General features: G+C 40.2%; 1 protein-coding gene and 1 long non-coding RNA gene across 3 annotated transcripts; one reads left to right on the top strand and one right to left on the bottom strand.

The window, feature by feature from the left end:
• Positions 1–162443: 162443 nt before the first annotated feature.
• On the bottom strand, positions 162444–252677 carry RASEF (RAS and EF-hand domain containing). Of its 2 annotated transcripts, XM_027616823.2 has the most exons (17): positions 252125–252677; positions 206204–206350; positions 202790–202880; positions 196277–196372; positions 193511–193588; positions 191108–191223; positions 189101–189169; positions 187434–187518; positions 186430–186518; positions 179732–179966; positions 179272–179409; positions 179008–179155; positions 177673–177754; positions 176330–176444; positions 172994–173113; positions 170063–170139; positions 162444–163718 (listed from the first exon to the last, which is right to left on the bottom strand). In XM_027616823.2, exons 1-17 carry the CDS (start codon positions 252544–252546, stop codon positions 163613–163615), a joined length of 2214 nt encoding a protein of 737 aa, XP_027472624.1. In that variant the 5' UTR covers positions 252547–252677; the 3' UTR covers positions 162444–163612. The 2 variants fall into 2 exon arrangements, with proteins under 2 accessions (XP_027472624.1, XP_027472625.1); XM_027616824.2 differs by lacking the exon at positions 189101–189169.
• A 94-nt stretch (positions 252678–252771) lies between these two features.
• On the top strand, positions 252772–286055 carry LOC113934763. Its single transcript, XR_003523790.2, has 4 exons — positions 252772–252874; positions 261970–262084; positions 282900–283003; positions 283703–286055. It is a non-coding gene; the product is annotated as an uncharacterized LOC113934763 (long non-coding RNA).
• The last annotated feature ends 2303 nt before the right edge of the window (positions 286056–288358 follow it).

Raw genomic sequence — 288358 nt, 5'->3', positions numbered from 1 at the left:
ACTGGCATGATATCTTCAGAGCACTAAATGAGAAAAATATGCAGCCAAGAATACTATATCCAGCTGGGCTCTCATTGAAAATTGAAGGAGAGGTAAAAAGTTTCCAGGACAAACAAAAACTAAAGGAATTTGCAAACACGAAATCAGCCCTCCAAGAAATATTGAAAGGGGTCCTCTAAGCAAAGAGAGAGCCTAAAAGTAGCATAGATCAGAAAGGAACACAGACAACATACAGTAACAGTCACCTTACAGGCAATACAATGGCACTAAATTCATACCTTTCAATAGTTACCCTGAATGTAAATGGGCTAAATGCCCCAATCAAAAGACACAGGCTATCAGATTGGATTAAAAAACAAGACCCATCAATATGCTGTCTGCAAGAGACTCATTTTAGACCCAAAGACACCCCCAGATTGAAAGTGAGGGGGTGGAAAACCATTTACCATGCTCATGGACACCAAAAGAAAGCTGGGGGGGCAATCCTTATATCAGACAAATTAGATTTTAAAACAATGACTGTAATAAGAGATGAGGAAGGACACTATATCCTACTTAAAGGGTCTATCCAACAAGAAGATCTAACAATTGTAAATATCTATGCCCTTAACATGGGAGCAGCCAATTATATAAGGCAATTAATGACAAAAGCAAAGAAACACATTGACAACAATACAATAATAGTGGGGGACTTTAACACCCCCCTGACTGAAATGGACACATCATCTAAGCAAAAGATCAACAAGGAAATAAAGACTTTAAATGACACACTGGACCAAATGGACTTCACAGACATATTCAGAACATTCCATCCCAAAGCAACGGAATACACATTCGTCTCTAGTGCCCATGGAACATTCTCCAGAATTGATCACATCCTAGGTCACAAATCAGGTCTCAACCGCTACCAAAAGATTGAGATTATTCCCTGCATATTTTCAGACCACAATGGTTTGAAACTAGAACTCAATCACAAGAGGAAAGTCGGAAAGAACTCAAATACATGGAGGCTAAAGAGCATCCTACTAAAGAATGAATGGGTCAACCAGGAAATTAAAGAAGAATTAAAAAAATTCATGGAAACCAATGAAAATGAAAACACAACTGTTCAAAATCTTTGGGATATAGCAGAGGCAGTCCTGAGAGGAAAGTATATAGCAATACAAGCCTTTCTCAAGAAACAAGAAAGGTCTCAAATACACAACCTAACCCTAACCTAAAGGAGCTGGAGAAAAAACAGCAAATAAAGCCTAAACCCAGCAGGAGAAGAGAAATCATAAAGATCAGAGCAGAAATCAATGAACTAGAAACCAAAAGAACAGTAGAACAGATCAACGAAACTAGGAGCTGGTTCTTTGAAAGAATTAACAAGATTGATAAACCCCTGGCCAGACTTATCAAAAAGAAAAATGACCCAAATCAACAAAATCATGAATGAAAGAGGAGAGATCACAACCAACACCAAAGAAATACAAACAATTATAAGAACGCATTATGAGCAACTCTATGCCAGCAAATTAGATAACCTGGAAGAAATGGGTGCATTCCTAGAGATGTATCAACTACCAAAATTGAACCAGGAAGAAATAGAAAACCTGAACAGAACTATAGCCACTAAGGAAATTGAAGCAGTCATCAAAAATCTCCCAACAAATAAAAGCCCAGGGTCAGATGGCTTCCCAGGGGAGTTCTATCAGACATTTAAAGAAGAATTAATACCTATTCTCATGAAACTGTTCCAAAAAATAGAAATGGAAGGAAAACTTCCAAACTCATTTTATGAGGCCACCATTACCTTGATCCCAAAACCAGACAAAGACCCCATCAAAAAGGAGAATTACAGACCAATATCCTTGATGAACATGGATGCAAAAATTCTCATCAAAATACTAGGTAATAGGATCCAACAGTACATTAAAAGGGTTATTCACCACGACCAAGTGGGATTTATCCCTGGGCTGCAAGGTTGGTTCAACATCCGCAAATCAATTAACGTGATATAATACATTAACAAAAGAAAGAATAAGAATCATAGATCCTTTCCATAGATGCAGAAAAAGCATTTGACAAAGTACAGCATCCTTTCTTGACCAAAACTCTTCAGAGTATAGGGATAGAGGGTACATACCTCAATATCATAAAAGCCATCTATGAAAAACCTACAGCGAATATCATTCTCAATGGGGAAAAGCTCTCAGCTTTTCCCCTAAGGTCAGGAACGTGGCACTGATGTCCACTCTCACCACTGCTATTCAACATAGTATTAGAAGTCCTAGCCACAGCAATCAGACAACAAAAAGAAATCAAAGGCATCCAAATCGGCAAAGAGGAAGTCAAACTCTCACTCTTTGCAGATGATATGATACTGTATGTGGAAAACCCGAAAGACTCCACCCCAAAACTGCTAGAACTCATACAGGAATTCAGTCAAGTAGCAGGCTATAAAATCAATGCACAGAAATCAGTGGCATTCCTATATACCAACAACAAGACAGAAGAAAGACAAATCAAGGAGTCGATCCCATTTACAATTGCACCCAAAACCATAAGATACCTAGGAATAATTTTAACCAAAGAGACAAAGGATCTGTACTCAGAAAACTATAAAATACTCAGGAAAGAAATTGAAGAAGACACAAAGAAATGGAAAAATGTTCCATGCTCATGGATTGGAAGAACCAACATTGTGAAGATGTCAATGCTACCTAGAGCAATCTACACATTCAATGCAATCCCCATCAAAATAACAACCACTTTTTCCAAAGAAATGGAACAAATAATCCTAAAATTTGTATGGAACCAGAAGAGACCCCGAACAGCCAGAGGAATATTGAAAAAGAAAGCAAAGCTGGTGGTATCACAATTCCGGACTTCCAGCTCTATTACAAAGCTGTCATCATCAAGACAGGATGGTACTGGCACAAAAACAGACACCTAGATCAATGGAACAGAATCGAGAGCCCAGAAATGGACCCTCAACTCTATGGTCAACTCATCTTCGACAAAGCAGGAAAGAATGTCCAATGGAAAAAAGACAGTCTCTTCAACAAGTGGTGTTGGGAAAATTGGACAGCCATATGCAGAAGAAAGAAACTGGACCATTTCCTTACACCACACACAAAAATAGACTCCAAATGGTTGAAAGACCTAAACGTGAGACAGGAGTCCATCAGAATCCTAAAAGAAAACACAGGCAGCAACCTCTTCAACCTCAGCCGCAGCAACTTCTTCCTAGAAACATCCCCAAAGGCAAGGGAAGCAAAGGCAAAAATGAACTATTGGGATTTCATCAAGATAAGCTTTTGCACAGCAAAAGAAACAGTCCACAAACCAAAAGACAACCCACAGAATGGGAGAAAATATTTGCAAATGACATATCAGATAAAGGGCTAGTATCCAAAATGTATAAATTATATGAACTTACCAAACTCAACACCCAAAGAACAAATGATCCAATCAAGAAATGGGCAGAAGACATGAACAGACATTTTTCCAAAGAAGACATCCAAATGGCCAACAGACACTTGAAAAAGTGCTCAACATCGCTCGGCATCAGGGAAATCCAAATCAAAACCTCAATGAGATACCACCTCACACCAGTCAGAATGGCTAAAATTAACAAGTCGGGAAACGACAGATGTTGGCGGGGAGGCGGAGAAAGGGGAACCCTCCTACACTGTTGGTGGGAACGCAAGCTGGTGCAACCCCTCTGGAAAACAGTATGGAGGTTCCTCAAACAGTTGAAAATAGAGCTACCATACGATCCAGCAATTGCACTACTGGGTATTTACCACAAAGATACAAATGTAGGGATCCGAAGGGGTACGTGCACCCCGATGTTTATAGCAGCAATGTCCACAATAGCCAAACTGTGGAAAGAGCCAAGATGTCCATCGACAGATGAATGGATGAAGAAGATGTGGTATATATACACAATGGAATATTATGCAGCCATCAAAAGGAATGAGATCTTGCCATTTGCAACGACGTGGATGGAACTGGAGGGTGTTACGCTGAGTGAAATAAGTCAATCAGAGAAAGACATGTATCATATGACCTCACTGATATGAGGAATTCTTAATCTCAGGAAACAAACTGAGGGTTGCTGGAGTGGTGGGGGGTGGGAGGGATGGGGTGGCTGGGTGATAGACATTGGGGAGGGTATGTGCTATGGTGAGCGCTGTGAATTGTGCAAGACTGTTGAATCACAGATCTGTACTTCTGAAACAATGCAACATATGTTAAGAAAAAAGAAAAAGAAGAAGATAGCAGGAGGAGAAGAATGAAGGGGAGTAAGTCAGAGGGGGAGACAAACCATGAGAGACATTGGACTCTGAAAAACAAACTGAGGGTTCTAGAGGGGAGGAGGGGGGGTAATGGGTTAGCCTGGTGATGGGTATTAAAGAGGGCACATTCTGTGTGGAGCACTGGGTGTTATGCCCAAACAATGAATCATGGAACACTACATCAAAAAGAATGATGTAATGTATGGTGATTAACATAACAATAAAAATTAAAAAAAAAGAAAACCCAAATTCCAAATCTCAGCATAAAAAAAAAAGCTAAGTGATTCTGAATAAAAATGAGGTAACTCCTTGAATGTAATAAGGTTTAGATACTTTGTAAGGAACACTTAGAAAAAATATCATCACTTTAGTGGAAATCTGGACAAAGGATATAAATAGTTAAGTCATAAAAGAAGATATACAAAGGATGAGAATACATATATATATTCTCTCTCTATAAGTATACATATATAAAAGTATTCAAACACCCAGGTAATCAAGGAAATGCAAATTTAAAAATGCAAAGACATTATATCCAGCTTCTACCATAACACTAAAACTTTAAAAGAAGGACTAAAACCCAGGGTTCAGGGAGGGTGCAGATAGTCACGCTGGTGATAGGTGTAAGATGTTACAACTTTGAAAAGAACAATTTTTAAAATATGTGTTAAAGTTTAAAAGAGATTTCATGTAATAATCGTAGTACTTGAAATTTATGGCAAGGAGATAATCCCAGAAGGGTGTTGCGGTGTTGTTTATACCAGCAGAAATCTGGAACCGCTCCATCTATATGGCAAGAGGAATCTGGATAAAAGGTGGGGTAAAGACTTATAATGCAATACTTACCAGGCACCTAAAGTGGTGATGCATTTCTCTATTCACTGACATGGAAAAAAGGTCTGGGTCCTATTACTGAGGAAACAAAACGGTTGGGTCCTGTCTGTATATCTGTATGTATATGTGAACCCATTTATATAAAATTACACATTGAAAGCTATGTGTTACAGATAATGCATAAAAAGGCACGTACTGAATGGAGCACTGGGTGTTATATGCAAACAATGAATCATGGAACACTACATCAAAAACTAATGATGTAATGTATGGTGATTAAGATAACATAATAAAATTAAATTAAATTTAAAAAAAGTCCAGAGTTAATCCAATAAAATGTTTCAATAACAATCTAAAAAAAAAGGTGAATAAAAGAATGTTTATTGAAATAGCAATTATTATCCCTAGTTGGTGGGGTTTCGAATGATTTTTAATGTTTCTTTTGTACCTTCCTGGATCATATTTTATTAAATTTACAATGTATCTGTGTCTGTTATAATAAAAATCATTCATGTAAATAGAAAATAAGAACAAATACAATTATGAATGCTATACAGCAACAGGAAAAATGTTTATAATACTTATGAGAAAAAAAATCACAATGGAGTTGCATCTGCACTATGTATATTAAAAATAGGTGGGTTTACTGGCAAGGAATAGAAAAGAATTTTTTAAAACAAAACAGGAGTCAATAATGAATATGTTCTTGAAGTGACAATTGATTTTTCTTATAAAGATGTCAGCTTTGTTCTATTACTTGCTCACTAAACATATTTTAATTAAATTTAAGTATATTAATAGAATAGGTAGAACCTAAATAAAGGAAGAAAGGCAGATGAATAGCAGGTGCTGCTGGTCTGGTGAGAAAGAAAAGTGATCAGAAGAGAGTTACAAACTGCAGGAAATTTGGAAGAGATGTGGCATAGTTGTAAAGTATATAACCTCAACCACACCCCCAAATCAGTCTTTCTGGGGATATTTAAAAAAGCATTGATATAGAGCTGAAATGGTGAAAGAAAATAGCAACTCACTTTGTACCCTTTATCTAAGCCTCTTGGTCGAAAATATTTCCAATAATGATGCCCGCAGAGGAAACACAGTATATGTTCATTTAAATTTGTGTCAACACGAAGCTCTTCAACATAGCCTTGGTCTCACAGAGTTGCCTGCAAATTAGTTATAACTCACTATGGTCTTTTCCAGTCTAATTAAACAAACCCTGCCAGACCAGCCCCTTCGTATGTCCATACCTGGGAACTCTGTTAATGAAATATCCACTGAATGTCCACACATATCTAATAGTGTTACGAATGCCCTACGGTCATAGGCCCCTTGGGACGGAAGGAAAGGCTCCCAGGTCCTCACTGAAGATTATCCTGGGGTTTAACAGACACAGCCTTCAGAGAGACTTTGTACCAGACATAACATTTTCTGCATATTTCAAGTTTTTGAGCCTAGGAGAATCTCTGAGAATTAATCAGATGGAATCCCAGCCTCCAGACCCAGAAGGATGCTTCTGGTTTCATGGGGACCAAATGCATAGCCACTGTGAGCTGAGAGCAAAGTGCATTTATCTCTGACAGCTCAGGCTTTTGCCTCCAAAAAGGAGAATCCGGCAATTGCAGAATGTTAGCTATGGAAGCTAGAGAAATCATACAGCCACCACAGCCCTACGAGCTGCCTCAAGGGCAGTTGCTGGGAAACTTCTTGGAATTTGGGTGAGTGATTGAGGCAAACTGACAGGAGCTCTTGGCCCTCCCACTTCTTCCATCAAAGCAAACATAGGTCAGACTTCCCACAGGACTTGGTTTGAGGTGTGGGGAGAAATTGTGACAGCCATTGAATTGGACCAAAAAATCACTGGGCATCTTCAGTTAAAAACAAGGTGTTGTCTAACACATCCTCTGAGTTCTCTGATTCTCTGGGGGCTCTGGGCCTTTCCTTGTCTTTGATCTACTTTGTAGTTTGTAGATAGCTGAGAACACTGCAAAAGACCCATATCCCCAGACCTGTAAATTCTGTCCAGGAGGAACAATTGATCCACTCTCCCCTAAAAAAGGACAGTTTTGTATCTCTTTGTAAGTGAATTTCCACATTCCCGATTCAACAATAAAAGTGTGGTAATTCAAATTCATTGAACCAGTTCTAACATCTTACTGGTTCTCTCATTACTTAATGAGTTAAATAGATTCTCTGACAAGTGTTCATTTTGTATTTGTATGAGAGTCATGATTTTACACTTTAAAAAAAATACGTTAAAATAAAAAAGACTATTGAAACTGAGTCTAGTCCCAATCCCCACATTTCATATGTGAAGGAACTGAGGCCCAGGAAGGTGAAGGGAGAAGCAAAGAAATATCAGCTAAATTTTCCTCACCAAAGAAATCCTCCTTATTAAATGTACACAGTGAACATGTAATGGTGTTTACTCACTTATGCTGTGGAGGGATGAATCAGTCCTACCATTCCATATTTTATGATATATACACAGCAATATGAAGGCTGAATTACCAGCGGAAGATGCTGGAATCACACAGACTGGATTTAATGCCAACTCTCCTACTTCGAGCATGACTCAGCCAAGTCACCTTTTCTTTGCCTCGGCTTCCTTATCTGTAAAGTGGCGGTAACAATAGTACTTTCCTCTTAGGATTGGTATAGCATTAAATTGGATAATGCTTAGTAAGCTCCTGAAACTTTGCCTGGCACATAACAGGTGTTCTGCAAATGTTATATGCTATTATCATCCACGCTCGTCGAAGGTTTGCTTTTGGAAGAGTTATCATATTGAAATGCACTCATATAAAGTACAGGGATACCTGGATTTATCTCTTAGGTGTCATTGTGAAAAGTTGTAGCTAAACTAAAGTGTTATACACTGAATTCTATTTTAATGCTATTAAGGCACCTCTTGTTTACAGCAAAGTGTGCATTAAATTACTTGATGAAATTAAAAAATAATTTTGTAGCACTTATAGCTACCCTCTGATTTATTACTGGATTTTAATAAATAGTTTTAAGACAGACCCAACCTACATACAGGAGTACAGTGTTATTGGCTGAGGACACCATTTCTAGGGATGTCTACGTATGGTTAATACTATGGATTATGTGGTCATATAGCCTGATTCTAATGTAATTTTGGCAAGAATTCAGTAAAATAAAAAATATCATTAGCAATGAAAATTTGTTTAATAAATAGGGAATAACATACTCTCAATTTCACATGCAATTATGATATTTAATCATTACATATTTGACTCTCTGTTTCTCAACAGCATTTTACTCAACACCTTAATAGTCCCTATAAGCATCCACCCAAATGTTTGTACATAATGGATGTTTAACAAATGTTGTTAAATGATCTATAAGCTACTGTATATTGTATTTTATGTCCTACTGGTAACATATGCAGCTGTGACCTGAACATAAGAAAAGGAGCTCAGCATTTGGTCTTCCTGTGCACAGGGATGCTTCTTGTTCATTTTTTTGTTCTCTCATTATTGTTCTCCCCTCCAAACTCCCCTTTACTGTGCAGTTTTAGGATGCTCTATAATTAGAAGCCAGCCAGGCATCAACTACTTCCTCTGGGCAAGTTTGTGCCTTAACACCTCACAGTGACCTTCCATGCTAATTAAACTACGTGTGAGAATAAAGAACATTGGTACTTAACTGAAATAAAAAGCAATTAAGTGGAAACATTTGGAGATGATTGCATGTTAATAAGAAATCTTAATCAATGTGAATACCTATGAGACTAACAGATGCACCTTTGAAGAATTCATATTTTCTAATAAAAAAAATACAAACTTCCTTGTTTCCTAACATGTGCACAAGCTCATAAAAGTCTTTGATTTGTTTCACAGACACAGGGGGAAAAAATTACTCTTTTATTTTCTTTGTAGCTTCCTGGAAATTGCTAACTATCTCTGAAGCACAGTTTACTTTCTCAAATATAGTAATTGAGAGTACCCTAAATTTTATCCAAGAAATCTAAATTTGGGTTTCTTATCTTTCTAAACCTTGGAAACACATTAGTAATGTGCATTGTAAGTGCAGAAATAAAATAGATTAAATGAAGAAAGTTTAGATCAAGGGGCAGCAAACCATAGTCACAGGCCATATTTGGCACTGCTTCTTTCTATATAGTTCATCAGTTGGGAATGGATTTTACATTTTTAAGTGGTTTTTTCTTTGAAAAAAAGCACAGAAGAATATGAGATGGGGACCATATATAACCCACAAACTCTAAAATATTTACTATCTAGCCCTTAACTGCAAAGGCATACCAATCCCTCATTTAGAAATGGGGAACTGGAGGGGCGCCTAGGTGGCTAAGTCAGTTAAGCATCCAACTCTTGATTTCAGCTCAGGTCATGATCTCAGCATCCTGATCTCAAGGTCCTGAAACTGAGCCATGAGTCAGACTCCGTGCTCAGGGGGGAGTCTGCTTGAGATTCTCTCCCTCTCCCTCTGCCCCTTCCCTGCTCATGCTCTCTCTTTCTCTCCTTCTAAAATAAATAACTAAATAAATAAATCTTTTAAAAAAAAGGAACTGGAAATATTAGGGCAACCCACATACATAAAACCATCTTAACTGACAATAAGATGAGTTAAAAGTCTGGATTAAGGAAGTTTAAATTTAATTTACTCATTAAATAATGGATTAATCCAATAAATATGTACTTAAATCCAACAATGTGCCAGGGAATGTTCACATAGTTAGCTCATTTACTTCTTACAAATGCCTTAGGAGGTATCCAACATTCCCATTCTCCTATGAGGAACTAGAACCAGGACTAGTTAAGGACACTGCCCTATGTCACCCCATGATTGAAGCTGATATGTCTTTGATTCCAAAGTCTAAAAGATTTTCATTGTGTCATACGTGCTTTGTTACTGTAAAGAACATGCAGGAATGCTTTTAATGGCCAGTAGTGTTCAAGAACCTGTTTTGATTAACAGATAAAAATGATTTGAATTAAACATTACATTTTAGTATAAAATGAATGCTTTGGGGATATTGAAAACAATTTGTTTAAGTAAGACATTTTCCCACAAGTTTTATGTACTGTGAATTATCTTTTCAAATATTCTCCCTCTCCTATTCCCTAGACATGTAGAGTACACTTAAAAGCATTTGACAAGGTTCAAATTGATACATTTTCTGAATTATCCAATCCAAATGAGTGAGGTTATTCGTATCAACCACAAGAATTACAGTGTGCTTAATCCATTTAGGGCTTATGGTCCTGAGTAGAGTAACTGCAACAATGCTTCTGAGCCATAAATAAGTTTCTATATCTACAAATATAGAAGAGGATCAGTAACAACCAAAGTTCTCTAAGATTTCTGCAATCGCTTTGCTAGTTTGCAAACTCTGTGATTTCAGAAAGAAAAAATCTTGGAATTAACTCTCATTCAATTAAATAAAGACTTGCTTGTTCATAGGAGAAAGTCAGTAGAGTGCTGACAAAGTTTGCCCAGATAAATTGAACCTACTATGTTCCAGACTACTGTATTTTGGTTATACATGGACCCCTCATAAATATTCACAGACCTCTTAAAAGACCAAAGAATATTGCATATGGCATGCCTAAAAATAAATCTTATCTAATGTTGACAAAGGGGAATTTTGGTTGGTAAAATGATGCATTATTCTTCTCCACTTTAATTCAACAAGTTTTTCCCCCTATTTTTTATTAAATTTGATTACCTATTATATTGTTTATATTCCTGTTTTCAATGTGTACAGTATGCTAGAATTGTACCAAACAACATGAAAGAAGTACTTCAGGCCCTCTGGAACCTTAGAATCTACTGCAGGAGGCAAGTAATACAATATCTGTTGATTCTAAGATTACATTTTTTTAATGTTATCATCTCAAATTGGGATATGTCATACAGTTGCTGTCGACCAGGCTAAACTCAGGATGTAGCTGTCATTGCCCAAACATGCTCAACACTTGGTCATCTTTGTTCATATTGTCATCACTCCAGTTAAATCATGTGCATGGTTGGCTACATGGAGTGAGTATAATTACACTTAGAAGTCTTAAAAATATTACCCTGTGTGAGGGGCACCTGGGTGGCTCAGTCAGTTAAGCAGCTGCCTTTGGCTCAGGTCATGATCCCAGGGTCCTGGGATGGAGCCCTGCAATGGGCTCCCTGCTCACTTGAGAGCCTGCTTCTCCCTCTCTCTCTGCAGCTCCCCCTTCTTGTGCTCTCACTATCAAATAAATAAAAATATTTTTAAAAAATATTACCCTGTGTTATGGCATTAAAATGAAAAATCTCTGCAATGCATAAAAATGCACTGAAACTAGACATAAATTTTACACAGATTAAGCAAATAATTGTTTTTGGGAAAATGCCATACTTTTTTTTTACAATTCTACATTTTATTATAAAGCAAAAATTAAATATGTTATGACACCTCTAAAAAAGGAAAATATTCCCAAAAAGGTAAACGTGTGTGTGTGTGTGTGTGTGTGTGTGTGTGTGTGTGTGTGTGTAAAGGATTGCCTATTTTATACCACACAATGCAAATAAGAGCAGGAGACATTGCCAAATCCCTTAAAATAGATGAGAGAAATTTCAAAACAACAGGAGGCTACCACGACTATTGTTAAGAAATTGTAGAATGCATAGTTTAACTGGAAGTATTTCCTTCTTTCTTTCTTCCTGACATATAAAATAATGCTATATCTTGGAAATCAATGTCATCTGAAATATGATAAAATACGGTACTTACAAAACTAGTAAATGGCTATGCGAAGCAGTTTGTATCAAAACTGAAATGAATGGTTTGGAGAGTGCAGGACTTTGATAGAGGCCTGGGAAAGCTTTCTAAGCTATCTAAGTAGGAGCTGAGTTTTGTGGTAAAGACAAGTTGGAATTTAAAAGTGGGAGTAAAGGTGAAGGTGTTCCAGGCAAGACAAAGATTATAAGCACATATCCGGAATGAGATTAAGTCCAGTATATCCAGGAGAAGGTATAGACATAGACTTAGTTATAACATAAAATAAAATTTTGAGAGTTGTCACAAGACTAGACCTGAAGTTTCCTAAAGGTCAGACTGAGGAATTCAAGTCATATGCCATAGTTAATGGGGATCATATGATCGTTATTTCTCCTTCATTTGGTTAGAATACTAGGTTTTGAATTCTAGATTGGCATTTTCTTCTTCCAGTAGTTTAAAAGTACTGTTCCATATATCCTAACTGCTGTTTTTCTGAGATTTTGGGGTTTTTTTTTTAAGATTTTTATTTATTTATTTTTGAGAGAGAGATCACAAGTAGGCAGATCGGCAGGCAGAGGGAGAGGGAGAAGCAGGCTCTCCACTGAACAGGGAGCACAATGCGGGACTCCATCCCAGGACCCTGGGATCATGACCTGAGCCTAAGGCAGATGCTTAACCAACTGAGCCACCCAGGCGCCCCCTAACTGCTGTTTTTCTGTTGGGAAGTTATCAATACGTTCTCCTTTATGCTTTGGAGGTAATGTAGTTTTCTTTATCTTGCTTGATATTTGCAGGATTTGAGGGTTTTTTTTTTTTTGGTATTTTTTTAAATTTTATTTTAGAGAGAGAGCATGAGTGTAAGTAGGGGGAGGGGCAAAGGGAGAGGGAGAGAGTATCTTAAGCAGGCTCCCCACTCAGCACGGAGCCCAATAGGGGTCTCGATTTCAGACCCCAAGATCATGACTTGAGCTGAAATTGAGTCCGCCACTTACCGGACTGAGCCACCCAGGTGCCCCATATTTGTAGGCTTTTTAAAATGTCACTTGAAGTCTTCAGTCAGCTTTGGAAAATTATTGACCATTACCTCCACTTCTACCAAAATCTGTTTCTCTTTTCCTTCTGGGACTCTAATTACATGTAAATTGGACTTTTTACTCTGCCTCACAGGTATTTAACATCTGCTTTACCTCTGTGCTTCAGTTTAAATCTTTTGTCATGACCTGTCTTTTAGTTCACCAGTCCTGCCTTCGGCTGTCTAATCTGCTTATTAAATTCATTAAATTCTTAATTGGGGATATTGTATTTTTCAATTCAGCAAGTTCCATTTGATTATTTTGCATAGATTCCAATTCTCCAATAAAATTATTCATCCTGCGTTCTGTTGTCTTGGACATCCTAATCATAATTATTCTCAAGTCATTGATAATTCCAATATCTAGTTCACCTGTGAGATTGTTTAAATTGTCTGTTTTGTTGTTGTTGTTATTGTTCTTGTCTTTGTTTTTGCTTGTATAACCCTATTATTTAACAATCTTAGTAGCTTTGGTTTGAGTGCTAGACATTATTTATAGCAACTGTAAAAGCTCTGGATGATGTTATCATTTTCCCATCAGAGTTCCATCTTTTCTTTGCTGGACAGAGTAAGGGTGAATTCTCTTATTCCAATCAGGGATTGAGCCAAGTTAAGGCTGCACTGCTCTTAGGCAATACTCAGTATATTTGTGGCTTGCTGTTATTCCTAAGATCTAGTGTGTTAGGACTTTCAGCTGAGAACATGATTGGTTCACCAGGCCCCCAAACCCTAGCAGGCCCTGAAATCTAACATCTGTGTTCTGTGAAACTGGAAATTTCTAGTCTACATTTCAGGTATTTTCAGAATTAATTTGTAGCACAGTGTAGCTTCAGAATTTCGTAAATGTCTTGGGAACAAAACTGGTATGTGTTTGAAAATACTCAAGATTCTAGTTTTGTGTCTTTGGACATTTTAGATTGCCAAATGATTTTGATGTCTCTGTCCTCCAGAGTGGCCCTTTGCCTGGGCAAATCTTATCTGTTTACAGCCTCTTGCTATGTCAGAATCTGGTAACAAATTCTGGTTAACACTGGTTACAGATTGTTTGCTTACCTCTCTATGACTCATCTCTCTCTGGAATCTTAGATTCTTTAGGCTGACGTCTTCAAAAGTTCACCGATGCCTTTAAATTCAACATTTGTGCATTTTATTTGCCTTTTCTATTTATTCTTAAAAAGATTGTCGGTTTACAGAAAACTAATACATTTTACCTAGATACAGAATTCTCAAATCTATAGGTCCTTAAACAAGAGACTGATATAATAAACTAGATATTTCCTAGAGGATAAAAAAAAATAAACTGGGAAATATGGAACAGACCTTGACAAAGGTGGTCATGGCAGAAATTGAAAGGAAACTTGGAACTCTGAAAGCATTACTTCTGCTTTTTATAACACCTCCAAGGTAGATATTCTTGGCCTCACTTTACAGATGAACCAATAAAAAGATTTAGACATGTATTATTATATTTTCTAGCCCCTAAACCTATACACTATTCTATATGGCATAGTGGAGCTTAGTCCAAACTGGCTCTGCCATCACTAATCCTCAACTGTTTGACATGTCAATGGGAATAATAATATCTGTTTCACAGAATCATGGTCAATGAGATAAATATATATGAAAAAACTTCATTAACTATAAAGAAGTAAATGTTTTAAAGGAAACCAGAATTTGTTTTATCAGGTATGGTAAGACACACATAGAAATGGCTTCATGAAGAAAGAAGTTTTTACACTCACAGATCACAAGAAAATGGAGGCATAGCAGTAGGGAAGCACCAAGTTTGGTCAGGAGGCAGAGAGAGCAAAGGGAGAATTTGGGCAAGAGCTCTTGTGATGGTTTCTCCAGGAAGGAATGAGTGAGGCTGGATAAGCAGGTTTGGGATTGGCTAGTCTGAATAATTTCAGTGGGCTCTGGGGTATAGGGTCTGTCCCTAGTTGTGTAGTACCTGGCCCTGGTGTGATAAGGGCAAGTGGATAGTGGTCCAGAGTGTGAGACCCAGTAAAGGAAGTGGTTGGGGGTATGGGCTCCAGATGTTTGTTTGCATATGAAAAATACACTCCCAGGTGAGTTCTTTGCTATCTCTAGGAATTAGCTAATCCTGAGAGGGGCAGTCCCTCCAAGGTAAGCAAGGCTCCAAATGTCAAAGCATCAAAATGAAAAAAAAAAAAAAAGATTTGATTAACACAGTATATAAATAACAGTGGCATTTATCATTCTCAAGCACCAATATTCTGCTAACTCTGAACTCATGAAGAACAGTAAAATATTCTAAAATTTTAAAATCCTGCCTGGGCATGTTGTCTTGATGACATGTGTATATAGACCCCTGGCTTCTCATGGAGACTCCGATAGCTCAGGGAAAAAAAAGGAATCTCTGTTTTCCCTTGAGTAAACAATACAATGGCATCAGTGATATTTTACTCATTAATTCAGTGCTGTTTATAAAATTCCTAAAATGTGATGTTGATGGCAATAGTATTTCAATTAATAAGTTTAACATTCCAAGTTTATTTTCAAGCAGCTGTTACTTGTTATATGAATAAATTATTTTCTAAGAAAAAATCATACCAGAAGCATATTTTTAAAATACACCATATTATATAGATTATCTCCATTGTTTGTTTTTATTGAATTCTCTACCCTGACTACAAACACATTTCCAATTTGAGCAGTGCTCAACAGTGTTCAAACTAACAAATTAGCTTCCTTCTCAAATACAAATGTTTGTGGGGCATTTTTTGCAGCGTGGGAGTCTGTTAGTTTCAGATCTATTAAGAGAAGAAAAGTCCCCATGCTGTATAATTTTGTTTCCCTAAAGGTGGGCAATTAAAATAAATAATTTCTTAATTGTATAATTTATTAGTCCAAAACCAAAGTATATATCATAACAATCAACTCCAAAATCAAAGGAATTTTATTCCAATTATTGGAATAATTTATTTTTTACAAAGACAGAATAAGTACAATGTATTCCATAATAAATAAACTTATCCTTCTGGCAGAGGGAATAGAGGGTGAGCACACATTAATATCCTTTATTTCCCAAATCTTCCCTTAAAAACTGTATACTGGGGGGAAATGGTTCTTATCTTATGTTTCCCCCACATAAAGTAAAGTTCACTTAGTGGAACTCCTTGCCTCCTCTGTCCCTTCCTTATTCCACCGTCTGGGAGAGGTTGAGGGTCACTACACTGATGGATGCATTTGGAAACAACACCTGGGTATTCTTCTCAGCTCAGCACTCCTCCTTTTTCCTCACGGTGGTGAGCAGACTAGCAGAGAGCAAAAGGCCTCTCTGCTCCTTCATACCATATATCCCTCCTGGGCCAGCCACCTTTACCAGGAAGACCTGCAACCACATGTGGTAGGCTGCCTAATTCTGAGTTTATTGATCAAGCTAGTCTGGTCATTATTGGTAATAAAGATGATGTTTTGGGGGCACCTGGGCAGCACAGTTGGTTAAGTGTCTGACTCTTGTTTTCAGCTCAGGTCATGATCTCAGGGTCATGAGATCCAGCCTCGTTTTAGGCTCTGTTCTCAGCATGGAGTCTGCTTGAGATTCTTTCTCCCTTTCCTTCTGCCCCTCCTATTCATGCTCTCTCTCCCTCTCTCTCTCCAAAATAATTTTTAAAATCTTAAAAGAAAAATAAAGATGATATTTTGACCTCCATCTTTATTCTCTTATTTCTCGAATTGTTTACAATCTGGACAGAGGAGATGGCACTGTTCACCTGGAGACCTCCACATTAAAGAATCCAGTACCACTCCATTTCCATCATATTGTAACATTAACACACACTTCTAGGGCCTGTTTCTTCTGTGCCCTGTCATTGAAAAATGAACAAATGATACAGATTTATTCCATTTGCTTTCCACTATTTGTTAGCTTGAATAATGGAGTAGGGATGCCTTGTTACAGCAGTAGTTTGTTATTGAGGGTCTTAGAAGACCTGGAGACCTCCAGAGTTTTCAGATGTGCTATAGAAACTGTGTTGAGTAGGGTGTGGGGTTGGGAGGTGGGAATGTTGGAGAAACGAGTGAGAAGATCAAGACTCCAGGAATCTCACCCCAGCTTCAGAAAGAACAGTTCAACTCTCATCTATTTAATACACTGAGTTGCCATAAAAGCATAAGTTTGAAGAAATTTTCCATTTTAAAATGGCAGGTTAAAACCTACTATCTCCAAGGGGAACACTCCTACACTGTTGGTGGGAATGCAAGTTGGTGCAACCACTCTGGAAAACAGTATGGAGGTTCCTCAAACAGTTGAAAATAGAGCTACCACACGATCCAGCAATTGCACTAGTGGGTATTTACCACAAAGATACAAATGTAGGGATCCGAAGGGGTACGTGCACCCCAATGTTTATAGCAGCAATGTCCACAATAGCCAAACTGTGGAAAGAGCCAAGATGTCCATCGACAGATGAATGGATAAAGAAGATGTGGTATATATACACAATGGAATATTATGCAGCCATCAAAAGGAATGAGATCTTGCCATTTGCAATGACATGGATGGAACTGGAGGGTGTTATGCTGAGTGAAATAAGTCAATCAGAGAAAGACATGTATCATATGACCTCACTGATATGAGGAATTCTTAATCTCAGGAAAGAAACTGAGGGTTGCTGGAGTGGTGGGGGGTGGGAGGGATGGGGTGGCTGGGTGATAGACATTGGGGAGGGTATGTGCTATGGCGAGTGCTGTGAATTGTGCAAGACTGTTGAATCACAGATCTGTACCTCTGAAACAAATAATGCAATATATGTTAAGAAAAAAAAAAAGAAGATAGCAGGAGGGGAAGAATGAAGGGGGGGGAATCGGAGGGGGAGACCAACCATGAGAGACGATGGACTCTGAAAAACAGGGTTCTAAAGGGGAGGGGGGTGGGGGATGGGTTAGCCTGGTGATGGGTATTAAGGAGGGCAAGTTCTGCGTGGAGCACTGGGTGTTATGCACAAACAATGAATCATGGAACACTACATCCAAAACTAATGATGTAATGTGTGGTGATTAACATAACAATAAAAAATTTAAAAAAAAAACCTACTATCTCCTACCATCTTTCCTGATTAGGTAAATATTTAGCAAGATACTGTTACAAATCATTTTGTACTTGACAAAAAGCTGTTTCCTCTGGAGAATTTTCCCTTCATACTTAGTATGGGAGCCATAACCTGAGCCATAACAAAGTGAAGGAACGGTTCCCTGAGGTCAAGTCGGGGACTAGCATGATGGGGACAGAGTACTTCTTGACACAGATGCTCACTCTAGAAGTTCAACTTTTAGTTACTTTTGCTTTTGGTCTTCTTAGAGCTACTTAAGTCTGGTCATGAGAGAACCTGGGAACCAGTCTCCGGCACCCAAATTGTAATATATAAAGAGATTTATATTGCCTTAAACTGGATCCACTGATATACAAATAATTATGAGCCAAATGCTGAGTGGAAATCTGAATGATAAAAAACTCGGCAGCACGATGTTTGCTGCCTGAGCCCTCTCAGAAGTTGCCTTTGCCAGGTTCAGAAACCATACACTCTAGTTGTTCATCTGCTGGCTAAAAAGTGTAGCACATATTTTGTAATCTTCTATAGGTCAGACATTATGTCTTAAATCCTACTCTCCTGTGCCACAAACAGCAAACAAACACCCTTTTGGCTTTGTAGTGGCAGCCAAAATCGTGATGTTTATGAGTTTACTATCTTGTAAACCGAATGAGGCAGTTGGAAAAGAAAAAAATAAACTTCCTGGCCAAATATCTCTAGGAAACTAGCTAAAGGAAATGTTTATTATTAAGGGACTTTGTCCTAATAGCAAGAAAGGGCTAAGTTCCAGGTAATAATCCACTCATAGCACATAAAACCAATTCCTAAGAATTAAGAAGTATTTTTGCTTTAATTTTTTTATGAATACTAATCGACAAAAATAAAGCCCAAGCATAGTATCCCTACATTCAGGACCAGCTATGTAATCTTCAGGGCCTTGTGCAAAATGGGAGTGAAGGGTCCCTGCCTATACTCACATGCATGAGGGACCTGAAAATCCACAGTAAAATGCTTTTCACTGCCTTTCACCAGAACTGTTCCTGAAACAGACATGATGAAACTCTTTCCTATCTCACTTTCTTACTTCCATATCTAGTGTTTGGGTGAACATCTTCACAATCCTCATCTTAGCCACTGCCAAATTAGGCATTCCATCCTTAATTTATCCAAAATTTCTATTTTGCACAAAAGAACAATGTCTTTGGTTCTTTTCATGCTAGTCATGAGAACTGGCAACTGGTTCATTGTTCAGGGCCAGCCACAAAGCAGGATGGCTCTTCATTTTCATGGACAAGTTGGTGGGTTTGGGGAAGCAGAACTGAAGATAAATCTGAAATGAGCACAACTGCTCTACATGAAGGGGGAGAAGAATTTGATGTAGGAGTAATTCAGGAAGGAAAGAGCGAGAAGAGAAGGGAGAGAAGATTCAGGAAATGAACTTTGAGATGTGCAATTGGATTCTTTTTGATAATCCCTAAGATTATCAACAAGATCTGTGTGACTGGGTGTCTACAAAACTCACAAGAAAAAAAGTGGACTGCCACCCTGGATCTCTGTTACAGAACAGTGGCTACTAATGTAAAAACAGAACCAAACAAAAACTGAAGGATGAGTAGGGAATCTTGACAGCATGAAGAACTTCAGAAATTAGACTCTTAGAAAGAGGAGCGGGGAATCTGGACTTCCCCAGGCTTTGGAATTAGGGGACTGGAACCATATTTTCTAGTTCCAGAAGCAATGGGTGTTCCAAGTAATGAGAATTTTACTATGTGCCAGCCCTCATGGGCACCACTTCCCATGTATCAGCTCATGTAATCATCCCAACAACACTATGAAATAGGCATTATTTTGCAGATGATAAAAATAAGATACAAAGATGTTATGAGATTTTCCCAGGATCAGACACTAAGTATTACAGGTAGGACTGGAAACCAGGCAGTTGGCTTCCAAAACCAAAGACCCTGACTACTCTAAAACTCTATCTTCTATACTGTCCCCTGTGGTCCAGGAAAGTAGATAGCACCATTCAGAATTTACAAGTGAGGTAACTGAAGTCAGAAATATTATGTAACCTAACCAAGGGAAGCTAGTCAGTGGCAGAACTGAGATCAAAAAGGATGCAGCTGATTCCACATCCTTGCTTTTCCCCTAACCCCTTTTGGCTCATCTGGACATAGACCATAAGGTTCAGTTTCTAGCTCCGCTCATCACTGTCTATGCAGCCTGAGCAAATCACTTAATCTGCTGGATTCTTAGTTTTCTCATCTGTAATGGTGCAATTATAACTACTTTGAAGAGTAGTTCTAATGGAATATGAATTAACACATGTGAGCTGGAATGCATTATGCAAATATAAGGTATATTTACTGCCGTTGTGTTGGAATGAAAGGACAGTACTTCCCATGATGCTTTTCACTTTCCCATTGCTCAATATTCACAAAGGAGAGAAGGAAGAGATCTTTTGAACAATGTTAATTTCATCCTACGGCTTTTGATTATTCATCCTTCTGAGTGATCCAGTCTCATTATATTGTCATTCACTCTAAAGGCTTGGCAGGCATCCAAATAATTATTTGTTCAACTCAATAATCTAAGTTTATTGTCTTAAATAAATCACACCTGACAAATAACTCATGCTTCCAAATGATCTTTAAAAGTGGGTGCTACTAGGAAAAGGAAGGAAAAAATGAAGGGGGGAAATCGGAGGGGGAGATGAACCATGAAAGACTATGGACTCTGAGAAACAAACAGAGTTCTAGAGGGGAGGAGGTGGGGGGATGGGTTAGCCTGGTGATGGGTATTAAAGAGGGCATGTTCTGCGTAGAGCACTGGGTGTTATACGCAAACAATGAATCATGGAACACTACATCAAAAACTAATGATGTAATGTATGGTGATTAACATAACATAATAAGATTTTTAAAAAAGTGGGTGCTAAAGTGACATTGTCAATTCCAAAAATCATGGATGATTTTAAGGCTTTTAACAAAACAACTTAAAAGTTTGACATTTTAATTTACTGCTGTACTGCTTCCTATAACTGTACTTTGATTGGTTCCCACTACTTCCCAAGTAGTAACTTTTTCAAGTGAAATACAATTTACACTTTTAGTTTAAATCAGATAGGAAAAGTGAAGGCATGAGTAAAGTAAATATAAACCTCTTCTTAAAAAGCCAATATTCTGCATTATTTAATTTTCTCATTTTAAAAATGTTAATGTTAGTAGCTACAAACATACAAAGAGCTGGATGTATTTAATTTCCACAAAAAGATATTGGAAACTCATTTGTATGATTTTGGAATCTCACTGAGGAGTGTGGAAAATAAATTTGTTACTCTATGTCATAAAAACAAAAGTACACTAATAGTCTGATCCCAAATATCACACATGTTGGACTTCAAAAGCTACACTGAGAAGAGACAAAGTAATGAAATAATGTCTAATCAATATATTTGAATAATGTAAGATTAAGATCATTAAGCAGTCGGTTAATGTTTATCATTTCAATCAAATCAAAGTTATGTTTTAATGGAGGCAAGTATTGGCACGAGTAACTCAGAAGAATATATTATCAAACAATTTGTATTAAATATATGAGTACTTTGCTCTTTATTTGAACGTAAATTCTGGGAGCAACTCAATTTTATATATTCATGATATTACAACTAGATAATGAAATGTGCTAAAAATGTCCAACTAAGGAGAATTGGTAAAACTGATGCAATTTCTTATTGTTTTTCCCAGATCATTGCTCAGCATCCTCTTCTGTAATAGGACAGAAAACATGGTATGGTTAATCCAAAGCACTAGCTTAAAAGGAACCTGGCTTCTCCCCTAGATTGCTTGTTAACCACTTCTTTACCTGGTCAGAACAGGTCAATATGAAACTAGGTAGGTGAATTTAAACAGTTCTCCCTTTGATCTGTCCTCAAATAATCATCAACCTTATGCCCAGAAAAGACAGAAAGAAAGCAGATTAAGTAGCAATATAAATACATTGGAAACAAGATATGCTGTAATTTATGTGCCAGCAGATAATTGATAATAGAATGCTTTGTAATTAAACATAATACATCCCATATAAACACAGTGTTATGTTTCAGTAACCATATTTCTGGAATACAGTAACTAAATATAAAAATAGAGAGCCATTAAATTACTTAGAGTGAAACCTATTAACAATATTGAACTTTTCTGTCAGGATTTAGATTATGATAAATTGACTTAGAGTCTATATTATTAGTTAAAATATTAACGAAAAAAGGTTTTCAAACATTTTGCTCACCAACATTTGCCTCTAATAATTAAAATGCCAGCTTATTCAATGCTTATATCATAAAAATAACAATTCGGGGCACCTGGCTGGCTCAGTTGGCAGAGCATGCAACTCTTGATCTTGGGGTCATGAGTTCGAACCCCATGTTGGGCATAAAGCTTACTTAAAAAAAACACAATTCAATATTATTTTTAATACCATATATTATAATTACCATATATTGACTATATAACTTGTTTTCATGTTCAATCACCTGCAGGGATACCTATATTTCTTCAAAAGGAATAAATGCATTTATTTCACATAGGGATATGTCAGGTCACCCCTAAGAAGTCAGACTTTATCAGATGACACGGTTACCTGGTACTTTGGGGACTATTCAGACAGAAAATCCAGGTAATTTAGACAAGGATATGGGTTTCCTCTTAAAAAAAAAAAAAATCAACTTTAAATTATAGGGTCAGTTGAGTGCAAGGTCCTAAAGGCATCAGCTAATTAAGTAATGTTCTGCTGCCCTGGGGCTGTCTACAGATTGCATTTAAAAAGTAACTGATAGATCAAGTTACACAGAACAAAACACACACACACACATACACCTGAGTACACAGTAAATGAGTGCATGTAAAGACTGGTGAAAAATGAGTAAGATCTGGAATCTAGTTAACAGTGTTGTATTAATGTCAATTTTCTCATTTTGATATTGAACTACAGTTATATAAGATGTCACCATTTGAGAGAAGGACACATGGGACTCTGTGTACTATTTTTACAACTCCCTGTGAGTCAATAATTATTTCCAAAATAAGGTTTTTAATAATTCCATGATAATAAGCCCCAGTGAAACAATATATTGCTAATATGTAGAATGCTGGATCAGTACCACAGAAAAAGATCTAAATGTAAATTTTTTTAAATGGGGCATTAATTTGCTGTCATTTCTACCACTTTTTGATCCAAAGCTTTAAAAAAAAAAAAAAAAACCAACTAAGTTTAGGTTAGGATTCAGGTCTTTATCAGAGGTGTGCTGGTAAATGTTTAAGAACCAGTTCTTGAGGAGGGAGCTCTGATTTGTAGCATTTTCCATTTTCCATAGTGTAAATATTCCATCATGATCATTTTAAACTACAAGTGTAATACCAGCTCACAAAATTCCTGAATATTTAGCAATCCATTCTCATATCAAACCTGTTTCACCAAGAAAGAAAATGGGCTCTTGGCCCCTTGGACTCCTTGCCCCATGGAGAGGGTGCAGCAGGACAAGGGCCAGAGTGATTAAGGTCCCCCTTGTCTGAATTAAATCATCATCCCATATGCCAACTTCATCCACCCAATTCTCTCTTGTTCATTCACTTTATATCTGAAAAGGATTCAGCCAAGATTAGAAAAATCTGATAAAAGTTGGAGAAGACATACTTACTAATATTTCTTTGTGGGATAATTCCTATTTCAATGGTCTTCCTGCCACATCACATATCTGAACCATGCCACAGGCTGTAACTAATTTGTTTATAACTGATTTTAGAGAATCAAAGCACCCTCTCTTATTAGTACACAATACATTCCAGCAACCACTTCTGCAAAGAATGATGAGAGCTTCTTTGGAGATTTTGTGCTCTTCACTTAAAATTCATTTCTCTTCTATTAGAGAGAATCATGGTCTTTGATAAAGCATGTGTTTGTTTCCTGCATCTTCTCTCCTCTTCTTCTTGAAGATTATTTGGAGAACTGATTTGCTTTTCGTCTTTCTAGACAACATCGATTAGACAAATTATGAGTGTGCTTATTCCCTGAGAGGGGATCCCACTCATTTCTATAACCTGTCTAATCATTTTTAATCCCTCAAATTAAAATCCCCCAAAAGTGTGTTAACCTGGCTTAAGATCACTATGGAAGTTTTATATTAATTCAGTTCATCTCTTCCTATGATTTTTCATTAAAGTAAAATAAAATCTAAGCCCATTTCCATGGCCTACAAGATCATACATTCATTCTTTTTCAGACTGCAGATAAAATTTAGTGAATTATAACTGACATTGTGTTTTAATGAACGGCATGGCACAGCATGCCACAGTACAACATAATTAGAATAGAATAGAATAGAATAGAATAGAATAGAATAGAATAGAATAGAATAGAATAGAATAGAATAGAATAGAATAGAATCCACTTATGAAGTATTATATGGGAAACTATCACCCATAGTTGAAATCTAAAAGTTATTTTTTACCTCTAGTAATAATTTTAAAAATCAAATTCCACAACCCTAAAGGCCCTGCCCTCCCCTGTGCCCTCAACCTCCTTCAATCCTCTCTCTCACTTGTCTCCCACACTGGCCCTCTGGGTTTCTTAAATACATCAAGTTCATTTTGGTCTCAGGAAATTTGCCATTATAACTAGTTCTTGAAAGTTCTAAGAATGAAGGCAACTCTTTGCAGTTCTAATTTTATTTTCCCTTATATTTCATGACATTGAGCACCTTTTCTCATACTTATTGCTCATTTGGATATTCTATTTGGTTAGGTGCCTGTGCAAGTCTTTTGCCCATTTTGTTTTTAAGTTGTCATCTTCTAATGAATTTGTAGTTCTTTATATTTTCTGTATATGGATGCTTTGTTCAATATAGGTATTAGAAATTTCTCCTAGTTTACGTTTTTGTTCTCTTATTGGTACCTTTTCATAAAGAAAGCCATTTTATTTATTTATTTAGGTCAGCACTTTGGCATTTTGTTTCAGAAAATCTATGCCTACCTAAAGGCATAAGGATTTTATGTTTTCTACCAAAATTTTTCTTTTGCCTTTCTGTTTTAGGTCAGTTATATATGTCAAATTACTTTTTACACACAGCATGAGGTAAGGATCAAGGCACATTTTTTTCCATAATGAGATTTCATTGCTCCATCCTGTTGCCACTTAGCAGTTTCATCTCTGTCTTACCTTAAGTGACTATATATGTGTGGGTCTATTTCTAGACACACTATTCTGTTCCATTGGTCTACTTTTCTGTCTCCATATCAACACCACTCTATCTTAAACACTGTAGCCTTATAGTGATTCTTCAAAATATTGGTCTTTAGCAATAAAAAGGAATGAGCTATTAATAATATGCAATAACTTGGATGGATATGAAGGAAATTATGCTGAGTGAAAAGACAATCCCAAAAGGTTACATACTGTATGGTTCCATTATTATAACATTCTTGAAATAACAAAATTATGAAGATGGAAAATATATTAGTGATTGCCAGGAATTAGAGATAAGGGAAGGGAGGGCAGGAGATGGGTCTTATAAAAAGTCAGCACAAGCCCAAAGAATCCTTGTGGGAATGAACTATTCTATATCTTGATAATGAGGGTGATGATGTAACTCTCCCATGTGTTAAAATTACATGGAACTAGGGACACTTGGGTGGTGGAATTGGTTAAGTGTCTGACTCTTGGTTTCAGCTCAGGTCATGACCTCAGGGTCACGAGATTGAGCCCTGCATCAGGCTCTGTGCTCAGCACTTGGGATTTTCTCTCCTTCTACCTCTGCCCCTCCCCACCGCTCCCCCCACTCAAATAAATAAATAAATCTTTAAAAATAAATAAATAAAATTACATGGAACTAAATATATAAATGCACACACATTTGAGTGCATATAAAACTGGTGAAATCTGAATAAGGTGTATGGGTTGTATTAATGTCAGTTTCCTGGTTGTGACGTTGTACTACAGTCATGAAAGATATTACGATTGGGGGAACCTAGGTGAAAATTACATGGGGTATCTATATCATTTCAAACAGTTGTATATGAAACAATAATCTCAGAACAAAAAGTTTAATGAAAAAGTATTGAGTTTTCCAATGAACATAGGATAGCACCCCATTTATTTAGATCTTTTAAGTTTTCTCTTGGATGTTTTGTATTTTTCAGTATAGAGCTGTTGCACATTTTTGTTAGATTTCTAGGTATTCTGAGTGTTGATATTATTTTAAATGACACCACTTTAAAATTTCATTTTACAGTTATTCATTGCAAGTATGTAAAAATAAAACTGATTTTGTATGTTGATTTTTATATCCAGTAATCTTGCTAAATTCACTAACTGTAATAGTTTATTTTTACCTTATTTCAGATTATTTAATAAGCATAATCATATTTATCATCTGTGAATGATTTTACTTTTTCTTTCCAAATTTTATTTTTTTATTTCTTTTCTTGATTTATTGCACTAGCTATGATCTCTAGTACAATACTGATTAGAAGTGATATTATTGGATATCCTTGTCTTATTCACAAATTCATTGGGAACATGTTCAATTTTTCACCATTCAATATAATGTTAGCTATATGTTTTATCAAATGTTTTTACCCATCTCTATTTTTCTCATTCTGTTAGTGTGGGTGCTGCACAAATCCCATATTTTGTTCTATTCTTTCCATTCTTTTCTTCTTACTGGAGTTCAGTTTGAATATTTCCTATTTTTTGAATTTGATAATCCTGTCTTCTGCTCTGTCCAGTCGGCTCTTCTACTCATCCAATAAGTTCTTAATCTAACAAATTAGGTTTTGCAGTACACAGTTTTTTAATAAACAGATTCCAATTCTCTTTCAAAATTCTCAAGTATTTATCCATTTTGTTCATGTTTTTCTCTATTTTTTTAACATACATTTAATAGTTATTTTTAAATACTTGTCTGGTAACTCCAAGATTTGAATCATCTTCTGTTGTTTGTTTTTTCTTTTGTCAGTCATATCTTTCTCCCTTTTTTTGTACCTAGTCATCTTTTATTCTATGCAAGAAATTGTGAATAAAGGAATCATGGAGACTGGAGTTGACGCTATTTTCCCCGGAGAGAGGGTTCACTCTTCTGTTAGGCAGATGGAGTGAAGAGATGTTTATCTTATTCCAGTGAAACGCTGAGCTGAGTAAGGATGGATTGTAATGTAAGATAGACTCTCTCCATTATCTTGAGCATGAGATCCGTCTTTGTTGCAGGTGTCTCTCTCTTAGTGGACCAAGAGACTGTGGGATGTTTGACTCAGCCCATTTAGTCTTCCGTCCAGCACCCCACCATGCCCCAGAACTAAGGAAATTTTTCCAGAGAGAAAATAAACCAAATGTCTAGGGACCCTTTAGATTCTAGTTCATAATGACAATCCATGTTAAACTATTTACTGGTTTCTCTTCCTCCCATTAGAATCTCTATGCTTATGGAAAGCTCAGTCCTTAGCCTGAGTAAATGCCCCCAGGCATGCGCATCTCAGCTCATCAAAGAAGGGCTCTTCCAACACCTCAACTAAAAAAATGGACCAAGGACTTCAATAGACATATCTCCAAAAAAGACATACAGGCAGCCAACAAGCACATGAAAGGATTCTCAGTATCATTTGTCATTAGAGAAATGCAAATCAAAACCATAATATGACTGATACTACTTCAAGCCTCTAGGATGGTTCTAATTTTTTTAAAAAGGGAAAATAACAAGTGGTGAGGATGTGGAGAAATTAGGGCTCTGTGGCATGTGGGAATGAAAAAATGGTTTAACCACTGTAAAAAACAGTTTGATGATTTCTCAAAAAATTAAACATAGAATTACCAGTAATTCCACCCCTAGGTATATACCCACATGAACTGAAAACAGGTACTCAAATAACTATTACACGCATGTTTAGAGCAGACTATTCACAATAGACAAACTACGGAAACCGTCCAAATGCCCATCAACTGATGGATAGTATATAATCCCATTTATATGAAATATTCAGAATAAGTAAATCCATAGACACAGAACACAGCTTGGTGGTTTCCAGGGGCTGAGGAATAGAAGAAAGAGGAACAACTGCTTAAAGGGTATAGAATTTTCTTTGGGGAATGATGAAAATGTTTTGGAACTGGACAGAGGTGGTGGCTGTGCAACAGTGAAAATGTACTAAATGCCACTGAATTGTTCATTTTTAAATGGTTAATTTTTATTTTTTGTGAATCTCACCTCTATCAAAAAGAGTTCTTTCTCCTAGGGAAGTTTAGGTTATATACTCTTTTTAAAAAATTATTTTAAAATGTATGCACTTCTTTCTAGTCATTACAGTGAAAAGAATGGCCTACCGAGAAGTAAACCTCCACGTTACATTTTTAAAAAGTTTGAATCATTTATTACTTTCTAGAATTATTGTGTAGATTTACTTATTTCCTTCTCTATGATCTGTGTGTGGTGACCTTTAGCTCCTGTGCCCAGATTCCCCTTTAGATGCTCTAGCAGAGCAGGGACCTTGTCTGTTTTCCTCACTGCTACATCCATACATCTCATAGAAGGCCAATCCACAATAGGCACTTAACAAATAACTCCTGAATGCATAAAGTGTTTCCATGAAAAACAGAGCAATAGCAGTTTTCTTTTAATATTAGTTCACATAAAACTCCCATCTATCTTTGTCCCTGAGTTAACTGATAAACCTGCAGTTACCGGCAGGGCAGGTTGCGGGGGGCGGTTATATTACTATTGCTTCCAAAGCAAAAATCAGCAGGGAGGAATGGGAAACAATTTTTTCAAGTCAAGGACATAGAATGGGTCATTAAGGGAGATTCATTAACACCAAAGATTCACACACAAAACAAGGAAGCTGAACAGTTATCAAATGCAGCTGCAGCAAAGGCAATTTTGCTCTTGCAATCCTAGAGTATCGTAAGCTCCTTGTGGCCTGGGAAACTTCATAAACTAGGCCCCAACATTAAGTGACAGAAATTAAAGCAGTCAAATCAGGTGCCACATTGTCAAGAAGTTCCTGAGAGAGATCAGAGAGTGATAGAACATATTTGCTTACCTGATCTCAACTGACTGGTCAAGGCCTGAAGTACCAAAAAGAGACCATTGCAATCAATGAATCTGCTCTGAGCAGTGGCTCTCAAGAACTCCTCAGTGACCCTTTAGGTCCATCTGCAATATGAAAACAGCACCAAAGATATTCACCCAGCCTTCCTTCATTAAGCGTCACTGCCAAATTTAGATCGTACTCGAAATGTGTGCGCTCTTAGGTTTCCAACCAAGCTTGGCAATTTTGGAATTTATGTAACAAGTTCCATTGAGTTGGTGGGAATTCAGACTTAATATTTCTGAATAAACAGGACATAGCAGGCAAGCAAATGGTTAATGAGTCTTCCCAGAAATCGAATAGCCTTTTTGGAAAATGGAAACAGCTTGTGTGGATTAAAATCCCTCTTGAAAAAGTAGCTGCAATATAAAATCTGGCTTTTTCCTGAAATAAAAAGTCAAGTTCCTGGTGTTTATTTATTCCTCTATCTTGTTCATCCAATGAAAGCTTAACCAAAATGATTTGAAATTGTGTCACTGCATCTTCCAAGACTTGATTTCTATGTAGCTTGCAATATATATTTTTTTATTTTCCCATGCCAAATTCATTCATTTCAGGTTTGTTGTACCACAAATATCTAGCAACATGTTCACAACGTCTGTAAATAGATTTCATGTGGTTATTTCAATCAGTAACTATTATTTTAGAACGTGTGTGTTGCCTTATATGTAGCATTTTATATAAAGTATCTATAGATCAAATGAAAGTGTATATTAAAGCATGACAGTAATATGTTTACCCTACCATTTAGATAGCATTTATTTCTTTGTAGAGTCTTTATTAATTCTTGGTAAAGCTGGGATTTTGGCACATCAATAATACATAGGACAATTAGATCAGTTTCTATTCAGAGAGACAAAGTTCAGTTTCTGCACAAGCTATGAGCATGACATTCAGTAAGCTCTTGGAATCTGAAAATAATAATAATAATAATAATAAATTGTTTAGCTTGGTTTTTTTTTCCTTTTTTCAAGAGACCCACATCTAATTGCTTCCCAAAATAACCCCAACGTCTTGGTATCAACATATCTGACTTATAGGTGATCTCAAACCTTATTCTTTTAAATAAAAAAGTACTTTCCTGATACTAGTGTGCTATTTTCCCTTTAACTCCCATTTTTGCCTAGTAATCTTCACTGTGTTAGAAAAAGGGATATTAATTTTATCTACAACTTCAAAAAGAAGTGTTTGTAGAGTCCTTCATTTCAATCCCCCTTGATATATGTTCCTCATTTTACTTATAAATGATGTCTTCATGTGTATGCATTTGGAAGAAACTAATGGCAAACACTGAATACCGCTGGTGGCTACTGGTAGAAAGAGATGACTTTATTCTTATCATCCTTTGTAGGACATTAAGTCTCTGGCCATGGGTACATATTCAGTCCTAGCTCATAGCCTGAGATTGACATCAGCTCCCAAATACAGCTTTAGATGAACAGGAAACTTTCTCAGGAGAGATATTTTTCACTTCAAGTTGTACCTAGCTGAGCAAATGCTGTAGGACAGGAGTTGGCCATCAAGAGGCCATCAGGAGAAAGCCAACAAGAGGCCACTGGAACAGAAGAAACAACCATTTCTGTAAAAGAGCATGGCACCGGGCTGGGGGACTCACTGACCCCAGGCAGTAATTTTTTCAGGTGAATTTAGAGGTCTGTAAAAGCCAATGTGTCCTCTCTCGTGAAAAACAAACTTACTTCTTAGGTGCTGGGGGCAGTGAGTGCTGAAAATTATAGAAAATATTTCCTGAGCTGCCCAGTCACAAGCCTTTCAACAGCATAAACTGCTGGAACTCACCCCCCCCCCTTTAAACACATGCGGGGTGTCTTTGTGCCTTTAGTTCATCTATGGAGACTGTTTCCTTCCCAAGTTCACTTTTTTTAATGAGGTTGATCCAGAAACAACTCTTGCTCCTACTCCAAAGCATAAACTTTTTATTCTAATTTCATTTACATGAGCTCTTTTCCTCATTTCTGATTATCTATTTTTGTGACTCTCTTTCTATATAGAAATAGCAATATGCTTGATAATCAGGTGCTTCCCCAGAGTTCCCTGGGGGTGCTAAGTAAGATATGTTGTATCATCTGTCTAAAATTGGAAAAACTATGAATTCCAAGAATTTAAGATTAGCAGAGCCTTCTGTGGGCCTGTTTTAGCCATGTAGACTCAGCAGTAAGTAAATCTTTGGTGTGTTCACTGAGACATGGGAATTGTTTATTATATATTCCCTGGCAAACATAGTCTATGTTAAGTAGTATGCATTACTTGTTAAACAGGATAATGTTTAAATCTATCATTAAGTCATTTTCATTAAGTATCTATGAAATAAATCTTAAAATTGAAAATCTTAAAATTTGAAATATACTCATTCAAAATACTTTTAATTAAAATGGTTTAAGTGATTGCTTAAAGCTCAAAGAAGATTCCTCAGATTGTGTGTTACTGGGAAAGAGATTTACAGGAGAGTCCATGGTCCCAATGGCTCCTTGGGAATGCTGGTTTCTATAATACTGCTTTTTGAAGAATGCCCAGGGCAGAAGCTACCGCAAGGGCCTCTAATCTAAGAGAAAATGTAGAAGAAAGCAAGTCCTGGAACTCCAGCATCACTTTGGTTGAATCTTGATAATTTTGACTTCAGTAATCTGCCAATGCTGTATACTAGTTATGAAAATTACTAACTGCCTGTGCTTACAACACACAGAAAATTTTGAATTCTTTAATTCAAAGAACTTTCTCTGCATAAAAATTTTACTGCTAATACAAGATGTATTTATTAGGAAACATTATCATTGTTCAAGTTTAACTACTTCCTTGCCAAAGTGGCTACCCTGAATTAGGATTCCAGCTTCCAACTGCTTGATCAGCAAGATAAGGTATGTGGGAAGGTTCTCTGTATAATCAGGCTGAAGAACTGTGAGAACAGAGGGTTGTTTCAAGGCTCAGAAGTACTCACCCACCAACTTCCGTTCCCCTGGGATCCCTACTACCAGACTTAAGTATAGGTCTCACGTGGTGTTGTATCAGCTCCTATACTTGCCTGGCTCTAGCTAGTTGTTATGGGGATTGCCAAAAAAAAAAAAAAAATTTAGAAGGCAAATTAAATTTTCATTAGGTATCAACAGACATGAAGTATTCATAACTACACAATTCCACCAGTAGGAATTTATTCAAAATAAATAATCATAGATACCACAAAGTTTTTTCTATTAGAATGTTAATCACAGTTTTGTTTCCTTTTTAATAACATCAGTGAAAAAATTGGGTATAACCTAATGTCCAAAAACAGGAAAACCGTTTAAATTAATTTCATTATAAAACAAACATAGTCAATGATGAGTTAAGAACAAGGCTTTGGAGCTACTTATACTAGGATTAGAATTACAATTCCACTCTTAGTTGTTCAATCATGGGCAGGATGCTTAACTTCTTAACCATTTCCTCATCTGTAAAATGGGGATAACACCTACCTTATAAAAAAAAACGTGGGGGAATCAAATTATGTAATTTAGATATACTATGTAGCACAGAGTCTAGTATATAGTAAATATTCATAAAATTAATAGTTATTGTTGTAACAATAAAACTACATGTAAGTATTAAAGTCATCTTGTAAAAGAATATTTTGCAGGGAGCCTGGGTGGCTCAGTCAGCTGGGCAACTGACTTTTGATTTCAGTTCAGGTCAGATCTCAGGGTCATGAGATAGAGTCCCGGGATTGAGACCCACATCAGGCTCTGCACTCGGCAGGGAGTCTGCTTAAGATTCTTTCCCTCTGCTCTTCACCCCAACTTATGTACTCTCTCTCTCAAATAAATAAATTAAAAAATATTTTGCTCTAAGAAAATACTCATAATTTATGAAACCTGAGTAAACAGGTTTTTTGCAAACATGTAGAAAGATGACTGCTGCCATAGAATAATAATAATAATAATAATAATAATAATAATAATAATTTGCTTTAAGAAGTGGGAGAGATTGCTTCCAGCTAGGAGGAATTACGGAAAGGTACAGGGAGGATATCACACATGAAAAGAACCCCAAAGTACATGAAAGTTTTGCTCGGGCATGGATAAGGAGGGTACTTTTGAGGAAAAAGAACAGAAAGAAGAGAAATGAAAACCTATAAATGTTTAAAAGCTGTTCAGGGAACAACACATCCAGTTCAGTTTCCTACACATGCAGTGCCAGAAGGGGTTTCCTACGTCTAGATCAGAGAGAATATGAAGGCCAAGGCTAAGAATTTGGGCTTTGTTCTAAGTCCAGCAAAATGTTAATAGAGCTCTTGGAAGAAAAAAAAAAAAGAGAGATCTGTAGTCAAACACATTAAGGAAAAGCTTCTTTACCCTCCTCAGATATTCTCAGCACGATCAAAACCTCTGCCAATTGTACCTTTAAAAGACAGAAAAACACATCATATTTAATCTTTTTACTCCAATATTTGTATATAGATCAAAACAGTATTTGCCTATGCGATCCTAAGAATGACATGAAGTACAGACAAGCTTTGATAAGGAAAAGGAAAGGAGAGAAGGTTCAGAATATGGGAGTCCTATTGGTATAGAAAAATGATGAATGAAACATTTCAGGGAGGCTTTTCGGAGCTCAAGAGGCAGACAGTTGGAAAGGAGCACACCAAGGAATGCAAGGGAGAATGCAAAAGACAAGTTTACCTCCTCCCCAGTCCCACCTAAGCTGACCTCATCTGCAATATCAGGTAGGAAATCTTCATGAATATGATGCAATGAGAAGTCTCAAGGCAGTGAGTCTAGGAAGACGCAAACTCTTTGCTCCCATGCTAACTCATCATTTACAAATCCCTCGCTAACACAATGAAGGAAAGGAAGGTCAATGGCTCTCCAGCTCCTGACCAAGTAAAAAGGAGCTGTGTCTGTAACATAACCACTTAGCTCTTCATGCCCTTTTCCAATCTGACCCTCTTTATGTCATTATCTTTATGTGTATTACCTTTATATGTGTTGCCATTATGGCACTTTCAAACGTATCATTTCATCAACAAATATAACAACTCCCCTGAAGCTGGTAGAGCAGATAATCCCAATTTACAAATGAAGTTTATTAAAGTTAACACTATAGTGAATATAGTTTTAAAGAGACCTCGGGGCACCTGGGTGGCTCAGTCGTTAAGCGTCTGCCTTCAGCTCAGGTCATGATCCCAGCGTCCTGGGATTGAGCCCCACATCAGGTTCCCTGCTCAGTGGGGAACCTGCTTCTCCCTCCCCAGCTCCCCCTGCTTGTGATCCCTCTCTTGCTGTCTCTCTGTCAAATAAATAAATAAAATCTTTAAAAATAAATAAATAATAAATATAAAGAGACCTCTATCACACATAATCACAGGGCAACAAGTTAGACCACAAAGTTCTAGAAGCATTTACTATGATTAACAAATACTAGCAAATATAAATATATAACATAAAAATGCAAATATAAATGCTAGCAAATATAAATATTAAAGTAATAACTGTAAGTTGAAACGCCAGTATTACATGTATAAAATATTCACAATGTGAAAAATATGAGAAAGTTTGGCCCACAATGGGTGGAAGCAGAGAAAACATGTTTATCCATCACATCGAAGTCAATTGATTTCTAAAATGTGCTTAGTTATATCTTAATGACAAAAGACACAGCAGAAAGGACCACTTTATAGTTATCCTAAATTATTGAAACACCATACATTTTAGTTTTTTAAATTACAGCAATACCATTGTTCTGGCAAATCCATCTGTCTTTTTCATTGCATGACTTGAAAGGGTGAAAATCTATCTTAGAGAAAAAAAGGGGGGGGAAATGATCTAAGAAACAACATAACAGACTCTTCTATCCCATGCAATTTCCTTCTCCAGAGATAAACATCAATTTATCAGGCTCATATGTAAACTAGAGAAACTGTATAGGTCCTCAAAGATTCCTTGTTGAACATTTTTGTGGAATGAAGTTGAACCAATATTTTGACTAAGTCATAGGGGAAAAGAGAGTTTAGAGTTTGAACTCTGATTTTTTCAACTGTTAGATAATTGCTCATTGTTCCACAGAAATTATGAAGCAAGTTGAATTGCGGCCAATTACAAATTAAATTTTGCCAAATCCGCTTCCAACAAACTATATATACTGGCCCAGGGCAAGTGACTATAAACTCGAAACATTTTAGTAATGCTTAAAGATAGGAAAATCAAATTTATTGGTCCTCATCATAAGCACATTAAGCACATTTTGCAATAATTTTCATAAAGAATGCACTACAGTTTAATGGACACTTCAGGTTGTGAGTAATTATCTAACTTTGGGATCTGAGACAAAGGAAATGGAAAGCTCTCTGCAGCTAAAATGAGAATCAGATTTCTAGATTTTATCTAATCTCTAGATGTGTGTGTTTGTGTGCGTGTGTGTGTGTGTGTACACATGAACATACGTATGAAGAGACAAAGAACAGGGAGAGAGAACTCTAAATTTAAAAATTGGTGGGAGCAATGGAGACAGCAATTCTATTTATTTACCTTCAAGATATTAACAAAAAATCAGAAATATATTTAACAGATCACTCATTATTCTAAATTTATTCCAATAATACTAGAAAACAGTTCCATAAGTGGGAATATTAAAGTATTCATTTTTGTCTGAGTTCACAGAATCTCATGAGGCTTTAAAAACTCATTAGCTAATAGAATTGCTCTAGATCTGGAAGTTCACTAATAAAATAAAATTCTCCAGTGTTTAGCAAAATTGTACTTGGTAATTGGTTCTTTGTAAATTGCATTTTGATGGACCTTGTCCACAGCTATTTCATGGAGGGGAAAATATATATATAAATCAATTAAAAATTCAGTGTCTATATATTCATACCAAGTAGCTAAAATACTGTTTCCCAGACACAGTAACTTTTTAAATAAAACTGGACTATATAGCACTCACGTTTGCACCTTATATAAGTATGTCCTTTAAATATTCTGACGGCACCTATTTCTTCTCTTGATTTATATTTGGATAATTTACATCTTTAATATTTTGGTAAAGACCCAAATCCAGTGCACTGAATCACTTTGAATGAAATAGAGCTGACTCCATTATCTGGATACATGCAATTTTCTCATGAAATCTGGAGATGACTCTGATGGATTTAACAAATTTTGGTGACCTGGAAAAAATAAAGCTACTTTTGCTGTTATAGAAAACTCAGTGGAGGGGTGCCCAGGTGGCTCAGTCAGTTAGGCATCTGCCTTCAGCTCAGGTCATGATTCCCAGGGTCCTGGGATGGAGCCCTGCATCAGGCTCTCTGCTCAGTGGGGAGCCTGCTTCTCCCTCTCCCTCTGCTGCTCCCCCTGCTTGTGCTCTCTCTCTCTCTGTCTCTCTCTCTCTCTGTCAGATAAGTAAATAAAATCTTAAAAGAAAAGAAAAGAAAACTCAGTGGTCAGAACATGATTCCCACCCACCTGGAAAGTCTTCTTCTTTGACCTTGATTGTCTGAGAGATGAAGAAGTCATTTCTGGTTTGTGATTTCTTACAATGCATTCCATTTTAACTTGACTAATTTCTACAGATTTACCAACAAGTATTTTTAATCTGGTTATTAAGAAACAGTCTTATCATGAAAAGGGAGGATACATTCCTTCAGAACATGGACACAATAAAATTCATTGTCCTAATTTCCAAGTGATTTAAGGAAATCCATCTGGAGAGAACAATATAACTTATGAGAAAATCCTATACTTAGGAACATCTGCCAGGATTGTCTTCTCTCAGATATTAATATATGTAAATAGTTATACTTTATTATGTTTGTACATATACATACATGTATATAAATGTATATACAATAATAAATGTACTTTCACTGATTTATTAGCAATCATAGAATAAGTTGATTTTTAAAACTCTGGCAATTGCAAAGCTTTGTCAGAGAAAATGATAAGCCAACAATGACATTTCTTTTTGTTTTTACTTCCTGCATGCATGTGACAGTGGTAGGTGCAATTTGGGGAAGGGATGATGATGATATGGATGTACTTGATATGTGTACTGAATTCAATTCAACAAGTACTTATTTAATGTCATCTACAATCAATGAACAATAAGCATTATTATTGTGGAATATATGAAGGAGAAAATGTAAAGATTGGCTATGCAAAAATCCTTAGGGAAATAAATCATTCTTGACATTTAGGATGGCTGTAGTTTTACCTATTTAAGCTCACAAATATGTTAACTTTGATCATTTCCCTTTTAAAGTAAAAATAAAATTTAAGATTTTAGTTAACTTATTATAAATATACCATGTTGTAAATAAAGGGATGTTTTTAGGACTTATTAATGTATTCATTATTATGTGGCTTTAAATTAAATAGCCCAAGACCTCTAGGATATTTGTATTTGTGTGTGTATGTGTGCATGTGTGTGTATACACTTCTTAAAGTTTTGCTGTTTCCTCTTTCACTTTCAACCTAATTATCAGTGTGTCTGTCTATAGCAGTTCTTTTCCTGCTTTCTACTTCATTCCTATTAACTTATGTGGCTGTGGAGACCACACAATCTGACTTGCTAAAGATGTTTGTAAAGTAAAGGTAAATAGGCTCCAAGTAAGAGCTCAATGATCTGTTTTGGGAAAAAGTAAGTGTTAGCATATGGGTTTTGAATCATCTATGTTGATTGCTCTCAGTTCTGTTCTGGAGAAGTTAAGATTGCCAATGGATTGAGTTCCATTCCAGTGAAACACAGAAGCCTAATTAAGATGCATTCTTCATCCCCAAACAAAAAGACCTGGCAGTATTTGACCAACGGAATTTCAAAATTGCTATGGGCCAGTGTGTGTTAGGTTCCTCACAATTTTCCCTTTTTCAAATGTAAGGGTTTACCCAGTCATCTTTTTCCTGTTTTATTATTTCACGTTGGAGGTGTGATGATAGATGACTTATGTTTTTAATTCAAAGGTTTCTGAATCAAGAGGAGCCACATCTGGACATGATATAAATCATGATATCCTAGACTTTGAGCCCAATACCTTGGATACCTTTGGGGGATCTGAGATAAAGATGACAATATTTTGCATTTGGATGAGTTGAGAATACTTGTGCTTATAGGAGCAGTAGATTGTATTGATGGTGATTTCATTCTTTATCCACCATGTATCCTTATATTTTGCCAAATCACTGCAGTACCTTAACTCCATGTGTGGAGTGATATGCCTTTTCAATGGGCTCAATCATTTGACTTGCTTTGACCAATGAAATATTAGCAGATATCACATGAAGGACACCTAGAAAAGAGCTTACTAACTGAGGTTTGCTGTCTTGTGTCACTACTATAAGCACAAAAACAAGCCTAAGTTAGCCTGGTAGCTGGATCAGGAGAAACACATGGAGCAGATATGAGTTGCCTCAGACTTCCTAGCTAAGTCCAGCATGAATCACCTGATAGTCAGTGGATCGCACAGACAAGTTAACAAGCCCAGCCAAGATCAGCCTAGTTGTCTAACCAAACCACCAACTGACCCCAGACATGCACACCACAATTCTCATGTTTTTGCCACTGAAATGTTTGTGGTGGATTGTTATGTGGCATTATTCTACAGAAAAAGCCTAAGAAAATTATATAATTCCCCTACCAGACATTAAAATATTGAGGTAAAGGCCTAGTTTAATTAATCTTTGAATCCCTCACCCAGCAAAGTCTTTCATACACTTTTTAAATTAATTTTGTTTATTTAGTAAATAATTATAGAAAATGTGGATTGCATTGGATTATCTTATTTAGAAGAACTTCAAAGAATCCTGCCAGTTACCTAGCCACAAAATTTAAAAAATTAAAAAATAAATAAATAAAGTTCCTGCAAGCCAAAGAGGCTATTAGGACTGTGACAGAATTTATTACTGTGGGTGTTCCAAGGGAGAAAAGGTAAAGGAACCCAGCCACAGAATTAGATGGTTCAGTGAATTAAACTCTTGAGTAGTATTTGCTAGTTATGGGCTAAAAAAACTAATGCAATTGCATTTCCTTCTTATCAGCAACACAACAAGAGCTTTTATCACTATAAACTGAGCAACACCAACATCCCTACAGTAGCCCTCAAAATAACACTGTATATTTTATGAATTTATTGATTGCTCCCTTTATCTCAATAAAAGCCTTACTACCCACAACCTACAGAATGGGAAAAGATATTTGCAAATGACATATCTGATAAAGGGTTAGTATCCAAAATCTATAAAGAATTTACCAAACTCAACACCCGAAAAACAAATAATCCAGTTAAAAAATGGTCAGAAGACACGAATAGATATTTTTCCAAAGAAGACATACAGATGGCCAACACACACATGAAAAGATGTTAACAGCACTCATCACCAGGGAAATATAAATCAAAACTACAATGAAATATCACCTCACACCAGCCAGAATGGCTAAAATTAACAACACAAGAGACAACAGGTCAGTTGGTGAGGATGTGGAGAAAGGAGAACCCTCTTACACTATTGGTAGGAATGTGAATTGGTATAGCTACTCCAGAAAACAGTATGGAGATTCCCCAAAAAATTAAAAATAGAACTACTCTATGATCAAGCAATTGTACTACTAGGTATTTACCCAAAGGATACAAAACTATTAATTTGAAGGGATACATGTACCCTGATGTTTATAGCAACATTATCAACAAAAGCCAAATTATGGAAAGAGCCCAAATGTCCATTGACTGATGGATACAGATGTGATATATATATATATATATCTCAGATACACACACACACATACACACACACACATAAACATGGACTATTACTTAGCCATCAAAAAGAATGAAATCTTGCCATTTGTAATAATATGGATGGAGCTAGAGAGTATTATGTCAAGCGAAGTAAATCAGAAATACAAATACCATATGATTTCACTCATATGTGGAATTTAAGAAACGAAACAAACATAGGGGAGAAAAAAGAGAGGGAAACCAAGAAACAGATTCAACTCTAGAGAACAAACTGATGGTGACCAGAGGGGAGGTTGTTGGGGGATGGGTTAAATAGGTGATGGGGATTGAGGAGGGCACTTGTTGTGATGAGCACCAGGTGTTGTATGCTAAGTGTTAATCACTAAATTCTACACCTGAAACTAATATTATGCTGTATGTTAACTAACTGGAATTTAAATAAAAAACTTGGGAAAAAAAAGAAAAGCCTTACTACCCAGCTGGCTATGAAATGTTACTGGTGGCAAAACACTGGAGAGAGCACAATGTCTCCTAACTGCAAAGCTAAAAGCTTCATCGTTTGTTCTTAAACCTTCCAGGGAAAAAAAAAAATTGCATTGCTTTTCTCCTATCCCATTTTATGCAGTTTTTGACTTTTAGTTATGGCCAAGTAAAACTATGACTTGTGACTTACTTTCTCTAAGAATTAGCTTCCTCTATCTGGAACAGCGTCACTAATGTTTCACTTACTAAGACACTTTAATCAGATGACTGTGTGAGTCGTTTTATGTTGCCAAAAAACTCATTTTCTATTTCAATAATTTAAAACTGCGTATGGGCTAACAACAAACAGAAATGTGGTACATGGACTACCACTTACAGCTGTCAATGAATGTGTCAACCTAGAATACTATATAGGAACAAAATATACTTCATTACCAAAACCCCAGCACTACAAAAAAAAAAAAAAAAAGCCAAAGGATATTCTATATTCTTCTAGCTTAAGAGAATAAATTCCAGAAGGAAACTTGACCTATGGGAAGTAATGAATAGCACAAGAAAAGCTAATAAATAAGAGGTAAAAAATAAAACTTAAAAAAAAAAACACTGTATTTCTTTTATTCTTGAAATTCCCTTAAAGGACTGTCCAAAGCAAAAGTAATATGACAATAAGAGCATAAAGGAGGGGGCAACTAACTGAATTATACTGTTAGGATATTATGTTATAGACCATGAAGTGTGAATTTGAAAGTAGAAATGGAAAGTGACAGGTGTGAAATGTAAAATTTTACAATATTAACACTAAACAGGCCTTGATAAGTTAAAGATGTGTATTGTTAGTACTAGGTGTAACCTCTAATGAAAATAATCAAAATTATACCTATAGAGCTATATCTATAAAGCTAATAAGGGACAGAAATTGGAATACCAAAAAAAAATTTTTTATGAACCCAAAATATGACAGGATGATCAGAGAAAGAAAAACCAAAGGGATGAATGGAAAACGAATAGTAATATGGTACATTTAAGCTCATCTATATCAAAAATGACATTAAATGTAAATGTACTAAACATTCCAATTGAGATAGAGAAATTTCAGACTGGATAACAAAGCAAGGCCCAACTACATGCTTCCTACAAAAAATACATTTTAAATATAAAGACACAAGGTGAAAGTAAAAGGATGGAAGAAGATACACCATGAAACAAGTATGTATAAAAAATGTAGTATAGTTATATTAATCTAGGATGGACAAACTTCAAAATCAAGAATATTACTAGAGATAAGGAAGAATATTTCATAATGATAAAAGGGGCAATTCATCAGTAAGAAATAATGGTCCTAAATGTGTACCATCTAAATAATGAGCTTCTAAATATATGGGGGGGGAATACCTAGTAGAACTAAAGGGAAAAATCAAAATATCCAAAATCATACTTGTAGATATTGAACACCCTTATTTTAGTAATTGACAGAATAAGTAAACAAAAACTCAGTAAGGATGTAGACAATCTGAACCACAGCATCGGCTAACTTACCTAACACTTATGGAACATAACCCCCAGTACCTGCAAAATGAACATCATTTTCAAGTGTGCATGGAATGTTCCATATGCTAGCCCATTAAATAAGTCTCAGTAAGTTCCAACGATGGAAATTTTTCAATGTCCTCTGACCACAATGGAATTACAAAATCAACAACAAGGTGTATATAGTAATGTCCAAAATATTTTGAATTAAATAACAGATCTCTGAATAAACCATGGATCACAAAGGAAATCATTACAGAAATTAGAAAATATTTCATACAAAATGATAATCAAAACACAACATGTGAGGATGAAGCTAAAATACTGTGTAAGAAAATACTTATAGTCTTTTTTTTAATTATGTTAAGTTAATCACCATACATTACATCATTAGTTTTTGATGTAGTGTTCCATGATTCAATGTTTGCGTATAACACCCAGTGCTCCATGCAGAACGTGCCCTCTTTAATACCCATCACCAGGCTAACCCATGCCCCCACCCCCTTCCCCTCTAGAACCCTCAGTTTGTTTCTCAGAGTCCATAGTCTCTCATGATTCATCTCCCCCTCCAATTCCCCCCCTTTATTTTCCCTTCCTATCTTTTTTTTTAACATATAATGTATTATTTGTTTCAGAGGTACAGATCTGTGATTCAACAGTCTTACACACTTCACAGCGCTCACCATAGCACATACCCTCCCCAGTGTCCATCACCCAGCCACCCCATCCCTCCCACCCCCCACCACTCCAGCAACCCTCACTTTGTTTCCTGAGATTACTTATAGTCTTAAAAGGCTATATTAGAAATAGAAAGTTTAAAATAAATGATTTATATTTACACCTTAGGAAGCTAGAAAAATAAAAGCAAATTAAACCAAAAATAATTAGAAAGAATAACATAATAAATATAAGAAAAAATCAATGAAATAAAAAGCACATAAATAACAGAGGCAAAGTTAGTTCTTTGAAAATATTAAGGAAACTGATAAAAACTTTAAAATACTAATGAAGAAAAAAACACATTTTCAGTATCAGTAATGAAAGATGGGATATTACTACAGATCCTAATTATACTAAAAGGATAATAAATGAAGAGAACAACTTTATGTCAGTAAACTTGATAATATAGATGAAATGAATACATTATTTGAAAAGTATTATTTATTGTAGCAAGTTCAAAAATAGAATGACAGTCATATATTTATTAAGGATATATTCATAATAAAAAAAGCTTCTTTCAATAAAATCTCCAGGCTAGATGGTTTTACTAGGGAATTTTATCAAACATTTAAGGAGGAAATAGTACCAATTTTATATAAGATCTTTCAGATACTAGAGAAGGGAATACTTCTCAATTCATTTTATGAAGGCAGCATAACTGATAATAAACCAAAGATACCACAAAATAATAATATTACAGACCACTATCCATTGTAAACATATTTGCAAAAATCCTCAACAAAATTTTAGCAAATAGAATTCAGCAATACATACCAAAGATAATACTTCATGATTCAGTGGGTTTTATCCTATGAATGCAAGGTTATTTAAATCTTCAGAAATCAATCAGTGATGATCACCATACTAACAGAACAAATGAGAACAATCAAATGGACATCTCAGTACTCTCAGAAAAGGCAACGGATAAAATTCAAACACCTATTTATAATAAATACTCAACAAGCCAGAAATACAAGAGAAATTTCTTTTTTTTTTTTTAAGATTTTATTTATTTGTTTTAGAGAGACAGTGTGTGAGTGGGAGAGGGCCAGAGGGGGAGGGAGAGGGAAAGGGAGAAAATCCCAAGCAGACTCCATGAGGAGCGCAAAGTCCCATGGGGGATGCAGGCAGATTAGGACCCTGAGATCATGACCTGAGCCAAAACCAAGAGTCAGAAGCTCAACCGACTGAGCCACCCAGGCACCCTGAAGAGAAATTTCTTAATAAAGAAAATACATAAAAAAAACTTACAGCCAATCATAATGATGAGATATTGAGCACTAAGAGCACAAGCAAGGCAAGAATACCCACTCTTGTGGTTTCTATTCAATATTACACTGGGGTCCAGCCACGGCAATGAGACAAATTAAAAAGAAATAAAAATCTTAAAAACTGAAAAGAATTCAAACTGCCTGTATTTTCAGGGGACATAGTTATCTTGTTGAAAATGCCAAGGAGGGGCGCCTGGGTGGCTCAGATGGTTAAGCGTCTGCCTTCAGCTCAGGTCATGATCCCAGAGTCCTGGGATCAAGTCCCGCATCAGGCTCCCCGCTGAGTGGAGAGCCTGCTTCTCCCTCTGCTTCTCTCTCTCTCTGTCTCTCATGAATAAATAAAATCTTTAAAAAAAAAAAAAAAAGAAAACGCCAAGGAATACACAAAAACATTTTACTAGAATTAATAAGTGAAACTAGCAAGATCATAGGATATAAGATCACTATCTGAAAATCAGTTATAAATTGGATATCATCAAAATTCAAGACTTCTTATCTTCAGCAGAAATTGAGAAAATAAAAAGCCATGCCACACACATTGGAATAAAATATGCATAAAATATATATGCATATAATATACAAATAACCAAATAAAATAAAAACGAGACTTCTACAGATATTTCAAAAAAGAAGATACAACTTGGATAATAAGCACATTAAATCATGCACAATCATTAGTCCTCACGGAAATGCCATTAGAATCAAAAGTGAGGGTGCCTGGGAGGCTCGGATGGTTAAGCATCTGCCTTCAGCTCAGGTCATGATCCCAGAATCCTGGGATCAAGTCCTGCACATCCAGTTCGCTGCTCAGTGGGGAGCCTGCTTCTCCCTCTCCCTCTACCCCCCCACCTGCTCATCCTCTCCCTCTCTCCTGCTCTCTCTCTCAAATAAATAAAATCTTAAAAAAAAAAATCAAAAGTGAGATACCATTTCACATCCCCTAGAGTGAAATTAGAAGCATGAAATTCTGAGTGTTCACAAGGATATGGAATAAACTGAACTCTCATATGTTCTTGGTGGGATTATAAAATGGTCCAATCATTTTGGAAAGGAGTTTGGAAGTTTTTATAAAGTTAAAATACACTTACCACATGATTTGACAGTTCTGCTCCTAGGTATTTACCCAAGAGAAATGAAAGTATATGTCTACAAATAGTAAGGATATGTCTAAAAAAAAAAAGTTCAAGAATGTTCTTAACAGCTTTATTTAAAAAAAAGCCCCAAACTGAGAATAATCCAAATGTATATTAACAGGGAAATGGATAAAAATATCATAGAATGATCATACATTAGCATTATGGTCACTAATAAAAAAAAATTACTGTTACAAGCAGAAAAATTGATGACTTTTCTAAAACATGTTAATCAAAAGGAGTCAGACAAGTTTTAGAACAGGCAAAACAAATTCTAATAAAAGAAAATCAAGGGTTGTTTGGTGCTAAGAAGGATTGACTGCAAAGGGACACAGGGATCTTTCTGGAACAACAGAAATATATGTCACAAGTAGCGTGGTGGTAATCCAGGTGTACACATTTGTCAAAACTCATCAAACTATTCATTTAAATGTATATATGTGTATATAAATTATAGCTCAATAAAGCTCATTTAAAAAAAGAATCACTCCCTTACTCAACATCACAGAATTCATGATGGAGGAAAACCTTACAAATATAAAGAATGTGGCAAAGGCCTTTATTCTTTTAACTTTTTAAAAAAGATTTAGTTATTTATTTTGAGAGAGAGAGAGAGAGAGCTGGCACGGGGCTAGAGGGAGAGGGAGAAAGAATCTTAAACAGACTCCCCACTGAGCACGGAGCCCATGGGTCTCAATGCAGAGCTGTGTCCCACAACCCTAAGATCAAGACCTGAGCCCAAACCAAGAATCAAGTGCTCAACCAATGGAGCCTGGCTGGCCATGAATGTGGCAAAAGCCTTTAAATGATGCTCAGCCCTTACTAAACATCTAAATCATAATGGAGGAAAACCTTACAAATGTAAAGAATGTGGTAGGTCCTTTACTCAGTGCTCACACCTTAACTCAACATCACAGAATTCATGTTAGAGAGAAACCATACAAATGTAAAGAAACTGTCAAAGCCTTTAATTGGTATCAAGCCTTAGTCATTATCCCAAAATGCACACTGGATTCACATCCTGCAAATGTAATGAATGAGAAAAAAATCTTTGTTTTATACATGCACTTTAGAAATTACCAGCCAGTGCATAAAGGAAAGTAACTTTGAAGATGTAAAAATATAGGAAAGTATTTAATTGAAAATCAAATGGGGGTTCCTGGGTGGCTTAGTCAGTTAAGCATCTGCCTTTGGCTCAGGTCATGATCCCTGAGTCTGGGGATCCAGACCTGCACCAGGCTCCTTGCTCAGCAGGAGCTCTGCTTCTCCCTCTCCTGTTCCCCCTGCTTGTTCTGTCAAATAAATAAATAAATGAAATCTTTAAAAAAGAAAAAGAAAATCAAATGTAAATAAAGATCACAGAAGAATCCACAGTAGAAAGCAGTAAATCAGTATCTCTTTTCAGACACTACTTTAAATCAGAGTATTTATTACAGGGAATAGTGCAAACTTAAACGCTTAAGGTATTTGCTAGTATGCTTTGAAAGATAAAGGAGATGGATTTTTGGACAGGTATAATTAATTTCAACATATGCTTTTTTACACTGACCCTTTTTGAGATTTGTGATTAGCAAATATTAATGTATTTCTACTCTCAAATCATTTCATGAAATTCATTTATTCCTAGTGGGTGTGTGAAATCATGTGGTTGACTGTTACTGCATCAAAGACATGAGATGCCTTTCTTCATTAGGTAAGAATCATCCATATCTAATTTTTCATGGAAGATTAAGTACAAGATAATATACAGTACATGAAAAAATTTAAATGGAGATGCTGTTTGTGGTTGACTTATAACATGAAGCAGGTGTTCAGGGCATCATTCTCCTGCATTTAGTAAGACTAAGGTTCTGAATTTTAAAAATAAAATGTTTTACCAATTTGTCTTTAAAGAAAATGAGGTGACAGTCTAGTAAAATACTGATGCTATTTATAGCATCAAAATACTGATGCTATTACTTCATAATAGCAATAGTTAGAAGTAGAGAATATTAGTTGATGTGGTTGAAATGAAGAAATCTTCACAGATATCAGAAAGAGATAGCTAACACTTTCCTAAAAAGGCATGTAATTGTACATCCACATTTTGTAATAGTTACCTCTGAAATAGAAAAGCTGAAGCAACATCATTTTGGAAAGCCTCCATTTCTGCTATTTTTCAGCTAGGTCCCATTTACTCATGTTCCATATTTTGCCTCTGAATAAGCCAAAGAAACTATGTTTTCACTTCAAGGGGGAAGCAAGAAAGTTAATCATTCTTGGACTTTTGATCTAGGCCCCAAACACCTGATAACACTTGCGAAGAGCCAGATCCCAAACATGTCCCAGGACATTAGTTTCAAACAAACCCTTGGCTGAGGCCAGCATCAATACCCCTACCTTCAGTAATTTATGAAATAACACCTATTGTCACCTGACACTTGCCTTTGATTGGACCCCTACCATGGATTCCTGAAGGAAAACATACTCTAGACCCTTTCCTAATCAATATAGTCCCCCAGCCCCAAGCAACAATGAGACTCATTCTCTTCCTTTCTAGGTCCTCCCAGACACTCCATTGCTATCGTCTATCACTTACCCTATTCAAAACACTGTTTTCACTTTCTCCAACTCCCATTTGATATCCATCCTGCAGGAAGCCAAGGGCCCTCCTGGCTGTTCCTGTGGGACCCTCCCCAGGGTTCTCGGACTCAGCCTGCCTGCATCACGTCAGGCCTGAAAATTATGTAAATCACTACTCCCAGATCATTATATCAGCACAAGAATGCTTCTTGAATGCTTGTATTCTGTACTTTGAGCAAGTATCATACAGTGGATTTGAAATGCATTACTTAGTCTATGTGTGAACTTAATATATTTTAATTAACATAATGGTTTTTAGCGTGTTAAAAATAAAATTAAGAGATTAAAAAAGAATCACACCAGCAGTTATGTTCAAAATAGTCAGAGGGCAAGAGCAGAAGGAGAAGTATGAGGTACACACTGTAAGATATAAGGTAGTTTACCTCTTTGTTTAGGGAAAGGATAATGTTCCTGTTACTGCAATAATGACTCTCCATTCCCCGATAAAGACTGATGAGAATAAAGACCATTTTCAAGAACTCAATCCAGCCATTGGTAGAACACGCATTTTTAATTTAAAGAAGGAAGCAGATACTAAAGTGTAACGGGGTCCAGTCTTACTCCAGTAGGTACCCGAGTGGAATCATGGAAAAAGCAAATACTACTCAGAACATTAATATGACCCATTGGTTTCACGGGAGTAGAATGCTATTTCCTATTTAAAAGTTATAGGGCTGTACAGATATATTTCCTTTTTTCAATATGAGTTTAGACTGAATTGTTCTAGAGAATGAATATCTGTTCTTAGGAGAGGTGTGAACATATGTGTTTAATTTTAAAGAAACAGATATTCTTGCAGCTCAAGCTGGAGGAGTCCTGGGTCTCTGGGGGACCTCTAACCTGGGGACCCTTGCAGTCCTGCATCAAGTGTCTCTTCACTCATCCCCTCTTCTGTGGATAGTTAAAAGTTTATAGGCACCATGGATCTTATTTCCCAAAGTCTAGACCAAATAACCTAGATTTAAATAAGGAATATTTCCAAGTATTTAGTTTCCTGTGGGTTTTGGCATAAGGACCCCAGGAAAGTGTGCTAAGATTGTCAGGAGATGAGAAGAAAGCTCTTTAAAGACAAAGGCAGGGGGCGGAGCAAGATGGCGGAGGAGTAGGAGACCTAGATTTTGTCTGGTCTCAGGAATTCAGCTGAATAGGGATCAAACCATTCTGAACACCTACGAACTCAACAGGAGATCGAACAGGAGAGTAGCAACAACTCTCTGAACAGAGAAGCGACCACTTACTGGAAGGTAGGGCATGCGGAGAAGTGAATCCGAGGCGATATTCGGGAGGATAGACGGCGGGGGAGGGGCCTCCGCCGGCCGCTTCTGGCAAGTGCTAGAGCCGCGGAGCACAAAATCGGACCTTTTAAAAGTTGGCTCGGCGGAGGGACGTCGCTGCAGTGGCTAAGCGGGGGGTGGAATCCTCCCGGGACAGTGTGGTCTCAGGACCCTTGGGGTCACAGAGAGACCGGGGGTGCCTGAGTGCGGCAGAGCTCCCAGGTATCAGAGCAGGGAAGCCGGCTGCAGAGACGGAGCAGAGTCGCGGGCTCTCAGCTCTGGGTTGCCACAAACTGTGATCTGCGGCCCAGTCGGGGCACGGCTCCCCCAGCAGGGACCCAACAAGCAGCAGATCCGGGGAGACTCCCCTTCCTTCCCGGGGAGGAGCGGTGCGGGAACACACTGCAGGGATCTGCTGGGTTTGGAGACTCCGAGCGGGGTCGGGTGCCAGAGATAGCAATGCTCGATCACAGGCCGGGTGAGCACGGAGTGCGGCCAGAGACCGGGGACACGGGAGTGACTGCTTTTCTCTGGGGGCGCACTGAGGAGTGGGGCCCCGAGTTCTCGGCTCCTCCGGGCGGAGACTGGGAGGCCGCCATTTTCGCCCTGGTCCTCCAAAGCTGTACCGAGAGCTTGCAGGGAACAAAAGCTCCTGAGAGCAAACTGGAGCAGCTTCCTTAGCCCGGACCGACAAGGGCGGGGCAATTCCGCCTCTGGCAAAGACATTTGGAAACCACAGCAACAGGCCCCTCCCCCAGAAGATCAGCACAAACAGCCAGCAAGCCAAGACCAAGTTGATCGATCAAGGAGAATAGGAGAACTCCAGAGCTAGGGGAATACTGCACATAGATTCATGGCTTTTTTTTTTTTTTTTTTTTAACCATGATTCATTATTTCATCAAAGTTAATTTTTGTTGACTTTTTTTATTTTTCTTTTTCCCTTTTTCAACCAACATCTTATAAATCCCTTTTTTAAAAAAAAAAAACATTTTTTATTTTTTTTTTCATTTTTAGAGTCATATTTTATCCCTTCATAGTAGTTATCCTTGTTTTTGGCATATATATATAAGTTGTTCTCTCTTTAAAATTTTGAAGTACAGTTTCTTCTAACAGATCAAAATATACCCTAAACCACTAGTGTATGGCTTTGTTCTAGTCTCCTGCCTGATCACATTCTCTCCCTTTTTCCTTTTTTTTTTTTTTCTTAAATCTTCTTTCTTTTTTCAAACAACTTATCTTACCAAGTCCTTTTATAAAATCTTTTATAATTTTCATCTTTACACTCATCTTCCATCCCTTCATTGTATCAACCCTTATTTTGTACATATATGTCTTTCTTCCTTTAAAATTTTAGGAGGCACTTTTTCTAACAGAGCAAAATACGCCCAAAATCTAGTGTGTGGCACTGATCTATGCACTAGCCTGATCATATTTGATCATATTCTGCCTTTTTTGAATTGTTTTGTTTTTGTTTTTATCTTTTTTTTCTTTTTTTTTTCTTTTTCTCTTTCTTTTTTCTTTCTTTCCCTTTCTTTTCCCCTGGTTTCAGGTCTTTTCTGATTTGTATACAGTATATTTGCTGGGGACGTTGTAAACCTGTTAGCCTTTTGTTCTCTCATTCATCTATTCTCCTCTGGACAAAATGACAAGACGAAAGAAATCACCTCAGCAAAAAGAACAAGAGGTAGTACCGTCAGCCAGGGACCTACTCAATACGGACATTAGTACGATGTCGGACCTAGAGTTCAGAATCATGACTTTAAAGATACTAGCTGGGCTTGAAAAAAGCGTGGAAGTTATTAGAGAAACCCCTTCTGGAGAAATAAAAGAACTAAAATCTAACCAAATCGAAATCAAAAAGGCTATTGATGAGGTGCAATCAAAAATGGGGGCACTAAATGCTAGGATAAATGAGGCAGAAGAGAGAATCAGCGATATAGAAGACCAAATGATGGAAAATAAAGAGGCTGAAAAAAAGAGAGAGAAACAACTACAGGATCACGAGGGCAGAATTCGAGAGATAAGTGATACGATAAGACGAAACAACATTAGAATAATTGGGATCCCAGAAGAAGAAGAGAGAGAGAGGGGGGCAGAAGGTATATTGGAGCAAATTATAGCAGAGAACTTCCCTAATGTGAGGAAGGAAACAGGCATTAAAATCCAGGAGGCACAGAGAACCCCTCTCAAAATCAATAAAAATAGGTCAACACCCCGACATCTAATAGTAAAACTTACGAGTCTCAGAGACAAAGAGAAAATCCTGAAAGCAGCTCGGGAGAAGAGATATGTAACCTACAATGGTAGAAACATTAGATTGGCAACAGACCTATCCACAGAGACCTGGCAGGCCAGAAAGGACTGGCAAGATATCTTCAGAGCACTAAACGAGAAAAATATGCAGCCAAGAATACTATATCCAGCTAGGCTATCATTGAAAATAGAAGGAGAGATAAAAAGCTTCCAGAACAAACAAAAACTAAAGGAATTTGCAAACACGAAACCAGCCCTCCAAGAAATATTGAGAGGGGTCCTCTAAGCAAAGAAAGAACCTAAAAGCAGCAAAGAGCAGAAACGAACACAGACAACAGACAGTTAACAGTCACCTTACAGGTAATACAATGGCACTAAATTCATACCTTTCAATAGTTACCCTGAATGTAAATGGGCTAAATGCCCCAATCAAAAGACACAGGCTATCAGATTGGATTAAAAAACAAGACCCATCAATATGCTGTCTGCAAGAGACTCATTTTACACCCAAAGACACCCCCAGATTGAAAGTGAGGGGGTGGAAGACCATTTACCATGCTAATGGACACCAAAAGAAAGCTGGGGTGGCAATCCTTATATCAGACAAACTAGATTTTAAAACAAAGACTGTAATAAGAGATGAGGAAGGACACTATATCCTACTTAAAGGGTCTATCCAACAAGAAGATCTAACAATTGTAAATATCTATGCCCCGAACATGGGAGCAGCCAATTATATAAGGCAATTAATAACAAAAGCAAAGAAACACATTGACAACAATACAATAATAGTGGGGGACTTTAACACCCCCCTGACTGAAATGGACAGATCATCTAAGCAAAAGATCAACAAGGAAATAAAGACTTTAAATGACACACTGGACCAAATGGACTTCACAGACATATTCAGAACATTCCATCCCAAAGCAACGGAATACACATTCTTCTCTAGTGCCCATGGAACATTCTCCAGAATTGATCACATCCTAGGTCACAAATCAGGTCTCAATCGGTACCAAAAGATTGGGATCATTCCCTGCATATTTTCAGACCACAATGCTTTGAAACTAGAACTCAACCACAAGAGGAAAGTCGGAAAGAACTCAAATACATGGAGGCTAAAGAGCATCCTACTAAAGAATGAATGGGTCAACCAAGAAATTAAAGAAGAATTAAAAAAATTCATGGAAACCAATGAAAATGAAAACACAACTGTTCAAAATCTTTGGGATACAGCAAAGGCAGTCCTGAGAGGAAAGTATATAGCAATACAAGCCTTTCTCAAGAAACAAGAAAGGTCTCAAATACACAACCTAACCCTACACCTAAAGGAGCTGGAGAAAGAACAGCAAATAAAGCCTAAACCCAGCAGGAGAAGAGAAATCATAAAGATCAGAGCAGAAATCAATGAACTAGAAACCAAAAGAACAGTAGAACAGATCAACGAAACTAGGAGCTGGTTCTTTGAAAGAATTAACAAGATTGATAAACCCCTGGCCAGACTGATCAAAAAGAAAAGAGAAATGACCCAAATCAACAAAATCATGAATGAAAGAGGAGAGATCACAAGCAACACCAAAGAAATACAAACAATTATAAGAACATATTATGAGCAACTCTATGCCAGCAAATTAGATAACCTGGAAGAAATGGGTGCATTCCTAGAGATGTATCAACTACCAAAATTGAACCAGGAAGAAATAGAAAACCTGAACAGACCTATAACCACTAAGGAAATTGAAACAGTCATCCAAAATCTCTCAGGAAACAAAAGCCCAGGGCCAGATGGCTTCCCAGGGGAATTCTATCAGACATTTCAAGAAGAATTAATACCTATTCTCCTGAAACTGTTCCAAAAAATAAAAATGGAAGGGAAACTTCCAAACTCATTTTATGAGGCCAGCATTACCTTGATCCCAAAACCAGACAAAGACCCCATCAAAAAAGAGAATTACAGACCAATATCCTTGATGAACATGGATGCAAAAATTCTCACCAAAATACTAGCCAATAGGATCCAACAGTACATTAAAAGGATTATTCACCACGACCAAGTGGGATTTATTCCTGGGCTGCAAGGCTGGTTCAACATCCGCAAATCAATCAACGTGATACAATACATTAACAAAAGAAAGAACAAGAATCATATGATCCTCTCAATAGATGCAGAAAAAGCATTTGACAAAGTACAACATCCTTTCTTGATCAAAACTCTTCAGAGTATAGGGATAGAGGGTACATACCTCAATATCATAAAAGCCATCTATGAAAAACCTACAGCGAATATCATTCTCAATGGGGAAAGGCTGAGAGCTTTTCCCCTAAGGTCAGGAACGCGGCAGGGATGTCCACTCTCACCACTGCTATTCAACATAGTATTAGAAGTCCTAGCCACAGCAATCAGACAACAAAAAGAAATCAAAGGCATCCAAATCGGCAAAGAGGAAGTCAAACTCTCACTCTTTGCAGATGATATGATACTGTATGTGGAAAACCCAAAAGACTCCACCCCAAAACTGCTAGAACTCATACAGGAATTCAGTAAAGTAGCAGGATATAAAATCAATGCACAGAAATCAGTGGCATTCCTATACACCAACAACAAGACAGAAGAGAGACAAATCAAGGAGTCGATCCCATTTACAATTGCACCCAAAACCATTAGATACCTAGGAATAAATCTAACCAAAGAGGCAAAGGATCTGTACTCAGAAAACTATAAAATACTCAGGAAAGAAATTGAAGAAGACACAAAGAAATGGAAAAACGTTCCATGCTCATGGATTGGGAGAATCAACATTGTGAAGATGTCAATGCTACCTAGAGCAATCTACACATTCAATGCAATCCCCATCAAAATACCATCCACTTTTTTCAAAGAAATGGAACAAATAATCCTAAAATTTGTATGGAACCAGAAGAGACCCAGAATAGCCAGAGGAATACTGAAAAAGAAAAGCAAAGCTGGCGGCATCACAATTCCGGACTTCCAGCTCTATTACAAAGCTGTCATCATCAAGACAGTATGGTACTGGCACAAAAACAGACACATAGATCAATGGAACAGAATCGAGAGCCCAGAAATGGACCCTCAACTCTATGGTCAACTTATTTTTGACAAAGCAGGAAAGAATGTCCAATGGCAAAAAGACAGTCTCTTCAACAAATGGTGTTGGGAAAATTGGACAGCCACATGCAGAAGAATGAAACTGGACCATTTCCTTACACCACACACAAAAATAGACTCCAAATGGTTGAAAGACCTAAACGTGAGACAGGAGTCCATCCAAATCCTAAAGGAGAACACAGGTAGCAACCTTTTCGACCTTAGCCGCAGCAACTTCTTCCTAGAAACATCGCCAAAGGCATGGGAAGCCAGGGCAAAAATGAACTATTGGGATTTCATCAAGATAAAAAGCTTCTGCACAGCAAAAGAAACAGTCCACAAAACCAAACGACAACCGACAGAATGGGAGAAAATATTTGCAAATGACATATCAGATAAAGGGCTAATATCCAAAATCTATAAAGAACTTATCAAACTCAACACCCAAAGAACAAATAATCCAATCAAGAAATGGGCAGAAGACATGAACAGACATTTCTCCAAAGAAGACATCCAAATGGCCAACAGGCACATGAAAAAGTGCTCAACATCGCTTGGCATCAGGGAAATCCAAATCAAAACCTCAATGAGATACCACCTCACACCCGTCAGAATGGCTAAAATTAACAAGTCAGGGAACGACAGATGTTGGCGGGGATGTGGAGAAAGGGGAACCCTCCTACACTGTTGGTGGGAATGCAAGCTGGTGCAACCCCTCTGGAAAACAGTATGGAGGTTCCTCAAACAGTTGAAATTAGAGCTACCGTTCGATCCAGCAATTGCACTACTGGGTATTTACCACAAAGATACAAATGTAGGGACCCGAAGGGGTACGTGTACCCCAATGTTTATAGCAGCAATGTCCACCATAGCCAAACTGTGGAAAGAGCCAAGATGCCCATCGACAGATGAATGGATAAAGAAGATGTGGTATATATACACAATGGAATATTATGCAGCCATCAAAAGGAATGAGATCTTGCCATTTGCAATGACGTGGATGGAACTGGAGGGTGTTATGCTGAGTGAAATAAGTCAATCAGAGAAAGACATGTATCACATGACCTCACTGATATGAGGAATTCTTAATCTCAGGAAAGAAACTGAGTGTTACTGGAGTGGTTGGGGGTGGGAGGGATGGGGTGGCTGGGTGACAGACATTGGGGAGGGTATGTGCTACGGTGAGCGCTGTGAATTGTGCAAGACTGTTGAATCACAGATCTGTACTTCTGAAACAAATAACGCAACATATTTTAAGAAAAAAGAAAAAGAAGATAACAGGAGAGGAAGAAAAGGGGAGTATGTCAGAGGGGGAGACGAACCATGAGAGATGATGGACTCTGAAGAACAAACTGAGGGTTCTAGAGGGGAGGGGGGTGGGGGGATGGGTTAGCCTGGTGATGGGTATTGAGGAGGGCACGTTCTGCATGGAGCACTGGGTGTTATGAACAAACAATGAATCATGGAACACTGCACCAAAAACTAATGATGTAATATATGGTGATTAACATAACAATAAAAAAATTTAAAAAAAAAAAAGACAAAGGCAAAAACCTTGGATCAGAGGAGCAAGTTAACAAATGGCTTGATTCCTTAAGCAGCTCCCTTTGGACTCCCTAGTAAGGCATATTTAACAAGAACTTTAAACTTGACCCCCTTGCATTGTAATTCCCATTGCAAACTGCTGCACACCTTCAGTGAATAACTATGTAAGTTCCTGCAAAGCCTGATGAGGTGATATTGGGGAAGCTGAAAGCAAAAGTCCTAAAAGAGAAATCTGCGCCTTCGGAACTTCACAGGGCTTCTGCTAGGGGGCTTGGCTTAGATCTGATGGAGGGAATGGCGTTCCATGAATATCACCACTAGTTCAGCGAGCCTGGAAGGAAAAATGAACAAATGGGGAGAAGAAGAGGCATGGAAGCAAAGTGCCAGAGTATTAAGAAGAGAAAGAGAGAAGAAAGATATTTTTAGGCAATAAAAAAAGGGGTGAGGAATATTTATTATGTACGAACTACAATTCACCTGGTACTGCACCAAGGCCTTAGGGCATAGGGACTCTTGTACATAAACAATCACCTTAGGAACAGGTGTTACTGTTTTACCAATAAGGAAACTGATGTTCAGACAGTTCTAATAGATTCCCGAAGCTATGTAACTAGTAAATAGTTGCATAGAGTCAGGATTAAAATTCAAGTCTGTATGACTTGGAAACAATAATTAGAACCAAAAGAGAAAGTCACAGAATGGAAAAAAGAAATGAACCAAAACTCACATTGCGGGAAGAGGGTGGACAGTTGCTGTGTTATTAGCACAGAACTACACAGAAACCTCAGAGGTAGCTGTTCCTTCTTGGACATTTTAAGTAGCTAATTAGCTGGTATTTACAGCTCTTCAGTGAGATCCTCCACTCTTAATCTTCAGACTGACTAGAGCTTTTCTCCCCTAAGTTCTTGAAACACAGCCTCAGATTGACAGCATAGGCATCATCTTCACCTGGAAATCTGTTAGAAAGGCACATTCTTGGGCCCACTCCAGACCAGAAACCCAGAAACCCCAGGCGTACAGTTCAGTAAATGAGTTTTAAAATTTAATTTTGTTTTGGCATAAAACAACACAGAATTATGATCTCACAGTTCTGCAGGTTAGAAGTCCTACAACAGGTCTCACTTGGCTAAAATCAAGGTGTTAGCAGAGCCAAGTTCCTTTCTGGGTACTCCAGGGCAGGATCCATTTCCCTGCTTTTTTCAGCTTCTAGAAGCCACCTTCTCTCTTTCACGTATGGCCCCATCCTGCATCTTCAAAGCCAGCAGCAATGAGTTAGATCCTCCTGGCACGGTATCACTCTTTCTCTCTTCCACTTTTAAGGAAGTGATTATATGGGGCCCACCCAGATAACCCAGGATAATCACTCTATCTTAAAGTCAACTGATTAGCAACCTTAATTCCATCTGCAACTTTAAATCCACTTTGCCATGCATATTCACAGGTTTCAGGGAGTAGGAAAGGGACTATGTTTAACACCCCAGCAGGGGCTGCTGAACGCACCAAAGTCTGGCAGCCAGCACTGTGGACCTCAGCATTTGCCATGGGCTTGGTCCCCAGGTTTCTCTGCACCACATTATTAGAGCCCCAGGTCCCTGAATCTGACAGAATTGACCATAGCTAAAAGACCTATGTACAGATGACAATTTCATTAGGGTGAAATCACAACCACCAGAGACTGCAATGAACTTTTCCAAGCTACTGAAGCTTGTCACCTTCAGAAATATCATCATTAAGAACCTGGATGGAATTCAAGAGCTAATATAATTTACTAAGAGTCTATTAAACAAGCCAGGCCTGTGGAGTTGTTCTGCCACATGAGCATTTTTCACTTTAATGATTAGGCTGAGAAGAAAAGAAACAAGTGTGGCTATCCAGATAGGCTGGCTGAGAGGTCTTTTCTCAGATGCTTCTCCCATGCTGTGACAAAAGCCTATGACTTAAAAATAATGGAAGAACTAAAGCCACAGAAAAGAATAATAGTGTTAATTGGGATCACAATAAAATATATCAAAAGTATAAGAAGTGAATTATTAGTAACAGCTATTGAGGTCATTTGGAATGCCACGTACAACCAGTTGTTACTGCTTCTCATTGGCCAGCCCTATTTCGGGACTCCCGTTGGACTGGCGATCTGTGTCCTGTGGTATAGCCACAATGCACATTCACCCTGCCACACGCTCTTCTGTAATTATAGACTTTCACTGCTGCATAATTGTACATTCAGTTTATTCAGCAAAATATTGAATGCCCAGTTTGCTGGTTCATTCATTCGTTCATTTAGTCATTCATTCCTCCAGTAGGAGTTTAATATGCTATGGGCGTTAAATTATGTTATGAGGACACAATGTAAACGAAGACAATAAATAATAAATAATAGATAAATAACCCCCGTTCATTGGTCTTTGAATGTTCCTTTTTTTCCCTAACCTTAGCAATCACAGAATTTGGAAATACGGGTAGCATATTGAGATCACTGATAATACTCTCAGTGAAAACATTTTTGCTAAAGATGCTGTGCTCATTTCCTCAATGAGATTTTTCTATTAAATTCTTTTGTACTTTCTTCCCCAAACTTGAACCTGACCTTATGTTCACCTTGATATTTAGTTGATGGTGAGTGGCTTTTTTCTTTCTTTTTTAATATGCAGTATTCATAAGAACGTGTTGTAAGAGTTAGATGTGGGCAAAAAGGTTAGTAGAGCCAAATTAAACCAAATTACAATAAGTAACAAAAGAGGAAATAAAATATTTCATTAAAATGACACATTCTTATTATGTATTATCATGTATTTAATACAGGACTTGCTATACATCACAAGTGTGTTATTGCTATGCATATTTAGGGTAGGAAAGTAATGAAAATAATATTTCATTCTGTTATAGTAAAGTGGTTTTATAGGCAAAATTTGAATGGAAAGCAGTAAAATCAAAAAGTAAACCTGATATTCTCTGAGATAAGGTTAGGCTGGGAGGGTAGGTTGGTGGGAGAGCGTGCTCGAAAGAAGTGAGGAAGGGAATAGGAGGGAGGCAAGATAAAGCATTCCAGTTTCGTGGCAATAGGTGTGAGTTTGTGAGGGCTGAAGTCAGCCAGGGGCTTTGTGTTGTAGTGAACCAACGTCTACTTCGATGGAGGAAGCAAGAAACAATGGAATACCACAGTCAAGACATTCACCACCTTCTTAGATGGAAGGAGGCAGCTGCAAATGGGAAATGTGCTACAATAAAGCAAGAAGGAAGTGGTAACCTTCTTAAGGAATGAGAAGTATGGTAGCCAGAAACTCCAGACCAAATGAAGATGCTGCAATAAATTCACCCCAAACAAAGGCACCTAAGCAAAGCCCATTCTCCTTCTCAAGCTCAGAGGGTTTCTTTTTCTCTGTGCACATTGGAATGGCCTGGAAAGTCTGTATCTCTGCAGTGGTACTTGCAGATTTCTTCTTACTCATGAGCTGAAACAGAAGGGTACACTTAAAAGAAACCATGATGCAAACACATTAAGGTGGTTAGGGATTGAGGGATGTGTGTGAGACAGACATAAACACACACGATGTTTACGCATCCTAACCAAAATGGAGCAGTGTGTGACTCCTACTTTAAGGCCAGGGAAAAGGCCTTCATTTGTTCACTTTAAATGAATGGAGTATAATTCACTCTGAAGTTGCTATGAAGAAGGAAGGAGGATAGATTAACCTTTCGGTGCCACACCTGGTCCGAGATTTCCCAATGTGTTAATGAATTTCCTGAGATGGGAGAGTCAGACCTGCTGGCAGTACATTAATCTGAGGGAACGTGAAGCAATACATCCTCCAAACTCAAAGGTGGTGAACCAATTTAGAAAATGTTAAATCAAATCCAAGCCATTCCCTGAAGACAAAACCAAGCTGCAAAGCCCAAAGACACCTGGAAAAGTCACTCCAGCACAAGTTACTCAGTTTGCTGCTGAGTTTCTAGCCTTTCTTCTTTATCTGCAGAAAATAAGGTGTATGATCCTGCACCTCTCTGAAATTCCTTCAGAGTACAGATGCTTGTCAGGGGACCTATAAAAACAACAGCAAACTATTTCTCAGATGCAACCACCCATGGGTCAGCACCTATTCTGTTCAATACTTCTGCAGAGATACGTATTTTTGAAAGGATAGGACTGGCCATAGAGATAAATATATGCTTAAAATAATGATTTTGTCATTAGGAGTAACATACTGAGGGTGAGAATCTACTGGTAAGTAAGCATTTTAAAAATAATTTTAAGGGATCTTTTTATTGGTAGAGTTTAAAAATGTTTTTAAGGTGGGTTGTTAAAAATGATAAGCAGAAGAGGCCGAAGAGGGAAATATAAAGGAATGTCATTCTAAAAAGGTTTTACTAAATTTAAATACCCAAGACCAAATTTAGTGTGATAAAATTGAAGGCTCACTTGGGTTACTCCAAATGATGACATTGCTCCAAAGTCTCACTCCCTGGGGACAGGGGAGGGGAGGACAGTTTCTCCTTGTCACTCTATTCCTAAAACTGAGCCAGATACCTGGCACAGAGGAGGGGGTTGATAAATGTTCAGACCCACTCAGTATGATAGCCAACCATCTTGGGGTGATATTCCCCAGTTTTAATCTTGGTGTTTCCTTGGGTTTCCTGCCCCACTTTGCTCTAACACTTGTACCCTGAGAGCCTGGCCTTCTTGGGAGCCTACATGCACTTGCAAGTGACCCTCTGTGTGAGCAGCAATAGACCGTAAGACTGCAGCTTTAATTTCAGGACATTCTGTCAAGTTACTTTCCAAAAAAGTCCACAGCAATTCATATTTCACCAGAAGTTTATGAGAATACATTTTCCCCTGCTTTCCTACCTAAAATTATTATTCTCATTCATTTTAATTTTTGACAATCCGATAGGTATAATGTGAAAGTTAATGGCTGCTGTAATTTATATTTTACTCACTGCTAGTGAAAATGAGCATATTTCATCTATTTATTGGCCATTTGTATTTGTTCATCTGTGAATTACTTATTCATTTTTAATCTATTTTTCTATTACATTGTTTGTCTCTTTTGTTTGTTTTCACCAATTTGTAAAAGCCCAGTGCACACGATAGATATTAGCTCTGTTACATATGTTCCAAATTAGTTCTCATCTATAATTTGCCTGTTAATTTTGTTTATGTTATCTTTTATGTGTCCACTGTGGTTAATTTAAGCAAAAAAGATGTTAATAAAAAATGTCTGCTTCATGTATTTGTTGGGGGGGGGTTGAGAAACAGACTCAAGGTTAAGTTTGGGGGAAGGATATCAACCCATGCTGCAGAACTGGCCCAGTGAATACTACTACCCCCAACACACGTGCCAGTGACTAGCTTCCCTGCAGCCACGACGGCTGCCACTGCCACGGTCAGGGAGCTGGACATAATAAGAAAGCACAGCATCTGATGGTCATCAGTCTTAGGACGAAGCTGAACATGAGGCTGATAGAACAGGCAGACACAGGAAGCATGGCACCATTAAATCACTGCCTGAAACAATCTTGAAGCCCATCCTACCTCTGCATTTCCTGTTAGATGAAATAAAAAATGTCCCTATCATTTAAGCTTGGTTGAGTCAGGGTTTCTAATACTTGAGCTGATAAAGTGTCCTACGAGATGTAGACACAATCAGGTTCTGATACCTTTGATCATGGTACATCTTTAAAAACGTTTTCTTTGTTTCTGTGGCAATAGATCGATTGACCTACTGATCTGGGAAAATTTCCATTCTACTTAGGTTGTCAATTTAGGTTGCCTTATATCAGAGCCATTTTTCTGAAACAGAAACATACACTGTGCTACTTTTGTTAAAAATAGTAAGGAAAAGTCTAGAGCTCCACGTTGCTCAGATTTCTTGATGGACCCCAAAGCACTAAGGTTTCAAAGAACACCACGTGACAGATCTGTACTTCTGAAACAAATAACACATTATATGTTAAAAAAAAAAAAAAGGAAGAAGAAGAAGATAGCAGGAGGGGAAGAATGAAGGGGGGGAAATCGGAGGGGGAGACAAACCATGAGAGACGATGGACTCTGAGAAACTGAAGGTTCTAGAAGGGAGGGGGGTGGGGGGATGGGTTAGCCTGGTGATGGGTATTAAAGAGGGCACGTTCTGCGTGGAGCACTGGGTGTTATGCACAAGCAATGAATCATGGAACACTACATCAAAAACTAATGATGTAATGTATGGTGATTAACATAATAATAAAAAAATAAAAAAATAAAAAAAAACATTGCTATAATGCCAACACCACAGTCTAAGAGGAAATTGAAGCCCAGAAAGTTTACACTATAATTTAATTCTATTTTGGAGATTTTTAAAAAATTTATTTTTGGACATGTAATATATTCACATCTTTTAAACACCAAAAATACAAAATGTTTTTCAGTAAAGCATATCCCTTTTTCCCTCCCATATCCCATTTACTCAGTTCCCTCCCTCACCACATTGTTATTTCTATTTCCAGATAGGCTTTAAATTAATATATGACTGTAAAAATATTTATACTACTCAGACACATTTTCACACATGCCTGTGTATTTATAGCTTTTAGACTGATGTAGACTAATAGAATTCTATATACATGGACATATATATCTATGCATGTATGTGCATACATGCATCTGTATGTGTATGTGCATGTATATTTTTATATTTTTCTGCCATACTCTTTTCCATTGGCAATGTATACTAGTGATCTTTCTGTATTAATTTGTAGAGATGTTTTTCATACAGTTATAGCAACATGTTCCATTATAGGTATATAGCATGACTAATAAGTTCCTTATTGATGGCATTAAGATATTTTTATCTTTCTGCCTTACAAATAATGCTGCTGTAAATAATCTTATACATATGCCATTTCAAACTGAATGCATATATCCATGGGATACATGCTGAGAAGTGGAATTTCTGGGTGACAGGGTAAGTACATTTGTAATTTTGATACATACTCCCAAATTGGCCTCTATCATACCTGTACCAGTTTACATCTCCACCAGTAACAAATGTATATTTCACCCACTGCCTCACCAACATCTTGTGTTATCAAATTTTTAGATTTTTGCCAATACTATAGGGAAAGAGAGCATGTCTTTTTTTTTATTTTTCACTTTTCATGAGTGAGATAGAGTGTCACTGCCTATGTATAAGAGCTATCTGAATGCTGTCTTCTGTGAACTTCTGTTCTCCTTCTTTGTTTTTCTTTTGGTTTGATAATTTTCCTACCAATCTCTAGAAACCCTTTTTATATTTGGGAAATTAGCTACTTTTCAGTAATGTGATTTACTGAAATTTACAATATTATTTGGTTTGTCATTTGTAGTTTGATTTACAGCATTTTTTTGCCATTCAATTAGAAAAAGGGAAAGAGACATATTATGTTGTGAGTTTTATATACTCCTATTTACAAATCTTTTATGGCTTTTTAACTTTGTGCCAGCTAGAAAGGACCTACCCGCTCTAAGTTTAAATAGAATTCTCCCTTTATTTTTACTATTATGGGTTTCACTTTTGATAGTTTAGCAACTCTGCACTTTTCATGCTGTACATTGTGAAATACGTAGGGATGCTCACCTACTCCAATATTACTTCCTGTATAGTCCAGCTTTTCCACAGTGATTTGAGATAAAACTCTTCTCATACTTAAGGAGACCATTTCTTGACTTCTATTTCATAGAATTGGTCTGCCTATTCCTTTTCCAGTATCATAATGCTTTTAATACCTGGGGCAATATGGTCTATTTTGAATGCTATAGCACTGGTTCCCCTTCTTGTTTTTCTTCTATAGTTTTCGGTTGTTCTTGTTTTCCTTTCCATACTAAACTTAAAAGTCAGCTCGTCTATTGCTGATGTCTGAACATTGGTATTTCCATTTGTGTTGTGATAAAATTAAATCAAGGAGAATTAATGTTTTTGTTGTTGGGGTTTCATGTCCAAGAACACAATATGCCTATATACCTATTTAAGTTGGGGGAGAGAGGGTGCTGCGGGGGTGTGTTATGTTTTCTTCTCATTGATGATGGGTATTTCTCATTAAGCTTATTCCTAGGTATTGTTTGGTCAACTTTTTAATTTTGAGGCAATTATACATGGACATGCCGTTGTAAGAAATAATACAGGGAGATCTCATGTCCCCTTTACCGAGTTTCCCCAATAATAACGTCTTGCCAAACTAGCACAGTATCACAACGAGGATATTGACCTTGATGCAGTAAAGATATAGGACTTTTCCGTTACCACAGGAATCCATCACGTTGACCCTGAACGGACATGTCCACTTCCTTCCCATCCTCATTCTCCCCATAACTTCCTGGGAACCACTGATCTGTTCCGTATCCCTATAGTTTTGTCATTTTAAGAAAGTTTTATGAATGAACTTATATAGTATATGCCTTTTTGTAATTGACTTTTTTCTTCCACTCAGAGTAATTCTCCAGAGATTCATCAAGGTTGTTGCTTGTATTCATAACTTATTCTTTTTTATAGCTGAGTAATATTCCATAGAATATGGAATAACAAACTATGCCATAACCATGCCATAGTTTGTTTAACTAGTCACCTACTGAAGGACATCTGGGTTGCTTCCAGTTTGGGGCTACTACAAATAGATCTTCTATAAACATTTTTGTATAGGTTTTTGTGTGAACTTCACTTGGGAGCATAAAGGATCAGGGGTTGCCAGATCATAGTTGCATATTGAGTTGCCTAAGAAACCATCAAGCTATATGCCAAAGTGATCCTATCACTTTACGTTCCTATCTGCAATGTATGAGCAATTTCTCTACATGTTTGCCAGAATTTGGTGTTGTCATATTTTTTTTATTTTAGCCATTCTGATAAATATGTAATGATATCTTATTGTACTTTTAATTTGCATTTTCCTGATAGCCAGTGATGTTGAAAATCTTTTCATGTACACATTTCCCATCTATACAGACTCTTCGGTGGAATTTTTGTATGTCTTTTTCCCATTTTCTATTTGAATTGTTTGCTTGTTTTTGCTGAGTTTTGAGAGTTCCTCATATACTCTGGATACTAGTCCTTCATCAGATATGCCGTAAACATTTCCTCCTGTCAGTAGCTGGTTTTGTCCTCCTCTCAACAGAGTTTTTCACAGAGCAAAGGATTTAATTGTGAAGTTCAGTCTAGCAATTTTTCCTTTCATGGATCATGCCTTTGATGTCAAGTTTAAGAACATTTTACCTAGTCCTAGATCCCAAATGTTTCTCCTATCTCATTTTTCTAAAAGTTTATAGTTCCACATTTTACATTTGAGTCCATGACCCATGCTGAATGAGCTTTTATCTAATAATGAGACGGAGGCTGAGGTTCATTTTCTTGCCTGAGGGCTCTAACCCCTTTTGTTTTAACTCCTTTTGCTCAAAAGGCTATCCACTGAATGAACTGGTTTTTCACCTTTGTCAAAAATAAGTTAGGACTTCTAATTTCTGCTCTGATGTATAAAGAGCTTAGAGTTATTACTCCCATCCTCACAACAAGAAAAAGCTGAACAAACTGAAAATCAACAACTCTCTTAGATCCAGCAGACAATATAGGTCACAGTGCAAAGGACTTTCTCTAAATCTGGAGAGATGGACTAATAGAGAATCACAGGAATAGAAGCACCTAGAGCCAGTGCAGGTAAAAACTCTTAAAATGTAATTGAAGAATGGCTGGAAGCTCTTGTAGACTAGTTTGAGATTAAAAAATCTGAAATTCTAGTCTAGGGGACACACTTTCATGAGTTTTGCCTCCAGGAGCCCCACCACGTACTAATGGTGAAGGCTGGGCCCAAAAAATCCCCTCATGCTTTCAGCAGGAGAAAAAGTAACCATTTTGAAGTATACCTGCAGCATTCTCTTCTTCCTTCTGTTTTCTGCAATAAAGGTCAGCCCTCAAGAGAAAGTATTTTGCCAAAGCCTAATCTGTGGGAAGGGCAATTAGCCAACTGCAGGACTCTGGCCATCCTGTCACACATTAATAAAAAAAAAAAAAAAAAGAAAAAGAAAAAGAAACTCTCCTGTCAAACCTTCTGAAGGTCACAGCCCAGGGACTCTGGCCATCCAAATCACAGAGATTGAGACATAAAATTATAGCATGCTTACCCTCTCCAGTACCTTGCCCCACAACAACAGAGCTCCAGCATAGTAACTGTAACTATGGCTGCAACCACCGCAAGCACTAAACACAGCCTAAGTCCTAGCCAGATAAGCATAAAACTTCACATTTAAAGCCTACTTACCTCAAATCCTATTATCTGATACATCATGTCTAGCTTTCAACAACAAAAATTACAAAGCATGCTAAAATACAAGAAAAAACACCCTAGAGAGACAAAGCAATCATCAGAAACAGACTCAGATATGGCAGAGATTTTGGAATTCCCAGACTGGGATTTAAAATAACTTTGTTTAATATGCTAAGGGCTCAGGGCGCCTGGGTGGCTCAGTCATTAAGCATCTGCCTTCAGCTCGGGTCATGATCCCAGGGTCCTGGGATCGAGCCCCGCATTGGGCTCCCTGCTCCGCGGGGAGTCTGCTTCTCCCTCTCCCTCTCCCCCTGCTTGTGTTCCCTCTTGCTGTGTCTCTCTCTGTCAAATAAATAAATAAAATCTTTAAAAAAAATATGCTAAGGGCTCTTACGGAAAAAGTGGAAAACATGAAAGAACAGATAGGTAATGTGAGTGAAGAGATAAAAACTCTAGGAATGAATCAAAAGGAAATGCTACAAATAAAAAACACAATAAAAGAAATGAAGAATGCCTTTGATGGACTCATCAGTAGACTGGGCAAGGTTGAGGAAAGAACCAGTGAAGTCAGACATATCAATAGAAACTTCTGAAACTGAAATACAAAGAGAAGAAATAATGGAGGAAAACATGGAACAGAATATCCAAGACTATTCTCTAACTGTGAGATAATTTCAAAAGGTATACCATATGTACAATGGTGATACCAGAGGGAGAAGAGAGGAAGAAACAGAAAAAAATATTTGAAGTAAAGAAGCTGAGATTTTTCCAAAATTAATGGCAGACACCAAATCAGAGAACCAGGAAGCTCACAAAATACCAAACATGCTGAATATCAAAAAAAAGGCACTACACATGTCCATATTCAAATTGCATTAAACAAAAGACAAAGAGAAAATCTTGAAAGATGATGCAGGAAAAAATTTTACTGAGAGAGGAACCAGGATACAATTTACACTGGACTTCAGAAACCATGCAAGCAAAAAGAAAAGCGTTAAAAGAAAAAAAAATCACCAAAATAGAACTGTGTATACAGTGACATTATCCTTCAAAAGTGAAGATGAAATAGACTTTCTCAAACAAAAACTGGGGAAATCTGTGTTCAGTAGGCCGATTTTGAAAGAAATGTCAAAAGGAGTTCTTCAGAGAGAAGAAAACTGGTCTAGGTCAAAAACTTGGATCTACACAAAGAACGAGAAGTGCTAGAGAAGGAATAAAATAAATAAATAAATAAAATAATAAAGTATTATTGTTATCTAATCTAATAGATAACTCCTCAAAATAGTAATAGCAACAATGCATTAGGTCATTATGGCTTATAGGTAAGTAAAATGAATGACAGCAATGTTACAGTGGATAAGACAAAGGAAGACAGTGGTAGACTGCACTACCCACTAAGCAGCATATTATTATTTGAAAGTGAATTAGATTAGTTGTAAATGTATATTGCAAGCTCTAGGACAACCAATACAAAAATTTTCAGAGGTAAAATCGGTAAGTTAGTAAGAGAGGAATTAAGAGAAGAGAGAAAATTGAATCATATAAAATGTTCAATTAAATCCAGAGAAGGCAGAGAAGCAGGCAAACAAACAAAGAACATGGGCACAAATAGAAAACAGTTACAAATATGGTAGATATTAATCCAATCATATCTATAAGTACTTTAAATATTACTGATCTAATTACACCAAGTAAAAGACAGAGATTGGCAGAGTGGATTTAAAAACAAGACCCAACTATATGTCATCTATAAGAAATACATAATGATACAATAATTAAAAGAAAAGATATGGAGAAATATACACCATATTAACACCAGCCAAAAGAAAGCTGGAATAGTACTATATTACTTCCAGACAAAGCAGATTTCAGAATAAGGAATATTATCGGGGATAAAGAGGAGAATTACATAAAGATAAAGAGGTCATTCTCCAAGAATATATAACAGTTGTTAATGTATATGAATCTAACATAGTGCCAAAATACATCAGGCAAAAACTGACAGAACTGCAAAGCAAAATAGAAGAGGGAAATTTAGGGGCACCTGGGTGGCTCAGTTGGTTAAGCATCCAACTCTTGATTTTGGCTCAGGTCATGATCTCAGGGTTGTGAGATCCAGCCCTATATTAGGCTCCATGCTGAGCGCGCACAGCCTGTTTAGGATTCTCTCTTTCCCTTTCCGTCTCTCTTCTTCCCTCCCCCCACCAACTCCCCACCACTTGCTCACTCCCACTTTCTCTCTCATAAACACGCACACACACACAGTAGAGGATTTTAAAAAAACTATGTTAATGCAACTCTTGATCTCAGGGTCACGAGTGCAAGCCCAACAATGGGTGTAGAGATTACTTAAAATTAATTAATTATTAAAAATAACTATGTTTAATATGCTAAGGCTCTGATGGAAAAAGTGGAAAACACAGAAGATAAGTAATATAAGTAGAGAGATAAACACTCTAGGAAAGAATCAAAAGAAAATGCTACAATCCTGTTGTATTAGGGCCTCACCCTTATGAACTTCTTTAACTTTAATTACCTCCTAAAGGCCCTAAAGTCCAAATGTGGTTACCATGGGGCTTAGGGCTTAGGGCCTCAACATATGAACTTAGTGGGGGCAGGATTCAGTCTATTGCATCATGTAGGAATCAAATCTATCCTGTTGATTGTGTTCTTTCTATGTTATTTGTGTCTCTTTGGGGGATAAAACAGACATAAATGTGTAGGTGTAAATTTCTTTTATTTTAGGCAATAGTTGTTTAATTACATCTTATTTTTTTATTTTATCATTTTCTTCTTAATAATGACACTTAGGTTTGTTTTGGGTTTTCTTCTCCTGCCCTCTAGATCTACTGTTTTTAAATCCTTTAAAACTCTCTTTAATTTATATTTCAATTATCTTCACTTTTCTCAGTTCTTTCTTATATGTGTCTATGTTTCCCACAATCCATGTCAGACTAGCCTTCTCCCAGTGTTGTCTTCTTTCACGATAGTTTATTGTTTTCATCTACTATTTCCTGAGCTACACTAGCTCATACTTTATTTCCTCTTACTACCTCATCATCTCTTCCCTAAGTTTTTTGCTTTTTGCTTTTTTGCTTTTGTTTTACTTTAAAGAAGCAACTGGATCATAAGGTTTTTAGTTCGTGTTAAAATCCTTATTTGCAATTTCCATCTGTCTCAGGGCAACATTTTTCCTGGAGAATATTGTTTGTCAACAAATTTTACTGTGAGTTCCTCCTTTATATTTATAATAATATCTTCTTACAGATGCTGTGCAAGTTCCTTCCACATTGCTTATTATTAAATGAGTTGGAATTTTATGGACTATTTTCTAGGACTTTCCATAGGTAGGAGGAGGAAAGGTAGCTTTCCAGGCTAACTGGTTTTTCATTGCAGAGGGTTCTGACTTCTTCAGCTTCCACAAAGCAAGGTAGTTTTTTGCAAATATAACTGGTCTGTGGGCTTCTGCTTCTGCCTCTCTCAACCTCATTGCTTCTCCAGGGTGCGCACACCCCCACTTGCCCTATCTCTCCATCTTTAGACCTATCCCTATTTCGGTCCCTGTCTCCAACATCTTTCACCTCTGCTTTTCCTGGCTCATTCCCAGCATCTCATGCATGAAACTAAACTTATCTTGGTACCCCTTACAAATTACTTCACATTCTAGTTTCTAGTTTCTCAGACAATAATTTTTATGTTTTTGTTTTCACTTCTCTTTGTTGCTTGCCTTTGTTTTTTTGGAGAACATGGAGATTGCTAAATATATGTAGTCTTCATTCTAAAATCTTCTAGAAATTATGCCATCTACAATTAGGAGAGACTATTCAGACTATGTAAAGCAGCTGCTCACTTGGTCCCTGAGTACAGCACTGCTTTAGTCATTTCTGTAACTCTGGGACTACAGAAATGTGACAGCCTAGGGTATGACTAAGCTTGGTGTCGCTGAAAGAACCCCAGTCCAGAAATATAAGACTTGGTGTTCACTCTTCCCTCTGCCACCATCCAAGGTAGAACAAAACAATGATCCATCTGCCTGGGCCTCCAGTCCTCCAACTAAATTGGATGCGATGATCACCATTAGCCCTCCTCTTTTGAAAGGTCAGCAGTTTTTGCAAATATTATGACAAATTTGGGAATACATCAGACTTCAGGACATAGTTACCCAGATAATAAAGATTAAATTATATACTAAAAATAAGTGATTTATACTGAGTCAAACTTCTGAAAGAGTGCTTAGCCATGACACTTCCCTCCCTTCACTGTATCTCTTCTTAAGCCCAAACTTTTTAAATTTGGCTTTTCCAGCAAGTATAATTTGAAAGTGTGGGGACATGTTTTCCCTTTTCCCTACACTTGGCATTTTAATTATTAAATGCTTTTCCAAGTTAAATTTTGAGTGCACAAGCCATGCCACTGTCTAATAATTTAGAAAACAAATTACATGTAATTTCCCTGACAATCTGAAATCTGTAAACCACTAAAATGGAGTCAACTCAATGAGCAACATGATAAATAATACTCATAATAATTATATTTTACACTGGAAATGTCTAAAAATTTACAGTACTTCTTTATATCTCTTTCTGCTTACTGACATTAGGAAAATAGAACAATTTTGCTTCACTTAAAAAAAATTAACTGAAATTTCTTCCCAGTGATCAAATCCCACTAAAAAACTAAAGGTTCTTAGATAAAAATCTATAAAAAGAATTGTCTTTATTAATAAAATTGCTGAAGGTAAAACAGTTGTAAAGCCTGTAGGTCAGAATGTGACTCTCCCAAAGTAACCTAGATTTGGGGAGGTGGTAACTCCAGTCACTAGAGGACAATTTAGTGAGTATACACAACCCGGACATTGGTTACTAAATCCTACTGATACCCAGAAGTGCCTGGGTGGCTCAGTCGGTTTAGTGTCTGCCCCTCGGTTTCAGCTCAGGTCATGATCTCATGGGCCCTGAGATCGAGCCCCACATCGGGCTCTACACTCAGCAGGGAGTCTGTTTGAAGATTCTCTCCCTCTGCCCCTCCCCCCCCACTCTCTCTCGATCTCTCTCCAAAATAAATAAATAGATCTTTTAAAAAATAAAAATAGTAAAAATTAAATCCTACTGGTACCCAGTTTACATTTAGTTACAAGCTTACCGGCATCAAAGATGACTTGTTAGGAAATACAATATTGTTTAGTTTTGTTTGAGTTTCAATAAATAAAATACTATGTTGGATTCTCCTTACAAAAACAGGTCCCATGTTAAAATGGAAACACACGTGATAAATATTCTTATCATGACTAACAACCAAACCTAAAACCAGAAATGCACATTTTCCCAGCCTGCTTCTCTTATTGTTCATTTTAACAATTCAATTTAATGTTTGGCTAGTGTGCCTGACAAAATAGGTGTGTCAAAGACACTACTATGTTGGAGTTCCTTGACATTGTTTCTAGTGCTTTCAAGGTGGTATTGACTGAATGTTTGTGTCCCCCCCAAATTCATATGTTGAAATCCTAACCCCCAATTTGATGGCATCAGGAAATGGGGTCTTCAAGAGGTGATTAAGTCTTGAGGGTGAAGCTCTCATGAATGAGATTAATGCCCTTAAGAAAGAGAACCCAGTAGGTTCTTCTCTGTAATGAAGACACAACGAGAAGACCAGGAAGCAGGCTCTCACCAGACACTGCATCTGCCAGTGCCTTGATCTTAGACTTCCCAGCCATCAGAACTATGGTATTTTTGTTACGGCAGCCTGAACAGACTAAGACACAAGGTGAACATAACTATCCCCTTTTACAGATGTGGAATTCAATAGCCAGTGATATTGAGGCAGGAAATAGGAGGAGTAGAGCACACACAGATTTCACTCTCGAGCTGCCTGATCTTTCCAGCCACCTTGGTATGTGCACGCACACATATGCATTCCTTTAGGAGAGCTGGGAAATGCCATGTTCCAAACTGCAATTCCATGAAAGGGAACCTGGTGAATCACACACATTTCTGCCAGAAGTGACAGGTGCCACTTTCCCTGTTTTATTCACCAAAGCAAGTCACATGGCCACACCTAGCTACCAAGTGTCCAGAAAGAGGGAATATTTGGTAGGCAGCACTGATGACTATGCTGTGTAGTCTGGAGGTTGTACCTGTGGATTATGAGGCTAATGAGGTCAGTTCATACTTAATGTTGAATGACTGTGAACTCCATGTTCTAGGATAGCAGGAACCACTGATGGTTTTGAGCAAGAACATGACACCACAATGGGTTGAGCAGCAGTTGGAATTCACTAAGTAGACACGGGCTGCTAGGCTGCCAGGTCTGCTTCTCACTTATTGCTCCAAGCCAACACAGTTATGCTTTCTCTTACTTGTCAGAGTAGAGCCCGCTGCACGCTTCTCAGGCCAGCTCTCCCTCCTAAGAACCGCAGAAGGATGTGATCTTTTAACACTAAAAGGAGAAACTATTATCTGGCACAAGGTGAAGAGTCTTGCTGACACCACTTCAGGTGAATTGTAGTTGTACCTGGCAGGAAGGTGATGGAGAGCTCTCAGAGGAGAACGGCCTGCCCCCAGGAGCAGGTACAATCACATGGCTGTGCAATTGAACTTGCTCCTTATATTTAGTGGCAAAACTTTAGAGGCTCCCTCTCTGAAAAAGAAAATATATACAAATACACACAGAGTCACAAAAATGTAAGGCTTCACTATGACTTAACTTACTATTAGAGGGACAAATTCCAAGATGTATGTTCATCTCTACAGAAGGAAGTTGTGCCCATTTCCCCAAGTCTAGTCAACAATTTGTATCCATAGTGCTGTCACTTTAGGTATTTAGAGGGACATCGTTTATTTACACACTGGTTCTACATATGGCTTTTTTTATAATGTCTAAGAAAGAACCATCTAAATTAGATGCTTAAGACTATAAGACTATTTATACATATAAGGTACAGGATTTGAATACAGAATATGTAACAAATCATACAACTAAAAAAGTTGTTATAATAAAAATGGACAAAAAAATGTAATCATTCCACAAAAGAAAATATATGAATAGCCAATAAGTTCACAAAAAATGCTCAATATTGTTATCAGGGAAATGTAAATTAAAACTATAATGAGATCCCGTCATATCTACTAGAAGAGATAAAATTAAAAAGATTGGCAATATTGATTGTTCCCAAGGATGTGGAGCAACTGGAATATTCATCCACTGCTGGTTAGAGTATAAAATTGTACAACCTCACTGGAACTGTTGGCAATTTCTTATAAAGTTAAATTTACATCTACCAGGTCACTGAAATATTTCACTCTCAGGTGATTAACCTGAAGAAATTAAAACATAGATCCACAAAACGACATCTATAAGAATGTTCTTCCTGCTTCATTCAAAATAGACAAAAACTAGAAATCCAAATGTCCATCAGGAGGCAAATGAACAAACGATGATAAATTTGAGTCATGGAAAACTACTGTGTAATATAAAAAAACAAATAGGGGCGCCTGGGTGGCTCAGTTAGTTAAGCGTCCGACTCTGGATTTCAATTTAGATCATGATTTCAGGGTCATGGAATCAAGCCCTAAGTTGGGCTTTACACTCAGCAAGGAGTCTGTTTCTCTCTCTCTCTTTCCCTCTCCCTCTGCCCCTCCCCACACTTGCACACACACACTCTCTCTCTAAAATAAATAAATAAAAGAACAAATAATTGCTTCTTCCAGCAACATGAATGAATCTAGAAAACATCATCCTAAAAGAAAAAAGGTAGACACAAAAAGTTCATACTGCATGATTCTGTTTCTATAAAGTTCTAAAATAGGCAAATTAATCTATGGCAATAGAACTTGCTACAGTGGCTACCTATAGGTGGAGGGAGTGAGTATTGACTGGAGGGGGTGCAAGAGAATCTTCTGGGGTAATGGGAATGTTCAGTGTCTTGTTTTGTGTGTCAGTAATGCAGGAAATAGTGTTTGTCAAAATTATTTATGCTCTATGTTTAATACCTGTGCATTTTACTGTATGTGACTTATACCTCAAAATATTAAAAATAGACAGTTAATAACCTGCTTTGAATAATCTCAGCTGAGATCTCTTAGAAAAGCATGAACCCTGATAGATCTGCCATACTTAGTCCTATTTTAGAAATTACCAATGTACAGTATAGTATAATACAGAAATCACAAAATTGAAAGTCTGCAGTAGACAATAACCAACATAAATCAGTGAAATGGTCTGGATATAACAGGAAGGAGTGGTGGGGCCCGTGGTGAACTACAGAGAAAATGCCATGTCTTGTAGAAACCATCAGATAGTGCTCTAGCCAATATTTGCTAACCCAGAGTTGCCAGATCTTGATTGTCAAAAGAAATCAGAAATCTATATGTGAAATACATTGATACTTATACTTTGGCTATTAATTTATAGCTAATTTTAATTTGGCTATATATTTTGGGTATTATATTTTTTAAAATATAAATACCAAGCAAGCTGAACATTATGCTATATATAAATAGCTGGAAATTACTCTGGTTTCCTCCGTCCTATGTTGACTGCAGCTATCTCATTACAGCTTTGCTTCCCAAGATCAAAGGAAGCATGAAGAAATAATCATTGCTCAGAAACTCAACGGCAGGGCATGCCTTCTTAATCCAAGCAAGCCCAGGTCCTTTCTGGTTGGTAATGGAGGGAGAACATCAATGCCAAAGAGTGCCTGGATCTTATTTCCAACTCTTATCTTTCAAAATTTCCCTTCCTCTTGTAATTGCTCCTTTACTCCTGCCATCTCCCTATGCCAGCCCTTAGGAGGCACTGCCCTGAAGTGGAATTTCTATGCCATCTCTCTCCTCTCTCTCTCCTTTCCAATCGCTCTCTCTCTCTCTCTCTCTCTCTCTCTCTCTCTCTCTCTCACACACACACACACACACACACACACACACACAAAGTGTACACACACATACCCAAAATAGCTGAGGCCAGGCTTAAATCCTTAAACCTGGCTTCACTAAAGATTCTGAAGAAAAAAGAATGTACAAAAAGATAATGTAGTTTCAGATTTAATTATCTGACTCTAGTCTGTTATTTTCAGCTTCTGATGCCCTACAGTCCACTGTATCTTTGACTAGATCCTAGCCTGTCTTCATGGGTCACAGGTAGGATGATCCTACATTCCAGTTGTCTTGGGATGATCCCAATGTATGCCTATTTTCTTGGCATAATTATGAATAGCTTCCTGTTTCACTTGCAAAATTTCTCTGGTTTGAAAGATAAATTTTATGGTCACCCTAGTCAAAGGGCATCTTTAGCTTAAAGCTGGAATATCTAACTATCATATCTAGACTTTGAAGCCTATAACCAAGAAGGAAGCAAAGTTTTTTTCTAGCTTATCCATGGCTCATCTTTTAAGTCCCAGTTCCCTAGCCCAAGAACCTAAAAATAACATGGAATTCCACTTCATTTCTGATTTTAAAATTCATAATAAAGAAAATAAATAAATATGTAAAGCTAATGAATGTGTGGTTTGCCCAAGATAGGCACTGTAAGAGAGATTATCTGAGTTCCCTAAAACACTGATTTTAACATGACTGTAGTACACAGAATTAGTAGCATAAATAATGGATTTGGAAAGAAGACTTGATGGTATAAAAGCAAGGTCTCTGACACAGAGCTGATAAAATGGAGGAGAGCCAAAGGAAAGAGGGTGTACTGGAATCTTTGAGAAAGGATGCCAAGCCCCACCTACAAAGTCAAAACCCTGAATGAAGTTTAAGGTCAATGAAAACCTTATATAGGTTTGGGGAGATACCAGATCAAGGGTCCTGTGCCTATCTCAGAGTAAAGCCAAAGTGGAGCTACAGGCCTTAGGGAAGAACCCTGCACCCATCATTGTTGCGTACTGTAGAGCAACACTGGGTCCTGGGGGTTGGAGTTTTAGAGTGTCAAAGGTTAAGTGCAGACTCAAGGCAGGCAGATGAGGGCAAACTTCAAAGTCTTAGGCAACGCAGGTAGTGTGAACAGTACATTAGAAAATGTCTAGGACTCTACAAGAGGGACTCATTTGGCTGAGACATGGCTCATTGCCAGGCAAGACCTCATGAGTGGTTCAAAAGGGAAACATATGGTCTGATATGTTAACCAGAGGCCATGGCAGATGGGGAGTCACAGTGGATACCAGTTTGTAACAGAGGACAATGAGCAAATGACCAGCCAAGATGAGATATACCTTTGTGGATCCCAGCAAAGGACCAAGGACAATCATGGACCAAGTGCCCCCTTCCCTTGATAATATCATGCAGCCCAAAAGACCGTGGGAACTTAGCTGCTATACTGAAGAGGAGTGGGAGTGTAAAAACACATTGGTTTTGACCATGTTTATCTTGAAATGTCTGAAAAATAAAGTTGACTGACTTTATCTTGAATCAGGGAAACTAAGTTTTCTGCTTTGAACCCCAAAAAGGGTGTAAAACAGAAGCTAAGTTTTATTTTTTGCACATCTGAGTCTGCAGCCTATGAAACTCATGCCCACTACACTATTTCCCCGGATGCTCTATGGTTTTTTGTTGTTGCTTTCTAACTTATATTAAAAAAAAAAGCATGAAAATCTTAAAGAAAAGCAAGTTTAGTGACTAGATTTCACTGAAAAAAATGCATTCCAACTCCATAGAACACCCAAAGAAGCCGTATATCTGGCCTACATGTGTGGCTTTTCAACAAGTTGACTCATAATCCATGACAATGTTCCCACAATCAGGAAATCTAATTTTTGTCATTTGTTTCAAATTCTGCCCCCACCAGAACTTGAAACTGAACTGCCAAGAATAACAAAATTGACAGATTTGTAATTCAACTCTCCATTCTGCCTTCCTGTTTGTTTGATGGATGTGTAGATTAGCAGTGAAATGGCCCAAGACTAGCAAGAAAATGAGGGGAAAATATCTGGTCGTGGTCTCATAACACAACTTTACCTCTATACCCCGCCAACCATCTGCATCTATATCTTTGCTTTAAACATATGAACATGTACCAGCATGTGTGTATGCATGCACACACACACACACACACACCTCCTACCTATAAAAAAGACCCAATTGTACTAATATTTTTAGATCAGGTCCATTCTTAAGTTTAAATTAGGAATAAATTATTTATACCTTTAACTTTTTTCATTTACATTCATCTACTTATATTTTTTTGTTTTAAAAGATTTTTTCTTATTTATTTGAGAGAGAAAGAGTGAGAGCATGAGCAGGGGGGAGGGGCAGAGGGAGAGGGAGAAGCAGGCTCCCCACTCAGCAAGGAGCCTGACACGGGGCTCAATCCCAAGACCCTGAGATCATGATCTGAGCCAAAGGCAGACGCTTAAAACAACTGAGCCACCCAGGCATCCCCATCTACTTGTATTTTTAAAAATCTCAGGGAGATTCTTCTAAAGAATTATCCTCGGCCTCCAAAATCTTTTTCAGCTATGCTTCCATACTTTTCTCATAAATGCAATAGATGGAACAACTTCCAAGCCTCCTCTACCTTCATACAATGACCTCTCATCATTTATAGACCTCCCAACTAATTAGCTACCTTCTTTCTTTGCAAGCACCCACATTAATCACCAGCCTCAGAACTTTGCCATTTCCCTTGTACGTGATGGTGGATCTTGGAGTACAAAGGCCTCAAATGTTCTCTATCATCTCAGCTCCCAGGGCACACAGGTCCACTTCAATTCAACATATCCCCTGCTCATATGGCCAGATATTACTCACCATAACCTCTAGACATTGCTCCCCTCCAAGGTCTTGACTTCTGGACATTCCTTTTCTCTGACCATAGCTCATCTCCTTCCATTTTTTTTTTCTAATTTCCACACTCTAAATAACTCTACTTTATAATCATTATGACCCCTAAATCCTTGAACACTGCCATGCCTGTTGGATAGGCAAGGACCCTCATTTGACTCTCTAACTGGCCTGGACCCAGTAATCAGTCATTTATCACAACCTTAGAATAATCCCTTACTCCCCCCCTCCCCAAAATATACTACTTTACCTTCACAGATACTCCAACCTTTTACTTTCCCTCATAATATGGCCCCATTATCAGTTGCCAAATACTTCATGAAGCACACTTCTACAAATGCAATTTTATTAACTTGAAGTGAGAATTTGACATTGCCTGGGGATCCTTTTGTGCCCTATTAGATACTTCTCAAGCAAGGGGTTCAAAAGTTCTTCATTCTCCTAAACCCCCACCTCCAACCCTATCCAGGACCCCTCAATTTCACCCTTACCAAGATTGATTCAATAGGATAGGACCTTTTTCAACTTCCTTCCACTTGGTCTCAAAATACTTCTCTATTTTGCCACTTGATTCCATCTCCTCCCTGTTTTGTTCCAGAATTCTCCCTTCCTTGTTTCTCATTTTCAATCTCTCTCCAAGTTCTTTCAACCAAAGTAAGCAATGTTCTCAATTTTCTCATGTCCTAAAACACTTACCTCCACGCTGACCAGACTATCATCATTCCATGTCTCTCTCCTCCTTTTTATCCTCTTTTCAATAACAATTTATGGAACAAGTATTCTAATTTCATTCCCATCTTTGGTTCTCCATCCACTTAACGCTTACCAGCCTTCCCTTCTCGGTGACCACATCTCAACGCCTACCCTCAATCCCTTTTCTGTAGTATTTGACACTGCTAACCCCAGCTTCACTGAAACTTGTCTCATCTCCACTGAAACTGGCTCTCCGCCTACCAATCAATCTCTGATCAATCTCTGCCCCATTTTTAGCTTTATTTTCTCCTGCTCCTCCAAGTGTAGTCAGCCCACAAATTCTCTCCCTCTCTAGCCTTTTCTTCACTAAATGTGTCACTCCTAACATTTCCATTAGTTTTCTAGCGTCTTCACTTGAACATCCATTTGCATCTCAAAAACAGTAGTTACAAATTTGAATATAACCTTTCCCCCCCATATGCCACTTTCTCCAGAAATTTCTATTTTTGTTAATATTCTTTATCATTCTAAACCTCAAAGTAGTTGCCATGCCATACATCATCCTTTGCTTCCATATTTGAGCTAGTCTAACAGCTAATATCTTCCAAATTCTATAGCTCTGTTTGAAGTAACACTTGTGATCACTTTATAGTTCAAAATCTTACTACCTTACATTGTAACTACTGGAATAACTAACTGGCCTCCACTCTCCTTTTTTCCTCTGAGTCATCCCAGATACTTCCTTTTGAAGCATAGCTCTAATAATACCACTTCTCCTATTCCAACAGCCAGAGGTATCCCATCGTCATCCTAATAACTACAAACTCTCTATCCTGGCATTCAAGGACTTCTACAATATGGCCCCAGCCTGTTTCCCAGCCATCTCTTCTACTTTTTCCTCAGGCTGATCATTTGAAGAAGCTGGAAGAAAAATCCTGAGATAGGTTAAAATGGAAAAATTTCTTTTTTCATCCTCCTTTATACTCCCTTTGTACAAAGGTTTACCTTATCACTTAAATTATCTACGTAAATGTCTGTCTACTCTTAGCAAACTATTTTATCTTTAATTTCTAGTTGTTCTGAGGGAAGATTGGGATGGGGGAGGAAAATAAATATAGTTCTCAAGAAGCCAACACCCTTTGTTCTGAACTAGCATTTGAACAAAATCATGTTATACACGAAACGTAATTGGTTTTTAAAAAATTCTAACACAACACCAGCATCAAATAAATTGTATTTATTGTTACAGCTACTATATAGTCTTCATAACTCTGTAAAGATTACATTTAACTTTTATAAATTAATAGCAATGTGAAGGATTCTTATCCTTAGACATGCAAATTAATTAAAATCCCTCCTCCCCCCAGCCAGTTTTGAATCCGTTTGCAAATTCATTTTATATTCCTGATCTGTAAATACCTCTGTTCTTTAGATTGTCATTTGACTGGTCCTAACATCTTATTAGTTCCCTCAATTAATAAGCTCAACAAAGTTTTCAAGATATATTCATTTTATATATGTATGAGAGTCATGTTTTTACTTCTTTTTGAAAAGTATTCTTCAACAAGTACCTACACCACTGACTGCAATTACCATCAGAGAAGAAGGGTGTCAAATCTGTCTGCCACCCACAGAGAACATTAGCAGGCACTCTGGAATTACAAACATAAAGCCTCACTTAGGCTTCTGTTTGCAAGTAAAGGAGCTCCTATACTCCCCTTCATCTTTCCTCAGGGGTTATGGAGGGATTACATCAAGCTACCCTGAGGGTAAATACAATATTTAGGAGGACCCTAGCCATACCCTAAAGTCTACATCAATGTTCCATGAATTAGCATACACTGTTCCTGAAGCCTCTAATGTGTGTCAAGGGAGTGACTTAGACTCTGGGAAAATCTGATTCAATATGAGGAAAGATTTTCTAAATAAGGAGAACTGAATTGCAAAGATACAAAAGGGAGTCTTGCCAACACTAAAAAACTGTCGGTACGAGAAATGGGGTAGCGCCATGTGGCTGGGGGGCCCACTGGAGTCCTTGCTGAATGTGTAGGCCACATGCTGTACCTGAGCCATTCCATAGTCTAGCTGAAGCTACCAAAGGACAGACATGGATGGGGGACCATCCATCTTTTCTGGAATGGAAATCTGCTGAGAAGAGCCACTGCTGAAGCTAAGAAAGTGTCACTCTATCAAGGCTGAGCAAAGGACAGTCTAGATTTAAGTGCTTCCCATTTATCAGTCAATCCATTATTGCTTCCATCCCAGCCCAGAAAAGCTGAGGGACCAGGAGATGCCTGTATGTCTCCAGCATTTCCTAAATATTTGGCCTGGAATTGGACGGAAGAGAATGCTGTGCACTGGCCACTTAACTCCCTTAGTCCTTACCCTATTAGGATAACAGTGCTCTGGGTACAGCCCACAAACATGCCCTCTTCCAGGCATGGACAGCTGCCAAGGATGCTGTCAGCAAGCCCAAAATTCAGAGGTTACCTCAGAATGGTAACATCTGACTCCTTTCCCATTGTGTGTCTCTCAAAGTCACTTAATTTCCTCTTTTTCCTTACTAATTCACATTATAAAAACATTGTTCTAGTTTAGGTGGAATTCTTTCCTGCTTCATTACACTTGTCTTTCTTTCTTTCTTTCTTTCTTTCTTTTTTGGACTTCCCTCCCCTATGTCTGCAATGAGTACACACCGCCTCCCTCGCAACCTCTCTGCTTTTAGCAATAATTTGCACATAATGGAACAGCCAGAGGGGGTTTGATCAATGACCTCTGTCTCAGAGATGCTGTTCCTAGGGAAACACATCTGCCAACATAAAGTATTGGAGCAATCACAGCTCAGTGAACGCAGTAATAAGCAACTGTTACTCTGGCGCCATCAGTCATGTTCAGTTACAGACCTGAAAGGAAATGGCACCTCAGGGAGCAATGTCCTTCCATAAATTTGGGCAACAATGAAGAATGATTTGCAATCAAGTAATAAAAGGCCCAAAAAAGGTCCACCATGCATACTAACATCCAGTACAGCTGACAAAGGAAATAAAAAACCTTGGCATTGTTTGCTCGTTATGTAAACTACACAGCTGTCCAAGCAATTAAGATATGATTTTGGGAATTCTCTCGTAAAAATTTGCTAACAGTGCTTCCACTTGTGAAAGTGACATTCTTCTTTATCAGTAAAGTGCATTTCATTAAGGTAATGCAATTTCATCAAGCTTAATAGTAGGAATTGCTTAACCTTATGGCAAGAGTACATAAACAACATAAAATTAATGTCGCTCCTCATGTGGGGAAATAGATTTGCATTAGTGACAGTGCTGATCAAGTAATAAAGAAAGCCAATAGTAGACAGAGCCTTCATGTCCATGGGCTCTAGGGGCAAACAGCTGCTCTCTAACCCACATGTTGGGAAATCTGTGCCGGCAATAAAACAGTTAAGTGTAATCTCCATGCAAAGCATTGAGCTGAAAAGGAAGAACAGATCTGACTACTAAAAATTTGACTTTAGGACAAAACAAGACACCTATCTTACTGAGAAGGAACACAGACTAAGCTAACAAGAGAAATTAAAGGAAAGTAACACTTACCCAGCACCAGATTGTAGCCCCTTCAACCTATTCTCCACCCTTTGTGTCTTATATAGTAGAGGTCTTTCCTGAAACTGGGTAGTGCCTACTAAAAGAAGTCTTCTCAAACCAGAGTTCCATTTTACTCTTCATTTCCACCAATTCCAGCTAAGTCAAATTTCCCCTCACAACGCAAATATTATAGAGTTCACACAAAAGAGTTAGGGCTTGAAAATCATTGTCAGTGGAAGAAAGAGCCCTTCATCTTCTATACAGAGTCCTAAACCATGGTTATCCTTGAAAAGTTTCATCCTTCTCCTCAATATATGTTTTCATCAAAACCGTTCATGATTCATTTCAAATCCCCTCCTCCATTCTCCCATCTATAGCCAAGGAGTGGGTGAAAAAAACAAAAGCAGAGTCTAAGTTATTCCCAGATTATACTATTAACCGGCAATGACTGCATATTCATCTTACGAGCCCACTCCTTAGCAATTGAACGCACAGTCACTGCTCACTGTGGACTGATTTCCAGATGTGAGAAAGATGGAGGCCCTGACCTCAGGGAGCATGTGGCCTGATGAGGACGACAAGCATGCAAATAATGGAGAAAAGGTAGAATGAAATAAGCAATACTTCAGCATTTGATCTGGTATTAGTTTTTTTTTAAAGATTTTATTTATTTATTTGAGAGAGAGAGAAAGCACATGAGTGGGGGGAGGGTCAGAGGGAGAAGCAGACTCCCTGCCGAGCAGGGAGCCCGATGCGGGACTCGATCCAGAGACTCTAGGATCATGACCTGAGCCGAAGGCAGTCGCTTAACCAACTGAGCCACCCAGGCACCCTGATTTGGTATTAGGAGCAGAGAGGAAGGTGGGTTTAATTTTGACCGTGGGTTGGGACAGTGAGTCTTCATGAACAAGGTAACATTTATTGATAAGAGGGCCCTTCCAGAATATGACTCCACTGTGAAATCCTTTGAGGAGAGGGTATAGATTGTGAGTGAGACACACTGACAGATGTGGCTGAATTGAGAGTTTAGAGCCAGATAACGGAGAGACTTGAATGACTTGGGGTTCTTTAGGAGCCAGATGGCAAATTCAAAGAAGGTAATCAAGGAAAGTTTAATGGTGGGATATTTACGGGGTGTGGGCATCCTGTAAAGCGAAATTCACCGAGAGTGAAATACTCTATGACTAGCAACAGCAGGGCGTTCTTATCACCCTGGAGGAGACTGGGGACGGAGGGGTTCAGAAACCTAAAGGAAAAGTGGTAGCTACAGCTATAGGACTAGGTCACCCAGAATGAGCTATGGTCTTAGGTAGAAGGACACCGTCAGTAACAACCAAGAGGGATACAGTCCACCAAAGAGGAACGCAAAATGAACAAATAGCTTTATCTCTCTCCGCCAAAGGGCACACCCAACCAGAAGCCAGAAAGCAAGGGAGCCCATTGATCCAGTCAACAAATGTCAGCCCCAAGGACACAGAACAGGGGGAAAAAGGATGGAGAATGGATCTAGAAAAGCAAACAGAAAATACCCAGTGAAGCCTAATCATCCTGATAAGAAATTTAGACAAGGGTTTAACCTTCTTGGTTACCATTTTGGTAATAACTCTATGTGAGTAGGACTTTAATATTCCCAGTTTAAATTATGAGCTACTTGAAAACAAGAACTGTGTCTTTATTATTATTTTATCCTCTGCATCTGGCGCAGGCAAGATACAAGTTACAACATGAGAATATAAGTGTCTATCGATTAAATAAGATTGATGTGGTCAAACCTCAAATGCCACAAAGAATTTGTGATTATGGTCTTTAGAAGCCCACCCTTGTCCTCTCAACGAGAATAGCAGTAGATGGATGTCAAAATGTATGGTGTGCAACTTTTGAGATCCATACAATTTTCATATAGGGACCAAATCTTGAATGAGTCATCTACTCCAAAAGGAAACTTAAACATGATTCTTTGGGCTCTAGGACCACCAGAACTTTGCAATCTGTCGTATGGTGTGCTGAGTGTAGGAGAGGACCACAGAGGGATGATAAAGGCACAACACACTGGCTTCCTCTGCCTGCAGAGAGCTGGGGATACAGGCCACTTTTCCCTGGGAATGAAAAGAGAAGAATCAGGGTAGCAGCCCTGCAGTAGTCCAGAGAGTCCTGGGCTTATCGTGAGCAGCCCTGGGTTCAAGAGTCAGGTCAGACATGCTGAGTGTGACTAACATGACTGTCAATAGTTGTCTAAACCTCACTGAGCCTGAGCTGTCCATAGGTCAGGTGAAAATATTTCCTATACCTCAGCATCAGCCTAGGTGAAAGTGAAATTCCATGTGGAAAAGTGGCTTATATATAAACCGCAACACAAGTAAAAGGTGTTATTTTGGCTGCTGCTTCCTGGCGTTCCACAATTGTTTGGCCCACAAGGTACATGCTAGCCTCTGAAAATGGATCCTATACAACTCTCCTTCCTCCAGTAAGAAGAGAGTAAAACTGAGCAATTTGAGTGTTAAGAGGTTATCCTTAGACACTTCTTTCGTGAATTTTACAGCACAAAAGGAAGAGAAACCAGATTTTTAAATTTCATTTTATCTATCTATCTAACCTCAAAGGAAGCCTGGAAGAGCTTTTGTTTGTTGAATTATGTAGGATACCATGTCAAGCTTTGCTAAATTTTCCATCACATGCACACAGTCACTGAATAGCTACCTCTTTTAAGTTGTGATGAATCTCTACAGCATGTTGTGACTCAACATCCTGCACTAAGATTCTCGGGACAGTTCAGTGTTGGAGGTGGACAATAAAAATTTTGCTGTGGAAGAGAATTACACTATAGAAAGTTTCAAGTATGCTGAATGATAAGGTGAACTAGAATGTTAAAGCGGAGGTAGCTCTTTGTAAGAAATCTTTAATCGATCATCTTAAATTCTCTCCCCTACATATACTTCCACTACCACCACGACCTTAGCAGTCAACCCTTGATAATGGCCAAATCTGTTGGACTTGCTCTCTGCTTGTATCTCTTTTTAAGAAGCAGCATAATGTAGTCTTACTGTCATGCTCCTTGGAGCCAGACTGCCAGGGTTCAAGTCCTAGCTCTGCCGCAAGCTGCATGACCTCTGGGAAAATGTATGTAATCTCTCGATGCCTTCAGTTTCTTCATGTACAAAACGGGAATAATAATGAAGCCGCTTAAAAAGCATAAAGATGAACAAAAATCAAAATGGCTGCACTAATGCTTCAGCGAAGTTCGATTTTAAAATAACATTTTTCCTCTCTTCTGTAAACCCATTCTCCCTTCATAGCCTTTTGTCTCAGGAAACGGGCACCACCCTAAAATCATAACAAAGGAGACTGGTAGCACATATACAATTCCTGTCAAAACTAGCTAGATCCTGTCTTTCCTTATAAACCACCTCCCACCCCTCAGCCCTTTCCTCTGGACGGGCTTGCAGATTTTGAAGGCCAGGGCCTGCTGCAGCCTCCTTTGCTGGGCAAAGCAATAAAGCTATTGTTCTTCTTTATCCCAAACTCTGTCTTCGAGGTACATTTTGGTTCTGAAGCACAGAGGTCGGTTTTCAACAACAGTAACAGTATCAACCTCATAGGCTGTTACAATGCCTGGCCCGTGGCTTTATATTTTAATTAAAAAATTGCTTGTGATTTCAGAAAATAAATCTATTTGGCACTTTTCTGGATTTCTGTGGACAGTTTATTTCTAAATAAGAACTTGGAGACCTTTCTAAATCAACTGTTTAATGCACAGTTCTCCAGATAATGTTGCTTTCAAATCTAAATCTGCTTCTAAATCTGTTCATGGATTTTCCTGACCACCATGGAAAATTCTCTCACCAAATCTACCAACAACTCTTGTCAAAAGACCTATGCTCAAGTGCCAGTACCTCTGCAATAGGAAATTGGGTCACTAACCATTTAGGTTATATGGGAAATTCACTTAACTTCCTTGCATTTGAATGTCCCCAAATTCAGTAACATTGCAAGAGGAAATCACAGGATTTGGAAACACAACTGCTAGTGTTTTGAGGGATTAGGGTTTGTATGAAGGGGTTCAGAGAATCCAATGGAGTTTTGGAATTCTGTCATAAAAAGTCTAAAAGACATTTCTGCACAGCCTAACTCCCCTAAGTAGAATCACTAATTCTGCCTTGTTACACCCAGGAGTAATATAAGCGGGGCAGAAGGATGAGGAGAACGGCCCCTGATAGCACTTTCATTTCAGGTCCCTCAGACTCGTCAACAAGCAATGTGAAATCATTAACAATGAGATAGGTACCCTGAAGCCCCTCTTTGGGAATCCCTACAAATTAAAAGACTAGAGAAGATACCAAGAAAACTGTAACTGCCTTTAATGATGGAAGCACTAATGTGGAAGAATGCTAAAGCCCAAAGCAGAGGTTATCTCCTCAGTTAGGGGAGTAGCACCTAAGACACTATCCACCACAGGCTCCCGTTGCTGGGAAGCTCTAGCAACCATGGTATAATAGGGAAGGACAGTGGACAGAGACTCAGAAGACCAGGATTTGAGGCCAGTCTCATAAAATCACATAAGAGGAAATGTATCTGTCAGAAATTTGGGGTGCACAAAATATGAATAGGCAGACTCAGGTATGAAGGTTATGTATCTGCTTAGTTCACAAATGTACCTGAGTGTCTGTGATCTTTGCTGGCTCAGCTTTATTCAGAAGACTTTATGATACTGCTCTTCCCATTTCCTAATCACAGGTGAGAGAGGCACAGAGATGGGGCAAACTACAGGCTGACGTATTCACAGGTTTTGGGGATGAGGATATAGACATCTTGGGGGGACGATTATCCTACCACACCACTAGTGCATTTGGACAAGGAAGGACATTTAATGGCCTTCCGCAGAAAGTGACAGAGCACCACCCAGTGGGCTTCCTGCTGCAAGTCAGGCTACAGGCAGGAAATGACTCTCCTACACAAGTAGATACCAAGGGGCCCTCCCATTCCCACATAGAACCCTACTCATGGCCAGAAACACCACAGCAAAATATAAAGGATTCAGAGAGATCGATGTCTCAGAGATGATACATCAGGCAACTAGTCTTAGGAACACATACTAAGCTAAGTGTCCATAGGAGCTAACTAACTTAAAGACCATCTTCCAGGAAATGACATTAGATAAGAGAATTGAGGAATAAAAGCTAGCCCATAATGGGCTAAATTAAAGACTATTCCCTTGGCCACACTGTGTCATTGTTATCACCCATTACCCTAGTAAACAGAAACTATAAAGTGATATCAAATCGATCATCTCCTGTAGGGTCATTACAGTGTCGGAACTCAATACCTAACATAAAAGATGTTAAACAAGAATACAAAAGATGTTGAATAAATGAGTGGATGCTATTCTGGAGCCTTTTCTCTCATAAATATACAAATGACTATAATATTTTATTTTATATACGATATTTTAAAACTTCTAAAAATAGGAACTTGATTTTTAATGAAGATCAGTGGCCCCTGTGAAGAACCCATAGGCTATATGCCAATAAAGTTATATGTTCACATCATGGGATCATGCATGTATGTTTCTGGGTGCGTATGTATACATATATGTTTTCATAGGATCATCATGAAGAACCTAAAGCCTGCTCTGCTCTATAATAAATGGCAAAAACGTCTGCATAGAGACCAGAAGTTTTAAAATCATCCACCTAGAGAGCAACAAATGCAGAACCCAGGCCGGACAGAAAGCAAAGTTGCTAAGTGAGTGTTTGAGAGCCAGAGCCTGCAGTGGTACTTAATTCACAATGGACTTACTTCACGAGGTTGCTGAAAGGACTCGTCACTGTTTAGAATGCTCTGCTAGCCAACCAGACTAGCCAACAGAACACCTCCACCTCCATGGCTTGACGACACTGCTGTAGCTGCCTTACCCAGATCAGGAGAGGACTGTGGTCTGTAGCCCTCCCCAAGACATTCTGTAATTCCAAAAAGTCAAGGGTTCCTTCCAAGTGGAAACCAGGAGAGTTACAAGGGAAGCGAAGCTATAGGACAGGTGATTAATTCTTTTAAAAGCAGTAAACTGACAAATCTAGGAGAAAACCATCTGCATTGCCTAACGGCCCACTGCAAAAATGGTAGTGATCTACTATATGGGAGTAGAAGTGGAAAATAATGAAACTTGTTTTAATTATAACAATATAATTTCTACAAGGTAATAAAGGCCATCAGATAAAACAATTATTGAGGTGTAGTGCATGCAAGTGCACACACAGAGTATCATTAATTTATTTAATGATACAGCAATAAGAATTATACTTTTGTTTTTGGAGGGGAGAGACATTAAGGGTTTGTTTTGTTTTTTTTTTTTCTCTCCTATAACTTTGCAATTCAGGATATTTACAGTCCAGGTTCTGAGTTTAAGATTTTAAATCATGGTCAATGCTTCTGTAAATTTTTCTATGCCATATAAACCATAAAATAAGATATTGACTGTTTTGGAAAATATGCAACTAAAGATCAAAATCTCCCTGGTCTGAGTATCTAATGAAAGAAGCTGGACAATTGTAGGGCTTCATCAATACTAATTTGCCCCCCAAATCATTCATTCATTTACACATAATTTTTGAGCTCCTACTCTGCTTAAAGAATTGAATTGAACCAAATGGTTGATTTGCTTTCTATTACCAATTTCCTCCCACTATGTCTTTTCATCAGAGACAAACCGGACTACAGAAAAACAGACCACTTTTCATACACATTTGGTCTTTTGATGGTGCAGATCAGTTTCCAAAGGACTCTCCTTTAGGGTATAGTGAAGTGTTTTCAACTAATTTGGTATCTACTGAAATTTGGGGACTTTCCGTTGTTTCTCCTATAACAAAATATAAAAGCTCTAAATAGGAAAGTTCTACAGTTAAGACCCCATTTCATAATATAGTGCCAAACACCCCCAGCCTTTGATGTGCTGCTACCCCGGGCACATAGTTGTATACAAAGTACAACATTTGTAAAAGGTTTTGATTCCTGTATTTTTAAGTTTTCCACCAGTAACTACTCATGACCCACCTGACCCCTGAAAAATGGCTTATTATGAAAGAAAACAAAAATAAAAACCAAAGCTAAAACAAAAACCAGGAGTAGTCTGTTAGAAGAGGCAGTTTCAAAGACTTACATTTAAACACAGACACAAAACAAAACCAATTAATACATCCGAGAATTCTGAGGGTTTTGCAGCATTACAGGGTTTCTCAGCTATAAAGAAACATATTGAATGTTTAGAGCACAGCCCATTCTTCACTGCTTCAGTTGTTTCCTTTTGTTTACAAGTCCCTGCCATCCTTCTTTGTGAATTGAATGCTAAACTATCTCTGGAGAGATGTTATATTGCTTACAGAATGCTTCAGCAGATGGTGCTTCCTGTTGCAACAGAAGGCTGTGATTATACCTGAACTCTTCAAGAACTCTAACACCAAGAAACAAGATAAATGAAAGTCTTGAAAAGTTTTATCTCTTCCCTCACTAGCCTGCTAGACTCTCACCCACCCACTGGCCCCACTCTGTCACATCACCAAATAGAAGCAACTCCCCCCTCCATCCCATCGCCCCCTCATCGAGGAGACCCCTGTTCTAAAATGGCGCAAGCACCCTAACTGCAGAGTTTGTTTACGAATTCCTGAGAGTATTGCTCATTCGGATTCCTGGTCACTGTGCACTTGGATATTTGAACGACCCATTATAAACAACGAAGAAAAAAGAATAGGTCTTCATCAAGAAGTATCTATAAAAGTAAATTGAAATACTGAGAAGGACACCTGGTGCCGGAAGTTCAGGGTTATAGAGAAATTTATCTCCACACGTTTGGAGAGAAACAGTCCTTCTCAAAAGACCCTTACATGCACCCTTTGCGGCAATGCTGTCATCTTTGAAGCTGAACAGCCTTCTTGGTGAGTCTCAAGGACCTGTCACTTTATCCCTTGAAGCTCTTTTCTATTTTTCTCTTCCTAAATGTCTTTCATGCATTTCCTTCCATGATTAGTTTAGTTCACTGTCCAAAGCAAAGGGTAATTTCTAAGTTATCCTATTCTCCCTCTGTAGGCAAAGGGGAAAACGCCACAATATAATAGAAGAGGGGAAAAAAGCCCTCGTGCACATACACACACAGTTACTTCATAGACATAAACTGGAAGATGGCAGACCTTCTCTTTAGCAGCCTCCTGTCATAGCATCCTGAGCATAAAGCTCTTTCTCTCTATGCCCCTCCAACCCCCAATGTGGCCTTCCATCGTCCCAGCGATTACCCAGGGAGCCCAAAACCCTTCCCCTACTTTCGTACTTACCCTCAGGGCTCTGTTCCCTCATAGGACAAGGGATGACAAAGATTCAGGCAGTTAGTAATTCAAGTGAAACACAACCTTTCAGTGAAATCCATTACATGGAATTTCAGACCTAAAGACTACTGAACATTTAATTCAAATCCCTCATTTCAGATATGAAATTAAACCCCAAATTTTTACTGGTCTGCCCAAAGCCATAGATGGAGCCAAGACAGTTATAGAACTTGAATCTATTATTAAATCTGTTATTAAACATAGTATCAGCCCCAGTCTTAAATATGCAAATCTTATAAACACTTGAATAAGTAAAACATTATAAATTTCAATGTATCTATGGGTTTGGCTATCTCAGTGTATCTAGCTACAACCTAATGTACTGGTAGTTAGAAAACCAACTGGCAGGCATTTATTTAGTGACTTTACTACCTGCTGTGCATCCATGGTCACTGTCAAGGTGGCACTGAGGATATAGTGATAATCATATTTATTATTTAACACAGAATAACTTTTATTAATATGTTTATGTATATTTCTAGTATTTTGTTTAAGTTTTTTAGATAGGCTTTCTGTAAAATTTGGATTATATTATATATAGTCTATATCATTTCTTTTCTCTTTTAGCATTATATTGTGGGCATTTCCCACATCTCAAAAATTTTCCCAGCTTTATTAAGGTATAATTGACAAACAATAATTGTTTGTCACATATGTAAGGTGGACATTATAATTTGATATGCATATACATTGTGAAATGATTACCACAATCAAGCTAATTAACATATCCAGCACCTCACATAGTTACCTTTTTGTGTGTGTGGTGAGAACACCTAAGATTTATTCTCTTAGCAAATTTCAAGTATACAATACAGCATTATTAACTATAATCATCAAGCTGTGTATTAGATTCCCCAGAACTTACTTACCTCATAAGTGAAAGTTTGCACCCTTTGACAAACATCTCCCCATTTCCTTCACCCCTCAGCCTCTGGCAACCATCATTCTACTTTGTTTCTGAGTCAACTTCTTTAGATGCCACATACAAGTCCTACCATACAGTACTTGTCTTTCTGTGTCTGGCTTATCCCACTTAGCATCATGTCCTTCAAGTTCATCCATGTTGTTGCAAATGGCAGGATTTACTTCCTTTTAAAAGCCGAATAATATCCCTCTGTGTGTGTGTGTGTGTGTGTGTGTGTGTGTGTGTGTGTGTGTGTGTGTGTGTGTGTGTGTGTGTGTGTGTGTGTGTACACCACATTTCCTTTGTCCATTCATCTACCAATGGATACTTATGTTGTTTCCAACCTTTGGCTATTACTATGAGCAATGCTGCAGTGAACATGGGAGTGCAGATGACTTTTCGAGATAATGATTTCATTTCTTTTGGATATATACCCAGAAGTAGGATTCCTGCATCATATGGTATTTCTATTTTTAAGCTTTTGAGGAACCTCCACACTGTTTTGCATAATGGCTGTACCAATTTACATCCCCACCATGAGTATACAGGGGTTACCTTTGGCCACATCTCTATAAGCACTTGTTATTTCTTGAATTTTCCTTCAATCTGACAGGTGTGAGGTGCCATCTCACTCTGGCTTTAATTTGCATTTCCCTAAGGATTAGTGATGTTCCCTAATGACCTTTTCATATTTCTGTTGGCCACTTATATGTCTTATTTAGAAAAATGGTCTATTCAGGTCCTCTGCCCATTTTTTAATTGGGTTATTTGGTTATTTGCTTTAGAGTTGATGAGTTTCTTAGCTATTTTAGATATTAACTCCTTATCAGATATAATGATAATCCATTTAGATATTGTCACTGTCACTGTCCTTATGCAGCTTACATTCCAGTAGGAGAGCGAGAAAATAAACTAGAAAGCAAGCAAGATAATTACTGATAGTGGTATAGTTCAAAGAAAGTAAAATTGTAGAAGAATGATTGGGGAATGGGGTAAAAGCAGCATTGAGGCTGCTTTAGCTGGAGTATTCAGGGAAGTTTCTATGAAGGGACAACCTTGGTGTGGAGAAAATGGCAGGATGGAGCCACCCACACAAAGATCCAGGATGGGATAGGCCAAAGAATCATTCAGTCATCCATCCTCCAGAGATGCAGCAAATTCTGAAGCAAATGTGCAAACCACCCACCCAAACTCTCAATAATTTCCCACAGGTTTATATATATAATTTATAATATATTTGAATTTTATCTATAGAATGTGACAGACATCAACTTTCAACTTTCAGAGTCAGCTCCATCAGCACTGTCTTATGGAAAGAAAATGTGCAGTATATGTAAGAATTTTTAGTAGCCATATTAGAAACTCCAAGGAATTAAGTGAAGTTGATATTAATAACATTTTATTTAATCCAATGTATCTAAAATACTAATATTTCATTCTAAAACAAAAATTATTGAGATATTTTACTTTTTTTTTTACTAAGTTTTCAAAATCCAGTGTGACTTTTAGAGCAAATCTCAGTTCAGACTAGCTACATTTTTTTAAGGACTCAATAGCCACGTGTGGTTAGTGGCTACTGTGACGGACAGCACAGTCTATAGAGTTTGAATAACATAGTGTCTAAAAGTTGTAATGTTTCTTTATAATACATTTCCTTAATGAGAAAAAAGCCAAAATATGTAATATCTGTGGGGTTTTGTTTTGTTTTATTTTTTGCTTCTCCCAATTTGTCCTGGCCTTATGCCACTTCATCCTTTAATACTATACTGAGAATATTTAAAAATTAAATCTTTTCTTATTTTGTAGTACAGGGATTTTTGCCTCCTCATCATCACTTTTATCATCTCAATAAACTAAAAGCCTTTACATTTTTACTACCACACATTTTAAATCTTCTAACTCTTAAAAATGTATAGGCCCAGTGTGTGCATGTTGTCAGGCAGATTCTGCGCTGTTAAGAGACTGAGCCAATAAAAAGGAAGTTTATTAATAACAAAAGGCAACATGGCAGATGTGAGAGTCTAGGTTCATCCAACTTGGAAACTAAAGACCAAAAGGAATGTCTTATGGGGCCTATTGGAAAAATGTCTCCAAACTACATCAGCTGACTTCCTTCTGTTCCATGGTTCACCTGGGGTGCTGACTGAATACAAAAACTCTAGAGTTGCACATTAGCGAACAAGAGCTCAAGTTAAACCATCCAGCTGCAGGATTCTAGAACAAGATACTCTTAACTATTTGTAGGATGAAGAAGGACAAAGGGCATTGAAGAATAGTGACAGAAAGAAAGAAGGGGAAAGAGAAAGGAGAGAAAAGAAGGGAATCAAAGGAGTTGTGAATTATGAAACAAATACATCTCTAACTTGATCCAGGGAAAAAACTGTCTTTCCAATACTGCCACCAGGCAACTCAGGAACCAGCCTAAGCTCTGAGTATTTGGAGATCCTGATCTACCATTCTTTCAGCTGCTAATATTCTACATGGGAAATAGCCTGTGGGTCCAAAAAGATAGCCCACTTGGAGCCTGTGCCTTCTTCCCTCTTCTAAACCATGCTCTCCATACCCAGAAACCTAGACGTCCCTGCCAGTAAGACCCTCACCAGTCTGAGGGGCTTCTGAGGGCTTTTTCCTGTGTCTCTACTTGTGATGATGCCCTGGACCACATGAGGAATGGCCAAAGAGCAGCTGTTTGTGTGGAAGAATGTAAAGAGAACTTGACAATTGCAGGCTGGGGTGTCCATCAGCATTACATAAAGTCTCTCAAGGTTTGGGAGGGAGTCAAAAGTGGGAAAGGAAGGGATCCTCGTGTTCTAGGCCCCACAAATATTAGAGGCTGGTGGTGTTTTCCATGTAAGACAGTCCATTCAATCAGATGGTAATTCTGGGTTGTTTTTTGTTTTTTTTAAGATTTTATTTATTTATTTATTTGAGAGATAGAGAATGAGAGATAGAGAGCATGAGAGGGAAGAGGGTCAGAGGGAGAAGCAGACTCCCTGCTGAGCAGGAAGCCCAATGCGGGACTCGATCCTGGGACTCCAGGATCATGACCTGAGCCGAAGGCAGTCGCTTAACCAACTGAGCCACCCAGGCACCCTGGGTTTCATATTGGTTGAAAATATGTTGGATTAGGTCCTCCTGAAATATTCTTCATGGTGGCTATGGGGGTGTGTGTCTTTAATTTATGGTACATTATAATTAGTGGTTGCCTACCTGCGTTTCCTGGTTTAAACTTCAAAATAGGAAGAATGAGCACCAACGTCCTTACTTCTTTATTCATTGTTAGTGCTACAGTTTATGCAGAAAGGGTGAACCAAGCCAGGAAGCATTTCTAGTTTGAGAGCCTGAAATCACAATCAAAGAGCTACCTGAAGTCTACACGGGTCCAATCACAGTAGCCATATCCTGCACAATGCCACCCAGAATGGAGCTGGAGGGGAAGAAAAGTCAGATGTTTATGAGGCAAATCTGTAGAAACCACTTAAGAGATTCAAAAAGAGAAAGAGCTATCTGAATCAGTCTGAGAAAATTTAAAGACCATTTCTACTTGGTGAGTTAGTTTGGCTTTGGGGATACAAAGGTAATCAGAAAAAGATGGAGCCTTGGTGATTTAAGCATATGGAGTCCTGAGACATACATTCATTTCAGGTTTCTTTTTCCCCCCACAGTTTTGAAAAATTTATCCTTGCAATTGCTTTCTTGATGGAGACATGAATTATGCTTCCTGAATAGTGATGAGTACATTTAAAAGGTTCAGGGCTGAATGCATGAATACTCAGACAGTCGGCTTCTTCTTCCTAACTCATAATTCCAGCCTTCCCAACCATTAAAATCAAATGGGTAAGCTTGTAAGAATAGGTTTGCATAAAATATAGTCAAGACTTCAGTCCATTTTGGGTTAGGCCAGGTATATCACAAAATAGCTTCATAAAAGAAAGGATCAAGGCAAAAGAGAAGCTCAAAAATATCTCAAGTTAATTAAGATCATTGGTTAGATTTTTTTAAAAAATAGGGCTGTTAATCTCTAAAAACTAGCATTTAATTTGATCTGCATATTTAGTATGAAATAACTAAATTTTGTTCTGCTTTATTTTACTTGTTTTTTTCCCCTTTAAGTTTCATATGAAGTAAAGAAAAACACAGGTCAAAGAAAGTGAAAGATATCAATCTTTTTAAAAATCACCTTGCACTTTCAAACAAGTTGACGTTCAATCCAAATCATCCTTACTATAAAAGACAATGAGTTCACCACATACTGACAGCCTAACGGAAATAAATGGAATGATCAGTTGTAACCAGTCTCTTATTTTCTGTGTGTGTGTGCGTGTGCGTGTGTATGTGTGTGTGTGTGTGTGTGGTGTGTACGTATCTCTGTAATCACTTTTGTGTTTCCTTGTTTTCCTTCTCCAAGTAAACTCTCCAAGAAGGCAGGGACCCATCAATGCAACCAAAAGGCATTATAAATTCTACTTCTTATCTTTACACTAATACAAAAGTTGTTTCCATTAATCACTAAGTACCCCAACAATCTAACCAGACTTGACTTCCATCTGTACAAACTCCAGGTAACTAAATGTGGACAAATGGGTATTATTGTATGAGTTAAATGACTGGCTCTAGTCAGAAAGAAAAGAGAAGTACTTGATTTAGAGAACAGGGACAGAGTTAAGTAGGCATTACACACTTCACAGAGTTTATCTGGTTTCATTATGCAGTATCTACAGTTAATCACACAGGGAGAAAGGAATAAAAGAGTGTGAGTTAGGTGTTTAAATTTGTTCAAGTATTACAGTAATGAGTTCCACAATTTACCCAAAAAAAGTACAGTAAAATACCACTCTAATAGCACAGCAAGCTCCATTAGTCACTGTGGGAAAAGCAAAGTGCTTTAATTCCTTCCAAACTGTCAAGAAGACAAGGAGGGATGGAGTGGTTGAAAGTGCCTTTGTGAAGGATGTCACTTTTTTAATCCATCCAGAAATAAAGGTGGTGCTGAGCTGGGGGGCGGGGACATAATAAAGAATTCTTTGTGCCTCACGTTACCCCTTTCCCAAATGGGACACTGTGCTAATTCCCTGTGGCTGCTAGAATAAATTACCAAAATTTGGTGGCTTAAAACAACATACTTTATTTTCTGACAGTTCTGGAGCCCAGAAGTCCAAAGTCCTTTTCACTGAGCTGAAATCAAGGTGTCCACAGAACTGTGCTCCCTCCGGAGGCTTTAAGAGGATAGAACTTGCCCCACACCTCTTGCAGGTTCTGGGCACTGTTGATATTCTCTGGCTGGGCCACCATTTCAGTCTCTGCCTCCTCCTGTCGCGTGGGGGCGGGGGGCGGTGTGTATGGCCACTTTGGACTCTCTTTTATGGACATGTGTGATTGCATTTAGAACCCACCTACGTAATACAGAATACTCTCAACTCAAGATCCTTCACTGAATCACACCTGCAAAGGCTTTTTTTTTTTTTTTTTTTTTTTTGCCGGGGGTGGGGCGGTCATATAAGGTAACATTAACATTCACAGGATCTAGGAATTAGGATGTGGATATCTTTGAGGGAGATATTTTTTAGCTTACATGAACACCATTCAAATGAGTGGAACATATCTCATGTCTTTGCATATAATTTCATCGTTCATGGCCAGAGAACAGTGCCCTTATCTTTGCCCCACAGTAATGCTAATGAAAGGCCAACATGGAAAAGAGTACAAACACTGGTCCCTGCCTACCCCAAGCTACCTTACTTGGCCCAAAGTGGCATCTACCTCTTGTAAGAATATGACTCGAAAGGGCTTTCTGACAAGCACAGATTTTGCTTATTTTGACAAGCCATCTCTTGTGATGATGCCCCTTCATACTGCCATCTTATTTCAGTCATCTTCAGCGTCTACATTTTATCACCACACACTCACTTCTAGTTCTAAATGTGTCTCCATCTGTCTTCATCCCTTGACTAAACTAGTTCCATCTATGTCCTCAAAGTCAAGTGACAGCATTTCTCCCTGTCTTCCTTTCACTGCCCTGCTCCCTCCCAGCCCTAAAAGCCTCCCCTCTGGCCTTCCTCTTCAGTGTGACTTTGGATCTCACACTTCTCTTAGTACATTTTTCCCCCTCTTAGAACCCTTAACCTTTTGTGGGTCTTGAATTGACATTGCCAACTGCTGCCCCTCAAGTTCTCACCCAGTGGTTCTCAAGTATCTCCTAGAAAGCCTGATAAAATGCAGATTCCTGGGTCCCCTGAGAGTTTCTGGCTCAGTAGATCTGGAAAGGAACCCAAGAAGTTCCTTTTTACAAGCACCTGAGAAATTCTGATGCATGTGGTCTGTAAGCCAGGGTTCCAGAAATGTTGTTCTGTAACCATATTACCAGTTGCCTTGTGAACCTATTGACATGTTTCTCCACCTGCAAAAACTAAACTTGCCTGAGTTCAAACATGGCCTTGCCAGATGTTGACCTTCCGATTTCCTTTAGTGGCAGTACCATACTTTCAGGTATCCAGGAGGGTACCTTTGACTCTATCCCTTATCCCACTGCCCAGATTCCAATCCACATCTAGAATATTCCACTAAACACTCTCTAGAACACATCTGGCAGACTATAGAACCATAGGATTCTGGAAAGGGAACGAATTAAGAGGCTAGAACTAGCCATACCAGTCCTTTCAACTCTCAGGAAATTGAAGCCCAGAGAGGTTCTAGCAGAAGATGAAAAGCAACATACCTGAAGATACCTCTGGAGGCCGGGGAGGGGTTCAATTTTTCTAAGTGAGCAGGATCTCTCAGGAGCCAGACTGTTTAGATTTACATCCCCAGCTCTGCCACCTACCAGCTGCGTAACATAGGAAAGTAACCTAACTTCTCTACTTGCTACCGCTGCAAAATGGAGAGAATAGTGCTCCCTACTCCACTGACTTGTTGTGAGGTTTAATGCATCAATCAATATATAGAAAGTGTATAGAACAGTACACAGGTAAGGCTAGTCACGTGTTAGCTAGTATTATTAGTATTATGATTATAAAAGCCACCAAGAGTATGTCCTAAACTGAAGCTTAACTTCTGTTTGATACCTGTCTGCTAACTCTATAGGTTTGCATCACGCATGTACTGTCTTTAACTCTAAACAACATCATTTGACTCAAAAAAAGGGTTGCAGACTCCCACGTGTCACAATTTTTATAGACATGAAGAACATACAAGCCACAGGTGTCAAAAAGCTGAGGTCTGTATCAACTGTTTGCCTGAAAATAAAGGTTATCTATGACACATACCTGGCATGAAGCTATTATTATAAAATATTTATTGGGCACTACAAAATACTGCAGGCATGGCACAGAACATAGAATAACAGTCTCTCCAGGCCCTAATTGATTATGGGCCATATATTTTTAAGGGAAGATGCTACCGAGTTACTTAACAGAGAATGAAAGATTCTAGGCTTTCAGGAAAAGGAAAAATCGTATAGTCTTAAGGAATAGCAATGATTTATGGTGGGTTTAGGGGGGTCTGTCTGTATTTCTTCTTTTTAGCAGCACCACGTCTGAATCTTTCACAGCCTTTCTTTATACAGAGGAAGTGTGGTGTTGGTATTTACGCTGACACAGGCCCGTCTTCCGATTACAGGGTCATTTCATAGACTAAAGGTCTCTCCTCTTTGAGGTCAGGCACTGGAGTATGAGATGGCATTGTATATTATAAATATCAGACCACAGCCACAGAATCATAAAATTGTCAATTATGTTATATTGATAATATAGCATGGGATGGGTTAGAGGGAAAGAAAATTGGCAAATGAAACAATATGAAACATTTGAAAATGAGCTGTCATTTGGAGAACTTAGAAGTCAAAATATTTTTACTTATTGTACCATTGCTGTCCTTTTCTTCAACTGTTCTTCTCCTTATTATCCTTTTTCTTTCCTCTAAAGGGGGAAATGCCATTAAGATGAAATTTGGTGTAAATAATCCAGTAAGACTCAGGACAAGACATTCAGGGCTTAATTCTTTCAAAATAAAATCACACGTCCCTTTCTACTAGGCTCCTGAACACATGTGCAAACGGACCTCCCGTTAGTGATCCTGAAGGGAACAAGAGTCCCCGGAGTCAGAGAACAATTCTTAGTTGGACTAAACCTAGTCATCCAAAAATGTGTCTATGTATGCGTTCTATAATCTTCAAAATAGCTGATACTAAAAAGAAATAAAAGGGGAGAGGAATGCCGAATATAAAACAGAATCAGCAGACTACAATTTCACTTTTCTTTTCCTTTTCTAGCCATCTTTCATTCAGTAGAAGTTCACACGGTGACATCTAGTGCACCTGGCGTCACTGACAGCCTGGAAGAGGCGGAGAAGCCGCCTGGCACACTTCCGTTTTTTTCCTTGCTAAAATAAACTCATGCAGGACAGCTGAAAGGCTAGTCCTTCCTCTCAGACCCCAGTGTGCATGCATCTCTTAATTATCATTTGAATCTATTTAAAAATGTATCATGCTTACGGACTCTAATTCCAGCCCAGTTCATTTCCCCACGGTTAGAAAGGCTGTATCATTAATATCCATAATGACGGAGAACTGCAATTCAGGGACTTAGCCAAGTAGGGCCCCCTCTTCCGAAGATGCTTGCCAAGATGGGCTCAGCAGCTTCTGAGCTACCCTTCCTAAGCTTTTCCCAGTGTTTCTGCCTTTAACACACCACCTAAAAGGCCAACTAGCTTGCTTCTTCTGAGTTCTACTACAAGAAACCCATGAGAGACCTGAAGAACCTGCACAGTTTTTTTTTTTTTTTGCAAACCATCTTTCTTACAATGTTCTCATCAAATGAGCTCCAACTCAGATAACTTTCTATAAGGAAAGGATTCCAAAATTCCTTCAGCTAGTTTTGATGCTCTTTAAGAGTCAAGAGTTGGAATTTCCCAAATAGCCACCTTGTGTCTTACACAGAGTACGGTTCTGAATGGATTTTCTCCTGCTCACTTTGTATTAAGAGCTGCCTCTTTAACTGTTAATTTCTCCCTTTCTTATACTTCAGCATTACCCATGTGCTTTGCCTTCTACAAATACTAGTTGGAGGCTGGATAAGAGCTAAGAGAGAATCCAATGGCAAAGGTGAGACCCTTTCAGAGAATACGTTCCACACAGGAAGGCTTAACTTCTGCCGCTGGGGGCAGGGTGTTAGTCAAAGCCGCAGTACTCGCTCTCACAGAGGACCTATGGGTGCGAGAGCGGACAGTCTTCCCAACACCTACTTAGTTCAAGGAGTGGGACTGTGGCTGAGGAGTATTTATTTAAAAAAATAAAAAATCACTCTCACTACCATTAAGTTTGAGTCAATGAGCTACACCGCACCAAGATATAGCAGCTCAAAATGCCAGGCCATTTGACAAAACAATTAAACATCTAAGAATCTACTCTAAGTAAATAAACAAAAATGTAAATGTATGTGAAAATGTCTACACATTCCAGCATGACTCATAATAGTAAAATTAAAAGGTTACACCTACATGTCCCATGCTAGGAGATTGATTCATTTAATTAGCGTGGCCAGCCACATCCCTGGTGTCCCAAATCCTTGGTCCCCCTGAGTTCACCAGCCATCACTACAGAATTTCCAACATGCGGACAGCTTCCTGTTTTGGCTGCCTGTGTCTCTCTTCCTCTTTGGCACTGCAGAAGGGCCAGAGAGTCCAAATCTCCCAGGGTACCTTCAAGGAATATCGGATGAGAGACCATGGATGTTCCACATGGTGCCTCAGTGGGTCTCCAGCAGGACTGCACCCCAGGTGACCCCGTGGCAAGCCTTTCATCAATGTACTCCCTTCCCTGCCTCATTTTCCCCATTTATTAATTGTGGTTGCTGGAATCACCACCAAATAATCTACCTACACGCAAGTCCTTGTCTTATGTCTAGAGAGCCCGAAATAAGACGATAAGGCTATATGCATAAATTAGTCATTAACTAAAATTCATGTCCATGTGACAGGCTCATGCTGGTTCCAGTACTAAAGCTGACAACGGTGCCCACAGCTGAAAACCAAAGGTACCAGTCACTCTGATATTCTAAAGGGAGCCACAGAGCAGCTCCATGCAGTCAGGGCCAGACATCACCCCATTTTATTCAGATACAGCAAAACTAGCCCTTCTCCTCCCAACCTTCCCTTTCTCAATGTCTCTGTGAAGACAACTGGGTAGGTCAGAAGTCATCCTGGGCCTTTGGGGAGATGCTGAGTTCATGCTGAGGTGCTATCTCCTCCCCTCCTATGGGAAGCTTCCTTCTTCCCAAGTCCCAGAGAAGAGGCTCCAAAGGAAAAACTGTAAGGGCTGTGGGATATTCTGAAGAAGCAGAGATGAGAGCACTGCCTCCTTGCAGGAAGCTTGCTGAGGTACGGCAGGCTGCAGCCCGACCTGGTGCTAGCGAGAATCTGTGGGAGGGTCTGACGGGCACCCTCCTGAGTTCCAGGCACAGCAGACACAGAAAGTGGTGCCTCGTCTGGTGAGGAGATTTCGGAAGGAGGGTGCCTGTTGGAGTAGCCGGTGCAGTAAGGCTTGAAGGGCCCAAAGTGCAGCGTCCCAGGAAAGAAAGTACGGCAGTGCCCCCACATCTGGGGCCATTTGGCAAGCTGTTCTGTTCTGAGGACGAAACAAGCCAAGCTTTGCAACTTGAAGTGTTAAAATGTCCTGGACTCACTCAGCCTTAGGGAACCAAAAATGGGACGGTTGCAGTCAGAGAAAGCAACAGGAAGGTGGGGGAATCTGACCAGGATCACTGAGAGCCAACACCCAGGAGGAAAGGAGCATCGGCTACAAACAGTGACTGGGAAGCTACAACTCCCCAAAACTAAGACTCTTCAGTAAACTAGTTACATTTATGAAAAAGTCTCAATGATATCACAAAATACTTACGATATATAGCAAAATATAAAATACGAAGTGAAAAAGGATGTAACCTAAGACATGAGAGATCTATAGAGAGATACAGAGGAAATGGATGGATTGGTAAGGAAGGAAATACACTACGTTGACCAACATTATCTCTGAGAGGGGGAATTAGGGGTGATGTTATTTTCTTTATAATACTCTACTGTCTATATACTTCTTAAGTATGTATAATTTCTGAAATTAAAAAAAAGAACATGCTATTTTAGAAGGATACAAAAGCAAAGAAAATAAATGCCAAGATACGGTCTACTTTTAAAAATGTGAACTTCAGCCCCTGCTCCTCACCTCACTCAAACTGGTTCCTGCCCGGGCCTAATGACTGACCACCAGCGGCAAACACCCCAAGGAACATATTTCTCTTCTGCCCATCTCTTTAAACCTGAGGAAAGTAAAATTCTCACAGACACTACAATTTTATTACTCAGTGATATGCAATAAACAAAAGGTTAAAAACAATAAGTTAATGGGAAAAGAACATTAAAGAAAAGTTCCTTAACCTTATACTGCATTATATGAATCCCGGCTGTCCCAGGAGGGAGGGAGGGAATCGATAGCTGCCCATCACGGGAAGGCCTCCCCTGAACAACGTTTCAAGCCATTTTATTCCAAAGACAAATTCCCTTTGTGTTTCTGGGAAAACGTGGGGACCCTGAATCCCTCAATCCTACATACAACATCGAGGCAGATAGCACAGTGATTACGGATACTGCTCTGGAGCCAGCTCAGCCTGGGATCTGATTCGGGCTCTGTCACTTCCTGGCAGTGGTAATTAGGTAAATTACCTAACCTCTCTGTGCCTCAGTTTCCTTGCCTATAAGATGGGGCTAACAATGGTATCATGTGGTTTAAATAAGTCAACACGTGCGAAGTTCTTAGAAGAATGCCTGACTCTTTCTTAGTCACTGCTATCAGTGGTATTCATGGGTACAACTGAAGCAAGGACTCTGGTTAATAAATGCCAGTTTGCACCATTTACTTAGGAGTAAATCATCCAAACAATGAATTTTCCAGGTTCTTGTCTTTTGCCCATTGTTGTTAGCAAGTGCCATGACTTTAGCACCATTACCCCGAGAAGAAAGGTCAGAAGTCATGGCTTCTGGTATCATATAAATGGTCACTGTCATTCTCATACAAGTGTTGAAGTCACAATCGTGCCTCAGTTTCCCTGTCTCAAAAGAGGACTATCATCGCTTGCCCCACCAATTTCGCAAGCTTTGTCAAGAGCACTGAATGAGAAAATGTGTGTGAAAATGCTTTGAAAAAGTAAAAAGCACTATATAATACAAGTAATTCTAAACAGACCAATAATTTAAATAAGATAAGACTCTAACAGGTCCTTCCGACTTCTTGGGAAGAACGCTTACAAAAGATTAAAACCTAAATGATGTCAGGATTTCATTACTCCATGCTCTCCTAGGCCATCACTACTGTTGGTAACTACAAGATTATCAGTGTGTGTATATATGCATCAGTATGCTACATGCTTCAATATGGTAGCCATGAGCCACATATAGCCACTGAGCATATGAAATGTGGCCGGTCCAAATTGAGAAGTGCTGTATGTGTAAGACGCACCAGATTTTGAAGACAGTATAAAAGAAAGAATGTGAAATATCTCACTAATAAGTTTTATATTTGCTGCATGTTGATTCTTTCATGTTGACTATATGTTATATTGACTACATGTTGGATATATTGAGTTAATTCAAATATATTACTAAAATTAACTTCATGTGTTTCTTTTTACCTTTAATGTGATTGGTAGAACATTTAAAATTACATATATGGCTCACATTATGTTTCCATTGGGCAATGCTGCCTCAGACAAAAACAGATCGATTTTTGAGAGGGACTTGGAGACACGATGTCAGTAAATGAAGTACCTGGAGGCATGTGAGATGGGAAACAGTATGTTCTTCGCACTTAGGTTTTTGTGCCACAACGATCTCATCGTTACAAGTTGCCTTGGCATTAAAGCATACCAGTAAGGTAAATAAAAATTCTGGCAGGCCAAAAGGAAACATTAAATTATATGACCTTTTTTAGACAAATTGCTGCTGTGAAAGAATCACAACGGCAATCCTGAGCGTGCGCTTGTGGTTCCAGGTAAGTGCTTGCAGTGAGCTTGAGTAAGACCACAGAGCCCCCAGGTGCATCCAGTACTTGCCTCAGCAGCTACAAAGGGTGCTTGAGCAGACATAGAACATTTGAGCCAGATATTGAGAGGCTACAAAAATCACAAGCCCCTCTGACACCTTTTATGGACAGCTCAGTCTAAGGACAAGACAGAAAGCAGCAAGAAAGGTGTTTTGTTTTGTTCTGTTTTTAACCTGTTCGACTCTGCCTACACCAACATTTCTGGAGTTGCTGGACTGCGGGCAAACAGGACATAAAAATAACTTGGCTGTACCCAACAAAGATCCCATGGCCAAATAGCCCCGCTCATCCATTTGGGGTACAGTTTATGTTTTGTGCCAGCCACCTGAATTCAGGGCATGGCCAGTAAATAGGCTGTAGAGGGCTTGGCTACTCGCAGTGGATGCATGCGAGGCCAATTGCATGATGCTGTGACGAGAAAAAGAGAAAATGTTTCATTACAATATGAATCCATTTTACAGTATTTAATGTTCTGTTTATTTCCATAAAAGCAGCAGGGGGACCCAGAATTAGTAATGAATGTTGATTTTTGAATATGGAGGTTGGAAGGGAAGAATTTCACAACTAAATGAGAAGGAAATACCACTTTTCGGTCCAGCACAGACTTATTTTGAGCAGAAAAAAATAAAATAATACACAGAGCAATTATAAATATAAATTCAGGAAAATGGGTGCTTTAAATGTTCAGTGTCAATAATCAATTTAAAAAAATTTATCAAGGCAACATCCTTCTTGCTCAAAGGAAGCAGATAATAAAATTTGAAGAGAATTTAACTATAGTTCCAAGTGCTTAGAACTCAAAAAAGTAAGTGGTGACATATCTGGCCCTCAAAACGCTGAAAAAAGTTGTTTTATGAAAATCTAAATGGAGTTTCTTTCAATGCTCTTCTATCTTAAATTTTTAGATTTCATGAAAAGTAGATTAAAATGAGTTGTAAATACTAGTGTACACAGGACATCAATATTGTAGAACTTGTAAGGAGACCATTAATAAGGAGAAGGGGTTTTGGGAAATTCATTTGAATTAGATTTTTACACGTAAGCTAGTCAGCAAATTGAGCCAGCCAGTTTGTCAGTTGGCCATAATATTTTTCAGGGTTTGTCTACTCAAGGTGTTGGCAGGAATGGTCAATAGATTTCCTCGTGGAGGCTGCCCAAGCACCGTGTTGAGGACTCCGAGGTCATGTGTGCACTCTGGCTTGGCACGAAGGAGGGCTGTCGTTGATTAGTGATGTCTGACCAGAAGAGGCCATGGTTATCCTCATGCCATGTCTTTGTTTTCCCTACAATGGAAAGTGTAGTAGTGGAAACACCTTTCCTACCACTCTGCTCTGGAGCCAGTTCATTTAGAATAGAATCATTTCACAAGCTATTGATTGCAGAGTCAGACTGTTGTACTCAAAAAAGCAGAGTGTAGGTGATCTTATTTCCCAAGCTCACCTCTCACTACTGCTCTCACCCTCTCTTCCTTACAGAAGGTACTTGTGCTTACTCATCACCCCTCTTTTAAGGGCACATTAACCTCTTCCTTCCACCTCCAACACAAAATGTTCTCCAGCACATGAAAATTTCTCTGCTGTGCCCAAACTATGGATGACAGAAATTCTGCAAAACCAAAAATCTGTATAAAAAAAAATTTTTTTCAATAAAAAAAATTTACCACCAAAAGGAACACTATTATGTTCTCTTAAATTATTCAGACCTAATTTTTGAGGACTGAATTAATGCCAACCCTGCCCTTTAGCTTGCTGCCATCTGCCAGGAGCCATCTCCCAGGCAGAAAGGTCACAATGCTGTGTGACACAGGCACCAGGGGACAGACAGGATCCAGGCTTCCATCCTCGATGTCATTCACTTCTCCTGCACCAGCACAAGCCAGCATCAGCTATTGCTGTCAATGTCAGACAGTCACGTATCATCAATTACAGGTGGCAAAAGCTCAACAACTTTGAGCTTGCCTTGAAAAGAAAGGTGTCCAGATGCTTGTAACCATTTGGCAAAACCTTACTCAAATCCATACAAAGGAAGCACATCTTTTCCCATTAGAGTGATATCTGTTAACACAGACAGCAAAATAACAAGTTGAACCATGTGAAACTGTCATTTTTCTAGGGCAAGGTTAGTCAGTTATCAGCAATTCCATATGGTTTAAACTAACCTTGCACAGACAATTGTCTGCACTGGTATTGTCACTTACTTAACTAGGATTTGAACTCCGAGTTCGTCATCCTAGACACGTAACAAGATAACCAAATATCTTATTTCAGAAACATTTCAGACTGTGGTGATTTCCTTATGAAAGGAAATGTACTTCTATGTCACATATTTCTTTTCTTCTATTGCCTTTGGCATTCATTTATTGAATATTTATGTCAAGTTCTGCCATGTGTATCCAATGAGACTCATGTTCTAGTGGGAGACAGACATGTGATGAGGTCCCTTGAGAGGGAAACCAGGGTTCACCGGGAATATACCAGAGGTCTGCCCAGACTCCCCTGGAGGTGTCCAGACAGACTCTTGGGTCGGAGGAGGCAGCATCTTGGTTGGGTTCTCAAGGATGGATAGGGAGAGCCAAACTGAAGTCCAAGAGTTGGTGGAGTGAAAGAAGGGGTTGGTGGTAAGAACAGGGTCAATTTCTAGGTAGTCCAGGTTCCGAAAGAGTTTGACATACAATTTTTCCATTCACAGCATCGCTGGCTTGTTCCTGCTATTCTGATTCATTATAACCCTGTCTTTTCCAGCCACTAGTTGCAATGAATAAATAGTAATATTAAAATACCATCAGGGAAGATCCATCATACTCAACTCCTAATCAGGGAGGAAAAATATCTTGAAGCTTCATAGGTGTTTCTATTTAGTCTGGGGACCAATGTCATGTTAATTGACTAGATAAATACTTGGGGAGCTCAATCTTCCTGCTAACATTGTAATTCCTTCAGTTCCATTCAAACTTTGCCTAATCTCTGGTAAGAATAAAACAGACCTAAAATTCATTTTCAGGAAAAAAAATGTGCAAGGCATGAGATCCACCCCTGCAATAACCTTCTGGTGTGAGGGTTGCCATTTGGCATCGCCCCCGGTGGCATCTGAAGCTCACAGAGTATGGAGCCGCTCTCTCATAAAGCAGCTGCAGGTCTGCCCTCACCCCGCTTTAGAATGGCATTAAGGGAATTGTCTTCTCTGGCGGGGAAAGACCACTGGAATCCAGAGAAGGAAAACAAAGGGCACCCTCCTCAGAGAAGCTGCCAAACACTCAGACTTTTCATGTTGCATTACACTTGTCACCATAAGATCTATGTTCCTGGCATCTCCTGCCCTGTCCCGCAGCCATCAGCTGTCAGACCCTCCCACTCAGAGTCCATGTTGAGAGCATTCAGCTGCTGCAACTCAGGGAGAAAATCAAATACTTTTTCTATGTCTCATTATCAAAGCAAAAATGGAACAGTAACTGCCCAATTCAGTTTATATAAGAAATTCAATGACTTACATTTCCATGAATTAAAAAAAAAAATACAAATGTTAGCATTAGCATCTCTGGGACTGAGACAGCAGTGAGGGAGATCCCTTGGCCAGAATCACAGACCTTTGCGGTTGGAACCCAGGCTCCGAGTCTGAGTGGCCATGCTGAGGACCATCCCAGCCTTCTCTTTTCTGCTCTTGCTCTTTGCTCACCCAGTTCCTTATGCAGCCTTTTCTGTCTCGGAGACCTTGATCAAGGAGGAGGCAGCTCTACTCTGTCAGCTACACTGAGCTAACTACCATGAGCTAATAAGATGTATTTGCACTCAGCCTTTTAGTTAAAGATCTTATTCTGGCAAGGAGTAAAGAAGTCGAGGGAATAACAGGCAGACCGATGTTTCCCAACTGGAACACTGAAAAAAAAATCTTTTGGCTGAAGCATAACACACACGCCGAAAAGGGCACAAATCACACGTGCCCAGTGACGACCCCTGGAGAACCTACATCCAGCTAACAACAGAACCTTACCCCTAAAACTCCCTCCTGGTGCCCCCAGCCTATTCCTCCCCACATCAAGGGTAACCTCTATTCTGACTTCTAACACCACTGATTCATTTGAATCAACTGGGATACTTTTGAGTCCCAGTAATTATGCTGGGACAAGAGGCATAAACCAGGCCTCTCTGCAACAAACCCAGAGGTATGTTACCATAAACATCAGTCCCATTTGGTCTGTTTCCCAAGGCACTTTGCACTGGCCCCCTGTCCCAACACTTGTACATTCTGTGTGTTTGTTAAATATGCAACAAATTCCCTGTTACTAGAGGTCAATGTCAAGTCTGACTCTTCATGTTTTTTCTCCCAGCACCATTCAGTGACTGTCTCATGCTGCCAGGGGCTAAATGAAGGATCCAACAGGCACTTGTGTTTCTAAATTCCCCATCCCTCATTATCAGGCTGGGCAAAGAAGATCCGGTTTTACCTCCATCCAGTCCTGATGATGCGATTTGCTGAGGGAAGCTGCTGCCTGAGGAAAGTCTCCTGTCAGCCAAGCGTCAGCCTGGCCCCTTCCTGCCATCAGGCCATTACACGACCTGTGGCTTTTGGCTATAGTCCTGCCCATTCTCTGAGCATGCCTCCCCTACCCTCCTGGCTGTGTGTGTGTGTGTGTGTGGTGGGGGTAGTGACGCACACTCTCCTCAATTGTCAGGCTCCTCTAAGCGCTCCAGGCCTCCAGCTTTGTCATGCCTGCATGGTCCAATTTTAGCAAGAATCTTGTTAAGTCAGTTTAGAAAGAATCCCTACCACAGAGCCTTGGTATCTGAATGAATTCCTCACCCCCCACCCCTGGTGTCTGATCACTCAGGCCTGCCTTCAGCAAGAACCCTCTCAAGTGCTTTTGGCCACGGTGCCCCGTGCTCCCCACGTCTCCTCCTAGTAATCTTCCATCCATTGCCTCCACCCTGCCCCTCAACTCTAAGTCCCTCCTTGTCCACACTGTGCTTGGAACTGAGCCCAGCTCCACAATGAGGTCTCTCTCCCCCCAGCTACAGTTGTTCCCAAGTAAAATCCTTCTTTATGCTTCAACTACCATCAGACTCTGGTTTTCTCTGGGAGGGAGGGAACACACGTGCACCCATGCACGGGTTTTCTTCTTCTTAGTTTTGCTGCCACTGGCCTATGTTAAAACAAAGTAACTCCTTTCCAGCCCCCACCTCTCCCATGCCTTGCACCCACCATTTGACCCGCAGGCAAATGAAGCCATTCAAATATTTGTTCATCGTGTCATCTGTTCCCATCCGACCTTGCAATTCCTGTCATGCCCCACATGTCAGTTTGAAGCATAACGTCATTAATACCTCCAGTGCACTAATGGATGCTTCACACATGAACGCATTAATGAAATGTGTTATTGTTTTCCCTCACAGGACATTAACAATCTACCTCATGCTGTGTCCCGAAGCCCTGCGGAGCTGCTGAAAACCACTAGCTATCAAATGAACCCTCAGTTCCGCCTCAGTAACTTTAAGTTCAAGTTTATCACTGAAGCGTCACTCATGTGAGAAGAAGATACAAGCCTCTGAGGGCTCTGGGGCCCAGCTTCAATTACTATAAAGAGTAACAGGAGGCCATGGCTGCAGGAAGGGGGGTGGGGGGGGAGCGAGCGCCTGCATGGACACAAACGCTGTCGGGATGAAATAGGAAGGACCCGGGTGTCACTGGGATGATTTGTTTCTTGTTGTTCCCCTTTGTCTATGGACTGATGGTTTGAATAATGAAGACGGTATTGGTTTTCTTCCTGAGTATGCCAGCACAGGAGGTCTGCTTTTCTGATGGCACAGCTGACATATTAAGAGGGATTAAAGTTTCTGTACACAGGCAATGTTTAAATTAGCTTCCTTAAGCCCCAAAGAAATCTTTCCAGCTGATTTGCAAAATGAACCCCAGCAAGGCCCTCAGCCACCCTGCACAGGCTGCCTAAACAGAGCCGCGGTGCTCTGTTTAACCAGCTGTTTTGCAAAATCAGAAGAAAAGGAAAGGCAATTCCCTTTCAACACTGCCTCAGCCAGTATTTCTTCTGTAATTAAAATTGAAAGCTTTCCCCAACAGGTTCTCAGAGGCTCTCCTGGAGAAACAGATTTCTCTTTCCTGGTATAATTAAGCACAAATTGTAAGGTGCACGGCTTTGCCATAGCAGAGCGGTGAATGGTCAAAGGTGTTCCATCCAAGGCTGGGGGAAGCTTTTGTGTTTGGTTAGCTGTTAGGAAATGCTAATTGCTTTTTCTCTTGCCATTAGGCACTAATCCCCACTGTGCTGGAAATTTTTCGCAGGCTGGGGCCAGAAAGGTGAAGGGAGATGTACAACACAAATGCCACACACAGAATCACCTGGACCGGGGAATTGTCACACGGCCAGGGAGACGATTGCTTGTCCAGCGTTTGGGCCAACAAAGCGCCCCACACCTCCTTTTATTCTTGTCCTGGGGAACGGGTTTAAGAGGAGGTACTAAATGTGGTCTCTGAATGTCTCGGGTCACTAAGCATGTACCCTAAACATAAGCTTCCAATCGCAATTAAACATCTAATCAGAAACTCCCCCACAGGAACAGAAGTCAAGGCTTAACTCTTTCCTGGGCTGCTGACTTCGAGAACTTGGCTGCCTGCCTACCAGAGGCATGGGCCCACATCTCACAACTGCTCCTCTGAAGGGGAGAAAACCCATAGCAAGCTCCAATCTTTACAGGGTGGCGTCCTTAGGAAGGCCGTTCCTTACAGGAGGACGGTGTATTCTGCTTCTCACACACCAGACAAGGCAAAATGGGCTGGAGCCACATCACCTTAAACACATCTGCCTCCACAGGTCTCATCCCAGAAATGCCCTTTATTTTAAAGAACAGGCGGCGGGAACTGTGACCACAGATGACAATTTTTTCTTCTATTTTATATGTTAGCCCTATACAGAGAGCCGCTAGAGGGGCCCTATGGGTCCTGCCCCTCTGGCGTTCACACCCGGTAAAATCGCCCTCTCCCTCTGAGTGTGGGCAGGACCTGTGACTTTTTTCTAGACAACTGAGTATGGCAAAAATGAAGGGTTTTTGCAGATGTTATGGAAGTCCCAAATCAGTTGATTTTGAGTAAATCAGAAAGGAGATTATCCCAAGTGGACGTGACTCAATCAGGTGAAAGCCCTTAGAAGAGGGACTAGGCTCTCTATACGTCAAAGATTCTCTTGTTAGCTTGAGGAAGAAGCAGCCATGTTGGGAAAGCCCACATGGCAAGGACTGCAGGGGGCCTCTAGGACCTAGGGTGGCCCCCAACTGGCACCCAGGAAAAAGCTGGGGCCCACAGTCATAGAGCAACCAGGAAATGAATTCTACCAACAGCTCAAATCAGCATGGAAGTGGATTCTTCCCCAGTTCCTCGTTCTTAAAAATGAGGCCCAGCTCACAAGTTTATTAGAACGTGGTAGGTCCCGAAGCAGAGGACCCAGTTAAGCCATGCCTGGACTCCTGACCCAGGAATCTGTGAGCTAAAACTTGTGTTGTTTTAAGCCACTAAGTCTGTGGTAATTTGTTATGCAACAATAGATAATACAATCCCTAAGCATTCAGATCCGCCATTTTAAAAATACTGGTGTTTCACTTATGCTGTAGCCATGGTCCCCATCATTAAGATCTCTAAATAACCAGCCAAATAATAAGTTCCTTCAGTGCATCACCCCTTGGGTCTATGGTGCATACTTTTTGAGACAACTGGTTGAGATTTTCCATCATTCACTTTTCATTTCTCCTCAACCTTGCCTTTTTTGTCATTGAGAAAACCCATATTGCAAAGAAAAATCTTCAAGTGAGTGGAAAAGTACATTAAACAAAGAGATACGGATCCTGTGCCTGACATACAAATGGTACAAAGACATATTGTTTATTTCAATTAAGCTTTCTACATGCTGCTAAAAAGCACAGGCACAGTAAAGAGAAAAATCATACTTTATTCCAGTTTGTCCTGGAAGTTTATGAACTAGAGTCTCTAGTTCATAAACTTCCAGAAAACTTGCAAAGTTCTCAACAAATACATTTTGTAATTCAGATCATTTTAGAAATCAACTTCCATATACCAAGAGAGTTTTTTCCCCCTCATCAAGTTTAACAGGCTAAATTTATCTGTATGGAAGAGCAGGCCATGAAAGACCAGGATACTTTTGAATACTCCAAACACCAGAAATGATGAATTATTACAAAGTGATGCCAATTAAGACAGTGTGCTATTTGCACATTGATTTAAAAAATAACAAATCAACAGAATGTAAAGAAATGCCCAACACAGGCCCATTCATGTGTTGAAATATGATATATGGAAGATAGAACATTACAAATCAAAGTGGAACCATGTTAAGAGCACCCTACTAAAACATGAATGGGTCAACCAGGAAATTAAAGAAGAATTAAAAAAATTCATGGAAACCAATGAAAATGAAAACACAACTGTTCAAAATCTTTGGGATACAGCAAAGGCAGTCCTAAGAGGAAAGTATATAGCAATACAAGCATTTCTCAAGAAACAAGAAAGGTCTCAAATACACAACCTAACCCTACACCTAAAGGAGCTAGAGAAAAAACAGCAAATAAAGCCTAAACCCAGCAGGAGAAGAGAAATCATAAAGATCAGAGCAGAAATCAATGAAATAGAAACCGAAAGAACAGTAGAACAGATCAACGAAACTAGGAGCTGGTTCTTTGAAAGAATTAACAAGATTGATAAATCCCTGGCCAGACTTATCAAAAAGAAAAGAGAAAGGACCCAAATCAACAAGATCATGAATGAAAGAGGAGAGATCACAACCAACACCAAAGAAATATTAACAATTATAAGAACATATTATGAGCAACTCTATGCCAGCAAATTAAAAAACCTGGAAGAAATGGGTGCATTCCTAGAGATGTATCAACTACCAAAATTGAACCAGGAAGAAATAGAAAACCTGAACACACCTATAGCCACTAAGGAAATTGAAGCAGTCATCAAAAATCTCCCAACAAACAAAAGCCCAGGGCCAGACGGCTTCCCAGGGGAATTCTATCAAACATTTAAAGAAGAATTAATACCTATTCTCCTGAAACTGTTCCAAAAAATAGAAATGGAAGGAAAACTTCCAAACTCATTTTATGAGGCCACCATTACCTTGATCCCAAAACCAGACAAAGACCCCATCAAAAAGGAGAATTACAGACCAATATCCTTGATGAACATGGATGCAAAAATTCTCACCAAAATCCTAGCCAATAGGATCCAACAGGACATTAAAAGGGTTATCCAGGGATTTATCCCTGGGCTGCAAGGTTGGTTCAACATCCGCAAATCAATCAACGTGATACAACACATTAACAAAAGAAAGAACAAGAATCATATGATCCTCTCCATAGATGCAGAAAAAGCATTTGACAAAGTACAGCATCCTTTCTTGACCAAAACTCTTCAGAGTATAGGGATAGAGGGTACATACCTCAATATCATAAAAGCCATCTATGAAAAACCTACAGCGAATATCATTCTCAATGGGGAAAAGCTGAGAGCTTTTCCCCTAAGGTCAGGAATGTGGCAGGGATGTCCACTCTCACCACTGCTATTCAACATAGTATTAGAAGTCCTAGCCACAGCAATCAGACAACAAAAAGAAATCAAAGGCATCCAAATCGGCAAAGAGGAAGTCAAACTCTCACTCTTTGCAGATGATATGATACTGTATGTGGAAAACCCAAAAGACTCCACCCCAAAACTGCTAGAACTCATACAGGAATTCAGTCAAGTAGCAGGCTATAAAATCAATGCACAGAAATCAGTAGCATTCCTATACACCAACAACAAGACAGAAGAGAGACAAATCGAGGAGTCGATCCCATTTACAATTGCACCCAAAACCATAAGATACCTAGGAATAAATTTAACCAAAGTGACAAAGGATCTGTACTCAGAAAACTATAAAATACTCATGAAAGAAATTGAAGACGACACAAAGAAATGGAAAAATGTTCCATGCTCATGGATTGGAAGAACCAACATTGTGAAGATGTCAATGCTACCTAGAGCAATCTACACATTCAATGCAATCCCCATCAAAATACCATCCACTTTTTTCAAAGAAATGGAACAAATAATCCTAAAATTTGTATGGAACCAGAAGAGACCCCGAATAGCCAGAGCAATGTTGAAAAAGAAAAGCAAAGCTGGCGGCATCACAATTCTGGACTTCCAGCTCTATTACAAAGCTGTCATCATCAAGACAGGATGGTCCTGGCACAAAAACAGACACATAGATCAATGGAACAGAATTGAGAGCCCAGAAATGGACCCTCAACTCTATGGTCAACTCATCTTTGACAAAGCAGGAAAGAATGTCCAATGGAAAAAAGACAGTCTCTTCAACAAATGGTGTTGGGAAAATTGGACAGCCACGTGCAGAAGAATGAAACTGGACCATTTCCTAACACCACACACAAAAATAGACTCCAAATGGTTGAAAGACCTAAACGTGAGACAGGAGTCCATCAAAATCCTAAAGGAGAACACAGGCAGCAACCTCTTCGACCTCAGCCGCAGCAACTTCTTCCTAGAAACATCGCCAAAGGCAAGGGAAGCAAGGGCAAAAATGAACTATTGGGATTTCATCAAGATAAAAAGCTTTTGCACAGCCAAAGAAACAGTCCACAAAACCAAAAGACAACCGACAGAATGGGAGAAAATATTTGCAAATGACATATCAGATAAAGGGCTAGTATCCAAAATCTATGAAGAACTTATCAAACTCAACACCCAAAGAACAAATAATCCAATCAAGAAATGGGCAGAAGACATGAACAGACATTTTTCCAAAGAAGACATCCAAATGGCCAACAGACACATGAAAAAGTGCTCAACATCGCTCGGCATCAGGGAAATCCAAATAAAAACCTCAATGAGATACCACCTCACACCCGTCAGAATGGCTAAAATTAACAAGTCAGGAAACGACAGAGGAGAACCCTCCTACACTGTTGGTGGGAATGCAAGCTGGTGCAACCCCTCTGGAAAACAGTATGGAGGTTCCTCAAACAGTTGAAAATAGAGCTACCATATGATCCAGCAATTGCACTACTGGGTATTTACCACAAAGATACAAATGTAGGGATCCGAAGGGGTACGTGCACCCCGATGCTTATAGCAGCAATGTCCACAATAGCCAAACTGTGGAAAGAGCCAAGATGTCCATCGACAGATGAATGGATGAAGAAGATGTGGTATATATACACAATGGAATATTATGCAGCCATCAAAAGGAATGAGATCTTGCCATTTGCAATGACGTGGATGGATCTGGAGGGTGTTATGCTGAGTGAAATAAGTCAGTCAGAGAAAGACATGTATCATATGACCTCACTGATATGAGGAATTCTTAATCTCAGGAAACAAACTGAGGGTTGCTGGAGTGGTGGGGGGGTGGGAGGAAGGGGGTGGCTGGGTGACAGACATTGGGGAGGGTATGTGCTATGGTGAGCGCTGTGAATTGTGCAAGACTGTTGAATCACAGATCTGTACTTCTGAAACAAATAATGCAATATATGTTAAAAAAAAAAAAAGAAGAAGAAGATAGCAGGAGGAGAAGAATGAAGGGGAGTAAGTCGGAGGGGGAGACGAACCATGAGAGACGATGGACTCTGAAAAACAAACTGAGGGTTCTAGAGGGGAGGGGGGGATGTGTTAGCCTGGTGATGGGTATTAAAGAGGGCACATTCTGCGTGGAGCACTGGGTGTTATGCACAAACAATGAATCATGGAACACTACATCAAAAACTAATGATGTAATGTATGGTGATTAAGATAATAATAAAAAAGTGAAAAAGAAAAAGTGGAACCGTGTTCTCTACAGTAATTGATACCCCACAATGGGTTCCCAATGTGTGGGTTGCGGGGGGGAACTACATTCCCGAATTAAGTTTTCTTCAGTTTTCTCTTATTTAACTACAAAGCTAAGCAAAGAGAGATAAATAAAGGTACAGCAATATTCTAAAACTGTAACAGTAAATAGTTCCATAAATGATGTAACTTTCCCATATTTTGTGGTCACACCTTTCTCATTTTTAAATAATGTACAGCTGAGAGTGGCTGACTGACCTTTTTAAAAATATATCTACTTCTGCCTATAATTCAGCTCCTAAATATATATGCTTAGCTTGTGATTGAGAAAAGTGACCCACTAAAAAACAGTTGTAACATGTCTTTGGCCTAACAAAAGCCAAACATGGGATGATACAGCATTTGAGATGTATTTCAAAATTGTAGGATTGTGGAGATTGGACGGGAGAATGAATTCAACAAGCAGTCATGAACATGACAAGTGTTGAAGCAAGATAATGGGCATTTAGGGGATTATATTATATATTCTACCCACTTCCATATATGTTTGAAATTTTTGTGACATAAAAGGAAAAGAAAACAGTGTTTGGCTCAAATGTTGCCAAGCTTCTCAAATAAGAAAGTAAAAGTTACAAAAGACTTGTGCGCTCTTATTTTCAGAAAATACACATACACATATATGTGCATAGATAGAATGCGTACATATGTATTTAGGCATAATAAAAACACGTGCCTACGTTATGCTATGTTGCCAAGCTTCTCAAATGAGAAAGTAAAAGTTACAAAAAACTTGTGCGCTCTTATTTTCAGAAAATACACATACACATATATGTGCATAGATAGAATGCGTACATATGTATTTAGGCATAATAAAAACACGTGCCTACGTTATGCTATACATATATATTACGTATATCATGTTATTTTACACATATATAACTTTTTTGAGTGGACAATTCTGTATTCTAATGGCTTCCTGTTACAGCTGAGAATCCTAATCTCTTGGCTATCTTCTGTTTGTCCCTCCAGGTCCACTCTCCACCTTTCTTTGGTGACCTGCCTGAGTCTGGTTTACCGGATCCCAGTCCCTGTGGCTTCTGATTGGGTCTGGACAATGGAGAACACCAGAAAGATCTGAGGGACGGAAGGAGGATAATGAGGTCAGGGATTTGTTCTCCTGGCTCTATCCCCACCGCATAGCCTCAAAGTAAGATGACTATGTCCTTCCACGGAAGGTCCCTATAATCCTCAGAGACCATTTCTACAAGACCTCCTTTTGCTGGGTTCCAGAAACTGATTGCTTACTTTTTCCCTTTGGACATAGAGGTTGTACCAGCTCAGCTGCCACTGTCCCCAGATTCCTGAGCAATCCCTTATGTGCGCTTTGTACTCACACCTTTGTAAGAGTTTTGTACGCCATCTGTTTTCTATTAGGACCCTAATTACCACCCTCTTCATTAAAAAACAGATGACACGTAGGCATTATAAACAGAGATGAGATTCTTTCTACACATGTACAAATACCTCTGATACTGCAGTTAGGTTCGAGGTGAATCCCAAGCTGGACTCAGCATATATAGGCATAAAGGAAACAAGATGTGAAACTGGAATATCAACTAGATACCTACTGGTCCACAAATCAGTTCCCTTAGCTAATAAAGACACAGACGGAGCTGAGGGTACACTTTCCTTCTCTAAAAAGCCCAAATTTAGAGAATAACTCAGTTCTTCCAACCTTCACCCACATCCAAAACTAAGTCAGTGCTAGAGCTGTAATTACTTGCGTACCTGTATTCATCTCCTCCACTAGGCTGTGAGCAATTCAAGGAAAAGAGTCTGTCTTATTCAACTTTATATCCCCACCATCTAGTATAGTGCCTGGCACATAACAGACGTACAATAAATGCTGATTGGATGAATAAATGCATGTTTGAATGAATGAATGCCAATAGAGCCAGTGTGTTCCTAGCAGAACTGTTTAGTTCCTAAACAGAGGGGCTTCTCACCTTCTAGTCGCCATCTGGCTTTCAAAAGTGGTACCAAATCCAAATGTGACCTTGGTACCACAGAGAAAAGAATCTCTCTCATCTGAATCACTCCCATCTGCCTGGCTACAGTCAACATGAGGTCTTGAGACTGAGACACACCTTCATTTGTTAAAAGGGGGGGGGGAGCAGATGGTACATGAAGATACTAAAGCTCATTAATTCCTAATGGAGGCTTCCTCCTGGATGTAATTAGAACAAAAAGAAGGAAGAGCCAAAGGAGGAGTATTCAGGAAATAAAGTAGGCAGCTGCAAGAGGCTTATGAAAGGTATAAACCCTCAGGGAGCTTTCCATTAGAGAGGATAATAATATCCACCCTTCACAATGGCACAGTTCTCCACAACCAGCAAAACACTCTACACACATTATCTCAATGGCATCTAAGAAAATGATGGTGAGACACAGAGGAGAGTTTTTATTTTTCCAATTATGTAGACAAAGAAAGTTGTGCTCAGAGAAGTCAAGTGCCTTGCCCTGCCTAACATGGCTAGATAGTGATGGAATTAAAATATTCTGACTCTGAGTTTGGATCTCCACCCACTCCATGACTATGAATAGAGAGAATGAGTTCAAGGCCAATTCTAAAGAGCAAGTGATGGCCACCTGCTCAGCTATCTCACACCGCACTGTCTTTTCTTCTATGCGCATTACCAATCACTTAAAGACCTTCCGGTTACCTTCTATTTCTGATCAGCAAGTGGGACATAGAGGCTCTTATGCATCTAGAGTTTCTATCTGCTTATGTCCCCAGGGAAAACAGTACATCTATTTCAAGCCAGAAGAGAAGGGAACTCTTACTATAAGATGTGGTTAATGTTACTCTACTTCTTTCCATTGTTCCCAACACAAAATAAATGTCTTCACATATGTAGTTGCATACAAATTGAGAATTAAGTATTATACTTTGATCTTATAGAAAGTGTGCAGTATAAATCTCAGATATCAGCATTAAATGTGGGGACTTCATTATTAAGGGCTTGCTAGTAAGCCCGGGTATTCATATGCAATGCCAGTCTCTCCAAAGAAGTAAAAATTATTTGAAAATCGACCCTTTGCATTAAACTTGCCTCTTAAAGCCTTCTTTTCCTCTCTCAAAAGTACATGGCTGACCTAGTTCAGAAGTGAAGGGAAAAGAGTAAAAAAGATGTTCTGTTTAACCAGCATCAATTGCTTACAGCCATCCAGTTCTCAGTAACTCCCCCCTACCCCCAAAGGATGCATTCAGCCAACATTTTTATTGGACTGATGCCCAGATGTGCTCCATTAATTCATGCAACTACCTTTGTTGAAGCACTCCAAGCATTATTACTCACGAATCCTACAGAGCACAAATATATTTCTAGAAATACTGTCATTTGTATTACATATGACCTTAAAGCATCTTCATAAATAATACCTTCAAAGCAAACTAGAGAGCACTGGAGTCTTTTGCTATTTTAGTCATCTTAGTTTCACCAGACACACCATCTTTTATTTACATACGCAATGTAACTAAATTGCTTTGGTTTTAGTGGGCTGGGTCCTTTGGTTTCATGATCATCATCATAAAGTATTTTTGATGATGTATGGATCTTTAAATCTGTAACAGGTATAATTCTGATCTGTGGGATTCATTGGTTCAAAGTTATCTTCTGATTGTGCCTTCCTGAGATGTATTAGGGCTATGATAGAGGCTTCTAGGCTGTGGTTTATTTTTGGTATTGTATCTTTTAAGTAGTCAAACAAGAAAAACAAGAAAAATTGTGCTTTTGCTTCAAATACATTACACTATTTATCAAGAAACTTGTCCATTTTCAGATGTTCTGTCAACAGAAATATAGTCACTTAATTATTAATTACCTTCTCCTAAAAAAAAAAAACTGTCAGTACCTCAGCATGGTAATAAAGTTTTTTCTCAAAATAATTACCATTTCATTTCAAACTGATTATCAAATGAGCAGTTTTCTATCCAAAGTCTCCAGGAAATCTTTCAGTAAATATTCTTGTTTCATGGTAGGAGTTTGAATAAACAGAGCATTATTCATGGAGAGGAAAGAAGTACTTTGATCTACTACACTGTTTTCAAAAGGAAAGTAGAATCATAATGTATTATGATATCTTAGACTGAAGATGGTCTGGGACACAGAAAATCAGTATTATCTGTGAAACCTTGAAGAAAACTCCTCTCTTTTGCCTACAGACAGAAAGCCACAATGTCACTCAGCTATTTACTTATGGCCCAGATACTAATGAGGAACTATTCCCTGCTTTCCGTGAAGGAAAGATGAACTATGAATAAATATCACTGGGATGATTATCACCTGTGCACACAGGTAATAGGTGTCTGGCAACAAAATAAGAAGGAGAATGGATCAGTAGCAGGAAAATCTGTCTTAAGAAGTGATTGGGGTTAGAAGATTAACTGGATAAATATTCATGTTGACTGGCAAAGCTCACCAAGTTCCCAGATGAGGAAAGCTCTTGCACTTAGATGTGGAGGTTTCTGTAAGAGTTCTAGAAACTTCCACCCTCAGAATGTATCGCTCTGTCCTCTTCAAAAGTTACACAGACACAATCTTGGAGAAATGAGTGTTGAGTCTGCTCCTAGAGATTTTCAGAGAAGAGGAACTTCAGTTTCCTGGGTAAACCTAGTTGCTTCTATCTACCTTATTTTATATGGCAACATCTATCCTGCTTAAAATTCAGCCCATCTGCTCTTTCTTTTAGAAGCATTCATTCATTCATTCATTCACTCAACAATTATTTATTGAGCACCTCTTATATTCAGGCACTATAGGAAGTGGGATTCAGCAGAGAACATAAAAGACAACAAATCTTCCTCTCATGGTCTTTATGATTCTAGCAATAAATTTCAATTCTTAGTAACATTCTTCTTTCTTGTAAAAAATTGGGTCAACTTGTTTGATCAAAGCTAGTTTTGTTGGAATTTAATTCCTTTAACAAAAAACTCAGCTACATGAAAACCAACATTAGGTTAATTCTCACAATTTGACAGCATTTGAGGCTGTTTCTTTTCTATTTCTCATTCTCATCTTCCCTAGAAGTATACCCTGAACTAAGAACAGTTTTCCTCCATCCTGGAAAGACACTCATTTCAACCCCATATGCATTCTTGGGTGGGGGCACACATGAAATGTGAAGAAAAAAGGGGTCTAGCCAGCCAAATGGCCCAATCAACACTAAGGATAAAAGGGATTTGCTTTGGGGCGCCTGGGTGGCTTGGTTGGCTAATGTCTAACTCTTGATTTCAGCTCAGGTCATGATCTCCGGGTCGTGAGAGCGAGCTCCATGTTGGGTTCTGCACTGGGGGGTGGAGCCTGCTTAAGATTCTCCCTCTCTCTCTCTTTTTTTCTCCCTCTCTTTAAAAAAGAAAAAAATAAATAAATAAAGGACTTACCTTTGCATCATGTGTCCTAGGAAGAAAGTAGGGAAAGATTGCATAATAATAACCATTCCTGCTAATTCATAACCACTCTTACTATAACCATCATGCTTCAACTTCACATATATTGGAAGATCTAGTCCTCACAGCAACCCTACGGAGAACAGAAGAGAAAAATGAAGCTGAAAAAGGCAAGGGACTAGTCTACAATTAAGAACTCCAACAAATGGTGATATCAAGATTCAAACCTGGGTCTCTCTGATTCCAGTGGTCACAGCCTTATTAAAAACATATGATGTTATTTATCTAATAAAGCCATAGAAAGCAGTTATTTGACTTAAACCATCATTATTTCATATCTCACAGAATGACATTATCCAAGATGACAGAGATAAAGGTTTTGAATATCACCCATGCATTTTCAGTTCCTTCTCTGAGTCTTAACTATTATAATAAAAACATGATTTTGTCCTCAAATACATGCTCATGTAACCGGAAAACTAGTTATGCTTGCATTGATTAAAATTTAAAAGAAGGAAATATACAGTGTCGATATTTAGTTCTGTATCTTGGACAAAGTAGCTTTGGATACTTCCACTTCTAAAAACAGCAAAATATCAGACAGGAAGGAAGTTCACTTTAGTTTGTTCCAGAAAGAACAAAAATTCACAACTCTGAGAATAAAGAGAGAATCAGACCTTGCCAGGACATTTGGTTCTAATTAACTAGTGACAAAATGCTTCCACAGTGTGTCTATGTAAAAGTAGCTAAGAGTAATTTGAGCTAGAGAAGGTCAAAAACAATTATTACAATCAAAATATTGTTATTACTGCACATACTTTTTACTCTTGAAAGTGATTTTTCCTTCATTTTCTTTTAAACTTATTAAACTTAGAATGTTATAGTTTATCAGTATAAGTTTGGTAAGTGAACAAGCTAATTTAACATTTTTTTTTAATTTATTTATTTGACACACAGAGAGAGAGAGAGAGAGAGAACACAAGCAGGGGGAGCAGCAGAGGCAGAGGGAGAAGCAGGCTTCCCACCGAGCAGGGAGCCCGATGCAGGACTCCATCCCAGGACCCTGGGATCATGGCCTGAGCCAAAGGCAGCCACTTAATGACTAAGCCACCCAGGCGCCCCTTAACATTATCTTAATAGTGAAGCATATTCCTTGTCAAAATATAATTCCCTGGAGCCTTAACCTTCCAACTCCCCTTCTTTTATCCCCACAGAGCTGCCTCTGACTAGTATTGAACCCTGCCTTTGCTCAATAAAGCAAAACACAAATCATCTTGTGATGATTGAATGAGGACCTGGTCCAGAGGACAAATAAATGCCATTTAACCTGAAACAATAGGATGTCATGATCTATGCCACTCATCTGGTATTTACCATGAATCCCTGAGTAATATTAGTTGTCTTTTCAAGTAAATCCAATAAAAAATTACTGAACATGGTCCTTGTGCAAAGCGCTGTATTAGATATGGAAGGAGGACCCAGCTCTCCTCTCTGCAATATATCAGAGAAGAAAGGGGTATATGCAAATAATCCTGACATCAAGCAGTAATGTCAAGGATAGAAATAAAAGTAGCATTTTGAAGAGTAATGCTATCTTGATATGATCATATTTTATACATTGACTTACTGTAAACACTTTAAAGCCAGAAGTTTGCGTATTCTAGAATCTTTGCACATAATGAATGTGTTTTAATCAATAGTCTTTTTTTTAGTGAAGGACAGAAACCCAACTCAAATTCGATTTAAAAATACTGGCTTGTATATTTTAAAGTCCAGGTGCAGCCTATATCAGCTTCAGGCACAGTTGAATCAGGCTTTCTAAAGAGAACATACGAATTTCTCTAATTTTTGGCTCTGGTTTTCTCTATATTGGTTTCTTTCACCAAAGATCCTCTTACGGTGGGATTAAAGAAAGCCCCAGAAATACTGCACCTGGTTAGTAACCCAAGCAAAAAGAAAGCTGCTCTTCCCAACAATTTTAGCAAAAAGTCATGGCATTCATTCCTAATGGAATGTCTTGGGTTGTGTGTCCATCACCATACAAGTTACTGGGGCCAGAGGAATGGAATACACTGGCCAGTCTAAGTCATGTGCCCACTGCCAGAGCATGGGAGGGATCCAAAGCACATGACTGAAAGCTGTAGAGCGGAGATTCCCCAAAGGAAAGCCAGAGTCTAGTTACCATAGGAAAGTGAAACGTTTCCCAGGCAAGATGAACAACACATGTCCACCAGAAAAAGTACTCGGCAAATATTCGTTCATCGATGTATTAGTAAGCCTGAGATAAGTGAGATGATGGTCAATGTGATGTGTGAAGGGCAACATAGCCAAGATAAAATGTGAAATGAAGCCACAGAGGTGGGCAGTATCCTGTAAGATCCCATGGAAATACATCAACCAAAAGGAGCTGATCTTGACCATTTGCGCTATTTGAGAAGAATTAACTGAGTCTGGAATTGGTAAACAATCCTGAGGGCTTACTAAGGTAAGTTCTGCCTTCTATGATATGAAAATGGCGTCAGAAGGTGAACATGGTCTGCAATTGTCAGGAAACGAGAAGAAAAATAAATAAATGAAATAGAAATCTTAAAATCAGTTCTTGGATCACAGCAGATACAATGATGAAAACTAGACTATACATTAATCAGACTTTCATGTGCTACACACAAAAAAAACTTGCCTAAAAAGTCACAAGGAAAACTACCTCTTGTTTGAACTATGGAATGATCTGAATTGGCAATAATATACCAATGCTTCAAAAGAAAATAAATTGGTTTAGTCTTGTAAAAACAATGTCTATAAAAATATGTTTAGGGGCACCTGGGTGGCTCAGTCAGTTAAGCGTCTGCCTTCAGCTCAGGTCATGATCCCGGGGTCCTGGGATCGAGCCCCGCATCAGGCTCCCTGCTCACTTGGGAGCCTGCTTCTCCCTCTCCCTCCGCATCTCCCCCACCTCCCCCGCTCATGTTCTCTCATACCCTCTCTTGCTCTGCTCTCTCAAGTGAATAAATAAAATCTTTTAAAAAAATATGCTTCAACTTTGATAATACATTATATTTGCAAGGTAGGGGAACCTTTAAAAACGTGCCGATATATTTTTATTTTTCTGTTCAATGACATCATTCACATTATTGTATTAACATAAACAGTTTCTAATTAATGTATTAAAAGCTTGGAGAAGCTCTTATTTCATCCAACCAGGGACAAGAATAAGTTTCAAGAGGCCTTCAAGTTCTACATGCCTCTGGGAAAGACTACACCTACACATTTTCACAAACAACCTCACACGGCAGTCTTGGCATCTCACAACTCATGCCACTTGCCCAACTCCAGGCAAAAGTCTATTTTTAGACTTTTAAAATAATTAGAAAGCCATAATTTTTCACTTACTCATTTAGAAATCATTTTTAGTTCCTACAAGCACTGTGGTAGGAAACAGGATAGAAAAATGAATGAAAAATGGCTTCACAGACTAAAGATGACACAGGAGCAAAAACCATTTCCATGTAGTACGATGAGCACTGGACATGCACCGTAAGAGGAGCTACAAACCCTTAGCACACCTGATCACAACATTAATAAAGTTGGCCATTCCCAAATAATTCTGAATACATCATCTCCAAAAGTGTGTACATTCCTAATTTTTCTGCCATTTCCACTCTTAGGGATTCTCTAATGTACCAAAAGCAAAGAAGATTGTGTTTTATATGGAAAAGCTGCTACAGGCCAATCATTAACAATGATTTACTATATCTGATATCAAACCAAAGAAACCACTCTTTGCCAATGGTAACACTGCCAGGACCTAAACATTTTTCAAACTATGAGGAGCAGTAAGGCTGAAATGATCTAGTCATGAACAACAACAACAACAAAAATGATTGACTGGAAACAGTTTGTATAAAAGCATACATTTGACATTTCCACTCTAGAAATACAGATTAAGAGGCTGTCTATCAGTGTAAATCAATTCAAAAGTTGAGTCTGACTTTCTCCTCTCTCAAGAAATGATTTGCAGGTATTTGTGGCATTTCGTTTTGGTTTGACTATTATTTCACATTTTACTTGTAATTTTTCTTATGGAACACTAGAAACACTTATTTGTTTTTTAGTCAGGTTCATTGAGGTGTAATTTACAGCCAGTAAAATTCTCCCTTTCCAGCATAGCATATAGTTCTAGGAGTTTTAACAAACGGATATAGTCATGCAGCTAGCACCATAATGGGAATAAAGAATAGTTTATTCTATCTGAAAAATTCTCCCTGCCCTTGGAGGTCAATTTCTTGCCCCTGGCACCACTAATAAGTTTTCTGTCTCAAAAGTTTTTTACTTCATCCCTAAGTCACATAAATGTAATCAAAAAGTATGTAACATTTTGAGTTTGGTTTCTTTCACTTAGCACAAGGCTCAGAGATTTATCCATGTTGTTGTGCGTGTCAGTCACTCGGGAAATGTTGATTGGGATATTTTCCTGTAGTCTCCTTTATTTTCCTAGCCAAAGTCAATATGCAAAGGCTGTCTCTCTCACTGTTTATAGCTTTGTCCATGGTTAAGAAGGAACAGACATAAGTGGGACTATTCCCTGGCATAGCTGGCAAAGGATGAACACTTTCGGGGGATAATCATAATTTGTGGTTACTATAGGCACTAAATCATATGTTCATAAGACCCAAACCTTTGTTAACCACACAACTGGGCACTAAAATTAACTAGGAGACACAAGGCAGAGCTTGGGTGTGGTTTTCATTATTTTTTTCATTATTGCGATAGCAGCGGCATACGTATTTGTGGCTTAACAGTACAACATATCAGTTCTCTTATCGGACCCACCTTTTGCAAAGAGAATTACTGTTGAGGCAAAGGAATTATCAGGTAGACCTCTTACCAGGAGCAGGAGACAATGGGTAGAGGCCCGTGTCCCAAACTTTAGTCATCCAGTGCCACCTTCATAATGTTGGCTCTACCTGCCCATCACCCACATCACTCTTAACAATTTATATCACAGAGTCCACAGTTTTACTAAGATAAATTTATTTTCAAAAGGAACTTTTTTCCTACATTTTTTAGTGGAAAGCCTTTGCCATAAATAAAACTATGAAAAATATCTGACAATTTTAACTCTACCTCTGTAAGTCAGTGCACCACCCCAAATCATCCTGAGTTCCTGAGTACCAGCCGTGGGGCCCATGTGCACACCCATATACACTTTTGGAAACCCTGCAGTGACAGTTTCTGTTCCATGCTTTAAATGCTTTCTCCTTGACCATGGATTCTCTGCACATTCGTGGATTCTCTGCACATTCATTAAATTAAAACCAATTTTAAATTGCAAAATACAATGCATTTTTCTACCAATATCAGGGATTGGAGGTCACCAGGGCTGATTTTCATGGACATATGGACCAAATGCATCTTACTTGTCTCTTCAAAGTGGCCCTTCTGAGCAAGACCAAGGTCAGTATAATTCAACAACACACCCCCTTCCCTTAGTTTACAGCCGGCATGCAGTCTGTCTCCTAATTCTAGACTAAAAAATGAAACATAACCTTGGCTCCAAAAGACTTAAAGAATTTATTCACCAAAGGGCATATTCATATCTTTACGCTGGTATAACCTTCTCATATATTTGACAATTGCTATAGGAATCTATGTGAAGAATCATTGTTTTGTAAGGAAACACATTATTTTTTTTTCTTTTTTAAAGATTTATTTATTTATTTGACAGAGAGATACACAGCGAGAAAGGAAACACAAGCAGGGGGAGTGGGTGAGAGAGAAGCAGACTTCCTGCTGAGCAAGAAGCCCGATGAGGGGCTCCATCCCAGGACTCCAGGATCATGACCTGAGCTGAAGGCAGACGCTTAACGACTGAGCCACCCAGGCGCCCCAGGAAACACATTATTGAAATCTCTTCTGACCCTGGTCACTATGCCCTCTGACAAGACAGTTGACCTTCACATATTAATCATCTCATCTTTTTGAAAGGGACTAAAATGATTGTCCTGCTTCCTGTTTAATAAAGCTATCAAAAGGATTAATGAGAGAAAATCTCTAGAACACTCCAAGCTTTTTCCAAAAAGGCAACAGTAAAACAGCAGGTGCCTCTTGTGAATATACATTTGTCTTCTTCCTGTAAACTCATCCTGAAGGACATCAGGCTTCCAGCTTATATTTAATTGGCTGATTATGTTGTCACTCCTGAGCTCCTTGCCAAGTTACAGGGAAGAGTTTTCTTGGAAACCGTAGTTTCCAAACTTTCTCCAGCTATGCAGTTTAATTACATCTAGCAAAATGACAACAGAGCTCATAATTAGCCTGGAGATTAATTACTGCTGAATCAGTCCAAACACCACAGCTACCAAATTCAACACAGGTGCTTAGGCAAAGAGAAGACAGTTTTCTCAATACCCAGCAGAAGGTGGACATGGAAGATATGCTTTATGACTCTCTTCCCGTGAGCTTAAACATGCAACCTGTGCAAAATGCCTCGTGTCTCTATAGCCAGGATGTCCCTGAGTATTTTAAAAAGAACCAGACTCACAAACATTCCAAGTACTGGTACCATATATTCTGAAATGTACAATGACTACAGGCAAACCATCTTTCTATGCAAATTTCTGCCACCTAAAGCTCTCTTTCCCCTTCTCATTTTACTGAGGAGTCTAAAAATCCTACATAATTCATCTGCTGTTTTCAAAACCATGGCTGAGAGAATGACATAGAAAATGAAGTATGAGAGAATGAAGTAAAAGCAAGCAAAAACTCATGCTGTGCCTTATATTCATTCAGACTCCTGAAAGGGCCTATAAGCCCATAGCGTGGGCTACCATACTTTGAGACACAGCGATCACTGCACTGTTACGTCAGATTCGAAAGCCAACAACCACCCACTTGGAACCTCCTATTTCCCATCTGAGAATCACTGAAAGAGTTAAGGGATAGGTTAGCTAGATAGAGGAAAGAAGTTGATCCCATTTACAAACACTATCCGTTTCTTTTTCCCCTTTACCTACAAATCACTTGAGTTACCTTTAAATATGTGCATCCCTAGAACCCAACAAACACAAATTAAATCCCAAGTGATTCTAATGTGGGTTAGAGTTGAGAACGAGTGGTCTTGAATAACACAGAGGTTGACCAGATGGTATGATTGTGTAAGACTCAGGGAACAGACAGAACCAGGTAGTAGAGAAGGAAGAACTAGGTGGGAAAGAATGAAGTTACAAATCAGAATCCCAGAGGCCTGGATCCAAAGAAGTTAAAGGTATGTGACAACAGAGGAACATTTGAATCTTAAACCATGTAATAAACAAGCAAACTCTCCTAATTAAAAGCTGACATGGTCACGCTGAAGATGCACTTTTAATGGGTTTGTAGGAGGCATATATTTTGTGGTTTGATTTTTTTCTTTGCTTATTTATTTGTGTGTTTGGAGAAGTTGAAGTTTTTGTTTGTTTGAGGTTTTTTGTTTTTTGTTTTTAATAAATGTGTTCATACAACCCACAGGGAAAGCCATGGAAAGGAAGAAGGAAATGAAATCTGGAGGACTTGTGGAAAGATTCAAATAAGTGAAATGTATACAACTTCATGGGCCTAATGCTTGTTTCCTAGCATACACGGGGACTAAGGGAAGCTGCTGCAAAGCCATTTGCTTGCACAAGACTGGAGGAGAGAGTACATGGCTGCCAGGAGAGGAATGTTGTCAGAGCGACTTCAGAACGAGCACAGCCGTGCTCTCCAGCACTGGGAGGCCCGACCACTGTGCAACCAGCCGCACCACCATCTGTACAGGGCTGCTTCTCCGGGCTGGGCCAAACCCGAGCTGTGCCCCAACCCCTGCCACCTGAAAGACTGGAGCAGGTAACGCTCTAGAACACAGCTCTGTAGGCAGGGGTAGAGAGGTGTGAGGCCCAACAGATGGACTTCAGGACAGCCTCCTGAGTGGGGGCGCACGTGGACACTTCCACACACATACTGGACATGGTGAGAAGTTGTGATCAGTGAGGATGTGCCCCCTTCACTCTCAGCTTCTGAGGTGACACTGCTCAGGACAACTTAAATCTGAAGAAACATGTTCAAGACTCAATTCTAGATCTTCCTTCCTACGTGACCACTGGCAAATCATTTCATTTCTGTGAGCTCTAGTGTGCTTATTTTGTAAATGGAGGTAATGTAGAATTTTAGAGTTCATCTAGTCCAACCATATCATTTTACAGCTGAAGAAATGGAGAACCACACACTATAAAGTGAATTCCCAACTTCAACAAGCTAACTGATGGCTAAGTAGGATTCACACGCAAACTTCCCAGTTTGAGTCCAGCTTTCTTCCACAACTACTCCCTTCTGCCCCAATATTTCTCCTAACCCACAGGATAGGTTTAAGAAACGATCTTAGGAGAGAGTAAGAGCTTCTGTTCAAGATGGTGGACTGAGCACAGATCATTTCTACTGCCTCCCAAAAGCCTACTGTAATCATAGAAAATATTTTCAAAAGGAGGGGAAAGAGGAAGAATAGGATGAGAAGTGGGGAAAAAGCACCAGCAATGAACTGTGATTTGTGAATAAATCCTGGGAGACTGGGATGGAATTGGTAGAGAAAATTTTTCAAAAACAAAAATACCAGTTTAAGTTCAAGAGGGTGCTTCCATCCATAAGAACTTTATTAAATATATATTTAAACAAAATATAGAATATAAATTTTAACATTAAATGTATCAGATATATTTCATGTCATATGTAATATACATAATTTATACATATGATAGACTACTATGGAGTCTTTGGAAGTCATAGAAATAGGTAAGATCTTTATACGCTGACTTGGAAAGATGTTAACAACGTAATATGAAAGGAACAAAAGACAGCGTAAAAACTATTTAAGTAATGCAAATCTCTTTTATGTGTGCATGTAAAAAGTATGTATAGTAAAACAGGTGTAATGGGATTGTCCCGTATCCCAGTTGTGCTGGGGGTTCCATGAATCCATACGTGTACTATAATCCATAAAATTATACATCAAAAAAGAGCTAATTTTAAAGTACAATTTTGAAAACAAAAACACAAGTACTTGCTATATAAATGCCTACAACACAGCTATAAGCACCGTTTTGGACATAAGGAAACAGACACAGAGAGGTTAAGTAATGTGCCCAAGGTCACAGAGCTACAGTGAGTAAGTGGAGGGGCTGGGACACACACTGAGGCCATGTGGCTCCTGCACTGATGTCCTTACCATAGACTCTCAGCCTGTCAGAATGGCACAGAGAGCTTTGAAGGAATACACACCCAGGTATGAGTTAGGGAGGTGAGGGAGGAAGACCTTCCATTTTACTTTTATGTTTCCCTATTGTCTAGTAGTTTTCAATAAGAATGTATTATTTTTGTTTTCAAAATTATCGTACTATAAAATTAGCTCTTTTGATGTATAATTTTATGGATTATAGTACATGTATGGATTCATGGAACCACCAGCACAGCTGGGATACAGGACAATCCCGTTACACCCCAAAAACTCCCCGTTACTCTCACTTCTCAGTTACATACTCTCCCCACCCCAAACCTCTGGCAACCACCGATCTACTCTCCATCACTATGGTTTTTGACTCCTTAAGAATGTCATTCAATACCTAGTCTTTTGAGGTCAGCTTCATGCACTCAGCATAATGCCTGTGAGATTTATTCAAGCAGTTGTATGCATCAATATGTTCCTTTATAAATCACTGAATAGTATTCCATCACATAGATATAGCAGTGCATTTATCCATTTGCCCACTGAAGCACATTTAGTGTGTTTCTAGTTTGGGGCAATTATGAAAAGAGCTACTATAAACATTTGTGTACAGATTTTTATGCAAACACAAACTTTGATTCCTCTCGGACATATACCTAAGTCTTTGCTGAGTCTTACACTAAATATATACTTAATTTTATGTGAAACTGCCAAACTGTTTTCCAAAGTTGCTGTACAATTCTGAATTCCCACCAGCAATGAATGAGAGTTCCTGTTGGTTTGCATTCCCACCGGCACTTGGTATGATTGTTTTTATTTTCACCATTCTCATAGGAGTGTAGTAAGAATATATTACTTTTAAATTTAAGAAATGAAAAGAACTGAACAGCACTGGCAAGTATAAGGCAAATAGATTATCTCCTAAGCTGCAAATAGGTGGAAATATAAATAAGAACTATTTTCGAAAAATTCCACTCCTACAACCAATATTTCCTGAGCACCTGTATCTGCTGTGCTCCTCGTATGCACGTTTCAAAGCCTTAGGAATGTTCATATACTTTATGATTTTACTTTTCATTTTGTCTACCCGATTTTCTACTTATCTATAATGCCCACAGTTTGTTTTTGTAACAACACTAAAACGTAATAAAAGTAGAGCTCAAAAAAGATAACATAACTCTATATAATTACTATTGATAGTAATAACTTGTTATTCGGAAAACATTGTCCTCTACAGACACAGAGGAGGAAGTCCAGATGGAGGGCTCTCGGTTACAGAACTGAGCCTGATGTTCCACCCTCCATCTTTGTTTTGTCATCCATCAAAATCAGGTAGAACAGTTTACTGCCTACAAATGCCTTGTGAGTACTTGACAATGAGAAATTAATTAGAGAAGATATAAGGGCCAATTGATTTTCTGGCTGCCAATTGTCCACTTTGCAGATTATTTATGGGAGCCAGAAAGAAAACAGAAAAAAGGCAAAGAAGTGCGCCTGGGCTGGAAGGCAACAAGGGGCTGCCCAGGAATTCAATTACAATAATCCCTGCTGGCTCAGGACTTCCCTGCAGCTTTGCCATGTCCTTCTTGCCAAACCCGGGCCACCTGGGCCAAGACTAGGCATGTAATGCATTAGCATCCCAAACACCTCTTTCTCCTGATTTTGTATAGATTGTCAACATCTTCAATGGCACAGAGAGAGCAGCCGCAAGGAAGTCTCCTTTGAAAACAGAAATTCATATAACAAAAAGGCTGACCAACATGGTCCCAGAATGAAGGAAAATCAGGAATTATTCTCAGGAATTCTATTTATCCCAGGAAAGTGTTATATTCAAAGAAAGGCTTACATTTCTCCCCAGGGCAGTCTTATGTTGGCTCCTGACCCCAATGCTCCTAAACCAGGTGAAATTTAACTAATTGGCTAGAAATGCTTCTTGTAATTCTTTTGTACGGGGTTCTAATCATAAAGGCCTAGGATTTGAAGTTTGGTTGAATATATGGTTTTAGATTTTAGTCACATTTCACACTTAGGACATAGAGGCCTAGAAAAGGAAAGGACAAGAAATGACAATGATGTCAGAGCAGAATCACAATCAGAAAGCATAGTTTCAGACATCCAGTCTATAACATGGGTCAAATTTATTTATTTTACACATTTTTTATGTCCTCCTCAAGGACAGCTATTCAAATTGCATTGCTTTGGAGATTACTGCCCTCACCTACAACAAATTGTGTTTTTAATGACATTCCCCTGCAGAAATGCCCTTTAAGAAAGGAAAAGAAACAGGGAAAGGAAGGGGGGGAGGAGGAGAAAAACCTCCAAAATGCACATGAAAAACTGTCGCAAAGTAACTGGGGGAAAACACTTTTTCTTTAAAGCTGTTTTTAAGAATAAACATCTCATTCTTAATGAGTTCCAGCTGATCCTAAATATTTCCTAGTTTCACCGTATCTTAATTGTATTCTAGTATTCCCGTTGTATGGAGCAAGATACATAATAGAGCTGCAAATTAACTTCAATTCCTCAATCAATTTTTAAAGAATCAAATTCAGCCACACTACTTCAACTACCAGTATTTACCCAAAAACTACTGTTGTGAGTTTGGCCTTCAAAGTAAGTGAAACTAAAAAGGGTCCAAGAAAATAGATGAGATTTCCAGAAGCAAAATAATGGATTTTTCTAATTTCCAAAGAGTTCAATCCTGGCTCTATGAAAATACATTGAAGTCCATTTATGACTACTTAAAATCCTATTTAATTTTTATGTTATTACCCACATTTAAGGTAGGGAACACCTAAAAATAATAGGTCTGACTGATGCAACCCGTCTTCTTTGAGTACTAGCAGAGTGACTTCGAATGTTGGATAAATCCTCCTGGTTTCCCTATGTTTCCTTAAAATACCTGAATGAATAATTTTATTTCAGGACTTCATAAATAATAATCATAACCAATAATTATTATGCCCTAGCTACGTGCCAGGCACTCTTTTAAGAGAATAACGTACTAATTCACTTAATTCTCAAGCCTATGAGGTAAGTACTACTGTTATCCTCAATTTACAGCTAAAGAAACCGAGGCAAAGTAAGGCTCTTAGATACAGGTTGTCGAAGTCATGCAGCCTATAAAAGTAGAGCTGGAAAACAAGCCCATGCTCGGGAAGAAACAAAACCCATTTGTGGACAAATTATATAGAGTTTATTAAAGAGTTAAGTATGCATGTGAATAGAGAAGGATATTCAGTAAATGACTAAGAATTAACATGGATAACCATGGTCTGGATTTCTTGTTCACTCCACGTCACTGATAGCTTTTGTTAAAGCTATGAGCAAAAAGTGATTAAGAGCAGATCTTTATCCTGAGCCACACTCCTGTCTTCTCCCTGATGCTTACTGTAGCTCTTTTTCTGAAGCTCCCCATCAGCTACTCATCCATGCCACCCTTGTTTGGACCACTGAGCACCTTTTTTTAATAACGAGATCTCCTGCAAAGAGTTTTAACTCCTTTCTACTACTGCTCAAATTTCAGTCATTAGAGGAGAGAGCTTTATTCTCCTAACTACAACAGTGTCGTGTAAGTTGCTAGTGCTCTAGCTATTGGTTTCTACCTTCACCAGCACTGAATGTGTAATTCCTTCAACGGGCATGCCCTTTGCAAATGCCTTTGAGAACCTGTGACTATCCTCTGGGTTTTACAGTCTCCCTGGCTTTGATAGCACCCAGCTGAAGGGCTGCTCATAGACCAGAGCTTGTAAACACTAATAATGTTCAAAAGAATCACCAGTGGCTCTCATTAAAATGCAGATTCCAACTCAGTACCTCTGGGGTAATGCCTGAGATTCTGCATTTCTAACAAGCCTCCAGGTGATACTTAACACTGCTTTAAAGACCACACTGTAAGTAGGATTTGTCATTTCCTCCTTAGCAGTTGTTTTTTTTTTTTTTAATCTATTAATGCCCCAATATCCTCCTTCCATCTCCTGCCCTGGCTGCAATACAGGGGTTAGAGTATTTTCACATGCAACAAATGCTGTCTCATCAGGGTTTTTTTCCATTTCTATGGTCACCAACATGTATGTTTCTATGACCAAATAATCTAGAAATTTTCTCAAGGTAGTAATTCAAGGCAAATGAAAGAGTGAGAAAACCACCAGAAAGATTACCCTTAGAAATATTTAATCCATAAATAGATAGGCTGGGAGGCTGCCCTCTCCTCAGCTCATATTTATTCTTCTCTAGCAGCTGAAAGTGTAACCAGGAGGAAATGGAAAATAGATGCAAGGAGGGCTTTGCCCAAGAGAGCTTTCATCAGTGAAGTACCCAAGTAATTACTGCACCTGACAAATTTCTACTCCTTGTTTTAGCCCAGTTTTAATAAAAGATTCAACAAATGGTTTGTATTACCTGGCATTGCCTTTAATTTCATCAAGCTCCAATATGAAGACTTGCCACATTTACGCTAAACTGCTTTTTTCTCCTGAAATTCATCTGTGAAGGCAGCCGCTGGGGCTTTAATCATCTTTGCTGCAATCTTTCATTTCTAACCCACTGTGACTGATCATGGCTCTCCCAGGCCCCCCTGCAAAGTAGGCAAATTCTCCTCCACGTCAGTCCCAGGTAGTCAAAGGTAGAGGAAGCATCTACTAATTAATGAACTGAAAGGCCATTTCAAATGCTCTGGCTATAAAGACTTAGCATTTCACATTCACCGTAGGCCACATCTAAAAGGTAAGGTCCTCCCACCTCCTGGACCAGCCTATATTTCACTGAGACTGGGAATAGCAGGCAAACTCTTGGCATTTCAGAGGTTCTGTTGAAATCTGGGGTAATGAAATGCTGCTCATGTTTGAGAGCACAAAGCCCTTAGAATAACCTTGTCAGTATTAAAGCAGATCACAGGAGTTCAAATCTCAATCACTGAGGTGCCATTGTCTCAAGAAGCACTTAGGAAACCCCCGAAAATGTTTTATGCCTCCAGGATAACTCTTTCAGTATTGACGCTACTTTAAAAGTTCATTTCCTAGGACTTTCTCTAAAAACCCGTAGGCAGCAGGCTCATCCTTTTTGCGTGATTTGAAGAGTATGTAAAACTCAACCTAAGTTCTGGTTCAAGATGGTGAGGGAGGAAGATCCTGAGCTCACCTCCTCCCACGGACACACTCAGGCTGCAGCTAGGTAGGGACAAATTTCCTCTTAACCTAAATTAGGGGGCACCTGGGTGGCACAGTTGGTTAAGCAACTGATTCTTGGTTTCTCAGGGTCCTCAGATCAAGCCCCGCCACAGGCTCCACGCTCAGCAGAGTCGGCTTAAGGCGGTCTCCTCTCCCTTTGCCCCTCCCCCTCTCTAAAAAATGTATCTTTAAAAAACCACCACCACCTAAAGGCAGGCTGAGTAAACCACACAGCAAAGGGGAAGAAAACCACACGGAAGTGGGTAGGAGAGTCTGGGACACAGTCTCATCATAACCGCCCCCCCCCTCCCTTCCCCGGCATAGAGACCCATAATCAGGAGAAAACCCCAAACCTAGAGCTTCTCAGGAGCAAAGGGTTCGAACCCCACGTTGCCTACCTCAACTTTTAGGGCCTGCCGCCGAGAGACGAGCCCTCAAGACATCTACCTCTGAAAAGCAATGGGGCTCACATCCCAAGACTCGGAAGACTGAAGTGATAAGAGGAACTTCTCTGCTCGGGCTGGCACTTGGACACCCACGCGCCCGGGCCCCCAGCTCAAGAGGCCGTGTTTCCCGCCCAGACTTCGGCTCACCGGCTTACACTGAAGCCGCGGCGGGAGGGGCAGGCATCTCACTGACCACACCCATCTCGGACCGGGAAACGCTCGCACATGCCCACTGGCGGGCGCCACGTTGGCGCTCTCCCTTGCCCGCGCGCCAGGGCCCCCCCCCCCCCCGGAGGGGAGCGGCACACAGTCGCGCCTCCGATGTTTGCGGCTGCCCCCTAGGGGACGCCTCTTGATTGTGTGGCTCTGGAGGTCAGGAGAGCTTGCATTCCCAGTCCCCGGGCACTTGTAACTATCAGTGCCACCCAGAAAGAAGTTCATACGTCTGTCCGGCACCTTGATTTTTGCAGGTGTTGCCAGGGGACGCCTCGACCTCCTCCGGCTCCGGTGGCCACTGGGGCTTATGCTCCCGCGTAGAAAGTTCTTGAGCAGCTACCAGCTACGCGGCACAGCCGATACAGGAGCTCCTTCTTTAAGGCCTACTAGCTAATCATCATGACTGCAGCCTGAGGGGCAGGCTTCTAATTAAACACCCATTTGGGAACTGATTGTCATTCTTTTCCGGAGCCCCTCAGAGGGTGGGGGCTATCTTGATGCTCTCCCTCTGCCTGGCTCCAGAGGGCCGTGTCTCCTGGAGTGGAGCTTTACACACAGCTGGTGCCCTGGTGTTTACATCTGGCACCCCAGTTTTTGCAGTTGCTACCCAAGGAACATCTCTTAAAAGCCTGGATCGGGTGGCTGGGGGGGGGGGGGGACTTGCATTCCTGGGTCCTATAGGACTGTAGCAATTGGAGAGATGGTTCTTGGCAAACTGCCACCCCAAGACACTGCACAGACAGCAGATTGAGTCTTTCCGGGAAGGCAGTGTCTTGGTCTGGCCTGGGGCTTCAGCCTGAAGGGCAGCCTCAGGTTTGGCACACATTTAGCAGACAGCAGAGCTGCTTCCATGGGGCCAAGGACCTTCCTTTGAGCACACACTCATCAGAGAACTGTTTGGATGAGGCCAAGAAACAACAGTTGGTATTCAACATATATACTTGGCCAAATGCATCTGTCCATTTACAAGTGACCTGAATTGTCTTTGTTTACACCTATTTATGGACATAAATAAAGTTCTAAATAGGTTAGGAAGCAAAAAAAATGCTGGTTTATAGCTCTTGCAACACGGTAGTCTCCTTACATACACACGGACTGAGTCTTTCCAGTACTTTCTGGGCATCCTCAGAGATGTCTTGCATGGGTTCCAAAAACATGTTCCATTTGTTCTTCCACTGTGGCAGCCATTGGAACGTCAGATGTCAGCTAAGACATCTGAAGATGGCTCTGCGGCACTGACACTGCTGTGTGCCCCGTTAGAGAGCCATCTTTTCTAGTGCTCAGTCCTCCAGGAAACCGTGAAGCTTCATATCCCAAAGTGTGGTTCATATCCTGAAGACGGCATGAGAGCCCTGTGTGCCCTTTGCTCTCCTTTGGGCCATGTTCCAGGCAGAAATGCAGAGATGCTCTCTCTTTCCTTAGAACACAAACCTAGTGTGTGATGGGCTGAACTGAGGGGTCAAAGCTTCTTGCCTCCTTCATTTCTCCATCTGCGATCCAGGTATCTGAATCAAAGTCATTGCAAAATCCAAAAACATTTGTGACATTATTATATGTAATTTGGGACCTGATATTAATAAGGTGGATTAAAGATCTCTTCTAAGAGCTTAAATTTTGAGAGAGAGCACCCAGAATGGTAACTCAGATATAGATTCGGTGGCTATGTTCTCAAGGTGTAGTGGGCAGTTCCTACATCAAGCAGTCTGCCTGATAAACATGCTCATCTTTAGGCAATGTAAAAATAAAATGAACAGAATACTGTGAAGCAAGGAGTACAGGAAGGCTTAGCAGGGTCACATCATAACAAGGCAGAAAGGACATAGAGATTTTGTTTTTAACATTTCTTCTTTTCCTTTCCTTTATGGAAAAATTTGCTAAAGAATATGAACTTCTAAGTGCTCCTTCAGGCAAAAGTACTGTACATGTTCATATTTGAATTTGATACTAAATGCATCCCATACTTAAATTCTTTCCTAGAGAATTGAATTTCTAGGAAATTCATACCCATGCCCATACAAAATTATGGGTTAATTTTGGGCTAGCCAGTTGTAGCCTTTTTTCCTAAGTACTGACTGGCCAGACATCCAGAAGGAGAAGGGGGGGGAGGACACAGGAGGCGGCAGCTTTCTCTCCTCCCCAAGACAGGCAGGGCCTATTGATACTATGGACTCTTCTATAACAGAAGCCTACATATTTTCAAAAATGAGGCAAAATCTAAACATTTCTTCTGCCCTAATTACATTTATTCATAGAGATCCCCCCCCCAAAAAAACAAGACTCTCTGGAGAGCAAATACCCACCTCATAGGACATTTTGTAATCCTCACTTGAAGTGAATTCAGTATTAATAGTTTTGACATTTATTGCTGACTTGAGAATCTGTGGGGAAGGAGACTACAAAAAAATAAACAAAATACATCTGACGCTTCTCAAGAACGGGGGTCATAAGAGCCACCTGAGCAGTTTATAGGAATAGAGATTGGTCTTGCTGAGCTTTAATCTCTATTTGCAATTATTATCATAGTATAATTCTATGCATCTATGGCTTTTGCGATGCAGCTCAGAATTCCTGTTCTGCTGCATTCAGCAGAGCGTCATCCTGCAACTTGCAAATGAATTGTGGGTGTAAGAGACAGCGTGAGAGTTAAGGGTTAAGAACTCCGGTGGTATCCTTGTTTCCACTTGCTATCTTGCATTCCTGCCATTTGACATTTGAAGAGCAGACTCTGGATAGCTGTTGGCCCAAGGAGGATGAGAAACTCATGGAGCAGACCCAAACCCAACCTGAACCACAGCCTGTAGCCTGCAAACCAAAGTCTAGCCTCCCCCAGTCAAAGTGCACCAAACCAACAGACCTGTGAGCAAGTCTGGAGGATGCTCAAAATGCAAGACTATTGCCAAAATAGCTGAGCAATACACTCCACACCCCTACCCTCATATAAGACATACATAGTCCTTCACCCTCAGAGGCTGAATCCATGGAATGTGATTGGAATTAATTTATGATCTACCTAAAAGGGTCTAGAACAAGCTTCTCAAATTTATGCAGCAGTGGGCAGGCTCCAACTACTTTAATTCTACAGCACAAACTTGCAGAATGGTACAGAAATTTACTGTATGATTGTCTATTTATAATTTCCACTTTGTGCCAGTATATAAATTCTATTCATCTCTCCATTACTAGCTCATCATGAGATTACATGATCACTTAACACATCAATTCTTCAAAGGGGACAATTTCAATTACATGGAAGCCTCCCAACATTGTCATTAAGAAGGAAGCATAGTAGGCGGCAAAATCCCAGGCTAGATATTCATACAGAAGAACTAATGATTACCTCCGAAGTCCACATTTCCTTAATTATAGCATCACGTTCAGTAAAGTTAAAGCTTTGTCAGCCATCTGCCAGAATCTCTGAGCTGGAAAGGTTTATGCATTGATGGGGGGAAGGGAATTTGTATCATTCAAAATTGATATGTTGTACAAGGGAAGGTTACCATCAAAAGGCAATGAAATAGATTTGCACTACAGTCTTCCTTTTTAAAATAACAAATTCTCCCAAAAGAGAGAAAATAAATAGAAGAGCAAATCATCTCTGTCATTACATTTTCCTAAATTCTGCACTCTTGTGATACCCAAGAAGAATTCACTCTACAGAATGTACACTCAAACATGAAACAGCTTGATTGCTAGTCCTGAAAAATGTGTAAGTTAATGACAATTCTCTATCAAGCAAAGATCAGGTTCAATGATGTTTCAAAACAATGTCTAATTTTTTTTGCAGGGCCCAGATAAGATATCAAAAATAATTTCAGCTAGTGTTCCTTGGGCTGGATGTGATAAGCTATGACCTAAATGAAAGAAATACTACAGTTTTTCTGTGATTATTTCCCCTCTGAAAGATAAATAAATCTAATCTAGACCTTTTACAAGACACACTATTAAGCTGGGCTCAATACTGCTCTATAAACTGGAGAGGGTTGGCCTGTGGGGCTGGGAGGGGGAGAATGATGGGGACCAAGAGATTATCCAAAGTCTTTTCCTATCAGTACCAGACGGCCCTGTCACTCAACTGACTGTATTTTCTCTCCATATTTGGGAAGGAGAGATATATTTTCCAGGGAAAGCATTCTGGGTAAAATATTATTAGACAGCATAGCTCAATGGAGAAGAATGTCAGCCTGGGGCTGAGAAATCTTGCTTCCTGTCCTAGCTTCACCACTAATTTTCCCTGTAGCTTTGGAAATGCCTGACCCCTCTGGGTCGCCATTTTATCACCTGTAAAATGGATAACCCCTAAACTACCTCCCTCTAATGAGTGTGGATAATTAGCATAAAAAGATGTAGAGACAATGCTATGCAAACAATATTATACCAGCTAAGTGATGCTCACCAAAGAAAAATGTGTCCTCCTCCCTATTTGTATTTATTATTTGCTTAAATATAATTATTAATAAGGTGGTAGGTAATACTGGCCAAAAGACAAATGAGCCACTCTAAATGGTTCTGGCTAACTTTTGTCAGAATCGCTTTTTCAAGAACAGACAGCCAGTGGGTTTTACAATCTGTCTGAGTTTACCCTTCTGGAGTCACTATCCCAAACTGTCCACCATCTTTCTAGTCACAACCAGCCCTCTCATACTGCAACTGTACATTTTCCATTTTGGTTCATGCTCGTTTCTCTATCTAGAACCCTTCTACATTACAGGCCAAGGCAGAAGTCTCTGGTGGGGACCCTCTTCCCAACCCTGGCACACACAGACTCCTTGAATGTGCTTCCTGTGTCTAAATTCCAGCCCCTCCCCAAATTCTTTCCCAACTTCTCTGGCAGTAGGCTTTCTCAGCCTTCCTCCTGGTGTCAGTTACCCTCCCTCAGGACACACCAAACTAGCCCCAACCTTGCCACTCAATTCAGACCAGCCCATTCCAGGACCTCTACACCTGACTGACTTTGGCTTCAGCTGATCCCAATGGTGGCTTCTTCAGAGTCAATCTGGAAGGAAGAGTGGTTCTCCTTGAGGGAAAGGGTGATTAACTCCCTTCACTTCTTCCCGCCAGCTGGGGGGTATCCTCCTGAGGAACCCAGAGGAAAACACAGCTGGTCTCCACTATGAGTCATCACCTTTTGGAAGTCTCCTGGACCAGTGTCTCTGAAGACCCTGTTCTCTACCCACAGTTTCCTCCACAGTCTTATGTATTATTTTTACTATTAATATTTTAATAAGAATTCATTGCTACATCACACAACCTAGGAATCAACTCAAAGGACTGCTTTTAGGAGCCCAGCTTAATCCAATACCCAAATTACTTCCCCCTGGCCATATTATTCTGAAAGCACACTTGCTGCTGCCCTGGATCAGTTTTTATATAATAGAAATTTGTATTAACTCCTGGAGACAACTAAGATGCTGACTGGTGCAAAGTTCACCCCAACTCTCTGATCACCAAGTTTCTGCCATGGTAGAGGGGATGGGAGCTTTGGTTCATTCCACCAACGAAGAATAATTCTAAGTGTGAGTGTGTGTGTTTCATAAGAAAGCACATGACTAAAATCACTTGCATTTATAAACAAAGTCCCCCAAAGACCTAAAGTGGAAAAAAAAAAACCTGTGAATTTTCACAAGTGCACTTACTTGATGAATTGAGAGTCCCAATAGGTTCAGCGAGGGTGTGAGTATCTCAGGAGAGTCGGGCTAATGTGATTCACCTTATCTGACTCTTTCCCATTGAATTAATGGAGGATTTAATTTAGATTTTGAAAAACATAATTGAAATATTCTTATGCACAGAATGATCCAATAAAAACAAATTCATTGCTATATCACACAAGTCTGAGATAGGCAAATCTAAAACCTTTCTATGGGCCCTGTGCACATTTTTATAAAAACAAAGCAGACAAAAAGAGCATTTCTGTATCTTTCTCATAGAATGGAAACAGATGGTTTGTACACAGGCATTTTATAAGTACTACATTCTTCACAGATATGAAAATTTAGGCTCACTGGTGAGGGATTGATTATCCTGTTAATATCCCTGTTATATTTCTATTTTTCAAACTTTTTAATTTTGTCTTTTTCCCTATTACAAAAATTGAATCTTTGGAATTCCAAAATGCCTAAATCTGTTAAGTCGACAAATAAGTGTCCTGGATTTTCAGAACTTGTTTTTAATGCAAAGGGATAGATGAATCTGAGATAAAACCCTTCAACCCAGGCTTTACTGTTAACAACTTCGCCACTGACCCAGTGTGTGACCCAGGGCACATCACTTACCCTTTTGGTGCTGTGTTTCTTCACCTGGAAAATGAAGGTACCAAAATCAGGGCTCGCTGCTTCACAGGGCTGCGAGGAAAAGTCATGATTAATTCATTTCCCACACTCAAAACCAGAATATATATATTTTATATATAAGCAATGAAGACACAGGTGTTTGAGGATTCTTAAGTTAATGAGCTAAAGTATTACTCAGCTTTCAAACGAAATTGCAGACATATTTCAAGACTTGGGAATTATCAACCCTTAAAGAGGAAAGAAGATTCTCATTGGAACTTCACGTGTATGACCGTCTCATCATGCACTGACTGCCTGAGCTCAGAAAAGACACTAACCCTACCAATCTTTCATTTTCTCCATCTTCAAAATGATGTGGTTGGATTCGCCGTTGCTATGTTCCCTGCCATGCCGGAAGTTCAAGGATTTCTATCATCGTGAAGCATCTAGTCCTCTCCTCCATACACATCCTTAGAATTGCTTTATTTTACCTTACAGCTTACTTTTTGGTGGTCACATTTCTAATGGTACACCAGAATTATTTCTATATGCAGTAAGTTGGGATCCTTTTTGAAGAATATTTACTATGTTTTTTTATTGTAAAATCCACAAGAAAATTATATGGAAATGAATTTAAAGAGATAGTAACCTATTATCTTATGTATCTTGTGAAAATAATTTGGTGCAGTTTCCTCCACAGTCTTATGTATTATTTTTACTATTAATGGTTTAATAAGAATGGGTTTCTGATATATTTTTTACAAAATTGTCTTTGTTTTTATGGTCAGCAAGCATAGATCTATCTCATTCTTTCTTAGCGACTGTATTAGATTCCTCTATGAGCCTGGACATGCTTTTGGTAATTTTTTTGGTCTGATTTTCCCTAATCAAAAATCTCCTATTCAGAATACCCCTATATACATCTTTGTATAAGTAAATGAGTATTGCAGAATAATTAACCCAAAATGGGAACTTACAATCATATTTTAGGATGTGTTTTGGTTTATTAATAAACCAACATGTGAGGGGCGCCTGGGTGGATCAGTCATTAAGCGTCTGCCTTCAGCTCAGGTCATGATCCCAGGGTCCTGGGATCGAGCTTCCTGCTGGGCAGGGAGCTTGCTTCCCCCTCTCCCTCTGCCTGCCGATCTGCCTACTTGTGCTCTCTGTCAAATAAATAAATAAAATCTTTTAAAAAATAAAAATAAAAAATAAAATAAATAAACCAACATGTCAGTATCCACCCTTGAGTCAAATATGGCACAACATACTGTCCTATAAGGCAAATGAGGGGTATGCAGAATGCAAGTTGTTATATATGATAAATATATAATAGCCAGTTGCCTCAAAATGATTATATCTTTTTTAAAATGTCTACCCCCTTTGTTTGCTATAAATATTCATTTGGATACATAAAATATACTAAGCAGCATTTTGTCTGCATCCCATCAAGCAAATTCACTGAGGCGTGAGGGCTATATAAGCAGTGGAGTGGAAGACCATGCTATTACATGGATAAATGCTCCAGAGCTACTGAAGCAAGACAAAAACAATCACGGGAACATGGATTTCAAAATATGCTGAAGCAACCATATTTGGGGGATTGGGGGAAAGGAAGGGGATTGCTCATAAATAGGAAAAACACAGATGCCATGATATTCCATGAAACTGAGTGTGTTTAGTCTGATTCAGATAAATTGTTACTGTTATGCTATCTGCCTCTCAGATATTTTAAATTCATCAAGAAGCCATGGTCAGTTAACAGATGTATATAATGGAACGTTTTATAGGATGATTTTCTTTTAATCACCGAAAGGTCTAATAGGGTGGTTGGCCTGCTTCCCTAATAAAATTTAAAGAGCTTTGCCTCAGGTCAAAGTGAAGTCGGCCATCCTATGAGGAGTTCATCTGTGACATCCATAATAGCTGCCCAGTCTCAAGAGACTATTTGAGATTACTGCTTCTGACAGAAAATAAATAAATAATCACACACACACACACACACACACACACACACACACACACACACACACGGAGGGAGGGGGAGAGAGAGAGAAAGAAGCATTGCCAGCAGCCGCAGTTTCCTGACCAAACAAATTTCAGCCTGTAGCCTGTGCCTTTGCCTTATTAAGGCCTGAAAGAGCAACACAGCTCCTTCTATGTCCTCCTGGCTTGGCACATCGCATGACTCCTTCCTCACCCAGCACAAAGGCCAGAGAGTTTTCCCATGGAAGAGACCACAGCCAGACTCCAGCAGCTCCAAGACTCTCTGCGGGCTCCATCCTTAGCCCTTGGCCTGTGGCCTTGACTCTCTAGTGTGGTCCTGTCTGTTCCCTTTCCTACCTCTCTGCCTCATCCATGCCTCTGTTGTATTTTACGCTTGGTTCCTAGTGGCAGTTTCAGCCTTGAATTCTCGTGAATTAATCCCTCAGGCTCATTCTCCAATGCTGAGCCCAGGTCCCCATCTGGGAGAAGATTGAAACTGCAGAGTTGTCAAGTCTTTCATTGGCCAGTCACACATGGTGCATGACTGCAAGGGCACACACACACACACACACACACACACACACACAAGTTAATAAATGTACCTGACCATGTATGGGTGAACCTGCCGACTTACTTTGACAAGTAAAGCTCCAAAGACTTCCCCAGGTTTTGGTGTCTCTCCCTCTGTCTTACACTTATTTTCTCTGTGTGGGCACCTTACTATGCTCCTGGTGATAAGGTGAGATGGACGTGGAAGCTCCAGTCCTTCAAGTTCAAGGCCAGCAGGTAAACATCTCTGACTCTGTCCCTGTGTTCTCAGGAACACATTTGATTATATTTTACTGGTTTTCAATCTGCCTCAAGACATTCCCTGATCCAACGGTTGTGGCCAGAAAATTTTAAGCACTGATGCCTCCCAAATTCACGGGCACTGAAGCACAGGGATTGAGGATTGGAGAAAATCTCCAGGGAAACTCTAAATTTCTTGCTGGAAGAGAATGAATACTGGGCTGAATGATCAAGGACCTGTACATGAAGATCACCAGATCAATCGCTTCATATTTTTGCGCCAATTATATAAATTAAGAAGCAGTTCTATCAAGGCCGTCTAACAACTTGCAGAATCAGATAGTACGAAGCCTTAGCAATCATCTAGCTCCTGGCTATTCAAAATGTGCTCCCCAGACCAGCAACAACATCACCAGGAAGCTTGTTAGAATTGCAGAATCTCAGGCCCCCCGGACCTACTGTATCCGGATCTGCATTTTAACAAGACCGCCAGTATGTAAGGTTTAAAATTAATGGTCCAAACTTAACTCTCAATTTACAGATATGGAAACGGGGACAAGGCAAATGAAGAGCCTTGCCCAAAGTCATACAATGAGTCAGTGTACAACCGGCGTGCAAAACAGAAGCCAGATCTCCAGACAGGTGTGGGAGGATTTACTTCAAGTTCACACCACCTTGCAGGGCGAACTTTTCAATCAATCATAATTACGTTTTAAGTTATTTTTTGATATTAAAACATACAAATCAGGATATAAGTCAGTATAGCATAACGCTTCAGAAGCACAACTCTGCAATCAAAAAGGCCTTGACTTGAATCTCGGCTCTAGCATTTTCTACCTCATAAACTTGGGAAAGTTATTTGACTGCTACAAAATGCAGTTTCCTCAGGGCACCTGGGTGGCTCAGTCGGTTAAGCATCTGCCCTCGGCTCCGACTGTGATCCCAGGGTCCTGGGATGGAGCCCAAAGTTGGGCTCCCTGCTCATAGGGGAGCCTGCTTCTCCCTCTGCTTGCTCTTCTCCCTGCTCGTGCTTTCCTCCCCCTCCCTATCAAATAAATAAATAAAATATTTAAAAATAAATAAATAAATTCAGTTTCCTCATCTATCTACCTTATAGAATTATTATAGGAATTGAAAGAGATGGGGTACCTATGCATATGACATACACTTAAAACTTAATATTTTGAATACATAGAGCTCAAAAATACTATTTCTATCATTATTTTTCACAGATTAACTTTTTTATCCATTTATTATTTGTGTCTATGTCTTTTCAGACATTCACTTCAAAGATGGATAAAAATGAGTGCCTGCCTGGGCCTCTGAGTGGCACAGTCGGTTAAGCATCCAACTCTTGGTTTCAGCTCAGGTCGTGATCTCAAGGTCTTGAGATCAAGCCCCACATCAGGCTCCATGTTCAGCATGGAGTCTGCTTGAAATTCTCTCTCCCTCTCCTTCTGCCCCTCCCACTCATGCTTGCTCTCTCTCACAAATAAATAAACAAATCTTTAAAAAACAAAAATGAGTGCCTGCCATCAAGGAGACTATATTCTATCAGAGTAGATAGAATAGCAACAAATTGGACTGTGGCAAATGCAAAACCATCAGCATGAACAAAGTGCCACAAAAGCACAGAGAAGCAGCAATTAATTTCGTCTAGAAAAGGAGAGTAAGCGTCCTCAGAAAAAATCACATAGCCTTTACCTCAGTGGGGGTTTGGGAGTTCATCAAGGTATTCAATTAAATTTAGTTTTAGAGGAATTGACATACACTTGATATTGATGGTTGAGGGCATTAAAATATAAATAAGCTAGCACCCCAACAGAAGTATAGAATCAGGAAATACAGAGCTGAAAGGGACATAGGCTGGAGGCTGAGATGTTAACCCAATACTTCCCCCACTCCCTTGCTGTTGAGTGCATCCATATAACTAGTTTTAAGTGATGAATGGGGCAGAAGTGATGTGAACATTCCAGAACAGAGCATAGAAAAGAAAGCCCAAGGGCACAAATTCCCCTGGTGCAAATACAAGATGGTAGAACTTCCGTGATAGTGTGGAGCAGGGTCCCTGTTAGACACCTTGTATGAGTGGGGAATACATTTGGGTGGTGGTAAATCACTCAGACTTGGGAGTTGCTCGTTACCATACGATAACCCAGAACATCCTGACGCACGCAGAATGATGTTTATCGAGAGTGACTCCTCATTTTAAAGTGGAAGAAACCATGGTGTCAGAAGAAGGAGTAGGAGAAAAGATTGGCCTCAGGTAAAGTGGGAGGTGGGGGTTGTTGCTAAACCTACACAAACGTGCAACTAAGCTGCACTTTCTAATATTTTCCCTGCTCACACGTCAGTATTTTCCAGAATTTAATCTTAAGATCATACTAAGGACATACACCCTCACTTGGCCAACAAAACCACAATATGTCATTGGGTCATAGTGCATTTCAAGGTTACAAAAACAGTTATGAATCGCCTTAAGAAAAACAAATCCATCTGTGTGTCTTTGCGCGCTACTTCAAAGCCACTCGACCATCTGAAATCAAACTTCTAAGGATTAAATAGGCTACAAGTTTGAGACCTAGAGAATGTCACTTTTAACCTCTAGCAAATTTTCACAGCCAAATGGTAAACTCTTCCCAAACGACATTTCTAACGGGAGGCCGACAGACTTCTAACTAAAGCAGTTACAGTGTGCCACTATAATAACCTACTTCTTTTGATTGCATTTATTTTTAATGATTATTTTCCCTGCATGCCAAGCCAACTTGTGCTGCCAACTCAGAACGAGGGGGAGGGGAGGAAGCAGAGGACCATGCACGTTGTCTTGGGCTGCACTGCCACCTAGAGGTTGCGCTGGAGAACTGACGCATTGCTCTTCAGAAAGACCTGTGGTCGCCGTTAAAAGGGGACCTTTCTCCGCTGCACCCTGCTGGCTCAAGGAACTGAAATAATTCCCTAAATTCATTGAAACAAAATACATTATGAAAAAAAAGCATGACCCTGCGTGTTTTCGGTGACAAATTATGGTCTTAAAGAAGGAGCCCCTTTAAGTCATAGTTGCAACCGGCACTTGGGAACTGCTTGTCTCTCAACAGTTATTTTCAGCACGACAGTTACATTTGATTTGCAACCTGAACTGAATTGACAGAAAATCATTTGGAAGTGGATTGTTACGAAAATCTGAATAGGTCCATATGGTCGGAACTACAATTCAATTGCAAAAATAAAATTTATTCAGAACTTATTGAGGCTTGACTCAAGCCAGGAGGTGTATTGTGGGGATGGAAAGGAGGACACGGCCAACACCAACTTGGTGAGAGCCTAAGTTCTGCAAAGGAGAGAGTTTGACGGGAATATTCTTAATTGTCACAATTTTGAGGACAAATTCAAAATTCTTTTGTTGTTGATGGCAATGTCTTTGACTTTCTCCTCAGGCAATGTCAACTTGTATACAATGCAAACCATTCTGAATAAACGCGAAGGACCTGTATTTCATGAGGAAATTATTTTCAACTGATTAATACAAGGAGCACACAGGTTCAGGGGAAAAGATAATTTAGGCAGGTTTGGGGAAAGATAATGATTTAGCCAACATTGTCAATACTTTCTTTTCTTAAGACTTTATTTATTAGAGAGAGAGAGAGAGAGAGAGAGCAGGGGGAGGGGCAGAGAGAGGGAGAAGCAGGCTCCCTGATGAGCAGGGAGCCCGATTTGGGGCTCAATCCCAGTACCCCCAAGATCATGAGCTGAGCCGAAGGCAGTCGCTTAACTGACTGAGCCACCCAGGTGTCCCTCAATGATACTTTCAATATGAGAGGGGCAGAAATCTGAGAGGAATCATTCAAGAGCTCAGGGGTTTTTCAGCTGCAACCTCTTTGTGACATTTTAAGCCAATAACGATGGGCTCCTCTTCAAATTTAAGGAGCACATCTATGTTCAAACTCTGGGGATGACAGATCACATGGCTGTCGTCATTTGCATCATCTGCCTGAGATCAAAAAGTGACGTGGAAAGGACAACAGAGAAAAGCCACAAAAGGGGGAGGGGAATGTAGTTCGCAGCACAAAAAGCTTATTGCCCATACAAGGACAAAATTCAAAAGTAGGCAAATTGTTAATTCCACTCATTGGAAGACATGGTCATTTCCAGAAGGGCACAGTTAAAATAACTATTTTCATTTTCGAGTACTTATTATGGTTCCTTTACTATCTTAGTGCTTTACTCATTTCGTCCTCAAACAAGCCTATGTGGTGGGTACTCTCAATATCCCCATTTTACAGATGAAGACAGTGAGGTCCCGAGAAACTAAGCAAACTTACAGGGAGAGCCTGAATCCAAACCCAGGTAGTTAGTCTGTCTTCAGAGTCTGTACTATACTATTAAACTGTCTCATTCAAGAACACTTTCTATAAGGAAGGCAACTCAAGAAACCTGCTGCTTTTTTCTGTGCAGTTGTTCAAGATGGTTCCTCCACTTAATGAAACCCATTGCCTTCCTGAGGACCATTCCGGCTGCCACTCTGTAGCTTTCCTTTACTGCTTGGATGACCATTCAGGTCCGAACACCTCTGCTAACAGGAGCTATAAGCCCCATCAGTGTTCTGGGACCTAATGGCTTTTTCCCCTGGATCCTTCTCTGGAGCTGAGCCAGCCCATTCTTCAGCCACCCCACCAGGAACTTCCCTTTCCTGCCCCGTGTACGTGTGTGCCTTCCCCTCTCAGGCCTTGGGCCAAGGTGACTTTTCTGAGGTCAATTAGTATACCCTGTCTGAGGGAGACGTTCAATAAATACTTGAATAGGATCAATGAAGGTATTTCTGAAGCTTAATCAAGCCAGAGGCATTTTCGATATTGATGGAGTTCCTGGCAGCACTTCTAACCTCACCCAAGATCCCCGGTGGCTGAAGATGGAAAGTGGTCAATTGCCTACACGCATTCATTGTTCTCCCTAAGATGTCCTCTGGGAGAATTGGAACACTAAAAAGCTTCAATAATAAGGATTTTATTGGTTCCAAAAAAAAAAAATTTTTTTTTTCAGCCAAGGGAAATAAGGCTCATCTGCAAATGTCATTAAACTAAATGTCCCTTTGTTGTACCTTTTAGATCCTTTCTGGTGAGGGTGAAAGGGAGGTCATTTAATTGTAATTCCCAGAAGCTGCCACTCTGCATACAACATGTTCAGTTACTTTAATTATTAAATCTCATGCTATCAGGACATAATAAAATCTAAATTATCCATGGGGCTGGGGAAAAGGAAAGTAGAGGGCTATGAAATCTTTCCCTTGGCACACCCCTAATATTATCTATCAGGTTCAGGAGTATTGAATAAACAAAAGAATGAACAAAAGAACCCACAAATCAACCAATGAAGACACAAGTGAATGAAGGAACCACATATTCTGGGCCAACCGAAGGTCAAATGTTTTTAAGAGGCAGCCGCACTACTACATCCAGACAATGGACAACCATGTAGACCATTCCCTTCTCATACCTAGGCAATGTCTGCAGCCAGGTGCATGCTGTCTAGTGACCTGGCTGGCCTGACCAGGAGTTGGCGTGCTCCAGCAAGCTGAGCTCCAGAGAGTCCGAGAGCATTCATGGCACTGTGCCCAAGAGAAGTGCCAGAGATAGAAGCCAGAGGAGTCTGTCTAAAGTAGGTTGTCAGGACAAAGGAGGCTGGTGGTGGGTATTGAGAGTCAAGAGAGAGCCAGGGTGAGGATCCAAAATGCAGCAAGCCAGAGAAGATGAGCCAAGCAGATTGGAATTGATGGGTAAAAGGGCCGTTTTTGCCAGCACCAAGACCACTGGTATTTTGTTTGGCTGGGTTTTCTTTTTGCTTTGTGATTATTTTTTTTAAATGGGCAATACATGTACATGAAGCAAACCTCAAAATGCTCCAAAGGGTATACTGAGGGATAAGCTCAGTCTCACCCTTGTTTCCTAGCTCCCCAATTTTCTTCCCCCGATTTTCTTTTGGACCTTTCCACAGGTAACCTGTACCTATATAAACATATATGTATCTATAACCTTTATATCACAAACCATATCATATTATACGTATCAGTCTATATCCTTCTTTTGCACTTAACAATGTCTTAGAAATGATTCCATAGCAGTATATTCAGAGTTGGGTTATTCTTCTTGAAGGCTACATAATATTCCATTGTACGGGCACACCATAATTTATTTAACCCATTTTTAAACGTATTTTTTTTAAGATTTTATTTATTTACCTGACAGAGAGAGAGACAGCAAGAGAGGGAACACAAGCAGGAGGAGTGGAAGAGGGAGAAGCAGGCTTCCCGCCAAGGAGGGAACCCAATGCAGGGCTGGATCCCAGGACCCTGGGATCATGACCTGAGCCGAAGGCAGACGCTTAACGACTGAGGCACTCAGGCGCCCATAAATGTATATTCAGTTCCCATTCCAAACTTTGTTACAGCAGATAACGTCGCGATGGTAAGCATTTTTCATGTGTGTGAATATATCTGTAAAAGGGAAACTTCCAGGTAAAAGAGTGTATTCAGGTTCTTGAGAGCCCGTAATCTCCATACCACATTTTCCCCTTGAATCCTGGCTGGAAGTATTTCAGAGAACTTTCCTACTCTCTTCTGTTTGATTTATTCAGCTCTATTCATCTTGGCCAAGGACCCCAAAATAACCCAAAACAGAACCCTCAAGATCACTCATTCTTTTAATAATTTAAAATTTTGGCTTTCAGTTCTCTGAAGCCAATCTAAATTATTGCCTGATTCTAAAGACTTATTCACATTTCCTCTCCTCACAGTTTTGCCTATGATCAGTTTCCTGCATTGAAAGTATAACACAAAGTTGTCACCGTAGATGTCACCTGTCCTTGATGGCCTGTTCTGAAAAGTGGATATACCTGTGGGTGGGATGGGGGAAATCACAAAGGTTCCTAACTTAACTGCTAGACTGTGAGTTCCTAGAGGTTAAAAAATTGTATCATATTCACCTGTTTCTTTCTCTCCTGCCCACCACCCACCCTACTCAACACTACTGGCTATAGCAGAAATTCTGGAAATGTTTGGTGTCTATATTATTCTCCCAGGGCAACTGTAATGAATTACCATAAACTAGGTGGCTTAAAACAACATAAATTTATTCTCTTACAGTTCTGGAGACCAGAAGTCCAAAATCAAGGTGTTGGTAGGCGCATGTTATCTCTAAAGGTTCTAGAGGAGAATTTGCCCTATACCTTCGTCTTAGCCTCTGGTGTTGCTGGAAATCCTTGGTGTTCCTTGGCTTGTAGACACATCTCTCTAATCTCAGACCGCATCATCACATGAAGTTCTTCCTGTGTGTCTGTCTTCTCTTCTTATAAGGACACCAGACACATTGGATTAAGGACCACCCTCTCCAAGTATGACCTCATCTTAATCTGAGTACATCTGCAAAGACCCTATTTCCAAGTAAATTCACACTGAAAGTTAGGATTTCAACATATATTTTAGGGGGATACAATTCAACCCACAACAGTGACTTAATGGAAAAAAATAAGTAAGTCCATATTTCATAGAAAGAAGAAGAGAAGGAAGGAAATTAAAAAGGAAGGAAGGAGGGAAGGCAAAAAGAAAGGAAAAAAACTGGATTTTTTTTTAAGACTTGAAGTATATCAGTAGGAAAAAAGCCACATTGAGTAGGTTTTCTTTTTCTTTTTTTTTTAAAGATTAAATTTATTTATTTGACAGAGAGCGAGATAGCGAGAGCAGGAACACAAGCAGGGGGAGTGGGAGGGGGAGAAGCAGGCTTCCCGCTGAGCAGGAAGCCCGATGTGGGACGCGATCTCAGGACCCTGGGATCATGACCTGAGCCGAAGGCTTAATGACTGAGCCACCCACGCGCCCAGGTTTTCTGAATTTACGTTGTGATGAGTCACTATGTGATTTGTATTCCTTCATATAACAGATTTACATGCACAGTTCTTTCCCAAGACCAATAGTTAATTTCCTAAGTCTTTGCCATTACATGGCTTACTTTTAAAAAATTACCTGATGGTTAATACATTTATGTTAAAAAAAAGAAACGCTCAAAAAAAAAATTACCTGATGGCAAGTACTTTGCATTAAATACCCAGAGTACAGTAGGTTAGGGTCCTATTTACTTGTTTGTTTTTGAGGGAAAGAATTTTACTTCTATGCCTAACAGGGGAGTCGCTAATGACAAGACCATATGCCTCTAGTTCTTCTCTCCTCTTTCTGCCTTGAAGCAGAGCCCCGACGCCCTCACGCCCTCATCTCTGCACCCAACAGAAAGAAAGAGGAAAGGAAAGAAGAGAAAAGAAAAAAAGAGAGAAAGGAAGGGAAGGGAAGGGAAGAGAAGGGAAGGGGAGGGGAGGGGAGGGGAGGGGAGGGGAGGGGAGGAAGGAAGGGGGGAGGAAGGGAAGGAGGGAGGGAGGTAGGGGGAGGGTGGGCAGGAGGGGAAGAGGGGGTGGGAGGGAGGGAGGGACCCTGTGTCCAGCTCTGAAGCCACACAGATAATCACGAGGCTTTCCCTGAACACAGACTATTACCTCACCAATTAAAAACAAAGTGTCACCAGCTAGACCCCAAGACACGACTTTTACTGCCCACCTGCTAGTACTCATTGACCTTGGTCCCACATTCTTCCTTAAGCTCTTCTTTCTAGATTATCTCTTAGGTAGATGGAAAGTGAAGCTGCCCCTGGAGCGAGGGCGACTGCCTCGACAGAACCTCCGGCCAGTCCAGACCACCCAGACCAGTTTGAGCTTAACCCCTGACTCCCACCTGCACAGATGGACCATGGAGTGACCTCTAGAATGACCAACAACTACCTTTACCTCATTGTAATACTAAAATCTCTGCCCAACAAGGAGCACAAGCCTCATTTACATAACATACTACGTTTGTATAGGCATGTTTCTTTAAGGTGCATGCGACCTTATGCCTGCCTCTACATACAATGACAAGGCTTCTCTATCTAAATATTCATCCTAACCCTAAATAAAAGAACCCCATCCACCCTTGCTCAGGGAGTCACAACTTTGGAAGTCATTCCCCATGATCTCCTTATTTGCTGCAAATCGTTTTCTTTGTGTAACAACTCAACCTGGTACAGTTTCTGACTCACCAAGGAGTGAAATTACGTTGGTTTGTTTACAGAGGTGCTTAGCACGGATAATCTCCAAAATCCCACTCAGCACTGGCCTTAATCCTATCCCGGACATCCATTCACTGGATTAGGTCCACAGACAGGATAGTGTTTCTTCTGCTCACTATCCAGTTGGGAAATCAAGAACCAGTTCTTAGGAGAACTTGAAGGCTTCCGATACTCAAGACTTCCAATACCCAAAACCCTATACAAACCATCCTCATTCTGAAACAACTGTTAAGAGTCCTGGCCTGCCACAGGGAAAAAGGCACTCAGTTAGCTTCTTGAATTTGAATCAGAACAGTAGCCACAGTACAATGTTATCTGCTCTTTCTGGGTTCAGTGAGTCAAGACAATAGAAAGAAGTTTCCTGTTGCTGTGCCTTTTTTTTTTTTAAGTGAGATATTTTCTTCTCCAAGACCATTTAGACTCAATAAATTTGGGTGACCTTTGAGACTTACATTGTCTGAGATAGGGTGCTATCGTGGAAAGACTCAAACAGACCAGGGTTGGAATCCCAGCTCCGTCACTTAGACCCTGAATCCATTTAGCTAAGTCACTTGGCTTGGTTACACCCATTTCCTCATCTGCTAAAACAGGAGTTACTGCAAGGAAAACAGGAGAAAATTTGTAGAAAGCTTGTAGGACACAGAAAACACTTAGGAAATATGAGTTTTCCTATCTACAATAAGAAATATATATCCTCTCTGTGACTTGCCCAAATCTGAGCTGACCACAGGTTTGGTTGATGCTCCATTAGTATGCTCTGGTAAATATCTTTCGGCCCTTAGGATAGACCATCTGCACCAGGTCAGTTATACATGCTATATGTTTTTAGTAATTTATCTGTGTACTTGCTCAGTGCTCCCACTGAAATTCCATCAAGTCTACAATCTCAGGAGTTTTAAACTCCTCAAAGGGCCATATCTGTTTACAGCCATTTGAATAGCCTCTAAAATGGTAAGAGGACAGAATACACAACCCAGTAGCTGATGGAGAAACCCGTGGGAATGCATATTCTCCCTTGCTACACAGCTGGAATTTCCAATGGCTCCATTGTCTCCAGTACTGAGGGGACGGCCTCTTTTGTGATCTTGTTAACTAAATGATGTTCTTCAGGAAGAGGGAATATACCTTTTTTTTCCTTTCTGCCCAGACTTCCAGAGAGTACTCCCCCTAATCAGTGCTGTTGTGAAGACCGTTTTGTCTGTAGTTATACTGGAAACAGGGTTTACCAAAGACTGGCAATCTGGGAGGATATACTGTGAGCTGGGTACCGGATGTCTGCAGCAAATACAAATAGCAGCTCATATGCTCTCTCTCCCTCCCTTTTTTTTTTTTTTTCTAGCTCCCTATGGCCTCCCACCATTTCCCAAGAGAGGTAAAAATAGAACACTCCTATGGGATGGAATGAGCAGCTAATCCAAGCAGCAGGGCATGAAGGAGCAAGCAGGAACTTCACCAGCACAAGGCAAGGACAGGAGTACACAGATGAGGATCAGGGCTGGGTTTACCCTACCATTCTGTCCTCAAATAGATGATGTAATGGCACTCCGTGGTGACAGCTCTCTTAAGTCACACTGCTCCAACATAGACCAGTATCCTCTACATCTGGTGACATCTCTCAGCCTGGGATCTTCCTTTACCATCTGTCTCCCTGGGGACTGGACTTTATACCATCCTGTGCTGAAGGTCTTATCTCCTGTGTTCCATGTCACATACTCTTCCTTTGTTGGAGCAAGTTCTCCTCAAGCTTCTTTGAAAAGGTGTATAGTGTATGAGAGATAAGGTTCTTGAGACCTTAAATATCTTGAAAATGTCATTATTACTGACCTAGTTTAGCTAGGTATAGAATTACAGTTTAGAAATAATTTTCCTTTGGAAATTTAAAGGCATTGCTACAATGTCATTTTGCTTCTGGTATTTCTGTTGAAAAATGAATAACAATTCTTATTTCTGTTTCCTATTTTTTTTCCTATCTGCAAACTTGGGGAGCGTTTTTTCACTGGGCAAAGGGCCCTAATGACAATATGCTCTATGTCCATCCGTTCTTCTGGGTTTTAGATAGGCTTTTTCAATCTAGCAACTCATGCCTTTCAGTTCTGGAAATTTGTCTTGAATTATTTGACCATGTCATCCTGTTTTCTCTGATGTCTCCTTGTGGAATAGCTATTTTTTGGATGTTGGACTTCCTTCCTCTCCTGGTTTCTCTTTCTTGTATGTTTCTTTCTGAATGACTCCTCAAATTTATCTTCTAAACTCTATAATTTACTTTTTTTCATACTTCTGCTCCCATGTTTTTAATTTCAAAGAGCTTACTTTTGTTCTTTAAATGTTCCTTATTGATAGTAAGTTGTTCTCATTTCATGGCTGCAAATAGCTTTGTCTATCTCTCTAAATATATTCATGATAGTTTTTTTCCTTTTTCTGCATGGGCTCCATTTCCCCAAGTTGATACTTTCCTGTCTTATTTGGTCTCCATTTTCCAAGATAGAGACTTGCCACAAATATCTGGTGATCCTTGGATTGTTCAGGGGAACTAAAATCCTGACAGAAAGTGTGGGGAGTGACTTGCCAACTTTGAACTTTACTGTAGGGTGATGTGGCAGGTTTGTATTTGCTGGAAGGATGTCTGATGTCAGTATCTTAAAGTCTTCCCCCTTGGCTGGTCATACTCCAGGGAAAAGTCTTTCAATCTTGGGAAGATAAAGGTGTCAGTGTCCTGAAAGCTAAGTTAGGAACATCAGCTTTTGGCACCAAGCACCCAGAATACGTAGTGTCACTTAATTCCCTCATTTTTTGAATAGTACCAATACTCAGCTGTGTCTGGCATCCATGCCCCAATCTAGCAGCTCTGTTTTACTCCAGAAAAATACATCTCCAGATTTTGGTCTGGATAGTAGTGGCATAGCATGAGAGAACAATACTTAAGGACAGAACTGCTTCTCCAACTGCTTTCACCCCACCTTCCCACCTCCCACCAGTTACAGAGGTACCTGCTTCCCTAGTTCCTCAGCCTTTTGGGTAATTCACAATGTAAATCTAGATTATTCTCAGCTTTCTCCCACTGCTGGTTTAGGATTCAGCTTCCTTAGGTTGTTAATTCAGTTCCTAGTTTTCCTTCTGCTTTTCAGCTTCACAATTTTGTTGTAATTGTCTTCTGTCCTTGTGGGTCTAACTATCTGAAAGAATATCCATATGACTCTAGTTTTAATGATACTTTAAAGAGGAGAAAATTTATATGCTTTCACACCCCAGAAAACATTCAATATTTATGATTTTTAACCCCATCTTATCCTCAATCTTATGCACCCTTTGCCAACTTGTGGAGGTTTTGCTGTCAATTTATTTTTGCTTTTATTTTGAGGGTTTAAGGGCTTTATACCTTCCTTACTTCCTCAGCCAGTATTCATGGCTATAAGAAGAATCATTAAATCAAGCTAGTTTCAGAACTGCGGTTTTGAGGCAGGAGTTGGGCTCCAAACACATTCCTGCGAGGGTCATATTTTATCCTTAAACTTCAGCATACTTGATGGTCAAGAATGGCTGGGCACATGCATCCCTTTTCTTCTGTGAGATTTATCTTGCTAACATGTAAAACAGTATCCATGGTGTAAGCACCATGCTTCCCTTGCCTGGAGCCTTCAGAGTGTATCAGTAGTAAGTAGTACATCAGGGATATAGGGCAGACCAGGGCAACCAAACCCCTCTTCCCATGCCAGGCTTCCAGGATGAAGCAGGACTGAGCTGGAGTAGAGAGAAGACTAACACCACTAGGTCAAACTTGGAGTTTTGATTGCTTTATGGGAATTCTCATCTGAATATATCTTCTTATCCAAGGCCAGAGGTTCTTACTTGGGGCCATGGGCCCATTGCCACTATAGGTAGAAATCCGTATTTCTAACTTGGGACAAAAATTCCAGGTTTATTTTCACTAACTAAACTCTAACTGAAATTTAGCATTTCATTTCATATAAAATTCTGGCAACAAAATGCAATAATGTCATTGCTACCTGTGACTGTGCTATCAACAAAACCATGGATATTCATAATTTAGATTGGTGCAGACATCTCAAAACACAGTTTACTTTCATCACTACATCATAAGTACGGTGGCTACTAGATCTATCACCAGATCTTGTGCCAATAAAGCAATACAAATATTGTGTTATCACAAAATTTTTAAAATATCTTGGGAATAGTCTTTCAATAGCATTGGTTTCCTTTATTAGAAACATTATTCTGAGGGGTTCCTGGGCTTCAAAGGAGTCTGTGGCACAGGAAAGCTGAGACCCTGATCCACAGGACTCAGAAGAGTCATGAGTCTCATGAAGTGTACTCCAGGGTGGAGAAATTTTACTTCCACTCAGTCAAGTTTAAAGGGCTGCAGGAGGCCATCAAAAAAAAAAAAAAGAAATCTTCCATTTGCAACAACGTGGATGGAACTAGAGGGTATTATGCTAAGTGAAATAAGTCAATCAGAGAAAGACATGTATCATATGATCTCACTGATAATGAGGAATTTGAGAAACAAGACAGAGGATTATAGGGGAAGGGAGGGCAAAATGAAACACGATGAGAGAGGGAGACAAACCATAAGAGACTCTTAATCTCAGGAAACAAACTGAGGGCTGCTGGAGTGGAGGGGGATGAGAGGGACGGGGTGGCTGGGTGATGGACATTGGGGAGGGTATGTGCTATGGTGAGCGCTGTGAATTGTGCAAGACTGCTGAAACAAATACATTCTATGTTAATTAAAAAAAAAAAAAAAAGGGCTGACGGAGGCAGAAATCATCCAGCATGGCAGGTACACAAGTCAGCTGAGGTAAAGCGCTATGATGGGCACTCCAGGGAGGCATCATGGAGGAGAGCTACAGCTCAGACTTCAGGGTCTGAGGAAACTGCCGGGAGGAACCGAGACACCCAGGGTGGACAGGAATTGGGTAAGCAAATGGACACGAGCAGACAGACGGTGGTGCTCCAGGCAGGAAGCAGAGCTGGAGTAAAGGGTGGGAGTGAGAGGGTACGGCATGTCTGAGAAGAGAGTTTCCCGAGCCCAAATGTAGACTTTGAAAAGGTGGGGACAGGGGAGGAGGAAGCAGAATGTGGATCTTCTTTGTTCACAAATTTGTTGTCAACCCCCCACTAGAATGTAATCTGCTTGAGGGTCTACCTTATTCATTCTCCATCCCCAGTGTCTAGAATCATAGTGAATGAACAGGTAGGAGCCAGATCACAGAAGGCCTTAGAGATCATGGAAAGTTTGGGAATCTCATCTAAGAGGGAAAACATCTGTTTCTGGAATCAAGAAAAGAAAATAGTTGTGGTGAATTAAAGAACCCACAAAATGACACTGGAACTACCCCTCAGATACCCCTGAAGGGATCTTCATCCAACTCTTGAGTTCTGCCCTGCTGCACAGCAATGGGACGATGTGCCAGAAAACTTGCATGGAAAATTTTCCAGAAAGCCAAAAGCCAAAGGTACAGTGAGAAACTCTACAAAAGTCGATGTCAAATGCTATGAAATGTGGCTCATGAACTGCCAGCCTGAGAGGTCACAAGTTAAAGGACCTTACAACTAAATCCCTATTCGACTGAAATTTAAGAAATATAAATTCATAAACCCAATACACAGATGCAGAAAAAATAAAGGAAATTGGGTAACTATTTATAGAATTTTGCGTTTGAAAATTCACCTTACCCTGCAATTTTGAGTTGAGGCATTTTTACCTGTTTTCCATTTTCGTCTATGAGAACATATCTTAACATCTAGATCTGGAAAGAAAAGATGTTATTTTTACTTCAAAGCTTGCAAAATAATATGCTTTCCTGGGAATTAATTCCCATCTTGTGGATGGTTGGATATATCCACCAGAGATCCTTCTCAACAGGCTACCTGTCATGGTATAAACATAAAGGTTACTTTCTATTTAGTTCAAGAGCCCCATTACCCACCACCATGTCTACTGTCATTTAGATTGACACTCTCAATCAGAGCTCTGGTGTTTCCTCCATCCCTTCAATACTTGATCCAATTAGACCTTAAGAAATGGAGGTCCTACACCTGTAAGGACTCCTTTCACAATTTTCCATTTTAACTTTCAGACCTTCATTTTTCCCTCAATGATTTCCTCCTCTTTCAATCCATCTACACAATATCCTATCCGATGTGATACCCAACTTCATGTCCATCGAAATACCAAGAATATATATGGGAAGTTGTCAATGAACTTATGTTAAAGTGAATCCTCTACAATGCCCCATGCCCCAAGTAATTTGGTAAATTTGAGTACTGCTACTCATTGATGGCAGTTCCTAGGGTCCCGAACAAAACCAATGCAATCAATGGTGCTTTAAAACATCTTTAAATAAAAAATAAGGTAAGATTTTATTATTTGAGAGAGAAAAAGAAGATGAGTGAGAGGAGTGGCAGAAGGAGAAGCAGACTCCCTGCTGAGCAGGGAGCCAGACACAGGGCTCATTCCAGGACCCTGGGATCATGACCCGAGCTGAAAGCAGACGCTTAACCCACTGAGCCACCCTGGTGCCCCCAAAACATCTTTTAATTGAGGGTGATCAAAGTGCCAGGTACTATTCCAAACCTTTTATATCCATTAACTCATTTAGTCCTCATAAGCAACCCATGAGAATGGTACTTTTATCCCTATTTTATCAAAGAAGCCCCAGGGGTACACAGAGGGTAAGCTGCTTTTTCAGTTATACCCCATTAGTAGGAGTATGAGGCTGGGTTCATACCCAGGCAGGCTGGCTGCAGAGCCCAGACCTGTGGCCATTAAAATATGCTGCCTCTTATTACACCATCCATGACTACTATGTATGTGCATCTGTGTGCAGAAACTCTTTGCAAAGCCTGTCTTATTTAAAGTTAATTATCTGCTTAGCCATTCTAGCACTGCATACAGCAGAAAGGAGCAGCAGCAGACAAAGGGCTCAGGGCTCGGGGCATGTATCTAGTTCAAGTAGTACAAGGGCAATAATGATGCTGCTCAGTTAAAAAGGGTCCTATGCAAGTGAGAGCATGCAGCCTCAACCTAGTTTAGGGGCTGAGAGGGAAGACTTCCTGAAGGAAGTGATGTTTCAGCTAAAATAGGAGGATGAGCGGGAGTTGGCTGGGCAGTGTGGGGGATGGAAGGGGCAGAATGGGTGTCCCAGAGAAAGGGACTAACCTCTGAGGTCATGAGGATGGCCAGGGCACGTCCTGAAATTTTTCTACACAAGCCTCACTATTTCTAGCTGCCACACCCCAAACTGGTCGACCTGATGCCCTGCTGGCCAAGAGGACATGGCTGGGCCATAGCACCAAATGCCACATATTCACTCTTTCCTCCAGCCAGCCAGCTGCCCAGGCCAGAGAAGACAAGTGTTTTAGAGGCATGGTTTCATCCAGGCACATCCTAGAATTAAAGTTACTTCAGGGATGCCTGCAGTAAAGCTGAAGGAAACACCCCAAAGGCCAAAGGAAGCGTGCTTTATTGAATTTACAATGCAGAAAATATTTGTAGTTCCTTAGACATTTGCATTGCTATAAAATTACACTTTATGGTATAATTATTAATGGTTTGAAGAGAAATAAACAGTATAAACGAAATACGGCTGATACTATGAAAATGTAAACCATATAAATCAAAATCATGAAATAATTATTCAATACTCAGAGGCCTACTTAATATATACATATGAAATTTCTTACACATATATACAAAAGCCCACAAAAGCCTTCACTCTGAAGCCAATCACTGTACAAATATGAAAATAAATCTTTATCTTTTAACCTCAATTTTATCTTCAGCAAGAGGGTTGTGTGACTTGGGTTTATGCAAATCACATTTGGTATTAAATAATCAAATGTCACATATGTCATATAAAGCAGCAAGTAGAAAAAATAAATTATGAAAATGCATGAGGCTAAAAGTTAACAGTGAAAAATGTCTCCTTATCCAACATTCTTTTCCATGATGAAATTAAAATATTATCCAATGTGTCAGGATACATAAAAAAAAAAAAAAGGAGCACTGTATAATTGTGATTTTAAAAGCCCTCAAAGGAAAAAATGAGTCAAGATGAGTTAGTTGCACAGGACTATGTGGTCTCCTTCCCACTTGGTACAGTGCACCGAATCCGAGGGAACAAGGCCTGCAAGGCCAAGCTGCTTGTTTTGCAGATGAGGAAACAGATCTAACGTGGGCTGCTAACAGGTCTGAGACTACAGGCTAGTTAACAGCAAAGCTAGCATGATAATCCCCTTTGACTAGTATTCTAGTATCAAATATTTGAAAAAAAATGTTCTGGGTTATCTACAAAGTCAGCTACCATGTGAATCTTTGTCAGGGAGTTTCTTCTACAGCTTCGATCTGATCATGTGATTTTTAAACATTTTTTTACACATTATCTTTTGAGACTCTGCAAGGAGAAGACAAGTACTTTTAACCAGGGGGTCTCAATCGTTCACTGAAACAGAGCAAAGAGCCGGGGCTCCAGAAGGATCTAAGAGCACAGTTCAGATTCCCACACTGTAACTTTCCACCTGGCTGTGTCTGGAGGATGCATCCCTCTGCGAGAAGCAAACAAGTCACAGACACTCAGTACTCTGGGACTGAAGACCTGACAGGCCAGGGATGTTTGGGATTTAACTATTGCAACAGTTCTTCATCTGGGTTGACTTTTTGGAACTGGTCCCCGTCAAATTGGTAATGGATTTGCTGTCATCTTCATCAGTCCTTTTTTTCACTTCCCTGGGGAGTGGGGGGGGGGGAGGGAGAAACAGAGACAGAGAGACAGAGAGAAAATGAATTACTGAGGTACAAAACTAAACCACAAATGGTTCTGTAAAATTAAAACAACACTGCTGAGCACTTGCTGTATGTCATCCAGACATTGTTCTAAATGCTTTGTAGGTATTGACCGTCTTAATCCTCACAGGACCATGTGAATTTGTTGGGCCCCATTTTATATGTAAGGAAGCAAAGGCAAAAAAAAAAAAAAAAAAAAAAAGGTTAAGCAATTTCCCTTCAGTTACTGGAGAAGCTGCAGAACTGGGCCTGGAACCATGCCTGCGCTCTGAGTACCAGGCCACGCTCACCACGCACAAGGCAGGCACACACGAGACACGTGTGCACAGGTGCATGTACGCACACACGCACACACATAATCTACTATTGCTGTCTCCTGCAGTTTCACATGCTTTCCAGTCTGTCACACGCACAGCTCACTCCTTAGCACTCTGGGACCTGGCTTCCATCCCCGACTAGCGCTTGCTGACCTTAACAAAAGCAATGATGACTTTAAAATCACTCTTTAATTATACAAGATCATGAAGATAATGATAAATGGTTAAAATCCAGGGGGAAAAAAAAAAATCTTCCTTTTGCCTCTTCCTAAATTTCTTTTAGAATTAACAGCCAGAGGCTACAATGGCAAAAGATCTCTAAGATCTTGGGAAGACCTCCTAGGGACAGTATCCTTCCAAGTATATTCCCAGGGATGCCCGTGAAACAAGCAGACCCTGAAGTCCCACCTTAGACAAGACCCTGAATGGCAATCTTGACGGTGACAGCTCATCCCCAAGAGGCCCCCAAACAATCCTACCTTCCCCAGCAGTGCTTGGGGCCCCCCATTAAGACTAGGGAGCCCCCACCAGGGGCTCTCCCTCCGCAGTACCAGCTCTGTGACTGCTTAGATCGAGAGAACGCGGAGGAACGGGTGGGCTGGGGCTCCTGGCCAGGTGTTAAAGCTGCTCTCAGCTGCCAGGGCTCCTCGGTGGAGAAGGCCACAGAGTGGCCCTGAGGACATGCTTAGCAGCCAGAAGGACTAGGACCCTGGTGGCAGACGCCCAGCCGGAGCCCTAGCCCCACGACCATCTGACCGAAAATGCACGAGACACTCCAGGCAAGAGCAGTCGAGGGACCTTCCAGCTGAGATCCAGCTTATTCCGGTAATCTCAAGAAATTAAAAAGTGGTAGCTGTTTTAAGCAAACACGTCTGAGTTTGTTACACAACGGCAAATACCTGAAGCTACTAAGAACTGGCATAGTCCTAGTACAGCAATGTGGTTCAGTGTAAATGTGATGTAATCCACATATGTGACCTTAAATTTTTTAGTAGCCACATTTAAAAATGTAAAAAGAAACAGGTAAATTTAATTTTATTAACATATTTTAACTCAGCATAACAGATATATTATCATTTTAGCATGTTCTCAATAAAAATAATAATGAAGTATTTTACGATTTTTATACTGTTTTCAAAATCTATACCTAGAACACATCTCGATTTGGGTTCGCCACACTTCATGTGGCTTGTGGCTACCAAATTGGTCAGCACGACTCCAGACAGTGTTGGTATGTGCTAACTTTTGAAAACCACTATACTGTGAGTTGGAAAGAAGACATCTCAGCAAAAGAAAAAAAAGAGGGAGGAATTAATTCTTGCTGAAGGCCAGCTAATAAATGCTATACTATACATTTTCACATTTTTCTTATTTAATACACATAAACAATCACACAACATACACACACACACAACCCTGACAGATGACAGGTGAGCATTATTGTCCTTACTTCACAGATGAGGAAACAAAGACTCAGGAAAAGAAGGAAGGTACACAATCCAACCTAGAACACTCCATAAGACTTCAGTCTCCTGACCTCCAGAACTGGAACGTGATACATGTGCATTGCTTAAGAGACTATGTTTGTGGGAATTTGTTAAGGCAACAACAGAAAACTAATACAACTTCCAACTGCATCATCTCAGACATTTGGTCATTCAACAAATGCCCAATTTATGCCAAACTCTGGGACCCTCTCTTAGTGAGCGTTGAGGGAGAGACAGAAGGCTAAACAAATCATTACAAGGTCCCTTGCACAGTGTGATGCATGAATACAAAGGGTACACCACAGTCGTGCTGGCCCTCAGGGAAGGAAGGCTTTGTGGAAATGGAGCTTCATGGACAGTTTGACACTGGAGGGACCTCCTGAAAGAACAGGAATTGACCTTCACTTAATGAGGAAAGAGATTCCAGGTGAAAGGAACAGCATGCATAAAGGCAAGGAGACATAAAAGAGCTTGGCCACAACTAGAAATAACGTTTGCTGTGTCTACAGATATCATTCCTTTGGGAAGCAAGATAAGAGATGCAACCAGAAAGGCAGGTGAGGCCAGACTGTGAAGGTTTGGACATGCTGGAGACAGTCACGCCTTTGGGATTCCCTCTTGTTGATGGGTGGGGATGTGGTTATAGAATTTTAAAAAGAGGTGGAGGTTAAAAATACAGAAATTGGAGAAGTCACCAGCAAGAGACAGTTCTAGAAACCCTGGGGGTAGAAGACAGTAGGCAGAGAGAGAGTAAAGAAGAAGAGAACGTGGAATGCAATCCTGACATTGCCAACACTGAAGCAGCAAGCTGATGCTCCAGAGTGGCAGCGACAAGTCCCAGTGTTGCCACTTAGCAGCTGTGTCACTTTGAGCAGGTTGATTAGCATTCTACTCCTCCACTTTCTTATCTGTACAATGGGTATAATAATCATAGCACCTTCACAAGACACCCCACATCTCTCCCTTCTGGGTGGTCCAATGGCCTCTATAAGCTACAATCATCTGGCTCCCTGGTCAAATGTCTTCTCTTTTCTTTTTCCTCTCGTTAAATTGCATGGCCTGCAAATATTTATTTCCTCAGTATCACTACTGAACCATGTATGTGGCCTCCACAGGCTGAGTGCTCACAATAATGCAGACATTTTATTGAACCTGAAAGCAAATATTAAGGAGGAAAAGTATGTACCCACGTTGTTCATCTGGCCTTTCGTTTCTTTAATCCACCATAAGTGCAGGCATGTCCTTCCCACTTCAAGGAAATCAGACAGATATTCCAAACACCTACAACAGGTTTAAGGCTGGGAATACTGGACTTTCTCACCAAAAACTACCACATGCTTGACAACTGCATGTTAGGTGACTCCGTCTCACGGGCAGATTTACGGGATCCCAACAGGCTCAGCTCCTGAGCTGAACAGATACATATATCAACCTGAGCTTTTTTTGTTTTGTTTTGTTTTCAAATCTCAGGCCATTAATCAATTAAATGCCTTTGGAAGTTGAATCTGCAAAATGTGTAAAGCTCGTGGTTCTGGTGATGGCAAATTCACTTGCCGATGGACAATGACTGTGATAAATGTCCTGTCAGCACTATGGGGAAATTGCATTTCTAGGAAACAGTTTTCTTGGGATTGAGAGGTTTCCAGAAAAAGTAGTACTCGTAGTTTCTAGTTTTGGGTGTTAACCAAACATTCATGGCCTCCCTTCAAAACAGAATTCTGTTTCGACAGTGTAAAGCCATAAACTCGTCTAGTTCACATTTTATGACATGACACAGCATGAAAGGTGCCCGTGATGGGAATTGTCCTACGAGATCTAAATCGAGAACATAACATATTTTACATTATACGTAACTTTCTAAAGGATGTAACACTTTTTTAAATATTATTATTTGAGAGAGAGAGAGAGAGAGAGAGAGCATGAGCAGTAGGGAGAGGGAGAAGCAGACCCCCCCCCACCCCACCTCCGCTGAGCAGGGAACCCGACACGGGGCTCGATCCCAGGACCCTGGGATCATGACCTGAGCCGAAAGCAGATGCTTAACAGACTGAGCCACCCAGGAGCCCCAGGATGTAAAACTTTTTCACCTGCAGCAACTCTACCATTTCCATGTAAGACTTAGGCACTTTAACAAGCAAATCTGAAGGCAGGATATAAAGCAAATTAAATTTTTTAAATATTTGCTGTATTTATAATTTTCCTATTTAACACATCGCTAACATGACAAAACCAGAGACCTCACACCAGGCCATCATGCAATAACAACGATAGAATAACTCCCTGATGAGTGATTCCCAAAGAGTGACCTCGTGATCAAAAGGCCTGTGCGCACAGGTGTGGTGAGTAAAGAAGCACAAGGCTGTGTGCAAGCTGCACTGAAAACAGGGCGCGGGGCAGGAGCAGGTGGAGGGAAGACAGCACAGGCGGCTCACAGCCTCTCCCACCTTTATGATACAATAAAGAGAATCAATTCGGCACTCTGGGTGTGACCATGGCAATCTGGCGTCATTTAACTTTAATATGACCCCATAAGACAATTCAGCATTAAATAGAGACCAGTATTCCGTGGGGTACCGGCAGTTCTATGTAGAACCACAGACCGGCAGAGCTAGAGAGGACCTTGGGGGTCGCTTTCTCCAGCCCCGTCCCTCATTTTACATATTAGAGATGTCGAGAGGGAGGCAGGGACTTGTCCGACTCCACAGCTGTTTGGGGGAGGCGGGGCGCGATTTAGGATCGCACTTTGAGCCTCCCGACACCACAGTCCTCCATTAAGCGGGGTAGGAGGCAACAGCCTCGCAGGGGGCCTGGCGTGCACCGTCCTTTTCTGCGCGGCTGGAGCAGCAAGCCAGCACCCCACTGCCAAAGCTAGGGTGCGCTTCTCCCTGCCTGCACCAGTTCAGCTTCGGGCCCAGTGATGCTCTGAAGACCTGCAGGCCCTTGCCAGACCCCTCTAGCCCAGCAAGCACATCACCTCCACCCAGGAATCCCCAGGTACGTTGTAGCAAAACACCAGTACGAACACCCAAGAAAGTATAAACACCTACCAATTCAGCAGTGAGTCCACCCTCAGTGTGTTGCACGGAATCTCCCCCCGCCTCTGCTAAATGAGCCTTCCTTGGCCAAAATGGCCGGCGGCCCCTTCGCACCAATAGGTGTACAGAGTTGATTACTTCACCCAGCTTATGAAGGTTTTACTTGGGTTGTTTGACAAATGTGGTATGAGCCCATGATTCTCCTACTAAAACCACGTCATTAACCTTGAATCTATATGTGCTTAAATGTTTACCTTTCTTCCACCTGTTCGAGGTCAAACTCACAGAACTGTCTTTGCTTTGCACAAAAAGGTGGTGGGGGCAGGTGGCTCTTTCTCTTGGACTGATATCAAAGGAGATAATGTCCAAAGACTCTGAGTTCGAGCCCAAGGCATGTGCCAAGCCCTGCTACAGACTAATGCCAAGCAGGCCGTTTAAAGTCCTGGGGCTCATTTCCTGATTTTCTCAAGTGAGGGCAAGGATCTCGCCCAAGGCCCCAGTCTAAGCAGCTAGTAAGCACTATAAATACCAAGTCATTGATAGAAAAACAGCACTGAAAACACTACTTGTCACTGTATATGAGCAGAAGAGGCCAACTATCATACTAAAGCTAAGATTTTTGTAAAATTTCACAAATGATCAGGAAAAAAACTACACACCCAAAATTATGGCTTCACTTTGTTGGCAATTAAAGATCATTGGCCTGAATTCTGTTCATGCTCATTTTCTTTTCTTTTTTTTTCCTTTCCTTTCTTTTTTTCTTTTGGATATTTAATCTCTTCAGGCCAGTAAAGAATCATCTTTTCATTTGTGGCAGAAAACTAGGCAGAAGACATAAATCTAACAGATAATGTTGTTATTTCCTAAAAATCAAATTTACTCCGAGGATTAAAAAACCCATTTATATCCAAGTTCCTCAAGGACGTAATTTTCATTCTAATCTACATCCCAAAATGTTATTTATTATTAACACCATTGCCTGAGCTTAATAATTACCTGAGTAATTATTTTAATAAAGTGCTTCCAACTGGCATGATATACAATTTGCTTTGTTGAGTTGTTTTTTTTTTCCCTTTACCCCAGAAAATGTCATTATTAATAGATAGTTAATTTCATAATAGTCTCTTGTGTTTAAAATCTGGTTCCTGGAAATGATTCATACAAGTCAACTATTAGCTCTGCGGTGACATTTTGCAGAAATGTCAACGACACCTCAGATGCACCTGCTTTGTTTGGTGGTAAAGGCACTTCGCCAACGTTCACAGTGAATAAGCAGCACTACTGGTTTTTATAAAATCCGTGTTCAATTGTTTCTCTAACCACTACTGAAATACAAGACAGTGTTTTCCAATGTATATTCATGTCATAGCCCAGAAATTTGATATATGCACCAACTACGTGAAAATTCAATCCTGTTTTCATTTTCCAAATATAAGACAACACTTTACCGAGCAAGATGGAGAACAGCTTCCACTATATTCGAGCCATCTTTGGCGCTGGTTTCACAGAACAATGCCCCATAGGTCTGCAGAAAAGAAATAGACACAATTAAATGAAGCCTTTATTTAAGGCTCCTGGAATTTTAGCCTTTACAACCCACAAATAAACACATTCTCCTGTTGAGTATGCTAATAGCTAAGACACTGGATTCACAGTTTCGATACTTTAAAAAATAGTGAATTTGAGTGGAGTTATTCCAGACACAGCTCCTAGTCAGGGGATTTTTATTTTGCCTTAAAAGTAACAACAATACACAATTTCATGTTTCAAGGTTCTTATCCCCCACAGTCCTACCAGTTGCTACAAACGTTCTCCATCAGATAATCTGAGAGAGGTAAAAATGATAGCTTAAGGTAACCACTCACGAATCAAATGTCCATCAAAGGTATGTCTCCTTTGGGCTGGCAGCTAACATGCATCCCTTCACACTATCATCTTTTCCTATCAAGATTCAGCAACCTCCATGTTGCTAAAAACCAACGGACACTGTCTGGTGCTCTATTTTTTTTTTTAAGATTTTATTTATTTATTTGGGAGAGAGAGAATGAGAGATAGAGAGCACGAGAGGGAAGAGGGCCAGAGGGAGAAGCAGACTCCCTGCCGAGCAGGGAGCCCGATGTGGGACTCGATCCCAGGACCCCAGGATCATGACCTGAGCCGAAGGCAGTCGCTTAACCAACTGAGCCACCCAGGCGCCCTCTAGTGCTCTATTATTCTACCTCCCAGCGGTTATGTATATGACCATTGATGATATCACTCTCCTGCTTCAAGGCTTTCAATGCTTCCCGTTCCTCTCCAAGTAACGCTCAGATGCCTCCCCATGGCCGACAAGGCCTCTCGTCTGTGTAGCCCCGGCCCACCTCCTAGCTTTACCTGCCACCCTCCTCCCTCGCTCGCACTGCCTCGGTTACTCTGACCTTCCCTTTGTTTCTCCAATGTTCCAAATTCCTCCGACCTCATGATCTTTGCACCTGCTGCTCCCATTACATGCATTATGCCCTTCCCCCCACCAGTCCCCCTTCTCCAGGCTGATTCCTACCTATCTTTTTAATTTTTCCGTAATTCTCCCCTGAAGTTAAGATTCAGTGTTGTCTAAGCCTGACACGTCCCTGTTACGTTAGGTCTTGCTATTAGGAAACCTCACAGCCCTCTGTGTTTTTCCTGCATTGCACTTGCCAAACCGTAACTGATGAAGTTATTTGTGTGTGTCTGCCTCGAGACAATGTCCCTGCGGGAAGGAGAATTGCATGTGCCGTGGACCTGGGTGTGGGTGACACAGTATTGTGTGGGGCTAAGGGGAGGATGTCATGGCCGCTCCAGAGCATGGAGAGAGAGAACGAAACAAGGGGAAAAGACTCCACCGTGGGACCTTTACCCATGAGCCCCCGAATCCACAGAAAATATATAACAATCCTACAATGAACATGAATGGATTTCTAGTGGGAACGGGTAGTGCTGCTACTGAGTTCTATTGCTAGGATGTTATGGGGTGACACGGAGACTGCCCCTGAGGGTACAGGAGGGTAGGGGTCACGAGATGCCTAAGTGAGCAAACGTTGGGAACTCAAAAATCCTGAGGAGGGGATAAACCCAGCGTGTGGCCGGGAATTATGTGCTCTCTAAGGGGGCGTGTGGGACAATGTGGCATGAGGATTACATACGTTTAATATGTATCTCCCCCAGAAATGAAATATATGAAGACAAGGACTGCCTGCTCTGTGCTCTAGTCTTTCCCCAGCACACAATGAAGTGCATAGGATTAAACGTGCGGAATGAATCTCTTCTGTGCCTCACTGCTTAGCTTTGATGTTTAGCATGTTTGGTCCATAGATTCTAAAATTTAACAAGAAAGATTTTCCAACTTAAAACAGTGACTGAAACTTCTTTTTACAGTCATGTGCACGCGCTACAGTGCAGTCTCTCCATGCGTCCACGCGCACCACCCAGGCAGCGGTATCAGATCAGATGGCGATGGCGTGGGCTTATCCGATCCCCCCCGTACCTCTGATGCCTTGTTTAGGAAAGACAGGTCCTAAGGGGGACGTGGAGCAGTCTCACACACTGGTTGTAACAGAGAATGAACGCTGCCCCCAGTAATCAAATGGATAGAAATGAGCTTCATTTCTATACAAGCGCATAACCAAAAAATAATTTTAGACTGTTCAACTAAGCATGAATCTTAGAGAAAGAAAAAAAAAACAAGTTTCCCAATTCTCTTCCACCCAGGTAGCACACTGTCCTTTGGCACAGTAACCCTCAGGAACTAAACCACATTTTCTAAACGTGACACCCGTTCTTTTGCCTTGACATGGATTCCAGAACCAGAGGAGTCCAGGAGCTGGCGGAGGGGGAGGGGGAAGGCAGGATAATTCTGGCTCCTCCTCGTCAACGCTCTTCAGTGGGGGAAAATGACCACGTGATCATTTTAGCTCCGTGAGAGGTTTAATCCTCGGTACAATTACATTCATACATTCCTTAAAGTGTGTGTAGCGGGGGTGGGGGTTGTGGGGGCACCTGGGTGGCTAAGCCCAGTTAAGTGTCTGCCTTTGCTCAGGTCCTGGGACCAAGCCCCGTGTCAGGCGCCCTGCTCAGTGGGGAGCCTGCTTCTTCCACTCCCTCTGCCCCTCCGCTCCTCCATTCATGCTCACATGTGCTCTCTCTCTCTCTCTCAAATAAATAAGATTTTAAAAATAAAATAAAGTGCAGGGAGGGGCAGCACTGGGAGTTCTGCCTGAATAAGAAGGCCAGGAGCCCCATCAAAAAGGGTGGAGGTTTGCCAAAGAACCTCTGAAAGCGAATGTAGACAAAGTGAAGGGCCGCTGACTGCAAAGCTCATGAACGGCTAAGGTCTATCCCAACAGACCCACTTTCGCCCTTACCATGGCCAGTTTTTCTCCCAAGTATCCTGGGACACACTTCTGTTCCTCTGCTGTGGCAGCATCACGGAGATCAGCCTTGTTTCCTACCAACATGATAGGAATACTCTCCTGGCTTGCATCCTGCCGGGGGAAAATAATTGTGTGCTCATCAAATAGTGAATAAGTTCCACTGACAAGAGCAGCCATACCAACAGCAGCTTCCACTCTCCAAATGCCCCGTGGGAGCCACATGACCTGGAAGTAATATCTTCAAGCCTCAAAATCTCTCTACAAAAAAGCCAAACTTTTTCCCATCGCCAGGTGAGACCACTGAAATTCAGAGAGGTTAAACAAGATCTTACCTAGGCCGGGGCCACGGTCCAAATGCTCCCCATCATCCCTGCCACCATACGAACCAATATGAACTCAAGAGGCAAGAGCACAGAATTATACGTGGCTGTGGCACCCACACAATTTTCTGCGACTTTCACTCCAAATGGTGATGACAAGTCAACTTCATTATCTCAGGTACAAAACACACAGGAAATCCCTCAGGCATCAGGGGATAAAAACAGAGCTTGGAAGTTCCACACTCACTGCGATCTGGCTTACAACAAAAGCAAAATGTGAAGGTCCTAAAGGGCAAGCAACATTTTTCTTACGAGGAGTCAATTACCAATCATTCGAAGGAATCGATTCTAAGGCTAATGCTCTCAAACCAGCTTAGGCAAAGTCCCAGGTCCACAAGGGGCCTGAAATCAGGCGAAATGCTGCAGGTTTCTGCCTCAGTTTCCCCACTGGTAAAATGAAGGGGTTAGTGAGGGCACACCGCACCTCCGCAGGCTCTGAAGAGAACAGAGGATGATAACCTGACTGGCCCAGAAAAACAGGGTTCTGGTTCCTAGGCCAGGGCAGCGGCAGCCCTGACCAGGGCATGTGGAAGTGACCTTCCGCAGTGCCTACAGGTACCAGCTGTGCTTTCAGTTCGCTGCTACCCCTGCCCCAGGATCAAGAAATGAGCCTTCAAAATGATGGCATTACATTCGATTTCCTTTCTCTTCAGACCATTCTCCTCCAACTGAGGGCAACGGAGTGCAGTAACAGCAGAGGGGGGAAGGGAATGAAGGGCGTTCTCCAAAACTAGGTGTCCCGTCCATTGAGGTGTTCATTAACTGTGTTCTTTGGTAAACTGTTCAGGTTCCAAGGGGGCAACCTTTGGAAGCCACTCAACATATACTCCCTTAAGTGAGCCAAGAACCCAAGCATCTAAAGGATTTCCCAAAGTTATTCCAGTAAATACGGGCAAATCCTTAAAGTCTTGATTCGAACACCACCTTCCAGGAAGGCTGCCCTGACCACACCATCAGGCCCTTTACCCTGCCTTCTTCTTGTTTCCACAGTATTTGTCATATTCTATCATTCCATTTATTTGTTTGTTGCTTGTTATGTTTCCCCTATGCGAGTACAAGCTCCCTGACTATGGGCACATTGCAGGCTCTGGAACGTGCACAAAGCAGGCACTCCAAAAATTCTCCCGAATGTGTAAAAGTCGGGAAGAGATCTCACATCTCAAGTGTCTCCTCCATTCAATGTTCACCCAAGTATTCAACCAATACATTTTTTTATTCACAACAGGTAAGTAAATGGCCTTCGTTTTATTTTACCCATGATTTTATTGCAGGATTGTGTAATCCAGTGGTTTTTATCGAAGTGTATTAATTATTAATTCATCACTGACCTTCTACTACCCCTCAGCCCTCCAGCCTACCCCAACAATCACACTCTCAGTTTACACCCATATTTATAGTGGCCACCTATAGAATTTCCTCACAGAATTTCCTCAAATTAGAAAGGCTGAGCCATGGCAGAGGTTTATCATGCCCATTTTTCCCGAAGGTGAAAGTCAAATGCCAAGTGGTATCTAATTTTTCCCCATGGCAAATTCAAGAATTCTCTTGAACATAGTTTTCGTCCTTTTCAGACCATGTGAAAGGTGATCCACGGAGCTGAAAAGGTCACTTACCACGTGTAGGTGATTAGCAAATGATGGTAAATTACGGGGTCCCGGCACACACCGTGGCTGGTCACTAAGGGCTATTTCAACACTGGCTGACCTTGCCTTTGGGCCTCCTGGCCTTGCGCATAATACAAGGGCTTAAAATGCAGACTAAGTACAAAAGTTTTAACAATAAAAAGTTTTGCCGTGGATTTTAAATATCTGTGGGTACGAGTCTGTGGGGATTATGTTACTCTCTGGACTCATCGCTCTATCCCAGGGAGGTCCGTCTGTTCCCTTGAGCAGATGCTTTTCCTCTGTGCACTAAATGCACCTTGGAACTCCTCTCTGGACACCAAAACCTTCTTTTCTCAACCCACTGCTTCCTCTGGTGCTCTATCAGAGCAGCAACCAGGGCTGAATCAGGAGATCCAAGGCCCCATTCAACCCCTGCCCTCTAAATAACCACAAGCCAGGACCATATACTTTCTCCGCCTCAAGGTTTCTCATAAAAAGTGAGAGTAACATTACACTTCTCACTTCTTTCCTCAGATATGTTACAGAGATGAATATAACATGTGGCTATTTTGTGAAATAAAAATGCTACATAAATGTCAACACACTTCCATCATATTTATAATAATTTTAGGTCATGATATTTCAGTAGAACAAAATGCACATCTCACAACACTTCTTTAGTTAGAAAGAGAACATTCTATTTTTTTACAGGGTATGAAATAAGCCCAAAAGAAGAATCTAGAAGCTAACCTGATATATAGCAATCAGTTCTGTTTAGCCAACATTGCACTGTTTAATGACTGTTAAAAATTAGAGATAATACACTTAATTGAAAAATTATATTAGCCACTATTTTTTTTTCAAGAGAGTATACTGAACCACAGCTTGAACTGTAGTTTTATGTTAATTATTAACTGTTGGCAGCATACTAACTGTGGTCAAAATCATTTCCTACTTTTAGAAATTATTTACCATGAAACCAAAGGATATGAAAGCTCCTCAGATGAAAGACACCATCTCATTTAACCAAAGAAAAAAAAAGCACAGATGTTACCATGTTTAAAATACCATAAGGGGTTCTGATTTTATCTGTAAGAAAACCGGAAGTTTTATTCCCAGAAACTCCCTTCTGTGGTATCCATGGCTCTGTGGAAACTCGCCCAGCTAGTGAGGAAGAGATCAATACTGCCAAGTCCCACGAGACACACCCCCTCTCACATCCAGTCCTTCCTGACGAGCCTGGATCTCTAATGGTGTGCACTTCAACAAAGAAGAAAAATCGCGTTTTCTAAGATGGTCTGTGACACCGTGTAATTTTTTGTTTCTCGGTTTTGATGTCTTACCTCAATCATGTCCACCCATTCTCGTACATTGAGAAAGCTTTTCTCGCATGTAACATCATACAGTAGCAGAACACCATCTGCTCTTCTGAAGTAAGACTTGGCGATACTTCTGAATCTGGCAGAGAGAAAAGCATGTAAATAATGGTTCTAATCAGTCTGTTGGTCAGGTGCTGCCCCTTCTTCATCTCTTTTATGCTCGCTTTTTTCTCATCTTCTAAGATAAGCCCCCACCTGCAAGAATCTAATGGCAACCTGGCACTGTGACAGAGCTACCTTGGACGACTGGAATGACTCAGTGGAAGCTAACAGAATAATGTGGGGCGTGATCTACGAGAGCCAAGCAGTTTCTCCATCAAACAATCCCAAGAATGTCTACAAATCCCAAAGGATAACCAGAACAAGGTTGAGAGCGTAATTTCTTAAAAATTTCAGCCCCGGCAGAAAGCTTCCAAACCCACACGTGGAACACAGGGCAGGAGATGCACAAGAGAGAACATCGTGGTTTGGGGGGTGGGAAGGGAGTACTGTGGGGGGTGCTGTGGAAAACGACCTAACCATGTGGAGTACCACAGCATGCCAGAAGCTTTATACCTATGGGGTGCGGGGCGGTTCGCTAGGGAAAGAGCATACCTCAACATATATGTCCCAACTCTAAGCCAACCGCAATATTTTATAGCATCTTAAAAAAGGCCATGTTGACCACGAATGTTTTTTAAATGTTGAAAGTCTCAGTCTGTTACAGAATGTGAGCTCCATGTGAGCAGCTTTTGTGGATTTGTGTCTGCTGCCTGTGGAATCTTCGCAGCCTGAACAGTGCCTGCTACAGGGGCAGGCTGCAACCCATACTCACTAGTGGAACAAGTGGAGAGATGCTCTTTCCAAAGAGTTAGGCAGGATTAAAACGTATGCTTGATTCTTCCGGTCATCGGCAATGAATGCAAGAGAAGGCAACATCACCAGACGTGAGTCTTCTGTTTAGTTTGTGCCTCTGCCCTTGAACTGAGGGGAGCTGACAGATTCCCTCTTCCATCTTTTATTGAGCTTGGCTAAGTACTCTTCACACTGACACGTAATCTAAATTCTCTTGTTCAGAGAGGGCACTCTCCTTTTCCCAACTGAACAGCAGCTCAGAGGAAGCCTAACGATCTCCACACACAACTGACATGTAAATGAAGGAGGAAAGAATGTGGGGGCATGCAAGCATTCCTGAAATCCTAATATACTATGTAATTATACGGTGTATTATCATTATAGGATTATGAGCATTAAAAACTACCAAGTGTGCCACGAGGCCCGTCTATGCAAACCAAAGCCAAGCCCGCTGCGCTGTGGAAAGCACTTGCCTCTCCTGACCCGCGGTGTCCCAGAGCTGCAGGACTATTCGCTCTCCGTCCACAATGAAAGTTTTCATCTGAAAATCGACTCCTGAAAAGGAATTACAAGAGAACATGGGGAACATGATGTAAATAATTCCATTGGGTTTTACTCTCAAGCCCTCTGTAGATAAAACAAAAGCTGGTAAGCCAAAGCTGAGTGAGGTAGAGAGGGAGGAATGTGGCCTTCAAGGAGGGTGACCTTCAACTACTAATTGCAAGTCAGACCACACATGTGCGCACAGATGCACCATCTGCAGGGTGGCTAACTTGGGGAAGGATTTAATCTATGGACAAAAGGAAAACCTATGTTCTATTTGCCCATGTAATTAGATGAACTCGGTTATGTCTCCGTGTTTACATGTGTGTGCTTGTGTACACATTAATATGTGTATGTGTGTGGATACATATGAGATATGTACATATGCCATGCTCTTTAGCAACTGAACAAAACACAGTGGTCTTTTTATGAATCAAATTAAAGTGAACTTTCAGCTTTGTTATCTTGAAGGGTATCATGAAGAACCATAAATTTACAAAGACGCCCATTGTGAAGAGGGTAATCAATCTGTTCTAATATTTCTAGTCATCAAAATAAGAACTCTTTAGATAAAGAAGAAAGGTGAATGATAATTTGCATACCTTCAACTCCTTTTACTTACGCAAATTTGGGAAATCAGGACACTTCTTCTCTTGTTCTCATGAGTGTTTACTCATGTATTCCATTGTAAAGGAGGGGGAGGGATCATACACCTGGCTATGATCGTGACCATGACAAAGTGGCCATCAAGAATGTCACTTTATCAACATCAAATGACGTCTTATCAGAAAAGCTTTCCCTGGCCACCCTGTGTAAAAACTGCACCTCTCTCCAAATCTCATATTCTTTTATTTTCACCCATTGCCCTCCTTTGGGGTAAAGTTTCCTTGCAGGCTGGGATTTAGTTGACTCTGTTCATTGTGTGTCCTTAGCACCTACAACAGTATCCAGCTCACAGCAGAACTCAGGAAATGTTTGCTGAATAAATGAATCTGTCACCTCTGGTTCTAAACTTGGTCTGGTTGCTCTGACTGGCTAAGTGGATACCTTTGTCCTTTGTTGGTTTTCTTTTCCTAAAGTTGGGCCTTCGCCAAAACAGAAGACCATGCTATAGACAAGGGCACGCGCACACGCACACACACATCCCTATATATTATATATGTATACAGAGAGATCTGTGTATATGTGTATCTAATCTCTAAGGAAAACAAGATCAAGCTAAAAGAAGGTCATTTCCCCCTTACTGACTGAAGAATGAACCATACCCAGGGTGGCACTGGTATTTCCTCGAAATTCATTCTTGCAGAGCCTCATGAGGAAACTAGACTTCCCCACTGCGGCATCCCCAGCGAGCACAATCTTGTAAGCCTTCTGTAAGCTGGAAGATTTAGGGTCGCCATCCACCATGTCTGTCTAGGGGGAAAAAGCCACAGGGAGTGACAAAGGTCGTGCCAATGTTCTTCCTAGTCAGTTATACAGCACCGAAAATTCACAGTGTTCATGAATAAAATAACTCTGAAACTACCTACCTGTGGTGACAGAGCCGAGATGGGCTTTCTTGAAGAACTGACGATGCTGCCCTCACTAGCGGACCCCTGGGGTTTCCAGTCTAACATGGCGGCCACACCATCTGCACCAAACGTCTCTTCATCCCTTAGATCAGGAACCTGGTTTGTTTGGTTTTTTTGTTTTTTTTTTTTAGTCAGCCATTAAAAAACAAAGTCTCTCATTACACATATACATCATGGATTAAAGAGAAGAAAAATATGCAGCTGAATCTATAGTCATTGCTGTTACAGAACAGAGTAGCCCCAAATGGCAAACTGTGGAAATATCTCCCTACCCTGGTGGAGAAAAAAAAAACATTCTACTGACTATGTTTCATATTTATAACCTTTAGGTCATATTCCCATGACAGATACAAGTCAAACAGGGTGACAGATTTCTATTGAAGGTACGGCCCAGGAGACAGTGATTTCTGGGGCTTACGTCTATGTCTGAAGCATCACCCCCAAGGCTCTCCTGTGTGCCGTGTGACCTCTGAAGTCCCCTCTGGTGCTTGTATTCCACCTCTGAGTCGTACTCGTTGGAGTCTCTCAGCGTAGACAAGCCGCTGTCGAAGCAGCTCTCGGGAAGGCTGTCCACCTCACAATTCACCCTCTGCATAGGGTCACAGAGGGCCAATGAGTCACAGTCCTCATCCACATAGGAGGAGCGTGATGACCTGGTGATAAAGGAGAAGAGAGCTTTACCTGAGGGTTCACAAAGCTCAGGACTACACACAGCAGTGGACTCAAGAAGACCAACACTCTCACTTTTGCCAAGAACCACAATGTAGTCCATGATTATTCATCAGGGGAAACAAAATGTTCAAAGCCACATCAGCTCATTCTGTGCAACAATTAATTAAGATGAAGACACTCAAGTCTAACATTTAATAAAAATGAAGCCATTTTTAAAATCACTTTATTTCCTGATACAAAAGGAATTGCAGTGTCCAGAGCATGAATGCAATCTCAAGTTAAGAAAAATGTATGCAGAAGATGTGAACCTTTTTACTTTAATGTGGTCAGACCATATTCCAAACAGCTCATCCGTTTCTAGATAACAGCTCTACTTTTTAAAAGGGATGCTGAGAACCTGGATGGGAAAGGGAACCATGATGATGTAAGCCCAAACCCTCAGACACAAGAAATGGTTCCATGAACTCAGCTTAAGTCTTCACGGTTTCCCTCTTCAAATATGCAGAGAGCTGAGGCATGAAGAAGAAGAATACATTCTCCCAGGAGGCACAAGACAAAATAAGGGCCAGCCGAAACTTTTCTAGGAGTCATATTTCTAATCAATATGGTAAAAAATGACAGGCAATTAGAAAGGTGTGGTACCAAAATACGACATACGAGTTTTCTGCCACTGGGTGTTGATACATAGTCTAGAAAGACCATTATAGGAGAGGTTTCACAGGGAGGTGCTCTGGATAAAGGCTGCAACCCCTGACTTCTATGGACATTTCCACTTGTAAAACTTTCTAACATCTTAAATATGAGGGAGAAATTAACATCAAAAAAGAGAATCAAAAGAAACCACATCATTTCCCTATTTACTTTTGTTTTTCCATCTGATTTTCACAAAAACCTAAGTTTATACTGAAATATTGGGGCGCCTGGCTGGTTCAGTCGGTTAAGTGTCCGACTCTTGATTTTGGCTCAGGTCATGATCTCAGGGTTGTGAGATCGAGCCCCACGTTGGGCTCCACGCTCAGGTCTGAGTCTGCTTGAAGCTCTCTCTCCCTCTCCCTCTGCCCCTCCCACTGATGCTCTCTCTCCCTAAAATAAATAAATCTTAAAAAAAATATTTTAGTGCCATTAGCAAATGCTTAAAATTAACTAAAAAAATAAGAACTTTACCACCAAACTCTCTCTAAATATGTTTACTCAATTACAAATTCTTTATCCTCGGGGCGCGTATTCAAACCATATCGCTAGTCTAGCTCTGTGTGTTTGTGTGTATACATTTTTTTTTGTTTCATCATTTATGAAATTCTCCTTCTAAAACTGATTTTAGCCACACTATAAGGAACCTAAGAAAACCGTTCTCATTATAATATATACAAACTACTTCAGCTCCATGTCATTATTAGTTAGAACTTTTTTTTTAAAACTTACTCAGATTTTTGATGAGGAAAGAAGTGAAATACAGAATTAAGAAATCACTTCCATGAATATCTAGACTCCAAATTAAAAATATAGGTATAGATGTGGTACTTTGTCAAATGCTTTGTTGGCATCTACTGAAAGGATCGTATGGTTCTTATCCTTTCTTTTATTAATTGATGGATTTGTGAATACTGAACACCTCTGCAGCCCAGGAATAAATCCCACTTGATCGTGATGAGTAATTCTTTTAATGTACTGTTGGATTCAGTTTTGGTAGTTTGTATGTTTCTAGGAATTTATCTATTTCATCCAGATTGCCCAATTTGTTGGCATATAATTTTGCATAATATTCTCTTATAATTATTTCTATTCCTGTGTGTTGGTTGTGATCTCTCCTCTCTCTTTCGTGATTTTATTTATTTGGGTCTTTTTTCTTTTTGATAAGTCTGGATAGGAGTTTATCAACTTGATTAATTCTTTCAAAGAACTAGCTCTTAGTTTTGTTGATCTGTTCTACTGTTTTTTGTTTGTTTCTATATCGTTTATTTCTGCTCTCATCTTTATTATTTCCCTTCTTCTGATGGATTTAGGCTTTATTTCCTGTTCCTTTTCTAGCTCCATTAGGTATAAAGTTAGGTTGTGTATTTGAAACTTTTCTTGCTTCTTAAGATAGGCCTGTATTGCTATGTACTTCCCTCTTAGCACCACTTTTGCTGCATCCCAAAGGTTTTGGACTGCCATGTTTTCATTTTCATTTGCTTCCAAGCATTTTTTTATTTCTTCTTTAATTTCCTGGTTAACCTATTCATTCTTTAGTAGGATGCTCTTTAACCACCATGTATTTGTGGTCTTTCCAAGTTTTTTCTTGTGGTTGACTTCAAGTTTTACAGCATTGTGATCTGAAATATGAATGGTATGATCTCAATCTTTTTGTACTTGTTGAGGCCTGATTTGTGACCCAGTATGTGATCTATTCTGGAGAATGTTCCATGTGCACTCGAAAAGAATGTGTATTATGCTGCTTTAGGATGAAATGTTCTGAATATACCTGTTAAGTCCATCTGGTCCAGTGCATCATTCAAAGCCACTGTTTCCTTGTTGATTTTCTGCGTAGATGATCTGCCCATTGCTGCATGAGGGTTCTTAGAGTCCCCTACTATTATTATATATTATCAATGAGTTTCTTTATGTTTGTTATTAACTGATTCATATATTTGGGTACCCCCAGCTTGGGGGCATAAATATTTATAATTGTTGGATCTTCTTGTTGGATAGACCCCTTAATTATGATATAGTACCCTTCTTCATCTCTTGTTACAGTCTTTGGTTTAATATCTAGTTTGTCTGATATAAGTATGGCTACTCCGGCTTTCTTTTGATGTCCGTTAGCATGATAGATGGTTCTCCAGCCCCTCATTTTCAATCTGGAGGTGTCTTTAGGTCTAAAATGGGTCTCTTGGAAGCAGCATATAGATGGATCTTGTTATTTTTTATCCCTTCTGATACCCTATATCTTTTGATTGGAGCATTTAGTCCACTTACATTCAGAGTAATTATTGATAAGAATTCAGTGCCATTGTCTTCCTGTAAAATCACTATTTCTGGAGATTTTCCCTGTTCCTTTCTAGTCTTTGTTGCTTTTGGTCTTTCCTTCCCACAGAAAGGGTCCCCTTTAATATTTCTTGCAGGACAGTTTTAGTGGTCAGGAACTCCTTTGGGTTTTGTTTGTATGGGAAACTTTTTATCTCTCCTTCTATTTTGAATGACAGCCTTGCTGGATAAAGTATTCTTGGCTGCATTATTTTTTCCCTTCAGTATGTTAAATATACCATGCCACTCTCTTGCCAGATTTCTGTGGACAAATCTGCTGCTAGCCTGATTTGTCTTCCCTTGTAGGTTAGGGATTTCTTTTCCCTTTCTCTTTCAGGATTCTTTCCTTATCTCTATATTTTGCAGATTTTGCTAAGATATGTCTTGGTGTTGGCTGGCTTTTGTTGAATTTCTTGGGAGTTCTCTGTGCCTCCTGGATTTGGATGTCTGTTTTCTTCCCCAGATTAGGGAAGTTTTCATCTATAATTTGCTTAAATAAACCTTCTGCCCCCTTTTCCCTCTCTTCTCCTGGGACTCCTATGATAGGAATGTTATCACACTTTATGGAGTCACTGAGTTCCCTAAGTCTATATTTGTGATCCAATACTTTTCTTTCCCTCTTCTTTTCAGCTTTATTATTTTCCATAATTTTATCTTCTTTTTTTAAAAAAGATTTTATTTATTCATTTGAGAGAGAGAGGAAGAGAGAGAGAGCAAGGGGGCAGAGGGAGCGAGAATCTTAAGCAGACTCTGCACTGAGTGTGGAGCCCAATGCATGGCTTGATCTCAAGACCTGAGCTGAAACCAAGAGTCAGAAGCTTAACCGACTGCACCACCCAGGTACCCCTATAATTTTATCTTCTATTATCACTGATTCATTCCTCTTCTTTGTCCGTCCTTGTTGTCATTACAACCAATTGGTTTTGTATCTTGCTTATAGCATTTTTTTTATTTCAGCCTAACTAGTTTTTAGTTCTTTTATCTCTGGAGTAAGGGATTCCCTAGTGTCTTCTATGCTTTTCTCAAGCCCAGCCAGTATCCTTATTATTGTTGTTTTAAATTCTGGTCCAGGCATGTTACTTATATCTGTTTTGATTAGATCTCTAGCTGTCACTTCTTGTTCTTTCTTTTGGGGTGAATTCCTCCATCTTGTCATTTTGTCTAGGTCACTACTTCTTTGTGTGTGTTAGGAAAGTCTGTTTATATTTCTTGCTCCTGAGACTAATGACTGTACTAAGAAAAGGTCCTATACTGTCCAGGGCCTGGTGCTTCAGGAAGTGTTTCAGAGTATGCACTCTGCTCTTCTATTTTGGCTGCTCTTTCCCTCAAGTCAGTCCTCTGCAGAGTTTCTCCTTGCTCGCTGTGGGGAGTGTTTGGACCTTGTTCAGTATGTGGCATTTTAACTAGGTGTGCTCTGGTCTGTTTATTAAAAGAAGCCTGATCCTATTGCCACGGGAGCTGAAGCTCTGCAACACTCTATGATCAGGAAACTTGGTGCATGCAAGGGGTTTGTGCTGGTCTTCGGGGGGAGGGGCCTGCTGCACTGGTTCTCAGGTTGACTTGCCCTAGTACAAATGCACCTGCGGGCTGATGGCTCCAGCCTCCACTGAGGGCGCTGTGTTGCACACTGAAGTCTGTCAGTGTTGATGGGTGGGGGGAAAATGGCATTGCCCCACTCTCTTGTCTCTGGAGCAGGGAGTGTGCACCTGCTACTCTTCAGAAAGCCCTCACAGAAGAGCAAACTTTTTCCCCTTTCGTGTCCCCAGCTTCCATGAGATCTCTGCCTTCACCCTGTCAGCATCCACACTGTCTGCCTGCCAGGTGGCACAGTACTCCTGTGTTTTATCTCTCAGGAGTGTGGCTGGGTTTCAAAACTCCAAATTTTAGGGGCCCAGTGCTATGCGGATCCATGCTGATCATCTGCAGGAGGGTCTCACCATGCTGTAGCTGGTGCCAGTTTGTCCCAGAAAAGCAGCCATATAATCGCATGGGCGCTTGGAGTTTATGGTAAAGTGCAGCAAAAAGCTGGCCCCAAGGTTTGCTGCCCTCAGCAGATGTCTCTGTTTCTATGCTAGTGAACGGGGCAGTACATTGGTGCCCACCAGCACTTTGTCCCCTGAGAGGCCATGCCACGTCTCCCAAATGCACTCCAAGAAGGGGAACTGTTTCTCCCCCAGCAACCCAGGGGATCTTCAGACCATGCTGTCCACTCCCAGACTTCTGCCCTTCTTCCCCACAGGACCACTGCTATGCCCACCAGGCTCTACCCGGCAGTGGAAGGGACTTCTAAAACTTCGGACTTTGAACTCTCTGCTTGTAAAAACTTGCCACTCTAGTTTTCCCAGTCAGTGCTTTTGGGGAAGTGTTTGTCTTGCACAATCCCCAGAGCGCTGACTTCCATCTATATCTTCTCTCTCTCTCCTCTCTCTGAGATCAAGGCTCCCTCCCCTCTGCAGCACCCGCGATTCTTTCTCCCTAGAATCATGTCTCTGCACCTCCGACCTTCCATGATGTGGCTTCTTTTCTCCCTCTAGTTCTGCATTTTGTTCTCTCAGCATTCAGATCAATTCTCAGATATTTGGAAGATTTTATATTTATCTAGCTGTGTTCGAGGGACGAGGCAAGCATAGGGTCCCCCTATTGCTCTGCCATCTTAACTCTCTGTACATTATTCTTTAGAACAAAAGATCTCAAATGCAAAGGGAATGAATATGAATTGGAAAGGTGCATTGGAAATGGAGAGCTGGAAGCCCATAGTTTATGCATTCACTTCTACTTTCAAGGTTTGATATGCTCCAAATTTAACTTTTTAAGTAACAACAATGGACATATGTATTTATACACACATGTGATCTTTCAGTCCTTGTCGCTAGATCTCAAGTTACGGCAGGACCAATATATCCTTCATTTGATTCAAAATAGAGCTAAATTCTCACTTCTGTTAAGTCTCTCTGACTCCTTCAATACAACAGCTCACAAACATCTACTAGTCATATTTCTATTTGTTTTGAAAGTTTCCCTGTCCTCGAACACAGCTTACATAATACTATGCTGGGCTATTAAACATCTGCAGATCATGCCAAGAGTCTCAACATCATATCCCGCATATATGGCAACATCCTACACTATAGTTTTGCTTGTTTCCCTGTAAGAGTTCTCACAGAGTTCACTTCTGAGGAACAAGACGTAACGAGGGAATGAGGTCAGGGGAAGCATACGTAAAATCAAGTCATAACAATGTCTTAAGGAAATCACTTTGCCCTCTCTGAAACATTTCTACTTTGAATGTTTATATGTTTCAGAAAATTAAAATAACATAGTAGAAAATTGAAATTAGTGCCCAAAGTAGATTCTACTGTTTTAATTCACCTCTAAGGAAATTTACTTTCCTTTTCACTCTGATCCAGAATTCAAACGAAAAGTAAGTAGGTGTTCCCATACCTGTCATAGCCCAGAGGATGAGGAGAATGACCATCAAATTTGGGACTGCTTCTAGAAATTGTATTCCCTGGTGATATATTATTTATGCGCTGTAATACACAACATATATATAAGCAACATTTGGTTACTCCATATTTATACATAATACATATACACATATACATATATATAGCACACTAATTAACTTCTAATGTAATTAAAAGTTTGGTATCCTACATGAGCAAATGTGAGCACAGACACCAAGGTAACTGCCCATAGTACTCTCTCCTCATTGTGTCTTAGATCCAAACACCACTGCATAAGCCATAAAGGGGTATCCTGGTTCCCCACATTGGCCAGGACCCTGCAATACCAACTTCTTTGGATTTATCTCTTCTCAAACTATAATTTGGCTCAGTGACTGACTTGTCCATACTTAAAGCTATGGCAAAGGAACCCCAAACTCGAAGCTGACCCCCAAAAGTGGGAGAAGAGGATTTCTGGCACATGTAGTCTGGGGAAGTTCCTCAAAATTCCAAGAGGGACTTAGCTTGTTTCTGTAGCAGGGTTTTAAATCCAAGGACTCCACTCTGATCATCTCACGACCATAAACAATACTCAGTGTGTCTAAGTGCACTCCTCAGCCAGAAGCACCTTCTCGCTCCTCTGAAATGGGAAGTATTTCTTCCTACTTCCATGAGATTTCCCAATTTTTCTTATATCACTGCTATCTGTGCACATCCTAACTCCCTACACTAAACTATAAACTCCTCCAGGACCCAGGTCACACCTTATATGTCTTTCTCTGGTTTCCCTGAACAGCTAACAGAGAGTTGGTGAACATCTAGGCATTTATTTCTGCAGAGGGGTGGCATATTCTTTAATTTGGGAAAATATTGCCTCCTCTTATTAAATGAAATAGTTTCTCATTATTGTAAGCTCCCCCTTTAAGAAAATACATGATCTTCATCAAAATACTCTACTACAAGAAAGAACAAAATGTATTATAAAATTCTACTGCATACCAAAGATCTGTTGAACTTGCTGTAACTGTTTTCAAGGGCACTCCTAAGGCCATCATTACTGTCATGTAACTTCCGGTTAGCTGTTCTACAGAGCAAATAAACAAACAAACACATAAGGAAAGTTGGGGTAAAAGCCACTTTCTTTGCAGGCTGTGAAGTTCAGAACACGGAATTACTTACCACCTCTTGCAATTTTCTACCACTTCCCTTCAAACCTCATTAACCAAGATCATAATTCATTACTAGAACTATAACTTAATTGAGGGATCCCCTCTCTTTTAAAGGTCTCCAGGCATTTCAGGAATTAGCTATACTCTTGGAACCCACTGTTCCCTCAGGTAGCTTCAAGGTACGAACAGGTTTCCTGCGGGTCTCTGCTTCCTAAATGCCTGGCCCCAGCTGGCCCCATGTGTTGCTGCTCTCTGTCCCCCTGCACGTGTCCCAGCCAGGCGTGGAAGCCATGTGTTATGTCACACTTCTTTCTCCTGGCTACTCCCACATCTTCCTTGTGGCCTGATACTGTCCACCAGGGTACCGATGAAAGGTTCTGATGTTGACTCTAGGTTCAAACCCCATGCAGGCATGTACTTTCCATATCATTGATGGGAGTCATCTGACCTGTCAGAGCCTCAGCAACCTCTTCTACAAATGGAGGACAATGCCACCTGAGAGTGGCGCATCTTTCCATCCTTCAGATCTCAGCTCAGTTGTTGTATCTGCCAGAACACTTCCTGGACCTTCCTGGGTAGGAGGAATCTCTGTACTATATGCCCCAGCAGGTATGCCCCTTCCCTCTGTCCCACTTCTCCTTTGGCATTTTATGTTTATTTCTATAATTAGTGATCAGTTTCCATCTTCTTCCCCTAGATGAGCCCCATAAAGAGACTTTTTTTTTCTTTTCTTTTTACCTGCCGCTCTATCCTCAGCTCCTGGCATACCTGACCTGTAGAAGTTGCTGAATGAAAACGTGCTGGATGAATGAATAACTGAATGAGCAGGATTATTGTAATATGTCAACTCTGTAACTGCCACCGGTGAGACTTAACAGGCATGGTGAAAACAAACTTGCCAAGCCTGACCTTACTTCTTTGGGAGGACAAACCAGAAGAACGTCCATGAGTAAAATAGAGCATGGGAGTAGAGGAGGGGGAGGGTTTGTGGAGAAGGCTCTCAGAGGCTGGAATTATGCCAACACGGGTGTGAAGTTGACAGAGCAGGTATAATATTTCCAGTAGGGTTTAAAAAAAAAAAAAACCTAAGAAAAATAGCCGTCTCACCAAGAACAATACATTGGGCAAGAATGATCGCGTGTGTCTAGTGCTGTGACGTGAGCTAACAGGAGATTCCTGACAGCCTCCTGGCGTGCTGGGCTGTAGAGACAGCCGCTGAGGTCAGAGCCCTGAGTCTTTATGGAGGTATAATAACATCTCACCTGACTTGCGAGGACTTTGAGAGAATCAGACTCTAGTCCCTGGATTTGAATAGTTTATTTAGGATTAAAAGCAGGAGAAAGCCAAGTGCTGAATGCACCACAGCGAGAAGAAACGTGCACGGACCTGCAAACCCAGTCTTGAGAATAAGGCAACTCGTGTGACATGGGGCATGTGTCTTATTCACAAAACATCAGGAAAATGTAAATGTAATGAGCGTTTTATATGAGAACTTACTGGAGTATTTCAATTTGCCTCTCAAGACTATTTCGATCTTCTGTGTACTCTCGGATTATTTCCAGATCCCTGCAAAACCATATTTTATGTTTGAACGAGAATTAGGTATCCAGTCCTGCCTTACACCTACCCTCCCAGACCCCCTTTCACCTTCCTCAAAGACCTGTGTCCTTGGCCACGGTCTTCTATCTCCCGGGGCTCCCACTGAGTCCCTCTGTGCCTTCAGCAGCCCCACACGCCTGCACACCACCCCCCCGCCACTTCCTGTGCGAGGTCCTGCTCTCCCTCCCAAACCCAGCTCTGCTCCTCACAGGACGTCTTGACCCTTCACCTTCTGCTAAGCCCCCTCTCCCCAGGGACTCATTGTCAGTCCCTTCAGTGCAGCGTGCTCTCTCCCCTCCGACCCTTCCCTGCTCCTTCCCTGCCTCACACAATCCTAACCCAGCTATTTTCCTCCTTCCTGGTGATTCCTTCTCCTCTCCCCACCTGGCCCTCCCTGCCTCACCCTAAACCACAGAGGAGTCCACAGGACCGGCTTTCTCCGTCTGCCATAAACCCATGCTCAGCGATTCCTGCTGCTTTATTACAAAGCCCTGGTCTCCTCCCTATAACGTCCCCTGAGAACACTAGCCACTCACCACCAGCCCCTATTCCGCCTCAGCCCCATTTCTAAGCAGACAAACCAAAGACTCTCAGGCTCTCAACTGTTATCTACAATAACCTGTCTGCTCACTCTCTTGATGATAAAGCTAAGAGGTTCCCAACTGATGATAGGAATTTAAGTTTCTTAGCCAAAAATGCTGGGCCCTTCCATTATAACCTTAAACTAGCTTTTAAATTTTTAAATTTTGTTTAACTTTTACTTTGCCATTCAAAATACTTTTTCCTGTCCAGAGGTCTGACCACTGTTCCCCAAACCAGTCTTGTATCTGTCTCTCTGTTCTTGCCTCTGCCTTGCTTACTGCCTCACCTGGAACAGCTCTGAGACTCTCTTCTCCCCTCTGAAATGGGGAGACTAAAAGTCCCTATCTCACAGGGTATTCTGTGGATCATAAGAGTTGATGCTAGGAAAGTTCTACGCACATTACCTCTGCCCCCCGCTTGACCAACACAAATCAGCTCCTCCCAAGCCAACCTCAAGCGTCTCCTCTTTAATGAAGCTCTTCACTGCTCCTGAATCAAAAGGACACTATCTACCATCACATGACAAAGGACCCAACCTGCGCCACTGCTGCTGGGATTGTTTCTGACACTGCTGAGCTCCTACGTGAACTCCATAACCCTTCAGCTTTGTAACTTTCTCCACAAATCTGAAGTTCTCACAGAGCAGAGATCACATCTTTGCTTATATATATATATATATTTATTTCACACTCATAACTCCTTCTGTAGCTCAGGAACCTGTATACAGTAAGTACTTAAATGTTTCACTGCTGACCATTACAGGACCTTAATTGTGATTAAAGTTTACAAGCAAACAAAACAAAAAGCATATTTTTCCCAAGTGTACGTTTATACACACACGCACGCACACACACACGTGTATGTATGTATTTTGTAGGCATATATATCCATATATGCATTTACATGCAAATATGTGAATGTAAATACCTTTATAAATATCCATATATATATATTCAAGTATTTATATAGGTATTTGCATATATACATAAATGCATGCCTGCGTGTGTGCACTTCAATTAGCACTGATTCCCGACACTTTAGGTATATTCTTCTGTTCCTAGTAATTCAAACATCTATTAAGCCCTGCACTCTCCAAAGCAGTCAATAATTAAACTAATTAGTATTTTTTGTAAAAAAAAATTTAAAACACAAAAATGACCAGGAAATAGGACACTGAAAGTGGTATCTTTGGAAAGCAAAGAACATACCAGCAAGGTCAATAAATAACCCTTTATGATTACGTAGCTGACTTCATTCACACAGATGGTCATCTGAATAAACATTCCAAAGTTTCATACCTTTCTGAAATGCAAAGTTTCATACCTTTCTGAATTCAGAGTCTGATCGGCATAATCACTTTTCAAAGCATCTAATTCACTCTGAAGAAAGGCTATGTTTGTCTGTGCTTCTAAAAGATCTTTCTTAACTTTCTGATTTTCCTGGAGAAAAGGAACAGCACAGGCCATTAGATTTGGGGCATCTTCCACCCAGGAGAGTCAAGTGTAGCAGAACCTCGCACCCCAAACCTGTATCTCCATAGTTCTTCAAATCTTGGTGTTCAAAGAACTAGTTACCAATTCAAGGTGATTTGAAATTATCATAAAGTATTAAAGTCGCAAAAAGCTAAATCCTTGAAGTTGTTCTCTTTTTTAATGTTTGACATTTGGTGCCAAAAAACACCAGTCAAGACATGATCATGACATATTTTAACATGTTACTGGCAAATTAACTCAGATCAAATATGTAAACATCTGTTTTACTCAATGAGAGCTATGAATCTACTGAAAATATTCTGTGGAATTAATAGTACCTATCACCAGGCAGACCGGCTAGTTTTTACAATAAATCCTATCACCTAACATCTGTAAGTTTTGTGCTTAAAATAAACTAGTGTAGTTTTAAAAATGTCTATGTTTTTCTAAAAACAGAAAACAAAAAAGCATTGGAGGCTTCTGGTGCAAAATGATGGACTGAGCACTCTTCTTTCCCTTTGGAGACCCCATTCACATGAAATGCCAAATAACATGAAATAAACCAATACAAGTTACAAGAACGCAAGAAGGGCCCCCCAACAGTCAAATGAATTAAATACATTTATGGAAGATGGAAACTGGGTGGAAATGTGCTGACAAAAGAGAAGAGAGCAGGAGCACAGGAGGTCTGGAAGAGGCATGGGGGAAGACTGTACTATAGAGCAAAGGAGGCAATTAGCCAGGCAGAACCCCCAAACAGTCAGAAATGGGGCTTAAAAACAGAGGTTAAATTTGTGTATTAAGGAACAGGGCCACCAGCCCCAGGCCATCCCCTCTAATACTCACAAAGAATAGCAGATAGAGTCGATTCCCAAGGCTGTAAGACAGGGCTTGTCTTTTTAAAGAGAACTGAATTGGTTGCCTGGGTGGCGCTGTCAGTTAAGCATCCAACTCCTGGTTTGGGCTCAAGTCCTGATCTCAGGGTCATGAGACAGAGCCCCACTCAGGCTCTGTGCTCAGCATGGAGTCTGTTTCAGATTCTCTGCCTCTCCCTCTGCCCTCACTTGCTCTCTCTCTTTCAAACAAATAAATAAAATCTTTAAAAAAAAAAAATAGAAAAAGAACCGAATGACCCCTATACGGTGCGCTGAGGCTTCTCTCTGAATATCCATAACCCACTCCTTCTGGTCATCAGGGGTCCCCCGGCCTGACAGCCAGCTTCACACACACAGCTCCTAGGAAGACACTCTCTCAGGGAGGAGGCCCCGAGGTAAACAGATCTATTTATCTAGCTGCACAGGAATCCTACACCAGCTACCTAAAATGCTCGGAAATTCCAGGATGACATATGGGTAGTGAGTTTAAAAAACTATCAGTCCAGTAAGAACAGAAATTTTGTAGACTCCAGAATTAACATTTTCAAGGAGAAAAAACAAATTCCATGCTTTGGGAAGAATTTAAAAGAAAAAAAAAAGTTGGAAGGCATCAGTGGATGATATCCTGAGGATGCCAGAGTTTCTTTTTACAAGAAACCAAAAACTCAACCAGGAAATGCAAGAAAAATAAGCAATTCTACAAGAAAGTCATGATCCAAATACAGAGCCAACTAAGAAGTGGCAGAATCTGGAACTCCAACTTGACCATGAGGCTGGGCACCTTCTCTTCTGAGTGGTGTGGGGATAATGACTGGAGAGAAAGAAACACACTTATAGCACAGCTGGCTCACTTCTGGGCTCTGCAATGAGAATATTTAGAGTCCTAATAAAGGAAATGTTCACTAGTGGCTTTAAACTTCTAGAGTCCTCCTACAAACAAAATAAAGACAACTTAATGATGATGAAAAAACAGATGCAAATGCTGACAACCTGGCAACAGAAAGACCAAAGATCGGGTCATCAAGGTGGGAAATGGGCAGAAAGAGGAACGCTGGAGGAAGAAAAGGGCAATTATAACCTCATCTCACAAAGCCAGGGACACAGACCAGAGCTGAAGTTGCAGGAATGCAGGGTTAACTATGTGAAGTGCAAGGGCCATGCCGTCATTGCTTTGAGTAAGAAATAAATAAAAGCATTCACAATAGGTGGGGTATCCTTGAGGGTAAAAGCCTGAATAACACCTTTGGTCAAAGGTACGTCAAAGGTTTCTCTAACTGCAGTACTAATTTCTCTCCATCCCCAGAACACTGATAAACAGCATGATTATGTCTAGTAATTGAAGAGGAAATGTATTTCTGTAAATGAAAGGTGATTCTTACCATTGATAAATCATAAATTTGCTTTTTTAATGCAGCCACATCTTCTTTTTGACTTACGTGTTTCGACTGTTCTTCTAGCTGAAAGAGCAAATAAAGGCTGTGCATTTACAAACTCACTTTGGATTGATTCAGTTAAGTTTATGAGTATCCTTGAATATACAGATATGGGAATTCTAAAAGTCTTCAATTTTCAACATTTTACAACTTTGTAAATCATTAAGCTACATATAATCCATGAGGATTTGAAAATTTGCTTTCAATAATTTAAGCATTTAAAAAGGGGGTTTTATCGCTTAATGAATTTCTTTCGAAACAACTGAAAAGTCCTTTTGGGAAACCATTCAACTATTAAGTGATTTAATTTTGCCCTTTCAGTTATGTTGCCTATGAGTCTGGACCTTTATATTCTCCTAGAAATTTATCTGCGCTTAACGCTTTCTATCCTGTATTATAATTATTTATGAATGCCTTACTTCTCCTACCAGAGTCTAAGATTTTTAACAGCAGAGTTAGTGTCAGATTCACCTGTTTTCTTCACAGTGACTCCAGTAAATGCTTATTAAAATAACTGAAATCAATAACATTTAAGTGTGATAGGAAGCTAGTGACATACACACACAATTCTCTATGAATATATACCGGAGCTTTGCTTTCTGGTTGACTTGTTAGTATTACCAGACTTTAAACCAGCTCAGGAGATCTCTAACATGGGCAACAAAAATGTCTTTTTGTTTCCTGACAGTCCCTGGGAACGGTGAGAATCCGTGGGTTTCCATTAACTGAGTAGTTATGCACTGACCAAAATGAATGCTGTATTTCATCAATTCTAAGTCAAAGCCTAAGTAATCTGATGCTGGATTTTCTTCATCTTACCAGATGCGTCAACTAAAGGTTTTCACACACTGAGGTCATGACTGCCACGTGGCTGACTCTGAGAAGAGCCCTTGATTTTTTCAGATGCATGCTAATTTCAGAGAAAAAAAAAAACTAGAGGGAAAAAACTAGTTCCTCAGAATCCATGGCATAGGGTAATGGCAGTCATAGCAATTTGTAAACTTTTCCAGTTTAAGCCTTTAACATTCCCTCACGTAAATCACCATCTGTTCTCTCGCAGAACAAGCCTCCCGAGCCAGCAGGAAGTCTGGTACAAGTGAGAAAGTACAAACTGGGTAGCAAGACAACTCCATGGCTTATGAGCTCTGTGACTCGAGAACTCAGTGTCCTCAGCTGTGAAAGCAGGAGACTTAACCTATCCTCAGAAAACGTTTGAGAATTAAATTTAAAAATTATGAAAAAGAGCTGAAGAAACTATAAAATCAGTAACATCTCAGCGATTATGGTTAAGCAGGACAGTCAATTATTAATCCCATTTTACAAATGAGAAACGAAATGGTAAAATAATGAAGCCAATTGTCCCAGGTACAGCGGGAAGAAAGGAGCATCGTCTCGATGAGAACTCCGGTCCCATCACTTCTGACTCTCACTGTTCAGGGCCTATGTGGTCGTCATCATATGCCTCACCGTGGCAAGAAATTTTGCATCTTTTCTGCCTAACTTGCTTCTAGCCTAAAGATGTGGGAAGACAGGAAAATAACTGAGAACCGGGGTTAGGACAATCTGTGACTCTGGCATCAACAAGGGACTAGTCCGTTCAAATTCTGCAATTCAAGTATCTTATGTCTCGTCTAATGGCCTCTGTCAATTAGAGAAAAGGTTGACAGTGATAATTTCCTAAGCAGGTTACTGGGGAGATTTTTAATAATCCCAGAGGTTTGAATTGCAATAGTCTACAAAATACAGCTAATCGTGCCTTAATCTCACTGAATATAAACATTGGAGACAGCATTAAAGGTTATCACATGAACAACCAGAGAAGCAAAGTGATGTGCCCAAAGTCACAATGCCACTTTCAAGGATGATTCTTTTTTAAGTATCTATTTTCAGTTTAGCCAAGGTATTTCCACTCATTATAGAGACGATCCACATGCAAGAGGTGGATCCAGTACCACGCAGCAGAGAGCCCGTGCCGGCCGGGAGAGCCAATGTGACGCATCTCTTCCCAAACTCTGCACTCAGTCATGTCAACTTGGTAGCTTGAAATTGTTAATGGTGAGAGCATTAACACCGTGGAAATCAGCAAATATTGCAGATTCCTCCCTGACCCCCTTCCCCCTCCAGAGCCCATTGTTAAGTAGCTACCAGCATACCACTGGGTGAAACACACCCTACTCATTAGAAACCAAACACAGCAAAGGCCAAACCCAATCAAACTTTTGCTCACATTTCAGCAAGTTCTCTCCCACCTCCTGCTGATCAGGGGTCCCCTAGATCTGGAACTTTCTGCATAGAAGAAGAGCATTTACTTCATTTAATAAATATTCACTGAATACTGACCATGTACCTTGCGGTTAGCTGGGGGCAAGGATACAGGCACACGTGACCAGTAAAGACAGAATCCCTCTGTCATGAGCAGAGCTGAACATGTGGGCATTGAGGGCACCTGAGGAAGGAAAACTAGGGTTTGATGGACAACTGTTCAAGGGGTCAGAAATATTTATTAGACCTGTGCAGAAGATAGGTTGCCCTTGAAACAGAAAAGAAAATCAGGGACCTTTAAAAATCCATCTTTCCAGGGAGCCCAGTTTGACTCTGAAATCTGATTCCAAATGCTGCTTTAATATGATTCCCAATGCCTTTAGTTGCTAATAACTTAAACACACTCATACACCAAGGCTCTTCCTAGAAGCCTCGCTGCCACAAACATACCTTTTTGAGTTTCTTTATTGTCACCTGTAGATCCCCTACTTCTGTTTCATACTGACGTCTGAGGTCACTGAGGGCTTCCTCAGCCTTACGTTTTTCCTAAAAAAAAAAAAAAGATTGTACTGATTTAAACAGTTTCTTCAAAGCCCCACAGAGCAAGAAATGTTTTGTGTCAAAGTAAGGCTGATCCCCAGTCTCCCACACAGGGAGGGCAAGAAGGGATGGCGGAAGTAAACCAAATGACTTTGGAGGTACAGCTCTTTTGGAATTGAAACCTGCGGAAGTGAAAGCCGACATGCACACATCACCTGGAGAGACGCCTCTAAGACTATTACTCATGTTGTGACAGGAGGCCAGGGCACATCTATTAACTAGTTTAAGTAGTTATTGCTGTTATTAATTAAAAGATATGGCAAGAGCCAAGGGCCCAAGTGCTTGCCTGAACCCTATCATGTCATCAGGGCCCAGGAAGGTCCGGTGGGTTTGTCTTTTCCAAGAGCTTACACCTTTACCTGAATTCAAATCACATCACCTGCAAATTTCTATGCTAAGTGCTTCCACATGGGCTGGTTCTTCTCAAATGTGTCCTGCCTGGATCAGTGAATGGCAAGGGGCACCCCAGGAGGTCAGGGGCTGCAGGTCCCAGGAGCCCAGACATCTTTAAACGTCCTTTTTCTCTTCGCAAAGTATGGAACTTTGTGCCCTATGTTTAGTATTCAAATAAATTATGTTAAAAGCCAGTGAAATTGAGTGTGCAGCTATCCCGATAGCCTACTATATACCAACAGACCTGAGCACAGGGGGACAGAGCAGGAGCAAGGCAGACAAATGTGCATGCTGGTGGGGGAAGACAGGAGGTAAAGACAATCTCAGGAAGTAATACAGGGAGAAACTGACAGGGAGATGTGACAGGAACTGAGTTAGACAGGGGTAAGGTAAGGCCTCTCTGCAGGGGAGACATGACCCCTGTCTGAACACCTGCCTGAGTTACGGGGTCTTGCGACCCACTTACTGGCTGTCTAGCTGAGACAACTTACTTGGAGCCTTCATTTCCTTATTGGATTAATGTGAGGATTATATTAAATTACCCAAGTAAATTAAATAATCCATATAAATTAAATAATCCATGTAAATTAAATATTCTATGCTTAGGAGGAAATGTGTAGGAGAAGAGTAACATCTTCACTCATGGTAACCTTTTTTAAGCACATCTCTTGACTTTATCCAGCTCTACAGGTGAGGCAGCAAATGTTGCCACTTCACAGGTGGATGAAGACGGGAAGCCTCCCAATGAGGCACTACCTCGGACAGCCTTCCTGGCATTGAAGTGGACCCTGATGTAACTAGGCAAGTCTTCTCACTAAATCCAGGGCCACAACCCTAAACAACTTTTATGGTTTAAAAATATTTTATTCAGAGCTCAATAAAGGAAATTATCACCATGTAGCTCTTTCCATTCCCAACCTGTCAAGATGCCAAGAGATCGGGTAGGGGGTCACTACAGTAACTTAGGTAGATGGTAGTGGTTCACACCAACTCATCACAAACTTCCAGGAAAGTGAAAGGGAGGGAAGCTTTCCCAAATCATTCTATGAGACCAGCACTGGCCTGATTACAAAAACCTAACACATTAAGAGAAAACCACAAACCAGTATCTTTTATGAGTATGGATGCAAAAATAATAAACAAAATTTAGCAAAATGAATTCAACAAGATTCAAAAATGAAAATACATCATAAATAAATGAGGTTTATCCCCAGAGTACAAGTGTATTTTAATACTTGAAAATCAATGTAATTCACCACATTGATGTTCTAAAAAAGAAAAAAGCCATGGTCATTTCAAAAGATACAGAAAAACATCTGATGAAATCCAACATTCCATTCCTAATTAAAGCAACTCTTAGCCAACCAGGAACATGCGCAAAATTCAATAAAGGGCTTCTATGAACAGCATGCCATCAACATCATACTTCTTGTTGAGAGAGAAATTACAGACGAGGATGTCTGCTCTCCCTTTTCTTGTTCTAACCAGTGCAATAAGGAGAGAAAAATAAAGTGATCATTCACGCCAGAAAGAGAGAAGTAAAGCTGTTCTTTATTCATAGATTACATACCATTTACCTAGAAAATCTGATGGAATCTACCACAAAAGCTGCTGAGTGTGAACAGTGTAAACAAATAAGATAGGGCATAAGATCTATATGTAAAAATCAAGTGTATTTCTATATATTCACAATGGACAACCAGAAATTGAAAGTTTTAACAACACTGTTTAGAGTAGCATTAAAATATCAAATAGTTAGGAAGAATCTGAGGAAAGATTTATAAGATCTTTATGTTGTATACTACAGAACATTGCTAAGAGAAATTAAAGAAGACCTAAATAAATGGAGAATACACCCAGTTTATGGATCAAATTATTCATTACTGTTAAGATGCCACTTCTCCCCAAATTGATCTATAAATGCAATGAAACCAAATCAACCCCCCAGAATGTTTGGGTTTTTGTTTTTTTGTTTTTGTTTTTAAGAAACTGACAAGCTGAATCTATGGAAATTAAAGGATCTAAAATAGCCAAGACAATTTTGAAAAACAACAAAGTTCTTTCAACCTAAATGTGAGACAGGAGTCCATCAAAATCCTAAAGGAGAACACAACAGCAACCTCTTCGACCTCAGCGGCAGCAACTTCTTCACAGAAACATCGCCAAAGGCAAGGGAAGCAAGGGCAAAAATGAACTACTGGGACTTCATCAGGATAAAAAGCTTTTGCACAGCAAAGGAAACAGTCAACAAAACCAAAAGACAACCAACAGAATGGGAGAAGATATTTGCAAATGACATATCAGATAAAGGGCTAGTATCCAAAATCTATAAAGAACTTATCAAATTCAACGCCCAAAGAACAAATAATCCAATCAAGAAATAGGCAGAAGACACGAACAGACATTTCTGCAAAGAAGACATCCAAATGGCCAACAGACACACGAAAAAGTGCTCAACTTCACTCGGCATCAGGGAAATCCAAATCAAAACCTCAATGAGATACCACCTCACACCCGTCAGAATGGCTAAAATTAACAAGTCAGGAAACAACAGATGTTGGCGAGGATGCAGAGAAAGGGGAACCCTCCTACACCGTTGGTGGGAATGCAAGCTGGTGCAGCCACTCTGGAAAACAGTATGGAGGTTCCTCAAACAGTTGAAAATAGAGCTACCCTATGATCCAGCAATTGCACTACTGGGTATTTACCCCAAAGATACAAATGTAGTGATCTGAAGGGGTACGTGCACTCCGATGTTTACAGCAGCAACGTCCACGATAGCCAAACTATGGAAGAGCCAAGATGTCCATCGACAGAAAAATGGATAAAGAAGATGTGGTCTATATATACAATGGAATATTATGCAGCCATCAAAAGGAATGAAATCTTGCCATTTGCAACGATGTGGATGGAACTGGAGGGTGTTATGCTGAGCGAAATAAGTCAATCAGAGAAAGACATGTATCATATGACCTCACTGATATGAGGAATTCTTAATCTCAGGAAACAAACTGAGGGTTGCTGGAGTGGTGGGGGGTGGGAGGGACGGGGTGGCTGGGTGATAGACATTGGGGAGGGTATGTGCTATGGTGAGTGCTGTGAAGTGTGCAAGACTGTTGAATCACAGATCTGTACCTCTGAAGCAAATAATGCATTATATGTTAAAAGAAAAAAGGAAAGAAGAAGACAGCAGGAGGGGAAGAATGAAGGGGGGGAAATCGGAGGAGGGAGACGAACCATGAGAGATGATGGACTCTGAGAAACAAACTGAGGGTTCTAGAAGGGAGGGGGTAGGGGGATGTGTTAGCCTGGTGATGGGTACTAAAGAGGGCACATATTGAATGGAGCACTGGGTGTTATACGCAAACAATGAATCACGGAACACTACATCAAAAACTAATGATGTAATGTAATGTATGGTGATTAACATAATAAAATTTTTAAAAAAGAAAAACAACAAAGTTGAACTAATATTACGTGATTTCAAGACTTATTATAAAACAATAGTCACCAAAACAATGTAATATTGGCATAAAGTAATCAATGGAACAAACCAGAGAGCCCAGAAATAAAGCCACACAAATACAGTAAACCAATTTGGGACAAAGTGCAAAGGCAATTCAATGGAGAACAAACAGTCTTTTCAACAAACAGTGCTAGAACAACTGGATATCCGCTTGCAAAATAATATGAACTTCGATCCATATCTTGCAAAAATGGATCCTAAATGTAAAATCTAAAACAAATAAAACTTACAGAAGGAAACAGCAGAAAAATCTTTGTGACCTTGGATTAGGCAAAGATTCCTTAGATGCCAAAAAGCCTGATCCATTAAAGAAAAATTGACAAATTGGACTTCATCAAAATGAAAACTTTCTACTCTTCAAAATACACTGTTAGGAGACTGAAAAGACAAGTCACAGTGTGGAAGAGAATTTTAAAAACAGAATATATAAAGAGCTCTCAAAACTCCCTAACAGGGGCGCCTGGGTGGCGTAGTCGATTAAGCATCTGACTCTTGGTTTTGGCTCAGGTCATGATCTCAAGGTCGTCAGGCTCTGTGTGGAGTTGGCTTGAGATTCTCTCCCCTCTCCCTTTGTCCCTCTTGCTCAATTGCTCAATTGCGTGCGCGCTCTCTCTCTAAAATAAATAAATCAATCTTAAAAAAACCTGTATTTAAAACAAAACAAACAAAAAAAAACCCTTCCATAACAAGAAAACTACCTAATTTTTAAAGTGAACAAAAGATGTTAACAGATATTTCACCAAAGAAGATACCCAGTGGTTTCCTAGCAAGGAGGGCAGAGGAGGGAGGAAGGGAGGCATGTGGAAGGGGCCTGAGGAAACCTAGACGGTGGACTGATCCACCCATGGTGTTGGCTGTGGTGGGGGTTTCACGGTGCACGGGTCCACCCAGCGTTACCATCTTCGATACTGTAAACCTGTGCAGCTCCTTGAATGTCAATTCTACTTCACACCTAAAATACTTACCCGGAGCAATGGAGTAACACTGTAGGTACAACAGGAGTCAAGGTCAGGAAGAGCTGAATAAGGCCAGAGGACTGCGAGGGAGCATTAAGGGGAGATTTTCTCTGCGCTTGGCGGAGTTGGGGAACACGGGAAGGAGGGGCAAAGAAAACAGATGGAGCGAAGGAAGAGGGACGATCATGCCGGACCAGTGCTGCGCAGCCAAGAGTCGCAGGGAGCCGAGCAGAGCCAGATGTTATAACGAGCCGCACGTGAAGTTACAAGGGGAGGGGGCCCCGGTCAGGGCTCCAACACCAACCACAGGCCTGCTCCTCATGTACTTGGTCGGAAGAAGTGGTGGGACTGATGGCAGCAGAGCACGTGTGCCTGGTAAGTGTACGACGAAGGAAGGAGCGCACAGATTAAATGGATGGAGAGGGGAAAAGGGCAGAAAAGAGTCTATGATATTCCTGTTTCTCGACTACAACAAATGGAGTGCTCACAGGAGAATGGGCTCTCCACTGCACTAACGCAGGCCCATGGACTCCGAGCCACTCACTCTGTTGAATATGACCTCCAAACAGTTACTAAACTGGTCATTAAGAGGTAAGACGACAAAGAGACCCGAAGTCATATATGTAACAAAGCGGTCTGAGGCAAAGGATCTGGAAGGACACGAAGCACGAAGAGCAACAGAAAAGAGCAAGCCGGCCACAGCCATGGTGCCAGGCACTCATACACATCACCAGGCTGGACCTCCGTGAAGCAGGTTGGTGGCATTACCCCATTCTAAAAATGGTACCACAAAGGTCAGAGGTCCGGTTATTTTCCCAGGACCACCTGCCCAGGCAAAGGCAGAGCCAGGAAGCACACTAAAGGCCTATCAGATGTCAATGCTCGGGCCCTTCTCACTCCATCCTGCTGCCTCTCAGACGCAACAGGACAAATGAATAGAAAACGTCCACCCCAACATTAGCCTTCACCCAGCTATAGTTTATAAGGAAAATAGACAAGTATTGCTTCTACAGAAATCATTGAAGGTAACAACTTTCAACCGTAAGAGTTCCTTCAGTGATGAATAAAGTACATTCCATTATAAAACACTGAAGTTCACAGAGAGAATTTTAATTTCCCGGCAATCTAGAAATTTAAAGTTGGCAGTGGACATGGTCAGGGAGACTGTGGCATAAAAGCTGAGCCACCCTCCTCTACCCAAGGGGGGCTCTGCCTTCCTCCTCGGGCCTCAGCTCCCATGGCACCCCCACAAAGAGGCCCCTGACCTCCCGACCTCTTCTCCCCACGGCTGTCGACCACACTTGCTCTTCACTCATAGCTACTGAAATTATCTACTTTATTTGATTATTTATTATCTCTCTCCTTAATCTCCCCCCGAAACCACAACCACCAAAAATGCCCTCATTGAGAGCCCCTGCCCAGTGGCCGGTCTGTAAAAGGCACTCCATCAGGATTCGCAGAAAGAATGGGCCAATCCCACAAACTCACATCTTTCCGCGTCTTGTGTTCTGCTGCCTGAATCCTCTGATCCATCTCCTCCTCCAGCTCACTCAACTGCAGGGCTGCCTTGTCCTGGGCTCTGAAATGTAAGAGGACGCACACCTTTTCACTGCAGAGACAGCTTCAACCTCATCTATTTCAAGCCCTATTTTACAGATGAGGAGAAACACACCATTTAAAATAATAGTCCCTGTTCCTTCCACATAATAAGACAGGATTGGCACTTTGACCATTTGGCTGTAAAATAACATTAAAACTAGATATTTAGTAAATGGTATAAATTAGACAAAATAGTATTAAACTAGATTGTGGCAAAGAACAGCTAAAGATATCAAAATCACTGGGAAGCTCTCAATAAATTCTGAAAATCCTTTTTGCTCCCATGACTGAGCGACAATCCTGGACAAAAAAAAAAAAAAAAAAAGAACCCCATGGCAAACAGATCTTTAGATAGAATTCCGAAATGTTATCATACAAAACACACAATGTTATATGCTACAGTTAGAAAGGGGGGAAAGAAATCTCAAAAATTATTTCTAATCAGTTCCCTAAAGTTCTAGAATAAAAATACAGTATTTACATTGTAGAAAAATTCTGTTTCTTTTACTAATGTCATCCCTAAATCACCTCTCTATAGAGGCAGAGCACACTGATTTGCCAAAAAGTTAGAAATGGGAACGTTTCATTGAGGAGAGTTCTGGGATAGTTTTCCTGAGCAATTGGCTAGTATAGAGACATCTGTCACTTTACAATGGTGGAGGCTGCAGATTAAACCCTAAAAAAAGTATTTTTAGTATTTTTTTTGTTCTCTCTCTGCTGTACATCTATCTAAATTTTCTCATACATACGTCTTGCCTATTCAACTAGATGACAAGAGACTTGAAAGCAGCCACCACGGGATTTGGAGGGTCAATGACACACTGCCAATAAAAAGTAGAGAACAGGACCTAAACAGAAGACCTCCTGTCTTCCGATTTGATGGCTTCTGAGACACCATCTTATCTCCTGCTTTCTACTTGCTGACTCCCTTGTAACAGTCTGTGCATGCATTACTTTAATTCCTATATAAAGTTCCAAATGAGTCCTGAGGGGTGGGGAGAAGGCTCCAAAATAAAATTTTGAGTGACTTACTACTATTTTCCGCTTGTGTTTTCTTCATCCTTACCTGACAGCCTGCCCGAAGGGATGTCAACCTCGTTTGGAAAGTTAGCTATTTCTGGTTCATTTATAAGCACTTGCTATCTGAAATCTAGGAATTACATATCTCCACAGCAAGTTTGTTTTGTTGGTCTACTCTGGGACTGTAAAATAGCCAAGTCCGTTCTCTCCCTATGACCATTTTTCCGACCGCTCCTTCATGACATCCAGGACTGTTCCTGAATGTGTTCTTCCTGCCTTCCTCACTCCTGAACAATGGTTTTTTGTTTTGTTTTGTTTTGTTTTTTTTGGTAAGTCAGGGTAGTCTATGATGCCACCATGTTTGCCCCAGCAACTCCTAACCCCTAGTGAAATGTCTGGTGCGAGGAAGACTGTCCACTCTAACCCAATCCAGACATTCGGACCATCCTTCAGGTGCAAGCACAGAGCGAAAAGCTAGAGACCCACCCCCATCCAAAATCCCAGGTGAGGGTGGATGGTCCTCCGCTAAGAACATAAGAGAACTTCACAGTCATCACGGAAGCACGTCAGCGAGGTCTCTGACAGCTGGGACAGAGCCTGACTTTGGCTCCCACCCTGACCACAAAGCAGCAGGAAGGAGACAAGCAGGGCATGGCTCAGTACAGGTAACACACTCACTCCACGGGGGTGCACAGCAGCTTGGCTGGTGATGAGAACATGGGGAATGCCATTCTTTTTTCCCTTGTGGGTTTACATGGTACTATCCTTAAAGGTCACATGTATATGTGTGTGTGTGGGTGTGTGTGTGTGTATGGAAGTTTGTCTGTTTTAACAGGTATTCCTGGACACTTCAAAAACGCAACATGTGTGTCTGTGAATCACCCCCAGTTTACAGAATTTGGAGTTCATAGGACCCTACTATCCTACTGAAAGCCCCTAGCAGACAAACTTGAAGGAAAATTTCAGAGTCGGGAACTGAAAATGTTCTTAAGAAACTCCCTGTGAATAGCTCCACTCTTGCATGACTCCAGAACTATAAAAAGTCCTATGAAGCATCGTTTTAAAACACTCCTATATTTTAATTCCCTTCACTTAAACTCCAAAAGGTTAACTAGATAGTCTGATCATCATTTGGAAGGAAAGAATAAAGAGAGGAGTACCCTCTCCCCTCCCCCTTGCAGATGGGGTGCATCCTATCAAAGGGGCCTTCACAAGTTCTGGGTAGAGACCAGCAGGATGCACCACACATTCAGAGATCTGGTGAAACAGATGGCAGCGAGAAGCATCTTTGGGGCAGAACAGCCGGGAATTACAGCAAACAAAACGCTCTCTTTCCCACTAATGCCGAAGGACTGTGGTCCTTCCGGGGAGCAAAAAGGCTGATGTTTGGACTGTAACACATGTAAACTCTTCCTCTGCACTGGGCTGCTGGTAAAGCCAGTAAGATATCGATGTGAACCAGCCATGGCTTATACAAACCGTATGACAGTACAGGTTTCAAGCTTTTTGGCTTCCAGTTCAGGCTGGGTGAGGAAGGCCAGAGACAGGAAGGCCCACCACTGAGCACCCACCATGTGGTTGGTCTGGTGCGGGGGTTTCCACCCAGCACATCATCTCCTGTGCCTCCACACCCTGAGAACGTGAATATTTACAGTCTCATTCTGCAGATACAGAAACCTGCCCGAAGTCACACACCTGTCCGTCACAAGGCCAGGCTTCAAGTACAGTCCTGTCCACCTCTCTGGAAAAGAAGTTTCCTGTATGTTTCAAGTGGCTGGATATAAGATAACAAACCTCTTTGAACTGTTCTGTAGGGAATCACTGGTCTTGAAAAGTTTATAGGATAGGATCACAGTGACCTACTGATGGACTGCTGGCTGCCCCTACAGAGTACTGCCCGACTCAGCTTTTTTCATGCTGGTTCAGTTTAGGAAGCTCCAGATGCCCGAGGTTCGGGAAGTCCATCCACATCATAACATGATCGTGCAGTTCAGTCCACGTGCCACCTGGACACAGAGCCAGTTGAAGTAACCCACGTGCCACTGAGAAAGGAAGGGCTTCGGGCACCCGGGTGGCTCAGTCGGTTAAGCATCCAACTCTTGATTTCAGCTCAGGTCATGATCTCAGGGTCATGAGATCGAGCCCCGTGTTGGACTCCATGCTCGCATATGAGCCTGCTTAAGATTCTCTCTCCCTCTGTCCCTCCCCTCACCCCCACTCAACTCACATTCTCTCTCTCTCTCTAAAAAAAAAAAAAAAGAAAGACAGGAAGGGCTTCAATACCTCTTCACTGCAATGGCCAGGTTTTCCATTTCTGTGCTCTGCAGTTTGATCTCGCGGATAAAGTTCCTTATAACGTGTTCATACGGCTGAATTAGTCTTGGCTCCACAAGGTTGATGTTTAGATACAAGGTACTAACTTGCTCTTTTCTGCCAAGAAAACAAAAACAAAAAAACCCCTAAAATTAAAAGCTAAATTAAACCAAGTAAAAAATAAAAAGGCAAATTTTCAGAATACTTTTAGGAATGAGACATATAAGAATGAAGAAAAGAGAAAACAATACTAGAAGGACCAGAAGCAGTCAGAGATGCTGTGGCATTATTCTCTGTATTATTTTTAAAATGTAACAGCAAGTTTATTTTTTCCCAGATTTATTGAGGCATTACTGATAAATAAAAACTGTATATATTTAGGTTTCCAAGTCATGATTTAGTGTTAGAAGATGTAGACTGGTGAGGGAAGAGAAATGCATAGGGAGGGATTGACAGGTAGGGGCATTCTTTGTTATTACTGTAGGATTTTTTTAAAAGAAAGGTAAATAGGGGGCATCTGGTTGGCTCAGTCAGTACAAGAGTTCCAGCTGCACTTTGGACATGGAGAGAAAGAGAAAGAAAGGAAGGAAGGAAGGAAGGAAGGAAGGAAGGAAGGAAGGAAAGAAAGAAAGAAAAAGAAAAGAGAAGAAAGAAAAGAGAAGAAAGAAAGTAGAAATAGAAATAGAAATAGAAAATGAAAAAAGAAAGGTAACAAGACGTACAGAAAAACATTAGGTAACCATTAAACTGATGAATAACATGTTCCACCAATCCTTAATAAGACATATTTCAGCCTTTGATCATAAGAGTGAATGTACCTATTATTTTATAGTCAAAAATTACTTCATATAAATTCACATTTATATGTGACAATCCTCATACTTGTCATTATTAACTTTTATTAAAAGACATATATTCCAGAGTCGTTTCAAAAGAAAAACTGGGCAGCTGAGCTCCTGGAGGACAAAGGTGTGAGTCAGTGGGGTTAGCAGTACTACCGACTCAAGTTCAGCGGCTGACACGCTAAGTGTACAGAGAGGAGACTCTGTGAAGACATGGGAAGGTAGCCATCGAAAAGCCAAGGAGACAGGCCTCATTAAGAACCAACTCCGCGGGTGCCTTGACCTGAGACTTCTGGCCTCAGAACTGTATGAAAATAAATTTCAGTTGTTTAAGCCACCAGTCTGGTATTTGTTACTAGAAATTCCTAGGCAACCACAGCAAACAATAAAAGGCCCAATGTCCCACAGTGACTGAGTGACAGAGCTGAGATTCCACCCCACTCTGATGTCACAGACCACATGATCCGCCATAACATTATTTTGCTCCCCAATTGTGTTAAAGCATCTGAACCGTGGCAGAAGAAATGGGATTCAAAATTAATTCACAGAACTATGAAACACTGCAAAATGTGAGGTATATATTAATCTAGAGGCTTAGTTAGGCATGGCCTCAAGGTGTGTCCATGAGCTATAAACTCCCCCAGGTTTGCGCTTAAAAATAAACTGCTCAGTCTGTGCAGAGGCCAATTATGATTGAAAAGAACTGCTCAAGTGAAATATTATTAATAAAGCTGCAGGATTAAGTCACTTTATTTGATATAAGACGCAGGAAGTGGCCACCATCCTTCCCATCAGAGCTGAGTACAAACACTAGTCGCAAGAGTGAGCCGTATTTACTAGAGCAATAAACAAAACAAAACAAAACTACTCTTAGATTGTCCCATGCAACTTCAATGCATAACAGGATCATTAATTTCTTTGCCTTTCGTCAGTTACTGATCACCAGCAGGATACAAAACATAAAAACTTTCTCCTTTACAGGAACCTGCCTGTCAGAGATGGCCATTAAGATACTGTCATCTAGAGTCCTTGCTTATTGGCCAACAGCACAATAAAATGCTCACAAGTAGAGATCAGCAGCTTTCCTGACTTTCTGCAAATTTCAAAAATAAGAAAGAAACAATGATTTGTAAATTTTTTTGCTGGTCTTGACATTATAAAGAATTTCAGAAATGGTTTACAGTGCAATATACAAACAAATAAATTATGGAAAATATCTGCATTAGCAGAAAATATGTGATATGGTTAACCACTGTGCTACAGGCTAGCTGAATAGTCATCTATCCTGCCTCTTATTACAGGGCACACAGGGAGAAATGACTTCCAGGAACTGCAGGCAGGAAGACTAGAGTCATGTGACTAGTTCTGGTCAATGGAACGGGAACAGAAATGCTGTGTTGGCCACTTCCACGCTTGTCCCCAAAAATCCTTTGTAAGATCCTCAGCTTCTATTCATTCGTATTCTCCCTCTGTCTCTCTCTTTCTCTGTCTCTCTCTCTCTCAGCATCTCTCCCTCCAACCCCCTTCCCTCTCTCTCTTCCTGCTCCTTCCCTACCTCCCTCCATCTCTCTTCCTCATCCCCACACCTGAAGTGAAGAACTCCAATATGGCGAAGCCATGGGATAGAATGCGCTTGGCTTCCTGAATCACCACACTGAGCTTAACTGCTCAGCGGGCCGCCTGACCACTTCAATCTGAATGACACACAAGAAAAATGTTTGTATTTTGTAAAGCCACTAGGACTTGGAACTTTGTTACAGTCAGTTTGAACTTAAAAGGTTGGCATAAAGTTTCCTATTTTTTTTTATTATCCTCATCCAGATTAAATTACTTCCTCATCTTTTTCCTTGATAGCTTTATATTAACTATGTAAAAGTTTCTACGACCAGGGTAAGTCTTTAGCACCACCACCCACTCTCTCTCAACAGAACAAAAGACTACTGCGAAACATCATATACTGAGGCAGACACTTATTAAGCACCTTACATATGTAGTCCAGGCAGTGATCCACCAGTTACATGTACTATTCACTTAATCCTCATAGCAACTCTATAAAGAAGTTATCACCAGTATCCTGTTTACCAAAGAGGAAACTGAGGCAGAGATAGCTAAGTACTGTCCTGGTAGCAGAGCCAGGATTCCAACTCAGCCTATCTGGCTCCAGAGTCCAGCTGCCCATGGAAGAACTAGCTCTTCGGGCCAAAAGTAAATGCTGAACTGGTCTTTATGGGCCCCAAGGGTGTGTCTCCAATTAAGAAAACTTAACATATCAAGATTTTTTAAAAATTGCTTTGGAGGAGGCTATGCATTATTGCTGCAAGGACTGTCCACATTATAAAGAGTCTCCCTTAAAGAATGATGGCATGATGAAGATTAAAATGAGACAATCTTATAAAATTTGGTTTACTTACAGCTATTTCGGGAAAGCACAGTTGTAGACAATAAGGCCCCCTCCCACCTTCCCCGGCCCCCATATGCCTGTGTGCTTCATTTGGTCTGGTTCTGTGAAACTAGAGAACCATCTGGCTTATGCCGAGAGACAGCCAACAGAACACACTTGGCAATTCTGACATCTGATGGAGAAAACAAAACAAAAATTTAAAAAACCTTACTGTAACAAGAGATAATACCTGGCCCTTCTCTGTGAGCTTTAAAGGCTGTGCCCTGCCCGGGAAGCTAAACACATGTGGATTCTTCAGCTCAACAGACTTGGTGCCAAGACAATCTTTGTTCTGCTCCTAAGAGTGCCACAGTCACTGGCCTCCCCCGGTGTCCTTGCTCCCCCCATCAAATGTTAAGTAAACAGAGAATGCACAACGCCACAAACAAGCTCTGTTTCCTTCTGGCTTGACCCCAGGTGGCATATGTTAGGACTGAGAATGATGCCCGGTGGTGACAAGTCCTGAAGCACTCTTAATTCCTTGAGTCTGGGGCCTCACCTCATGCAATTACACTTGGATTCACAAATACCACGTAAACCTGCTTACAGATGCACTTGACAAATGTTCAGTGAAAATTAAGGGTCAAGCCATAGGCTTTAGTCAGCCAAGACAAAACACAGTATCTACCCTTCTGTGCCAAGAGAACCCCTAACACTAAAAATAATCTCATTTATGTCTGAAGGAAAAGAGATAGAACGAAAGGCAGAGAAAGATATCAGAGAAATGCAGATCAAAGAAAAACACACCCTGAATTACCAACCAACTTTAGATGTTTAAATCCTGAGCCTATGCATCTTATTTGATAAATTACAAGATGATTTGTTAAAAAAAAAAAAAAAGACAGTGGTGGTGGGTAATTACTGATGTTTTAAAATGGTCCCTGGGACATAAGCATTTTACATCACAAATATTCCCACTGAAGCTGAAAGGGCTATTACATGAACTTAAAAGAAAAACAGGTCCACTTAGGATGTGTACAAATTATAAAAGAGTCACACATTTTCACAGGATTAACACTTTACTTAGAGGAGCACAGAAATACTGGGATAGTTTTGGTCTTGAGAATGCTTGGACACCTCTGCTCCAAGGACACTTCTGGGAAATAGTCAAGCACAGACACACACTCCACACTAAGGAACACGGCGACCCAGTAAGATCATTAGGAAAACCGTCTCTTAGATCCCAAGTCTCGCTGCATTAAGCCTTAAATGGGGGGCTAACCTAGTCATTCAAACAGATCTAAAACCCAAGACAGTTTTCTAAGAACAAAAGCTAACAGTATAAAGTACCAATGTCCGCACCATCCTACACTAGGGTCTGGCATAAGAAAATTGACATTATGACCCTAACATCTGAGTACAGGAAATTAAAACATCCATGCCATCCAAGGCATGGATGCTAGATACTGAAGTAAAATGCTAAGAAACAGACTGGGTTCCTTCCCCCATTAGACCTGCCATGAAGATTAAGTACAAGATATTCTGGCAGCATAGACAGGGGAACATGACCAGCACTTGGGGGATAGCCTAAGGGATGAGTAGATGTCAACTAGGCAGCGAGTGGGAAAAGGGTGAAGGAGTGGTGGCCTGTCCCAGGCTGAAGGGGCAGCAGGTAAGGCAGCTGCTCCTGTAACCAGAAGAAGCTGGTGGGGCTGGAGAGCTGGGAGTAGGGGAGGCGGCAGCAGTATCAGATGTGGATGTGGGGTGAGAAGTTAGCAGGAGCCAGAAGGCACAGCAAAGACACAGGAGGAGACAGTTATCGAGAGGGAGGGAAGCCACTGGTATGGTTAAATGGAAGCAATGACACAACCAAGTTTGCATCTTAACTACTCCCATCTTCATAAAGTGTTGGCTGAAGCAGAAAAATAAACACAGGATTTTGAAACAAGTCTGTGGAGATAAAGGTAAATCTAAGTCCAATGTCATTTAATCCAGAAATATACAACTTCAGAAGTTTTCATGAACTTCGACTTTCCTTTGCTACAGAATGTATAAAATTATAGACAATTTGAATCTGATTGTACAGACAAACAGATCACCTGAACAGAGGAGAGAGCCCATAAAGAGACCCACCTGAATACAATCAACAGATCCCTGACAATGGAGCAAAGATAGTCTTTTCAACAAATGCTGCTGGAACAACTGAGCTTTCTCTTGCAAAAGAACAAATATAGACACAGAACTTACACCATTCACCAAAATGAAGTCAAAATGGATCACAGACCTAAACATAAATGCAAAACTATAAAACTTCTAGAAGATAAGGAGAAAACTTAGATGACCATGAGTATGGCAGCAACTCCTTAGATAAAACACCAAAGGCATAATCCATGAGAAAAAGAATTGATAAGCCAGACTTCACTAAAATTAAAAACTGCTCTATGAAAGACAGTGCCAGGGCGCCTCGGTGGCTCAGTTGTTAAGCTTCTGCCTTCGGCTCAGGTCATGATCCCAGGGTCCTAGGATTAAGCCTCGCATCAGGCTCCCTGCTCGGCAGAGAGCCTGCTTCTCCCTCTCCCACTCCCCCTGCCTGTGTTCCCTCTCTCACTGTGTCTCTCTCTGTCAAATAAATAAATAAAATCTTAAAAAAAATAAGTGCCAAGAAAATGAGAAGATAAGCCACAGACTGGAGGTTATCTGTATGTATGATGTATCTGTAAAAGACACATCTGATAATGTACTGTCATATAAAAATATACCCCCAGAAACCCTTAAAACTCAACAATAAGAAAACAAACAACCTGATTTAAAAACTGGGTCAAAGACCTTAACAGACACTTCACCAAAGAAGATATACAGATGACAAATAAGCATATGAAAAAATGCTCCACATCATATGGCATCAGGGAAATGCCAATTAAAACAATGAGATAGCACCATAATACACCTATAAGAATGGCCAAAACCCAGAACACTGACAACATCAAATGCTGGTGAGGATGTGGAGCAACAGGAACTCTCATTCATTGCTGGCAGGAAGGCAAAATCGTAATCATTTGGGAGGACAGTGTGACAGTTTCTTAGACCAAACATACTCTTAACCATACAATCCAGCAATCAATGCTTCTTGGTATTTATCCAAAGAAGTTGAAAACTTATGTCTACACAAAAACAGGCACTTTGGTCATAACTGCCAAAACTGGGAAGCAACCAAGATGTTCTTCAGTAGGGGAGTGGAAAAACTATGGTACACCCAGGCAAGGAAATACTAACCAACACTTGAAAAAAATGAGCTACCAAGCCATGAGAAGATATAGAGGAACTTTAAATGCGTATTACTATGCAAAAGCATCCAATCTGAAAAGATTATATACTACACAATTCCAACTCTCTGACATTCTGGAAAAGGCAAAACTTGGAGACAGTAAAGAGATCAGTGGCTGTCAGGGATTGGAGGGGAGAGGATAAGGATGAATAGGTGGAACACAGGATTTTTATGGCAATGAAAATACTCTAAGATAATATAGTAATGGGTCTATGTCACCATTACCTTTGCCCAAACCCATATAATGTACATGAGTGAACCCTAATGTAAACTGAGGAATTTGGGTGGTTATAACGTGTACATATAGGTTCATTATTTGTAACAAATATACCATTCTGATAGGGGTTTGCTGGTAATGGGGAAGGTTGTGCAGGTGTGGGGGCAGGGGGTACATGGGAAATCTCTGTACCTTCTTAATTCTTCTATAAACCTAAAACTGCTTTTTTGTAAAAAAATCTGATAGTTTATTTCTCTTTTGGGGTAAGAAAAATGGATATATGCCTACTCAGGTGACACCAGCTGATCTTCCTAGAAGCCCTGAGCCAACTGCATGGTCATTTGGTAAGTGGAAAGCCTTACCCTTTTACCCCCACACAAGTTAGAGAAAAGTTACCGACTTCAAAACATACTTTTATTACATAGTACACATACTTTCAGAACAAATCCCAACTAACTGGAAAATAAATTCCAACAACCAAATCTAGCTCTGCTCCTAGAATAGGATCGCATTAGCTCCCTTTGTGAAGTCCGCCTCTTTCTTTCCACACACGGTGCGCGGTGTGTGCCCACTAACCACCTGATGCTGGCCGCCTCTAACTGGAAGTGACTCCAGTCTGTGTTCTCACAAAAGCTCTCGCTCTTCATTAACTCAGTCACAAAGTGATTATCTGACTCTCCCTTCTAGAGAAAACAGTGGTCTCTTCAACTTGGTTCTACCATCCCACAAATGGAAAGACAAGCCAGTCCAGTGGCCTGGGCCTTCCTTGGCTCTGCTTTCTGCTCCTTGATCAGAAGATGATCCAGCCCAGGTGTTCAACCACCAGTGCCTCATCCAGGGCCCCCTGCCCAAATACATCTCCCACAGGTAAAATTCCTTCAGAATTCTCATTGCCCTGAGAAGTATTTTACTTCCCTAAGTACTGAGATGGGTAGCATTCCCACCAAGATTTTAAAATGGAAACTCCCTGGGAGATGATTCAAAGTCTAGAAACATTTCAAATTGCAAACTGCTTCCTATTTGAAACCACTGACATTTAGTGACTGGGAGTTTGCCAATGGAGGGAGGAAGACAAAAACAGCAAGAGGCACTGTGCTAAAGGTTTGGGGAGGGCACACTCCGCACAGCTGAGGGCTGCTTGAGTGAATAGCGCATGGGGGAAGTGTAATGGTCTGGCTAAATCAAATGCTTGCTTACCACAGCCTGGCTTTGCAACCCAGGGCAAAACACTTAGCCTCCTGAGCTTCAGTTTCCTCAGACATAAAGTGTGGAGAGTGATGGAACCTACCACATGACATGAGGATTCACCCAGACTGAAGCACACACAACAATACCAGGCACACTGTAGGGAATCGATAAATGTTGGCCATTATTATGATCCGTTATTGTTCTTGACTCCTCTACCCCAATGTGTTAGAAGTAGGTGTTTATCTCCTGTGTACCTCTGGGGTGTGTTTTGGGGAAAAGGGCAAAAGGGAGAAAGTAGCGTGGTGTGGAAACTTCATGGAGAGACTTCTTCATGGAGAGACTTCACCTCTGTTGTCTTACGGGTGTCAGTGCAGGGGAAACCGAGAAATGAAAATTGGGTCATGCCTGAGGTCAGTCTGCGGAGCTCACAATCCAGAGGTGTGACAGCATGGTTTATAAGAAATATATATTTGGTCATTCAGATGACCAAAAAAATACATTTCTTAGATAGATTTGGTCTTTATCCATAATTCCTGAAAACCTTCAAAGCCATAAGGGTGAAAAGGAAATCTTTTTATTAATGAAGGTGGCTAGTTGCCAAGAGGACCAACCCTGTGATTAAAGGGTTGAAACTTTCAATCCCACCCACCCCACACCCTGACCTCCAGGGAGGGGACAAGGGCTGGAGGTTGAATCAGCCAATGGCCAACAACTTAGTTTACCATGACTACGTAGTGAACCCTCCATATAAAACCCAAGAGAACATCTTTTTGGTCCTTTGGGGAGAGTTTGCATGCTTACCAGAACACTTCCAGGTGTCACCGAGCCAGCCCCCAAGCTCCATGAGGACAGAAACACCTTAGGCCGGGACCTCATCCTATGTATCTCTTCATGTGGCTATTGATTCATACTCTGTCGTACCCTTTAATAAACTGGTAAATATAAGTAGATGTGTCCCTGAGTTCTGTGAGTCTCTCTAGTGAATTAACTTAAGGAGGAGGCTGTTGGAACCTCCGATCAGTCGGAAGCACAGGTAACAGCCTGGGGCTTGTGACTGGCAACTGAAGTGGGGGATGGGGGCAGTCTTGTAGGACTGAACCCTTAACCTATGGAATCTGATGCTATCTCCAAGTCGATAGTGTCAAAATTGAGTTGAATTCTTGAACACCTTGCTGGTGTCCAAGGACTGCTTGGTTTGGGGGGGGGGGTAGGCTCATCCCCACCCATGCTGGAATTGGGTCCAAGCACTCCAAAAGGAGGGGTCAGTAAAAGTCTTCTGTAAAGCACTAGTCAGAAAATACAATTTCTGTTGCAAATACTCAACACTACCACTGTAGCATGAAAATAGACATAGACAACACACAAATGAATGAGCTTAACTGTGCTCCAATCAAACTTTATTTACACAAACAGGCCGAGGGCCAAATGGGCCCTCCGTGGATCCCTGTTCTAGTCTGTGAACATAAGGAAGGCCCTTAGCACAGTAATGAGGATGCAGCAATGCAGGCCTAGCCTTCTATACACAAGGAAACAGGCCTTTGGTCCTAAATGCATATCAGCTTATTTTTATATACAGACACCACATTGTCAGTGTGCTCTGTATGTGTACACATATATGTGAGAATATGTACCTCTCTACTGAAGAGTACTGACGATGTACAGTCATGCTCCCGGTATTTCTCTTCTATCAATTTACCTGGAGTCAAGTTAAATTACGTGGCATAATCTAGTAATGTTAGCACAAGTTGGTATATTTTCACAGAAAATTTCTATTTTGGTAAGAAAGGTAGGAAATTGGGAGGAAAATAAAAGAGTGCCACATCAGTTCCTGTACAAAATTTTCCTTTCGATGACATCTGTCACCGGGTTACCTGGGACAATCTCATGCTATTGTCCTGTATTTTGTCCACTTTGACTTAAGAAAATGAAAATTCTGGATAAATGCTCATCAAAAAGCTACATTAACAGTAGGTAACTGTTACATGTCTTTCTCTGATTGAATTATTTCGCTCAGCATAACACTCTCCAGTTCCATCCATGTCATTGCAAATGGCAAGATTTCATTCCTTTTGATGGGTGCGTAATATTCCATTGTATATACATATATACACCACATCTTCTTTATCTATTCATCTGTCGATGGACATCTTGGCTCTTTCCACAGTTTGGCTATTGTGGACATTGCTGCTATAAACATCGGGGTGCACATACCCCTTCGGATCCTTACATTTGTATCTTTGGGGTAAATATCCAGTAGTGCAATTGCTGGATCATATGGTAGCTCTATTTTCAACTTTTTGAAGAACCTCCATACTGTTTTCCAGAGTGGCTGCACCAGCTTGCATTCCCACCAACAGCCTGGTGATGGGTATTAAAGAGGGCACGTCTGCATGGAGCACTGGATGTTATACACAAATAATCAATCATGGAACACTACATCAAAAACTAATGATGTAATGTATGGTGATTAACATAACATAATAATAAAAAAAAACAGTAGGTAACTGTTACTGAACTCTGTACTAACTATACATGAAAGTTATTAACAGCTGCATTACAATAAGCCAAGGGGAGTTGGTGGATCTGCACCTTTTACCTCCAGCTTTTACTCACCCAGGAGTGTATGACAGATCCTTGCAGTGGTGAGACTTCTCATGAACACATGGCTAAATGGGAAGACAATCAGTGATAAACCCAGCCTTCCTTTCCTGACCCTTTTCAGACACAGCATAATGAGGCCTTTCCTTTCAGGAGCCAGGAATAGAATACTCACCGATAAAACAAATTAGGCTCGGATAAGAGAAGCTGGAGACAGATAACTCCGCAGGTCTCAGAGGATGGGGGAGAAAGTCTGGGGATGACTGCCCTGCTGGCCGCCTGGGCAACCAGCCCGCTGTGCCGCTACCCTGCCAGGTAGCCGTTTGACCAAATCAAAGGGAAACTGGGAAATCAGAGGCACAGGGTACATAAAGTGGGTACAGAAACAGAAGTCGGACCAGCCTGCCACACAACAATAGAAAGTAACCGGAATGCTCTTGCTACTGGAATTTAACCATGTTGGTAAGTACAATTTAAACGTATAACTAGTTATTTTATTGAATGGAAATGCTTTAATATTTTGCAATAAACCCTTCTGGCAACCATGACCTTAAGGAACAACAAAGGTGCATGCTTAATAAAAAAATTAAGTACCAAATTTCCCTCTACAAGAACGATGGTGATAAATGTGTAAATTGCTCAAAATGTTTGTCAAATGTCACTGCCGAGAGGAGCCCAGGGACACATGATACCTGAATGGAATGTGGTATCCTGGATGGGATGCTAGAACACAAAAAGGACATTAGGGGAAAACTGAGGAAATATTAATAAACTATGGACTTAAATTAACAATAATGTACCAATATCACTTCACTGATTGTGACAAGTGTATGGCACCAATACAAGATGCTAATCATGGCGGAAGGTGGGTACACGTTATAGGGGAACTCTGTATTATCTTCACAATTTTTCTGTAAATGTAAAACTATTCCAAATGAAATACGTTTTGTGGTTTGTTTTTTTTTTTTAAGTTTGTCAACATTTAGCCTCCATCATGGTGGACCAGAGTGATACCATTAACCACACGAAAACCAGATGAAAACAAGTCTCCTGAAAAAGCATCAGCATCTACATCTTTTAGGAAAACTGTTCAGGGTCTATGATGTCACTCATGCAGCTGCAGAATGAGAGCATGTAAATAGGACCTTTCCCTCCCATCAAAAGACTGTGCTTCTATATTGATTCTGTGCATTTTCATTTCCAAGTTTTCTTATACAAATACACACGGTGAAGTGACAGGTGCTTATGTACCTCCATTAGCCGAAAAACAACTTTGCAGAGGTAAGTCAGGCCAGTTTGATATCATTCTGATCAATGCTTCAGAAAGAAAATCAGTTGAGTTAATTCTAATAATGGTTTGGTTTTTTTTTTCCATCCACATCATGGCATCATAGTAAAGTTTTTGGAAGTTCATTCTATTGAAGGTAAAACTTCTGAACTTATTACAAATGTCACTATAAATTTTGTGAAATATAAAAGTAAAGCACTGTAGTTAAAAATTATAATTTTTACTAAATTAAGCCATCTATGAAGTAGAAATACATGTGGAACTGGGGCGGGTGCATTTGATGGCATCCAGACAGGCTTTGATATTCTACCAACTGAAAGAGAAGCTGTTGCTATCAGAATTTCAAATATATTCACACATATAATTACAGCATCTAAACATTTTTGTGGTGATTACTTTTTTTCTCTGTGGCTTCTCACATTCAGGCTTTGGAAACATTTGAACCTTTGAAGAACTACTTAGCAAATCGTCCTCTGTTTGTTGTAAACCTGCCCCCTAAGTTGGCATTGCATTTCATTCAGAATCTGTTGGAAAACTTTTATCAAATTAGTCAACGATGGGAGCTGTAAAGCTGTCTTCAGCTTTTGAAGCTGTTAGCAGATTGGAATTAATTGAAAAATAAGCCTTGAAAACAGGAAGGCACTGATGAACTAAACAGATGAAATGAGAGCTCAAATGTTGCACAAATTCAATCCCAAAATTCTGTAATTATGATTTGGAATATCTCAACCTCCTATTTTTACTTGATTAAATTTATACTCTGTACCAAAATGAAATGAAATTGAAAAGGCCTACAATTCTGAAGCATCTTAGTATGGGAAAACATTCCTAACAGTCATAAATGGAGACAAACTTATCTGATAGGTCTTGTCTTATAAAACTTAAGAAACCTGTCAAAGTGTTTGTCAAAGAAAGCACTTTGAAGGGAGGCAGAAAACATAGACCTTGTGACCATCAAGGGCGGAAATATTTACATATGTCAACAGCTACGCTTCTTAATACCAAAACTAAATAGAATTGAGAACATCCTCCATTTATCAGAATTTGTTCTAAGCTTATTGCTGAGTTTTCTTTATGATTGTATGTCAGCACTTGGACAGAGAATGTTTTCTCCGTTAAAAACATGGTGACCTGCAGAGAAGAGTTAATTGCTGATGTCAATAATTTCAAATTTAATCATCGTAATCTTCTAAAGAACGTTACAAGCAATTTCATGGGGTGGAAAAAGCATAAAAGACCACAATGAAAAAAGACATATTCTTCAAGAAAGTACTACAAGTAGAGATAAGAAACTGATTAAAATACTTAAATATTTTCCAAAAGTAACTATTCCACTTATACAATTTTTTTAATCTCCACACAGTTGGTAGAAAGATTTTCTTATCCTTAATATATATTAAATGTGTATGTATTTTAGAAATAACTTTATTTTTAAAACTTTTTTGTTAAAACTATGTCAGGACCACACATAAAATAAAAGCATAATTTGTCAGACAATAAAATAATATTCCAATAAAGTTACATAATTTTAAGTATATTGACATTGTTCAGATCAAATATGTCACGGGAAACACCTTCACCCCCTCCTGGGTGAAGTATATTTTGATATTGATCAAAATCACAACCTTTTTTTTTAAGATTTTATTTATTTATTTGACAGAGAGAGACACAGCAAGAGAGGGAACACAAGCAGGGGAAGTGGGAGAGGGAGAAGCAGGCTTCCCGCAGAGCAGGGAGCCCAATGAGGGGCTCGATCCCAGGACCCTGTGATCACGACCTGAGCCGAAGGCAGACGCTTAATGACTGAGCCACCCAGACACCCCCAAAAATCACAACCTTCTGTACTTCCTGTCTAGAAACCAAACCCTGCACATCAGTCAAGACTCTCCCCAAAGCTGCCTCCTCCATGAAGCCTGCTCTGACTGTTCCAAATATAAGAAATCTTCCCCTTCAAATCTCCTGCCACACTTAATCTGAAGCCCTGTGGACTGAGTTTTCTGCGGATGCTTACCTTTCCAGTTACCCTATCAGCCTCCATTTCCCTTGCAGCACCAGAGATCTGACCCAACGCAGATCCTGCATTAATGAATGAAGGAGGCCAGAGCCTGGAGGACTCAGTGGGAGCTAAAGCAGAGAGGGTAGAGTTCTGTGCTGGATCTGAGGCTGGCCAAGGAAGGCTGTAGTAAGGAGGGAGCAGATGAACTTTGTTGGTCACAGGGTCGAGGACGAGACTAACTGTGGGAAATTGGACTGCCATGCTGAGAAGAGCCAGTTCCCTCTGAACACTGAGAAAGCAGGGCATTCCAGAAAACACATTGAGCTCTACAGGAAAGAGCACACACTTCCTCTCAACAGTGAGGTTGCTCAAATCAGAACTCCAGCTGAATGGCTGAACTAATGTTGTGAATCCTGAATATATTTCCTCAATAATAAACAAGGATGCATTTGTAACAGAGGAATATGTACATTTAAGTTTCTAAACATTATGATACACATGCGAGTCCTCAAAACACAAATTAAATCGCAGGATTTTACATAGATCAACACAGATTTAAAATATCGTGTTACCCACCACCAGCCTCTATAAAAGATAAGGATTTGCCTGTCTTTTTAAAAAATCTCCAGGGGCACCTGAGTGGCTCAGTCGTTAAGCATCTGCCTTCGGCTCAGGTCATTATCCCAGGGTCCTGGGATCCAGCCCCGCATCGGGCTCCCTGCTCGGCGGGAAGCCTGCTTCTCCCTCTCCCACTCGCCCTGCTTGTGTTCCCTCTCTAGCTGTCTCTCCCTCTCTGTCAAATAAATAAAAAATCTTAAAAAAAAATAATAAAATAAAAAATATAAAAATAAAAAATCTCCAAAAGACTTCTTAATATCCTACAGAATCATGAGTACCACTAAAGAGCACATTTTTCTCTCCTAAAATTAGCATATTCTGGGATATAAGTGCGACCTACCTGTTCACTCTGCAGCAAACTTATTTCTTGAGTTCGTATTTAATAGGTACTGAAAAAACCTACTACTGATTATTGATTGGTTGGCATTTAATGCTAAATTATTACAGGTATCACAAAAAGATAACCGTTTGGTGCCTAGGCTGCAGTCACATTTTCTTCAACAGTTAAATTTGACCTTATGCTGCAGTATGGATGATACGGTCATAGGTCGTACACAGCTTGCCCGTGGCTTTCTTAGAAACCTCTCTTGAGGGTTATAAGAGTTTGCTCTGAGAGATCATGTAATTAAACGAGAAAGTTTTTTCTACGGCGTCCTCAAACTATCTTAAATTAAAACTATTTGTACACACAGTAGTGTTTGTTGAGTTACTGCACAAAAAGCATATCAAAGAATTTTTTAATGTACTTTTTTTAAAGAATCACTGATTTTTACCTACCTCCCTTCCTACCCGACTGTCAAACATAAAGATAAATCAATGGCTTTCCACTCTCTCTGTTTTATTTAGCAATGGATCAAAAAGCCCAAACTAAAGTCAAATTAGCTCTAGAGATTTCCTTATAAATTTTCTTGAACACTTTAAAGTAAAATGTTGTTGACATCATTAATTCGACATTTCAACAGTTAAGACCTTCTGAGACCCTGGTCTCATTCAGTGGTGCCTGGAGCATATTTTCCACAAGGTAGAAGCTTCCTGAAATACACTTCACTGCTCATCAACTGTCCACTTCATTGCTTTCCCAGCATCTAGCAGGTAAGTTTAATTACCTTTTCATTTGATTTTCTCAACAACCGAAGGGTGATTTTCTGGAATGTGATTTAAAAAAAAGAAGGTAGCCAAAAATCCTATTAAAATCTGACTTTTTCACTTTATACCAGGATCAATTGTCCTGAAAACTAATCCACTTTTGAGTTCCCAGAGCTGCAGCCCACTAAAAGAGCAAACAACCTTCAGATTTGCAAACACCATCTCCTGAAGGAATCTGACCTCAACCCCTCAGGAGAGCTGAGAAAAGAAAAACTGGTCTCTTAATTGAGTCATCAACTTAACTCACCGGTTCATCAGATTAAAAAAAAGCAATTTCAGTGAGCTGTGTATTTACATTTACCTCAGTTTATATTTTTCATCCCAAACCTTTACTCTTCCCTGGTTTGCTGTTCCAGTTCCCTGTGGCATGAGCTGCCCTCCGCTCTTTTTTTTTTTTTAATTTTTTATTGTTATGTTAATCACCATATATTACATCATTAGTTTTTGGTGCAGTGTTCCATGATTCATTGTTTGTTCATAACACCCAGTGCTCCATGCAGAACGTGCCCTCCTTAATGCCCATCACCAGGCTAACCCATCCCCCTACCCCCCTCCCCTCTAGAACCCTCAGTTTGTTTTTCAGAGTCCATCATCTCTCATGGTTCGTCTCCCCCTCTGACATACTCCCCTTTTCTTCCTCTCCTGTTATCTTCTTTTTCTTTTTTCTTAAAATATGTTGCATTATTTGTTTCAGAAGTACAGATCTGTGATTCAACAGTCTTGCACAATTCACAGCGCTCACCGTAGCACATACCCTCCCCAGTGTCTATCACCCAGCCACCCCATCCCTCCCAGCCCCAACCACTCCAGTAACACTCAGTTTCTTTCCTGAGATTAAGAATTCCTCATATCAGTGAGGTCATGTGATACATGTCTTTCTCTGATTGACTTATTTCACTCAGCATAACACCCTCCAGTTCCATCCACGTCGTTGCAAATGGCAAGATCTCATTCCTTTTGATGGCTGCATAATATTCCATTGTGTATATATACCACATCTTCTTTATCCATTCATCTGTCGATGGGCATCTTGGCTCTTTCCACAGTTTGGCTATGGTGGACATTGCTGCTATAAACATTGGGGTACACGTACCCCTTCGGGTCCCTACATTTGTATCTTTGTGGTAAATACCCAGTAGTGCAATTGCTGGATCGAACGGTAGCTCTAATTTCAACTGTTTGATGAACCTCCATACTGTTTTCCAGAGGGGTTGCACCAGCTTGCATTCCCACCAACAGTGTAGGAGGGTTCCCCTTTCTCCACATCCCCGCCAACATCTGTCGTTCCCTGACTTGTTAATTTTAGCCATTCTGACGGGTGTGAGGTGGTATCTCATTGAGGTTTTGATTTGGATTTCCCTGATGCCAAGCGATGTTGAGCACTTTTTCATGTGCCTGTTGGCCATTTGGATGTCTTCTTTGGAGAAATGTCTGTTCATGTCTTCTGCCCATTTCTTGATTGGATTATTTGTTCTTTGGGTGTTGAGTTTGATAAGTTCTTTATAGATTTTGGATACTAGCCCTTTATCTGATATGTCATTTGCAAATATTTTCTCCCATTCTGTTGGTTGTCTTTTGGTTTTGTGGACTGTTTCTTTTGCTGTGCAGAAGCTTTTTATCTTGATGAAATCCCAATAGTTCATTTTTGCCCTGGTTTCCCGTGCCTTTGGCGATGTTTCTAGGAAGAAGTTGCTGCGGCTAAGGTCGAAAAGGTTGCTACCTGTGTTCTCCTTTAGGATTTGGATGGACTCCTGTCTCACGTTTAGGTCTTTCAACCATTTGGAGTCTATTTTTGTGTGTGGTGTAAGGAAATGGTCCAGTTTTATTCTTCTGCATGTGGCTGTCCAATTTTCCCAACACCATTTGTTGAAGAGACTGTCTTTTTGCCATTGGACATTCTTTCCTGCTTTGTCAAAAATAAGTTGACCATAGAGTTGAGGGTCCATTTCTGGGCTCTCAATTCTGTTCCATTGATCTATGTGTCTGTTTTTGTGCCAGTACCATACTGTCTTGATGATGACAGCTTTGTAATAGAGCTGGAAGTCCGGAATTGTGATGCCGCCAGCTTTGCTTTTCTTTTTCAGTATTCCTCTGGCTATTCGGGGTCTCTTCTGGTTCCATACAAATTTTAGGATTATTTGTTCCATTTTTTTGAAAAAAGTGGATGGTATTTTGATGGGGATTGCATTGAATGTGTAGATTGCTCTAGGTAGCATTGACATCTTCACAATGTTGATTCTCCCAATCCATGAGCATGGAACGTTTTTTCCATTTCTTTGTGTCTTCTTCAATTTCTTTCCTGAGTATTTCATAGTTTTCTGAGTACAGATCCTTTGCCTCTTTGGTTAGATTTATTCCTAGGTATCTAATGGTTTTGGGTGCAATTGTAAATGGGATAGACTCCTTGATTTGTCTCTCTTCTGTCTTGTTGTTGGTGTATAGGAATGCCACTGATTTCTGTGCATTGATTTTATATCCTGCTACTTTACTGAATTCCTGTATGAGTTCTAGCAGTTTTGGGGTGGAGTCTTTTGGGTTTTCCACATACAGTATCATATCATCTGCAAAGAGTGAGAGTTTGACTTCCTCTTTGCCGATTTGGATGCCTTTGATTTCTTTTTGTTGTCTGATTGCTGTGGCTAGGACTTCTAATACTATGTTGAATAGCAGTGGTGAGAGTGGACATCCCTGCCGCGTTCCTGACCTTAGGGGAAAAGCTCTCAGCCTTTCCCCATTGAGAATGATATTCGCTGTAGGTTTTTCGTAGATGGCTTTTATGATATTGAGGTATGTACCCTCTATCCCTATACTCTGAAGAGTTTTGATCAAGAAAGGATGTTGTACTTTGTCAAATGCTTTTTCTGCATCTATTGAGAGGATCATATGATTCTTGTTCTTTCTTTTGTTAATGTATTGTATCACGTTGATTGATTTGCGGATGTTGAACCAGCCTTGCAGCCCAGGGATAAATCCCACTTGGTCGTGGTGAATAATCCTTTTAATGTACTGTTGGATCCTATTGGCTAGTATTTTGGTGAGAATTTTTGCATCCATGTTCATCAAGGATATTGGTCTGTAATTCTCTTTTTTGATGGGGTCTTTGTCTGGTTTTGGGATCAAGGTAATGGTGGCCTCATAAAATGAGTTTGGAAGTTTCCCTTCCATTTCTATTTTTTGGAACAGTTTCAGGAGAATAGGTATTAATTCTTCTTGAAATGTCTGGTAGAATTCCCCTGGGAAGCCATCTGGCCCTGGGCTTTTGTTTCTTGGGAGATTTTTGATGACTGTTTCAATTTCCTTAGTGGTTATAGGTCTGTTCAGGTTTTCTATTTCTTCCTGGTTCAATTTTGGTAGTTGATACATCTCTAGGAATGCACCCATTTCTTCCAGGTTATCTAATTTGCTGGCATAGAGTTGCTCATAATATGTTCTTATAATTGTTTGTATTTCTTTGGTGTTGCTTGTGATCTCTCCTCTTTCATTCATGATTTTGTTGATTTGGGTCATTTCTCTTTTCTTTTTGATCAGTCTGGCCAGGGGTTTATCAATCTTGTTAATTCTTTCAAAGAACCAGCTCCTAGTTTCGTTGATCTGTTCTACTGTTCTTTTGGTTTCTAGTTCATTGATTTCTGCTCTGATCTTTATGATTTCTCTTCTCCTGCTGGGTTTAGGCTTTATTTGCTGTTCTTTCTCCAGCTCCTTTAGGTGTAGGGTTAGGTTGTGTATTTGAGACCTTTCTTGTTTCTTGAGAAAGGCTTGTATTGCTATATACTTTCCTCTCAGGACTGCCTTTGCTGTATCCCAAAGATTTTGAACAGTTGTGTTTTCATTTTCATTGGTTTCCATGAATTTTTTTAATTCTTCTTTAATTTCTTGGTTGACCCATTCATTCTTTAGTAGGATGCTCTTTAGCCTCCATGTATTTGAGTTCTTTCCGACTTTCCTCTTGTGGTTGAGTTCTAGTTTCAAAGCATTGTGGTCTGAAAATATGCAGGGAATGATCCCAATCTTTTGGTACCGATTGAGACCTGATTTGTGACCTAGGATGTGATCAATTCTGGAGAATGTTCCATGGGCACTAGAGAAGAATGTGTATTCCGTTGCTTTGGGATGGAATGTTCTGAATATGTCTGTGAAGTCCATTTGGTCCAGTGTGTCATTTAAAGTCTTTATTTCCTTGTTGATCTTTTGCTTAGATGATCTGTCCATTTCAGTCAGGGGGGTGTTAAAGTCCCCCACTATTATTGTATTGTTGTCAATGTGTTTCTTTGCTTTTGTTATTAATTGCCTTATATAATTGGCTGCTCCCATGTTCGGGGCATAGATATTTACAATTGTTAGATCTTCTTGTTGGATAGACCCTTTAAGTAGGATATAGTGTCCTTCCTCATCTCTTATTACAGTCTTTGTTTTAAAATCTAGTTTGTCTGATATAAGGATTGCCACCCCAGCTTTCTTTTGGTGTCCATTAGCATGGTAAATGGTTTTCCACCCCCTCACTTTCAATCTGGGGGTGTCTTTGGGTGTAAAATGAGTCTCTTGCAGACAGCATATGGATGGGTCTTGTTTTTTAATCCAATCTGATAGCCTGTGTCTTTTGATTGGGGCATTTAGCCCATTTACATTCAGGGTAACTATTGAAAGGTATGAATTTAGTGCCATTGTATTACCTGTAAGGTGACTGTTAACTGTCTGTTGTCTGTGTTCGTTTCTGCTCTTTGCTGCTTTTAGGTTCTCTCTTTGCTTAGAGGACCCCTCTCAATATTTCTTGGAGGGCTGGTTTCGTGTTTGCAAATTCCTTTAGTTTTTGTTTGTTCTGGAAGCTTTTTATCTCTCCTTCTATTTTCAATGATAGCCTAGCTGGATATAGTATTCTTGGCTGCATATTTTTCTCGTTTAGTGCTCTGAAGATATCTTGCCAGTCCTTTCTGGCCTGCCAGGTCTCTGTGGATAGGTCTGTTGCCAATCTAATGTTTCTACCATTGTAGGTTACATATCTCTTCTCCCGAGCTGCTTTCAGGATTTTCTCTTTGTCTCTGAGACTCGTAAGTTTTACTATTAGATGTCGGGGTGTTGACCTATTTTTATTGATTTTGAGAGGGGTTCTCTGTGCCTCCTGGATTTTGATGCCTGTTTCCTTCCTCACATTAGGGAAGTTCTCTGCTATAATTTGCTCCAATATACCTTCTGCCCCTCTCTCTCTCTCTTCTTCTTCTGGGATCCCAATTATTCTAATGTTGTTTCGTCTTATCATATCACTTATCTCTCGAATTCTGCCCTCGTGATCCTGTAGTTGTTTCTCTCTCTTTTTCTCAGCCTCTTTATTTTCTATCATTTGGTCTTCTATATCGCTGATTCTCTCTTCTGCCTCATTTATCCTAGCATTTAGTGCCCCCATTTTTGATTGCACCTCATCAATAGCCTTTTTGATTTCGATTTGGTTAGATTTTAGTTCTTTTATTTCTCCAGAAAGGGTTTCTCTAATAACTTCCACGCTTTTTTCAAGCCCAGCTAGTATCTTTAAAGTCATGATTCTGAACTCTAGGTCCGACATCATACTAATGTCCGTATTGAGTAGGTCCCTGGCTGACGGTACTACCTCTTGTTCTTTTTGCTGAGGTGATTTCTTTCGTCTTGTCATTTTGTCCAGAGGAGAATAGATGAATGAGAGAACAAAAGGCTAACAGGTTTACAACGTCCCCAGCAAATATACTCTATACAAATCAGAAAAGACCTGAAACCAGGGGAAAAGAAAGGGAAAGAAAGAAAAAAGAAAGAGAAAAAGAAAAAAAAAAAAGATAAAAAGATAAAAACAAAAACAAAACAATTCAAAAAAGGCAGAATATGATCAAATATGATCAGGCTAGTGCATAGATCAGTGCCACACACTAGATTTTGGGCGTATTTTGGTCTGTTAGAAAAAAGTGCCTCCTAAAATTTTAAAGGAAGAAAGACATATATGTACAAAATAAGGGTTGATACAATGAAGGGATGGAAGATGACTGTAAAGATGAAAATTATAAAAGATTTTATAAAAGGACTTGGTAAGATAAGTTGTTTGAAAAAAGAAAGGAGATTTAAGGAAAAAAAAAAAAAGGAAAAAGGGAGAGAATGTGATCAGGCAGGAGACTAGAACAAAGCCATACACTAGTGGTTTAGGGTATATTTTGATCTGTTAGAAGAAACTGTACCTCAAAATTTTAAAGAGAGAACAACTTATATATATATGCCAAAAACAAGGATAACTACTATGAAGGGATAAAATATGACTCTAAAAATGAAAAAAAAATAAAAAATTTTTTTTTTTTAAAAAAAAGGGATTTATAAGATGTTGGTTGAAAAAGGGAAAAAGAAAAATAAAAAAAAGTCAACAAAAATTAACTTTGATGAAATAATGAATCATGGTAAAAAAAAAAAAAAAAAAAAAAAAAAAAAAAAAAAGCCATGAATCTATGTGCAGTATTCCCCTAGCGCTGGAGTTCTCCTATTCTCCTTGATTGATCAACTTGGTCTTGGCTTGCTGGCTGTTTGTGTTAATCTTCTGGGGGAGGGGCCTGTTGCTGTGGTTTCCAAATGTCTTTGCCGGAGGCGGAATTGCCCCGCCCTTGTCGGTCCGGGCTAAGGAAGCTGCTCCAGTTTGCTCTCAGGAGCTTTTGTTCCCTGCCAGCTCTCGGTACAGCTTTGGAGGACCAGGGCGAAAATGGCGGCCTCCCAGTCTCCGCCCGGAGGAGCCGAGAACTCGGGGCCCCACTCCTCAGTGCGCCCCCAGAGAAAAGCAGTCACTTCCGTGTCCCCGGTCTCCGGCCGCACTCCGTGCTCACCCGGCCTGTGATCGAGCGTTGCTATCTCTGGCACCCGACCCCGCTCGGAGTCTCCAAACCCAGCAGATCCCTGCAGTGCGTTCCCGCACCGCTCCTCCCCGGGAAGGAAGGGGAGTCTCCCCGGATCTGCTGCTTGTTGGGTCCTTGCTGGGGGAGCCGTGCCCCGACTGGGCCGCAGATCACAGTTTATGGCCACCCCGAGCTGAGAGCCCGCGCCTCGGCTCCGTCTCTGCAGCCGGCTTCCCTGCTCCGATCCCTGGGAGCTCTGCCGCACTCAGGCACCCCCTGTCTCTCTGTGACCCCAAGGGTCCTGAGACCACACTGTCCCGGGAGGATTCCACCCCCCGCTTAGCCACTGCAGCGACGTCCCTCCGCCGAACCAACTTATAAAAGGTCCGATTTTGTGCTCCGCGGCTCTAGCACTTGCCAGAAGCGGCCGGCGGAGGCCCCTCCCCCGCCGTCTATCCTCCCGAATATCGCCTTGGATTCACTTCTCCGCACGTCCTACCTTCCAGTAAGTGGCCGCTTCTCTGTTCAGAGAGTTGTTGCTACTCTCCTGTTCGATCTCCTGTTGAGTTCGTAGGTGTTCAGAATGGTTTGATCCCTATTCAGCTGAATTCCTGAGACCAGACAAAATCTAGGTCTCCTACTCCTCCGCCATCTTGCTCCGCCCCCCCCCGAGCTGCCCTCCGCTCTTATCTGTGTGGATAACATCCCTCCCGGGCAGTACAACTGGCCCAAAAGCCACTAGACAAAATGGAAATAAATGTTGAAGAGTTGCTTTCAATCCAAGTACTAGAGAAGGAGCTATCATAGAGTTATTATAATAATCCATTTGAGTGGACAGGGAGAACCCACAAAGCTACAGTATCTGTTTACCTCCATGAATAGTTTTTGTAGCATTTCCCCAAGACTCATAAAAAAGAGCATTACAAATAATTTCACTGACCATCTGTTGGGCTGGGAGCCCATGACACAGGTGCAAGCCCACACCTTGCCAGACTCTCATGGGTTCATCCAAGCATAAGCCCACGCCCGCTCATGGCTAGACACCTACTTCTCACATGTATTCATAATAATGTAAATAAATGTTCGTGCTTATCTAAATGGTGTAATTTCTACAAAGATAATTTAGAACTATCATGTCTACTTTGAGGAACTTTCAAAATGAACAGAGGGGGAAAGGAATTAACATAGGAATAAAAATTAGCAAGACTGCAAAAAATAATGATAATTCAAAATGGCAGCAGCACCCCAGCCACCTAAAACTTGGGGATCTGGCACCAAGAAGAATCCAAAAGAAGGTTAAAAGCCAAGAAAGAATGAAAACCAGCCTCTGAGACACCCCTGCTCAGTACAGGAATAACCAGCATTAAAACAGGGGTTTGAAAACGTCATTCTAATATATGTGATCATGTGCTTTCTGAATCTTTAGCAGACGAAGGTACCCAAGAAGGAAGGAAGAACTGACAATAATGGAGCGTAACCTCCCAGATTGACAGCAAGAACAGAAAACGTATACAGGAACTCAAAAAGACAAGCTGAATGACCATCTCCACAAATCCTGGGGATATTGCTCTTCTACAGCCCAGGATGAAAGCTTCACGATGATGACCCTGAGTTAGCAAGGAAATCTTAAATTATTTTGAAGTTATTAAAAGCAATGCATTGTATGTATCCATACGCTTACCAAAAGACATGTGACAGACTGCTCATTACAGCGGTAACAGCCACAAAGCAGAAATTTCCCAAATGACCATTAGTAATAATTGTCGTATCTTCACACAGAGGTATACCCTACAGCAATGGAAATGACCGATGTACAACTCCAAGCTCATGAACATACGGTTGAGGACAGGAGGGTAAATACACTGTTTGAGCCCCTGTATGTAAGTTTAAAAAAAAAAAAAAAAAACAGGCAAAGGATAACGACTAAACTGTAGGTGAGGGCAACAGGGATCAGAAGGGAGCACTGAGGATTTCTGCAAATGTGGTAAAACGTTCTGTTTCTTGATCTGCATGCCAATTATGGGGGTGTTCCATCGGGGAAGATTCAGCAAGGTGTGTGCACTTAAGCTCTGTGCACTATGCTGTATGCCTGTCTGTCTTTGAAGAATACATTCACAAAATACACCATATCCTCGGTGAAGTATCAGTTACTTATCTTTGGGGTCAATTCAGTCATGAATGCTTCAAAACTCAGATTTCAGGCAACCAGAGGCAACCCAAGGCAGAATTCTGGAGTATGTGAAGTTCATCTTTTCTACCTTCTACCTCTTCAACATGCTCTTTCTGGGTCTCTTCTATCTCTTTATAAGCAACTCCCAACCCAATGTGGCCACATCCCATACTCATTTCTCATTTCCCTGGCGGACTTAAATACACGCACAAATCACCCAGGGACCTTGTTAAAATGCAGGTCCTTCCGCTGGTTTATGGTGGGGCTCAGAAGTCCACAGTTCTAGAACCACTGCCAGGTGCTGCCAATGCTGAGGTCTGAGGCCCTTGAGTAGCAATGCCTGAGAAAAGATGGGATTTAAAAGCAGTGTCTGCTGAATTCTTAGGAACTGAAAAATGCCTCGTCCTAGGAATATGAGCATGGAACCATTGGCTTTCTTATGGCTGAATTTTAGAACCTCTATCTGGTAGAACATGTCTGGGCTTCCCTATGCCTCTCAAATTGCATCTGTTACCAAATACCAACTCAGAGACCAAAACTAGTAGTTGGAGATGGTAGAGTAAAAACGTGTCCCTACTCTAAGGAATTTCCTACTGTTTCTCATTAAAACTTCAGCCTTTGGGCTTCCTGGCATAATTTCTTTCCAACAGCATTTGCAGGAGGGAATGTGGGGAAGAGGGAGAAGAAGGAGAAGGAAGAAAGAAGTGAGCAAGCACGCGGATGGTTTGCTTGAGCAAGGGCAGCAGCATGGAACGTTGGCATGGCTTGCCACAGGGCGAAGGCTGCTTCAAATCCAAAATGCCTCTTTCGTCAGCTGCTCAGTTCAGACTTAGCGATACTATGATAAAGGGTGGGACTGCAGGGTAAGGATGGAGGGGTAGAGATGAACTTGAAAAATAAGCCCATTTGGGGGCACCTGGGTGGCTCAGTGGGTTAAGTGTCTGACTCTTAGTTTCAGCTCAGGTCATGATCTCAGGGTCTTGCGACTGAGCCCCGAGTCAGGCTCCCCACGCACCCCACTATGTCCCTCCTCCCACTCGTGTGCACACTCTCTCTCGCTCTCTCTAAAATGAATGAATATATCTTTAAAAAAAGAAAGAAAAGAAAAATAAGCCCATTTCTCCTAGGGGGCATCTTAGAGCCATAAACACATGTAAGGCAAGCAAGTCACCACAGAAATGTGGTATGCTGTTTTGGAGTGTTCAGGCATTTGGAAGGGGTACAGGAGGAACATAACATATGTACAGGGATCTTTCTAGATTCAAATAAATATCTGAAAGTTTTTTGGTACATATTTTACAACCTAGAAGCATTTTAAAAAAATGCTCTCTGAGATTCCCAAGACACAGGGAATCTCAAAAACTGAGAATATACGCAAAAGATTCTTAATGGCTGTGGTTCATTTTATGTGTCAACTTGGTGAGGCTACTGTACTCAAGTACTTGGTCATACATGTCTGCATACTGCTGTGAAGGTATTTTGTAAATGAGACTAGCATTTAAATCAGTAGACTCTGAGTAAAGCACATTACCCTCCATAATGTGGGCACGCCTCATCTCATTAACTGAAGACAGTATGATAAAAACTGACCTCCACCAAGGAAGAATGCATTCTGCCACGAGACTGCCTTCACACTCCAGCTGCCACACTCATTCTTCCCTGGTCTCCAGCCTCCTGGGCTACACCCCCCTGCAAAACTGGGACTCACCTGCTTCCACAATCAATAAGTCAATTCCCTACAATAAATTTCTCTCTCTCTCTCTCTCTCTCACACACACACACACACACATTGTTTCTGTTTCTCTAGGGAACCTTAAATAATATGATGGCTTAAATCACTGCACTCTGGGGCTAAAAACACACACAAAAATGTACCAGCTTCACAGCATATATAAGCTAGGACTGCCTAAAAGAGTTAAATAAATTATTCAACTTATTCAGTTGAATAAATTGAATTCAATAAGAACTGAATTACTTTTCAGTTGCTGAGTAAGAACTTTAAGTGTTGTTTGACGGAGTAGGTCACTTTTTAAGGCCCCAAACACTTAGCTAGATCATAATATTTTAATTGTCGCCAGGGCTCATTAGGATTGTTAACAACCTGTCTGAAAGATCTGCAGACTTTCGCGGACTGACAGATTTTTACTGGCCTGGAGACAGCTTATTCACTGTAATCTATTAGCAGCAAGGCAATGCATTGTCCCTTTAGACCAGTACAAAGCCTCCAAATCTATCCACATGGAACTAGCCTCACTCAGGGTCATGGCTTTGTGACTTGCTCTAGACCCTCAAGACCCCTTGAGACTATACTCAAGACTAGGACTGCTCGGCCACAATTGTGTTCCTAGAGCATTAATTAGCTCGCTCCCTAGGTCAATAGGTGAGCGATGCTAAAGTAGAAGCTGTGTTTCCCAGCATATTAATGCTGTGCCTCCCCTTCCCCCCCGGCCACAAGTAACAGCCACCAAAGGCAAGTCCATCCCCAAAGCTTCACAGCAGGTTGCAGGTGAATACAGCGTGGGACACTGAGCCCGGGGACTTCCTCTTGGCACAGACTATCCACATGCTTTGTCTCATTCTTTCAGAGCTTTATGCATTTTGTCCTTGGCCTTATAACTCAGCAGCCACAACCTATATACGTCCCTCCATCAAACTTCCTTCATCCATCTTCCAAAAAAATAACCTACAAAATCCTAGATTTTCATTTTTTAATACTCTCTACAGGTATTCCTAGACTGTTTTATTTCTGTGTCTATTAAGACTCTAACATGACTTTTTTTTTTATTGTCCTAGGACCTTATTAGGATTGTTACTGTTATTTTTTTGCGTGTTCTGGTTACAAATGTGTACAATACTGAGTGGTCGGCCCCATCCCTTTTTTTCCTTTTTCCATATGTCCCGTGTGTTTGCAGAATATTACGTTTTTCTGGAATGCATGCACCGTGTTGGAGCAGGAATCCCTGCACTGTAATCCATTTGTCAACATCCCCAAGCGAACCCTACCTGCCAGATGTACAAGCTATGTCATGTATCCCCAAGGAGGAGAAGAAAAATATTTTGCATCACACACACTAACACTGGTTTATAGCATTTCTGTCAGAAAACATAACATACGAACGTCCTCAAACATGGATTTTCCAAGCAAATGTCAGGTGACTCTTCTGGAATTCTTCCACCCGAGCCCAGAGCAGACTGTGACTCTGTTCTACGGAGGCAACAATTATGAAGTGACTGTCCCATCGAGCAATGCAACGGCCAGCCGCTGCCGCAACCTCAGTGAGCCCTTCTACTGCTGACAGCAGGGGACCCTTTCACGCCTGCACTCAGGTTTCCGAATAACTCACTTGCATTTTTTGCTTTATATCCAGACATTTAAAAGACATTCTTGATCAAAGGTATCACTATAACCAAATGGCCACTTGAACATGCTCCATAATTTTATAATTGTAAATAATCACAATGGGGTTTCTTGGCTGAACATCTCATAATATGTCCCCAAACTAAATTTTAAAAAATTGAAATTGAAGGGAGTGGTTGCCCTTGGTGTGTGTGTGGGGGGGGGGTTGCCCATAAAATGTGTCATTATCTTGAAGTGCCTGGGTGGCTCAGCCAGTTAAGCGTCTGCCTTCAGCTCAGGTCATGATCCCAGGGTCCTGGGATCTAGTCCCACATCAGGCTCCCTGCTCTGAGGGGCACCTACTTCTCCCACAGCTTGCCGTTCCTCCCCCCTACTCATGCCCTTTCTCTCAAAAAAATAAAATCATTTAAATAAATAAATAAAAGAATGTGTCATTATCTCAAGTGTTTCTGCTTGCTCACCTAGAAACAGCAGGTAAGAGTACATCAAAGGGGCAAAGCTTGAAAGAACCTGTATTTGGGACTGCTCAAAAACAGAAGACAAAAACTAAGACACAGAGGTTTGGTACCTTCTCAAATTTCTCATCTTTGTAAAAAATTCCTAATTCTATAGGTTTTTTTTCTTGTCGTGAGAAACATACATGAACTCTACCTTCTTAATAAAATTTTTACAGGACCAAAGGGGGGCGGAGCAAGATGGCAGAGGAGTAGGAGACCTGGATTTCGTTTGGTCTCAGGAATTCAGCTGAATGGGGATCAAACCATTCTGAACACCTACAAACTCAACAAAAGATCGAAGAAGAGAGTAGCAACAACTCTCTGAACAGAGAAGCGACCACTTTCTGGAAGGTAGGACGTGCGGAGAAGTGAATCCGAGGCGATATTCGGGAGGATAGACGGCGGGGGAGGGGGCCTCCGTCGGCCGCTTCTGGCAAGTGCTAGAGCCGCGGAGCACAAAATCGGAACTTTTAGAAGTCGGCTCCGCGGCGGGACGTCACTTCAGTGGCTAAGCGGGGGTGGAACCCTCGCGGGACAGTGTGGTCTCAGGACCCTCGGGGTCACAGAAAGACCGGGGGTGCCTGAGTGCGCCAGAGCTCCCAGGTATCGGAGCGGGGAAGCCAGCTGCAGAGACGGAGCCGAGGTGCGGACTCTCAGCTCCGAGTTGCCATAAACAGTGATCCGTGACACAGTCGGGCCACTGCTCCTCCAGCAGGGACCCAACGAGCGGCAGAGCCGGGGAGACTCCCCTTCCTCCTCTGGGAGGAGCAGTGCAGGAGCGCACCGCAGGGATCTGCTGGGTTTAGAGACTCCACACAGGGTCGGGTGCCAGAGATAGAAACGCTCGGTCACAGGCCGGGTGAGCGCAGAGTGCGGCCAGAGACCGGGGAGACGGGAGTGACTGCTTTTCTCTGGGGGCACACTGAGGAGCGGGGCCCTGAGTTCTCAGCTCCTCTGGGACGGAGATTGGGAGGCCGCCATTTTCACTCTCGTCCTCCAAAGCTGTACCAAGAGCTTACAGGGAACAAAAGCTCCCAAGAGCAAACCCGAGCAGATTACTTAGCCCAGACCGACAAGGGCGGGGCAATTCTGCCTCCGGCAAAGACATTTGGGAACCACGACAACAGGTCCCTCCCCCAGAAGATCAGCAAGAACAGCCAGCCAAGACACAGTTTACCGATCAAAGAGAACGGGAGAACTCCAGCGATAGGGGAATACGGCACATAGAATGCATGGCTTTTTTACCATGATTCTTTAGTCTTTCAAAGTTAATTTTTTTAATTTTTTTAATTTTTCTTTTTCCCTTTTTCAACAAACATCAATCCATTTTTTAAAAAACATTTTTCTTTTTCATTTTTAGAGTCATATTCTATCCCTTCATAGTAGTTACCCTTATTTTTGGCATATATATATATATATGAGTTGTTCTCTCTACAATTTTGAGATACAACTCCTTCTGACAGATAAAATATACCCTAAATCTCTAGTGTATGGCTTTGTGCTAGTCTCCTGCCTGATCACATTCTCTCCCTATTTTTCTTTTTTTTTAAATCCTCTTCTTTCTTTTTTCAAACAATTTATCAATTCCTTTTATAAAATCTTTTTAATTTTCATCTTTACAGTCATTCCATCCCTTCATCATATTTACCCTTATTTTGTACATATATAAGTTTTCTTTCTTTAAAATTTTGGGAGGCACTCTCTTCTCTCAGACCAAAATACACCCAAAATCTAGAGTGTGGCACTGATCTATGCACCAGGCTGATCATACTTGATCATATTCTGGGTTTTTTTGTTTTGTTCTGTTCTTGTTTCTTTTTATCTTTTTCTTTTTTATTCTTTTTCTTTTTTCTTTCTTTCCCTTTCTTTTCCCCCGTTTTCAGGTATTTTCTGATTTGTTTAGAGTATATGTTCTGGGGACACTGGTACCCTGTTAGCATTTTGTTTTCTCATTCATCTATTCTCCTCTGGACAAAGTGACAAGACGGAAAAAATCACCTCAACAAAAAGAACAAGAGGCAGTACCGACTGCCAGGGACCTACTCAATATGGGCATTAGTACAATTTCGGAACTAGAGTTCAGAATGATGATTTTAAAGATACTAGCTGGGCTTGAAAAAAGCATGGAAGTTATTAGAGAAACCCTTTCTGAAGAAATAAAAGAACTAAAATCTAACCAAGTTGAAATCAAAAAGCCTATTAATAAGGTGCAATATAAAATGGGGGCTCTAACTGCTAGGATAAATGAGGCAGAACAGAGAATTAGTGATACAGAAGACCAAATGATGGAAAATAAAGAAGCTGAGAAAAAGAGAGATAAACAACTACTGGATCACAAGGGCAGAATTTGAGAGATACACGATACCATAAGACGAAACATTAGAATAATTGGGATCCCAGAAGAAGAAGAGAGAGAGGGGCAGAAGGTATACTGAAGCAAATTATAGCAGAGAACTTCCCTAATTTGGAGAAGAAAATAGGCATCAAAATCCAGGAGGCACAGAGAACCACCCTCAAAATCAATAAAAATAGGTCAACACCCCGGCATCTAATAGTAAAACTTACGAGTCTCAGAGACAAAGAGAAAATCCTGAAAGCAGTTGAGGAGAAGAGATCTGTAACCAGAAAGGTAGAAACATCAGATTGGCAACAGACCTATCCACAGATACCTGCCAGGCCAGAAAGGACTGGCATGATATATTCAGAGCACTAAATGAGAAAAATATGCAGCCAAGAATACTATAGCCAGCCAGGCTGTCATCGAAAATAGGAGAGATAAAAAGGTTCCAGGACAAACAAAAACTAAAGGAATTTGCAAACATGAAACCAGGCCTCCAAGAAATATTGAAAGGGGTCCTCTAAGCAAAGAGAGAGCCTAAAAGCAACATAGACGAGAAAGGAACACAGACAATAGACAGTAACAGTCACCTTACAGGCAATACAATGGCACTAAATTCATACCTTTCAATAGCTACCCGGAATGTAAATAGGCTAAATGCCCCAATCAAAAGACACAGGCTATCAGATTGGATAAAAAGACAAGACCCATCGATATGCTGTCTGCAAGAGACTCATTTTAGACCCAAAGACACCTCCAGATTGAAAGTGAGGGGGTGGAAAACCATTTACCGTGCTAATGGACACCAAAACAAAGCTGGGTGGGAATCCTTCTATCAGACAAATTAGATTTTAAACCAAAGACTGTAATAAGAGATGAGGAAGGACACTATATCCTATTTAAAGGGTCTATCCAACAAGAAGATCTAACAATTGTAAATATCTATACCCCTAACATGGGAGCAGCCAATTATATAAGGTAATTAATAACAAAAGCAAAGAAACACATTGACAACAATACAATAATAGTGGGGGACTTTAACACCCCCTGACTGAAATGGACAGATCATCTAAGCAAAAGATCAACAAGGAAATAAAGACTTAAATGACACACTGGACCAAATGGACTTCTCAGACATATTCAGAACATTCCATCCCAAAGCAACAGAATACACATTCTTCTCTAGTGCCCATGGAACATTCTCCAGAATAGATCACATCCTAGGTCACAAATCAGGTCTCAACCGGTACCAAAAGACTGGCATTATTCCCTGCATATTTTCAGACCACAGTGCTTTGAAACTAGAACTCAATCACGAGAGGAAAGTCGAAAAGAACTCAAATACATGGAGGCTAAAGAACATCCATCAACTACCAAAACTGAACCAGGAAGAAATAGAAAACCTGAACAGCCCTATAACCACTAAGGAAATTGAAGCAGTAATCAGAAATCTCCCAACAAACAAAAAGCCCAGGGCCAGATGGCTTCCCAGGGGAATTCTACCGAACATTGAAAGAAGAATTAATACCTATTCTTCTGAAACTCTTGCAAAAAAGAGAAATGAAAGGAAAACTTCCAAACTCGTTTTATGAGGCCACCATTACCTTGATCCCCAAACCAAAGACCCCATCAAAAAGGAGAATTACAGACCAGTATCCTTGATGCCCACAGATGCAAAAATTCTCAACAAAAACTAGCCAATAGAATCCAACAGTACATTAAAAGGATTATTCACCACGACCAAGTGGGATTTATCCCTGGGCTTCAAGGCTGGCTCAACATCCGCAAATCAATCAATGTAATATGATACATTAATAAAAGAAAGAACAAGAACCGTATGATCCTCTCCATAGATGCAGAAAAAGCATTTGACAAAGTACAGCATCCTTTCTTGATCAAAACTCTTCAGAGTATAGGCATAGAGGGTACATACCTCAATATTATAAAAGCCATCTATGAAAAACCCACAGCAAATATCATTCTCAATGGGGAAAAACTGAGAGCTTTCCCCCTAAGGTCAGGAACGCGGCAGGGATGTCCACTCTCACCACTGCTATTCAACATAGTATTAGAAGTCCTAGCCACAGCAATCAGACAAAAAGAAAAATAAAAAATAAAAAGAAAGAAATGCATCCAAATTGGCAAAGAAGAAGTCAAACTCTCACTGTTTGCAGATGATATGATACTTTTTTATGTAGAAAACCCAAAAGACTCCACCCCAAAACTGCCAGAACTCATATAGGAATTCAGTAAAGTGGCAGGATATAAAATCAATGCACAGAAATCAGTGGCATTCCCATACACCAACAACAAGACAGATGAAAGAGAAATTAGGGAGTCGATCCCATTTACAGTTGCACCCAAAACCCTAAGATACCTAGGAATAAATCTAACCAAAGAGGCAGAGGATCTGTACTCAGAAAACTACAAAATACTCACGAAAGAAATTGAGGAAGACACAAAGAAATGGAAAAATGTTCCATGCTCATGGATTGGAAGAACAAATACTGTGAAGACGCCAATGCTACCTAGAGCAATCTACACACTCAAAGCAATCCCCATCAAAACACCATCCACTTTTTTCAAAGAAATGGAACAAATAATCCTAAAATTTGTATGGAACCAGAAAAGACCTCAAATAGCCAGAGGAATGTTGAAAAAGAAAAGCAAAGGGACTAGGAAAGATGGCGGAGGAGTAGGGGACCCTATTTCAGCTGGTCCCGGAATTGAGCTGGATATCAACCAGACCACTCTGAGCATCCACGAAACCAGCCTGAGATGTAAGAAGATCTGGATCTCTACAAACATAATATCGCAGGCGGTTGGTTTCAAGGTACGAAGCGGGGAGCCGTGATTCCGTGGGCAGATATCGGAGGATAAACGGCAGCGGGGGGGGTGCCTGGCCATGGGGATCCTACACCGCGGGTGAGCGACAGCCTCACACGCTGGGGACCGGGCATAGACTCGCAGACTGGTAGCGGCAGGTTTAGGGCAGCCCCTGGGGTTAGAAACCTGGAGCGGCGGAGTGGCGCATGTGGTGATCTGGGACTGGCTAGCGGTTTTAGAAGCACAAAGGCAGAGATGTGCACTGACCTGGAGGCAGGACGGGGAGTGCTGCAGAGGGGCACACAACCCAGGATGCTGCAGTTTATAGCAGCACAGACAGAAATGGAGATGGTGTGGCCTGGAGAGCTCACTGAAGAACAGACTGTAGTCTCTCTGCTCTGAGGCAGAGGGTTGGAAATGGTCTCTTCTGCTCTGACTCACGGAAGAGACGTGGAAAGCCACCAGGGAAAGCCACCAGAGAACAAAAGCCCCAAAAACTGATTCCCGAGGAGCCCATCCCCCGCCACAGGGGGGCAGGGCAACGCCGCCCAAACAGAGTTGCCTGAGTAAAAGCGCGGCAGGCCCCTCCCGCAGAAGACAGGCTGGGAAAACAAGAGGCCAGCAACCCTAAGGTCCCAAGAAAACAGGTGCATCTTGCTTGGGGTCTGATCAATAATCTGGACTCTATACATTCCCTCAAACACCCATCAATAGAATGACTAGGAGGAGGAGCCCGCAAAATAGAAAACACTCAGAGATTATGACTTAAGCTGCAGATTTACAAATGGATGCAGATATAACCAAGATGTCGGAGATGGAAATTCAGGCTAGCAATTGTGAAGACAATGGCTAGAATGGAGAAATCAATTAATGGTAACATAGAGTCTCTAAGGGCAGAAATGAAAGCTGAATTGGCAGAACTTAAAAATGCTATCAGTGAGATCCAACCCAATCTAGATAATCTAACAGCTGGGGTAAGTGAGGCAGAAGAACGAATAAGCAACCTGGAAGACAATATAATAGATAAAAAGGGAAAAGAGGAGGCCAGGGAAAAACAACTCAGAATCCATGAAAATAGAATCAGCGAAATAAGTGACACCATGAAGCGTTCCAATGTCTGAATAATTGGAATCCCGGAGGGAGTGGAGAGAGAGAGAGGACTAGAAGATGTATTTGAGCAAATCATAGCTGAACTTCCCTAATCTGGGGAATGAAACAAACATTCACGTCCTAGAGGCAGAGAGGACCCCTCCCAAGATCAAGGAAAACAGGCCAACACCCCAGCATGTAATAGTAAAACTTGCAAATCTTAGAGCCAAGGAAACCATCTTAAGGGCAGTTAGGGGGAAGAGATTCCTTACATACAGAGGGAGGAACATCAGAATAACGTCAGACCTATCCACAGAGACCTGGCAAGCCAGAAAGGCCTGGCAAGACATATTCAGGGTACTAAACGAGAAGAACATGCAGCCAAGAATACTTTATCCGGCAAGGCTTTCATTTAGAATGGATAGAGAGATGCAGAGCTTCCACGACCAGCAGAAACTGAAACAATATGTGACCACTAAGCTGGCCCTGTAAGAAATATTAAGGGGGGTTCTATAAAAGGAGAAAGACCCCAAGAGTGTTATACAACAGAAATTTACAGGGACAATCTATAAAAACAACATCTTCACAGGCAACATGATGACAATTAATTCTTATCTTTCAATAATCACTCTCAACGTGAATGGCCTAAATGCTCCCATAAAACGGCACAGGGTTGCAGAATGGATAAAAAGACAGGACCCATCCATATGCTGCCTACAAGAGACTCATTTTGAACCTAAAGATACATCCAGACTGAAAGTGAAGGGATGGAGATCCATCTTCCATGCCAGCGGACCTCAAAAGAAAGCTTGGGTAGCAATTCTTATATCAAACAAATTAGATTTTAAACTAAAGTCTGTTATTAGAGACATAGAAGGATATTATATCATTCTTAAAGGGTCTATCCAACAAGAAGATCTAACAATTGTAAATATCTAGGCCCCCAACATGGAAGCAGCCATCTACATAAGCCAACTGTTAACCAAAATAGTCATATTGATAACAATACGTTAATTGTAGAAGACCTCAATACTCCACTCTCAGCAATGGACAGATCATCTAAGCAGAAAATCAACAAGGAAACAAGAGCTTTGAATGATACACTGGATCAGATGGACCTCATAGATACTTACAGAACATTCCACCCTAAAACAAAAGAATACTCATTCTTCTTGAGTGCACACAGACCACATACTGGGTCACAAGTCAGGTCTTAACTGATACCAAAAGACTGAGATTATTCCCTGCATATTCTCAGACCACAATCCTTTAAAACTGGAACTCAAACACAAGAAAAAATTTGGCAGAAATTCAAACACTTGAAGCTAAAGACCACTCTGCTCAACAATGTTTGGGTCAACCAGGAAATCAAAGAAGAACTTAAAACAATTCATGGAAATCAATGAGAACAAAAACACATCGGTCCAAAACCTATGTATGGGATACTGCAAAGGCAGTCCTAAGGCGGAAATACATAGCCATCCAAGCCTCACTCAAAAAAACAGAAAAATCCCGAATTCACCAACTAACTCTACACCTTAAAGAACTAGAGAAAAAGCAACAAACGATGCCTAAGCCACGCATTAGAGGAGAAATAATTAAAATTAAAGCAGAGATCAATGAATTAGAAACCAGAAATATAGTAGATCAGATCAACGAAACTAGAAGTTGGTTCTTGGAAAGAATTAATAAGATTGATAAACCACTGGCCAGACTTATCCAAAAGAAAAGAGAAAGGACCCAAATTAATAAAATTATGAATGAAAGGGAAGAGATCATGACTAACACCAAGGAAATAGAAACAATTATTAGAAATTATTATCAACAACTATATGCCAATAAACTGAGAAATCTGGATGAAATGGAGGCCTTCCTGGAAACCTATAAGCTGCCAAGACTGAAACAGGAAGAAATTGACAACCTGAATAGGCCAATAACCAGTAACGAGATTGAAGCAGTGATCAAAAACCTCCCAAAAAACAAGAGTCCAGGGCCTGATGGATTCCCTGGGGAGTTCTACCAAACATTGAAAGAAGAAATAATATCTAGTCTCCTGAAACTGTTTCAAAAAGTAGAAACAGAAGGAAAACTTCCAAACTCATTCTATGAGGCCAGCATTACCTTAATCCTCAAACCAGGCAAAGACCCCATCAAAAAGGAGAATTTCAGACCGATATCCCTGATGAATATGGATTCCAAAATCCTCAACAAAATCCTAGCTAATAGGATCCAACAATACATTAAAAGGATCATCCACCACGACCAAGTGGGTTTTATCCCTGGGATGCAACAGTGGTTCAACATTCGCAAATCAATCAATGTATAAATGTGAAAGAACACATTAATAAGAGGTGGGAGAAGAACCAGATGGTCCTCTCGATGCACAAAAAGCATTTGACAAAATACAACATCCTTTCCTGATTAAAACTCTTCAGAGTACAGGGATAGAGGGAACATTCCTCAAGTTCATAAAATCCATCTATGAAAAACCCACAGTTAATATCATCCTCAATGGGGAAAAGCTGAGAGCCTTTCCCTTAAGATCAGGAACACGTCAAGGATGCCCACTCCCACCACTATTGTTCAACATAGTACTAGAAGTCCTAGCAACAGCAATCAGACAACAAAAAGAAATAAAAGGTATTCAAATTGGCAAAGAAGAAGTCAAACTCTCTCTTTTCACAGACGACATGATACTTTATGTGGAAGACCCAAAAGGCTCCACCCCCAAATTACTAGAACTAATACAGCAATTCGGTAATGTGGCAGGATACAAAATCAATGCACAGAAATCAGTTGCTTTCTTATACACTAATAACACAACTGTAGAAAGAGAAATTAGAGAAACGATTCCATTTACAATAGCACCAAAAACCATAAGATACCTCGGAATAAGAATAAACCTAACCAAAGAGGTAAAGGATCTATTCTCTAGGAACTACAGAACACTCATGAAAGAAATTGAAGAAGACACAAAAAGATGGAAAAATAGTCCATGCTCATGGATCGGAAGAACAAACATTGTTAAAACGTCTATGCTACCCAGAGCAATCTATACCTTCAATGCCATCCCGATCAAAATTCCAATGACATTTTTCAAAGTGCTGGAACAAACAATCCTAAAATTTGTATGGAATCAGAGAAGACCCCGAATCGCCAAGGAAATGTTGAAAAGGAAAAACAAAGCTGGGAGCATCCCGTTGCCCGATTTCAAGCTATATTACAAAGCAGTGATCACCAAGACAGCATGGTACTGGCACAAAAACAGACATATAGACCAATAGAACAGAACAGAGAACCCAGATATGGACCCTCAACTCTATGTCAAATAATCTTTGACAAAGCAGGAAAAAACATGCAATGGAAAAAAGACAGTCTCTTCAATAAATGGTGCTGGGAAAATTGGACAGCCACATGCAGAAGAATGAAACTCGACCATTCTCTTACACCATTCACAAAGATAAACTCAAAGTGGATGAAAGACCTCAATGTGAGACAGGAATCCATCAAAATCTTAGAGGAGAACATAGGCAGTAACCTCTTTGACATCGGCCACAGCAACTTCTTTCAAGATACATCTCCAAAAGCTAGTGAAACAAAAGCAAAAATGAACTTTTGGGACTTCATCAAGATAAAAAGCACCTGCACAGCAAAGGAAACAGTCAACAAAACAAAGAGGCAACCCACAAAATGGGAGAAGATATTTGCAAATGACACTACAGATAAAGGGCTGGTATCCAAGATCTATAAAGAACTTCTAAAACTCAACACTCAAAAAACAATCAAGTCAAAAAGTGGGCAGAAGATATGAAAAGACACTTCTCTGAAGAAGACATACAAATGGCTAACAGACACATGAAAAAATGTACATCATCATTAGCCATCAGGGAAATTCAAATCAAAACCACACCGAGATACCACCTTATACCAGTTAGAATGGCAAAAATGGACAGGGAAAGAAACAAATGTTGGAGAGGTTGTGGAGTAAAGGGAACCCTCTTACACTGTTGGTGGGAATGCAAGTGGGTACAGCCACTTTGGAAAACAGTGTGGAGGTTCCTCAAAAAGTTAAAAATAGAGCTACCCTATGACTCAGCAATGGCACTACTGGGTATTTACCCCAAAGACACAGATGTAGCGAAAAGAAGGGCCATGTGCACCCCTATGTTCATAGCAGCGATGTCCACAAGAGCCAAACAGTGGAAAGAGCCGAGATGCCCTTCAAAAGACGAATGGATAAAGAAGATCTGGCCCATATATACAAGGGAATATTACTGAGCCATCAGAAAGGATGAATACCCAACTTTTACATCAACATGGATGGGACTGGAGGAGATGATGCTAAGTGAAATAAGTCAATCGATTATCGTATGATTTCACTTATTTGTGGAACAGAAGGAATAACATGGAGGACACTAGGAGAAGGAAGGGAAAAATGAGGGGGGGAAATCGGAGGGAGAGATGAACCATGAGAGACTATGGACTCTGAGAAACAAACAGGGTTTTAGAGGGGAGCGGGGAGGGGGGATCAGTTAGCCTGGTGATGGGTATTAAGGAGGGCATGTACTGCATGGAGCACTGGGTGTTATACGAAAACAATGGATCGTGGATCACCACATCAAAAACTAATGATGTATTGTATGGTGACTAACATGACATAATAAAATTAAGAAAAAGAAAAGCAAAGCTGGCAGCATCACAATTCCGGACTTCAAGCTCTATTACAAAGCTGTCATCATCAAGACAGTATGGTACTGGCACAAAAACAGACACATAGATCAATGGAACAGAATAGAGAGCCCAGAAATGGACCCTCAACTCCATGGCCAACTAATCTTTGACAAAGCAGGAAAGAATGTCCAATGGAAAAAAGACAGTCTCTTCAACAAATGGTGTTGGGAAAATTGGACAGCCACATGCAGAAGAATGAAACTGGACCATTTCCTTAAACCACACACAAAAATAGACTCAAAATGGTTGAGAGACCTCAATGTGAGACAAAGAGTCCATCAACATCCTAAAGGACAACACAGGGAGCAACCTCTTCGACCTCAGCCGCAGCAACTTCTTCCTAGAAACATCCCCAAAGGCAAGGGAAGCAAGGGCGAAAATGAACTATTGGGACCTCATCAAGATAAAAAGCTTTTGCATAGCAAAAGAAACAGTCAACAAAACCAAAAGACAACTGACAGAATGGGAGAAGGTATTTGCAAATGACATATCAGATAAAGGGCTAGTATCCAAAATCTATAAAAAACTTCTTAAACTCAACACCCAAAGAACAAATGATCCAATCAAGAAATGGGCAGAAGACATGAACAGACATTTTTCCAAAGAAGACATCCAAACGGCCAACAGACACATGAAAAAGTGCTCAACTTCACTCGGCATCAGGGAAATCCAAATCAAAACCTCAATGAGATATCACCTCACACCAGTCAGAATGGCTAAAATTAACAAGTCAGGAAACGACAGATGTTGGTGGGGATGTGGAGAAAGGGGAAGCCTCCTACACTGTTGGTGGGAATGCAAGCTGGTGCAGCCACTCTGGAAAACAGTATGGAGGTTCTTCAAAAAGTTGAAAATAGAGTTATCATACAATCCAGCAATTGCACTACTCTGTATTTACCCTAAAGATACAAATGTAGGGATCCGAAGGGGTACGTGAACCCTGATGTTTACAGCAGCAATGTCCACAGTAGACAAACTGTGGAAAGAGCCAAGATGTCCATCAACAGATGAATGGATAAAGAAGATGTGGTGTGTATATATGTATATATATATACATACACACACACACACACACACACACACACACACACACACACACACACAATGGAATATTATGCAGCTATCAAAAAGAATGAAATCTTGCCATTTGCAACGATGTGGATGGAACTGGAGGGTATTATGTTGAGCAAAATAAGTCAATCAGAGAAAGACATGTATCATATGACCTCACTGATATGAGGAAATCTTAATCTCAGGAAACATACAGGGTTGCTGGAGTGGTGGGGGGTGGGAGGGATGGGGTGGCTGGGTGATAGACATTGGGGAAGGTATGGGCTATGGTGAGCACTGTGAAGTGTGCAAGACTGTTGAATCACAGATCTGTACCTCTGAAACAAATAATACATTATATGTTAAGAAAAAATAAGAAGAAGATAGCAGGAAGGGAAGAATGAAGGGGAAGAAATCAGAGAGGGAGATGAACCATGAGAGACTATGGACTCTGAAAAACAAACTGAGGGTTCTAGAGGGGAGGGGGGTGGGAGGATGGGTTAGCCTCGTGATGGGTATTAAAGAGGGCACGTTCTGCATGGAGCACTGGGTGTTATATGCAAACAATGAATCATGGAACACTACATCAAAAACTAATGATATATGGTGATTAACATAGCATAATAAAAAATGAAAAAAAATTTTTTATACGACCCTATTGCTGACTCATTATTGTAAAGCCAATCTCCAGGATTTTTTCATCTTGAATGACTGAGACGCTATACCCAGCAAACAGCATCTCCCCATTTTCCCCTCCCCTTGCCCCCACACCAACCATTCTATTTTCTCCTTCCAAGAGTTTGACTACTAAGGATACTTTATATAAGTAGAATCATACAGTATTTGTCCTTCTATGACTAGCTTATTTCGCTTAGTATAATTCTTCAAGCTTCATCCATGGTGTTCAGCCTATTGTAGGAATTCCTTATATTTTAAAGCTGAATCCATTTTATATATATACTTTTCTTCATCCAGTCATCTGCCAATGGGCCCTTAGATTGCTTCCACCTCTGGTGAATAATGCTACAATGACCATGGGAGTACAGATAATCTCTTCAATATCCTGATTTCAATCAATTCTCTTGGATACATACCCAGAAGTGGGACTACTGAATCACAGGGTAGTTCTATTTCTAACTTTCTGAGAAACCTCCATACTGTTTTCCACAGTGGCTGCACCATTTTATGTGCCCACCAACAGTGCACCAGGGTTCCATTTCTCCATGCTCACTAGGATGTGTTACTTTCTGGGGTTTTTTTGATAATAGCCATCCCAACAGGTATGAGATGGTATATCATTGTGGTTTTGATTTGCACTTCCCTGATGACTAGTGATGTTGAGCATCTTCTCATCCCCGTGAAAAATGTTTTGCCTGAAGAACAAAGTATTCCAACAATGAAAGAAAATACCACCACAGTACCTCTTGTAACTACATTCCTTTATTTACAATCAGAAGTCATTTCATTCAGATAGATTTTGTTACAAGCCTTAAAAATTATGACATGCGTAAAAACTGACATGTCTTAAAAATTATTCCAGCTTCAAACAAAGAGAAAGACAGACATCAGGGTAAAAGGGGTTTTGGACATCCCAGTGCATTCAGAACTCAGCCCTCCTCCCCTAAGGAGGACCACATAATATTGCACAGCAACATCTTTTGAGCCTGAACAAGGTAACTCTGAAAAGTACAATAATATCCAAGAGCAAAAAAAAAAAAAAAAAAAGGAGTAAAGAGAGACTATCTTTGGGTCAAAAAATACTACGTACAAACTTGCAAGCAGAAGTAGGACAATTAAAGTCCTAATTTAGGGTACCATGCAATCACATGCTCACATCAACATGGATCTTCAAAGTGAAACTATACCTGACACTTCAATTTACCAGGGCACACTCACAGGTAGGAAACAAGCGATGCACACTGGGAATGGTATCTTTCCCACCTCCATGCTTTGACCTTCACAGAGGATGCAAAACAGCAACTTCCACTTAAAATCTGAATTTTTCACCCTCTTTTATAAGTTGGCATCACTGACAGCACTGGGCCTATCATCTAGTGTGTGCGCGCGCGCGCACACACACACACACACACACACACACACACACACACCCCGTTTCCCTCTCCTTGCCAATCTTGGAACACCATGACCAGCTCATACCAGAACATTAAAAAAAAGAGAGAAAGAGAGAAAGAGCATCAACAAAACAAATGAAGAAAATGCACATGACATCAACTGCATTCTCAGTATATGAATCAAGGAACAAAAGAACACCAGTTTATTCTGTTCATTTTGCAAACATTTACTGAACACGTTTACTAAGTACCTACTAGGTACAAAACTCCCTCTCATAATGCCCCGGCACAAGAAATTGGCCAGACTAGGTTATTACAAGTCTGTTCTCTATCTCTCACCCAACATTTTCTCCCCATTTCATGGAGTGTTCTTGGCCCTGTACAATCTTCCTTCCTGAATTCTCTTCTATAACCACACCACCTTGCCCATTCTGGTTTCACCTGTTGGCTGACCTAATTCCAGTTCACTAGGAAGTGATGATGGCCATCCTGACCCTGTAGACGATTTACACTTGCCCAGCTCAGGTTAACAGGTCACTTGACTACTAGGGACATTCCCCTTTAGGAGAAGGAGTCTTTCAATCTTCCAAGAAAAAACCAACTTGAGAGTGAGCTGACACACATCCCAGAGACCATTTTCATCCTTTTACAGTGCAACTTTATTTCTTCTCTAAGATCACAATATTGATGACTGGGGAGTTTAACCCAAACTTGCTTAATACTTTTAAACCAGGAACTTGAATGGTCTTACAAATGGAAATTCTGTCAACACCACCACATTTTGCCTTATAGGAGCCATTCTTTTTTTTTTTTTAAAGATTTTATTTATGTATTTGACAGAGAGAGACACAGTGAGAGAGAGGGAACACAAGCAGAGGGGTGTGGGCGAGGGATAAGCAGGCTTCCCGCGGAGCAGGGAGCCCGGTGCGGGGCTCGATCCCAGGGCCCTGGGATCAGGAGCCAAACATTCTTATATCTGATACCTGATCTTCTCAACCTGAACATGAAAACCCCCTACATAAGCATGGGACAAGAAGCCACCATGGGTAAAATGGTGTGTCAGATGAATAACAAAGCCACCAGATGAAATGGCACACTTTCCTAGAGAAACAATTTTCCCACTGGAGGAAAGCATAACGTTTTATATTAAAATAAGCCCCAATATATCATGGAGTAAAATGAACAAATACATGACCAAAGACAGCTCCTGGTTGCAGTAGTCTGTTGGGCTATGTCCGCTCTATATGGAATTTCATGCAAATAACCCTCTTGCCTTTAAATGTTCTTTGATAAAATTTTTGAGAAATGGTTCACCCACACTATAAACTTCCTGACAGCATGAACTACATCTCATCCTTCTCTTTGTCCCCAGGGACCTAGGGCAGGACCTACAACAGTGTCTGGCACAAAATAAGCACTCAATAACATCTGCAGAACTAATTTGACTGAAATAATGCCAATGGCCTTATCGATGACAAAAGATTTTTACCACATTTGGATGAGAGGAAGGGAAAGTGAACAGCTGTATGAGGAAGTGGAATAGAAGCAATCGAATTTACCAAAAACAGTTACTGGCTGCCATGGTAACAATCAGATGAAGCAACTCAGTTTAGTTCTTTTCCACTTGAACAAGCACAGGAAGGCAAATATTGTACTTGTTAATCTCCAATCACAAGGGGGTGTGGCTTAAAACACAAGTCTACCAGGTAACACTGGTGCCCATTAAACTTAATAATCTTTGAAGAGTTTGGAAAGACATCATGATAATAACAAAATCACCAGTTACATTAAATCCTGGTTTCCAAACTGATACTAAGAAGACCATCCTAATCATTTCAAGGTTAAGTGTCAAATATTTGTTGCTGACACTTGATAACTGTGAAAAGTAGATCTGTGTGTGGGTGTGCGTGTAAACCATGGCATGGGTTCACCTTTCCTGGTTCTTAAAACTGTTACCTTTTATAATTAGCTGGACCCAAACCAAGTTAAAGATAAAAGATAATTCCAAGAGTATAGTTTATGGCGATGCTACATTTTTCTACTTCCCTGGTAGAGACGTTGTATTTTAACTCGTTTGTAAATAATAGAAAAGATGGGTATCACACCCACTTTCTCTACACCATCCGTCTCATACTTGCAGTGAGTCACTCTCCATGCCTTAGTCTCCAAACTGGAGGGAGGAGCTGGGCAGAGGAGGAAGTGGGACTCCCAGGCCAGCAGGTCCAAGCTGTGAATGGGTGAGCAAGACCACTCACCCTGCAGGGCTATTTGCTTTTCTGAGTCTTATGACTAAGATATGCAAGCTGCCAGCCAAAATGATACGTTTCAGTTCCATAGGCTTTCAACCATAATCCAAACCAAGAGCAGAAATACATTTTATGGCATTTACATTTTGGAGTGCCTGAGGAAGAAGTGAAAATAGCAGTTCAAGACATACCATGACAGGAAGGCGAGGACAGATACAGATTACTCTTGAATAAAACCTGAGCATCTTTCTCTCCATGCTCTGCCCCTGCGGGCATTCCCTCTCCCCCTGAGAATTAAGTTAGTAACTTGATATCATTTCTGTCCGAGCCAGAGAGTAGAGAATTTATTGTATAATTTTATCATTTTCTTCCATTGTATAAAAAGCAAGCTTTTCAGTTCAACAACATATGGGATCAAATCCCTGCTCTTTCATTAACCAGTCAAGTTCCTTAATGTCTTAAAGGTCTAAATTTCTGGGTCTAAGTTTCTCCATCAATCAGAGAAGAAAATCCACCTCCCAGGGCTGTTGCAAAAATTAAATGAACGAACTCTGTAAAATGCTTAGTACCTAGTAGGTAGGCATCAATGAATATATAAGTCCAGCATATAAATGCCCAACATGTTTCGTCTTCTATGTTGTAGGAAAACAACAAATACAAGAACTACTACATGTAAAGGACGCCAGTTTGGAAGTCCGCCACTCATAGCTCCGGGGTGCAGCCAGGGGGCCTTGATAGAAGGTGCGATGAGATGTGGGGAGCGCTCCTAAACTTTTGTCTGGGAACCAAATCTGGACGCTGCGGATTTCACTGTGGCCCAGGTAATTAACAAAGTGACCTTTGCAGGGCTCAGAAATGAGCAAGTGAAACTTTCTCCCCAAACCCTGACTCTGAACGCACTCCCTTTCTTCAACTCTAGGGGATCTCCTCTTGGAATAGTTAGAGTCCGTGGACGGAGAAAAGCAACTCACAAAGCGTAAGGTCCAGTGGGTCTGCCCACTCCGCGGGTTAAGAGGGAGATGCCAGCGCACGGGGGAGGACAGATAACCCCATCCTCACCTCCCGCCCTCCAACCCACACACGCACCTGGGGATGAATTTGGCCTCGTCTCCAAGTCGCGCCTGGAAGTCCTGCCAAGCCTGGCCGGGGCTCGCCCGACCCCAGGGGGCTGCCAGCGCGTCCCCGTCGCCCGCGTCCTCTTCGCTGTCCGCGGAGTCGGGCCCCGCCTGGGCTGAGGCGGGCGCGGGCTCCCGGGGAGCCCAGCCTCGGCGCCGCCCCCCGCGGTGGAACCCACGGAAGCCGCGCGCGAACTCCTGGAAGGTGATGGCGCCGTCGCGGTCAGCGTCTAGCCGCTGGAACACGGCCTCGGCGTCGGCCGGCCGCACGCGCAGCTCCGCACACAGCGCGCCGAACTCCTCGCGCTCCAGGCGCCCCGAGTGGTTCGCGTCGCAGGCAGCGAAGACCGAGCGCAGGTGGGACAGCTCCTCCCGGTCCCCGTCCGCCTCCATCCCGTCCGGCGAGGGTAGCCCAGACGGCTCTGGGGCGCGACGGGGCGCGCGGCCCGCGGGGGCAGCGGCGACGGCGTGAAGTCCGGGGCCACCTGCTGCCGCAGGGAGCCGCGGCGAGTTGGCCTCGTCCAGCTGGTTCGGCCACTTGCAGGAATGTCCGGGCGGGGCGGGGCGCCCGGGCGGGCCGGGGGCGGGGCGCGCCGACGCTGGGCCGGCACGCAGCCCCCGCCCGGCCCGGGAGTCGGAGCGCCGCAACGCCTGCCCGAGACTGAGGGACCGGCGGGGCGGCCCAAACACTTTCCGGGCGGGCCCGGCTCCGCCCAGCCAGGTAGGAGGAGCGCGTGGCGCGGCTTCCCGCGCTTCCGAAGCCCGCTGTCCTTCCTGTGCCAGGTCCAAGCCCGCGGAGCATGGGTTGGGGCCTCTTGGACTTGGGATACCCGGCCAGAACCGGGGCTGCAGCGGTAGTGTTACCAGGCGCTTCGGAGTAAACACTCTTTGCTCGGGTAAAGGCAAGAGCTAGCAGGAGTGTGCAAAGCTAACTGGGCAAAAAGAGAAAAGGAAGATAGGGGTACGATTCCAAATTGGTTAACGTTATGTGTATTTTATTCTCTTGTAATTCCGGAACATGAGTAAACGTCCGCATATACAAGTTTTCTTACAAAATAAACTACAAGACCTACCAGAACACCCCATTTTCTGATTTTACTGGCTTTCCTTAACCCATGTCCTTCCAACATTAAGTTCCAACTGGTTAATACACATTAGAAATCACATAGATCTTCCAGATCCCCGCATCCAAATAATTTTTCTCAGTCCTTGTCTCCACAACCTGAGAAAGAATTAATAACCAAAATGCTTTGGCAGGCAACGACAGTTAAAGACTAGGGTAGCTTTTTTTTTTTTTCCAGATAAATCTTAGAGAAATCCTATATCCAAGTGCATGTTACCCTTTGATTTTAAACACTTATTTCATCAGGGCTATTGTTTCTTTAATACTGACTGCTTAATGGGTACAAGATCTTAAAAATTCAACCATTTTGATCTTTTCTTTTTTATCTTACCCTGTTTCCAAGAGACCCTCACTCTGTCATATGACTTATACATATGTTCTCTTAGGTGATTCTAATAACCTGTGAAAATGCATTTGGATTGTTTTTACTTTATTTACATTATCCACCGGTCGGTGTTCTTAAACACAAGGCTAAGTGCTAACCATCTGAGGAACTGTTAGTTCTTTAATAGTACAATAAACAGGGTCAACGCTCAGCATCTATCAAGCCCTAAATACCACTGATAATCACTATCTGTAAATTTAACTGGTAAATTATGAGAGACATTCCATTCGAGGCCCTGGTCTTAGCAATCTAATTGCTAAGTGAATATAGTTCCATACAAGTGGATAGCTATTACATTGAAATGAATTTTATCATTAGTGCAATATAAATTGTTATTGATTTTGAGTTTATGTGCTTTCCTGTTTATTCTAAAGATTGATTTTTCCATATAAAGGAAGAGGTGGCTAGCTTGGTAATGCCTTTAAATACTTGTTAAACTGAACCTTTGAAGTATTATTATCATTATACTGTTAGCAATTACTAAGTGTAGTTTTCAAAATAGCTGAGTTAATATTTTTAACTGCTTAGACAGAAGTGCTTTCTTGAAGACTGCTCATGCAACTTCATTCCCGAATTCACTCTGACCTTTGCACTCAGTTTCTAAGTTCTTATCTTTTTTGACCCACTTTGCCCTTTCACTGAGTCCCTTCACTGAAAAGTCATCAAGAAATACGGATTCTTGCAAATGTCTTGTGTACACACCTTTTCATTTCCAGTGATAATGATCTACTCCAGACCTATAAGTTACCTATCACTGCATGACAATACGACAATCACTTAGTGATTTAAAACAGCAACCACTTCATTTGTTCATAATTTCATTGTCATTAACTTGCATGCGGTCAGGTAGGTAGTTTTTCTGCAGGCTTGCCTAAGATCACGCAGTCATGGTGGTTCCACTGTGGCTGCATGGCGTTAGAGGGCCTCACTCATATCTGGAAGTTGGTGTTGGCTGTCAGTTGGACCGTGTGTCTTCAGGAGGCTAGCATGGGCTTTGTTACATGGGGGCAGTGTCCAAGAGGCTAAGTCCCAATGCACAAATGCTCTTCAAGCCTCAGCTTATGTCACGGTTACTGATATTCCATTGATCATGGCAAGTCAACATGGCCAAGCCCTACATCAGTGTGAGAGAGGACTATACAAGGTCACAGATACAAGGAGATGTACTTTATTAGAGGCCCTTACTGTAACAATATACCATATCTAGGGTACTGGGATAGTCTCTAAGACATTCTGTCAGGTTCCTGTCCTGCCGACCTTCTGTTCATTCTACACAACCACAACTGGACAGTCCTTCTCAAACACCAATTATTCTGTCTTCTTAGAGCTCAGTTGTTCTCAGTCTGTGATAATTTTGTTAACCAGGAGACATTTGGCAATGTTTGGAGACATTTTTGGTTGTCACAATTTGTAAAGGGCAAGATGCTACTAACATCTAGTAGGTAGAGGGCAGAGATGCTGCTAAGCATCCTGTCATATACAGGCTAGCTTCCCATGACAAAAAATTATCTGGCCAAAAAATGTCAATAAAGGTTAAGAAAACCTACATACTAGCTCATAAATTCCCAGAGGTTCCCCAATTAAAAGAGAACCAAGGGTAAACTCTTCATCTGGGCATTCAGAGTCCTCTATGATCTTGTCCCACTTCATAGACCCAAATATCTCTCCCTTAGTTTCCATCAGCGCTCCTGGTATCCCCAAATATGCCACCCTCGATTACATAATTAACATAATAGCTCCTTATTGTCGTCACAAAATGTAAATATCAAACTTCAGTTTTCCCCTCCTCTGTCTAACCAAACCATTTCCCAGCCTCAGTTAAAGAGTTGGATCCTTCCTACCAAAAGTTTCCACAATTACATTGTGACCTGTCACTTACAAAGACATTGCTTAGTATGGTTTATGTCAGCTCAAATAAACAGGCCACAGGAATGTTTTTTTTTTCATGGTTTAATTTTTCAAGTTAAAATTCTTTTCCATCTGGAATTTGGTTTGGGTTAGGTGTGAGTTGTAGATTTAACTTTTTTTTTTTAAAGATTTTATTTATTTATTTGACAGAGAGAGACCCAGTGAGAGAGGGAACACAAGCAGGGGGAGTGGAAGGGGGAGAAGCAGGCTTCCCGCCGAGCAGGGAGCCTGATGTGGGGCTCGATCCCAGGACCCTGGGACCATGACCTGAGCCAAAGGCAGACGTAGGGTTAAGACAAAGTCTTAACGACTGAGCCACCGAGGCACCCCTAGATTTAACTTTACTATTTTTCTGGATTTCTACCTAGTTGTCTTAACACTGTTTATTCAACTATCCCTTCCCCATGGATTTAAATGTCACTTTTGGCATATACTTAATTCCTCTCTGTACTTGGGTTTATTTCTGGACTTTCTAGTCAGTTCTATTAAGGAATCACATTTTGAAAGGACTCTTGAGCTTATAAAAAGATTCCTAAAGTTCCTATTGGGTTGCCTTTCATATTTTGTTTGTTTATACATCATTAAGTATATGGCAGAGAAGATCAGGGAAAAGTGAGGAGAAGGCAATGAAGTTTAAGACTAATTTGTTAGGCACAAGTACAAATTGACAACCGTCTGAAATTGTTATGTAAATCAGCGAGAAAATAGTTGATTTATAGAAAGAGTAAGGAACCTCCTGTTTATGTAAAACGTGAGATGCTTCTGTAAAGCCACTCACAAGTTACTGAGGAATGCTTTTGAATATCCTCAGCAATATACTCAGGGGAAGGCCAGGGTTATATAATCTGTCTCTAATTTTTTCAAGAAAGAGGGAAAAGAAAGAAATAGGAAGCATTTCTTTTCTGTTCTAGCATCCAGAAACAGCAAGTGAGAAATTGGAGATAACAGAGCAACCTTTGAAAGCCAATGAAATGGTAGGTAAAGAGAGCTTGCCTGTATTTATCAGCATGACTTTGAGAAAGATCAGCTTGCTCTGTGGCTACCCAAGGATTTTAAAAATCAGAGATAATCTTGTTAGAGTGTGTTTCTCAAAACTGTGAAAAGATATTATGGTGATCAAATACACTTCTAAAACACAAATAAATTTGGAAAAGAATCCTACTCTATCTCTTCTTGGATGAGATAAAGAAAGCTGTTTATACTTGCTTAAGCTAAAATTTCCTAAATGTATTTGACTATGGAAGTAGGGTTTTTTGTTTGGTTTGGTTTCTGTTTCAATTTCTGAGGGCTTTCCACCAAGTTAGTGATCTTGAGAAAATACTTTGGGAAACCAATGACCAGAGTAACGAGTCATGAGAAATTATCCCTTTGCCACTATATCATAAATTGACCCAATTTCCTATAACGGGGAATGAGCACCACCCTTTAACCTCTTCACCCAGTAAAATGGGAGAGGCTTTTAATGGAAGCCTGTTGTAATCTACACTATAGGATTTCCTTCAGGTACAAGAGCCTTCCTCAAAGTCGCTTAACACTCCAGTTACTCTGCCTTAGAAAGATCCAATAAGCCTGTAAAGATGGAACAAGATATCCAAGTAATGGCATACCACTGAGGGACCAATTAGTAGATTCAGAAATTCTCAAACATAGGTGCCCTGCAAGACCTTGAGTCTTAGTTCTCTCATGAATATCTGCCATGGCTTGCTGTTCCTAAGGAAGTTACGAGAAAATTTTGAATATTTTACAAAAAAAGAATGTGTCAGCAACTTTACATCATAGTGATTCACTTACTCTTTATGTAAATCTGGAAAAAGGAGAAAAGAATAATGTAACACCCATATACCCAAAATTGCAAATATGAACATTTTATCAGATCTGTTTTTTTAGAAAATACAGCATTATGGATCAATCCAGATGAACTTCCTCTTTGATTGCATATTGTTTCTGTAATCAGTATATAGCATTGTTGCATGTATGTGTACGTGTTGGCAGTTATCAGACTTTGGGAAATCTTGAATTATAAACAATTAAATAACTCTATAATACTCTAAACAGTATAAACATCATGTCACAAACCAGAGCAGGGTAGACATTCAGTGCTAGAACTGAGAAGTGTTGAGCTTCAGACTTCTGATCCCCTTTTTTGATGACCAAGCAAAGCTCCTATGTCATTTTCCCACATTAGAAAACTGTGTCTCATGCATACATCTTGCTTCATTCAGAACAAAAGTTTGCATTTCATATTATATATGCAGGTAATAGAGAGAGAGAAACTCAGTGCAGTGAAAACACATCCATCTCAGTTCAGCTTTTGGATAGTAAAACAAAAAGCAACCGTGGTAAGCAGAACTCTCCAGTGGCCCCAAATTCCCACTCCTTGGTGTACATGTTCTGTATAATCCCTTCCTTTTCAAAGTGAGCAGATCTTACGAATGCAATGGGATAGTCAGTCTTGTGATTACATTGTGTTAAGAAGACTATCTATGCAGCCTGGAGTGAGATTCTCCTGCTGGTCTTGAAGAAGTAGCTGCCATGCTGTGAGAGAGCTCCATGGCTAGGACCTCAGGGGTTAGATTTAATGTGATTAATTTGTCTTTTCTTGAGTTTCCTGTAAATCATTCAGCCTGTATCTAACATGCCTAGCTCCTTTTGCTCAGCATAATGATTTTAGATTGATTCATGTTGTTTCAGATTTTAGTAATTCATTCCTCTCTGGTAATGAGTAGGATTATGTCATACATATACACCACAGTGTGTTTATTCATTATTTTTTTATTGACATTTGGGATATTTCCAGGTTTTGACTATTATTAATAAAGCTACTATAACAATTACATCCAAATTTTTGTATGAAGGAACATGTGTCCATTTCTCTTGGGTAAATTCCTAGGAGTGAGATTTCTGGATCACATGGTAGGTATATGTTTAGCTTTATAAGCAAATGAATAAGTGTTTTCCAAAGTGACTAAAATTTTACATTCCCACAGTAGTATAAGAGAGTTCTAGTTGCTCCACATTCTTGTCAACCCTTGGTGCTATCAGTCTTTTTAATTGAAGCAATTCTAATGGATGGGTATCAGTATCCCATTGTGCTTTTAATTTGCAGTTCCCTGATGACTGTGATGTTGTATAACTTTTCATATGCTTATCGGCCATTCTTGTATTTTCTTTAATGAAATGTCTGTTCAGATCATGTGCCATTTTTTACTACGTTGCCATCTTATTGAGTTGTACGTGTTCTTTCTGTATTCTGGAAACAAGTCTTCTGTCATTTATATGTACTTTGAAAATCTTCTCCCATTCTGTGCTTTGCCTTTTCATTTTCTTAATGGTGTCTTTTGAAGAGCAGATGGTTTTAGTTTTGATAAAATTCAATTTATCGATATTTTATTTTGTAGTTTATATTTTTGTGACCCATCCAGCAAACCTCTGTCTACCTAGAGTTGCAAAGATATTTATGTTTTCTTCTAGAAATGTAGATTTCTCATTTAGTATTGCATCTGTGATCCATTTTGAGTTAATTTGTGTATTGAGTGAGTTTAAAGTTGAATTTTATTTTTTTTCTATATGGATATCCAGGTCTTCCAGCACTACTTTTTGAAAAAATGATCCTCTCCCCATTGAATCACCTTTGTCAGAAATCAAATGATCATTCATGTGTGGGTCTATTTCTGAACTTTTTATTCTGCCCTATTGACTTGTACATTTATCCTTTCACCAACACCATATGGTCTTGATCACATTGCTTGATAGTAAGTCTCAAAATCATGTAGGATAAGTCCTACAGCTTCGTTATTCTTTTTCCAAATTGTTCTGGATATTCCTTGGTCTTAGGTATTTCCATACAAATTTTAAGATCGGTTTTTCAATATATATATATATATATATATATATATATATATCTGGCATTGTGATTGTGTTGAATCTTATAGATCAATTTTAAGAGAATTGATATCTTAATATTAAGTCTGCCTATCAATGAACATGTTATATCCCTCATTTATTTGTTGCCAGCATATAAAATTCAATTGATTTTGGAATTATGACAAACTTGTATTCTGAGACCTTGCTCAACTCACTTATTAGTTCTAGTAGTGATTTGGTAGAATTCTTAGAATTTTCTCCTTACACAGTCATGTCATCTGTGGGAGAAAAAGGATAATTTTACTTCTTCATTTCCCATCTGTACTTGTTTTCTTTTTCTTGCTTTATTGCACTGGTTGAGACTTCTAGTACAATGTAGAATTACAGTAGTAAGAACAGATCTCCTTGCTTTGTTCCTAATCACAGGGGGAATCATTCACTCTTCCACTGTTAATTGTAATGTTAACAGTAGGGGTTTTTATCGATACTCTTCATAGGGTTTAGGAACTTCTCCTCTATTCCTACATTGCTGAGACTATTTATCCTGGGTGGATTTTGGATTTTCTAGATCCCTCCAGCATCTATGTAGATGATCGTGTTTTTTTTCCTTCATTATCCTGTTAATGTGGTGAATTATATTGATGAATTTTCAAATTTTAGCCCAGCTCTTACTTTCATAGGGAGGGTCTCAGGGCTTCTTCACATGGTCCCTCCCTCAAGATAGTTGGACTTCTTACACAGTGCCTCAGGGCTCCAACAATGAGTGTTCAAAGAGTCTTGGGCCAGGGCTGCAAGGCTTCTTACAGCCTAGCCTCAGAAACTTTAAATGTTAGTTCAGCCACCTTCTATTGATCAAACTAATCACTAAGGCCAACCCAGACTCAAAAGGAGGGTAAATCATCACCATCTCTCAATGAGAGGAATAGTAAAGAATTTTTGGCCATCTTTAATCTACTACACCTTTTTTGCTTTGAGTTTGGCTTTATATTACACCCTTTTTGTTTTCTGTTTTTCTACATCTCTGTTTGAAGTGAGATGGGCTATTTCTCACTTCAGCTCAGTCTACCATATTCACCTGATATCCTCCTCCCCTGCCTTAGACCTCAACTTAGGTATCATTTCCCTGACCTTCCAAAAAGAAATTATGCTTCCCTCTTAAGTGTCCCCATAGGACCCCATTTCTACCCCATACCTACAGCATGTGTGGATCTGTCCCCCAGCCATACTGTTTCCCAAACATTAAGCATTCTTTTTAAGACTCTCTACTTCCTCCACAATATTCCCTCTGCCCAGGATCCTTTCCCTATTTTGCCACCATGCAAACAAATTTCGTCCTTTAAATATCCTTTCACAAGGTTAGGTTTCCCAATTTTAGAGACAAGAAAACTAAATCTGAGGTTGAATGATATGACTAAAATCACACAGCTACTAGACCTAGGATTCAAAGCCAGATCACCGGATTCAAGTGCTCCATGTTTCCCTCCATGGTGCAAGTAGCAAATGTTCTCTTGCTTTGCCCCATCCCCTATGCATTCCACCCAACAGTCAGCCCTTAGGCTGTTTCATTTTGCCTTGCCTGTGTGTCTAGTTAGCTGAGCAATTTGTATCTCCTCTGAAAGTAGTGGTGTTCAAGCCCCCTTGCCCTCGATGTAGAACAACTCTGAGTTGACCTGCACAGTTGACCTGCTGGAACATTGGGACTGAGAGTCACCCACTGGGTGACGTTGCTTGATGTCAGTGTTGCACTGTTGCTTATCATTCTTCCCTTGACTGTTCTACCTGCCCCACTTCCCTAACCTTCCACATCCACATGAATCCTCATGCCAGCCTCTGGGTAACTCTGGCAAAGACAGTGCACAGCTACTTCCTTGGCATGAAATAGTCACTACAGAGACTCAAGTCAAAGGGCGTGGGCTTGTCAGCAGTTTGTGAAAGGACCCTGTGGGATATATGGGCTCCCCAGAAGCCACCACAATGCCTTGACACAAGTCCTGAAGAAATCAACACATATGACATTGCTGTATTACATATAAAACCATGGTGCATACAATGAAAATGTATGGCGTATAAGAGAAAATATTGCTTCCAGAGTTAACTGACATATTCTTCTCTCATAAAACATTGAGTGACTCAAGTAAAGTAGATTGCAATTTACCAATTAGGAATCTCAGGTAAAAGTTTAAATACCTTATAAACAAATAATACAAACTGGCAAGAAAATACCAATATTTAAAATTTTGTCCTTTTTTATTTTATCATTATGAGGGGGGTTAGAGGTGTTTGGCATACAAAAGTGTATTATTTTTGTATGAGATGCCAACACTTCACATGTAATTATTCCTTGCTTATCTGCCTCTTAACTCAAAAATAATTTATATCTCACTTTAAATGGGAAAATTTCTGGGCACATTTAACTTAGTGTTTTTTCAATGTCTTTATTACTAGAAATTCTATTTCCCTGAAAACATTAGCGGGTAAAGGCAGAAGTGTCATAAAATACTTTGACTCTTTTGTAAGTCTCTTTTATTTTGCACAGGTCAGAGTGATGGTGCAGCCATAAAGATGCAGAATCTTCAACCTAAAAAAAGTGAAGACAAGACCCCCGATTATGTGGAGCGGAGACAGTGGAGCCTAGATTCTAAGTAAGCATGGTAAGTGTATGAAAAGTCTTTATGTTAAGTACTTTATGTTTCTCAAGGAGAAGGATAGCATCAAACCTGAGAATATCAAGTACATTTTTAAATTTTGTCACATCAGTGAGGAATGGCAAGAATATCTGAATTTGAAGACCAGCTGTATTCTGAAGGAAAGGGTATGTTTGACACTACTGTGACACTCACTGTCCATAAATAAAGTTTTATTAGAACACAGTCCTGCCCATTCACTTTCACGCTAGAAGGGCACAGCTGAGTAGTTGCAATAGACTCATCTAACCTGCAAAACCTAAAATATTTATTCTCTGGCCCTTTACAGAAAGATTTTTTCCAACACTGCTCTACATGAAACAGTGAGGGAAGGACACGTTTCACTTATTCTCATAGCACAAGTTAATACACTGGCAAAGAATCTCCTTATTTTCACACCAGTCCTCTACCTTCATGTCTCTAAATATTCCTCAAATCCAATAAAAACATAACATTTCAAATTACAGGGAACGAAGTGCAATCATCCCACAGCAATGGTGGTAGCATGAAGGAAGAATGTGGAAAGCTCTATCAATGGTGACTTAGTTAACATTTCTTAAAATAAGGAAATATTGACCAACCAGAATCTTGTACAATTTGTCTGATGTGTGTGACAGTTAAGGTTTTCAGTTTCTCAGTATTTTAGAAGAATCAATGATAAATTCTTCTTAGAATGTATTAATTTTGCCTTTGATGAAGAATGGCCAGGCCTTGTTTTAGAGCTGTCTAAGACACACTCAACTTTTTCCCAAACTTATATTCTAACAAAAGACAGATCATGTTCTAAGATCACATTGGATTTCTTCTTAGGAAAGCCTATGAATTTGATCTCAAGTGCTCAAAAATTACTTTTAGCTCCAGGGAATGCAATGTGTACACTGTTAGATCAGAGACACATTTATATTCATCCAAAATAACGGAGAAATATACAGTCATCAATGTCAGAAACATGAGATGGTCCCATAGAGATAGAGTCATGCCAACGTTAAAGGCAAAGTAACTTTCAAACTTACATCCTAAGTATTATAATCTTTGCTCTCCAGATATAGACCCAGATAGTATGTATGGCCTGTACTCACTATCAAAGATGATCTGGGTTGGCGATTTTGAGTGTTTCACATAACATACCATGGAGAGTGCTCCTAATGTTAACAAGGGCAAGGGGAAAAGCTTCCTTAGACTGTACCTGAAATAATTCCCCAGGTTTCATACTGGTGAGAGCGCATGTCTCTAATAAGAAAAATACGCCTTTCAGTGTTAAAGAACATTATACGTACAAAAAACTACAATTTCTGTCCCCATCTTTAAAATGGATGTTTTCTCAGGGGTGCCTGGGTGGCTCAATTAAGCATCTGCCTTCGGCTCAGGTCATAATCCCATGGTCCTGGGATTGAGCCCTGCATCAGACTTCCCTGCTCGGCTAGGAGTCTCCTTCTCCCTCTCCCTCTGCCCCTCCCCCCACTCATGTGCATGCTCTCTCTCTCTCAAATAAATAAATAAAATAGTTTTTAAAAAATAAAATAGACATTTTCTCTGACTAGAGAAATTAATAATTAATTAATTAATTACAGAAAAATTGGAAGACTTTAAATGTCATGATAATATCCATAAATACTGAAATTCTGGTATCTCTTTGGATTCCAGAGTGATTAGGCCAGTGCTATCTAAGGAATAAGTCTTCCCTATAATAATTATGAAAATTCAAAGTTCTTTATAATGGGTTTATTAAAATTGAGTAATGATAATTTTTGCTTTCTTTTTAATAAAATACTATTGAAAGAAGAAATAACCACCATAAATAAGAAGCATGAATGTATGTATAGTGATTAATACTTATTATTTGAATAAAGACAATTTTAATGGTAATGCTATTTATAAACAAATATTAATGCCTAACACAGAGTGCTTTTCATATGCTGGGCCCCTAAGTCTTTTCCTGAGTTAACTCAGTTAATCCCCACAAAGATCCTGAGGCAGAAACTATCATTTTCATCTTCATGTTATTGATGAGGAAAGTGAGGCACAGAGAGGTTCAGTGTCTTACCCAAGGTCACCCAGGTAATAAAAGAGCTGGGGTTTAGGCCAGGGAATTGGGCTCCAAAGTCCATGCTAAATCAGTCCTGCCTCTCAAATGAAACAAATGATTTAGACTACTTGCACAAGAAGAATTAAATGAGTGTTTTCCTGAACATTTCAGAGATCTTATCGCTTCACAGAAAAAAAAAAGTAATCTGTTTCTTATTCCTGAGAGTCTATTAGTAAATGAGTGGGCAAGACTCTGATAATCGTTCCTGTTCATTTCTGGCCCAAACCTCAATGATAATATAAAAGCCACATGACTGCACCACAGGATACACACCCTGTGCGTGTTTTCATGAGCACAAGAACAGCGTTTCATGTTTTCTTCTAAGAAACCAAATTCACAACGGAAGGATAGATTTTATATTGCTGTAAATGTTTCTCTCAGGTTATTCAACTGCTTCCGGAAGTCCCCATCTCTTTCTTTTCTCTTCTAATTGAATAAATCCTGCTCAAATATGCTCTGCTGTAGAGGTACCTGTGCTCCGGGAGTTGCAGTAAAACAATGAGACACCAGAGTGTCCAGGTCCTGTCGTATATTTACCTACTTGATCACCTCTCTCTAAGTTAAACTACTGAACTACTGACTTGGGTGCAATAAACAAAGCAACATAACTGGTTTTGAATTCACATTTGAATTAATTGAACATTTTATTTAAGACATGGAAGTAAAATACAAAAGAAAGATCCTGAGGAGGCATGAAGCAGATAATCCAATAAGAAAGTGCCAGGAGAGCCAACAAAAATGGGGATGTTGCCATAGTTACCAAGAAACACACACACACACACACACACACACACACACACACGCAGCCTACAGTCTCCATGTCGGTAAGATACTGAAAACCAGCAAAATAAGCTCTTAAGTCTGGGGTCGTTCTCTCCTCTGTACTTTAATTAGTATGATCCAGTCTTTGGAGACAAGCCAGAATGAAAAAAAAAATGTCTCCAATTCTGCCTGTTAGTAAGTTCTAGCCTTATGAAACTCTCTCTGAAGTGAAGCCTCTGTTACATATCAGTGTAATTAGAGACACAGCATCCTTTTAACATGAAGATAGTCTCCTAATTAGGGAATTGACCTGAACTATCATCCATGGAGGCCCACCACCAATGGTAACACAAGAAAGACTCTGGTTCTGGTTGAATCGCACTTTTGTTAGTTCTGCATCACCCAGATGAGCGACTTTTGTCTCAGAGACAAAACCTGTAATAGTCTAACAGTGGCTTATCATTGGCGCCAGCACACTGTATATTCACTTTTTTCTTCGTTATATTTCAGTCAGACATTTATAAGTGAAATTCAAACACGCATAGTAAGCTCATCAATGGGATGATAAGCACAGTCTTTACCCAGATATTCATAGATGAAAGACAAAATGAAAGAAAGGCGGGGGTGGGGTGGGGTGGCAGTTTCCATCTGTAACACGACATAAGCATAAATAACAAATTGGGCCTGAAGGAAAAGTAGGCTTCAAGGCTATAATGAAGTACATTTATGATGTCTTCCTTTCTATTTGCTTTGACTGATTTTTCTCATATAAAAATCTGTAGGACTCTGACAGGTGTCCTCTGTCTACCAGCTGCTGCATCAATTATGAAGATCATGGATAGATGTGTAATTAGAAAGAGGGATGATACTGGTGAAGTTGCAAAGAGGAGAGGAAGCATGTTGGTTCTGTAAATCTAAGAGAAGTACGTGGGTCCAGTGATCTGCTAGTACAAGGGCATAGATCTGTGGTAAATACATCTGTAGTAAATGAATGGAAAAAATCTGGGTAGTTTAAGTTCATGTCTATTTTATATGCCCCTCTTTTTTCCACTTGGACCCATTTCCAGACCCTGTATCTATATATATATGCAGTTCCACAGGAGGAAACCAAGTATAAACTTTATATTTTTTCTAGAACATCAGTGGGTCACATCTTAAAACACCACCATAGAACAAATGAGTTCCATAAAAACAGCTTTGTGTGTGACTCTCCCAAATTGATAAATGATTGTCTCATATATTATCTTTAATCAGAGATTTTAAGTTTAACAGATATTAACCAGACTTATCGTGGTGATTATTTTGCAGTATATACAAATATTGAATCCTTATGTTATATGCCTGAAACTCATATAATGTTATTTATCAGTGATACCCCAATAAAAAATTAATAATAAGTAAATCAAGCAGCTTCGCTCTAGAAAAATAGAACAGTATGTGTTTATCATTGTAACACATTGTAAAGCATGTATATTCTTTACATATTCATGTGTTCTGCCTTAAAATGTATTCAGTGTATCAAGAAAACCTAAGAGCATCACCTGAAAGACTTTTCATGAAATGGTATACTTGGACAAATACTTACAAAATTTTTTTAAAACTGAGCATTAATACCATAATATCTATAAAGAATATTTACAAATCTATGAAGCTAGATATATGTTTCTTTTTATAAGATTTTATTTATTTGAGAGAGAGAGACAGAGAAAGAGCACAAGCGGGGAGTGGGGGAGAACAGAGTAAGAGGGAGAAGCAGGTTCCCCACCCCAGCAGAGAGCCTGCCACAGGGCTCCATCCCAGACCTGAGCAGAAAGCAGATGCTTAACCAACTGAGCCACCCAGGCGCCCCACAAGATATATGTTTCAGTAGTAAAAAGGGCAAAAAACCTCCAGACTACCAAAAACCCACATACACAAAAATAAATAAATAAATCAAAAAATGCAAAATACCATTAAGAATATTAAAAAAGGGGGAGCCTGCTTCTCCCTCCCCCTCTGCTGCTCCCCCTGCTTGTGCTCTCTCTCTCTCTCTCAAATAAATGAATAGATATCTTAAAAAAGAATATTAAATAAATTTAATGTCAAGAAGCATCAGCAAAGCAAATTAAAATAAGATACTCCATCCATCACGTTGGCTCTATATGTACGAGAGCACTGAGTTTTCCAGTGGTGAGGCAAGACAGACACTTCCGTACCCTGCTATAGGAAGAATGCACTGTACAGCCTTTCAGACAGCAGTTTAGCAATACTTATTTGAAAGCCTTAAAAAGGTTAATTTCCTAATTTTTTGAACTAATGCTATTTTTAAGGCTTTATATGAATGAAATAGTCAAAGATACAAATATTTGTGTATAAGGATATTTTTACTGTGTTTTTTTATAAGGAAAATCAGAAGCAATCTCTATGCCCAACAATAAGATAATATTTAATTATATCACATTTATGTAATGGGATATCAAGCAAACATTAGAATAATGTTTTTGGAAAGATGATGGTTCATTAGGAGAACATGGCATAAGTTTAGATGGAAAAGTGACAAACACAAAACTATATTTATGGGATGATTCATATTTAAGTGTATTGTACTAGTGCCATATCTTGATTTTATTATAATAAACTAAAAATGTTTTCTTTTATTTTGAAGATCCTAAGTCAGTGGTCGGAACACTTCTTCTTAAAGGGCCACATAGCAAATATTTGAGGCTTTTCAGGATTTAATTTGCATTTAATCACAGGTTAAGGAGCAAAATCAAAGATATCATATAGGTTCTTACATATTTAAAGTTGCAAAATCATTTTTAGGTTGCAGGCCATTAAAAATACAGGCAGCTGGCTACAATTTTTCAAGCTCTCTCCTATATTCACAAACTTGGAAAGTTCTTAAGTAGCATTCTGGCTTAATATGTCTTATTCAGCCAAGTGGAACCGTTAACACCTGCCCTAAGCACCTCACAGGATTGCAGTGAGGATCTGATTTGTAGGGAAGCTTTTGGCAAATATAACCTGTTTTAAAAAAAAATCACAATGTGGAAGAATTTGTTCTTGCCTAGACTTCTTTTCCTCTCCTCTGCCCACCTAAATCCTACCCGTCCTTCAAGGATTATCTGAGGTTAAACCCTTTTCCAAAAGTAACCCCCCTCTTAAAGGATGTGTATGCCATTTAGATGTGTGTGTGTGTGTGTGTGTGTGTGTGATACTTTATCTTAAATTAGGTGATAAGTACCTTGAAAGAAGTACTTGTCTGGGATATTGTTTTGTTTTGTTTTTAAGATTTTATTTATTCATTTGAGACACAGAGATACACAGAGAGAAAGCATGAGCTGGGGGAGAGGCAGAGGGAGGAGAAGCAGACTCCCCGCTGAGCCAGGAGCCCAATAGGGGCTTCGACCTGAGCCGAAGGCAGATGCTTAACCATCTGAGCCACCCAGGCATCCCTGGGATATTGTTTTCTATCCCTCACCGCAAACAGCTCACCTAATTATTTTGAATTTATTATATAGTTAAAGTACGCCAGTTAAACTCCATGACAGGAACTATTTTGTCACGTCTATTCCCGGAATATTCAGCTTTTGTGATTCTAAGGATAAAGACTTAACCACAAAGCAATCTTTTATCTGCAAAATTTTAAAGATATGTACCAACAACAGCAAATAGGTACAAGAACATTATTTGATGTTTCCAGGAAATGCTTCCAGTAAACCATTACCCTGCCCTCCGACTTCACTGCAAACTAAAAATAATAATAGTAATAATATCTAGAAGCTGGAGAATCCATTGGCTTATTATAATCATTAGAAAGTTGATTCTCTATAAATTTGATTATTCTAATTATTATTTTGTAGATATAAAATCTCAATTTTCATGAGATGAAATAATTTAAGCATCCTTTATGATGTTGCAAAACTTCAGTGATTATTGATGTGCATGTGACCTTTCACATTTGTACACATTCCAAACCAATATCCTCTCTAGGTTTATTATTTTTATTTTTTAAAATATTTTCAGGTATCTTTGGCAAAGAAGATGCTTTAAGCAACCAAGACTGATTTAGAGCTTACACACTAATGACCCTGTGGTGTACTAAATGTGCTAGGAGTTATGAGAGATATGAAGAAGTAGAATTAATCTCTTAAAATCATATTTTTACAAGATGGCCCATTCAGAGCTCAAGAACATATTTGTTAAAATATATAGCCATAAATGTGACCAGATGTGATATATGGGCTTAGGCAACAACTGTCCAGAGGTCATCAGTGTCTTTTACTCAGTAAGTGGAAATAATACCAGCTCTAAACACTTCTTCGTGTGTGTGAGTTACATGCTGTATACCAAATTACCCCAAAACTTAGCTTAAAATAATAATCATGTAATATCTTTGTTTCTCTGGGTCAGGAATTCAAGTACAGCTTAGTTGAGTGGTTCTGGCTCAAGGTGCCTCATGAGATTGTAGTCAAACTATTGGGAGGGCTGAGTCTCATCTACAGGCTTGGCTGTGGGAAGATTTGCTTCCAAGCTCACTCACATTGCTATTGTTCCTTCCCAGCTGCTGGCCAGAGAATTACTTCCTCACCATGTGGACCTCTTCCTAGATTGCCTGAGTGTCCTTATGATGTAACAGCTCGCTCTCCCACAAGAAATAATGAGAGAGGGAGAGAGAGACAGAAAGAGAGAAAGCTGCCCCAGATGGAAGGCTCAGTCTTTTATCACCTACTCTCAGATGTGGTCTGCTGTGTTCTCTTGGTCTCACAGACCAATGCTAATACAATGTTGGAAGGGACTATACACAGCATGAGTTCCAGGAGCTGGGAATCATCAGGGGCTAGTTTGGGAGCTAGCTACCATAATGATAGAATATTATCCATCTAGTATTAACTGTGATCAAATATTAAGAGTCACTAAAACAGGCATTTTGTCACATCCCTTGACTTGCTTGGGGCCCAGGAATGCAGTAAGCAAAAGTCAGATTCCTTTTGGCCTACCATATCATAGTCTGCATTATAGACTACATTTAAGGTGCCCTTAAAATGATGAACTTAAGTGGATAATTAACTCATGATTCATATTTGTAAAGCAACTGGATAAAAAAGGATGATCTCATTTCCCTACTCTCTTTTGCTTATTCCTGTAGAGCTGAGGTCTAGATATTTGAGCTTGTGGCAGCTTCTTGCCAACACGGATTCCTGCATAGGTAACCTGTCGGCATCCACTCACATCGAGATACCTGTAGAGTTTAAGTAAAAAGGATTTAGTAGGGGCTTTTCATAAATTGGCACACTCAGTTTCCCCTTTCCTAGCTAGCAGATCAAGAGTTGGTGTTTCTATATGGAGAAACATTAGCTTCATATTTAACTGTGTAGCTGAGAAGAGAAGACATTTCAGGGGAATTTGCTTTTACAAAGAAGGCACACACCAACACAACTCAAATCACATTGTGCTTTGCCCAAGTCTGACTTTCCTAGAGAAAGAGCTCGGTCTCCACTGCCCCCCACATCTACTTAGTTAAGTACCATGAGCTCTAAGTATTTAAACAAGTTTAGTCTTACCTAGAATTTCATTGACTATTCTGATCATGAGAGTTATTTTAAAAGGTATTAAAGATAATATAAACAAGATTTCCATAACCAGAGTTCAAATAAAACTCAAATGTTTTTGCTGCTTTCTTTTAAGTATTTTTAACTATCAAAATCAAGACATAGAACAAAGAGTTTTCTAAATGAAAAACTATGACAAATCATTGTTAAACATTTGCAAGAGCAAAAACAGCTTCAGCTTTCATAATAAAGGAAGGGCTTGTAATATAAACATCTACACAGATATAACAGTAACTATATTTTAACTTTTTGTCATTTGTATTATTTATATTCTATGTTATTAATCTCTTTTTTTGTCATTTAATCTCAAGAGTCACCTTGGAGAGTCAGTTTATAACCCTTCAAGCTCATGAGACAAAAATCACCTCCAGGGTCTTCTCTTCTAGAGCCTTATTTCCAGAAACCACCATACCTTACCTGCCTCACTTCTCCAAGGAAGCAAATAAACATTTCTGAATGCCTCTGCTTGGTTTGCGTGAAAGCCAACAGTAGGAGCCCATGAGAAGGGGTGCATTTCTAGCAGCAGGAATGGCACTACTTGCCTTTTACTCCCTTTTCCCTCTTCTAAAGGAAACAGGACATTCTTAAGAAATGGAAGTCTCACTAGACAGGTGCAGGTGCTGGAGTCAAAAGTGCTGGTTTTGTGTCCTTGTCCTCTGATGCATTCCATGACACCCACCCCCTCCCCTCGGAGAAGGCAAGCTTCCATAGAATTGGAATCCTATGCATATTAAAGATTAAAACAGATTTTCTGTTGGGGAAAATGCAGCATAGGATGTTCAGCCAGATGACTTGGTGTGGAGGCCTACAATGCCATTTACTAATTAAGCAAATTTAGACAAGTTACTTAATTCTTTTGAGCTCATTTCCCTTGGGGGAAAAATGGGAATAACTGTTTATCATTTAGAGTTATTATGGTGATTCAATATAAGTGTCTGTGAAAGTGCTAACCAATAAGAGGCAGTATTATTAAAGAGGTGACATACTGCTGGATTTCCCAGCTGTTACTCTGTCCCCCATGTTTTTAGTAGTGGTGGCAGTCACTATTTTGTGCAATTATCGATGCTGCTGGTGTCATTTGCCATTCCAAAACTCTCTTCTGTCAGAGAGAGTTGTTTGTAGTGAGCGCTGCTCAGTTGCTAATACTCATTCAGTCTGATGGAGAGAGCGCTTGGTGGTCAGATGACCTGGGATCTGATCCCAGCCCTGCAGTTGCCCAGCTGTGTGAGCTTGGGCAAGTCACCGCACCCTCTCTGGGTCTTGACAATATCCTCATTATTTAAACAAGTGTTTGGATGAGGGGGATCTTCAAGGTTTTCTTCAGCTCAAAAATTCTAAATCTATAATTATTTTAGAAGTTATATGATAAGTTATTAATATTTCCTTAGGTGCCTTAACTATAGAATGGGCAGTGACCATTTTTTTTTAATGGCCATAAAACTTTTTGACATTCCTCCAGTTGAGAGGTGAGATCTGTGTGCCCTCCCCCCTATGAAAGTGGGCACACTTATTAACTACTTCCATCACTAGAGTACAAGGGAAATGATACTGCGTGAATTCCAAGGCTAGCTCATACAGAGTGATGCAGCTTTCTCCTTGCTTCCTGGGGTACTCATGCTAGAGCCCTGAGCTGTCATGGAGGAAGTTCCACTGTCCTGGGGCTGCCGGGCCATGAGGAAGACCAAACCATATGGAGAGGCCATATGTAAACTCTTCAGTGGACAGTATTAGCTCAGTCCAGAGTTCAAGTCATCCCTATCCAGATGCCAAACATGTGAGTAAGAGATTATTCTAGACCCTTCCAGTCTTCCCAGCTGAGGCCCCAGACATTGTAGAACAGAGACGAGCAATCATTTCCATGCACGGTCCAAATTCACAAACCATAGATTCTGGGAATCTAATAAAATGGTTATTTTATACCACTTGATTCCGGGGAGGGGTTGTTATACAGAAATGATAACTGGAAGAAAGGCTAATAACACTATATTATATAAAGATAGGAGGTTGTCCTCCATGTCCTGTGCAGCTGTGTAATTTTGAGTTCAAAGAAAGTGGAGAAACTGGTCATGAGATGGGAATAAATTAAGTAAACAGTGTTGTGGCTCAAACCCTTTAGAGCATCAGCTTTAAGGCCATGCCTTTCTCCGGTGAACAGGTGTGGCTAAGTGGGCTTCTGTTAGGGAGGCCATTTTCTCTCTGACTGCTCTGCCTTCCCCTTACCTCTTCTCACCCTCCACTTTCTTGCTTACATTTGAGGGTGAAAGGAAGAAGAGGTTAGAACTATTTACTGCTGTTGTAAGACAGGCCCATTAGGAATGTAGAATGGTCACTGTATTGTTGTTGGAATCATATCCTAAATTTGCTCTTCAAGAAATCTTTGGTCAGACAAAATCTCACACATCCCCAAACCATGCATCCATTCCTTTCTGTTTTGTTCTATTCCAGTCAGTGCTGATGGGTCAGGTCACTTCACAGAATAATGCTGGCTGCACTACAAAATGTATCAGGCAGAACCCTGGCTTCTAATTCATCCATCCACAAGCATGTATTGGTTCCATCAGTAATTTAAATAAAGAAAAACCCACAGACCAAAGCCACAGTCCTGAAGAACAATGTGACTGCTGCACTGGGGTCTGGTTACGATGCTCACAGAAGAGAGATTACCTGAGCGTTCTCAGATGGGCGCTGATTTCCACCAAGCTCCTGTCTGTTACCTGAGAGCAAGAGCTGAGGACCAGACTGTCCAGCTTAGGACACTGTGCCACAATGAGATGGACAATCCAATCTCTCACCTACGGGAGGAAACAAGCAAGAATTTATTTTCAAGCACAAGGCTCTCTGCCCAGCAAAGACAGGGCAATGAATCAAGAGTGTTCGTGATTAAAATGTGCATTTTTTTCAAATGCATTATCATTATCATCCTCATATTAGTCGTTCATTTGAGGAGTGCCTGAGGTGTATCAGATTATGAGCTAGTGTGCTCGTGTGCACTCACTATACTCCTTGCAGTGGTCCTACAAAATAAACATCACTATCACCACTTTACAATAAGGAAAGTGCACACGGGAGTTAAACGTCTTGCTGAGCCTGCCCCTAAAGAAGTAGCAGAGCAAACGGTCAAGTCTAGAGCTGATGGTTCCGAAGCCCGTATTTTTTCCAAAGCACTTTTGGTTAAGAACTAAACCGGTAAGAGTCAGTCATCTATCTGATGCAAGCACCGAGGTTCCCTGTTAATAAAATCAGGCACTAAGAGAGACCTTGATAAACCAATGATAGAAAGTGGACTTAGTTGTAGGATTCTAAAATGAATGTCAGGTTTAGGCCTAGTAGGTTCAGTTTGAGGTTATTATTAGAATAAAATCAGTTGTGAAACGTTAAGAAATTGAGGTGTTATGAAGGATCTAAATGCATCAAACTGGAACTAGACAGGAAAATCAGACCTAACTTGTGATTAACGCCATGTATTTGTGTGATTTTTCTACTTATTTTAAACACACTCATTATGGTTTTATCACCATAACATTAATGACTACTGAGTACTGTCTCACTAGGAAGATTTTATTCATCTCCCTGACATTATCATTATCAGGAAAAATCACTAATAATCACCTAATTGCAACGAGGGTGGTCCTAGGCACTGAATGAACACAGACTCGGCTTCTCCCTCTCATAATTTATAATAGACAGGATCTTGGAAGTCCTTTCCCTTTATATACAAATGAATGTACGCACCCACAGAGAAGGGAAAATCAAGTCCTACAATCCTCTCCCACCCTTATATCTATCCATCTCTGTGGTCTTTACCTAGATCCGCATCTATTCACGTCCTATCATCCATGCATTTATTATTTATTTATCATATTTGAGCTGTAATATTTATTGCCTTTACCCCTTATAGCCTGGTTTAAGTGCATATACACATTTATGCTCTTTATGTGAGTGAGTCCAAACCCCCCTTTTCAAACCTTGAGCTCTATCTGGACTACAAAGCCTATGTTTTAAGAACAAAGAGAGCTGCCCTACTTCCATGACAACTCTCTTAAGAATTTACTGAAAGTCTTGATATTTAGAGAATATCATAAAGGGCCTTCAACTTTCCAGGACACAAGAAGATGGAAAATCACAGGAGAGATCCTATCTAGGATATCATGTTAGGCTAAGTGATTTTCTCATATACTTAGGTGACCTGTACTTTAAGGAAACCTTATATAAGAGAAAGTCAAACTTAAACAGAGGGAACATTAGGAAGTAGCTATTCATTTGAAAATAATTCTAGACAAAGTTCTTAAATATAAGAAGCCCCCACAAGGGCGCCTGGGTGGCTCAGTTGGTTAAGTGACTGCTTTCGGCTCAGGTCATGATCCTGGAGTCCCAGGATCGAGTCCCGCATCAAGGTCCCTGCTCAGCAGGGAGTCTGCTTCTCCCTCTGGCCCTCCCCCCTCTCATGTGCTCTCTCTATCTCTATCTCTCTCTCACTCTCTTTAATAAATAAAATCTTTAAAAAAAAAGAAACCCCCACAAAATGAGACTTGACTCACGAAATTTCAGTTGACACATGATTTACTGTGACATAGCCTTCACAGCCTAGTCTTAGCCAAGTCATTAAGTGATCACACATTTACGGAGCACTGAGCAGATTTCAGCAACTGTGCCTGGCTTCATGATCAACACCCAGAGCCCCAAGACCTTTTGGGACTGGGCTCCAAATCTTTTATCTCGTATGTTTATTTTAGTGCCAGAATCTATAGAATCCCCAGTACACTAAAATATATAAATCAGAGAGTAATGGTAGTACTTATCCGACATTGTACTTAGATTAACTAAGTAACCTCAAAATTGATAGTGATACAGCATTTCTTCAACTAGACTCATATAATTTAAGTAATAGGCTCTGCCTTTGTACAACATCCATCATCTCATTCAGAATATCAAGTAATCCAACATGGCACATGGAATGCTAATTTGGGAACTCTTCATGGATCAGAAGTAAAAGTCTAGAAATTAAGTAAGATTAAGCTATTGTTACTATGTGAGTTTGCTATTTTGAGTAAAAAGAGACTAAGAATTTTGAGTTTGGGAAAGACTTCCCCAAACATATCTAAATACATCATCAAGCAAGCCAAGAGCAGACTATCAACTTTCAATGGAGAATATTCTTCAAGCCATGATGTTTTGATTAAAAGAAAAAGAAATGCAGTATTGTCCTTCTATCATTACTTCATTCAGAGCAGTGTTCAAGGCAAGAACACTTCAGTGCTCAAGATGAAGCTTTACAGCTTAAAAGAGAAAACTGAGCACAAAAAAGTCTTAATTCAACTGCTTACAACAGATCACCTTTTCACTGGCTTCCAATCAACCAGTATCAAAAAGCATGACAGTATGTTCTCAGCCAGAAGTACTGTCCACTCCAAGTTCACGGAATTGCAGTCCACATTCAGTTTATGAAAATCAGCCTGTCCCAAGGTCATGTCACCTTTTAGCTCTTCATACCTGGAGGGAGAAGTCAGCCTTACTTGTCCTTCCTCATAGACAGAAACCAGAGGATATGGGAGGTGGAGGGGGCTGGAGAGAGGTAGGGAATCCACACACCTGGGTCCAGGCATACCAGCTTTATGACCTGTACCATATCTCTTGTTCAACACCCAGAACTTCAATGACTCCACTTGATAATTGGGGATAATGGTTCTTCTCCCACAGGGAAGATAAATGGGAAGCTAATGGAATAATGTGTGTAACAAGTGCCTTGTATAGTTCCTGGAATATGGGAAGGGCTCAATAAATGATAACTATTATCACTATCTCTTGTTTATTCAAGAGTTTTATTGAATTACTGTAAATATTAGTTCAGTTACAAAAATGGTAGAAGATCCAGTTAATGGGTCGAATTTTAAGTCTGTCACCTGCCCCATAACTACATGGCACTGTTTCCTGAAGGAGATATTCGCTTCTCCAGCTTAAAGCATTTTCTTTTGAGTAGAAAAAATAATCCAGTGTCCAAACCCCTTCTATCCCGGTACTATGGGATTCCTTCCCCCCCTCCTTAAATGCACATTTTGCCGCATTACTTCATGATGAGGCTGGAAAGCCACAGAAGCATTATGAGTTTTATGTTCTGGAAACAGGAACATGGAGACTTCATTAAAAGTCTGGGTCCTGTTGAGGCCAGCAACATTAAGTGTGGTTATTTCTCATTAAGTTCTCCAGGCTCCTGACCAGGCAGGCCTCAGAAACCTTGTGGATTCTCCCGATGTTCAGGGTCCTCAGATGTGGACATTGCAAGGCCAGGGGACCCACACTCTTGGCAGTAAGAGCAAGGCAGCCAAATACTTCTATTTTATGGAGACTAAGGAAGGAAGAAAAAAAATTAGCAAAATATACCATGCTCCCTTATCCACTGCACATGAGAAGATCCTTAAAGTCACGTAAGTGATGTTTTTACTTTTTCAGGGTGGAAAGCCTGCATATTGAGAGGTGGTTATATAATGCTAACATGAAATGAGTTGGTAAATATGTGTGTTTTGGTTTAAAGACACCTATTTTATTTTTTTATTAAAGATTTTATTTATTTGAGAGAGAGAGCACACAAGAGCATGAGTGGGGGAGGGGCAGAGGGTGAGGGAGAAGCAGACTCCCCACTGAGCTGGGATCCCAACATGGGGCTCGATCCCAGGACCCTGAGACCATGACCTGAGCCGAACGCAGATGTTCAACTGACTGAGCCACCCAGGGACCCCTAAAGACACCTGTTTTAATATATATTATTGATTAATCAACATTGGACTCAGCCAACGCTATAACTCCTGCCAAAATAAATTAAGCTGACACATATATCTTCTCCATAAGACACTCCTCAGCCTCTTGCCCTTAGGAATACTACATAGCACCTCAGTAATATGCTTGGGGGCCATCTTAAGCAATGAAATCACCAACAACAAAAAAAAACACAAAAATGTGAAAAACATGGCATTAATTAGACTGCCTCAAGGACACTTTTATATTATGAGAACTGAAACAAGAAGGCAGAGCCTCGCCCTGTTGGATGTCAGCTGAGAACACGCACTGTGGGCAGCTCAAATTTATTACCGCTCCACGCATGTCCACACATGACCAGGGAAGCACCTTGATTATTGATTTGGGAGTTACAGATAAATTTTAGCAAATAGGCAAATTCACAAATATGGAATCCACAAATAATGAGGATCGTCAATATCAATACACTAAAATCAGCAATAGTAGATATGGTTAAAGGCAGTTTCCGGGAGAAGTAGCATGACCTTAGCTTGTGCTAAGGACACCTGAATTACAGGGTAGCCATGCTCAAGGGCAGTGCAGGTTTATCAAAAATATCGTCACATTTCTAACAAATTGATGCTACACAGGAATATGGATCCATCCCTCATGCTTAAATTACTTACAGGACATATAAAGCCTGTCTGATTGCTTTAAAGCACTAAGGCTTGCAAGTATGAAGTATCTATTCTAGTAGCTGGTGCTTTGGTCTATTTTTCACACATATTTGTCTGCCTGGGGTTACTATCTGCCGTGTTTTAGGAGCCTCCTCTTAGAGAATTTCAGTTCAGGGCAGAAGCAGGAAAAGATAGTAAAACCTATCTACTTGGTATAAGACTCCAAGCTCAAGAGTTGGCTCTGAAGGAATCAGGAACTTTCCACCAGCTCCTGTTGGCAACAGCTCTCCAAATGTGGTTCTTGAACCAGAAGGACCTTGTTAGAAATGCAGAAGGCTGGGACCTCCCCAGACCTATTGTCCTAGAAACTCTGAGGGTGGAGCCCAGCATTCGGTGGTTGAGCCAGCCCCTCTAGTTTGAGAATCACTGGCCTCAGGAATTTTCCTCATCATGTCCAGGTCACTTGAGTACTTAGCACAGGTCCTGGATCCATGGTTACATCTCAGATAAGTGAGTTCATGAGTAAATAATGAAGCTTTAATTATCTATTTCCCAGAACCAGAACAAAATAATAAACTACCTCAAATGATAGCATGCGTTTAGGACATTATTTCAAGATCAATTCGTATGAAAATTAATGAGTTATTGTGAAGTATTTTAACACATAGCCTATTAGTTTATTGCCCCATCAGTCAAGATAGGTTAATTTGAGTTAAGGAATCTTTTTTAAAAGGGGAAAAGGAGAGTGAGTATTCAGATGTGGGGGTGTGTTTATGTTGTATGTTAGTGAAATTTGCGAGTGTATTTGTGTAGATGGAAGCAAAAGTCAGAAAGAAAAACCTAGCATATTACAGTATCAGAATTATAATGAAATATGACATAAACCATTATAAGAACATTGTTTCATTAAGAAAGTCATTTCCACGGGCGCCTGGGTGGCTCAGTTGTTTAAGCAACTGCCTTCGGCTCAGGTCATGATCCTGGAGTCCCAGGATCGAGTCCCATATCGGGCTTCTTGCTCAGCAGGAAGTCTGCTTCTCCCTCTGACCCTCCCCCCTCATGTGCGCGCTCTCTCTCTCTCTCTCTCTCTCTCTCTCTCAAATAAATAAATAAAATCTTTAAAAAAAAAAAGAAAGTCATTTCCCAGTTACCTAAATAAATATTTATTATACTGATTGTGCTCTGGCCAACTAGTGGTCCCGCTAGAACTTGTTATTGTGAGATATGATCTAATTGAATAATAGTCAGATTTTACTGAAAATACCCAGCATAGTAAGAGAATGTATACTTCAGTGTCAAAGGCCTCTGCCTTCTTTGCAGCCTGTGTTCTTAGGACAAGTCCTTTACCTCTCTGAAGCTCACTTTCCTCATCTATAAAATGAGGATATTAGAGAAGTCTAGGGTGCCTGCTCTAAAATACTACCTGAGGTGGACACTGAGCTGGATATGCAAGCATTAGCTTGAGAACTCGAGTCTTAGAGAAGAGGAAACACTTGAGGTAGAGGCAGAAACTGAAAGCCTGAGATTCAGTTCTTCACTGCTGGCTATAGAAAGAGATAGGCAGAACCAGCAGGAATGGTAGCCTGAGGGAAGAAATACTGGGGAGACATCAACATCAGGGCACAAGGGAATGCTGCCTTTCTGGTCCTAAGGGAATGTATTTGAATGACATTCATACCTAAGGAAAAATATAATTCCCCCTGGAATTCAACCCACCTCAGGAAGCCAACAAAGTAACGAATGCCTATTGCCATTCAATTATGATGTTGTTCTTGTGCATTTGACCTCATCATCTGTCCCTGTGGCTGTTCTTTCATAGAGTTTGATCTCCGACCTGTTTACCTGACCCTGGACCCTCACCTGCTTCCAGCTAAGCTTGTTTGATCTTAGAAAGGCCTTGATATTAGTCTCAGGAGATTTTACTCAGCTTTTACCATTTTGTTTGAAAATGTAGGTTTTATTATCATCCAAGTAGAGTGAGGCCAACAGACCGCCAGTTCCTAAGAGGAGGGGCATGCCACAGGACACTGGGCCACATGGGGAAACAACAGAAGGAAGGGAAAGAAAGATATAGTCAAGAGCCTTTATGGAGGTTTCCATGGGATGGAATGGGGGAGGCAGGGTAAGCAGGTTTATTATTAGTTAGTTTGGATCATTTTGGTGGGCTTTAGGGCACAGGGGCTGTCCCTAGTTGTCTGGTGCCTGGCCCTATGATGATTGGGACAGGCAAATAGTGGCATGGAGTGTAAGAGCAAGGTAAAGAATGCAGATTGGGGGATATGGGCTTTGGATTGGTTGGTTCACATATGAAAACCACACTGGCAAGTGAGTCCTTTACTCTCTCTCTGGTAACTGGAGCCCTGGGAACAGCAGTCTTTCCAGGGTCAGCAAGGCTCCAGATGTCAAAACATCAGAATAAAAAGTCGTATCTCCAATGACAACTTTCCCTCTGGCCACTCTCAGCCTCCTTTAGATGGTTCTCAGGTATCACAAGAGCAAAAGAAGGGAGTGTCTGCACAGAACAGGTGAAATCAAATACCCAAGGAGTAGGCTTGGACTTGATGTGGTCATATTCATGGCAAGTACAAAACAGAGCTATTTGTAGGAGACCCAAACTTCAAATCCATTGTCACTATTCAGCAGCCCCTGAGAATGTCATCAACACTCAAAACCTCTGCCTTGTTTTTTTTGTTGTTCTGTTTTGTAATATGCTAACTAGTAATAGTAATACATAACAAATGATTGTGATAACCCAATGAGATAAGGCACTTTAAAACCATAAAGCACTATATAAGCTTACTATGTAAGCATTTATAGTTATTTTAACAACATATAAATAGAGGCAAATACTGAAGTGTTTATGGGCAAAATAATGTATCTTGGATTTGCTCTAAATCACCCCAGAAGACAAAAAAGAAGTGGAGGGGATTGATGACACAAAATTGATAAAATATTGGTACTATTGAGGCTGAATGATGGGTATGTGGGAATTCTTTATATAATTTTGTGTATTTCTGATATTTTCATAACAAAAATTTTAAATACAAGTTGAGAAAGAGAAAGGAAGCATTAGACTTTAGCCATCATTTGGAAAATTGCTATTACATAAAATCACAAACTCTATTGTACAATATTTTTTTTGCTATCACGAATCAAAGGCCCTTCTTTCCTTGGACTCCTGGATTGCTAAAGCAGTTTGATCTTGTCAATGGTTCCAAGTATCTCCAGGCTAAAATTGACTTAGGTTAATCAAATTCTTGTTATAATCCATTTGTGTTAAGCAATGGAATTCCTAATGGTAAAACTATAATCAACATGTTATGACTGGTTTACGATGAGAGGTCCTATCCAATTAGGAAATTTCCTGAATCAAAGGCTCTTCACTCTCAAGAGAGCTTCACTGAATAGCAGTGGAGGTTGCTTAATTAGTAAGGTTAAAACATCCTTCAGAAACAAGGTCAAGATGACATTTCTATCTGTGCCAAGTTGATGAAAGAATCCTCCAAAGACAACACACAGAAATCTTGGAGTGAAAATTCCTGAAAGACTTACCCCACAGAAGGAAAAGGAAAATATGTTGATATTAATAGTATCAGTGGACTTCTTTAAGCACATTGTAGGCATAGGATTTACATAAGCATTTCCTTAAACTTTCCAAAAAGTGACCAAATTTTTCCCCAAATTCATTATTCTTGTTTGAAAAAATAAGAATCCTTAAAACAACAACAATCCCCCCAAAAACAAAACAAAAAAACTATAAACCATAATTCTAAGCCAATCAACAGAGGAAATTAAAAAAGAGGCAACTCTTGGAGAGTCTTCTTTTCATGATATGTACAAAGCCACTGAAAGAGATTGAAGAAACACTGAGTCAGTCTGTGTAATAAGAGGAGATGAACAACATAAGAGATCCCTTAATCAAAATGCTGTATGCAGTGACAAAGCACTTGATAATCAAGGTCTGCTAGAGAAAAGGAGAGAGGATGAATCTATACAAATATACTTGGTGCTATCAGTCCATTCAAACTATAAGGAATTATTTCCTTTTTCTTCCCATAACAAGAAAATCTCAGTGACAAATCCTAGAAAATTCTTTGCTTTATCTGACCAGACAATTCTGTTTTCCAAACAGTTACATTCTTGGTAGATGGCATCAACTGTCAAACCCCTCATTTAACTCTGCATACTTTTTTTTTTTAGCTAACTAAGGATTTATTTCCAACAAAAATTAAAAATAGAAAGTTGAGAGCATTTCCCTGGGTGCCAGAGCAGGGAGGGACCAAGCCAAGGAATTTTCCATGGCTGGCTGATACCCTCACCCACTGGAGGGGTCGTGATCCTTCCCTTCCTTGTTCCTGGGATGGGGTTCCTTCCGCAAGCACAGGACCCTGTGGTAGAGCCCACCTAGCAAGAGCAGCTCAGCCTGGGCCAGTCACTGGGAAGGACAGAGCCAGGCAGCAGCTAGACCACAGGCCAAACATAGGATCAAGTCCTGAGTACCAGGAACCTACCCTCCCCACCCTCCCCATTTCCCGGGAACCTGAACAGAGTAAGGATGGCCTGTGGGAAAGAACCTCATGGACCCTGGCCAGGAGAAGAAGGCCCCAGTACCCCTCACATCTATTACCTCTGTTCTCTGGAGGGCAGCGAGTCCTGTCTGTGTACTTTAATATAGCCGACAATGATATTAAAATATTGTCCGCTTTCTAAAAACAGTTAACTTTTCAAATTAGTATTGGGACACGCAAGTAGTGTAAAATAAAACAGGTCACATTATTTAATACTTCCCCACGACCAAGGCTAGCTTGCCTTGAACAGAAGACCTCCACACCCTTCCTATACTTTTCAACGTCACTTTAGTGCCAAGTATAAACAATAGTTCAGCTAAAAGGAAGAAATGAAAGCTTCACATTTATGGAATGTCTACCTTGTTCTAGGTAAATGAATTTCGTTAACTTTCCTTGTTAATAAGGAGGATATGGGGTTCAGGAGCTGTTACGTAACTGACTCAAGCTTCAACATTAAGAGCATCAGTAAGAGGGTAAGTTTCCACACTTCAAGCTTTATTTCTTTTTGCTACTTCCAAGGCCAAGCTGAGCTTTACATTACCAGCCAAATATTCATAGTATCTGCCACCTGCCTCCAATCTTGAAAAGTCACAAAGCTAAATGAGAGAACAGTCTCCTGCCCTAAGGACCATTATGTTAAAAGTGAAAAAATAAAGAGTGGAAGCCATCATCAAACCTGGAGAACAACATAAAGACCCACCTGCTGAAATAAGCTTCAACTTGACCCATTTAGGGTCACTGAAAACTGACAAGGTGTACACCTTGCCTCTCACTCCTCAAGCTTATTTTTCAAATCTTAATCCCCCTGATGTGTTTTTTCATTTCCATTTGATAAAACAATTAATTTAACTGAAATTATTAACAAAAAATAAAATTCTATTTTCTCAGCCTGAGTTTTCCCATAATTGTGAATAAACCACAAGAGAAAAGCTTTGTGTTTCTAACCAGAAAATGCAAGGCATTATATGGGATCATGTACTTGAAAGAACCTTGAAAACTGTTCCAAAGCCTGTAAACACTATGAAAGTATATGATTACATTATTATAGATCCCAGCCAATTTATGGCAAGCAAGTGTGATGCTAGGGTATAAAAGTTAAACCTAATCATAGCCAGGAATTTTGATTATAAGGCTGAATAACAATAAGGGTTTTACACCATCTCATGCCTTAGCTGCAGGGTTGCAGCCTAGAAGACCACCACCCAAGGCCAAGTGATTGCAGAAATTGAGCTGCTGGGACCAACATCATCTAAGAGAAGTCATCTGCACATTGGCCCATTGCTGACTCACCTCAAAGAGATTAACTGAAAACCCATTATGTATTTTCACCGGGGATAACCAATGTATGAGTCCCTGGCCATCCTTTCTCTCTTCTACCCTCATCCCTCTGTCATTACTTCTGGGCCCTTGACCCAGACCATCCCTCTAAACCCTTGCACTCCATTCTATGTAAATACTGCTCTATACAGTAAAATCTTCTATGAAGTTATCTGTTTCTTTGCTTAATCCCTCTACCTTGCCTTAAGGGAGAGCCATCCCCCCTCCATGCAATTACTTTCCCACATCCCTCACAAGTGGAGACTGTTCATTCTCTCACTGCCATGGAGCTCAAAATCTGGATGGAGACTTTTTATCATCTGTGTGTCCCACCATCCCTTGCCAACAATGATCCTCTCTCTCACATGATACGTAACAGTCTCTCCAACTTCCTCTTAACTGTCATTTATCACCCTTGCAGTCACACATCAACTTCCCTTATCCCTCAATCACGACCATTTATGAAAGGGCACAGTCTTCCTCCCCCACCCCCCTACCAAGTCCTGCCAATAGCCTGGGTGACTTTAGTAGCCACAGGAATGGCCCATCTAATACCTGGACCTTGGGTTCTCAACCCTGATCTCTTACGATCTTCTCTGCACCCCCATCAGCCACCTGTTCCGTTAGTATGGCCTTGAACTTTGTCATATCCTGAAATTACTAACTAGGGCATCCCTTATTTAGATCTTGACTTCTTTTCCTTCCGGCTTACAACTACTTTTCCAGCTTCTCTTGCCATGGCCATTCTTCCATCTCATCAGGGTCTCCAGATAACTGTCTAGATGCAAGGGATTTTTCAAATACACACAATTTTTTTAAAAGATAGAAGAAAGATTTTGTAATGGAAATGTTTATGTAAGCATCTAAAAACAGAGCTCTGGAATTATGGAGAAGGGTAGGAAGGGTGTCACAGGGAAAAGTGCAGTACAACCTGCTAGTACTAATTTAGGCTGTGCTTATTATAAAATATGGAATTAATAATCAGAAGCATTGTGTAAATGAAGTCCCTAAATAAATACCCTGTGTGTTTGGAGGCTCAGTGGAGAGGTAACACACGCATGAACATGAGCTGATGTAAACAATAGTTCCTGAAGATGATTGTGAGGAAGCTGAAGCAAAAGACTAAAATCAACAATATCACAGGTTTTTTATAAAAAGATGCGCCTGCTGCAGAAGAGTCTAAAAATGTGCCTGTAATAAAGTAAGGCTTACTTAACAAAGACAGCAGTGGAAGATGTGATGAACATGAGTCCATATGAAGATTATAAGCCCTACATGTGTTAACAATCTAAATGCATATGTTACACCAAAATTTAATACATAAAAGCAGAGGTGATTAGGTAGCAGCATGAGAACAAATTAGGTAAATATTATGATCTGGCGAATGCAGGACTTCCTTGAGGAAAAAAATTCACCATCAAACCAGCAGAGGAAGACAAAGCATGTTCAGACCTTTGAAGTTTAGACATAGAAATAATGGGAAATGGATGTTGCTCCAGTAAGAACCCAAATTCGTAAGTTCCTGTGGCTGCAAAAGACCCAGGGCCAGAAGCAATCCAGAGGTGGACAGCGATCTGGAGAGATACCCAGAGCTACTGCCATTTATCTAATTTCATAAAGCAGACCCCTGGGAATCATCCTTAGTATCTTCTGTTCTTCATGTACTATTCCAGTTGCTCAGCAACTTCTCTCCATTTTAACTCATAAATATCCTACTTCTTTCTGAGTTTTCACTGCCACTCCCCTTGGATAGCATTGTCTCTGGTCCAAACCACATCAGTAATAATTACTAGATAAGAGCCCTGTATTCAAACATGTTTTCCATGCCAGCAGCATCAGCACTATGTGGGAACTTGCCAGACATGAAGATTCTCAGGCCACAACCCAGACCCCCTGAATTATAATCTGCATTTTAATAAGACTTCCAGGTGATTCATATGCACATACAAGTCTGAGAAGCACTGGACCAAAGGACATTAAAAACTTCTTCACAGTTTTATGGGCCAATGGTAGTGTAAACCCAAATTGGCTTCTACTGATCTAAAGGTAAAGAGAAATAAGAGCCCTCACTTGTTAAGAATACATTTAAACCGGGGCACCTGGGTGGCTCAGTTGGTTAGGCGTCTGCCTTCAGCTGAGGTCATGGTCCCAGGGTCCTGGGATCGAGCCCCACATCGGGCTCCCTGATCCGCGGGAAGCCTGCTTCTCCCCTCCCACTCCCCCTGCTTGTGTTCCCTCTCTCGCTGTGTCTCTGTAAAATAAATAAAATCTTTAAAAAAAAGTATACATTTAAGCCTTTAAATTCTTCAATGAGAAAGAGTACTCAGAGTTCAATTTGTTGATGTTATTTGTAACTAAGAGTTCTTGAATTGCAGTTTCTGTGGTGTCTGTTTGTGGTTTAACTCCAAGTGGTGGGAGGGTAGAGACAGGAATTCTCCTGCATCTCCTTGTGGCCCCTAATCTAGCACTATAAACACCAAAAGGACCAACAAATTCTTGCTAGTTAAGCAAGTGGGGTCTTGAGTAACAACAATATAAAGAACCAGGATATCTATATTAAAAATCTGTGTGTTCAAAAACACAGGTGAACCTCAAAAATATTATGTTGAGGGAAAGAAGCTAAACACACACAAAAAATACACACTGCTTTATAATCTCATTTAAATGAAGTTCAAGAAAAGGTGAAACTATACTATGGTGATAGAAGAGTAAAGAATGGTTACTTCCAGGGAGGGGAGATTATAGCTGAAGAGGAACATTAGGGAGCTTTCTGGGGTGATGGAATATATCTTAATGTGGGTGGTGGTTATATGGATGGACACACATGCAAAAATTCATTGAGTAGTACACTTAAGATGTGTTCATTTTACTCCATGCAAATTATACTTCAATAAGAAAAAACAAAAATAAATAAAATTCATTATATTAAATATGATTTTCATAAAAGGGAAAACTTAGATAAACTTACTTCAGCACAGTATTTTGGAAGCTCATGCTACCAAGTCCTGGCCTAAGCCAGAGGTCATAGAACTACAGCCCATGGGTCACCATATTTTTGTTAAAAAAAAAAAAAGTATTGGAACACAGCCACACCCATTTGTTTATAGAGACTGTATGTTCTCCCAAGCCTAAAATATTTACTATCTGGTGCTTTCCATAAAAAATTTGCCAAGTATACTGAACTAGGCCAATAGCTTGTAACTTCTTGGGGATTCATGTTTGTCAGAGAATCCAGTGAAAGCTATAGATTATCTCCTTAAGAAAACACACAGCTTCTTAAATATAAAATGTTACTTATAATCTCAGGAAGTTCCTATACCCTCTGAAGCACAGTCATCATCCCCAACTTAAGACCTCCTATTTGAGGTTTCCATCACCAATATTAAACCACTCTACTGAGAACAGTCCACAGGTTGGGTCTCTGAACCACAAATGATTGAACTTCCACTTCACGTTCTCATTCGCTCCATGGAACTACTCATGGTTATAGCCAATAATAAAATTGCAAAGATCATGATACCCAGTCCTGCATCAATCAGTGTATTTTGTTCTCCTTCTAGGTGGCAGTCTATATACTAATTAGCCTTAGGAGTTTTTCTGAAAATGTCTAGTTTGGTACCAAAGTAGACCAAGAACACCAGAAGTGATGAACTGTCGGTCCTTAGCCTTAATACTAGAAAAAAGCACAAAGCGATAGCTTACAGACAAGGGGTGAGCAGTGTCACATTCACATGTGAAGAATATTGTCACATTTATTCAATAGACCAAGAATAGAGAGGAAGTAAAAACATGGGGACCGAACAATGGCATGTATGCGGATACCCTGAGCTCTTTCACAGCAGGGCCATGCCCACACATCTATTTAGCCCCTGCAGCGCCTTGAACATTGTAGGAAACTAATAAGCAATAAAGAAATGGATAAACTAAACCAATTTATAAAAACAAAAGTCATTATTTTATAAGTGGTTCAGGCTTCCTGGGAGCAACATGATAGTTTGATTTATTTTGCATTACATAAAAAGAGGATTATGAGCAGGGAACACGCTTGTGTTTCTCTAATTCTGATTTCATATTAACGTGATCACACAACATATATCAAAGGTCTAGTTGGTGGGAGGCCTGCCAACTTAGCACCATTTATCATTCTGAAAGAAAGCCCTCACAGAGTCATTTGAGGAGGACCTGGCGTGTTTTGACCAATTCCTAAATAATAATAATAATAATAATAATAATAAAGGGTCTTCACACAAAATAAAAACACTCCAGTCAGCATGATCTCTGATCTAATGCTAGTTCTACAGTTTTTCATTACTGCCTTCCTAGCTGCTGTACGAACAGTGGGTGGCATTCTACAAAAACTGATTAATGCTAGGATCTCAAATTGCTGAAAATTGAAGGAATGCACCCCATGCTGACAATTTGTTAATCAAAAAATTGTCATTTCTATCATTGTGCAAGGCTTTAGCCTATCTCATTTTCTTCTCAAATGCCACGTTATGTATTCTCCCCTC

Source organism: Zalophus californianus, chromosome 13 (assembly GCF_009762305.2).
Source record: "Zalophus californianus isolate mZalCal1 chromosome 13, mZalCal1.pri.v2, whole genome shotgun sequence".
Classification (NCBI taxonomy): Eukaryota; Metazoa; Chordata; class Mammalia; order Carnivora; family Otariidae; genus Zalophus; species Zalophus californianus.
The sequence above is the reverse complement of the archived record's forward strand: the minus strand, read 5'-3'. Positions and strand labels throughout refer to the sequence as shown.

Coding starts and splice junctions, on each gene's coding strand:
- RASEF (XM_027616823.2), bottom strand. CDS start 252,546: ATGGAGGCGGACGGGGACCGGGAGGAGCTGTCCCACCTGCGCTCGGTC. Junction 176,445..177,672: donor GACACCGCGGGTCAGGAGAG/GCAAGTGCTTTC, acceptor TCTCTCTGCCAG/ATTCAGAAGTATCGCCAAGT. Junction 163,719..170,062: donor GCTGTTCTCCATCTTGCTCG/GTAAAGTGTTGT, acceptor CCCACTCCCCAG/GGAAGTGAAAAAAAGGACTG.